We start from the raw sequence: 275,843 nt of genomic DNA, 5'->3' as shown, positions 1-275,843 counted from the left end.
AGAAAGGGAGAGGAGGATTGTAGCGTGAGAGATGCATAAGCAAGGGACTGAAAGAGATGAAAAGACAAAGCGATGATGTTCTTTTATAGCGTAGTGCTCGGCCGGGCAGCACAGAATACCAGTGAGGCTACGGAGACTTGCAAATAAGGCACGGTGTATATGTACGTGCATGTATGTGTCTGTATGTGCGTTTTGACCTATTCTTACTGTATTATGATCAAGCCAGCACAAATTCCTGCTTGTCAGTTTAGCTGCCTGACAGCTTTTTTGTGAGACTGTCTTCTTTCTTCTTTTCTTGCTGTGTTTCTCTAAAAGTAACTGTTCTTTCTACCTTAACTTGCCTTCTTGTGCTCTTTTTCATACCTAGATTTTTCAAAAACTGTCACAGTTTTACCAGCTGTCTATCTTTGTTACTTTCTCTTGTCTTGTTATTTTCTTTCACTGGGTAGCACTACATTTTAGAAAGGCTCCATACTCCAGATTGTAGACCATCAAAATAACAACCCAGAGCGACAGATCATTAGAGCTTACGATTTAGGTATATTTCAACCTCTTTCTAGCTCTTTTTGTAACACCCTCTGCCTTTGCTGACACTGATTTGAGGCTTGAGGATCAAGAAACTCATTCAACACATCACTAAGCTGGAGTTCAAGTGATGAAAAGGAGAGGTTTGGGTTACTCTTTTTACCAAGCAGCACTGATTTGCCATCACAGCCACAGATGAATTTTATTGAACAGAACCTTGTTTTTTTGTTTTTTGTTTTTTTTACTTGATACACATTTGAACATTCCAGTATGCATAGTGAGAAAGAAGTTTTTGTTTTTTCCTTTCTATATACTGTGGTTTCCTTGTACTCTGTGGAGTAGGTGCTTGCTGATTTGTCTAACTATGTGGCTTTTGCATGCATGACTGTGTGTGGCTAGACATCTAAAATTGCTGTTTTTTTAAGCCTTCTTCAGATTTTCAATAACTGATGCTCAGAACCATGATTAAGTAAGTTTGGGAGGTGATACTCCCTTGCCAAAAGGCACGTCAGTAGGACATGTAGTAGCTGATGAACAGTTACAACTAGTGCTGTCAGCATTAATCTCGTTAAAATGGCATTAACGTCATTTTAACGAGATTAACGCTGACAGCACTAGTTAAAACCATTAATATCTACCCAACAATCTATCTGAGAAGTATCAGTAAAGTCTACTATGAATGACCACGGCAGACCCGGTGACATAAACGTGCTTTGCATCCTTTATTTACACACAAACACACAGAGCTTCAGCTCTCCTGCTGCCAGCTCAACATTACCACAACAACTAACCATCACAGGACCCGTCGGCGGGGCATGATTGCAGATGCCGTGCAGGTGCATCTGCCTTCCTTGCACGGCACCGCAGGCCATGCCCCGCCACATACCCCCCATAGCCCGACTGAGGCCGGGGAGCCATCCAGCCGAACCTACTCCACCACCACGAGCGGGAGAGGGGATAAGCTCGGACCATCGGTGCTCCCGGGCCCTGGCCAAGTGACGGGGTGTGAGTTCAGGTGGCCGCCCACAAACCCAGCGGCGCCGGCGAAGCTGGTCTGGAGGTCAGCCGTGTGGCAGGTGGACGCGGTGCGGCCGGCACGGTCGTGAGCCCCAGCTCACAGGCAGCTGGGCAGATGTCCGGTGTACACCGGCCACTGGTGGGGGTGAGGCCGGTCTGGCGTACACGTCCAATTGAGCAGGCTTCCCTGGCACAGGGACCTCCGTCTCCTCGCGCGGCCCCTCCGTCACCACCACCGTGGCTGCTCCCGGCTGGAGCAGCCCCCTTGCGCAGCTCCTCCTCTGTCGTCACTGTCACCACCACCACCGCCGCTCCCGGCTCGAGCATCCCCTCGCGCGGCTCCTCCGTCACCACCGCCTCCACTCCCGCCTAGAGCAGACACCCTGGTGTGGCTCCTCCGTCACCACCGCTGCTGTCCGGCTGGCGCGGACTCTCACACACCTCCTCCACCTCCAGCGATGGCGTGGCAGGTTCCTCCCACGCTGACCTCCAGCTCGGGCTGGGCAGGCAGGTGAGCTGGTGGTGGGCCCAACAGTTGCTCCTCGTCTCTCCTCTGGGGAGCAGGAATGGGAGCCGGCCCCTGCCAGACACAAGCCACTCCCTCCAGAGGAGTGGGGAAGGGTGCGGTGACAGGCTGCGTCCCGGCTGGTCGCATCGTGGGGGCCGGTGCGGGCGGCAGAACAGTATGGATCTCCTCCACCCCAGCGCTGTCGGTGGGGGTGGCTGCGGTGTCGGGCAGGACCGGATTAGCGCCGCCAGATCCTTCATTCTCTGCAGGTGGTACTCTGTCTGGTCCTGCAGCTCTTTCTGCCGCTGGCGACACACCGCTGCCTGCTCCCGCTGCATGGCCGCCAGCTCGGCCACCATTTGCACCAGCTCCTCTCTCTGCTGGCACAGTCCTGGGTCTGCCGTGCCTCCCGTCCTAGGTTTCGGCACCACTGTGAATGACCACAGCAGACCAGGTGACATGAACGTGCTTTGCATCCTTTATTTACACACAAACACACAGAGCTGCAGCTCTCCCGCTGCCAGCTCAACATTACCACAGCAACCAACCATCACATGACCCGGCGCTATGCTTAAGTCGGCAGGGCATGATTGCGGATGCCGTGCAGGTGTGTCCGCCTTCCCTGCACGGCACCGCAGGCCACGCCACATCTATGCTTTAATCTTTAGAGTGCTGTTAGGGGCCAGAATATTTTACATGATCATAGTTCCCACTAAACAAAGTATCTGAAATTCCTTGGTGAATATTTCTGAATCTTTCCAACTTTATTGTTATTTAGCAATGGAAAATTTCTAGTATTTTGGTCTCAAACACTAAAAGTCTCTAACACTAGTTGCTAAGCTTTATATTGAAACAGTAAAGCAAGATCAAAACATTTTGCTGTCACGAAACCTGCTGTAATGCTCATACTAAATTCCAGATTCACATTGTTTCTGTCAAAATCCCGATAGCTCAAATTGCTTACCAGGAAGAATATACTATATTTTTGCCTGGTCATGATACCAGTTACGTGTTATAGCTGTGGTTACTGGCAGCTAACTGGGCCTACAAAGATCAGTGCAGCTCAGATGTGCCATATTCACAATGGAAGTTATGCGCTAAACCATCTGCATTGAATAATATCTATAGTGTAAAGTTGCACACAATGGAATTGATTAATAGCAATGTGGCAACCAGAGGCCATAAGAAGTCCGTGACATTCAGTGACTTCAAGCGACTATGGCCAAAATAACCACTGGCAATGGGAAATGGATGGGATCCAGGATAAACTTTTCTCATCTTCCAGGTGAGCAACTTAAGTATATAACAATGAAGAGTGAAGTCTATTGAGTTTGGAAAGAAAAGTTTCCGGACTTTCATCTAAGAAGCTTCTTCAACTCTAAGAACTGAAGGAGCTTCTCAGATGAGAGGTGAAACATCATCGAGAAACTTAAAGAAGTCCAGACGCTTTTCTTTACAAGCTCCTTAGACTACGGTGACCTGGATGACTGAGAGCCAACAGACAATGAAGAGTGAAAAATACCTGTATTGTCATATGACCTGATAGTGAATAACAATAGAAGGTCACCTAGGCAACCAGTGGCCAGAATACTCACAAGCAACCAGCTGTCAGCTTCAATGTAATGTGTGATGACCAAAATTGCTTCAAGTGCATATGCTTTTGAAGGGATCTAACTTTTTTTTTAGGTTGCACTCAAGTTTTAGAATCTTGTCTGCCTCCTTGTTCATAGAATGATACCCTACGATCTTGACATTTTTTTGCTTCTGAACCTGTTGTCATAATCTCAGGCATAATTATACCATTCTTTAACCAAATGCTTCAGATATCTCATTCTAGTTTTCTCTTAAACAGTTGTTGGAATAGTTAAATGTTAATAAGAACTCTATGTTGGTGGTAGCTCCCTGCTGCAAACGAGATGTGTAGCATCTAGCGGGACGGCTACAATGCCAAAATGCTTCTCATTATTCTCAGTTTCTGGACAGATCAGCAGTATTGTTAAAAGCAGTGTAAAGGAGTCTACTTTGACAATGACCATATGAAAAAGGTTGATATTATTTACTGTTAAAGGTTCTCTGATAAAGCAACTGATTTATGTCTGTTAGGTTAGGTTAGGTTATATAGAGATAGTGACAAAACTACGTTTGAAAGAAAGTGGAAACCATATGTTTATATAAGAACATTAGTGGAACCAGGTGATAGCAGGAAAATATCATGTTTGAGGATATAACTTTAGTTGTTTTGTATACAAATCAACTGATAAAGGAAAACAATAACACCTGGGTCATCTCTGCTTTGAATTCTAGTTGTAATTTACCAGTCACACATGTTTTAAAATGGACTGTTTGATACTTATTGTACAGAGCTTAAGAATAATTAAAAAAAAAAATCTTAGGGTTTTTCTATCTGAGCATTATTTATGAACCAGCAGGAATCTGTGCTAGCACGGCTGATGCTAATGTGCCAGAAGTGGCTAACCAGCTAGCCTTTAGCTTAACATTCCTGTACTTGTGCTTTGGTGATGCAGTGTTGAGCAGAATACGTTGGAGTATTTAGTGCCTGATTACTGAATACCTCATCTTAAATGTAACATATAGGAGACAGAGAAATATAACATATTCCAAATTTTTCTAGAATACTCCGCCAGAAGAGCAGCTTTCATGTTAAACAGGTTATACTACAATCTTTTTTTCCTATTACTTACAGATCATTGACATATATGATCATTTTATATTATTAAAATTGACATACTAAGATCTATTAACAGGTTAATGGTTTACATGTATAACATGGAAACCATATAACCATATTAAAATATATAAAATCTTTACGGTTTCTTCCAAACTCTAGGCAAAATGACGGGTTTGATTGTCTACTTGTTAAGTATTCAGGTATTAAACCCTGTTTCCAGGTATCAAAGCTCAAGACATTGAACTTAGGATCACAGTTTTTCATACTAAGCAATCCAGAACATGCAGTAACACATTGATTATTATTCACGTGTAGTGGATGGTTTCATCTCTGATTTCTAGGCTGATGTTTTATCTGTGTCCAGTGTTTTCTGTCTGCCATATGAAGTCTATATCTGCCAGCAGTGCATCCTCTTCCATTTTTATTGAGAACAATTTAACCCACATCCTACATCCTCATCCCTGTGCTGATGTGTTGATATTAGCCTACCTATTGCTCTGTAGCTAGCTACAAAGGAGTAGATCATTATGTCAACTAACCCAACTTCAGTGACCCTCTATATGTTACTGCTAGTTTTCATCGCAGTCTTCATTTGCATCTAGAGTTACAGAAGTGCTGTATGTTTTTAGTTTTTTCAGAAAGACGTCAGTAAAAACATGGTATATAGTCTTTAAAGGACAACTATCTCAGTGACTAAAGTCAGCTTACTGCTAACTCTGCCAAACCCCATAGACCACTGTTTTAATGGATGCCTGGATAATAAATTATAACACCCGGAACACTGATAATTTTATTGGAATCTGGTGCTCAGAAAGGGCATTTGGACCTGGAGATGGCTGATGATGTTAGGCTTAGAAAGCAGATATAAAAAATCATGACCATTTCAATTATATTTACGATCTTATTGCTTTCTCCTGCTAAAGTCTAATGATTAATCAGTGCATGACACATACCAGAGAAAGTGTACGCCACCTAAAATGGCACAGATACTTAAGAAGTGTGACAGAGGCAAGACAAAAAACAACGAAAAAAAAAATGCTTTGGTTGAGATATTTGTCAAGATAAAATATTTGATAGAACTTTGGTTGAAGGATGGGAAAACCTAAAGCTACTGTACAATCCTTTTGAATAGTAATAATAATAGCAAGAAAAAGGAAAAGTACTGGTTCTAACTAAACAGTATCTTCTATAAACTATCAGTAATACTGAATATAAAGGCAATAAGTTTTGATGGAACAATAAAATTTAAGGTTTCATCAAAGGAAGAGGTATCTACCCATCTCTATCTCTCTATCCCTCTCTATCCCTCTCTATCTATCTATCTATCTATCTATCTATGAAAGAGCTAAGACATCTCTTCCATTGCCAAAGCACATTCGTGAAAACAACAAATACAATCATCAAATAAAACTTTATAATAATCTCTTTCCAGTCTTCAATTTTTTTTCTGCCATATACCTGCTTTTGCATAACTGTTTCAGGTTTTTGTAAAAGACGGAGGTTTGGTTGGTGCAAACGTATGTTTAGTGTTTTCTTTTTACTTTATTCTGTCGGTAAGTTCTGTGTCTGAAAACCTGATTTTTCTGAGTCTGCCTGTCGAATGTCTGTGAGCTGCATGCAACTGGACCGCTTCACGTCTGCTGTTTGAGATGGATTTTTTAAAAGACAAAACATTCAAAAAGGGAGAGATGTTCGTCCTGCTAGCTTTTGTCTTGCAGTGCAGTGAACCTAGGTTAACTCTGCTACTCTTCTGTTTTTTGTTGTTCAGTTATTGTATTCTTTGACCTGTTGAAAATTCATATGGCACTCTTCTTCAACTTACAAAGTGCTTTAAGACTTTTCTTTAATTTCTTTGAATGATGTTTTTATTTTTGCTTTTTTTGTTTTACTTCCACTGCAATTTGCCCTCTATGGCGACATGTATTCTAACCTCAATGAGGGACTTGTACAGTGTTACCTTCCATTTCCCCTGTTCACCTTGGTAAGAGTCAGACCTCGGCCACATTACCTACCTAAAGTCAGTTTCACCTCTCCAGTTGAGAGATCAGTCATGACACTCCAAACAAAACCTGCAGGTCTCCATTCTTTCCTCAGAGGTACAGCTGTTCTGAAAGGAGAAACACCGTCATTGTTTGGGGCTAAACTTGAGAAGCACCAGCTGGTAGATTCTAATATACTTTACATTTGGACTTCTGCTAAAAAAAAAATTCATTTCACATTAATTATGTATTAATAAGCAAGTTAATAACCTAAAAAAAAGCATTTGTGAAATTGTATAAGTATTATTGGTGTCTTGTGATAACTGGTTGGAGAAATTACGGGCTTAATTATTTTCTTGCTAACAGTAGCTTTAGAAGATTTAGGGGCTTCTCATAGCTCATGGTTTCCACCAGTGTACAGGAACAGTGAACTAAAAAAATATGTTGTATAATTTAACAGTAAGATACAATAGTTCACATCACCTCCCACTTCATTAGGTGCATCTGTTTAACCTCTTGTTAACCATATATAAAATCAACCAATCACATGACAGCAACTCAGTGCCTTTATGCACTATGACTATGAATACTTAGATCATGCTGAGGGAAGAAACAATATTTACATGGCTTTGAATGTGGCATTGTTGCCACACAGGGATCTCCAGGGTTTTTAAAAATGGTCCAAAAAAAGAGAAATTATCCAGTCAGTGGCAGTTCCCTTAGTGAAAATGTCTTGTTAAGGTCAGAGGTTGGAGCTGATAGGAAGGCAACAGTAACAGTAACACTGTGCCATTCCTTTCAGCTAAGAGCGGGAGACCGAGATAGCAATTCACATAAGCTCACCAAAATTGGACAAACATTGTTGATCTGATCAACAATGTTTTTGTTGATCAGATCAACAAAAACATTTCGTGATCTGATCAGTCTCAATATCCGCTGTGACATTCAGACAACAGGATCAGAATTTGACATAAACAAAGCATCTTGCCCTGTATTAACAGTTTAGGCTGGTGATAGAGTGATATTGTGGGGGCTATTTTCTTGGCACAGTTTGGGCTCTTTGTTACTAACTGAGCATCATTTAATGTGACTGCTTACCGGAGTATTGTTGCTGACCGTATTCTGATGGCAGATCAGAGTTCATTGTATTCAAATGGTTCCCCACAGTCACCAGATCTCAATTTAATAGAGCATCTTGGGTGGAAGGCGAGAGTCACATCATGGAGGTGTAGCTGACAAATCTGCAGCAACTTTGCAATGCTTTCTTTTAATATGCACCCAAATATCTGAGGAATGTTCACAGAACCTTGTTGAATCTATGCCATGAAGAATTAATGCAGCTCTCAAGGCAAAGGTGGGTCCAACCCAGTAGTAGCAAAGTGTACTTAATAAAGTGACCAGTGAGCATATATACTCTCTGTGCTTCAGAATTAGTGTTGGAGTGATGTGAAACCCCTGAAGCTACAGCCAGTTATCTCGGAGAAATAAAGAACTGCCTGCCTTGCTTGGCGCAAAGACGGCAGCATACGCCAATAAACTGGGCTTGATTGATCAACAGGTTATGGTTTGAGGTGTAGAGTGTCCACTTGCGAAAAAAAATGAATGTAAGCTACTTTCCTTTGTGCACCAAGGATGACAGTACATTTAAATAAAAATTGGTGTTTTATTTTTAACTCTAGCTGTTTTTTGCTTTTTTGAGGCTCCACCTGTGAGGTTTAACTCAAGCAGAAGGATTTATCCCAAGGGAGCGGGTCTGCCTCTGAGAGCTGACCTGCTTCAAAGAGACATTTGTAAAACTAAATCTAATCTCTGCACCATGATTTTTGGGGTGTAATAATGTGGCCGGGGTCTGAACTGTGGCTGTGTTACATAATAATACTTTATGCCTTGTGGCTGTATGAAATGGCCCTATGACTATGGAACCTGCTGTCCTCTGGTGAGCTACTTGTGTGTATGTGAATATATACACACCTTGTTGGTATTTATTTATTTATATATGTATTGTATGTATTGATTTGGTTATTTATTAATTTATTTATTCCTGTGTCCTATTTAATGGTTAGGCACCTGTGACGTATTTGACGGTCGTCAATACATTGGTGTATGGTGTTGAGTATGGGAGGGGTGGTGATTAGGGGGAGGATGAAGGGGTATTTTGGGGGGTTTGGGGGTGGGGTTGGTCAGTGGAAAAAATCTAGCTGTGATACTAACTCTAACTGTTGCTCTCCTTGTATTGGACGATGATATAATCTAAGACCACTGTATGTATAACTGCTTGTCGTGAAGATGAACTACAATGTAATGACAATAAAGATTAACACTATGATGACACGGTGCAAATAAGGCTCCAATCTGTTCTTCACAATGAGTCGATGAACGGAGGGATCGGACAAAGAGCTACAGCACCACTGACTGCACAAAAATGGAACTGCATCAACAACCAGCAATGATTGCTAGTTTTGAAATCCTACCTGTGATTTCACATTGGAAATGTTTCAGTTTGAGTCTATAGCACATAATTTGCAGGGAAAAAATGAATTAATGAGCAAACAGTTTTAATCTGCATTTTTTTGCTTGTTTGTTACACATTTTCTCAAAATTACTTTTAATATATTATGTTGTAAGTTGAAAATGATAACCAGAATGATACATTAAGATACAACAATAATAATAATAATAATAATAATAAGTAAAGGCTATAGTGTGTAGTAAAAATGTCATAAAGTCATAGTGAAACTGAATTAGTCTCACATGTCAGACATTTTTGTTAGTGATAAGCAATTCTTCATTATCGTATTATATATATATATATCTATATATATATATATAGATATATAGATATATATATATATCGGATTATATTAATGTGGAAATAAATGAGATATGATTTTTCTTTTAGAGTTAAGTCACTGCAAGTGGTCGACTTTTTATGTCTGTGTAATGATTCCAAATGACTGTATAGTGGCGCTGTAGAGTATTGTTTCCCTACTGCTGCCGTTTCCCTCCATTTACAAATCAATATCTGATATGTTCAAGAGCACCTCAGGAACTTGAAATTTACATGCTCAAGCTGAAAAAAATCAAACTATCTATATCACAGGAAAATGTGTGGCTTTAGAAAGCATCTAGTAAGGTTTAAGGAATCCAGCAGTCTTGAATCCTTTTTATTATCACTGTTTAAAAATAGTGTCCGCAATTACATGTTTTGGCCTATTTGCATTTATTTTTTGTAATTTTCTGTGCGAAGGCTAAATATCTGATTTATAACTGAGGCATTCAATGCACCAAACGGCTTGACCCACTTTTCCACACGCGCCACTGGAGCGTTCCGAGCATGCGTCAAGCGAAAGCGAGTACACTAGAACCTAAATGAGGTTTTGTGTGTTCCCACTAAAATAGATGTATGAGACGTAGCACTCTCACACGCGCTGGATAATCTCGTAAGACGAAATCAGAGCATATACGTGGATGAATTATAGAGTGCATGTCCTGAATGTAAAGTGTGCGTACCTCTGGGTGGAATAAACCCTGTTTCTACTTCCGCTATACCCACTTTATTTTGAAAGCCATTCCCGGAAATGACGCGTATCTATTGTAGCTAGCTTCACTCCGGTTCCGCGTGTTGATGCTGAAGAGGGGACGAGAGAGAAAACAAGCTTTCCACAACGTAAAGAACCAAAACCAGGCAAAACCGGAGGAAAATGGACATGAAGAAGAGGGTCTCCTTAGAGCTGAGGCACCGGTCGCCCTCGGAGGTGAGTCTCCCGGGTTGTGTGTTTCTTTATTGGAATTGATCTGCTGTAGACCGGCAGGAGGAGGGGTGGCGAGCACATGGCAGCGTGTCTGCAGCTTGAGGAAAAAAGTGATAAAAATGCGTATTTAAAGCTAAAGTTTAGATCTAAGCTAACACAAAGTCTGTGAAATTCTTGAATTAGCTGCTTTCCTTCAACTAAGTAGCTGTTTGTCATCGCCGCTCGCAAACAGCGGAGTCACGCAGTTGTTTACCACGTTGTTTTCATTTTTATGCCCACGCATTTCTCGTTTTATTCATGTTACCGGTGCTCTTGTGAGTTGTTAAAATTTAAATGTAAATCCCCACGCATGAAAATTAACTTAAAACCGCCTGCTTATCGGGAAATAAAAATAAAATCGACGTCTCTCGGCCCTGGCTAATTCTAGAATTTCATTTATTTCGAAGTCGATAGATGGCATTCTAATTCTAAAAAAACATTGCGTATTAACATTTTTATTTACTTGTTTGTTTTTTGTTAAAACTCTTTTCCTGCAACTCACTGAGTCACTTTTTTTAAAATAACTGTTTACGCGAGCGCGTTTCCAGAGATTAGTCGGATCCAGCGAGCGTAAACGCGCTAAGGGCGCGTAGCCAGCGGCGTGCTAAGTGCTACTTTTATAAAGTGACTGAATCGTTGTGGCCCGAATTTACGACACTCACTTACTCATATCATTTCTCATAGAACCACCGTAATGAGAGACATTTTCCGCCGCAGTACCTTATGATTTTGGGGCGATAAGAGAGGGCTCCGCGGAGCGGAGAGGCTGGTAATAACACGCAGCTAGCAACAGAGCTAACTAGCAGCGTCACGTGTTGCTATGAGTTTACAAACAGAGCCTCGGTCGGGCCCCGTTCCAACATTGAAACCGCACAGGCGTCCTCTGTAGGATCCTAGTGTGTTTTTTCTTTTGGAAACAACCGAAAATGACGAGATTTACAACAAATAAACTGATATACACCTAAAGTGTTTTGGGGGTTTTTGCCAGTTTTTGTTTTATTTTAATTGACACAAACATAATAATTTAACATGTATAAATAAAAGATGTATTTGAAAGTTAACGTATTGTATGTAATGTTATTGTATTTTAAACGTTACAAAAGGTTTAAATACTGAGGGCAATGTATGTACAGGTAATCTCTGAGCTCAATGCTCAGGTGTTAGGCAGTCTCTTTTTTTCTTTTTCTTTTTTTCTCTCCTTTTGGCCGTCCCCAATCTCCCTACTGTGGCCATTTAAGAAGTTTTTGAACCAATAAAAATCATGGAAAGCTACTCTTGGAGTTGGTGTAATGTTTAATTGGGCTAATGTGGTAGCAGTGATAGATAGGTTCAAGAGTGAAAGGGAAGGTTTACAAGATGGTCGTGAGAACTGCTGCAATGTGTGGTTTAAAGATGGTGGCACGGTCAAAAAGACAGTAAGCAGAGCTGAAGATGTTAAGATTTCTGTTTTGAGTGAGCAGGGTAGGAAAAAATTAGAAATGAGAACACAAGAGGGACCGTTTGGTTTGCGTGGTTTGGGAGACAAAGTTGGAGAGCCTGTTGGAGGCTGAGATGGTTTGGTCATGTGCAGAGGAGCGATGGTGGATATACTGAACAAAGGGTGATAAACATGGAGCTGGCAGGCAGGAGGAAAGGAGGAAGACCACAGAGGAGGATGCAAAGTATAGGGTAATGTCCGAGCTATGCTTCAGTGGGAAATCTGTGTCGTATCTTAAATTAACTTAACCCTGTGCTGTAACCTTCCACGCCAATCGGTCATCAAGTTATTCCATAGATTTCCAGCTGAAGCAGAATTCAGGTATGAGGTGGACACTTTAAGGTGTTGCTGTGGTGCCCACTAAAGGCAGCGATCAGAGAAAGGAAAAAAATGTTTAAGTTTTGTCCACATTATTAAAATGAGTGAAAATTATTAACTGATGATGCTTTTTGTACATTTTAAATCTGGCTGAAAATAAATGTCACTACTACACCAGGAATACTAGCACATTAACTAATTAAGCATTGCATATTTTTAATACAGACCACTATTTAATAGTAAAAAGCTGCCATATGTTATTGCCCCCTGGTGGTGACTAAAAACACTGCGGCTTACAGACTGAAGCTTCATCCATCTTTTATGGTGTCTGTGGGTATGCAGTGCTTTTCGAACCCTGTTTTAGGCACATATAGACTGAAAAAATGATTGAATTAATCATCAGTTTGAGTAGAAGGGACGTCTTTTTTTTTTTTTACTTGTTTTCCACATGACACCCAAGTACTGCAAGACAGTAAATGGGTAACTTGTGTCAGCTTAATATTCTGCAGAAGTCCTCCTGTTTATAAGTAGGGGATGATTGGGTTTTATTACGAGGGAGGCGCTGTGATCATACAATGAAACACCGACATGTTTCAACGAAAACGCTGTGGAAACTCCCGTGTTCTCGCGCTGCTTCTGTGGGTAACCACGCTTTCTATTTGAAGTCACCTTACCCGTTAGGCAGTGCTCAGTACAAGGAAAATGAATTAGTCACGGTGACCTCGCTATTTAATCAAATCATCAAGTGAGTCATTTGAGGTTACGAATTTGTTTCATGTCACCAGCCGACAATGAGATTACAGCGGCAGCTCGACTGATTTTGCAGATTCTTCGTCCACATGTAAACGCAGAAGTGGAGTTTCTGAAGAACTTCAGCCTGGAAGAGTTTCAGTGATCTAAAAAGCAGTTTACATGTGAATGAAGGGCCAAAACACACGGGGGGGGGGGCACAAACCCTATGAATACCTGCATATGTGTGGAAGCCTAACCACAGATTATTATAATGACGTTTTTATTTTTGCATAAACAACAAAGTAAGCAGAGAGGACAAGCTTAACTAGATTAACCATACAAGAGCACACAGTGTATTCAAAAAAACTTTGATGTTTTATTATGTTTTTATTACAATATGCTGTTACTGCAGGGCTCTAGACTAACTTTTTGACATGGGCGCACCGGTACGCCTAACTTAAAAAATTTAGGCGTACCGGCACAAAAGTTAGGCGCACTCAAATTTTTCAACCGCTTCGCTTAACACCGCAGTTTTACATGTGCACCTTCTTTGGGGGGAAGTCCATACAGACAATATTCATTTCTAAATTATTAACTAACAATCGTGTGCTTAAAGTGCTTTGTCAATATTGTAGAAAATGTTAAACTTAATCATCATCTTGGCCTGACGACCTGTTTGCTGTTGCATGCTGCTGAAAGGCAGTGGGGAGAGGGGACACTTGGGCAGTGCATTTATTGCAGCATAAAGTGTGTTTTCTGGATACACTGCTGCTTTTTCAGCATTCAAAGATTGATGGCACCATGTCATAGCTGGCTATGAATTTCAGACGGATCAGGCCTTAACACAAAAGTTATCAACAGTTCTTTTCATCTTTTCTTATTACCCACACCTTCTGTCGGGCCTAGGCTGCTCACTAGGGCTGGGTATCATCACTGATTTCTATAATCCATTCGATTCCGGTTCTCAAAGTCCTGATTCGATTCAGTTTAGCCTCAGACAGTCAGAAATATTATAATTCTGATCATTTATCAGTACTGACACTTGTGAGACTTCATCAGAATTGTGAACATCACAGCAGATGCCTTTGTGTAAAAGTAACTGAGAATAAAACACAGAAAAACATGAAGGAGATTTTCCTGGTCTGGCTTTTTATAGCAGATAACCTTAAAAATATTCTGCAATATTCTGCAATTTTGCATAATTTTAAGGAGTTTATATTTCTTCAGTATTAAACAGCAGAAATTAGGCTTTCTTGTCGGACGTCATTTACATGAAAAAAGAAAAGACAGCGCTGTAAACAACGGTAGACTGGTGGGTAATAAGCGAATGAATAATCCAGAAAACAGATTTGAGACGGGAAACTGTTCTTGAAGTACACACAGGGAGCTGTGTAGGAAGTGTAATTTTTATCGTGGTGGAAGCAAAACAGCAAAAGTCAGAGGGAATTCATGACGACATTGATCAAATGTGAAGCGCAGTTTGCTGCTTCTTTTTGGCTCGGCGAATTTTGGTTGGAGAGACAAAACCTGCAGCTCAGAATCAGCGCAAAAAGACGGAAACACAGCGCGGACCCGACGCATCAGAATCGCTAAGCTCCGACAGCGTGTCCGTCTGCGGGCCGTCCGGTGAGAAAGCCGAGAAAGACAAAGCTGATTCTGATGCGTCGGGTCGCTCTGTGTTTACGTCTTTGTGTGGAATCCGTTAATGAATTGATATCGCCTTATTAAAGCTACTCACCTCCCTCTTCTACCTGCACTTTCCACTGGACCACGGCCAATCAGAGAGGTCCCGCCCCTGACTATCTCTGATTGGTTTAGTCCATGATAGGGGCATAATTTGTGTCTGTTGTTGACCACATGGAGAGTTGCAGAGATTTTTTTTTTTGTTACCCAAACAGGTGCGACCAAATGTTGGTAACAGTTGGTCGCACCGGTGCGACCAAATGTTTTTTTTTTAGTCGCACCACGGAAAAATTTGGTCGCATTTGCAACTGTGAAAACTGTGGAGGCTACACTGTAAACAAACGTGAAACATTCAGGGTTAAAAGCGGCAAAGGGTCACAGAGTCAAACTGTAACCAGTTTAATGTGTCACTCTCCTCACATGCTGCTTAAAATAGAAATAGTGTTTACACTTATCCACTCTTTCACCCGGTTGGCGACTTTGAGCCATGCTGAATTAACTCCTTGCTGTCCCCTCTCTCCCCTCAGGTCCAGGAGCTGGTCCTGGATAACTGTCGTTCGAGCGAAGGAAAGATCGAGGGAATCACGGAAGAGTTCTCAAATCTGGAACTGCTTAGCCTCATCAATGTTGGCCTGACCAGCGTCGCAGACATCCCAAAGCTGGACAAACTCAAAAAGGTGAGAGGGCCTGCAGAGCGTCAGGAAACCAGATGTTCATGTAAATGTTTGAAGAAGGTGCAGATGTTCAGCTTTGCAGAGCTTTCACTTCCTTTTCCAGCACGTTTTCTCATTGTAGTTTCTGAAAGGTGATTCAAATTTGATTGTTTGTTATTGGTGAATTTCTCAGTTACGTAACCTGTGGACAGCTGCCTCTGGTATACTTGCTTGCTTTTTGCAGAGGGTTGAAAAGCTTTGTGTTGGGCTTCAACTGTCACACAGTTTGATGGCTTTTCGTGTCTTTCTTTTTGTCCTGCCAGCGCTCTAAAACTAAAAGACACTAATGATGTAATAATATAAAGCAGCGATATTTAAATCCAATCACGAGGTTTTTAAAAAAATATATATTTCTGTTTGATTTTTTTGACTCACAGCTTTTCTTTGTGTCTCTGCAGTTGGAGCTCAGTGACAACAGGATATCGGGTGGTCTGGAGGTCCTGGCAGAGCGGCTGGTGAACCTAACGCACCTTAACCTCAGCGGGAACAAGTTCAAAGACATCAGCACCCTGGAGCCGCTGGTGGGTGGAGTCTACATCGTTATTTAAAAAACAAGTGACAGAGATCACTGCTGTGTGCCTTTGTATGTGAATAGATTGTAACCATCAGTAAATAATATAACAGCATGAAATACACACACAAACACTTTTATATATGTATATATAAACAAACAGTTTCTATAGTAACAGCCAACATGGACGACAGTCAGCAGCTCTGTTATCCTTATACTGACACGTAGGTATACAATATATGTGCTGGTCTCAGTTGTCCATAATACAGTTTCAGCTTGTACAATAGAGCGACATAATAGTGCACAAGAGCTGTGGGTCGTCAGTATTATGTCCAAAGCAAACTTGCACACAGTGTGCTGTAGCCAAACGAGGGCAGCACTTTGTACTTCTTCATTATTTCTTTGAAAACGTTTTCAGAAAACTAATCGGATGTCTGTCTTTGTCCCTCCAGAAAAAGCTGCCCCAGCTGAAGAGTCTCGACCTGTTTAACTGCGAGGTGACAAACCTGGCCGACTACAGGGAGTCCATCTTCAAGCTGCTTCCCCAGCTCACCTACCTGGACGGCTACGACATCGACGACTGCGAGGCCTCCGACTCCGAGGGCGAGGGAGACGGCGTCGACGATGAGGACGAAGAAGGTGAAGGTTTGATTTCTAGAAAGCTGAGAGAAAATTAAAGCGCCAGAAATATTAAGATAGTTCTTTTTATTTTGCAGAGGGCGAGTCAGAGGACTTTGAGGAAGAGGAAGAGGAGGATGAAGAAGACATAGTGGCTGAGGAGGACGACGAAGACGATGACAGCGGTGATGATGAGGTGAGTTTGGAGTTAAATCAGTAACAGTTACATAGAAATGCTGAAGAACGATGAAAGGAGGGAAAATGAGATGTGATGTCTCTTCTCTGTTTTTCTGTGACGTATTTGCTCGTCTGTCCTCCACATGCTGCCTAAAACCCATTTCGGCATATTGATGCGGATATTGTTTCTTAATGTGTGGCTACCTCAGATATGTGCGTCTTAAGCAAAGCTGCAACTTTAACCACTTTGAGTATACTGGGAGCAGCTCTGCCCTCTGTCCTGTGAATCTGGTGCATTAAGACTGCAATAAGATGGAGTCAGTCTGCAATTTAATGAGGTTAAGTTGGCATTTACATGCAGTTTGTGATGAATCTCTGAAAAGTCCAGCTAGAGTCCAGCCAGAACCTCAGAAATGTAATCAGAATGCAACCAGTTAAGTGCCATGCTGCACAGAGATGTGTTGCAGACAAGTTTCATTCAGGGACACAAGAGTTGCTCAGTGTTTGCAGCATGTTGGGAATCTGTCTGCGTATATAAATAATTATTTTTAAACCCCTCGCCAATGTGACTGACTGCAGGCACACTGGGATTGGTTGGAGGCAGGTTGGCTCCCACCAGGAGACCCATGCAGTTGTGCAAACACCCATATGGATAATTTATAATACAGCAGCTCTGTTTGTTTATAGGTACAGACATGTGCATTCATGTAGTCCTCCAAAACCCGACAGGTGTCTGTAGGTCAAACACAGACTGCTTGGAAAGGAACAGGGAAGCTAGAGGTGCGCTTGATGAGTCAGGAGAGGGTCTCCTTAATTGTTGTTCACAAAAATTAAAAATCGTCATGTTTGAAAACAACAAAGGAAAATGGCTACACTTAAAAACAATACGGCGACAAAACACGTGCACAAAGTCTGAGGAAAAGCCATACGCCAAGCACAGTTTGCTATAACAACTCCACACACTATAGGTGGTACTCTGGTTCCAGTAAAAGCAAAGAAAGGCAGGATTTGTTTGGTTCTTAGCAAAGTAAAACCATTCAGGCATCACTAGTAAAACATCATCATACTTTTTTTTTTTTTTTTTTTGTCTTTTGGCTTACACATATTCATGAGTAGAGGCTGGTCAGTGTTCTGCGCATGGCTGAATCGGTCAAAAATACACAGCTTTGGCAGTACAGTTTAAATGTTCGCAGTTTACGTTCAGTAAACAGTAGTAATACTTGGATTGTTAGTTGGTCTGCTCTGACTTTCCGAGCGGGGTAATCCGAGTTGACGGAACGTTCCACAGCACATTTCCAACTGGGAACTCAGACTTTCCGACTGATTCAGGAAGGCACTGTGAGTTTGCATCAACAGTCTTTGTCCCTACAGGATGGAGAGGTGAACGGAGATGTGGACAGCGAGGAAGAAGACGATGATGAAGATGAGGAGGAGGATGGTGAGTAAACCTGTATTTTTCCTTACTATTATTTCTCTTTGTTTTTGAGGAACACTAAACACTCATTTATATCTGACGGTGTCTGTTGAGTTGGTTCAGTCAGGTGTAGCCAAGTAGCAATTAATCAGCCAAATAAAATACTCCCATTGTTCCTCCTGCAGACGAGGACTCTTCTCCAGCCAAAGGAGAAAAGAGGAAGAGGGACCCCGAGGACGAGGATGATGATGACGATGATGAATGAGGGCCTGCAGAGACCCCTCCCTGACCCCCGCAAACCCTGCTGACCTCTTACCCACCCTCAGTCTAAATGTCTCATCCCTGCTGCCAATTCTTCCCCCTCTGCCTCTTCCCACTTTCACTCTGGGCCACGTCCCATTTCTGAAACTGGCCTCCTCGCTTGTCGCCTGCCTCTAGCAGAGCAAATTGACATCCGTTATTATCTAAAACGCCTCTTTAATTGTTTGTTTTACAATATATTTTGTTTTTTAAATACTTTCATTTCCACAAGTTGAGCCAAAATTTTTTTTCCCCATTGTCATCAACAACTTACAGCCTCCATTTAGTCCTCTATGTTTTTGCCGCAGTGTTATTCTTTTGGTTTAATGGCAGCACGTTTATTTTTTGTGAACTCAGGAAAGAAGGAAACACTTTAACAGAAAAGTATCCGTTTTCTCGTCCCACCATCAACTGTATAAAAGAGTTTGTTTAGCTATTAAAATAAGAAGCTGCAGAGAGATTCTCACATTTTTAGAAGCTGGAACCAGAGGATGTTTCCCCTTCTTCTTTGAAAATCTGCAAATCTTCCATCAGAATATACAGCTCGACAGTTTTTTGTTTATTTGTTTGTCTGTTTTTTCAGTTTTACATTTAAATGGGGGGGAAAACAACCTAAACTTGTGCTAACAGGAAAGAAACCATCTGAACTCTAAATTCCAACTCTTGTTTGTGAGCAGTAAATGCATCACCAGTCTTGAAAAGCTCAAAAAACAAAACATCGCAGACGTTATGTCAGTTTTCCTCTTCCTCCTGAGAATAAAAGTCTCTAGATAACTTTTTTTTTTTCATTGCATGTGGGCGTGGTCTATTTTTTACAAGACAATAAAAACACAAGGAGTTAATAAATTAATTAATTAAATTTGAACCCAACCCCGTCATTTCCTAATTTTTCCCCTGATGTCATCGGTCTGTGATGTAGCTCGTTGCTCTGATGACATCATTGTGTTAAAGCCAATCTTTTTAAAAAAGAAAAAAAAAAAAGCTACCCCTCCTCCTCCTCCCTCTTCCTGTTGCCAAGGCCAAACCTGCTCAGGGCAAACCGTGTTGTCTTTTTTTTGCCAACAGAGCTTTTTAAAAGAAATATTTTTTCAGAGGAATTTGTTTTTGTTTAATTTTTGTATGGTTGTCTGGGGAAACGCTCTCTCTTTCCTCCCCCTTCTCCCTCTTTCTGCCTCCTTTAGTTTCTTTCTCCTCAGAGAGCTCCAGATGTTCCTTCAAGCTTACACTGACTAGTCTAGGTTTTCTTTTTGTTTTTTTGATTTTTACTTTCTGTAAGTTAAATGAAAGCAAACAAAAAATACATACAAAAAGGACTTTGTAAATAAAATCTTAACATTTTGCTCCTGGCTCTCTTGTGTCCTCATCTCCCCCTGTCTGGTTTAGTCTTTTAAAGCCAGCGCTGCTCACAGTCAGTACCGGTTTTTGACATCTGTGATATGGGCGGTTGCCCAGGTCGGCATCATGGGCATCGGCAAAAAAACTTGCTCGTACTCTTTCTATTGCCCATTTGCTGGGAGTAATGGCGCCCTCCGTATGCGAGGTGCGCCTGCTGCTTGCGGCACAGTGAGGAGAGGGCAGGTCAGCGCGTTATTGTTACTGGCTGGCTGGAGCACCATCTAATAACCAACCTGCAAAATAAAAACAAACATGAAAACACCAGACATTATGATACAAACTTATAATTTGCACAGCGGTGTGCCTGCTTGCTGCTGTGCTGAAGTCAAAGTAAACTTTATTGTCATCTCCGCTATATACAGTCCAGTATATAGAGAGACGAGACGATGAGGCTCCAGTTACAGCAGTGCAAGTAAACAAACAACAATAAATAAATATATATATGAAGAGTTGGGCTGTCACGATTACATCGACTATCAAAATCGTCGACGACTAATTTAATAGTCGATGCGTCGTTTGAAGCTTTGTAAGAGCCCAAAAAACGCAGGAAGAAGTAGTAGGATTTAAGAGTGTAATAACGGACTGAAACAGAAGATGGCAGCACTGCATGTACAAGGATGTTGGTGTTGTGCCAAAAAGTGATTGCTCGTATTTAAACTGCTATAAGTAACTTGTTGGGCTAAAATATGTGAAACATATGTCAAATGCATCCCTCATGGATGACATAAAGTCATACTGAGCCACAAACAACATTCATGGAACAAGGTAGAAGGCGCAATCAGTTTTTGGCAGTGACTTTTATATAACCTTTATTTATGCAGTTAAAAAAATGTCATTAACATTAAAAATGTCTTTTGTAAGAGTAAGTTGGCCACGAGGACAGCAGAAATGGCAGCAAATATTACAATAGTTCTGTAAAAATATTTTAAGTGGGGATAAAGGACCGGATTGGTTATAATGTAAGTACAATAACACAGAGTTGTAAAGATACTTGAAAAAACATAGTTTTTTAATTCCATATATAACCCCTTTGTAAACGCTGTTCACTGAAGTCTATTTACCAACATACGTAAAGATATTACACATAAAAAATACACGGAAACATTGGAAATCAGTTTTTGGCAGGCAATCACTTTTTGGCACAACACCAGCTGCCGTTAAACCCCGAAGAAGAAGAAGCAGTGTCCGGTATCGTAGCTGTGTCCATATTCAGGAACCGCATCCTCCTGTGCCCGCGACACGACGAAGACTGTCCAAATTCGAAGACTCCAACAAATGCATCCTTCATTTACCCAGATTTGAAGGATGGGTCGGTTGTATACTTCGTGGCCCAACCTATCCCAGAATTCATAGCGTGGCCCAGCTCAGTTTCCAACAATGGCGGCAGCTAGTTAGTTTTAATGTTACTCTTATTATTGTTTCTGGGTCACAAAATAAACGTTTAACATATTTTCATTCGAGAATGTAGCTGTGTAAACTTCAAATATCTGCTCAGTTTATCAAGACACCACATATTTTCAAAAGCGGAGACGTCTGTTACCCACCAGCTCGATAGCTAGCCGGGGTTCAAGGCTCACTAGAGCCGCTGAGAACACCGGACTCCCGGCAAATCGTTTTCAAACCCACCGCCGTCTTTCGCTACTCAGGTTAAACATGATATATAAGTCACTTAGATAACTTAAAAATGTTACTGTTTGGCTTTTTTCAGTATTTTATTTGTTCCTGAGTGAATCGGTTTGGCTGAGATTAAAGTTTTTACACAGCTGAATAAACGTCAAGCAGAAAACTGATCATCAGAAGTGTGAGAAGCTTGAGAATTTACTCCGGTGTCCTGTTATATTTTAGATAGCAAGGAGCAGACGGCTGTGTTTATTATACTCCACCGAAACAATCTCCAAATTTCATTAAAATTTAATAAAATATCTTGATTGATTGATTGAGTGATTGATCATACTTTATTCATCCCGAGGGAAATTGGGTTAAGGCTGCCAGCCGTGCCAGCGCCGTCTTACCCTTCCGACCATACATACATTACACAAAAACATCACATGGGGAAGACAGGTCAGAGAGGTATAACAATGGAAAAAAGCACCACATGAGGAAAGATAAGGAGAAAAAAATAACTCCCCCCAGACTGAGCTCCAACAGGGAGATCAGTTTGAGAACAGAAAAAAAACACCTCTGCACATAGCACATGAAAAAACTCTAAATACACCAAAGAAACACATGACAAGCCACAGGGATGGGTAAAGGGTGAGAGACAGCCAATGTAGACAGTACATCTGGGCCTGCAGCATAAGAGCTGGTCTCCTTGATCCACCGTCAGCATCGGAGGGGAATAAGCGTTGATGGCGTTTGGAGGGGGAGGGGGGATGAGTGTACATCTGCATGTGTATATATGTCTGTGTGCATGTGTGTGTATGTGTCCAGAGTTCAGCTGAGACAGTGTCCTTCGCCCTGCCAGGCTAAGTAAACAGTCTTCCAGCCAACCCAGGTGGCCTTGCATAGAATGGGAAGAACAGTCTAAACACAGTCGTTATCAGGGTGTTGTTGTTCAGCTCCAGCCTTGAGACCGCAGCTGGTGCCGAGGGGGTATCCGCATGAAGTGATGGTGTTTTTTACTTTAGTGCGAACAACTCATAAGAATTTTAAAGCTGTTCTAACAGTCCAACACTGGTCTCTCAATCTCCCGTTGGAGAGCCGTGAGCTTCTCCATGATGTTATCAAACTTACGCTCCGTGATGTTGTCATTCTTGTGCTCAAAGAGCCGATTTCTGAGAACTCACGACCGCAGTGCGCTTCTCCAAGATGTGATCCAATTTGCGCTCAGAGGTGTTATTCCTAAGCGAGCCCCTCCAGATGTGATCCAGTTTGCACTCACAGGTCTTATTCTGAGTATTCGCGGCAGCCGTAAGCTTCTCCAAGATCTTATCCGTGCTGCACTCAATGAGCCCATTTTGAGAAACTCACACCTCGTCCCAGCGTTTCAATCCCAGCGGGCAGCCTTGTGGGGGTTTGAACAGCCGGTTCCGCTTCCTTAATTCTTCGATAAGCCAGGGCCAAGCCAGCTCCGATCAGCAAGAACCCTGTTATCATGGTTCCGAAGAGGTAGATATCTTCAGCACTCAGGCTCACCCGAGCCCAGACTTCTCGTTGAGAAAAGGGTGTCAATTGCATTCAGGGACCAGTTGATCAAATCCATAATTCTCTTTTGGGTTTTAGAGAACAGACTGTGAGAGAGTGTTCCAGGGAAAAGTAATACAAAAAACACAAGACTACAAGGACACAAGAGGCTAAGCAGGGAAGCTAAGGGTGAGGAGGAGAAAAGTGCGACCGACTTCGTGAACTAAAAATATCAATATTTTTAGTTAGCACATACCTTAAACACTTAAAGCTGTAAGCTAATGATAGTTATATAAGAGCAGATGCATGCTGGTGTAATAAGCTGTACGTTTTACGTCCAATGGACGTATGATCTGACTAGTCGGCTAATCGCAAAAATAATCGGTGACTAGTCGACTATCAAAATAATCGTTTGTGGCAGCCCTAAAGAAGAGTAAGAAAATAAATATGCACTTTAGGACTAGGGGTAAAGGGAATCCTGGGTTGCGTGAAATCCCAGAATTAAACCTTAGACAAAGTGAATCTGTGAACTAAGGTGTAGGTTTATTAGGTTATGTTGTGGTGATCCTCGGGTTGGGGGATGGGTGTTCATACTGGAGTGCAAAATTAAAACCAATGGAAGATGGACAAGAAAAGTTCAAAGCCATCAGTTTAGAAAAAACAGAAAAGAAGAGGAGGAGAAACGAGCAAAAGATACAGGTAAGCAGATGTGTCATTGGATAATGGCAGGTCATCCTGAAACAATCAGAATCAGAATACTTTATTAATCCCTAAGGAAATTATGTGGGTTACAGTTGCTCAAAGAAGAAATGGTAAAAATAGTAACAGTAACAGACTAAACTCCAAACAATACATTATGTTACAGATTTTACACATTTAAGAAATAGCACTAATATATACAGATCACTCAGTTATAAATGTCAAGGATTAACAGAGGTGATTATAAATAAATATCAAGAAAATTGGCAAGAATATTACAGAATAGAAAAGAGCGTGTGTAAAAAGGGTGTAACTATTGCAGTGTTTACAATGTGTTAGATGGATGAGTTGTACAGGGAGATGGCCACAGGCAAGAATGATTTCCTGTGTCGTTCAGTGGTGCTTTTTGGTGATCTCAGTCTCTCACTGAACATGCTCCTGTGAGTAGCCAGCATGTCATGGAGTGGGTGGGAGGTATTATCCATGATTGTCCTTGGCTTGGACAACATCTGCCTCTCAGGCACCACCCTAACGGAGTCCAGCTCCATCCCCACAACACTACTGGCCTTGTGGATCAGTTAATTTAGTCTGTTGGCATCTGTGACCCTCAACCTGCTGCCCCAGCATGCAACAGCATAGAGGATAGCACTGACCACAACAGAGATACAACAAGATAACATCAATTAGTAGGGATAGTGAAAACTTCTGTTTACATTTGTAAGCCACTTGGCTATGATAGTAAACAGTAGACACTGATGTAGCTTACTGAATCTTTTGGACTGTGTCCAGCACAATATTAATTAGTCATTGTCAGTTGTTGATTTGTCCTTTTCTCATTGTATGACGAATTATGATGCCTGTTTGTTAGCCATTTGCATACTATGCATACTCTCTCTCTCTTCATATATGTGTGTGTCTGTGTGTGTGTTTCTTGGATGAAATTCAGTATGGTACAATCCTTAATATGTTTTATGTTTGGTTGTGGTGGAGGGTACCGGGTTTATCCCTTTTTCTCTGTCCTCTGTCAAGATGATCCCAGAACGCTTCAATACTGTTGAGGTCCAGGCTCTGGGGAGGGCAGTTCCTACTGGATAGTGTTACACTGTTTTTTCTATCCAGGTATGATTGTTACTGAATTGGCAGTGGATTTGGGATCATACTCATGCTGAACAATGAATCTGTTGTCAGATAGTATTGCACAAATGACCAAATGGTTCTGTGACAAGAACCCCACAGGCTGAAATGCAGAGCAAAACCATGACAGAGCCGCCCCACGTTCTACTATAGATCAGATTCATTACTCCATCAGATCTGCTGTCACTGATTTTTCAGTCCAGTTCTGATTTTCGTCCCTCGGGCCTTTTCTCATCTCTGAGGTTCTGTGTCAGGTCTTTGCTGGATTTTAAAATATTTATTTCTGCAAGCTGATGTGATGTCACAGATCAATCAATTTTAAATATGAAACACGATTAAGTTAGAAAACTGCAGTTCCTGTGACTCCTGGCGTGAGTCACTCATCACAAACTAAACAAACTTTAAAGCAGAAACAAGTACATTTACGGCTTGTTGCGAAACACACTTTTGGTCTTCATAACTAAATTTCCGGCACACGGGAGCTGTGTGTGTGCTGATCTGGAACATTATATTACATAATGTAATTACCTGACTAATGATATGGCTCTATGTGTGTTGCAGACCACCCAAAAGAATAGTGCTTCAGTTTTGTTGAGGGAAACACTCATATTTTATTGGTCTTACATTCATTTTGATGAAACACCAAGACTGAGGCTTCAAAGAGTTCAGAAACACTGGGTGACTACAGCAACCATTTTCATACAGTCCAGTTCCAAACTTCATTCAACATTTTTTGCACACTCACACTGTATTTTTTATGAGTTTTATCATTTATGCATGTTAGCTCTTTTGGCCTACCAAAACAGCAAGGTCATGTATCTTACCCTTGAAGTTATTTTGCAAACTGCTAACAAGAAGATCTGCTGTGTCCTTCTGTCCCTTCCATTGTTTCCAACCTGCCTGCACCAGTAAAAGTCACCAGAGCAGGTGGTGTGTATCTGCTGCCTGACATCACTGCGCCTTGCATGTGGTCATAATTACACTTAGCTCCATAAGTATTTGGACAGCTTTAATTCAAGAGGTTTAAGAAATTTGCATTTTTGCATCCCATCATCCCAGACGCTGGGTTTCTTATATTCGATGGTGACCATTGTGTTTCAGGTAGTTTGTGAAGTATGAAGGAAAATAGTCTCTGCTCCCAAATAAACCATTTTCAGGAACTTTAGGAAAACAAGAGTTGTGGCTTCAACTACAAAGTCCAGTCTGTGGAGGATAACCCGGCTGTCGGTGGGTCACGCTGCCTCTGTAAGCCCCTCCTACACAGCAGGGTCTGAATCAGAAGGTCGCTCTCATGTTCTTTCTGGTGTTTTTGATATCCTGCTCCAGCTGAGCAATTTTCATCTGCAGAACGTGAAAACACAAAAATATAAAAAAGTATCTGACAAGAACTTCTGATAACGTACTGTTTGTGAACTCACGCCTTTCTTATGGAGCTCCTCCTTCAGGCCTCTGATCTCATCCTGCTGCTTGTAAAATGCCTGGAGTAGCTGAAACACAGAAAAAACTAGGACTGAGTTTGTGTGCAAGAGAAGGAGACACTCTTCTGAAGTGTTTTATTATTTATCCAACCTCACTCTCGGTCATTGGTGGCGGTCTCTCGGCAGGCTCGCAGCAGTGTGGGGTGCAGCAGTATGTCCACAGTGGGACCTGGGTCTCGTCTGGCTGCCACCCCGACAGATCGCTCAGATCTTTGGGATATTTGGCATCCTGATAGGACAGCTGCTCCTCCAGAAAAGCCTCAACAGAGAACAGCAACAAAAGTATCAGAGAACTACTCTCCAAAAAAGGATCAGGTCTCAGGTCAGTTTTGAAGGATGTGATGGTTACTGTAGCAAAACATATTTCCTAGTTTGTCTAAAGGAAACAGAAGTTTCTAAAAAGAGTACGGTGGCATGAAAAAGTGTTTCCCCTCTTTCCCAGTTTCCTGTTTTTTGTAGGTTTGTCACATTTAAATGTTTCAGATCATCAAACAAATTTAAATATTAGGCAAACATAACACAAGTAAACACAAAATGCCGTTTCTATATGAAGGTGTTTATTATTAAAGGGAAAAAATCCAAACCTACATCGCCCTGTGTGAAAAGGTGATTGCCCCCTAAACCTAATAACTGGTTGGGCCATACTTAGCAGCAACAACACCAATCAAGTATTTACAATAACTGGTGATCTTTACAGATATTTTTACAGCCCTTTACTGTTACAAATTTAAGTGTGAAAAAACATACTAAAAAACAGGAAACAAGATAGGGACCAAGCACTTTTTCACACAACTGTATACCACTTTAAAATCAAGAAAAGGCACCCCAGATTGGTATATTTTACCCTGCAATGTCAGGTAAAATAACCAGATCACACTTTACCTCCTCTATAAAGTCTTGGCCTATCTCTGTCACTGCAGCCTGGCTGCTCTGAAACCTGAGGGAGCTAAGCTGCCTCACCAGCCCCTTCTCAGCTGGGGTTTCTGGGTAAGGGTTGGCTACTCGAGTGTCTGGCTTCAGGGACATCAGCACTGGGCCTGGTGAGGAAATGTAAGAGATCAGTGATAAACTGAATGATCTACAGAGAGTAAATATCTTTAGTGTACCTGATGGCCCAGCTAGGTTACAGACCTCTGTTGACCCCCAACAGCCACTCCTGAGCGGTCATGGCTGCCTGGTTTCCAGCTGTCATCGGGTACAGATCCTCTTGAAAAATTCCTGACTGGAAGGAACAAGAAAAAAACTGGACCAATACTTCTTGTACTCTGATTATACTCAAGGTAAGTACATCATCCCAACCTCTTTGCGTGGTACGATCATGGACAGCGGTTCGACCAGGTCTTTGATGGCAATCAGGCGATAAAACCGGAAAATCTCACAGGCGGTCACATCTAGGCCACGCTTTGGCATCACCCCTGGAGTGAGTCAGACGTCAAAACACATTTTAGTCCTGTGTCATAAAGTATTGTGGATATTCTAAAAGTGGCATTAAACTCTTTGCCTTTTTCTATCATTACAACATGAAAGTCTAGACTTTAAAGAACGACAACATCATATTTAAAGGTTGGTGAGATGGTGGTGGAGCAAGGCATGGGTTTTTCAGGCAGAAGACTGGTCCTGCATAGAATGCCTTAACAGTCTTGCAACCAGACATAAGACAGTTTCAGAAATGTAGGATGACCAACAGGCATGAAAAGATGACGATTGACCAACATTTGTTGAGTTGTTGGGGCAGAAGCTTGGTTCTTGGTGTCTTCCAGCTGTTAACATGACCGCAGGATGTAGCATTGAAACAGTGAAGGAAATTATCCATCAAAGTCGACATTTAAGTCAAGTTTGTTAGATCAGCATCAAAGTGCCTGTGAATGAACTTAGACAAGCTTTCTTAAAATTGTGTCGGCACCTTGAAATGAGTATAGGTATAGATGATGAGCTGGATACAAAGTTTTAGGTTTGTTAAAAACTGCAACCAAATCACTGTTACATCCACTTCAAGAGGATCACAATCTAGAGTCAAAATCACATTTGTGTGCTCTATGATTTTTTTCATATCCAATCAAAGAACCAATATCCTTGAATATCTGATAGTTATAATAACAAAATGGAACCAATTTAATGTTTGTGAGAGAGTAAAAGAGACAAGCATGTTTGATCTGCTTTGATGATTTACCCAAGTTTGACTCAAACAGCATTTTGGGTAAAAATCCAAAGGGTCATATCACCATGTGATTAGATGTCTGGTCAGAAGAAGTCATGGAAGCTCAAAACTCTCCTATTTACCTACATTTTGATACCAGGCTCACCTGATTCCCAATTGTCATAGTATGAAGCCAGAATTTGCGTGACTTCATGATAAGTTGGAAAAGAAGGAATATCTATCAATTCGCTGATTTTCTTCCACTTATCTGAGTTTGGGTCGCTGTGGGAGTAGGCTTAGAAGGGTCTTTGGCCCCGTCTTGTTCTGGTTCTACCTGATGAGCAGATCTTACTCCAGGGTCTCCGCCCAGTTGGGCATGCCCAGAGTTCAACATGGAGGAGCAGCTGTTCTACTCTTTATGTTTGAGCTCCTCACCTTAGCTGTTAGGGAGAGCCGACCTACTCTTTTATTTTATGACATTTTATGACTTTCCTCTGTAGGACGGCATTTTATGACTTTCCTCTTTTGGTCATTACCCAGATTTCATGACTGTAGGTGAGAGCTGGAACAAAGGTGGACTGGCAGCTGTATAAATGATATCATTTACTAGCTAACACACTTATGGGTGTGTGTTGGTCTCACCAAGTCCTTTTTGTGGGAGCAGGGACCTGTACTCAGTCAGGTAGCTGATGTAAGGTTTTTCAGCACTTAGCTCATAGTACCGGATGTTTCCATCACCCTACAAGCATAAATACAACATATACAGTGGTGCTAAACCTCCTTGATGATGGTTACTCAAATTTAACGGCACATTTTGCCATAAGCAGTTTATGTTTTTTGACCTTTCCAGCCAGATACAGCATGTGTGTGTCTGGGTCATAAAACGGGAAGAGTACTCCAGCAGACCCATCCAGATCTTCTTCATATAAGGGTTCAGATAAGTCATCCTGCATGAAAACACATATGGGAATGAATGTAGAGCAAATTGTAAAGGGAAAAAAAATCAAGTTAAAATATGCAAAAGTTGCTCAATCGAGATATACAGTTTATAGAATTAATTCTCCAGTGAGATTCTCTTAAATTATTTCACAAGAAAGCAGTTTTTATTATCAGCTGTTTAATTTTATATATTTATTATATATTTATTTGTTTTTGTTTATGTGCCTCATTTTCAGCAATCTCTTTTTTAATCATGTCTTACGACCCAAGTATTCTTACTCCTAGAAAATACTGGTAATTGGATTCAGTTTTAAGAACAAGCACAGCTTAGATTAAGTTTCAGATTACAGTTGAAGAGAAAAAAAAATGGGAAAAAAAACCTATCTTACAGGGTCCCACAGGACGATCTGCCGGTGGTTCCAAGGCGAGCTGCCAGTGGACAGAAGCAACTTCAACCCCCCGATGTATAAAACTTTGTTGGCCTTGTGTGAGTTACTGCTTGATACCTGCAGAAGTATCAGTTACCTTCCTGGCAATTTTCTGTCAGGACTCGCATTCAGATACAATAATCATACCTGTAAAATCTTTCCTGTCCGAGGGTCCAGGACTCGAACGTGTCTGTCTTTGGATGTGACTGCCAGCCTGCTGCCATCACTGTTGAAGCTGACTGAAAGCAGCAGTGCCTCAGATGGGTAGCGGTGGTGGATGGGCATCAGCACCACCCGAACTGGATACCTGATAACTGCACCAGCCTGGGATACATCCCAGAGAAGGACCTGGAGCAGTAAGTGAGACAAATTCATGTCTGTTTTGCAGCCTAAATGCACTGGAATTACTGATTGTAGAGTGTAGCTCTTTAACATTTGGTTCTCTTGTGTTGATACTTTCTTTACTGGTTCAATCTTGTAAGGTGTCTATTATAGAAAACATTTTATGCCAACCATTGGCTTTTTCTCTAAGATTTCTGTGCATTATGTTCATAAGATATATTGAAGGAAGTTGAATACAACACAAAAGCAAAGACTGTTTCTTTTAACAAAAATACGGTACTCATTTAGGCCAGAATGTTATATGATCGCCACTGACCTTGTAGTCATAGGCAGCACTTAGCAGCAGGTTCTCAGCAGTTGGATGCCATTCAATTAGCCCCACTCTTCTGGAGTGACCAATCAGGGTTTTCCTGGCCTTGGTGAGTTTCTGTTGGACACCACAGACTGGGATATCCCAGATCTTCACCTGAATAGATGCACAGGACCAAAGTGTATGTGCTGTAGACTAAACGTTATATAATTCCCAATAATTTAACCCCATCCTTATCCTAAACCTAATTCCAAAGTTAATCCTAGTTAGTCGTTAACTAACTGCCATACAGTGCAGTCCTCTGAGCATGAGGCGATGCAGTAATCATCGAATGGATTCCACTTGACGTCCAGGACTCTGCCGCTGTGGCCACAAACCCTTGGATGCTGAGGATCCACTCTGCCTGTCTGAGAGAGAGAACATGAAACTATTTTAAAACTTTAGGTTTCCCCATTTTTTTATCCTTTATTATGTTAATTCAGAGGAAATCAAATTAAAAAGGCCTATGTACATGATGGATGGGCAGGACTAAAAAGGACCCGCCTCCCGCGCACTCAGTCACCACAGCGATGAAGCAGGGATTGGCTGAGCAGTAGTGGTTGTCATGGACACTACGCGTGATTGGCACCCCGTCGTAGCTGTGCTCCTTGGTGGCAGACTTTCCAAAAATGTGACGAAACTTTGAGCAGCGAAAGGATGATTGCCATGACATCTGGTGGACAAGAAGTACAGTAGCATCAAGCTTAGAGGAGTTTAAGTTTTGGTGCAGATTTATATCAAGAAATCAGAAAATGGGGGGAAATCTAATATGGTACGTTAGATTAATTTTAATCATTGGAAGGATTAGTCCTAGACTAGATTAAAGTTAGGGGAAGTTAGGATAATGTTTAAGGTTAGGATAAATACAGGCTAATTTTGGGTCAAGCGAAGACTTAAGATGAACCTAAGCGAAGGCTTAGTTGGTTTAGATATAGACTAAGTTGTGGTTCAAGTTAGGTTTAATTTAATGTTGGTATTAATCTTGGCTTTAACCAAAGCTTTGATTTAAGATTAGGATAAAGATTTATCCTAATAAATTAAGGTTAAAATCAGATTGAAAGGAAGGAATTGTTTGGATACAAAAAACTTAGAGTGAGGTTAGTTTTAGGCCATGTGAAGATCAGAGTAAGTGTAAATTATGATTATAGTAATGCAAAAAAGACAAATTTAAATTAAGGTCAGCTTTATCCTAGACCTAGGAAAGATCAGGTTTAGGTAGGATTAAGCTTTTGAAAGGCAAGATCGAGGTGATGATGCATATTTTCAACTGTAGCTCTCAGTTTTCCTGCATATTAAAGTAATACTGCTATAATACTGAAATAAATCTTTCAGAATGGCTCTTTGTCAAGTTATAAGAACTTTCCAGTCATTTAGTAGTATTTTTTTATTCATTAATTACTTGTAATATGAATGCGCTAAAGCTGTAAAACTTCAGAAAATATGGTTAAAAGTCCAAAATGAATGCCTTAGGAAAGACTGGGCTTAGGTTAGATTAATGATATCATAGGTAGTTTGGGATAGGATCAGAGGTCAAGGTTAGAACAGAGACAGGTTAAGGAGGATAGTTTAACGATAGGTTTAGTTGATTATTTTGGAGGATTATACCTAGGTTTGATTGAGGTTAGGGAAGATTGGTATAAAGTCAGTTTAAGACCAGGATAAAGATTGGTTGTGTTTAGTTTTAATAAGGCTGAGTTTAATAGAAGATCAACAGGAGGCTCTCTCTGCAACCACTCAAACTGAATCTGTGGTCCAACCCTTCAGTTTTTCTCCACTAAATGTTTTTGAGGTCCACAGGGCTTTAAATCTGTTGGATCTAAATAAATCTGCAGGACCAGATCAACTTGATCCTTATTTTCTTAAGTTTGCTGCAGATTTTATAGCAGAACCGATAACTTACATTTTTAATCTTAGCCTCTCGAATAGTGAGATCCCTGTAATATGGAAATCTGCCTATGTTCTCCCTTTGCTGAAAGGAGGTGATCCTTCAGATGTTAATAACTACAGGCCCATATCTAAATTGTGTGTTCTAGCAAAAGTTCTAGAAAACTTCATTAGTGAACAACTGCAAGACTTTTAGGACAAAAATTCAGTTCTTTCACAACATCAGTCAGGATTCAGAAAACAACACAGCACAATAACTGCTGCTATTAAAGTGGTTAATGACAACATTGATTCAATGGACTGCAAAAAATACTGTGCTGCTCTTTTTCTTGACTTATCAAAGGCTTTTGATACAGTTGACCATGCTATTTTATTAAATAGACTAAACAATATTGGTCTACCTGTAAAATGCTGTAAGCTGGTTTTCAAATTACTTGTCAGCAAGAAAACAGTGTGTCCATGCTGCTGGGTCTTCTTCCTCTTTTCTCCAAGTATCCAAAGGAGTTCCGCAGGGCTCCACATTGGGGCCATTGCTATTTTCTCTTTACATAAACAACCTTTGTGATAATTTGTCAAATGCAGCATTTCATCTTTATGCAGATGATACAATTATTTATTGTTCATCCCCTTCAGTAGCACAAACCCTGCAATTTCTGCAGTCTGCCTTTGATCATGTTCAGTCCCATTTAACTCAACTTAAGTTAGTGTTAAATCCAGAGAAATCCAAGTTCATGTTATTCTCAAATGGCAAAGAGTTGTTAGCTACGTCTCCTAAGATTAAAACAATTCAAGGAACTGAAATTGAAATGGTCACCTCTTACAAGTATCTAGGGATCATTATAGATCAGAATTTGTCATTTAAAACTCACATTCAAAGGCTTGTGTCGAAGTTAAAACTAAAACTAAGTTACGTTTTATTACTGGCTATGGAAATCGTGTACATCATTGTTCTTTGTATGCTGCTGCTAAATGTCCATCTTTGCATATTCGCAGACTCTCCCATTGGTTGATCTTTATTTATAAATCTCTCCTTGGGCTGGTTCCATCTTATTTATGTGTTTATATGTGTAAAAACCACAACCAATACAGCCTTCGTTCTCATAATATCATACAATTGATTGTCCCAAAAATCAGAACAGAATTGGGGAAAAAGGCTTTTAAATACGCTGCCCCTGCTTCCTGGAATAATCTGCAAAAGGAACTGAAGTTATCAGAATTGGTTACCTTGGGAGAGTTTAAGTCCATCTTAAAGGAACGAGAGAATAACTCTTTTACTCAGTGTGATTGTTTTTAATGTACTCTTAATTTGATCTGTTATTATATATTTTACACATGTTGGTATGGGATATTGTATTTGTTTTAAATGTTATATACTTATGTGGTATGTGTATTTTGACTTTTGTTGCCATGATGCCAGGTCTCTCTTGGAAATGAGATTTTTAATCTCAATGAGATGTTTTACCTGGATAAATAAAGGACTAATAAATAAGAAGATAAGCTAATTGAGTGTAAGATAATAACCTCACAATATGAAGCCTTTCAGGTAAAAAACATTTAGCAGCCTATTGATTGATTGATTGATTGATTGATCATACTTTATTCATCCCGAGGGAAATTGGGTTAAGGCTGCCAGCCGTGCCAGCGCCGTCTTACCCTTCCGACCATACATACATTACACAAAAGTCACATGGGGAAGACAGGTCAGAGGGGTATAGCATGGAAAAGCACAACATGAGGAAAGATAAGGAGAAAAAAATAACTCCCCCCAGACTGAGCTCCAACAGGGAGATCAGTTTGAGAACAGAAAAAAACACCTCTGCACATAGCACATGAAAAAACTCTAAATACACCAAAGAAACACATGACAAGCCACAGGGATGGGTAAAGGGTGAGAGACAGCCAATGTAGACAGTACATCTGGGCCTGCAGCCTATGCGCTGGTCTCCTTGATCCACCGTCAGCATCGGAAGGGAATAAGCGTTGAAGGCGTTTGGAGGGGGAGGGGGGATGAGTGTACATCTGCATGTGTATATATATGTCTGTGTGTGTGTGTATGTGTCCAGAGTTCAGCTGAGACAGTGTCCTTCGCCCTGCCAGGCTAAGTAAACAGTCTTCCAGCCAACCCAGGTGGCCTTGCATAGAATGGGAAGAACAGTCTAAACACAGTCTTTATCAGGGTGTTTTTGTTCAGCTCCAGCCTTGAGACCGCAGCTGGCACCAAAGGGGTATCCGCATGAAGTGATGGTGTTTTTTACTTTAGTGCGAACAACTCATATGAATTTCAAAGCTGTTCTAACAGTCCAACACTGGTCTCTCAATCTCCCGTTGGAGAGCCGTGAGCTTCTCCATGATGTTATCAAACTTACGCTCCGTGATGTTGTCATTCTTGTGCTCAAAGAGCCGATTCTGAGAACTCACGACCGCAGTGAGCTTCTCCAAGATGTGATCCAATTTGCGCTCAGAGGTGTTATTCCGAGCGAGCCCCTCCAGATGTAATCCAGTTTGCACTCAGAGGTCTTATTCTGAGTATTCACGGCAGCCGTAAGCTTCTCCAAGATCTTATCCATGCTGCACTCAATGAGCCCATTTTGAGAAACTCACGCCTCGTCCCATCGTTTCAATCCCAGCGGGCAGCCTTGTGGGGGTTTGAACAGCCGGTTCCGCTTCCTTAATTCTTCGATAAGCCAGGGCCAAGCCAGCTCCGATCAGCAAGAACCCTGTTATCATGGTTCCGAATAGGTAGATATCTTCAGCACTCAGGCTCACCCGAGCCCAGACTTCTCATTGAGAAAAGGGTGTCAATTGCATTCAGGGACCAGTTGATCAAATCCATAATTCTCTTTTGGGTTTTAGAGAACAGACTGTGAGAGAGTGTTCCAGGGAAAAGTAATACAAAAAACACAAGACTAGACAAGGACACAAGAGGCTAAGCAGGGAAGCTAAGGGAGAGGAGGAGGAGGAGGAAAGTGCGACCGCCTTTGTCAAGAGCAAGAGAGAAAAAATTGTTCATTTTCAGACAGTTGTAATGTCTTCTGAAGCAATGGAGAAACGACTGCATGTGTTTGTTTTGGAAAGAGCTTCAGAACCTCAGCAGCTGCATTATTGGCTCTAATCAATAATGCAATTTGCTGTTATTAATGGCTTTCATAATCTTATCAATAATAAATCAGTTTCTTCAATAAATGATCCTAATCATTTACTCACACAGACACGCACACATGCACACACACACACACACACACACAGAGTGATATATCCATCCTCCAAGACAGCTTATTTGTCTCTATTAAATATTTATTGGCTACACACACACTTCCTGTTGTTACAAACTCCCCTAACCTGACCTTTGACCTTTACTGTGGCTGAGCCAGATCATCTTACTGTCGAATGAGGAGAAGGAAAGAAATAGTAAAGGAAAGAGAAGAAGATAATCAAAGGGGAATTTTTTAAATACAATTTACAATAAGTGAAATCAAAGCACAGTTTGTTTGTTTTTTTTTTTATTTCAATTTGACTAAGTGTACCTGTAAAATGAACATTATCAGTGGCAGAATGTGATTTAAATACTTTAAATCTACTTGTACTTATTTGAATTCTACTTTTTTTTACGTGCCATACTTGTTGGTGCCAGATAGGCTGATCTGGGATTTTACCACACAACCATCTTCAGTGTTTACAGAGAATGGTCTGACAAAGAGAAAATATCCACTGGATGGCTGTTCGCTGAGTGAAAATACCTTGTTGATGTCAAAGGTCAGTTGAGGTTAGACTGTTTTGAACTGATAGGAAGGCAGCAGTAACTAAAACAACCTCTTGCTACAACCAAGGTATGCAGAAGAGCATCTCTGAATGCACAACACTTTGAACCATGAGGCAGATGGGCTAAAGCGATAGAAGACCACACCAGGTGTCACTCCTGTCAGCTAAGAACAGGAATCTGATTGTCATACGATCATTGATTTTCATACATATATTAAAAAATATATATATAACAATGATGAAATCACAGTGGTTTCTTAGTTAGAACTTTTATAGGCTTGTGTAAAATTGTAAAATTATGAGAGATACAAGATAACAATTTCCAGTTATTTTCTTTGTAAAAAGAAACAAAATCTGAGGTTGTGTAGTTTTTATTGGTTTGAGCGAACCAACACTTCAGAAGAATGATGACTCTTTGGTATGCCCAACTCTCAGGCTGGAAACCACTCAACTGGCACCTCATGTTGGAGCAAGGCTAAATACAACAGCTACTGAAAATGAAAAGCCCAAAACAAAGCAAAGCAAAAGTCCCAAAGCAACAGTCCTACAGGGGACTTGGACCCCAGGATCCTGGATGAAAGTCAAGATTTTATGTCTGGCAAATTGTTCTTCATTTTATTTAAATAATTCCAATAAAAGGTTTGCATAAAGGGTATGCAAAAATGTGGCTTAATTTAAATTAAGAGTAAATTAAATCTAGTAAGAGTAAGGTAAATCTAAAATTGGTTTATTCTTATCGTAGGAGAGAGAGAGCTTGGGTTTAATCAAGGCCATGAAGGCTGGGATGAGGTTCAATTAATCCTAAGATGAAGACAGGTCAAAATTAGGTTCAGGTTAACATTAGGAAAGATTAGGTTTAGGTTTGATTAAGCGTATGGATTGTTCAGAAAAGGTTAGGTAAAGTTTAGGTTCATCCTGAGGTTAGGAAAGATTAGATTCAGGTTCAGTTAAGGTTTTCGAAAATGTTCATTTAAGGTTAGACTAAAAATAAGATTAAGGTAAAACAAATAACACTTAATCTCTCACCTGCTCCTTCTAATGATCTTTTAAGAAAGGCATAAAATCCTCCCTGAAAAATATCATTTGAATGAATGAATATGGTCTTACCTTGAATTCAGTTACTTAGGAATCACTGGGTTCTCTTTCTGCTAAAAAACATATACTGTTATTATTAATAACACTGTTACCAGTTTTGTGACTTCCACTTCTTCTGCAATACTTTTTATTAGAGGTACTATAACTGTGATACAAATACGGCTTTTTAAACCTGCTCCCTCCGTGTCTACAGCTGAGCTGATCTGCATGCACCTCTCTGTGTGTTTCCGTGTGTGGGTTCACTCCTGATCCATGACGTCTAGCCTCTGCTCCCGTATTAGCAGAGCTGTTTATGCACGGCTGCACGCACACAAACACACCTCTACAATCCGATACGACCAGCACAGTCGCACGCATTCACATTCTAATGCAGCTCCAAGAGCTAAGACAATAACATATTTCAAATCTACTGGAGAGTTGGGACAGTGTAAAAAATATATTTTACCTTAGAACTTGGTGAGCCTAACAAATACCAATCGAATTTCTTATGACTATAGTTATGATTAAGACACTCCTGTTCTATTTTTGTAGTCATTTGCATTATATTACTTGATTGTTTCTGTTAAATGCTGGGGTAGATCACCCCTACATCCAACATCCATTCATCCATAGTCTCCTTCCACTTATCCAAGTCCAGGTCTTGGGTACAGCTGTCTCAGTAGACATCAAGACCCTGTCCCTGGTGACGACCTCTAACTCTTCTGGAGGGACTACAAAGCCAGCTGAAAAATATAACCTCTGCAGTAGAACATGTCCCAAATACCTCCTCTAGGAGGCATCCAGGAGGCATCATGGTCAGATGAACCACCTCAACTGGCTCATTTTGATGTGGAGGAGTAGTGGCTCTACTCCAAGCCCCTTCTCAGCGACCTTCTTCTCCTGTCTCTAAGGCTGAGTGTAAACATCTCCTGTTTCACCACATCCCATAGGTGCTCTATTAGATGAAGAAGACATTAAATATGGAGAGAGAAGTACAATAATGTACTTCAAATATCCCTTCAGCTAAAAAAGCAGATGAAATCAGCCATTAATTTTAGCAATGGTGTATTTTTCTAGCTTGGCGCTCAAAAGGTGTTGTATTTAGTTATTTTATTAATGCTGGATTAACAAACAGTCATTGTGCTAAAAACACATGGTAACTTAATATAAAGCATGAATTTCCCAAAATATAATAACCATCTGGCTTTCCCGCACCTTTATCCATCACTTTAACATCAGGTTCTCTTTCTGCAACAGGCTGACTCAAATCAGCATCTGTCTCTTCAGTTACCACATTTGCTTCTCCTACAATGACACCTGGTTTCATCTATCACTTCAATAGTTCATATCATATTAATATGAACTATTATACTGATAAAAGTTCTTCTTTTTGTACAGCAGCCAGAGACCAATTTTATTAATTCTGAAAAAGAGAATAATCTCCTAAAGAGTCTCCACAGGGGGGCAGCAATAGGTTATAGACTAGAGAGTTCCATCTGTTTTTCAGCTTCATAAAAACTCTGTGAAATCTCTGAAATGTAATTTAGAACTACATAAGTAATTCTATCTAATAGAACTACTTATTTACATTAGGTGACTTCATTTTAACTATGACAAAAACTAGTTGTAACAACTTGTTACGAACTTGCATGTTCATGTGTTTTGTTTTGTGCAGGTGATGTATCTTTTTATGTTAATTCAGCTGTGCCAGGGCTCTGCTCCGATTGGTGCGTGGATACACCGCCCCGATGTGACTGGTTCCAGCTGGAGGACCCGCCCATTAAAAGGAGGCTGGAGTGCTACAGCGGAAGAGGTCCTCGCGTTTCTCCTCTTGACCCAGCAGTGTAACTGTGGCAGCCACTGGGTGCAGTGCAGCTTGAAAGTTGTGGAAGTGGAGTGGGTAGGGGTGAGCTGCTGTTTCTTTTGATCACCACGTGTCTCCTGTTTTGAGTTAGTTAAGTTAGTTAAGTTAAGTTCATTTTGCTTTGGTAAGGTCAGGGGTGCGGGATTTGTGTAGATATGTTTTTGTTTATTATTTTGGTCTTGGCTCACCCTGAAGTGTTGACACTCCCATTTTGTTGTTCCTCCTTTTTTCCACTTTGTAAATAAATCACATTATAACGAACGGATTTGTTTCCTGTGGCTGCTTGGGTCTTGGGGGGGAAGCGAGTGCCTCACTCATGTTATTGCCTGGCCCTAGACGGGTCGTAACACAACTACATAAGATTATTTTAGCATAAAAATAAAAACAAACAAACAAAAACATTGTTTCAAGCTAATGAACGCTAAATACAAAACAAGATATTGACGAGGGCAGAGACGCCTTATACATCTGGCTCTGCCTCTACAGTGAACTCTCAAGGACACTATTGGCCCTCACCTAGGGAAGTATTTAAAGTGTGCTGATGCCGTTTAAAAGCTGTATTCCTGATATTCTTTTGTGTTTTTACAGAGAAGAGATGACACAAAGACGACTGGAAAGTGATGGTAATGGTGACATCATGATGTAGCTTCCAACATTCAGATGATCTTAAAATCATATATATGTATGTGTGTGTGTACATATATATATATATATATATATATATATATATATATATGTGTGTGTGTATATATATGTATATATATATATATATATGTGTGTGTGTATATATATGTGTATATACATATATATATATATATATGTGTGTGTATATATATGTGATGTTAATGCAGCACTACGGATGATACCTACAGCCACGATTACCGAGACTAACAAGCTGATCTACAATACGGCAGCAGTGATCAGTGAGATGCTTGGCTACAAGATGAACAGCCACAAGGAGCAGTACCCTCCATGGAGAAGGAAGCTAGAGACTAAAATCAAGGTAGCACGGAGGGAGGTTAGCCAACTAACGGAGTTGCAGAAAGGTGCGACAAAGAAGGTGCCTAAACAATACAGCAAGCTGTCCATATTTGAGGCCTTGGAAACTGCCAAGCAAAGACTCACAGCCTTGGCCAGCCGCTTGAGGAGGTACACCAGAGAGATAGAAGGCAGGAGAATAAACCAGCTGTTCTCCACAGAACCAGCAAAGGTGTACTCTCAGTGGCAAGGGAACAATAAGAGAACAGCACCACCAAGGCTGGAGACGGAGCAATACTGGAAGAGCATATGGGAGAGGGACGCAACCCATAACGGCAATGCTCAGTGGCTAGTGGGTCTGAGGGCAGACCATAGCGACCTCCCTGAACAGGGTCCAGTAACCATCACAGTGGCAGATATCCAAGAAAGGGTCTCCAGTATGAAGAGTTGGACAGCACCAGGGCCCGACATGGTTCACGCCTACTGGCTGAAGAAGCTGACTGCACTCCACGAGCGTCTGGCAGCACAAATGAACGAGCTGCTAGTTAACGAGAGACACCCGGAATGGCTAACCGAAGGTCGGACGGTCCTGATCCCCAAGGACCCCAAGAAGGGACCGGTCCCATCCAACTACCGACCAATAACCAGCCTCAGTACTACTTGGAAGCTCCTGTCAGGCATCATATCGGCTAAGATGAACAGGCACATGGGTCAATACATGAGTGGGGCACAGAAAGGGATTGGCAAGAATACCAGAGGCGCAAAACACCAGCTACTGGTAGACAGAGCAGTCAGCCATGACTGCAAGACCAGACTGACCAACCTGTGCACAGCCTGGATTGATTACAATATGACTCAATGCCCCACAGCTGGATACTGGAATGCCTAGAACTATACAAGATCAACAGGACCCTGAGAGCCTTCATCAGGAACTCAATGGGGATGTGGCGTACAACACTAGAGGCCAACTCCAAGCCCATAGCACAAATCACCATCAAGTGCGGGTTCTACCAAGGAGATGCTCTGTCCCCACTGCTGTTCTGCATAGGCCTGAACCCCCTCAGCGAGATCATTAACAAGACTGGCTACGGATACCGACTACGAAACGGAGCAGTTGTCAGCCACCTCCTGTATATTAATGACATCAAGCTGTATGCCAAGAGTGAACGAGACATCGATTCACTGATCCACACTACCAGGATATACAGCAATGACATCTGGATGTCATTCGGGCTGGAGAAGTGTAGTCGGATGATAACAAAGAGAGAGAAGGTAGTCAGAACTGAGGGGATCGAGCTACCAGAAGGCAACATTGCAGACATAGAGGACAGTTACAAGTACCTGGGGATCCCGCAGGCGAATAGGAACCATGAAGAGGCCGCTAGGAAAGCTGCAACCACCAAGTACCTGCAGAGGGTCAGGCAAGTCCTGAGGAGTCAGCTGAACGGTAAGAACAAGATCCGGGCTATCAACACCTACGCCCTGCCCGTGATCAGGTACCCTGCTGGTATAATAAGTTGGCCAAAGGAGGAGATAGAAGCCACTGACATAAAGACAAGAAAGCTCCTTACCATGCATGGAGGGTTTCACCCCAAGGCCGGGGACTGGTGAGTGTCAGCACCACAGTCCAGGATGAGACAACGAACATCCAAGAATACATTGGGAAGATGGCCCCAACTGACCGAGTGCTCAGTGAATACCTCAGGCAGCAGAAACCCAAGAAAGAGGAGGAAGGCGAGGAACCATCATGGAAGGACAGGCCCCTGCACGGTATGTACCACCGGCAAATAGAGGAGGTGGCTGATATCCAGAAATCCTACCAGTGGCTTGACAAAGCTGGACTGAAAGACAGCACGGAGGCACTAATCATGGCAGCACAGGAACAAGCACTGAGCACAAGATCCATAGAGGCTGGGGTCTATCACACCAAGCAAGACCCCAGGTGCAGGCTATGTAAAGATGCCCCTGAGACAATCCAGCACATAACAGCAGGGTGCAAGATGCTAGCAGGCAGGGCATACATGGAGCGCCATAACCAAGTGGCCGGCATAGTATACAGAAACATCTGTGCCGAGTATGGCCTGGAAGTTCCGAGGTCAAAATGGGAGACGCCCCCAAGGGTGGTGGAGAATGACCGGGCTAAGATCCTGTGGGACTTCCAGATACAGACGGACAAAATGGTGGTGGCTAACCAACCGGACATAGTGGTGGTGGACAAACAGAAGAAGACAGCCGTAGTGATTGATGTAGCGGTTCCGAATGACAGCAACATCAGAAAGAAGGAACACGAGAAGCTGGAGAAATACCAAGGGCTCAGAGAAGAGCTCGAGAGGATGTGGAGGGTGAAGGTAACGGTGGTCCCCGTGGTAATCGGAGCACTAGGTGCGGTGACTCCCAAGCTAGGCGAGTGGCTCCAGCAGATCCCGGGAACAACATCGGAGATCTCTGTCCAGAAGAGCGCAGTCCTGGGAACAGCTAAGATACTGCGCAGGACCCTCAAGCTCCCAGGCCTCTGGTAGAGGACCCGAGCTTGAAGGATAAACTGCCCGCAGGGGTGAGATGGGTGTTTTTTTGTTTTTTATATATATGTATATGTGTGTATATATATATATATATATATATATATATATATATATATATATATATATATATATGTATATATATATATGTATGTATATGTGTGTGTGTATAAATTTGCATCTAAATATGTTGTTAGTCACTTATTTACTTATTTTCTTAATGATGTCATGAACCATTAATAGTTCCTGAGTAATTACATGGTATAAAAATGTTGTCATTAATCACATTGTATGTGATTTTATTAATCACTACTAAATGATTTTTATCTCTGTTTATAAATCTTTCCATTCTGCAACAGCAAAGCTTTGAGAGCCTGATAACATTATTACATCAATACTTACCCTGTTGACCAGAACATCTATAACCTAAATTAGCAAACCTTCTATTTAAGTAGAGATTTGTAGAAAGAGGCCTGGCTAAGAATTTATGTCTTTGATTGATGAAAAGGATAATTTTCATTTCTTTATGATAGAACAAAGGAATGTCGAAATGACTAAAAATATTAAAGGCTTTGTTGTTTGCTTGTTCATATTCTTGAATTTTTGGAGAACTGTTGATCAGTAAATAATTAAGCAGTCATTTCAAGTATTAAAAAGAAAACACCAGCTTAAATTAGAGCTCCACAAAAATCAGGAAGAGCTTTCGTTCATTGGGGGGAAACATAAGGAAGACTAATGCTGTGAAGAAGATCTGAATTTTATATCCAGTGGAGGTGTGGCAATGCTCACTTTTGTCTGTTGATTTTAAAGTAGAGCTAAATGTGGCTGTGTGTTTGTATAGGTGTTTGTTTATTTCCATGTTTCAGCTTTTTTGATTTACTGGGTATGAGTATTTGTAGGTGAAAGACTGTTGTGTGTGGGAAGGGCACAGAGTGGAGGTCAGACAGGTGAGCCCTTTTACATCCACTTATCAAGGGCCTGAATTTGGGGATACTAAGGGTTTATTTGAAATGTTATTTTTCCAGGGAGGAATGATTGTGCAGCATACATCTTTAAAAAGCAAGTATTGTTGGGGGGGGCTTTTCCATCCATAGGAGGTCAAAAGTATACATACAAATATTTATGTACAAAGCATCTGGATGGTGCACATCAGATGCTTTTGATAGCCATCAGTATTCAACATGATTTCTTGAGGTAGAGAAATTAATCTATTTGATAATTAGAGGTGGGTTGCATGAGAATCTGAAAGGGAGCATGACAAAGAGCATTGATATTTAAAGCATGCAAAGTGAAGGCTGATTCTCAAAGCAGATGGGCGAGAAGATGATTGGACTAGAGTAATGATGTCAGTACTGAGTTTGACAGCATGGGAAAGTGATAGTGGTGTAAAGAACAGACTAGAAGTTTGACTAGAAGAATGTCATGACTGTTATATTCTGGTCTCATTCACGACAGACTCCAGAATGACTGCTTCATTTTTTCAACTCAAATCTGACCACTTATGTTCACAAATTATTTCAGGCCAAATAAATTATCGGTATATTTGAACGAGGCACTCCTGCAGGTATAATGTACTTTATTTTTTTTTTTTTTCCTTTGCTGCAAGCAGGAAATAAACTCCTTATCAAACACACATTAACCCCTTTTATGCCCCTGAGCATTCTGACTGTCATCGCCTTACTTTTTGAAACATAATGAATGCAATACCTAAAAACGGTGTACGGTCATGGTGACTTCACAAGTTAGACCCACCTTAAAGCAACTTCTGCTTTATTTTCTTTCTAGATGAGGATAATCTCAAGTGAGACTAAGCGGTAAGTGAGGTGTCTGGAAAGTCAATCACTGCTGAGCAATCAATATTCACTAATTACTAAATTCCACTTTTAAATCAACTTTCACTTTCATTTCTCCCGTCACCACCAACTGGTCGAAGCACATAGCTGCCGTTTTTTTTTTTATCAATGCTTCTTTTTCTCTTGGTGGACTAATAATACAGTAGTACTGTGTGAAAGCATTGAGCTACCTGTGATTTCTTTATGTTTAGCTAGGAAAAAGGGAAATATGTGCATTGAATTGTGTGCAAACGTAAAAGGAAATAGACGATATACTGCAAAAAGAGTTTGCACAACTCTAATGACCTTGAACATCAGTATCTGGTATGTCCAACTTTATTCTTCAACCCAGCCTGCAATATAAATGTCTCCAAGTAGTGTTCAGGAATATCTCTTCAAGCTTCTTGAAAGACATTCAAATCTCTTTTTTGCCTTTTGTCCTGTTCTTTGTCAACACACTGCATTGGTAGTGTGTTAGGAATAATTGGGCCACATTTGGTAACATTTGCGTGGGAACGTTCTTACTCTGTGCAAAGAGTAAAACTAAAAATAGGCCACGACATAAAAATACTGTCAGATTTATGAAATTTTTGTTTTCACCCCCGTGTGTATGTCAATAAATCAGAATTGTTTGGAACCAACAGCCTTGTTGAATCTGTATACTGCCCCACAGCAATTTCTCTATATAACAACATATGTTTATTTCCAGGTGAAGCAAAGAAAGGGGTGAAATGAGAGACAAGATAAGATAAGAGATCATGGAATATGTTTCAATTGACAAATGCTTCATGGGCACAGAAGCAGTGATGCAGATGTACCGGTCTGTTGTGGTGAAGACAGAGCTCAGCATAAAAGTAAAGCTGTTGATTTACTGGTCGATACGTCCCCTGTGCTTTCCCTAAGTGATAGTATTTTGTTTTCCTTTATATGCCTTTTTAAAATATATAATTACAGGATCTGACCTACTTACTTCTTTCTGTTAAAAGAGAGTTCTTCTTTCCTACTGTCACCAAGTGCTTGCTCATATAGGGTTGTCTGCTTGTTGTTGTTTTTTTTTCCCCACTCTGTTTTATAGGCTCTTTACCTTTCAATATAAAGCGTGTAAAGTATAAAGTGCCTTAAAAGGAGTATGGTTATTATTGGCAATATGAAAATAAAATGAAATAAAATTTAAAAAAATTCAATTCAATTGTATTTGTATTAACTCTCAACTCATCACACTTAAAGTTTGTTAATAACTAAAACTAAAGTTTTTCTGTCTAAGTAGAACTAGCTGAGCCAGTTTGGTGATATGGTTGTTTGTGGTCTAGTATTCATTCTTAGAGTATCAAACTCATCTGGATTCGTGTCTGGCTACATACTTTAACTATCGGGAAAAATCTTTGAAAAAGTGAAAATGTACCAGACACCACGCCTATGGCTTTAAAGCAGATGCCCTCCAGATAAACACCTGCTGATGAAAGCCAACCACAAAAGGCTTCAATTCAGTTTTTTTAATCAATGTATCTTTTTTTTTTCTCTTGGTGGACTAATAATACAGTAGTACTGTGTGAAAGCATTGAGCTACCTGTAGTTTCTTTATGTTTAGCTAGGAAAAAGGGAAATATGTGCATTGAATTGTGTGCAAACGCAGCCTGCAATCTTTCTTATAATGTCTAGTTTCCAGGAATATCTCTTCAAGCTTCTTGAAAGACATTCAAAGCAGTTTTTTGTATGCTGGCTGCCTTTTGTCTTGTTCTTTAGGAATAATTGGGCCTCATTTGCTAACATTTGCATGGAAACGTTCCTACCCTGTGCAAAATAAATAACAACACCTCCAGGTGAAGCAAAGAAAGTGGAAAGATGAGAGACAAGATGAGATAAGAGATCACTGAATATTTTTAAATGGACAAATGGATCGGGGTCACGGCTGCAGATGTTGCACCAGTTTGTTGTGATGAAGAGAGCGCTCAGTGTAAAAGAGAAGCTGTTGATTTACTGGTTGATCTACGTCCCCTGTGCCTTCCCTAAGTGATAGTATTTTACTTTCCTTTATATGCCTTCTTTATATCTATCTATCTATCTATCTATCTATCTATCTATATATATATATAAAAAAACACCCATCTCGCCCCTGCGGGCGGTTTATCCTTCAAGCTTGGGAGTCACCGCACCTAGTGCTCCGATTACCATGGGGACCACCGTTACCTTCACCCTCCACATCCTCTCGAGCTCTTCTCTGAGCCCTTGGTATTTCTCCAGCTTCTCGTGTTCCTTCTTTCTGATGTTGCTGCCATTCGGAACCGCTACATCGATCACTACGGCTGTCTTCTTCTGTTTGTCCACCACCACTATGTCCGGTTGGTTAGCCACCACCATTTTGTCCGTCTGTATCTGGAAGTCCCACAGGATCTTAGCCCGGTCATTCTCCACCACCCTTGGGGACGTCTCCCATTTTGACCTCGGAACTTCCAGGCCATACTCGGCACAGATGTTTCTGTATACTATGCCGGCCACTTGGTTATGGCGCTCCATGTATGCCCTGCCTGCTAGCATCTTGCACCCTGCTGTTATGTGCTGGATTGTCTCAGGGGCATCTTTACACAGCCTGCACCTGGGGTCTTGCCTGGTGTGATAGACCCCAGCCTCTATGGATCTTGTGCTCAGTGCTTGTTCCTGTGCTGCCATGATTAGTGCCTCCGTGCTGTCTTTCAGTCCAGCTTTGTCCAGCCACTGGTAGGATTTCTGGATATCAGCCACCTCCTCTATTTGCCGGTGGTACATACCATGCAGGGGCCTGTCCTTCCATGATGGTTCCTCGCCTTCCTCCTCTTTCTTGGGTTTCTGCTGCCTGAGGTATTCACTGAGCACGCTGTCAGTTGGGGCCATCTTCGTGATGTATTCGTGGATGTTTCTTGTCTCATCCTGGACTGTGGTGCTGACACTCACCAGTCCCTGGCCCCCTTCCTTCCGCTTAGCGTACAGCCTCAGGGTGCTGGACTTGGGGTGAAACCCTCCATGCATGGTCAGGAGCTTTCTTGTCTTTATGTCAGTGGCTTCTATCTCCTCCTTTGGCCAGCTTATTATCCCAGCAGGGTACCTGATCACGGGCAGGGCGTAGGTGTTGATGGCCCGGATCTTGTTCTTACCGTTCAGCTGACTCCTCAGGACTTGCCTGACCCTCTGCAGGTACTTGGTGGTTGCAGCTTTCCTAGCGGCCTCTTCATGGTTCCATTTGCCTGCGGGATCCCCAGGTACTTGTAACTGTCCTCTATGTCTGCAATGTTGCCTTCTGGTAGTTCAATCCCCTCAGTTCTGACTACCTTCCCTCTCTTTGTTACCATCCGACTACACTTCTCCAGTCCGAACGACATTCCAATGTCATTGCTGTATATCCTGGTGGTGTGGATCAGTGAATCAATGTCTCGTTCACTCTTGGCATACAGCTTGATGTCATCCATGTACAAGAGGTGGCTGACAACTGCTCCGTTTCGTAGTCGGTATCCGTAGCCAGTCTTGTTAATGATCTCACTGAGGGGGTTCAGGCCTATGCAGAACAGCAGTGGGGACAGAGCATCTCCTTGGTAGATCCCGCACTTGATGGTGACTTGTGCTATGGGCTTGGAGTTGGCCTCTAGTGTTGTACGCCACATCCCCATTGAGTTCCTGATGAAAGCTCTTAGGGTCCTGTTGATCTTGTACAATTCTAGGCATTCCAGTATCCAGCTGTGGGGCATTGAGTCATATTGTAATCAATCCAGGCTGTGCACAGGTTGGTCAGTCTGGTCTTGCAGTCTTGGCTGACTGTTCTGTCTACCAGTAGCTGGTGTTTTGCGCCTCTGGTATTCTTGCCAATCCCTTTCTGTGCCCCACTCATGTATTGACCCATGTGCCTGTTCATCTTAGCCGATATGATGCCTGACAGGAGCTTCCATGTAGTACTGAGGCAGGTTATTGGTCGGTAGTTGGATGGGACCGGTCCCTTCTTGGGGTCCTTGGGGATCAGGACCGTCCGACCTTCGGTTAGCCATTCCGGGTGTCTCTCGTTAACTAGCAGCTCGTTCATTTGTGCTGCCAGACGCTCGTGGAGTGCAGTTAGCTTCTTCAGCCAGTAGGCATGAACCTGGTGCTGTCCAACTCTTCATACTGGAGACCCTTTCTTGGATATCTGCCACTGTGATGGTTACTGGACCCTGTTCAGGGATGTTGCTGTGGTCTGCCCTCAGATCCACTAGCCACTGAGCATTGCCGTTATGGGTTGCGTCCCTCTCCCATATGCTCTTCCAGTATTGCTCCGTCTCCAGCCTTGGTGGTGCTGTTCTCTTATTGTTCCCTTGCCACTGAGAGTACACTTTTGCTGGTTCTGTGGAGAACAGCTGGTTTATTCTCCTGCCTTCTATCTCTCTGGTGTACCTCCTCAAGCGGCTGGCCAAGGCTGTGAGTCTTTGCTTGGCAGTTTCCAAGGCCTCAGGTATGGACAGCTTGCTGTATTTCTTATGCACCTTCTTTGTCACGCCTTTCTGCAACTCCGTTAGTTGGCTAACCTCCCTCCGTGCTACTTTGATCTTGCCCTCTAGCCTCCTTCTCCATGGAGGGTACTGCCCCTTGTGGCTGTTCAACTTGTAGCCAAGCATCTCACTGATCACTGCTGCCGTATTGTAGATCAGCTTGTTAGTGTCAGTAATCGTGGTTGTAGGTATCATCCGTAGTGCTGCATTAACATCATCTAGCAGACCTTCTGAGGGTACTTCACGTAATCTTGGTAACCGGCTACGGGGGATCCAGGTTTCAAGCTTGGCCATGATCCTATCTTTCAGGTCAGTTCCTCTCGCACTCAACGATCCTTCTCCTATCGCACTTGGGGCTATGTACCCAATCTCGGGTGGGGGTGATGATATCTCCCCCCTGACCTGGCGTCCTGACTCCTCCTTGCCGTAGCATTTATGTTGTACCTCGTCAATCTCTAGCTGTGAGAGCAGTCCCTTCTTTCGAATGTTGGAACACTGAGCTACTAGTTGTTTCGCTGTCTTTGTGGATGTTGGGTATCGAAGAATCCGACAAACAACCATATCACCAAACCAGCTCAGCTAGTTCTACTTAAACAGATAAACTTGAGTTTTAATTGCTGTCCAACTGTCAATGAAATGAACTGAGAAATTTAATTCAGTTCTGTTTGTATTAATTTCACCTTTTGGATGGGGACCCGTTTGGGTCCCGAGGGACAACAGTGGATGTAAATTGCAAAAACTCTTATTGCTCCAAAAATAATAATGCATCCAAATCAATGTTGTTATGAATTATTTACTCATTCAAGGCTGTAATAACCTCATGCCAAATAGTTCCATTTGCAACTGGTTCATGCTATAAAATGTAAATTACATCTTTGTTCAGTTTGTTGTTGAGTTTGTTCAGGTCAGTTCAGTTTGTTTTTTTTCAATAAAGTGTTATTGTTCCAAAAATAATAATGCATCCAAATCAATGTTGTTATGAATTATTTACTCATTCAAGGCTGTAATAACCTCATGCCAAATAGTTCCATTTGCAACTAATTTTTTGAAAATATTGCATATTATGGTTCCCCCCCCCCCCAAAAAAACAGGGGTTTTTATGACAATAAATCCATAAAAACCTAAAAAATATTTAAAAAATAATGAAAAACTTTATATCTGTGGTTAGGTCTGAAGTTGTTTAAAAGATCTGATGTGAAAAAAAATGAAAAAAAAAAATGAAAAAAGGGTCCAAAACAGTACACGCCTGTCGAATAAAAGGCAGGTTTGTAAAGGCGGAGCTCTCCATCTGCGGCACTCAAGACAGGTCCTTTGAAAACGCCTAACTGCTTCCCGGCCGCTCAGGATCCAATGAGTGCGCCGAATCTCCGCGAAGACCCTCTCTGGCCCTGGATGACGCAGGCGACTGTCGACATCCTGGATGAGCAGGCAGGTGACTGGATGCGTTGGATCCAAAACTAAAGGATGGGAGCTGGTAAAGGCGAGATCTTCAGAGCGGCGAAGACGTCCACCTACACGGATGACCTCATTTTCGTGGTCGAACTCAGGGGATAGTGCAAGGAGACGACTGCTGCGACTGATAGATTTCCCCTGCCTAAGGAGTCGATACTCCTCAGGGAAGCTCTCCTGTTGAGCTTCACTCAGGACGTGCATCTCTGCTCGAATATAGTCATAAGCCGATGAAGTTCCCACACCTTTGGCCGCCCCATGCAACTGCCTAATAGCAGCTTCCAGCAGCTGTGTCCAGGTGTCATATTTGCTGAAGTTCGAGGTGGTGGGGTCAAAGGTGGTAGAAACTCCACAAAAGGTCTCTTTACGGAGCTCAGATGGGCCTCGAGGCTCAGCCAGGGTGCTGCTTGGCTCTGGAGGCCACTGTTCTGGACCTAGGAGCAGGAAAGGAGGCCCTTGACTCCATCTGTTGGGTCTGGTCAGCTCTGGAAGGGACTTCCCACGGGTTATATCATCCGCGGGGTTCTGGGCTGAATCCACATAGCGCCAGGTGTGCGAGTGAGTTACTTCCTGGATCTCAGCCACGCGGGTGCCGACAAAGACCTTGAAGTGGCATGACTCGGACCTCAACCAGGTGAGTACAGTTGTGGAGTCAGACCACAGCACTATTCTCTTTATGTCCAGAGTGAGCTCATTTCTAAGGAGACGGGAGAGATGAGCTCCGGAGAGGGCACCACACAGCTCGAGTCTAGGCATGGAGAGAATGCGTTTAGGGGCAACACGGGAGCGAGCCATCAGGAAGGCCAGATGTGAGCTGCCATCACCTGCCACTGTTCTCATGTAGGCCACTGCGCCATAAGCCTGCTCTGACGCATCACAGAATATGTGAATCTCTCTCTCACTAACTGACTCCGTGATGTGCTTTGGGACATAAGGGCGAGGAAGCAGGATTTGTGCAAGGAATGGCAACTCCTCTTCCCAGGCTTTCCACTGCTGCAGTAGTTCTGGCGAAGCTGCGGGTCATCCCATCCCCTCTGTTGATCCCAAAGGCGCCTCACCAGCATCTTGGCTCGGGTGGTGTACGGTAGGATAAAGCCAAGTGGGTCGTACTGGCTTGCGAGAACCTTATAAATATTCCGCATAGTGGGTAGTGCTGGGCGATATGACGATATATATCGTGTGGACGATAGAAAAGTTTCTATCGTGCCATTTGTCTTCTATCGTTTCTATCGTTTCTAACCCTAATTTTATAAATTATTACATAAAATATATCATTAACCCTTTACAACCGGTCGAAGCAGGCACACTCCGTTTTGCCTAACTATTTTTAAATCCCTGTAGAACTGGAACCACGTAAGGTAGCGCAATAATTGTTTTTGCATATAAAACCGAGTTGTACTTACATCTTATTCCATTAGCTTGCCCTAGGTCACGATTTCCTTCCACATATAGCTTTGCAAAAATTGCATAAAAAGCGCTTCCAGCAACAAAAACATAATATTCCAGACTTGCAGCAACAAAAACATAATATTCCAGAAACACGCTTTGCCGATCCGATCAGCTGTTCATAACACTTCCTACGTTGGAATATAAGTCAGCGTGAACTATCGCATGTCCGCCATTACCTGGCCGAAACCGGAAGTGACGTCATTTCGCGGAAAATTTTGTTTTTTAGTTTCAAAGCCTATGTTGGTGTTTTTAAAAGTCATGTTTGACTTTATGCTTTTCTGTATCCTTTCTGGGATGCTTAGAAGTCAAATTACACTGTTGGAAATAATTTATTTTGATGCACATGCTGTTTTTTTTTGCAAATTTGCATTATAATATTTATTTTCATTTTTCCTGTAGTATATTAAAATTAGTGTATCTCAAACATAAAACTATGAAGACACTCAAAATAAATTTCTTGTGGTTGGAAACTGTTTTGTGCAACTTTTTTGTATTTACAGTTTTGAGGGATAAGCCTCTTAAATTTCTCTAACTAGAAATATATCTAAAAAACAAAACAAAAACGATTTTCAATTTTTTTGTAGTTTATTGCACTTTTTTTTGCAATTTATGTAGTTTCTACGGACTCAATGCATACATAATATTAAAATTTGGGCTATAACGGTTGTATTGATGTATAGCAACTTGAAATGCTCCCAGAAATGGCACTACAGCATGTAAAATGTAAACATAAGCTCTGGCGTACTTGGTTCTATGGTAGGTCTTAAAGGGTTAAATAGCCTGTGGCAAATATATTAGTGTTGTCTTCTCACTATACATACTCTGAACTTTATGCTAGAGAAAATAAAGTATAAAAAAATGATATTTTTCGCAAAGAAACTCTGTCTTGTGGTTTTGCGACATGGTGCTGCTTTACGTGCACCCGGATTTGCGACATGCTTTACGGTAACTCAAAAGAAAGACTGCACCCTCTCCACTCGCTGTTTACAGACTGCATACTTTCCAGATGACCACAGGTCAGGTGGTATATCGTGATATATATCGTTATCGTGATATAAAAGAATTCATATCGTGATAAATATTTTTTCCATATCGCCCAGCACTAATAGTGGGGGCGCCATAATTGATTTTGTGGTGTTTGTAACCCAAGGTGTCCGTGGGGAAGTGCCAGCTAAGGCCCAGAGTTGGCTCAGAGGTGTCTGATTTGTCTTGAGTGAGCCAAAGTTCTGCACTTGTGGATCTGAGGTCTTCAGGTAGGTGGCCAATGGTGCTGGGTTCATTACTGGCCCACTGGCGAAGGACAAATCCAGCAGAAGACAGGAGGGCTCTTAGCCTGTCCACTAGGTCCCGGGCTTCTTCAGGGGTTGGCACACTCTAGAGAAGGTTATCAACATAGAAGCACTGTCCCACAGAGTGACGTAGTGGATCATCTCCTTCCGTGTGGTCCCTGGCGTGGCGCTGCAGAGCGAAGGTTGCACAGCATGGGCTGCAGGTTGTACCGAAGGGGAGGACCTGCCATTCATAAACGGCCACCGGTTCCTCGGGGTGCAGATCCCGCCACACAAACCGCAGGAGGGAACGATCCTTGGGAAGAAGGCGAATCTGATGGAACATACCTTTAATGTCACCACCAATGGCTACGGCATGCTCTCGAAAGCGAAGGAGAACTCCAAGGAGCGACGCGCTCAGGGCAGGCCCAGGTAGAAGATGTTCGTTGAGGGCTTGGCCTTGGAACTGGAACTAACAGTTAAACATGAGGCGATCTTTGCCATTGTGGCTCCGAGGGGGACACCTTAACCACCGAACCGGCCTGGACCAACTTCTCTACCTCCGCCCTGTAGATCTTAGCTCGTTCTGGATCTTTCTGGAGCCTTCTCTCCACACTTCTCAAACTGGGAACGGCAGCATTAGGGCTAGCTTTAAGGTGTGGCATGTTCTGGCGGCGAAGGAGGGGGGTGGCATAGCGTTGGATGCCCTCGACTTCTACACGAACTGTCTTCTGCTCTAGCAGGCTAACTGCATAGTTATCTTCTCTTGAACGGGTAACCACCTTGCCTTCTGGCACTGGGACAACATCTACCTGCCATAACTATTCTACATGTTTGAGTAGCTCACTCACCTGGGGAGGAATGGCGGTCGTGAAGAGGCACTGTTGTGGCAGCGAAGAGGAACCGATAAGGCTGGAGGGACCCTGTAGTGTCCACCCTAACCTGGTGTGCATGGCAGCAGGACCACCCGGTGGACCAAGACGGACAGCTTCAGTTGGAGTGATGAGCTGTGGGTGGTCACTGCCAATGAGAAGGAGAGGTTTGACCTTCTTGAAGGACTGGAGAGGCAGGCCTCGGAGGTGTCTGTACTTCTGCTGCAAGGACTCCACAGGGTAGCTGTGCTTGGCTAGGTCGATACGGGTGGCGGTGAAGGCGTTGCGGACTTTGTACTTCAGCTTAGGTTTGCCACCAGGGGAGATCTCGAATGAGACACATGATCCATGCAGAGTTTGCACATCTTGCCTGATAGTGCACAATGGAAGTGTCTCCGGGATGCCTTGAAGGTCAAGCTTCTGGGCAGCGGTGGGTAGCAGCATAGTCCTCTCTGACCCATCATCCAAAACTGCGTGAGTGCTCAAAGTCTTGCCATTATGGTGAAGGATGACTGGGACAACCTTTAACAGGACTTGGCCGCTCTCTGTAGGACGATCGAGGTACAGGACGCCTGTAGGATTCTCACCTTCTCGTGGGGGAGCAGACACTGGGCCATGTGTCTTTAAGGGCTTAGAATTCACGTCGTGACGGACCTGCAGATGATGACCCTGACACAGGCTGCAGGGTTTCTTGAGGGTACACTGTGCTGCCTGATGGGAGAGAGCGCAACGCCAGCACCTCTTGTTGGTCTTTATCCAGTCTGTGAGCTGTTCGCGACTCAGCTTGATGACCTCCGGACACTGACTCAGGTGATGGGCACGGTTATCGCAGAAGGCGCAGTAGGGCTGCTGCCTAGTTTTGTTTGGAGTGGTACCCAGTGACCTGGGTGAGCTCTCTGCACTGTGAAGAACCACAACAGAGCGCTTGCTTGGTCTGACATCAGGCTTCTCTCCAGTGATCGTTGGAGTGGGCAAGCCGTCATAGTCCTGACACCAGGATTCATACTTTAACCAGGTAGCCAGGTCATCCAGGGTGTAAGCCTGACCAGAATGGTTGTACATGCACCGACGGAAATCAGCTCTTTGCTCTGAAGGAAGCTTACTAAGGAGTCGAGCCACATGGGAGCCACACTGGAGTTCGACCTCCCCATCAGGGCCTAAAGTCTTCAGCATGCCCACGAGCGACTGGATGTGGAGAGAGAATCGCTCGAATGCGGCTGCATCCCCTCGGCGGATGTCAGGTGAGTCCATGACAGCAGCAATCCTTCTCAGGGCAAGCTGGTGGGGCTGCCCAAGCCTGTCGTTAAGAGCGTTCATGGTGTCACTGAAGGGCGTGGCAGAATGGAGGTAAGCGTCCGCTATCAACTTTGCTTCCTCCAGGTGTAGGTGATCTAAAAAGACTTGGTACCTGAAGAGCTCTGAACTCTCCAGGGGCAATAAGTTCTCTAGCGCCATCTTAGACGAGCAAATTCCCCAGGATCACGGCGTGTGAGCTTAGGAATGCTCGGACGAGGCCCCCTGTAGGTCAAATCTGGGGCCGCTGCTAAGCGGGGGGTCTATACATCTGTGAGGTCAAGAAAGGAGTAGATGAGGGCAGAGGCGGAGCTGGCAGTGGTTGCAATGGAGGGGGGTGTGCTCTCGGAGGCGGCGCTAGAGGGTAGGTGGTCCTTGGCTGAGGAGAAGTGAACCCTGGCTTAGATTCATGTGGGGGAATGATCTGACTCTTCTGTGCAGCCATAGACTCCCTCTTCAGATCCTGGAGCTCTTTCATCATTATATCGATGTGGTCCGCAACTGGACCCTGGCTGGAGACAGATTCCTCCTTGAACACAACCGGAGGAGGTAGTGGAGGCCAGTCCTCTTCCTCTTCAGCAGGGGGCGGCTGGAGATGAACAGCAGGGGCTCTGGGCGGTGGACTGAGCTGCAGACTCTCTGCACGGTCCAGCAGCTGCAGCAAACTAGCATGAAGGGCCTGGAAATCAGCCAGCCCGGCTCTCATCTGGTCATGCGACTGCTGGAACAGGAACCTTTCACGTTGTATATCTTCTAACTCTGCTCTCAATGGTGTGACATAGCCGTGTGAGCGGTCATCAGAGGGGTCAGACAGAGGATGGTGGGAAGAACGGGTGTCGCCTCCTGTCTCACTTTCCTCCTGGTAACCTGCACCAAGCCCGGGGAAGTCAGTCTCATAAGCTTCATAGCAGAGGGGACAACGTACGTTACGCCGTGGACGCGCACCAAGGGCTGAGAAGTTCTGAATATCATCCATCTTGTTAGGGTAGAGGCAGCTTACATCCAGCTCGAAGGATCATTAATGTTGGGTAGATAGCTTGGACTGGGAGGACTGTAAGGTGCTAGTTCAGATTTGCAGCTACCACTCCCCGGAGTGTCGGCCAGAACACCGCTCAAGGCCCGGATGAATATTCAGAAGGGAAACAATGAAGACACCGAGGATAGTGCAGACTCTTGTATTGACTTCACACAGTTGAAGGTAACAGGGATTGTCAGAGGAGCAGGTATTGCATACAGTGTTAGGTGCGTGGGCATGTGTATGTGTGTGTGGGTGTGTGTGTGTGTGTGTGTGTGCGGTCTCTGAAAGGAACAAAAAGAAAATACTACATTACTAAAGTGTTCACAACAATAACTCCAGAGTACATCAACATAAACACAGGTGGGAAATAAACTAACATCCCCTTTAATACCATAGGCCATATATTACCCACGACTCACGTATAGACCCACTGAGAGAGCTAACCCAGTACACAGTTATACCCAACCACACGGCAGGAGAGTTAGCTTAGCTTAGCTTAGCACCCGCTAGCGGCACAGACAGAAACATAGTCATTTCCCCCCTAACCTCAGTTACAGTCCCAAACACATCTTATTATCACATCCTCACACATCACAAACTTACGTTGCTCATTAACGCACACTTCTCACGGAATGACCAATTCTCTGCCGGTAATCTGGAGCAGAAACGCTCAGGTGCCTTGCCCACGTTTCCAGTGCCGTGTCCAGCGGGGTGGCCACCCCTCCAACCAGACTGGCCACCCCAGGTGCCACCCCGAAGCTAAAACAGTAAAATTCAATGAAATATCAAATGTACGATTATGTTTTCACAGTGAAGCTCAGATATCCGAGTGTAAGTGAATGCAGCATGGGCTTCTGCAAATGAGCATCATGTTAGCAAAGGTAGGAGAGCCAAGCACGAAAGACGGCACCGCAGAAAACAATTCTTGGCGAAAGATTAACAGGTTAACATAGCTGGATTGGCCATCGGGCATACCGGGCATTTGCCCAGTGGGCTGATGACTTATTTATTTAATTTTTTTTGTAACGGCATGAACAATGAGAGGTGGTGGATTGGCCAGATGCTGGCAGATGTGTAAAAATAACTCAGTTGTTTGGTGGTGGCTGTGGCGGAGCTTCTACAGAGGCCAACAGGTGGATGAGAGAAAGGGGAGGCAGGAGGAGGAGAGACCCGAGGCAGCCGCCAGTCCGAGTGTCAGGTGAACTGAACTTCAGGTAAGAAGTTATGACCTGCAGTCTATCTGGGTCAGATATAAACCAAGTTCAGATGTGGTTTATTTTCGTTATGCTGACTTTTTCGTACTGGGTACTAGCTAGCATGACGGTGTTTCTATAAAGCTGGGTGGGTGCTATAATGTTACTGATGTTGAACTTTATTTTATTCACAATTAGTTACTAGAGTTGCCAACGGCTCCTTAAAAAATGGAATGGTCCCTCATTCAGAGAAAATATTATGCGTTTGGTATTGAGCTGAGAAGAGTCACAGTTTGTCCCGTACTTTCGCTATAATGAAAAAAAAAAAAGACACAAAGCTGGATTTATTCTGTCTTTGCTGCACAGCTGCCTCTTCTTCTCTCATTCTCTCCCCCTCCCTCTCCTGTTGCTACTTCAATCATGAAACTGATCAATGATCAGCTGATCAGCTTTTCTCTCTTGTTTGTTTAACGCCCACTTTGCGCCAGAAAGAGGAAACCAGCGGATGTCGCGCTAAACAACAGCAGCACGTTTAAGCTTGATCAGCTGTTGTTAGAATGTATTTAATATTACTTTCTAGTATCAGCTGATGTTTGCTGGAGCCACAGCTGTAAAGCTGCTGGTCATGATGTTTGGATATGTGGTAAGAGGGAAACATGAAGATGAAACCAGGAGATGTCCTTACTGAATCATCAGAGCTGAACAGGTGATGGAGAAACAGGTTTACCTTTTAGGTGACATGAATGAGTTGAAGGGAAGTTATGAACTGTTTCTGAGAGACAAATAACACCAGGATCCTTTTCTAAGTAGCTGACAGCTGGTAACTGTGCAGGGGCGGGTCTAGCAAAGTTATGCCAGGGGGCCAGGTAGGGCATTAACAGGGAAAGGGGGGCAGAAAGAAATACTTTTCTTTCTTATTCTCATTTAAAATATCTATCTTTTATTAAATAATTATCTGAATCTTGCGAACAAAGTTTTTATCTGATGTAAAATGTATAGAAATCATACATATACCAAAAAGACAGTGTACATCACTGTCACAACAGCGTTTGTTTTCATTCAAAGGCTTTATGGCTTTAATACCTGGTGGGCCAGTCTCTAGTCAAAATGCCCATTTTTTTGTCCCAGTCCAGCCCTGCAGGTTAATACTGGCAGTGTCACCATGCCAGCTGACTGTATTTCATCATCAGCCAGTGTTGTTCTTTATACATCAGTATTACCAAAGTTTACCATAAGGCAGCATATAAAGTATTTACTTGCTTTCAGGTTTCATTCAAATGTTAGTCTTTTCAGTTGTTTCCCCACTTTTTTCCTGTTTCAAAATCAAACACCAGTTTGTGAGAAGATTATCTTCTTTTTTTAATAGGCAGATAAAGTTTTGCATTGGCATTGGCTAATTTGCCAATTGTATGTTAAAAATGTTCGTATTTTAATATTCAAAAATGTTTTTGCCCAAAACACATGTGCACTATATGTCAGTAAAAATACTAGGCAAGGCAAGGCAAGTTTATTTATATAGCACAATTCAACAACAAGGTGATTCAAAGTGCTTTACAGAGACATTAAAAACAAAAACAAATAAAAAGCATGATTTAAAATTGATTAAAACAAACAAACAAACAAACAAAACAGTATATAAAATCAAAAATCAGAACAGTAGATAAAATCAGTAGTTAAAATGTGAGTTTTGAAATTTAAGCTTAAAAGTGTGGATCTGGTGCTTTATTCAAAAGCAGCTGAGAATAGGTGAGTCTTCAACCTGGATTTAAATAAACTGAGTGTTTCAGCTGATCTGAGGCTTTCTGGGAGTTTGTTCCAGATATATGGAGCATAAAAGCTGAATGCAGCTTCTCCGTGTCTGGTTCTGACTCTGGGAACTGATAAGAAACCGGATCCAGATGACCTGAGGGATCTGGAAGGTTCATACTGGGTCAGGAGGTCACTGATGTATTTTGGTCCTAAACCATTCAGAGCTTTATAGACCAGCATCAGAACTTTAAAGTCTATCCTCTGATGGACAGGCAGCCAGTGTAAAGACCTCAGAGCTGGACTGATGTGGTCCACTTTTTTGGTCTTAGTGAGGACTTGAGCAGCAGAGTTCTGAATGAGCTGTAGTTGTCTGACTGATTTTTTAGGTAGACCTGTAAAGATGCTGTTACAGTAATCAAGCCTACTAAAGATGAATGCATGGACTAGTTTTTCCAGGTCCTGTTGAGACATCAGATCTTTTATCCTTGAAATATTCTTGAGGTGATAGTAAGCTGATTTTGTTATTGTCTTAATGTGTTTTTCTAAGTTTAGGTCTGCATCCATCACTACACCCAAATTTCTCGTCTGGTTTGTAGTTTTTAGGTGTATAGATTGAAGTTCTCTGGTGACCTGTAATCGTTTTTCTTTGGATCCAAAGACTATTCAGTTTTGTATTTGTTTAGCTGGAGAAAATTGTGGCACAACCAGTCATTAATTTCCTCAATGCATTTACCAAGAGCCTGTACAGGGCCTCGGTCTCCTGGTGACATTGTGATATATATTTGTGTGTCATCTGCATAGCTGTGATAGTTTATTTTGTTGTTCTTTATAATCTGTGCCAGTGGGAGCATGTAAATGTTAAACAGAAGAGGTCCCAAGATGGAACCTTGGGGAACTCCACATGTGATACTTGTCTGCTCAGATGTGAAGTTACCTATTGATACAAAGTATTTCCTGTTTTCTAAGTATGTTTTGAACCAGTTTAGTACAGTTCCTGAGAGACCTGCCCAGTTCTCCAGTCGTTTGAGTAATATGTTGTGGTCAACTGTATCAAATGCTGCACTGAGATCCAGTAAAACTAAGACTGACATTTTTCCACTGTCTGTATTCAGACATATGTCATTAAACACTTTGGTCAGAGCGGTTTCAGTGCTGTGGTTCTGTCTAAAACCTGACTGGAAGGCATCATAGCAGTTATTCTGTGTTAAGAAGTAATTGAGCTGTTGAGAAACTGCTTTTTCAATGATCTTACTTAAAAATGGGAGATTTGAGATCGGCCTGTAGTTATTCATTTGTGCCTTGTCAAGATTGTCTTTTTTCAGTATAGGTTTAATTACAGCAGTTTTTAGTGATACTGGAAACACACCTGACATTAAAGAAAAGTTGACGATCTGTAACAGGTCTGACTCCAAAGTCTTTGAGACCTTTTTGAAAAAACTTGTTGGCAGGACATCTAAACAGCAAGAGGAGGAGTTCAGTTGACCTAAGATGTCCTCCAGGTCTTTGCTGTTAATAGGGTGAAACTGTTTGATGGTGTTTAAACAGTTTTTCAGTGGACACAGTACATATCCTGAATCTGCTGTTGATGTACCAATTGCTTGTCTAATCTTTTGGATTTTTTCTGTGAAGAATTTGGCAAAGTCATTGCAGGCCATGGTTGAATGAAGTTCAGCTGCCACTGACACAGGAGGGTTTGTTAGCCTGTCAACTGTAGAAAATAAGACTATGCAAATATTGCTGTCCTTGAATGCTGAATAAACACTGACAAAGCACTGATTGTATCTCTTGTACTTTATCAACGCAGTATCTAAAAACTTTGCACCGTAGTGGTTAAAATCTCATTCTAATAAGAGTTAAAAGCGAATTCGATTATTAGGTTTATAGGGTTATTGAATTATGGTTAACGGTTGGTAGATTTTTTTTTAAACATTATCTGCCAATTACATCTGCCACCCTTCTCCAAATCTGTGCCCCTACCTGGCCCCCCCAACAAAAATTTTCTAGACACGCCACTGCACGTTTCTCCCTGCCCACAGTCTCTCTCATACAAAGCGGTGGGGTGACCTCTACTGGCCACTCTAAAAAACTACAGGTGAACTAACAACTGAACAGAATAAAACAGTAACTACGGGGCCTTTTGTACAATGCCGCTTGAACTAAGACTTACAAATTTAAGTAACACAATGACAACATTTAACAATTTGACTCCAACATGATGAAGTTGTGATTTTTCTGCTAATTACAGGTGACTGCTTTTATCAGACTAACAATATTGATGTTTCCATGATGCAGTCACTGGAAGGCAATTGTCAATAATTTTCGATTTAAAAGTTAAAATTATTGATGTTGGTCCAAAATAGTAATTATACAGCAATATGCACCAGTAGCGTATTCTGTTAGAAGTCAACATTACTTTTATTTTTCTACAAGAGAATTAAGAACATTAAAGTGTGCTGTTTAATTTGAAGGATGTGTGATACACAGTGTCATGACAAAAGTGGTCTTTGAGCTTCTGACTGGTCACAAATTCATGACAAAGATCCCTAAGCTTACAGCCAGATTAATAATAAATTCTTTTCTGCAACTGGTATTGTAGCTCTAACTTGTGCTTCTTACCCAGTTCGAGGAGGAAATGGTGGACATTTGTCTCAAGATACTGGATGCCAACCTCAAACACAGAAAAGACCCAGCTGGTGACACCTCTGCTCGTTGTAACCCCGTCTATGTTAGCCGTGTGATCAGTGCCATGGTAGGACCTAAATTTACGTGCATTACAATTTACATTTAACACTTCATTTAAAAACTTGCAAGTTAAGTTTTTAATGCTACCTGTTGTAACAATAATATAAACTAAATTTACTCTTGTGCAACCAATGGATGAGCAAGAACGCAGCATTTGTGTGATTTGCAGGTCAATTCCAACGATGATGAAGGTGTACTAGTGGGACGCTGGGATGGAAACTATAGTGATGGATGCAGCCCCACCTACTGGACTAGCAGCGTTAGCATCCTTCAGCGCTGGTTTCAAAACCGCTGCAATCCTGTCAAGTACGGACAGTGCTGGGTGTTCGCTGCTGTAATGTGTACAGGTACTGCGAATACTGTGTTGTTTTTGTGTGGCAGAGTATTGCCATGAACTTTAAGCAAAACTGAGACGTCATTTGACTTGATCGTTTTGTTGTCTGTGATTGTTGCGATTCTTTGGTATTCCATGCCGTGTCGTCACCAACTTTGAATCTGCTCATGACTCAAACAATAGCCTTACTATTGATCAATATTATGATGACTATGGAGTCCGTAGCAAGGGGGCCTCCGAAAGTGTCTGGTAAGATATTCAGACAGTCAGTCAGATGTACAAGTAAAATGAAAACTTTATTATTGCTTTCTTGCTGTTTGTGGTTAAACTTGATGTTGGGTCTGATATCAGTACACTTGAAAACACGGACGTCTGTTAAAGTTACATAATGATAAAAAATAATAATAATGATATGTTTTCACACAGACAGAGCTATTATATTATGCAATTTAAAAACCTCAGAGATATAAACTGGAAATCTTATCTTTCCTGTGCAGGAACTTCCATGTGTGGGTGGAAGGATGGATGAAACGACCAGACCTCGTGAAAGGTGGTATCTATGATGGCTGGCAGGTCTTGGATCCCACTCCACAGGAAAAAAGTGAAGGTAAAAACTATTTAGTTTTTATTTAGAAATGAATGCACTGAGACAGAGGCACAAATGAATGATTCAAATGAGAAGTACAAACAATTATTTTGTGGGTTCTTTAAAAAAGTTTTTGTTAAATTTGTAAAAGTCCGACTTTGCTTTTGCTGCTCCAGGTATGTTCTGCTGTTGTCCAGCCCCAGTCAACGCTATCCTACGTGGTGACACAGACGTCAAGTATTATGTACCATTTGTCTACGCTGAGGTCAACGCTGACATTGTTAAATGGATGGTCTGTACCAGTGCTTGAGACATACACATTGTTATAACAGAACTATATGAAAAGTATACAGTCTGTCTTTACAATCTGTTTTTCTGGCTTTTATCTCATTTAATTTTATGGCGACATCAAAATACTAAAAATGAACCCTTTCAGCTCTGTTTTCCCTCTTATATGTTATTGTTAATTTACAAGATGTAAGACCATTAAGGAGCCCAGTGTTCACTCCATATTTCTCTTGGCTACCCCTTCAAACTGAGTCACCATCCCAAATGCAAACAGAGATCACACTTACATCATCTACAATTTATGTGTTGATAGCTTCAGCCCAAAAGTTATTCTGACTGACAAACATAAGTGTAGATTTACCAGTGACTTTAGCTTGTTAAATTATGCTGTCTTGCACAAAGCATTGACTAATTTTCTGTTGTTATGTCTCATTTCTCAGATCAGTCCTGACGGGTCAAAGAAGAAAATTTACACTGACTCCATGTCAGTGGGTCAGAGCATCTCTACCAAGGCTGTTGGCTCCTGGAAAAGGGTTGATATCACTGACAGCTACAAGCACAAGGAAGGTAAAACAAACATGCAATGCTCATTTGCATTGCAGATGTTATTTAGATAACTGTTTAGTAACATCCTAGAACAACTGCTAAAGGCAGTTTCAGTTCAAATGATCCCAGAGAACTTAAGAATTCAGTTATTTCTTGGTATAGGTTTGTAGTCATGGAAGAAGACCCGAAGAAGTCAAATGACATTTTAGAAATTAAGAAGTAATCATCTTATACAATGCAAAAATTAACTGACTTCATCTGACCCTTTGCCTTAGAGTAAAAACTGAGCTTGATGAGAAAAGATGAGATCTGTTGTTTTAACCACACAAAAAATTAAGATAGTAATAGTTAATCCCAGTATTAATTTCATTCTATTTATGATCCACTAATTTGGAACATCCGAGATTCAAGATGAAGCTAGTCCGTGATTAAATTTTCACACAGCCGTTTATTTTGTCTTACTACATACAACTAATTGCCAGATCAAAACTAACACAGTCACTGTCGAAGAGCCATTAGTAACACCCTAAAAACTAATCAGCCTAATACAGGTTTTGAGAGTTATGTTGATGAATATTTCCCTACAGGCAGCACAGAAGAGAGAGCCATCTTCAAACGTGCAGTCAGAATGAACTCAAAAGAAGGTCATGGATGTGACATAGAAGAGGCACCCCAGTATGTTGAGATGAAAATCAAAGAGGTAAAACTCAAAATACAAGGCTGGGAAAACTCTAATGCTATGTGGCAATTTGTGTTATTACAGCATGATATAAAAAGCATGTGCTGTGGAGGACATATCTTTAGAAAGAACTATGTTTATATTTGATATGTGTATGTTTTTAAAGACCCCTTCTTGGAATGAGCCTATTAAAACCAATCAGCTTCCTTGAATGGACCTATAAAAATCAAAGCCCATCTTGTCATGTTCACTTTGTACCATTTTCGGCATGGCTCCTATTTTTTGGTCTCTTAGCAAGATCCATTGAATCTCCTTAAATGTGTCAAAACCTTTCTGTTTCAAGAAGTGGAAAATGTCAAAGGGAACCAAATCTGTCCAATAGTGCAGGTGGTGAGTTAAGAATATATTGATTTGGTCAAAAACCCAATAAATGTTGGCAAGGATTTTAGGCCAGCTTTGACAGTAGTTGGTGATTGCCCTTTGCCCATGTGAAACCAGTGTTGAAATCCCACACTGTAACCTACTGGAACAGGACTTTAAGGAAATTATCTAAGAATAGCAGCGAGAAGTCTGGAGGCTGTCTGGACATGCCTGTGAAGATGATCTTGAACACCAATGGGAAAATAAAAGTCACTTGAGGCCTGTAGTTTATCTGACTAACTCTATGATGGAATGGCGACCTTTCCAGGATGCACATTGCCTGTGACATCTGGGACACACTTCAGCCTCACCTCACACAGTTTTTTGTGTGGTGCTTAAAATCAAAATTCACTGTTTCAAATTTTTGGAGCAATTGTTGTGTTGTTTGTTTAGTTGTCTATATTTTTCTGAAACCAAACCTGAAAAAATTGACAAATTTTTGATTTCAGGGACAGAAAGAAAGTCAAAAATGCTTTTGTCGCATTTTCTCCTTAAACACCAGGAGACCAAGGCGATAAATGGCCAGGACGTTAAACTGAGGCTCAAGCTGAGCAGTAAGGATCACACCAATAAGGTGTTGTCTGTCCGTGTCAACGCTCAGGCCATCAGGTACAACGGCAATCCAGCGGGCAACATCCTGAACAAAGTGAAACCTTGGTCTGCAGTTCTTATCTTATAATTTTGTTCAGCATTGAAATTCATTTTTAAAAAGTAATAAATAATGTAAATTTCTCTGACTTGAGGCTGCTACTTCAAACTCCACCCCAAGTCTCAGAAATGAAAGAAATTAGAAAGAAATGAGATGATTTTTGGATCAGTTCTCCCATTCCTGCCTCTCACCTTGTGTCCTACAGATGTGTCCATACCTTTGCTAATCCCCCTTCGCAACTTACAGTAAATATATGGTGAACTGCGACAGCATAAAGGTTTCAGCAGTGGCCAGTGACAGTGATGAATACTACCAGACTGAGACCAACATCACCCTAGAGCAGGGGTCGGCAATCCGCGGCTCCGGAGCCGCATGCGGCTCTTTAGTCTTTATTTTGCAGCTCCGGGTGGTTTGGGAAAATAAATTAGAAGTATTTAGCTGAAGTGTATTTTATTTATGTTTAGTTCTTTTTTAAACTTGTAGTTCTACATTGGAAGATTATTGTGATTTTGAAATATAAAAATAAAATTATATCTTATTATTTTTTCATCGCTCAAAATAAGCGTCACACTCGCGGAAGCCGGTATACTCGCGGAAACGCCGTGCATTTATCGAGACTTTCAACCCCAGGTAGGCCAATTATGGATCTTCGGATCCACATTATGTCGGCAGCTGTTCTCCACCGTGAACTATGTTAAAAACAAACACCGCTCACGCCTCACAGATGACAGCTTACAGTCCTGCGTAAAGATGAAAGCCCCGATTTGCGGACGCTGTGCGCAGAGGTTCGGGACCATAAGTCTTATTGTAAATATATCACGGCAGACCCGACGATGTTTCCATGAACATGCTTTTCAGCATCTCTTTATTGACCGCTTTTCACACACGGTTGCTGTACGCATACAGCCGGCTGTAGCTTTTCAACTCACAGCACGACAACACAACAGCAGAGAGAGCACAGACTTTAAGGCGGCGAGGTGTGATTGCGGGTGCCGCTCAGGTGCGTCCGCCTCCCCTGCAGCGGCGCTGCAGACCACGCCCCGCCACACACACATTAACCAGGTAAAATACATATTTAGGCAGAATTTTGCAAATATCTATTTTTTTTTTTAGCAGCACAGTGCTTTTTTTCCCAATTACTTTTTAAAAGTCAGGTCAAGGCTCCAACAGCCCAAAGGCGATATAAGGGTGGCGGCTCACAACAGTTTTTGTTTGCTACATGGATCATTTTAGTTCAGCTGGGTGTCTTTCCTTTTGTTATATTTCTTTAAGAGTACAAAATGTGTTAATTACATAAATAAAATTTTATTTTCTCTGTAGCACTTCATGGATTTCATAAGCAACACACCTTAGTTGCTCTGTGGATTCTTTTAAAAAGCAGTTAAAAACTTTTCTGTTCAAACAAGCCTTTTGTTGATCTACGTATTTTATATTCTTTACATTATTTACATTTGATCTTTTACATTGTGTATAATGTCTATTGATTGTATTGTTTATTTTAATATTTGTGTGCAGCGCTTTGTGACTGCCTGTCTGTGAAAAGTGCTTAATAAATAAACTTTACTTACTTACTTTAGTTGTTCACACAAAGCATAAAGGTAAAAAAACAATATATACAGTGTTATCTTCATTTTAGATTTCAAAAAGTTTTTGCGGCTCCCAGTGTTTTCTTTTGTGTGGAAACAGGGTCCAAGTGGCTCTTTGGATGTTAAAGGTTGCTTACCCCTGCCCTAGAGCAACCTGTCATCTCCATGAAGGTCATTAAAATCCTAATGGTCACATACTTCCTAAGAAAGTATGTGATTTTATAACCCAAGAAGTGAAAGCAGATTCAAACTAATGTCATTACTTGGTAACAAAGTATGTGTTCATGGTATACGGTAGACTGGCTGTGTCGCATGGCTTTGCAACGATAACTGCTGATTGGTTATTTGACAGTCAAGAAAGCTTCACCTGAACTCAGTTGATGAACAGGTTCTATGAGATTCTGAAAATTCTGGACTTTGTTCTATAAATTGCCGCACATTAATGCTGTACTATATCTGTGTTTCTTTTAGGTTTTGGATCCAGTCCATGTGAACCGTGAAATGACATTGGAGGTGGAATTTAAAAACCCGCTCAATGAGAGGCCGAGAAACTGCTCCCTGACAGTCATTGGATGTGGCCTTTTTAAATCAGACTATATACAAAGGTCAGTATTGAGACTTAACATACAATCTAACTCATTACAATCACAGGGTATAAGGAACAATGTGATTGTCTGAAACTAATGATAACTTGCTGGTTAAATGTTTCCCATATTTAAACAGATGCTTTTTGTGAAACACAGTAATCTTTCTTTCTGAGAGTTACAAAAAATATTGATTCTAGTCAGATCTCATTTCATCATCTCAGCAGTTCAAAAATAATACCTCATTTACATTTCACAACTAGAAAAACATCTATTAAATGTCTATTTTTGAATATGTGGCCTTTTGTTTTGATTAAAACTGTGTTTTAAAGAATTTGTTAGGGCCCCTGCTCTTTTTGTATACTCTGTAGGGTTATCTCCTGCAGAGGATAAGTGGCAGTGAGGGTCATTAAGTTGATTGGGTTACACCTGGGTAGAGCCTTCCAGATTAAGTAGTCTTGCATTAACTGTCTCATCTCTTCCTCCTTAGAATGGCATCTCCAGGTATTTGTTTGTTTTCCTGTTTTTACCCCCAACATTAGCACACATCTTTTTCATTAAACCATGCGTTTATCTCACAACCGATACTTTTGACTCCTCATACCCCATGTTTGTTATTTTTGTTTTTACGACTAAAGCAATGGTCAGTAACATTATCCGTCTTTTTCACTGGCCATGGGCCAGCTTCTGACAAATTGAAGTGGCCTTAGACGACTTTTAGATTTTGATTTATGTGGGATATTTTAGTGAGAATGACTGCTCTAAACAAATCTAAAACTTACCAAATAAAACACTATATTTTTCCCCTTGTGTTCAAAAGAATAAAGCAGGAAATTGTGGTTTTTAAATACTGCTTACAGACTGCTTTTGTAAAGAGCTTAGCTAAAGCTAGGCTAACAGTTTTCCTCTGTTTTTTTTTTTTTTCTACTAAACTAAGATGGATTAACTTAGCATCCAAACAGGGTGAGAAATAAATCTAAACAGGATTTAATGTAAAATAAAAAAGAATTTTTCAGGTTGATGTTAACTGTTTATTTCTATTAACAGTGACCTGCGTGAGGTAGAGCCAAACGCCACACTGAAGCTCAAGATTACCACGACTCCCTACAGAGCTGGACTGAAGACCGTGGTTGCTGACTTCGACTGCAGCAGCTTCAGAGACATAAAGAGCTCCTGCTTCGTTGATGTTAAACCATGAAGTTCTGGTTTCATTTACAGCTCCCTCTGTGTTTCTGTTTCTTTATTTAGTTTAAACTGGGATAGATTAATCTACTACACCTTGTTATAACTATCATCCACAGTAACGTTACTATCCATAGTCAAGGTTTTGTTTGTTTTTTTCCACTAGTAGATTTTTTATTTCAAAGATGCGGGGATATGCTTTAGGACTAACAGCTACCATAATTAATAATTAATGAGTAATGTAATCATTTTAATAAAAGAAGAGGGAGAAAACAGATTTCCTGATATTGCTTTGTAGCTTTTCTCTGTTTGTGCATTAATTATTATTGGGTTTAAATGATTGTGGGAAAATTATGAAGCTGTATTTTATGACAAGTTCTAAACATATAGCTCATCTCTGTAACAAATTTGAATAACAGTGATGGACCACCTCCTCCCCATCTCCTGTCCTAAATCCTGTCACCACTCGGTTTCTGTTCTGCCATGATGGGTCAAATAAATAAATAAATTTCTCCATCTCAATAAATAATGTTCAGTTTTAATGGCTATCAAAAGCATATGGTTGAGGTGCATCACCTCCACTCTGTGCCCTTCTCACACACTCTCAGCAGCAAACACTCACACCCGGTAAATCACGACTATCATATAATTTGGAACAGTTATGATTGGAACATGCAGGTTTATGCTGGGAAACCTGCAGACTGTGTTCCTGAAAAGAACCAAGTGAAGTTTGTAGATGATGATTGCAGAGCTCAGGGATACAGGGTAATGTGAGCTGTATCAGAAGCAGAAGCAAGTATAACTATCAGAAGCAGAAGCAAGTATAACTATCAGAAGCAGAAGCAAGTATAACAAGGGATAATTTCCTCCATACACATACACTTCTGTATTTACTTTATGTGACTGTATAATAATTTAAAATAGTTTCAAAACAAATGTTCTTGATAACTTTGATCTGTGATAAACAGTATACTATGTTTTATCTGACTATTTAGTCAAAAGAATCCCCAAATCATGTTTTTAAGAGCCTGAATTCAAGGCATATGAGCACAATGAGACATACAGACAATTTTGACAGTTTGAAGCGTGGGAGGTCTGTATTTCCAGTAAACATGCTGTTATCAGAGTGTACTGAAAATGGACTAACACGTGTTTTTGATATTTTATTTTCATGGGTTACCAACAGATAAATTGTTGCACTAGCCTTGAAGAAAAAACTTGTGTTTCACTGAAACCTTATCACAGTTTGTTAATGTTCAATTAAACTATGTGATTTTCCTTGGAAAAAGAGATGTTCCCAGATAAGGCCATGAATGCAGGCTGGGAATAAGGAGTACATAAGACAGTCACGGTACTGGGTCTGGTGATGTTTCCTTGTCTAGTCTTCATCTCCTGTTTTACTTTGATAGTCTCCCGTCCTTTGTTAATGTTTTCAGTTTTGCTTCCTCCATGTCTCGTTATGTGTGATTGCTCCCAGCTGTGCTCTCCTCCTGTGTCTGATTCCCTGGTTACTCCCTTGCGTATTTAAGCCCTGTGTTTTCTTCTGTCCATTGTCGCGTCATACCATCATGTACGCTCACTGCTGTGTTTCCCTCGTGCTCCTGCCTAGATCTCAGTTCCAGGTTTGTTTCCTTGTTGCCTATTTTGAGTTTCTAGTTTCTAGATCCTAGTTTAGTTTGTCATCGTTTGAGTTTTTCCAGCAATAAATCTGCCGTTTTGAGTTTACTCCCCGTTTATGAATCCTGCGTTTGGGTCCTACCTCCTGCCTGCCACACTGCAAACCATGACAAAGACAAAAAATATGATATTTTATTTTAATTGGTTACCAACAGATAAATTGTTGTACTAGTCTTAAAGAAAAAACCTTGCATTTGAGTGAAACATCATCACAGTTTGTTAATTTTTAATTAAACTATGGAAAAAGTGATGTTCCCAGAACAGGCCATGAATATAGCCTGGGAATTAGGAGAATATAAGACAATAAAGAGAAACACTGTTTTTATTTGTTGTTACCTTTAATATATCCAATTACATTGTTTTTGAGTATTTGATTCCACACCGAGGTCTTTGAATTTAAATATGCATTTTTTTAAAATGGTAACTACAGATATGATATTTGCATTCAAAGGACAATAATTTGTTATTAGCACTGGACTGTCCATAAACAGCACTGGGATCAAATTGTTGCTCACCACCAGAATATTTTCATAATATTTTTATTCTGCTAATGTGGATCATTTCCCTCTCAAGTTTATAGTTGTATAATCTGGAGTGAAATTTCCAGCCTAAAATGTTGTTTCAGTTATCACCGTTATATTCAAATTTGTCAAAATTATGCTGTCTTGCACAAAGCATTGACTAATTTTCTGTTGTTATGTCTCATTTCTCAGATCAGTCCAGAGATGAGATAAATGTTTATAACATGTTACAAAATACAGCTTCATAATTTTCCCACAATCATTTAAACCCGATAATAATTAATGCACAAAGAGAGAAAAGCTACAAAGCAATATCAGGAAATCTGTTTTCTCCCTTTTCTTTTATTAAAATGATTACATTACTCATTAATTATTAATTATGGTAGCTGTTAGTCCTAAAGCATATCCCCGCATCTTTGAAATAAAAAATCTACTAGATTATATCCCAGCCAGTGGAAAAAAACAAACAAAACCTTGACTATGGATAGTAACGTTACCGTGGATGATAGTTATAACAAGGTGTAGTAGATTAATCTATCCCAGTTTAAATTAAATAAAGAAACAGAAACACAGAGGGAGCTGTAAATGAAACCAGAGCTTCATGGTTTAACGTCAACGAAGCAGGAGCTCTTTATGTCTCTGAAGCTGCTGCAGTCGAAGTCAGCAACCACGGTCTTCAGTCCAGCTCTGTAGGGAGTCGTGGTAATCTTGACCCTCAGCGTGGCGTTTGGCTCTACCTCACGCAGGTCACTGTAAATAGAAAAACATTATTATTATTTTTTTTTATTTTACTTCAAGCCCTGTTTGGATGAGAACCTAGGCTAGTTAAGCCAACTTAGCTTAGGGGGGAAAAATAAAAATAAAGGAAAACTGTTGCCTAGCTTTAGCTAAACTGTTTACAAAAGCAGTCTGAAAGCAGTAATTAGGATTAGCATACTGTTTATCTTTTTTTTTTTATCTTTATGCAAAATGGGATTGTGAGCTGGAACTATTTATTGGTGAACAACACTTGGTGGCACTACCAACAACATAGCACTGTAAGTTAGAAATGTTTATTTTCTTTTGAAGACTGGAAGAAAAAAGAAAATTTAGATTTGTTTAGAGCACTAAAATATGCAGCATGAATCAAAATCTGAAAGTCTTTTGTGGCCATTTCAATTCTTTAAAACACAATTTTAATCAAAACAAAAGGCTACGTATGCAAAAATGAGTATAATTGGATTATTTCTCTCGTTATTTCCTTTTTGAAGATTTTTAATTCTTTTTCTGTGGCAACATATCAGACACGTGGCAGACAAACGATGGCTTGAATTAAATAAGTTAAAGTTACAAGAAAATTTCCATGAATTTGTTTCATTTTTACACAAGCATCAATAGCTTATGGTTTAAAAGTGTTGTTTTAAAGATATTTTACATAATGAGGTTACTGCATTAACATCAATATTAAACCAAATGAAAATGAATGAACTGGCAGAGTACAAGAAAAATAGAGTTGTTTTTTTTTTTTTTGTTTTTTTAACCAGTATTATTGAACTGCGGAGATGAAATGAAATCTGACTAGAATCAATATTTTTTGTAACTCTCACAAAGAAAGCAAATTACTGCGTTTAACAAAAAGCATCTGGTTGAATATGGGAAATATTATCATTAGTTTCAGACAATCACATTGTTCCTTATACCCTGTGATTGTAATGAGTTAGATTGTATGTTAAGTCTCACTACTGACCTTTGTATATAGTCTGATTTAAAAAGGCCACATCCAATGACTGTCAGGGAGCAGTTTCTCAGCCTCTCATTGAGCGGGTTTTTAAATTCCACCTCCAATGTCATTTCACGGTTCACATGGACTGGATCCAAAACCTAAAAGAAACACAGATATAGTACAGCATTAATGTGCGGCAATTTATAGAACAAAGTCCAGAATTTTCAGAATCTCATAGAACCTGTTCATCAACTGAGTTCAGGTGAAGCTTTCTTGACTGTCAAATAACCAATCAGCAGTTATCGTTGTAAAGCCATGCGACACAGCCAGTCTACCGTATACCATGAACACATACTTTGTTACCAAGTAATGACATTAGTTTGAATCTGCTTTCACTTCTTGGGTTATAAAATCACATATTTCCTTATATTACACACAAAATTAGGATTTTAATGACCTTCATGGAGATGACTGGTTGCTCTAGGGTGATGTTGGTCTCAGTCTGGTAGTATTCATCACTGTCACTGGCCACTGCTGAAACCTTTATGCTGTCGCAGTTCACCATATATTTACTGTAATCTGCAAAGGGGATCTGGATAGGTATGGCCACATCTGTAGGACACACAGTGAGATGCAGGAATGTGAGAACTGATCCAGAGATTCATGGTATCATCAGGAAACTTTAATTTCTTGTTTCTTTCTAATTTCTTTCATTTCTGAGACTTGGGGTGGAGTTTGAAGTAGCAGCCTCAAATCATAGAAATCTATATTATTTCTTTCTTTCTTTCTTTCTTTCTTTCTTTCTTTCTTTCTTTCTTTCTTTTTTTTTTTTTTCAAATAAATTACAATGCTGAACAAAATTGTAAGATAAGAACTTCAGACCTTGTCCAGACAGAAGTGTCACGTGCTGCACTTTGTTCAGGATGTTGCCCGCTGGATTGCCGTTGTACCTGATGGCCTGAGCGTTGACACGGACAGACAACACCTTATTGGTGTGATCCTTACTGCTCAGCTTGAGCCTCAGTTTAATGTCCTGGCCATTTATCGCCTTGGTCTCCTGGTGTTTAAAGAGAAAATGAGACAAAAGCATTTTTGACTTTCTTTCTGTCCCTGAAATCAAAATTTTGTCAATTTTTTCAGGTTTGGTTTCAGAAAACAAATGGACAAATACAAAAATTGTACATCATTGTACCAAACATTTCAAACTGTGAATTTTGATTTTAATTACCACAAATAAAAAACAAAAAAATTTTCAGGTACAATCTGGAAAGCTCATCAGTCCATTTTTTTTTCTTCACCAAGATGGCGCCGTGGATGGCAGCCTTGGTACTGTGCTCCCTTGCACTTTTCTTGTTTTTGTTTATTTTCTGTGCTTTTCGTCACTCAGACCACATCACTTTCTCCAGAGATCAACTGCTAAACGTCAGGCAGTCGTCTCAAAATAGTTCTAATCTTTTTTTCATAAACCCGGAAAGTTTTTCAGGAAATTTTAGTTGGCTCTCGGAGGAGATGCAGATGGGGGACTCGCTCTGGTGAAACTACAGGGTGGGCCATTTATATGGATACACCATAATGAAATGGGAATGGTTGGTGATATTAAAGTCCTGTTTGTGGCACATTAGTATATGTGAGGGGGCAAACTCCTCAAGATGGGTGGTGACCATGGTGGCCATTTAGAAGTCGGCCATCTTGGATACAACTTTTGTTTTTTCAATAGGAAGAGGGCCATGTGACACATCAAACTTATTGGTAATGTCACAAGAAAAACAATGGTGTGCTTGCCTGTACATCAGTGTGACAGGTTGAAGGACTACTGTTGAAGGACTACTGCATATAAAACTGTTCAGTTAATACTAATTCATATCAGTTGATATATGGACAAAAATAATGTAAATATGGTAAGAAAATGGTTAAGAGGTTATTATTTTTCATGTTATATTAATGGCTTTCATGTTACTTAAGAGAACTGCAATCTATACATCACTGATCGGCTAGTAAGCCGTTTCTGGGATCGATTAGTAGTGTCTCTATTCTCCACTAGGGGGCTTTCGCACGTTCTCCTCACTGCAATAAACGACTGCATGAGAGACGCAAGTCATAATCACTCTCGTGATTCTTTTCCCCCTGTTTTCAGGTAAAAGTGTTTAAAAGTTGATATATTTCCAATGTGTACACTGTTAAGATATCTAAGAGGTAACCCTACATTGTTTTGTAAGCTTTAGAAGCATTGTATTAGAGTTTTGTGCACACATACATGGCGGTTTTGAGCCTCAGTTTTGTACTGTATGATGGCCATTAAGATAACGGCAGGAGCTAAAAACACCGCTATTGTGAACAATTTTGTGAGGAAACATGTTCTGGCATATATAGTAAGCACTTTAGTATTTTGGTTTATTATTTAGTGTTTGTCTTCCACCATGTGACATTAAGCAGTACAGAATGTGAAACATTTCTATTCATTTTCACTGCAATAAATGACTGCATGAGAGACTCAAGTCATAATCACTCTCGTGATTCTTTTCCCCCTGTTTTCAGGGGTGTAACATCAGCGGGGATTCCGCACGACACTCCCCTCCATTCACCTCATGAATCTCCGCTCTCCGCTCTCTTCCCAACAAAGTCGATGAATTACTGCTTTTAAACTAGACTAACAAGGACTTTGCACGCTCTGCTCCCCTCTGCTTCACTGAAACCTGGCCTAGTGAGCGAATCCCAGATACTGTCTTAAAGTAGTGTAACAGTGCTCCAATATAATGTTGTCCCTGGTGGGGCAGTCTATATGCTGTCTATATTTAGAAAGTTCATGGTTTAAATTTGCTCTGTTAGAATCCCCAAGGACAATTGTGAAGGAATCCGGGAATTTTCTTTCCAGGGTGGTAATCTGGTCAGCCAGCTCGCACAGTGCGTTGTTCGCATTGGCCTGAGGAGGGATGCAAACTCCAACCAGCATGAAGGAAGAAAACTCCTGGACTGTTTTCGAAGCTGCATCTCAGCATCTGGATGAGCTGACGGACACTGTGACATCATACATCAGTTTTTGTGAAGATGTGTATGTGTGTGCCAACTAAGACCTTTTGCACATACAACAACAATAAACCATGGTTCACTCCTAAACTCCAACATCTTCGTAAGGCCAAGGAGGACGCCTACAGAAGTGGTGACAGGGCCCTGTACAAGCAGGCCAGGAACACACTGACCAGGGAGATCAAAGCAGCCAAAAGGATCTACTCCCAGAAGCTGAAAAAACTGCTCTCAGCCAACAACCCTGCGTCAGTGTGGAGGGGCCTGCGGGAAATCACCAGCTACAGACGCTCCCCACCCCCTGTGGAAGCAAACAAGAAGCTGTTGTATTATTAACTGCAATAGCCGGTCGCATGACAGCCACTTGAAGCCGACGGGTAAAGAGATCGGTTTTAATCGGATTACGTCGTGGAAGAGAAATTGTTTAAGCCATGTTTCCGAAGTAACAAAGAGCCGACGGATGGCCTGGATTGCAGCCATTCGAAGACCAAATATAACGTTCCAGAACACTCCAGCTCACATGTTAGTCTGCTCCAAGCATTTCCACAAAGGTAAGTCTTCTGTTGTAGTTATTACGTAATTTATCATAACATAATTGTTGATGTAGGTTACAAATAAGTCTTATATTGATTTGAATTGAATTCGTTGCGCTGTGCTGCTTTGTTCACTGTGGCTTTGCGGGCTAATGTTTGTTGTGTTTTGTAGGAAAACCAGCCTACAAAATGCTGGAATGAGATCCAGACTGGGCACCCTCTATCAACCTGGGTCATACCGAGTTTAAAGCTGCCACCACAGCGAGATTTGATCGGTTAAGAGAGAGAGCGGTACCAAAACAGCCACGAAAAGTCCCGCATATCTGTGCCCAAGTGTTGTATTGAAGCAATCAAGTGATGAATAACTCTTTTCTAGTATGTTGTTTTGCAATGTTGTTTTTTTTGTTGCATTGTTGATTTGTTTTTCACCGAAGCAGCTAATAAAGCATAATGGATTTTTACAATTTTGCCTCTTTCTTGTAAGATTCTATAATAGAATGAAACAATAATGCCAGTTATAAATAAAGACAATAAATTGAATGAATTACGAAACACTTATTTTATTTCTATTAGATCTGAAAATGTTGTGTAATACTACAACCTGAAACGACAAATAGATTGCGTTGGCCTGTACAGGAGATAAAGACAAATTTTTTAACAACAGCTGTGAAATGGAATAGTTCAAATCACCAAAGTAAACTGGACCTGGGCTTGTTGCAGGGATCTGAAATTACTAAACATTTTGTGAGTGTATGCACTCACACTTAGGACCATATAATAATAAATATGTGCGTGACGAAAGTTGGGCAGCAGGCTAACTTCCTTACTCCACTCTGTATGCTCGTATGGGTCTGGCCCTTTCACTCCTTTGATTTTTTTCCTCGTACTTTTTTTTTTTTTTGCCTTTTCATCAACTCTGTCTTTGTACGGACCTGCCGTGTTCTCCGTCGTTTTGTACATAACTGTTTTTGGGGCAAATAAAATGCAAGTAGGGTTTAAAACCGCAGAATTAATGATTACCGGTGCTGGAAATGCTAGCGCTCGATGCAGTGTTTTGATTTTGTTGCCACTGGTACCCACAATGCAATGCGCGAAAGTCACGTGGTTTGTCAATCTCTATACATTGTACTGCAGGTTTGAGATGGACAGACCCTCAACCCTCACCCACCCCTCCTCAGAGACATTGTTTCAGACACTGACCCCCAACACACCTCTCACCCCTCTTTCCTCCTCCCTGGAACTCAGAATACACACTCAGGATGTGAGCCAACTGTTTCAGAAAGAGAAGTCCATGAAAGCCCGGAGTTTCACCCTCCTTGCCTCAAACATCCTGCAACATCTCGACCGCCCGGGAACTAACGCCAGGGTCCTGTTTGTGGACTTTAGTTCGGCTTTTAATAGCATTGTGCTTGAATTTCTCTTCTCCAAACTCTCCCAGCTCAGCGTGTCACCAGCTACCTGTCAGTGGATCACCAGCTTCCTGACAGACAGGAAGCAGCAAGTGAGGCTGGGAGAGATCACCTCTGAAACTCGGTCCCTCAGTAGGATGTGTCCTCTCAACGCTATTGCTCCTGCTGTACACCAATGACTGCGCCTCCAAGAACTTGGCTGTTAAACTGCTGAAATTTGCAGATGACACCACCGTCACTGGCCTCATTCAGGATGGTGATGAGTCTGCAGGTTTCCAGGCTTCTAGTTGCTATTCTTAGATAATTCTTAGATAATTTCCTTAAAGGCCCCATCCCATTTCACACTGTTTCAACTGTTTTTTTTACTGTTCGTGCAGTCTTGTATTTTGAGTTTTACCTCTTTGATTTTCATCTCAACATACTGGGGTGCCTCTTCTATGTCACATCCTTGACCTTCTTTTGAGTTCATTCTGACTGCACGTTTGAATATGGCTCTCTCCGCTGCGCTGCCTGTAGGGAAATATGGCATGTGCTGTGTGAAGCGGGCATGATTGAGGGACCCAAAATGCAGACTCTTGGAGGCAAAACTAAACTCAAAAAGCAGCTTTATTGATTAACTATAGAATGTACAAAACTGAACTGGGAGTTACTGAAAACTAGACAAGCAGGTAGAACACACAGCTGAAGAATGAGGGAGATCACAGACAGGGGGATGGAGGGATTCAGGACAGAGAGAAGACACATGGGGAACACGGCTGAACACAATCAACTAATGAGACAGGTAAAGCACAGCTGAACATTGAACACACATGATAAGAGACTGACAAACTGAAACAGGAAGTAGGAGAAACACACACACTGAGATGCAGACAGATGAAACCCAGGGAACAGAGGGAGGAGAGAGAGGGGCAGAGAGCCAGGGACAAGAGACAGAGTGCCACACGGAGACATGCCACAGAAGAAGAGACTGACCTAACTGGGGAAACGCTGAGGGAAGGACAGAGAGAGACAAGACAAAATGGCATATATATGCCATAGAAACAAGACAAAAACATGAACAGGACCAATTAAAAACCAAGAAAACCTAAACTAGAAATACTGATAAACTCAAGATCGTAAACAAACTGAGCTAGGAAACATAAGAAACTTGTTTGTGTTGTCTGGGATCATTTGAACTGAAACTGCCTTTAGCAGTTGTACTAGAATGTTACCAAACAGTTATCCAAATAATAAAGCTATTGATGTCCAGTTGACATGTGCAGTGCAAATGAGCATTGTATGTTTGTTTTACCTTCCCTGTGCTTGTAGCTGTCAGTGATATCAACCCTTTTCCAGGAGCCAACAGCCTTGGTAGAGATGCTCTGACCCACTGACATGGAGTCAGTGTACATTTTCTTCTTTGAACCGTTAGTACTGATCTGAGAAAAGTAACATCAAAACAGAAAATTGTCAATACTTTGTGCAAGACTGCATAATTTAATAAGCTAAAGTCACTGGTAAATCTGCACTTATGTTTGTCAGTCAGAATAACCTTTGTGTTGAATTTATCGCCATTAAATTGTAGATGATGTAAGTGTGATCTTTGTTTGCATTTTGGATGTTGAATGAGTTTGAAGGGGTAGCCAAGAGAAATATGGAGTGAACATTGGGCTCCTTAATGGTCTTACATCTTGTCAATTAACAACAACATCCATCCATTTTCGCAGGGGGCAGCAACCTAACCTGCTGCTTAACACTTGGCTGCGAACCACTTGGCTGCGAACCACTCCAGTGTGAGCTGGAGGCCACCACCTGATGAAGCCAACAGAACCACATCATCCTCAAAAAACAGAGATTAAATTTTGATTCCGCCCAAGTGGAAGCCTTCCGCCACTTCGCTAAGCCTAGAAATTCTGTGCATAAACATTTTGAACAGAATTGGTGACAAAGGGCAACCCTGGCTGTCCAACACCCAATGGGAACGAGTCCAATTTATTGCAGGCAATGCAAACCAAGCTCTTGCAATGGTGTAAAAAGACCAAAAGACTCGGACAAACAGACCAGAAATCCCATACTCCCAAAGTATCTCCCACAGCATACTCAGAGGGACACAGTCAAATCTCTTTTTCAAGTCTACAAAACACCTGTAGACTGGTTGGGCAAACACTCATGTACCCTCAAGTATCCTTGACAGGGTAAAGAGCTGCTCTAGTGTTCCACGACAGGGATGAACCTTGTGAGATCCTTTGGGTGGCGCTGTCACTTGGTGATCGCGTCGTGTTCCAACACACAGTGGTGTTTTTGTGTAGTTTATCTGCGTAGCAATTTAATCAAATAATTCTTATTTCATAGTGTAATCTTCACATGCTTCATTCGAAGCAATTTAGAGTCCAAGTATTCACTCACTGTGTCTTTAGGGTTTCACTTGCTTAGCTCGTAGCCGAGTCGCTAGCAGCATGGCCTCTTCACCTGTTCCTCCTGCGCTTTCCTGCTCATTGTGTCAGATGTTTAGTTACTCCTTGGCAGTAGTGATACTTGTAACCAGAGATGGGCAGTAACACGTTACTTGTAAAAGTAATCAGATTACTTGTAACGCGTTACTGTAATCTGATTACTTTTTTCAGGTAACGAGTAAAGTAAGGGATTACTATTGCAAAAACGGTAATTAGATTACCGTTACTTTCCCGTGAGCACACTGCGTTACTAAAACCGTGATTTTTTTGTGAGAATGTCTCATGACAGTGACGTAAGCGAGTGCGACGTTCGTGACAACAGCTGTGTGCAGATCAACAATGGATAATATATCGAGTGCGGGAGAGAGTATGAGCATGCAGCGTTTAAAGCGTGGAAGTACTGACCTTATTTTGAGTTTGATTCCATAAAAAGTGACAAAAACATTAGCGTCCGTTGTGCGTGGGAAGAAAACTTCTTTTTACAGCGAAAAAAACCCCTAAACTTCCAGGCAAGCATCGAGTGCGCTACAACGTAATGGGAAACTCACAGAGAAACTCACGGATTCTTCCACTGACCGCTGCGGCACACCTGCACCAGGGTAAACCTCCGCCTACCCCACTCCTGCTTTACAGGTGAAAATAGAGCAACAAGACCGGTTGTCTTTGATTTTATTTATTTTCTGCTTTGTTTTACTTGCATCTATTTGAAAGAGTGAGTGTAAATACAAAAAAATATTTTATTTTATGTGCTGGAATGTGCAGAAAATAGGTTTAAATGTTAAACAAACTTCTTCCAGTCAGAGAATGTTGCATATAATTAAATTTATGCTTGATGCATAAAGTTAAAAGATTAAAACTAATAAAACAAGTTTTAAAAAGAGACGTTTCCATTTGATTACATTTTGTATGATGGATTATGCAGAAAAAGTAGAATTGGGCTGAAAGATCTATCGCTTTATTACCTATTCAGGTTGTACATCGTGTTTTTAAAAAGTAACTAAGTAATTAATTACTTTTGAAAATAAGTAATCAGTAAAGTAACGGGATTACTTTTTTGGGGAAGTAATCAGTAATTAGTTACTGATTATTTTTTTCAAGTAACTTGACCAACACTGCTTGTAACAAATGTAGCCAATTTACAGGTCTGGAGGCCAGGATCACTGAACACCACCAACCTGTTCATGTGTCTACCTGCTTTTCCCGATTCAGCGACACACCCACCGGTGGTCAAACTCTGGTAATTGGCGATTCTGTTCTGAGACGTGAAGCTAGAGAAACCGGCAACCATAGTCAATTGTCTTCCAGGGGCCAGAGCAGGAGACATTGAGGGAAATTTAAAACTACTGGCTAAGGGTAAACGTCGGCAGTAATGACACCCGGTTACGCCAATCGGAGGTCACTAAAATTAGCCCTGGGCACGACACGCAGTGAATTAATCTGAGAAGGTGCATTAAAAAATAAATGGCCGCGCCAGCGGTGCACATTGCAAATTAGCTCGCATAGACACATTAGTTGTGCCGCTTCTTAATGACGGTATCTTAGCTACCAGATTCAACTTGTAATTGGCTAAAAATAACTTAGCCTTCTGGTGAGAGGGACGTTGTTAGCTTTCCACATTCCGACACTTCAAAAGCTTCAGGAGCTTTCCGCTCAGCACAGCATCAGCACCACGGAAATACACGAATACATCCGTAAACTCGAGACAGAATTCACAATGCATTTTTGGGACTTTCAGGTGTATGGACCAATGTTTTATTTTCTGATCAAACCAGAAAGCTTTAATGAGCAGCTAATTTGTCTCGCATTAACTGGCTGAGTTAATGCCAGTTAATGCAACATCGAAGCAGCTGGAATCCATAGTTGTGCGTGTTCATGGAGCTTGCATTTTCACCTGCTGGACATCACTACCTGACAAGTTTAACTGTCTTCAGAACATTGCAGAGGCCTTATTGACAGTATTTAGCTCTACATATCTGTGTGAGCAGATTTTCTCTCACATGAAGAGTGTCCTCAGGCAGCCGTCTGAATGCTGGACACTCGGAGACCTGTGTCTCTGAGTGGGAGACCAGGAATCACATTAACATGTGTATCTCTGTATTAACAAACATGCCATATTGGCTCAGTTTATTTTTCTTATCATTGTTGTGAGGAGACCATAAATAGTTAAATACAGTTCATTTGCTGTTATGGAGTTCTTGTTATGTATAAAAAGTGTCTTTTTTTGTTTCAAAATAGCTGATAACTATTCGCTGATAGCTGACAACATCTGCGAACAAATATAATTCTATAAAGTTCTTCTATATAGTGTGTAACTGTTAATATAGAGCGTTATTAGATTTATTGCTAATGCAATTATATGGCACACTGACTTCTGAGGAAATTTTAGATGGCACTCGTCATCAGAAAGGTTGCCTACCCCTGGGTTAGGATTAGGGTTAAAACTGAGTTTAAAAGAGCTGAATGAGTTAATTCTTCAGATAAAAGGTAGAAATACAGATTGTATAGACAGACTGTATAGTATACAGCTGGTTATTTTATAACACTGGTACAGACCATCCATTTGACAATGTCAGCGTTGACCTCAGCGTAGACAAATGGTACATCATACTTGACGTCTGTGTCACCACGTAGGATAGCGTTGACTGGGGCTGGACCACAGCAGAACATACCTGGAGCAGCAAAAGCAAAGTCGGACTTTTACAAATTTAACAAAAACTTTAAAAATAATTGTTTGTACTTCTCATTGGAATCATTCATTTGTGCATCTGTCTCAGTGCATTCATTTCTAAATAAAAAACGAAATAGTTTTTACCTTCACTTTTTTCCTGTGGAGTGGGATCCAAGACCTGCCAGCCATCATAGATACCACCTTTCATGAGGTCTGGTCGTTTCATCCATCCCTCCACCCACACATGGAAGTTCCTGCACAAGAAAGGTGAGCTTCCCAGTTTATATCTCTGAGTATTTTAAATTGCATAATATAATAGCTCTGTCTATGTGAAAATATATCATTAGTATTATCAATATGTAACTTTAACAGACGTTCGTGTTCCTTTTCAAGTCAGGTCTCAAAACTCAAACAGCAAGAAAGCAATAATAACGTTTTCATTTTACTTGCACATCTGACTGACTGTCTGAATATTAGGGATGCACCGATACCGATACCGGTATCTGGTATCGGCCTCGATACCACATTTTCTAAAGTACTCGTTAAAAGTCCCCCGATACCGGGGACCGATACCACAGTCTGAGACCTGTCTATGTTTGAGCAGCATGTAAGGGGTTAACCACAGGCACATAGTGCCCGCCCCCAGGCCCCGGCTGCAGCTCAGAGCGGGGAGAAGGCAAGGCGAGACATGTCAGCCGTGTGGAACTATTTCAAAGTGAACGAAGACGCGAAAACAAAGGCGGACTGCAAATTGTGCTCAGCGAAATTGTCCAGAGGAGGCTCAAAAGGTAGCACATTTAACATAAGTAATTTAATCAAGCACCTAAAATCCCATGCTTATTAGCACAGAGGAGCATAGCTGATGCTATAGCAGTGGGACGGAAAATAGTTGGGCATTTTAAACATTCCGCCTTATCCTACTCCCGCCTCGAGGACATTCAGGGACAGCTCAACCAGCCAATAAAGAGACTGCAGCAGGACGTACAGACGCGCTGGAACAGCACGTATTACATGCTCCAGTCCCTCATTGAGCAAAAGCGAGTGCTGGGGGTGTATGTGTCCGAGCATGAACTCCCTGACTATCTCACCGCTCACCAATGGGCTCTTATGGAGACGACTGTTGCCATCCTCGCCCCCTTTGAGGAACTAACTAAAAAAGTGAGCAGCTACGACGCACTAGCCTCTGATGTCATCCCAGCTGTGACTGTGCTAGTGAGACTTCTAAACAGAGAAACAGACGAGGACCACGGCGTCAAGACAATGAAAGCAACCTTACTGGCAGCTGTCAAGAAGTGCTTCAGTGACGTCGAGACCAACCCACTGTACTTCATCTCCACCATACTTGACCCAAGGTAAAGTCTGTGTGCTATAGGTATTCAATGATAAACTACAGTACTAAATGTAAGATTATTTTCCATCTGAAATATTATATATTTGTAACTAAAATACACAAATACAAATGTATGCGATATATATAATATGAAATACATTTCCCTTATTACTACCAGAAAGTCAAATGGCTGGCATTTGTCAATGAGTAAGTACTCGGTATCAGTATTGGCGAGTACTGAAATGCAAGTACTCGTACTCGTTTTCCAAAAAAGTGGTATCGGTGCATCCCTACTGAATATCTTACCAGACACTTTCGGAGGCCTCCTTGCTATGGACTCCATAGTCATCATAATATTGATCAATAGTAAGGCTTTTGTTTGAGTCATGAGCAGATTCAAAGTTGGTGACGACACGGCATGGAATACCAAAGAATCGCATCACTGAAATCACAGACAACAAAACGATCAAGTCAAATGACGTCTCAGTTTTGCTTAAAGTTCATGGCAATACTCTGCCACACAAAAACAACACAGTATTCGCAGTACCTGTACACATTACAGCAGCGAACACCCAGCACTGTCCGTACTTGACAGGATTGCAGCGGTTTTGAAACCAGTGCTGAAGGATGCTAACGCTGCTAGTCCAGTAGGTGGGGCTGCATCCATCACTATAGTTTCCATCCCAGCGTCCCACTAGTACACCTTCATCATCATTGGAATTGACCTGCAAATCAGACAAATGCTGCATTCTTCCTCATCCATTGGTTGCACAAGAGTAAATTTAGTTTATATTATTGTTACAACAGGTAGCATTAAAAACTTAACTTTTAAGTTTTTAAATGAAGTGTTAAATGTAAATTGTAATGCACGTAAATTTAGGTCCTACCATGGCACTGATCACACGGCTAACATAGACGGGGTTACAACGAGCAGAGGTGTCACCAGCTGGGTCTTTTCTGTGTTTGAGGTTGGCATCCAGTATCTTGAGACAAATGTCCACCATTTCCTCCTCGAACTGGGTAAGAAGCACAAGTTAGAGCTACAATACCAAGAGAATGAATGGATGGATGGAATTTATTATTAATCTGGCTGTAAGCTTAGGGATCTTTGTCATGAATTTGTGACCAGTCAGAAGCTCAATGACCACGTTTTTCATGACACGGTGTATCAAATATTCTTCAAATTAAACAGCACACTTTAATGTTCTTAATTCTCTTGTAGAAAAATAAAAGTATTGTAATGTGGATTTCAAACAGAATATGCTACTGATGCTGCATAATTATTATTTTAGATCAATAATGTTAACTTCTAATTGTAAAAAGTATTGACAATTGCCTTCCAGTGACTGCATCATGGAAACATCAATATTGTTAGTCTGATAAAAGAAGTCACCTGTAATTAGCAGAAAAATCACAACTTCATCATACTTTGATGCAGGTTTTTAGTGCATTTATGTCGTATTCAAATCAAGTCTTAAAAAATCTAGCGTCAAATCATAACAAAAGCTGTCTCAAAGCCCTTTAAATAGGAAGATAAAGAGCCTAAAATGATTTAAAAAGTCAAAAAAACAAACCAAAACAGTCAAGTTCAGTTATTTTACTTTCTTCTGGTTTTAATAATTCTCGTTTCTCTAAATAATTATCTGGTTATATTCTTGTAACTTTATGTTTGCTGAAAATTCACCCCAAGATCAGACCATCCAATACTCAGGATACCTGGAAAAATCCCAGAGCTATTCTACAGGCCTCAGTTAGCATGTTACATCTTGATGTTCTCTACAGCACAATTAGAAAAAGAGTGAACAAGTCTGAGCTGCCAGGAGAAAGCCTCTTTTCTCTAAAAACAACATCGTAGTACAGCTCATGGTTCAAGCTTTACAGGGTTAAGAGAGCTGTGCGTAAACAAATGCCTGCAAAGCTCAATGAACCTGTGAAAAAGGAAGTCTTCACATGACCGTATGCTTTGGGTAATTTCCAAATAAATAAATATATAAATATATTTTTAGCTTTCTAACTTCACACATATTACTAGTTGTTACAGGTTTATGTAAAGTATAAAACTGAAGGATAATTGACTAGCTAATCTTCCTGTTTCTCATACAAATCACTTTTTTGTAACTAACATTCAATTTTTGCGTAACCTTCAGAATACTGGCCAAATATGGCAGCATAAGCATGGCAGCACTCTGGTGCTTACCTGTCCAAAGATCCAGGGCCGTGAACCTATGTAGTGTGATGTTCCTGTGTAGACGGTTCCCTCTTCATTCATCACATATTCCTGTCTTTCTCTGTCATCGGGAAGATACACCCAGTCACCTGCAGACACATGCAACTATAATGCAAGCATCCTTAGTGAATTTATTAGCAGAATCAGTGGCGGTCCTAGCCTGTTTGGCGCCCCGGGGGAACACTCCCTCTGGCATCCCCCCCCCCCCCCCCCCCCCACACACACACACACACACATACACATAAAACAGATTAAGGATTGTACATTAACATAAAACTGTTGTCGGAACTAATTGATATTAAAATCTGTAACATAATGTATTGTTTGGAGTTTAGTCTCTTACTGTTACTATTTTCACCATTTCTTTTTGGAGCAACTGTAACCCACATAATTTCCTTAGGGATTAATAAAGTATTCTGATTCTGATTGTTTCAGGATGACCTGCCATTATCCAATGACACATCTGCTTACCTGTATCTTTTGCTCGTTTTTCCTCCTCTTCTTTTCTGTTTTTTCTAAACTGAGCACCTGATGGCTTTGAACTTTTCTTGTCCATCTTCCATTGGTTTTAATTTTGCACTCCAGTATGAACACAAATCCCTCAACCCGAGGATCACCACAACATAACCTAATAGACCTACACCTTAGTTCACAGATTCACTTTGTCTAGGGTTTAATTCTGGGATTTCGCACAACCCAGGATTCAAATCATGAATACATAATGGGCTTGGATTTACATCATTATGAATGAAATGTGCTCTATTTGGAAGCAGCCGGCCCCCTCCCCTTTCGACAGGTTGTGTGAGACTTTAAATCATCAAACTGTAAATTATAAATTATAAATTGTTATTGATCCCTTTACCCCTGGTCCTAAAGTGTATATTTATTTTCTTACTCTTCTTATATTTATTGTTTGTTTACTTGCACTGCTGTAACTGGAGCCTCGTCGTCTCGTCTCTCTATATACTGGACTGTATGTAGCGGAGATGACAGTAAAGTTTACTTTGACTTCAGCAGCAGGCGCACCGAGGGCTCTCGCGCTCACTTTTCGTGTATAGAATTTCGAAAAAACATCGGTGCAAATTATAAGTCTGTATCATGATGTCTGGCGTTTTCGTGTTTGTTGGTTTGTTTTTATTTTGTTTTATTTTGCGAGTTGGTTATTAGACGCTGCTCCAGCCAGCCAGAGTATCCCCCGCCGCCCCGCCCTCTCCTCCCTGTGCCGCAAGTAGGAGGCGCACCCGGGAAACGGAGGGCGCCCTTACTCCCAGCAAACGGGGGAGAGAAAACCGATCGGTGCCTATGCCATTCCCAATATGCGCTGGCTGATGTCGGGGCAGCATGAGTACGAGCAATTTTTTTTTTTTTTTGCCGATGCCCGTGATGCCGCCCCGGGCAACTGCCCGTGGCAGAATTACTCAGCTTTTATGGTAAGTTCATATATCAAAAAACACAACAAAAACTTCTATCTATAGATAGTAACTTCTATTAGTTACAGGTTGTCTGTCTTTTTTCTTTTTCTTTTGTTTTACTTATCAGGACTGAAACACTGCGTCTTACCAGAGCACCAGGGGTTGAAGAGCACCACCAAAGTTCCAAGATTTCTAGTTTCACCATCTGTCATTGCAGACAGGGAGTATTTCCCCACAGGAGCGTCAGTTGGTGGGGTCACAGAGAGAGCCACAATGCCCCTCTCCAGGACAGCACTCCTGTCAATCTCATACTTCCATATTGCCTTGACATCACTGGTATACTTGGGAGACGGGTTACCAAACTGAGAACGTGTTCCACGTCTTTCTGATGGAGCAGGACCTGAAGTAAGGAAGAAGTGGGGAAGAGCACTTGTTACATTTCAGGGATCAATCAGTTTTATTTTTTTGTTTTCTTCAAAAAACTCTACTTAACCTCTTTACTTCCACCAGGTCACTGAGGACTATGATTAGGCAATGGTTGTTAACCAGAGCCTAATCATAATAGACTGCCAATAAGCTGGAGGACATCAACAGGTGATTTTGTAGAGTTACAAATGTGTTATGTTAATTGTTGAGTTCAATTATAATACCAGTCACGTCCTGTATGGACACTTTACCATATTAAGCACTTTTAAACCTTATATTTTAAATATTTATTTATTAGTGCACTATTTTACAGTAATGTTTTGAAGCAATGTGGCATGATTACAAACAGTGTGGCAGAATTGCCACACTGGCTTTTAAAACCAGTTCAAGTGGCTACCTGTCTCCACAGTGAGCAGGAGTGTGTCCCTGACACTGAAAGGCTGCACCATTTCCAGGGTCAGCAGGAAGGGCTGGCCACGCCTAACAATCAGCTGCTTTGTTGTAATTTCAATGGTGCGATGAGCAGTGTTGTTAGTCATGCAGTGAAAATTCACCTTGTTAATTCCTGCAACAAAAAACACAACATAAGTTCAAATGTAATTATCTTAGAGAGCCACAAAAGCAACTATCAGTATGACATGAAAAGCCTTTGTTAACTGACAAGCTTGAAGTTTTACAGGAAGTTATAATTCAGAAGTGGGAGAGACGCCATTTGAATCACAGGTTTCCTATCTTACTGTTTTTAACTCTTCTAGGATTCAAAAATATTAAAATTATCTCAAAAATATCTCAGTTTTGATCATAAATTCCTCAGTGTGTCCAGCAATGACCTCTTTTTAAGTTGTTGTTTACTTTCTGTTAGCGCCCCTTTCACATATTGTGGGCTTTTTAAACTGTGAAAAAATGGAAGTTTATAAAAGAGTTAATAATTTTCAACTATTTTCAAACATCTGTGAGAACAAGATGATTTTTTTTTAGAGAATCAACGATTAGCAATCAATATTCACTAATTACTACATTTTTAAATCAACCCCACTGAACTTTCATTTCTCCCGTCACCACCAACTGGTCGGAGCACATAGCTGCCCCTCCTGATCCTGGTTCTACTGGTGGTTTGACCTTAAGATGACAATTGTTATGATTTGACAATATAGAAATTAATACAAACAGAACTGAATTAAATTTAATAAAATTCAGTTGAACTGAATTTGTATTAATTCTCAGTTCATTTCATTGACAGTTGGACAGCAATTAAAATTAAAGTTTATCTGTTTAAGTAGAACTAGCTGAGCTGGTTTGGTGATACTCATGAAACTCATCACACTGAGAGTTTGATAATAACTGAAAATAAAGTTTATTTGTTTAAGTTGGTGTACGGCTGGTTTGGTGATATGGTTGTTTGTTGTCTGGTATTCATTCTTAGAGTATCAAACTCATCTGGATTCGTTTCTGACTCCATATTTTAACTATCAGGAAAAATCTCTGAAAAAGTGAAAATGTACCAGACACCACGCCTATGGCTTTAAAGCTGATGCCCTCCAGATAAACACCTGCTGATGAAAGACAAGCACAAAAGGCTTTAATCAGTTTTTTTTCCTATCAATGTATATATTTTTTTCTCTTGGTGGACTAATAATACAGTAGTACTGTGTGAAAGCATTGAGCTACCTGTAGTTTCTTTATGTTTAGCTAGGAAAAAAGGAAATATGTGCATTGAATTGTGTGCAAACGTACAAATCGATGAAATAGATGATATAAGGCATCAAAAGGGATTCAGGGATTTGAGCACCTGCCCCTGCCTGTGCCCATCAACAATAACATTTACATTTGACTAAATAAGAGGATCTGGCTTGCATCAGTCACATGATGACCATAAACCAATGCTCACCCTTGATGGCAGAGGGTGCTGGTTACGAGCCGGGAACGAGCTCGCAAAGAGCACGCACATTTTTTGTGTACACGTTGTTAAGTTGTCATTTGGCAACTGACGAATTGAAACAAATGAGCACACTGTGTGTGCAACAGTGCAACAAAACATTTGCCGTACTTTTATTAACTGCACAAGTAGTGGTGGTCATTAGCCGCTAGCTAACTGGATAAGGGTGTCATGGCTCTGTAGCTCTGTCCATCAAAGTGACAACAAAATGTCACTGTATGCACATGTGTGTATGTGTGCATGTTTTATGTGTATAGATTTTTTTTTGTTACATTGTTACCCTACCATGACCACCCATTTGTTTTGCCCTAGTAATATTCCAGTTTCAGTTCATTTCCCACAGTTTTTTAAATCTGTTGCTGTATGGTTCTACGCACTGTCACCAATCTTTGCATTTTATTATTATCTCATAACACTTGTTTAATCAGCTACCATCTCTCCTGTGGACTTTTTAATGTCTACAGTCTCAGATCAACACAGCCCTGCCCTCCTGCACTATCAGCAGCAGGAGCAGCAGCAACATTGTACCCATCAGGTAACACATAAGCTACGTTTGCTTTGCATTGTCCCCACCAAATGACAGTGATATAGCATAATGTAATTCCATATTAGATTCTTGATGAATGTGGGTTTTTCATATTCAGCCTGGTTCTATGTGCCACTTTTTAACTTTGAACACCCGCCCCTTTAAACGTCTGTGCACAGCACTGGTGTGTTAGGAATAATCGGGCCTCATTTACTAACATTTGTGTGGGAACGTTCTTACCCTGTCCAAAACATAAAAATAAAAATATGCCACCAAATAAAAATACTGTCAGATTTATGAAACGTGTACAAACCTATTTTGCTCTCAGCACCGTGCGTATGTCAGTAAATTTGAATTGTTTGGAACCAACAGCCTTGTTGAATCTGTATACTGCCCCACAGCAATTTCTCTATATAACGACATATGTTTATTTCCAGGTGAAGCAAAGAAAGGGGTGAAATGAGAGACAAGATAAGATAAGAGATCATGGAATATGTTTCAATTGACAAATGCTTCATGGTCACAGCTGCAGTGATGCAGATGTCGCACCGGTCTGTTGTGGTGAAGACAGAGCTCAGTGTAAAGCTGTTGATTTACTGGTCGATACGTCCCCTGTGCTTTCCCTAAGTGATAGTATTTTGTTTCCCTTTAGATCCCTTTTTTTTGTAATTACAGGATCTGACCTACTTACTTCTTTCTGTTAAAAGGGAGTTCTTCTTCCTACTGTCAACAAGTGCTTGCTCATAGGGGGTTGTCTGCTTATTGGCTTTTTTTTCCTCTTGGTGTTTTTTTAGGCTTTTTACCTTTCAATATAAAGTGTGCAAAGAATAAAGTGCCTTGAGATGAGCATCAATGTGATTTGGCAATATGGAAATAAAATTTAATAAAATTCAATTCAATTGATTTGTATAAACTCATCACACTGAGAGTTTGATAATAACTGAAAATAAAGTTTATTTGTTTAAGTCGAACTAGTTGGTGTACGGCTGGTTTGGTGATATGGTTGTTTGTCTTCTGGTATTCATTCTCAGAATATCAAACTCATCTGGATTCGTGTCTGGCTGCATACTTTAACTGTCGGGAAAACTCTCTGAAAAAGTGAAAATGTACCAGACACCACGCCTATGGCTTTAAAGCTGATGCCCTCCAGATAAACACCTGCTGATGAAAGCCAAGCACAAAAGGCTTCAATTTAATTTTTCTTATCAATGTATCTTTTTTCTCTTGGTGGACTAATAATACAGTAGTACTGTGTGAAAGCATTGAGTTACCTGTAGTTTCTTTATGTTTAGCTAGGAAAAAGGGAAATATGTGCATTGAACTGTAATGCAATTGGAATAATTGGGCCTTATTTACAAGCATTTGTGTGGAAATATTTTTACCCTGTGCAAATAAATAAAAATAAAAATATATAAATCAAACTGAATGTAATTAAATAGAACTGAAAAATATCTGAAAAAAGTGCAAAGTTACTCGACACCACACATTGATGTCCTCAAGATAAACAGGTGTTAATAAACATATCAGCAATGGATTTTTTTTTCTGTTGGTAGACTATTATTACAGTACAGTGTGAAAGTCTCTACCCACCTGTTGTTTTTTTTTTTAATATTTTGCTAGGAAAATGGTAAATAAATGTAGCAATTTATTAAATTGTGTACAAGCATACATGGAAATATAGGATATAAGGCAAAAACAGAGTTTGTACAACTCTAATCTGGTGTGACCAACTTTATTCTTCAAAACAGCCTGCTCTCTTCTAATTTCTTCAAGTAGTCTTCTGTAGTGTTCTGCAGTCATTCAAACATCTTTTTTGAATGTCGGCTGCCTTCTATTCTGTTCTTTGTCAAGGGATCATCGTCATTCTGAAAAAGGAACTTTTCCAGAAATTTACAGACAGATATTGCATGGTGGATCAAAATCTGATTGAGCATAACTCATAATTCCATTAATTTTAGCAAGATCTCCAACATCACTGGCTAAAGTGCAGCCCTGAATCAGGTCAGAGCGTTCACCATGTTTTACAGATGGCTGTAGAGACTCACTGTTGTACGGCTCTCATGAGGTCCTTTATATATATTGTCAAAAATCTGAACCAGAATTTTCAAATTTTGATTTTCTGTTAATTTTTTTTTGTCATTTCAGACAAATGATTCTTGTTCAACCTTTTTCTAGTTGTCAGGTCATTTATATATATTTATAATTAAAAAAATAAAATATATCATTTATACTCACTGTTTGCCATCATACCAGTTACTGGAAGGATCACAACGATCGCAGGTTTGGAAAGCAACAGCGCAGCTCTGAAAACAGAGTAGCAAACACTATAGGTTCCTGCCTTTTAAAGAGCCTGACATACTTAAAGAGATAAAATTCCTGCTGAAACAGGATTTTGGGACATTTTTTTGAAAGGCAGATCATTTAAAACTGCCAACCAAGTGAAACAGACTGGTTAGAATTAGATAACATTTTTTAGATACCAGCTCAGAAAAGGGAAAAGGACTGCTTTAGTCTGCAACAGTTGGCATTATGTAGCTGATTATATCACATGAATTCTTTTTGCTGCAGATGCCATCAAACTCATAGATGAGTAAAAAGCACAACCAGCATTCACTGTGCAAATGAGCCAGTCGGACAGGTCCAGAGACCAGTAACCCTCTGGCAACCACCAATCACCATGAAACTGTGCAAGCTGCAAGCAAGTCTTCAGCTGCCATTTTCCATATGAATTACAGGCAACCGTTTCAATCTGCCGGAAACCAAAGCCACCAAACCAAACAGGGTTAAAAACAGCAACCAAATTTTTAACTTGAGCTTTTCTAGCATCAACGATCACCCAAAGCACTTTAGACTACAAACCACAATTATTATTATTAAATAATTATTTGATCCCCTGTTGGGATCCATACAGTACATTTATTTTCTGTGTTTTTACGTGTTTTAAAGTGTTACAAAAACATTTTATTATTATTATTATTATTAATATTATTAGCCTAATACTGTGAGTTTTGCTGACACTCATATGATTAATGATCCTTTTATTCTCAGTCGCTGCAATTGCCCAAGAAATGTGGGGATATTACACCGGTTTTAATGACTCTGCACCAACTGCCCATTTGTTTAAGAACTGATTTTAGGATTATACTTTTAAAGCCTTTCATGGCCCCAAAATAGAATAGAATAGAATAGAATAGAATATTGGAACTGGTGTCTCTGTACCAAGCAGTACACAGCTGACTCTAAAGGCAATCTATTGTTAACAGTTGGCAGTTGTTAATTACAGTCTTCACTGTTAACAAATAACCTGAATGAAAAATCTTAAACCAGAAAAACTGTAATGCCAAAAATTCCCATAACAAAACCCCACTTTCATGATTGCTATTGATGTGGCAAAGGTAAATTAGCTCTCAATTTACCATTTTGTCACAATGGTTATAACACAGCTGATAATATTTAAATGCGCAACAAGCTGCTGCTTTGCTTAAATGTGATCTATTATTAGAGCTGGGTCGTCTTAACTCTGCATCAGGTGATACTTTTTTGTTTTGCAAACCTTTTTGTTCTTTATCTCATTGGGTGTGTCTCTGAAATGTTTCTGCATAAGTGCACACCTGTGCATTTTCAGATAACATTCATTGTTATCAGAGATTCTTTAATAGGACATTTCAAATTTAGAGGTATATAAAGTGATGTCCAGTTTAATTAAAGGGAAAATAAATCAAAAAGGAAAATAATTAATGAAATACTTAAAATATGGTCTTTATCCTTCAAGGTCGGGTTCTCTAACAGTGGAGTACCTTTGCTGTTCCTAGGACTGCGCTCCTCTGGACAGAGATCTTGGATCTTGGTCCTGGCATCTGCTGGAGCCACTCGCCCAGCTTACTCTGATTGCCATGGTGACCACTGTTACCTTTACCTTTACATAAAATCATATGACATGTGACATATACCGTAAATTGATGTGTTGTTCTGTGAATAGTCAGTGAAGCATTTGCGTTGACATGACTGATGGAATTTCATGAAATAAATTTGTTAAACTCAAAAATCACAATTTTAGAATTCTAGAGAAAATGATCAAAGAGAAAACTAAAACAAATAACCACCTACAATAATAAGTAAAAGACAAAAAAGTAAAAGACAAAAGATTAAAATAAGGGGGGAAAAAAGAGAAGCAACTGAAACTGAAACAAACTGCATGCACACAATAATCAAATAGTTTTGATCAAATAGATCAAAACAGGCGCTGCAGGCCTGGCAAAAACCACCTGTATGAAACACAGAGAATATAAATACATATAAAAATGAAAATCTGTGAATGTAATCATAATTAGGAAAAAGCAATTATATTTTTCTTGACAGTTGGTTTTATTGATCTAACACCAAAGAAAAGACCCACGCGGTGCTTTGCTAGTGTATGTATGAATATATGTCTGTATATAGAGTGTCCTGGCAGAAGAACGTGAAACCCCTGTTCTTAAATCTCCAAACTGTAAAACTTTTCTAAATCAAGACGGCTTGATTTGCAATTTTTTGTTATACAGTCCAGAAAGATGATTTAATTTCTTCTTAAAGAATTATACCTAAATAGGATTTAAATTTCTTCATGAACCATTTATATGCTGTTGTATATTCAAAAGTGACTTACATTCAGTAGGACAGGTGTCTGCTGTCGGGCTGACAGTCAGCCCAAGGTTGTAAGGCTTCTTTGAAGGAAGCACAACAATGCGCGCATCAGATAAGATGAATATCTTATAAGTGATGGTGATCATATGGCGTCTGTGTCCTTCTTTGTCTCACGTTAAACTGGCAGACAAAACCACTTGATTGATATGTTTGACATGTTGTTATCTGTTCTTGTTTTAGCTGTAGAAACCTTACCCTTATAAAACAGGATGGGAAAGATGCACATTTTTACTATAACAGTTTATGCTAATTAAAGTATTTAAAGTGATGGGTAATGCAAGGCTTCGTGAAACACTGAACCATTTAAAGCATTCATGTATCATAGTTTTGAAACAATCTGAAACCATCTCGACAGTGACACCTGCTGGCCAATTTGGTTTATCGCCAGATCTTGAAGATGATGTTCTGTGAAACAGTGACACAGACGAGTCCTGCACAAGTCAAAACAATACTTATCATACCATTCTGTCAATAACTGTGATCAACACATGTTTTGGAGAAATCCGCATATAAACAAGTTAAGTAAATAATGAGACTGTTAAAGACAGCAAGCTGTCTTTAAAAAGGATGAATCAGTGGTGCAGATTTAAAACATTGTACAAGTTTGAACAAGAGCAGGAAGAAACAGGTGAATAAATGGGTCGATAATGAAGTTAGCTGGAAAAACAATGATCACTTTTCACAGAATAATTTTTAAATAGGAGTGACACCTTGTGGCGAAAAACGTAATCACCATCTCATGACTGGTTACCCTTCTAGCTACAGCAGCCAATTTAACTAGTCATTGTGAGGCTTACCATGCAGTGGGCATTTCCTTCTGTGCGTTTATGAAGCAGCTGAGAGTATTAATACGTTTATTAGCTGTCACAACCTTTGTCGCTATCAGTTTATTGCAAGACCTGTGCATTTTTGTCGAGGGGAGTTGTTGTAGAAGCTAACTGTATCTTTGCATTCCACGTGGTGCATAGCATCCATATGCTAGTCCAGGCAGTGAATGTTCTTGTTTATTGTAATCAGCTCTATCTATCCTTGGTCTGCACAGTATTAGTCCCTCTAGGGGCAGATTTCAGAGAGAAAACTGAGCCTGATGTTTCAAATGTCACAATCGCAAGGTCAGATATTGAGTTAAAATTCTGATGTTGAATGATGTTGTAGATAAAAGCCCATCATAGTAAGAGGAGTAGATGTAGTAACTGGAGAGCCAGATCTTAGTAAGCAAGGCAGATGTTCAAATGGGAGAGCTGGGGAGGGGGGCATCTGAAGTGGGGGTGAAGGGAGAGAGGTGAATAAACCCATAGCAAGTGAAAATGGTGACTGAAGAAGAAACACGATGAAGTGCATGATGGGAATTCATCCATCTATCCATCCATTCTCTTCTGCTTATGTTTAATAGGGTCAATGGTTGTACTGGAGCCTATCCCAGCTACCATAGGGAGAGAGGTGGGACACACCCAGGTCAGGTCACCAGTCTGACATAGAGCTAATAGAAGGTGTTAAAAGTAGAGAAACAGATGTGTTAGGAGTAGAATTTGAAGCGTGGGGGTCAGTTGTAATGTGGTTGAACCAGAAGGTGGAGTGGGAGTTGTTAAATTGCTAGGGGCAGAAGTGGTTGATATGGATGAGGGGCAGAAGCAGTTTTTGATATCTGGGTAAAACTGTGAGACAGTCTTGTGTAGAGGACACTGTGTTCCAGGAAACATGTTAAACTCAGAGTCTGCTGTCCTCAGTTTGTTGTGCAGTTCTGACAGAGTCTTGGTCTGTAGATATTTGTGTTTAGATTCATCTGGAACATTTTCACCCCAGTGTGCGCTAGCGATCCACATGTCCATGTTGGAGCTGTAGCAGCAGAATGCCGACCAGAGCATGGAGGGAATGTTAATCTTGTTGTTGAGGATGTTGTTAGAGCTGGGTTGTGCTCCAGTTACCACAAAAGCTTCAGTGACACCACTGCTATTTTTGCAGTATTTGTCCATAACACATTTGATGCACCTCTCCATTTTGTTCCAGCTTCCCTGGTTGAAAGTTCTTGCTTGTGGAACAATGTTGGTCAGGGTGAAAGTAGCCAGTTTGTCATCTTTAGTGAGTGCATGAGAGCTTGGAAATATGTGACCTTTGTCATATGTTCCATTGGATTTGAAATCAGTGTCGACAGCCTGGTGATTGTAGATCTTCTCTTTGTCTTTTCTCCTCATGTTGTTGCTGTCATTTTCATTCTCAAGCTGCAAAGAGGCTTACAGTTAGTTATGAATATACAGTAGCACATTGTAAGATATAAATAAAAGTTTGATTTAGAGTCTGTGAGACCTACTTGTGGCTCTATCTGCCAGTGACTGCGGGGTCGCTTTTTTTCCACTTCTCCAATGTACTTGTATGCAGAAAACACTGGAATCTTGTTCTTGATGTCATAGAGAGTTAAAAACCTTCTCTTGTTCTTATAAGTCTGGCAAATAGGCTTGTACTGGTTCTGGTTCAGGATTTTCCCACTTTCCAAGACACCAGGGACCTGAGGGGGAGTTTCCTCAAGAAGAAATTGTTTACAGATTGATACCGATGTCACCACTTCAGCTAAAGTGGGATCTATTGGAAGGACTAGGAAGAGGAGGGCAGGGATGGACAGGAAACAGGTTTGTATTGATGACATCCTCAACTGAGATGTGTCCTGTGGTCAGATGAAAAAACAAAAAGACTGATCAGCAATACACCTTAAAATTTTTTGGACAAGACTGAACAACCTGTGTAGAGGAGTAATGCTAGCCTACACATAATGACAACAAGAGGTCTCAATTCTACAACAGATATGTACCAGGGTTGCATAAGTGGAAACGATAACATCAAGCTGCAGTGACCTTGCATTTAATGAGCCATTGTGATTCTACTTCTCTGCATTTGCAGACTGTGTACTTACAGGCCTTCCTTTCCTGGAAGGCCTGTAAGTACACAGTAGGTCTTTCTCAGAGAGTGTGCTTTGGCTTAAAAAGAAGTTAAAGAGTGGTGTAAGCAAGTGAAATAAACAGTTATGATGAAGGATATTAAGTCATTCATTGCTGGCAGAAAACATTCTAAAGTATACTGCTTACTTGCATAGAATAAGGTACTGTTTTAATATGTGGTTACAGGTGGCTTATAGAGCACCAGTAGATACACCTGTGGTAACAATTTCAACATCTTCTGTCACCTTATCGCTTTCACAAGAGTTTCAGAAAACTTACTCTCACCTCTGATACTGTGACATCAAGGTCAGTGAGATTCAAACTCATCCGAGATTTTTAATAGATACACCTGTGGTATCAGTTTGAAGGTCCTACGTCATTTCATTCTTAAACTATCGCATCCACAAACTTAGGTGTCCAAGCCACCTGCCTGGTGGAGTGACTTGGTGATTTATTCTAAATATAACATAGAAACATATCAAATGTTTAAAGAGGGAAAAAAAATCACAATTAAAAAAAATATTAAGTCATTTTGAATTTGATAGCAGCAGCATGTCTCAAAAAACTTTTATTTACTTCCCTGTCAAATCTGCGAACTGAGGACAACAGTTATTGGAATTTGGGGAGAGTAATGTTATCTCAGTCTTGTCTGATGTCGGATTTTAGCTGCTCAGCAGTCCAGGGTCTTCTTTGCCGCATTTTTCATTTTATGATACTCCAAATCTTTTCAGTTCCCAGAAGGTCTGGACTGCAGGCAGGCCAATTCAGCAGCCAGACTTCTACTATGAAGCCACCCTGTTGTAATAGATGTATTGTGCCTTTTTGCTGAAATATGCTAGACCTTCCCTAAAAAAGACATCTGAATGGGAGTGGATATTTATCTGACCTGTATATATCTTTCAGCATTGTTGGTGCCTTTCCAGATGTGCAAGCTGCCAATTCCATAGGCACTAATGCATCACTGGATACCAATTGGTATCCATTAGAGCTGTAGGCTTTGGAACTTAAGTCCTGATAGCAAGGTGAATGGTCCTTCTGTTCTTTAGAGGTTACAGGGTCAGTGTTTTTCAAATTATGTATAGAGTTTCAATTCATTGTCCACAGAACAGTTTTCCAGTTTGCTTCAGACCATTTTAGATGAGAAGATGGTGGCTTTTTTGAATCACATATGGTTTCTATTTGAATGAAGGAGATTTGCATTTGTGGACGGCACACTGACCTGTGTTAACAGAAAATAATTTGTGAAAATGTTCCTGAGCTCATGCAGTGATTTCTATGCCAAATTCATGCCTGTTCTTTAACGCGGTGTCATCTGAGGGCACGATGCTCACAGGTATCCAATACTGATTTTCAGCCTTCTCCCTTGTGCACAGAGATTTTTCCAGATTCTCTGAATCTTTTGATATTTTGCACTATACATAATGAGGTATTTAAAGTCTTGACAATTTTCAGATGAGGAATACTGTCCGCACTTTGTAGAGTTACTTTTTTGTAGATTGGTTAACTACTCTGAAGCACTGCCTCGCTAAGCTTATGTTTTTATACCCCAGTGGTTCCCAAACTTTTTTTGCTAGGCCCCCTTTTGTTTCACAAGAAAAATGTCCCCCCCCCCCCCCCAATGCTCCCTTCTCTCGCGTGCACGCGCGCACGCACACGCACAAACACATCCTCCAACCACACACACCCATATTTTGCCCCATTGCGGTTTATTTCACACCTCAAACATTTAGTAAACAATTAAGCAAATACAAGTAATCTGCAATAAATTACAGGTAGTAATAAAATAAACTACTAACTCTTTTAGGCTACGTCCACACCTACACGGGTAATTTTGAAAACGCAGCTGTTTCGTTCACACGTAAACGGCGTTTCGAATCACCGAAAACGGAAATTTTTTAAAACTCCTTTTTTGCGTTTATGTGTTGGCGAGGAATACAGAGTTCGTCACTCAACGTCAAAGGTATGTGCCTTTTTTCACGTCACATTATTGTTTACATGAGATGAATTGCAGAATGGGAGATAGAGACAAAATACTGTTAATCTGACTATCTTCAGGTTTTACACGCTTACATACACACACGCAGTTACTGTCCCTCCATTTAGAAAGGCAGAGGCGTCACGGTGTGATTATTTTACGTGTAGTTGTTTTTTTTTTCATGTGTAATAATATTCAACAATGCTATCAATACATTTTCAAAAAATGCCTCTCTGTGCAAAAGGGGTTTAAAAACATAAACAGCTGTAGGATACTGTTTGTCCCTGATTTTAACAGCCCAGCCCGTGCTCCCGACACAGGGAAAACTAATTCTGCAGGAGAGACCTACCTCAGCACTTGTGCAGGTGAAACCGAAGGGAAGATATGCTTCACCATATTTTCTAGTCTTTGACTTAGAATGAAGTTGGTTTGGAAACATATTCAGCGATGCTTCATCTCCTGCTTTGCGTTTCTGTGGGCGCCCCGTGCTAGCAGTGTCCAAGGGTTTTGTCCCCCCCCCCCCTTTTCATTCCGCGCCCCCCCTAGGGGGCGGGCCCCACACTTTGGGAAGGTCTGTTATACCCAAACATGTTACTGACTTGCTGCCAGTTAATCTAATTATTTGCAAAATGCTTCTCCTTCTGTTTCATTTTCCACTTACGTTTCCAGGATTTATTTTTGCTCCTGTACTGTCATTTTTCCAAAGTGTTTCTGCCATCACTTTCAAAATGGGCTAGTTTCTTTTTCATGAAAGTTGAATGTCTGAGTTTAAAAGCACTATATAAATAGTATATATAAATAGTCCATGATTCAAATGTTGACAAGCATAGCAACTGTAACTAATGGAGACGCTCAATGCTCAATTACTTTCTTAGTATTTAGGTGGAAGTCACATAGCGAGCATACAGCCTACAAACACCACCTCAAGTCAGTGTTGTTTCTTCATAAATATTAAATATTCATCTGTCATCCGAATGTATTGTTTTCAACACACTCAGATGACTAATAATCTGTTCCTGTTCAACATATACTAATTAGGTAAATACTTTGTTCAGACCAACTTCATGAACGTTCAATTTAATACATTTTCATTTGAATGATAATTTGAAGTATATATGCATTTTAATATTACATGTATATGATTTTACCTTAAGTTAAATATTTATATATTTAATAGTTAAATATTTATCCCCAAAAAATACTTTAATGTTCTGATTTTGCATTTCTCATTCATTCTTCGGCGACCATGAAAATGAGCTAAAATGCTGTCACAAAAGTTTATAAATGCTTTGAAATAGAATTCTCTAGCATTGGTGAATCATTTCATTTTTTTGTCCACATAAATATAAAAAGCTGTGAAAATTCAAGAGGATTAAAGATTACATTTTAAATGTAATGCACACCCAATATTAAAAAAGGACAAATACATTGAATAGTCAGCAAGAAGATTTAACTTACCACTCTCAAGATTATCACTGAAACTCCTGTCACGTGAAAATGGCTGTGGAAACTGCGAACGCTTCCTCGGTTGCATAAATATGAATAATATGGAGTAGTTCAGCAGTTTTATTATGAGAAGAGTATGCACTGTCAGCAATTTGTCATCAATATTATTCTGAAGACGTTGATGTCAAACTTGTGCATAAGAGTAATTTTTTCACAGAGAATGAAAACTGGCCTTGCAGCATGATAACATGGTATAGGATTTGAATTTCAAAGACTTGGGAGAGCAGTTTTTATAAAGCAAAAGTTCCATATTTTGACTTTAAAAGGTTAGTTCAATGGTGACCCCTCTACTGTTAGGGTCAGGGTTTCATTAGAATCCACTATTTTATTTATGAAACAATGGAAAAGCTTTTACCAGAACAAATATAATGAGATTTACTATTTGAAAATGTGTTTATTTAGCATGGATCAGAACAAACCCAACATTAACACGAGATGGGTTGCTGTAGACCTGATGGATGTCAGAGCAACACAAATGAGTATAAAGTTAATGGAAACTTGAGCTTGACAAAAAAAAACTTTCTGTGGCTTTTTCTTGCTGACAAGTCTCTGACCAAACGGCTTCCTGTTCGTGTCTGAGTGGGAGGAAACATGTCAGCAGATAATGCATCGTACATGCAGAGCCTGTCGTTATGCGTCTTCATTGTTGCTGTCAGTTCATCCCTGTGAGTCATCTTGAAATACTGCCAACATGTGTTGTGAACTTTTGTCTTTAGTACTGCTGGTGCAGGTGTTCATGGCTGCGAGCTGATGTGATTTAGTTAACGGAGAATGAATTTAGAACTGGTGCGACTGGTCCTTCCTCCACATTTAGTTCATCGGTCCATTCCAATCACAATAAGCACCACTGCATTGCATTTTAGATATGGCTCCTGAATGGCACCCATGGAGGGTGTGAGCAGCTGATTGGTCAGTTCGGAGTTGCCTCGTCGTCCTCCAGAGCCTCAGAGATCATTACGCAAAGATTGGCGAATGAGGGACGATCCTCTGGCCTCTGCAGAGAGAGAAAAGACAAAAGATATTTGAATACAGGACTTTTACATGTTTATATCATGTTAGATGATGGGTTCTCGTATCACGAGACATTTCCAATTATCCATATGAAAAAGCATTTTTAAATGAGTCAATGTTCAGCTTTTGTGCATGTACCAAAAAGTGAAAAACTGGGAGTTTTTCTTGTTCTATTCGTTCATGTTTGTGTTGTTGTATATTTTAATAACAATGATTGACACATAATCCCAAGGCAACAAGGCGCTCTCACTTCTCCATTAGTAAACCACTGTTAGAATCAGCTGAGCTAAAGAGGTCAATAGAGGTCAAAAAGCAAAACAAAACAAATTATCGCATTATGAATTTTGTGAATCATCACTTGTGTTTCATGTAATGTGTTCCAAGGTAAAGTGTTATTGTAATCTAGGGCTGCAACTATTCACAGAGTAAGTTGATTATAAAAAATTCTCGGCACTAAATCTTTGTTTTGATGCTTCGTTTAGGGCAAGGCTTGGTAGCCTGCCATTGTCACCATGGAAATGTGAGTGTTTCACCCACATTCGTGACTAAAAACAGACCTGCAATACAAACGTATTTCAGAGCAATGTGTGAATAAAAAGTTTGACAACATTAAGCCCACACAGCCTCCAGCTTTAAACATTAACACTCATAACACAACAGCAGCGATGATGACGCTGCCACAGTTTAATGTGGAGCCGGAGTCTGTTTACACACCGGAAGTGCAAAAAGGCGGAGCCGTTACTCCATCCACCGCCGTTTGTTTTACGCAGAGAAAAATCTGCAGTAAGCTTTCAGATGTTGTATAAAATATGCAGAAGAACTTTTAACATGGTCTGATATCATGTTTAAATTATACAGCTTGCTGAAGGCTGATGACAGCTCCTATTTTACATGGAAGTGAACAGTGGTGAGTCTAAAGGGGGGCATACGGTGTACTAGACCATATTAATTTGAAGACTTTTCTAACATTTTTCAGATTGAGTAAGTAAAATAATATAAAATACTATCAATATAAAAATAAAAGCTAAAAAATAAATTAAAAAAAATTATAAAAAATAAAAGACAACAAACTGAAACCTAAAATATTTACTAAAAAAAAAGAGCCTCATATGAAGAATTTACTTCCCAGTTTTTACTCACCTCATACCAACACATCTGCATGGTGTCATAGATGGCAGGCTTGGCCATTTTGGGCCTGTACAGGCGATGACCCTGTGTAACTAATGTCACCACCTCATGGTTGGGGCTTTGCTCAAATGGCATGCGACCCTCTGTGAAGACCTCCCACATCAACACACCTGGAGACCCAAACACACAGAGGCGATTTTTTTTATGAGCGCTGAGACAATTTCTGTCTGTTAAACTAAGTGGAAAAATGTTCCAGCTCACCGTATGACCAGACGTCCGACTTGCTGCTGTATTTGCAAAAGTTAAAGACTTCAGGAGGTGACCACTTCACAGGAAACTTGGCGCCCGATGAGCTGGTGTACTGATCATCTAACACGTATCTGCATTTAAACCATTTAGTGATATCAGACACTTTTATTTTCTGCTGACTTGATGCGAGTCATTCATAACTGGAGGGAAACTTATACCTGGTCATGCCAAAGTCAGACACTTTCACCACTAGAGAGTCGTTTACCAGACAGTTTCTGGCTGCCTTTAGAAAACGAAAAACAACAGAAGAGGATGGAATCAAAACATATGACTAAAAGTACTTAGCAGCTCAATTTACTTAGTGATGGATTTAACAGTTTCCCAACGACAAGCCAAGCTTGAAGTTACCAAGTCTCTGTGGATGAAGCCGTTGGCTTCCAGGTGTGCCATGCCCTCGCAGACATCCAAACAGATACTCAGCAAGCACCCCTGGTTAAAGCTGCCCCGCCGCTGCCTGAGGTAGTTCAACAGGCAGCCCTGTTCCATGAACTCCGTGACAATGTAGATTGGCCGCTGCTGGCTGCACACCCCATACAACTGTACCAGTTTGGGGTGGGACAGTTTCCTGGAGAGGAGAGTTGGTTTTGTAAAATGGAAATGACACTTTCAAATATTTATTGGTCAAAGAGGCTCAAATGTGAAGAGTCGGTTACAGATTTCAGTTCCTCCTTTGTCATATTTGATTGCTTCATCATTTCTCTACTTGTTCTGAGACAACCTTCTACTGGACAGACAAAAGAGAAGGAAAGCTCCTTTTGGCTGCTCCCTTTTTCGCAAGCGGTCACCACACTAGGTAGCTCCACATATTTGATGTGGCAGATCTTCACACACTGAAAGGATGTGTCGTCTCCCAGGACAAAGCTGGAATCTTTCACTTATGAGGTGAATTTGTAAACCACTATAAACTATGGAGGCACATAGATAAGGTGTAGGTGAAATATTGCTGTAGGACTTTTTAAACTCCACCAGGTGGTAGCACAGGTGAAGGATGACTTCATCTGTGCTGTTTTAGAATAGACCTGCAAAAATTCCTCTTTCTCACACCATTTCCTCATCCAGTATAACTTTGGCCTTTTCCTTACTTACATCATAACCTTGGCCTCTTCAATGAAGTCTTCCTCATACATGGCTCCCTCCTTTAACGCCTTGATGGCCACTTTGTGTTGAGCTCTCCACTTGCCGAGCCTCACTACTCCAAACTGACCGCAGCCCAGCTCCTTCATGAAGGTTAGTTCGTTGGGGTCAATCTCCCACTTTTCTGAAGGGAAAAAATGTCAAAAGTTACAAGAGCACACCATAACTCCTACCAAGACATTGTTAATGATATTTGTTGTTCTTGAGTAAACTCGAGTCTGTACTCAAGCTAGCATCAATCAAGCAATGGTTAATATTTAATGTTAGTTTAATAAAGAGCAATAAAGAGCATTTGATACATGGAAAGGGTAAAAAATAAAGAGCATTATTTATTTAAAGATACACAGTTCATCGTACTCACCATAGCTGAAGCCAGCAGTGGATGGAGCTGATTTGTCTTGTTTTCCAACAGGATATCTCAACCTGGCTACAAGACCTGAGAGAGACATGTAGAGAGATATAAATGTAAACTTTACCAGAGAGCCCTTCATGATAGGCTAAGAGGGGAGCCCAGAAAAGGAAGCTTTCCGTCACGTGTATCCACATTCAACATTTTTGAGTCATTATCTAGATCGGTATAGGTGAGGCTTAAATGATACTTCAAAGCTTTGCCTTTATTCTCAGCTGTCAGAGTTAAACTGTTCTCATGATGGCAGCAGTCGACACAAATAAGCACAAATTCATAAGTTCACAAATTGTTCTTTTCAGAAAACTGTGCTCGAACTTTCTACTGTTTCTCAGATGCACGATTGCATCACTCTATGAACTGAACTTCTTTTGACCTGTGACTAGAAAAAGCAAGCGCGATGGCAGACCTGCCTTGGGGCGACAACAGCAGTTGGCTCAAGGCACTTTATGTTGCAAGGTGAAGACCGTGCAATATCCTACTACTATACACACTACTTTCAGTAGTGAGGGAAAACTGCTCAAATTAAAGGCTAAGTCTAAGTACTGTGTAATATTAATTATTTTCTTTAAAACTGAACATGGTAAGCACAGAGAACCTAAAGAACTTCTTTTTAAACTGTACACAATTTAACCCCTGTTACAGATTTGCAGTTGGGATACAGTACCCTTGACTGGATAAGTGGAAGATGATGAATGGATGGATGGACACAACTTTCAATAAGTTGTGGAAGAATAATTCTCAATTCCAGCCAAATCTAATGTTGTCAATTTCTTTCTACATTAATACCTTTATATATCATATCATATTATAGTATTTCTTGCAAAGTGTTGGGCAAATTACTTTGAAAAAGTAATTAATTATAGTTAGTAGTTACTTCTTCAAAATGTAACTGAGTCACAATTTTATAAAAGTAACTGATTACTAGGAAAAGTAACTATTGTGATACTTAAAAAAAATGTTTAACCAGGTCCAGGGTACAATTGGCCGTTTTTGACTACTTTTTACTTCTACATTTTACCTTTAAAAAATATTTACCTTTCCTTCTTTAGTATCATTCTTTTCAGCACAACCTCACATGTCTGAATTTATAGTTATTTTTTCATTTTGACATACTGTATTAACACAATTGATCTGAAATCAGACTAAAAGCTTAAAATCTGAGTAGAAAAAAGTGATATTTTTCACTGTAAAAAACACAAACATGTTTACCGAATAATTTTCACAACTTGAAATGCAAATATAAATTGTAAATTTTAAAAACAAAGGTTTTGCAAACAACAAAGTTATATGCAGCTATTTACCTAAAAATGCAACCAAGGCTTTTTTTTTTATTAACATTTCAAACTATTTACAGAACAATCAGGTGTTCTGCATGAAATAAGATGGCACTCAAATTATTTGTACCAGTCCAAAAAATCATTTCTGTCCACTGTAAGATAAAAGAGAACATCACAAGGCTGATACCTGTAGGCCTGACAGCAGGAGGTGTATCACTCCTCCTGTTTTCCACCTGGAGACAGCATTTACACTGCAATCTGTCTTTGGTGGCTTTTTGGCAGCAACTGTGACATTCAGCAGTCGCACTATTGTTCTGACACACAAAACAAAACTATCGATTACACTACACAACGCAACAAACTAACTTTAGACTCCAAACATGCTAAACGTCACATATCTCTTACGTCTCAAAACACTCTCTCTCTCTTTCTCTCACTCTCGTCGCTGTCACTCCTTAGAAAGTTTTAGAGTTTCTTCCTGCAGTAAACATAACGATAGTATTCAGGAAAAGCATTGCATATATTTTTTATCATGACTCTGGTTTTACGTGGCCTATCAACACAATTAAAAACTGGTATATAGTTTGAAATCCCCACTTTTAACACAAAAATGGACACTCAGGGTTGTCTTGGGCTGACATAGCATCTTGTTGCTTTGATATCTTAAATTGGTCATGTTTAACATGACTACCTTTCTTTCTCAACCAATCAGCAGCACCCCCTCCAGCTCCCGGTAAACTGAAGGCAACTTTAACCGTATAACGCCATTACTTTTAACGCCCTTATTCCCATAACTGATTGCAAAGTGTCTTGCAGCAACTGTAAGTTCACTAAATTAGCTTGAAAAGCATTGACTATATGAAAATAGCCATTTGGACAAGGCTCATCTAAGCCATCAGTCGATGTTGCACTGAAAAAGTGCAAAGTATAAGTTGATTTACAGTGATTACAACAAAGAAAACCCCAACAATGTTTTCGCTGCTGAGGTTTTGTTCTCCTGAGTTTGACACGAAGACCCTCCATCACATTGTCCGTGAACTCACTGGTGCAAAGACTGGGCAGCGAGTACCTGTCAAAGAAAAAAATGTCAAGCTGCTGCTGACCAAACAGGAAGAAGACGCCCTCTGGAACACTTCAAAGAGACCCTGAACCAGTGCATTCTCTCTCCCTTCCTCTTCTTTCTTACCATCAACTTTGTTTTGCGGACTGCCATGGCCATGGATGGCTTTGGGATACCTTGGCATTCACCAACACGTCTGAAGGACCTCGGCTTCACGGATGACATCGCTGTGTTGGCTGACGCCCAGAAGAACATGAAAACCATGACATCAAACTTGGAGCAAGAGCCAAAGTGGGCTTGCGGATCAGTGGGAACAAGACCAAGGCCATGAGGATTGGTTACATGACAACACAGGACCCCACTATGGTAGCACTGCAACCACTGGAGGAGGTGAATCAATTCACCTACCTGGGCAGCATCCTTGCAAGCAACGGAGATGCTGACCATGAATGATGTTGTGTGTCGGATAGCAACCATCGGACTGCAACACGTCCCCTCCATGGCATTGTGACTTAGCAGAGAGTGCACTTTGGAGGTCTATGCCAACTCCCGCACCGACTGCCCAAGATTGCCATCATGTGGAACCCACCCCATGGAAGACGCAAACCAGGCCGCCCCCATACAACACGGCGGAGGACTTTCATTGATGATTTACGTGCCTTAGACATTGCATGGGATGAGGCCGAAACAGCCGCAGCTGATCGAGTACGCTGGCGGGGATGTGCCGCCCAATGCGGACAGGGCGACCAAAGTAAGTCTCCTGAGTTTTGAAAAGCAGGGATCAAAATAAATAATCAGCTGATATGCATAAAATATTATTTATATTTTTACCAGAACAGTACTTCGTCCCATCTCTGTAACACAGGGTTAGTGTTAGGGGGTGGGTCTGGGGCACGTCACTGTCACCATTGATGTTTTAGGCCTCAGAGGGTCAGAAAAGCACCGTAATGCATTTAGCTTAAGTCACTGTTTAATAGTCTACACAAATTGTGTGTTGGTTACCTGCTGCATTATGTTTGTGGTATTCGATCAGGTCCGGGATGGAGCTGAAGAGGTGTTTCTCAGCCAGGTAGAAGTGTTTTGGTAGGGTTTGTGTCTCCTTGATGTGGTAATGTTTAATAGCTGCACCTCCATCCCTACAAATACAACATAACCACAGTGTAAATCAAGTTATACCAGCTTTTATTACATAAAAAATTATAGCTACCACACATGTGCAGAATTACCCTGAAGACTTGGTGTAGAGCGAAACAGTGTAGGTTCCTGGGGTGCTGGAGTTTCTAATAATGAAGGCTCCTTCTTTATCCTGGAGGGCATGGCACAGAGACAAAGGCTGAAAACTAAATAAGATTTGATTATGCTAGTTATTGATATTAAAATAATCAAAGAATATTTTTCTTTAACCTCTCAACATACACCAGGCCACCGACAGACTAGATTTTGGGCTAGGGTTGTTTCAGCCACAAAATAAAGTTTTGACCTTGCAGTTTTTCTCTTTCAGGATTTTCCATTTGAGCCTTCCAAACAGGCAAAAACTAACTCTAACCCCAGATGGCTCGGCTACGTAGTGCTTGTTAAAAGATTAAAGAAAACACTCCATTCAACCTTAGTTTGATATAATTCATCTTAGCTCTGCCCCCTGTAAGCTAACCTTCTACTGATTTGTATATAGAAGAGCTGAGCAGGTGGGCTTCTGTTCAGCTGTGTTCACAGTAAGTCTGCATCAGTTTCATGTATTTCTTGTCTGCGTGTTTCATGTTCTCAAGCCTGTGTTGTCATGTCTACATCTCTGTGTTTCCTGTTTTGAAGAGTCAGGTGTCTCCATGTTCTATGAGTTTTGTTTTACTTCCCCTGTGGTGTCTCTGGCTGTGTCCCAATCCAGCGACCGCATGCTTCGTAATGCGCATTTGGAGACCGATTACATCACAGTGACGCGACGAAGGGTGTCCTAATTCGAAGTGCACTCCAAATGCGGTCGACAGATGCGCAGTTCATTTCCCCAATTTGAAGGGTGGGTCCAGTGTAGACTTCATGGTCCCATATATCCCACAATTCATAGCGTGGCGGTGGGTGTGGATATTTTTTTCGGAAAAAAACGGCAGTACTTAATAGTAAGTACTGAATATCATGTCACTTATTTATGTGCAAATGTTTAATAATGAAGAACATTAAAACATTACTGTTGGCCACATGTCGGCAAAGTTATGTGACATTAGTGATGTTTGTACTAACTTGGTTTTAAAGTCTTTACTTTCAAATATACGCCGTTCAATAGTTGACTTTAATCTTACAGAGAATGTGATGATTTTATGGATAATTAAAGGCAGTCATATATCCACAAACACAACAAGCTGAAAGTCAGTGATGCTGCTCGGTTTGCAGTCCTGAATATCAGGGCACAAGCAGGACTCACTGCACTGTTAATGTTAGCTATGTTATATTGCTGCCTCTGTTCGGTGCTGTCGAGCCAAACGGACTTTAACGTGTGTTTGAACGAGCTGACGGTTCACTCGTTAAGCTGAAAGAAAGATGCTTTAATCACAGGAGTCACACATGTGTCCACTGTACCATCTGGGAACTCTTCTTGTTTAGCACTCGTAATAACACAAACACTAAATCCTCCTTCTCTTGTGCTGTTTTGTAGCAGTGTATACACCTGAGACTGTCACCTGTCTGTCTGTCCTGCACTCTCTCTCTGTTTCTTTCTCTCTGATTGTGGAATAAAAGTATGAACATGTATTTATAAGTTACACTTGTGTTTGAATCCTGCAGCTTATCACACATTTGATTTCCATGTGTGACAACTGCAAGTGTCCAGAGTGAGGACAGACTGAGGGACCCACTGCTGCACATCATCTGTGAGGCTTTGCACCCCTGATGATCCACCAGGACAAACTCAGCAGTGTGTGAGGAAGAGGAGGAGGAAGAGCCAGCAGCAGCTGACAGATGGAGAGAATAGACAGACTGTTCCCTGTTTGTGAAGGACTGCTAGGAAAGTTTAACATAACTAATTGTCTGTCCTGAATCAGTCTTATTAGGTAATGTTCAAATATCTTTATCATTCCAGTGTTTTCAGTGTGGGAGAAAGTACTCAGGGCCTTCAAGTTACACACTATGAAAGGCAGCAACAAGTTTAATATTCAGAAACCTAAAGTATGTATCAGCAGCAGAATGGAGCTAAAAATAAATGTTTGTTTCAGTTCTGTGAAGCTTTGAGTATTTTGGATTAGTAGTACTGCTGTGTTTGTTGCATCATATTGCTGTAATTGTTTATATGCTTTATATATTTTGAGGTAAGTTGATCTATAGTGTTACATCATATTCTATAAGGATGTTATGTGTTTGTATACATTCTGCCCAGTTTGACCCATTTAGCAGAAGTCAGCCTGTTTAAGGCTCTAATATCTATTCTGTATGACTTAAAGCAGTTATGACATGGTCTGATTTTCTCACCCAATAAAGGAATATTTAATATATCAGTCTACTCTTCATTCTATCAGAAACAGTTTTCACAGCTCGTACATTTTGTTTTTACACATATATGTAAGCATTGAGCCAAATTTAGTAATGCCAACATATTAAACAAACAATATTTGTCTCTTATATATATAATACATCTATATATACACTGTCAAAGATACTCGTCTTTGAGTGAAGATTTAAGGTGATAGGAAATTTAAATAACTGCAACTTGAATCTTTACTTAAGCTCAGTATTTGACACAGAGTTCAAACTCACTGCTGTAATATATCATAATAATCAAATAATAAATATAATATTGGCCATATTATATTTACATTACCACACTGAGCTGATTTTAGTCTCATGAACAACATTAGCTAATTGTTATTTACTAACTAATCTTAAAATGACTGTTCAGTACAGAAATGAAGCCCAACAATCATGTTTTTAACAGTCCCGTGGTTTCAGCCTCAGATATTCAACTAATCAAAGTGATGTCATAAAAAAAATAAACGAGCAAAAAACATTTTTTCTCCTTCATTTCTGTCACACAATGCTGTATGAAACGTTTCTCGCTGTTAGTATCATGGTTGCTAGGCAACCTGAGCAGCACGACGAAGGCCAGACCATCCCGTTTCACAAGCCTCTCACTTCCGCACTTCGTAGTACCCGCCGTACGTAGTACGTGAACTGCGCGTACTACGAAGCGTGCGGTCGCTAGATTGGGACACAGCCATTGTGTTCATTTGTGTCAGCTGCTTCCCCATGTGTTTCGATTTCCCCTGACCACCTTGTGTGTGTATATAATCTGTGTTTTCATTCAGTCTTTGTCAGGTCGTCTGTTTTGCCTCCCTTCAAGTAACGTCAGGTTCTAGTATTTCTTCACTATTCTGTTCAGGGCATGTCCATGTTTCGAGTTCATGCTTTTTGTTTCTTACCTTCTCTCATGCTCCTGGTTAAAATCATGTTTATGTACCGCTTGTCATAGTTATCATAGTTATCATTGCTGTCATAGTTGATTCATAGTTCCTCAGCCTCTTCACATTTTGTCACAGTTATTTAGTTTTCCCAGTTTAGGTTTAGTTTAGTTTCGCCCAAGTTTCATCTCGGCTTATTTTTCTGTTTCTTGTGTATCAGCCCCAATAAAGGCTCGCTTTTTGTTTAACTTCAGTTCAGTTCTCCCGTGTCTGCTTTTGGGGCCGTTCATTAAACTCACCAGCTGCACAGCCGTGAAAGTGTGCCTGTAATTACCATATTAGAGATATCCCTTCTCTCTGACATCATAGAAAGCAAAGAGCGAAAATGCCTGAAACTTTGCCGACTAAACTTTGTAGTTTCACAGTAAAACAGTTACCAGAACATGCCATTGACAAACCATCTATGATTAGGCCTTATATTTGATTAACATCCACCTCTTTTACAATAGAACGCTAACCTGTGTGGAACTCCTAAATGTAAATACTTTAAAAAGAAAAACTGAAAGGCCAAAATGCATGAGGCTAGACTGAAATCTAACATTTTCTAGTTTGTGGAATCCATATAGCTAAATAAAACCCATTTTAACATTAAACAGTTCACCTGGTGGCTATTAAGAGGTTGACGCATTCCACAAGTTTAAAATTCAAGACTTTACTAATCCACAATACAGTAATTTATGTTATCTCAGTCACCTTAGTAGTGCTGGGCGATATGACGATATATATCGTGTGGACGATAGAAAAGTGTCTATCGTGCCATTTGTCTTCTATCGTTTCTATTGTTTCTAACCCTAATTTTATAAATTATTACATAAAATATATCATTAACCCTTTACAACCGGTCGGAGCAGGCACACTCCGTTTTGCCTAACTATTTTTAAATCCCTGTGGAACTGGAACCACGTAAGGTAGCGCAATAATTGTTTTTGCATATAAAACCGTAGGAGTTGTACTTACATCTTATTCCATTAGCTTGTCCTAGGTCACGGCAGGAGAAGAAGGGTGGCATGGGGTGGCAAGTGCCACCCTAAAATGATCCCTTGCCACCCCAAGTGCCACCCCAGTTTTGCATATGACAGTGTTGTTTATTAAAATAAGATAGCATTAACAGTTTGAGTGTAGTTACAGTCAACAATGAATATAAATGCTAAAACTGAATATATTGCATAGTGTCCCCCCCCTCCACCATTAACAAATGGTTCAGCCCATAGCAGGACCGGCTTTTTCTTGTTTTCAGTAGCAAGCATGTTTATGATTGTGCCAGAGCACATTTTGAACAACACCATGGGAATTTCGGATTTTGCACAGGTGGTTGGATGATACACTCTGGAAATGGAAGGAAGGTGAGTGTTATTAACCCTCTGTGGTCCACCAACAGGCTGCACCTCCAAATCACATGACTATTTTAAGCTGACATAGCAACAAGCTGCAGCCACGCTGAGTCTCTATTTCAGCCCACACTGAAAGTTCGGACTTCAAAGTTTTTAAATTTTAATTACAGGCCAGTAAATCCAGAGTTATGATAATATATATAAGCCACGCTTTTTTCTAAATACTGTCGTCACGTTTTTTTGTGTGTGTTTTAAGTGTTTTCTAAGGACAGCGCGAAAACAGTAAAGAAAGGGAAAAAAGCCACCTCTTTCCTATTGGTGGAAAAATGTGCCATGTCGACCAATTAAAAAAAGAAGAGGGAAAAGTTTGGGGAGTGACGGTAACGGCAGCGAGACAGAGCGAGTGAGAGAGAGAGAGAGAGAGAGAGTTTTTAGATGTGGGAGATTTGTGACGTTTAGTGTGAGTGTATACTTAGTGTGTTGTGTTGTCTTGTGTAGTTGTTCTGTTGTGTAGTCGTTTTGTTTTGTGTGTCAGTGAGGGCACTAATGAATGTCACTAAGGCACTTTGCAGTGTAAACGCTGTAACGAAAACCAGCGGAGTGATACACCTCCTGTTGTCAGGCCTGCAGGTTTATCCCTGTGCTGTTCTGTCTTTTGGTGGACAAACTTATTTTTACTGGCACACATCATTTGTGGGGCATCTTATTGCGACACCTGATTGTTCTTCATTTTAGTTTTAGTAATATTTTTAAATGGTTGTAGAAAATGAAAAAAAAACGGCGGGTGTATTGGCTGCATTTTTAGATAAATAGTTGTATATGTTTACAAAATGTACAATTTATATTTGCATTTCAAGTTATAAAAATTTACTCAACATGTCTGTGGTTTTTTTTTTACAGTAAGAAATGCTACTAGGATTTTAAGTTCTTTGTGTGATTTCAGATCAGTAATACTAATGCAGTATGTCAGTGAAAAAACAACTAAATTCAGTTGAGCTGAAAAGAATGATACCAAACAAGGCAAGGAGGAAAAAAATAAAATGAAACAATTTGAGGGTGAAATACAAACGTAAACTCAAAAGGAGTCAAAAATGTCCGGTTGTATTTCAGACCTCAGTGGGTTGATCCAACAAATCATGAAAAATTAGGTTTAAATTTTTGTTCATGACAGTGCAGATTTCTGACATTTTGTGTAATTTAAGCTGTAACACTGTGATTGTTTTCTAACAAAAAACAGTGAAACTTAAGTCAGACTTGTGTTTGTAAATGAACCGCCCCATGTTGTGTAGCTTTCTGGATCTTATACTTATTGGGCTACATATTTATTTTTTATACAGGCTATACAGTACATAACATCAAAACTCACGTTTTATGTAACTAAAGTGTTTAATTATGTGGGCTACAGACAATAATTAAGTTATAGAAAATATTTATATGAGAAACGTGTATACTTACCGCATTTGAATCATTTTAACCATATGTAACCACCTGCATATGTGTTTTTGGGGGGGGGGGGGGGGGGGGTGGCTTTGATTTTGCCACCCGATTTGATTTCTTTGCCACCCTCATGCCACCCTAAGAAAATTTCTCTAGATCCGCCCCTGGGTCACGGTTTCCTTCCACATATGGCTTTGCAAAAATTGCATAAAAAGCACTTTCAGCAACAAAAACATAATATTCCATTAACACGCTTTGCCGATCCCATCAGCTGTTCATAACACTTCCTACGTTGGAATATAAGTCAGCGCAACTATCGCATGTCCGCCATTACCTGTCCGAAACCGGAAGTGACGTCATTTCGCGGAAAATTTAGTTTTTTACCTTCAAAGCCTATGTTGGTGTTTTTAAAAGTCATGTTTGACTTTATGCTTTTCTGTATCGTTTCTGGGATGCTTAGAAGTCAAATTACACTGTTGAAAATAGTTTATTTTGATGCACATGCTGGTTTTTTTTTCCAAATTTGCATTATGATATTTATTTTCATTTTTCCTGTAGTATATTAAAATTAGTGTATCTCAAACATAAAACTATGAAGACATTTAAAATAAATTTCTTGTGGTTGGCAATTATTTTGTGCAACTTTTTTGTATTTACAGTTTTGAGGGATAAGCCTCTTAAATTTCTCTAACTAGAAATATGTAAAAAAACAAAACAAAAACGATTTTCAATTTTTTTGTACTTTATTGCACTTTTTTTTGCAATTTATGTAGTTACTATGGACTTAATGCATACATATTATTAAAATTTGGGCTATAACGGTTGTATTGATGTATAGCAACTTGAAATGCTCCCACAAATGGCACTACAGCATGTAAAATGTAAACATAAGCTCTGGCGGACTTGGTTCTATGGTAGGTCTTAAAGGGTTAAATAGCCTGTGGCAAATATATTAGTGTTGTCTTCTCACTATACATACTCTGAACTTTATGCAAGAGAAAATAAAGTATAAAAAAATGATGATAAAAACAACGACTCTGTCTTGTGGTTTTGCGACATGGTGCTGCTTTACGCGCACCCGGATTTGCGACATGCTTTACGGTAACTCAAAACAAAGACTGCACCCTCTTCACTCGCTGTTTACAGACTGCATACTTTCCAGATGACCACAGGTCAGGTGGTATATCGTGATATATATCGTTATCGTGATATAAAAGAATTCATATCGTGATAAATATTTTTTCCATATCGCCCAGCACTACACCTTAGTCAAAGAATCCAGAAAACTGGAAGGGCTGATAATGTCTAAATTTGTATTTTCTTAAGAACAGATTTCTTTCAGCAAAATGCTATCACTAATATCACTGTCTCTAAATCATAGAAGTACGAATAAACAGGGAGGGAATAAAGACAAAGAACCAGAGAAAGGAAAGAGAGCCTAACCTCCTTCCTCAGCAGCTCCTCAGCTTTATTCCTGTTGACATTTTTATTGTACCAGCTGGAACAAACAAAGAAAACACAACATGAGACTCTCTCCAGTGCTCTGCCTGCTTTGTGAAGCACTATCAGCTGGCTGAATCCAAACATCAAGAGTGAAATGAGTGTTTACTGGAGGATAACATGACTGACAGTGAACTTTACGATTCAGCTGCAAATAAATTTACTTCAAGAGTACAACATCGGCCTCCAAAGGATCGAAATCTCTCTTCTACAGTTTTTGATCAACTTACAGTGGCAAAACGTGGATTTGCTGTTTCACCAATGACATTGTGATGATGTCTCAAGAAAGTCAACCACGGGAGTTAAAATTTTGGTTTAGTTTCACTTCATTTATAGTGTTTTTAGCATTTTTCGTTAATAAATGTTCAAGATTCGTTTAATTTTAATTAACCCTTTAAGACCTATCATAGAACCAAGTCCGCCAGAGCTTATCTTTATATTTTTACATGCAGTAGTGCCATTTTTGGGAGCATTTCAAGTTGCTATACATCAATACAACCATTATAGCCCAAATTTTAATAATGTGTATGCATTAAGTGCATAGTAACTACATAAATTGCAAAACAGTGCAATAAACTACAAAACAATTAAATTGTTTTTGTTTGTTTTTTTACATATATTTCTAGGTAGAGACATTTAAGAGGTTTAAGAGAGTCTTCATAGTTTTATTTTTGAGATACACAAATTTTTATACTGCAGGAAAAACGAAAATAAATATTATAATGCAAATTTGCATTATAGCGTGCCCGCTCCGACCGGTCTTAAAGGGTTAATTTTGTTCCTAGTCATCAGATGTAAGATTTAAGAAGTTGTCTATAGGACAGTAATACAATACAATGCAAGTGTGTGACCTCTACTCATACAGATGCTGGTTTTATCATAAAGGTTTAACTATTAAATATATAACTATCACAGCTTTGATCAGAAATCTAACCTTTAACTTTGGAAACCTGTATAACCTGTAAAATGTAATTAAGTAAACACAGTTAACTTAAGCAAATAACCACATATCAAACTCAATTCAAATGTGGCATTGCCCAAGACTACTTTTCCCAACATGTGTTTAAATGCTTGGTGGTTGGCCATGCTTTCAGTCCATAGAAAGTGCGCTTGTGTAGACTCAGTAAATGGCAAATTTCAAAAACCCTCTATTAACAAGGTCCAGACATTAGGATTCAGCCAGCCATTAAACTCAAACCGTAACTGGGAAATGATTAACATACTCACACATATTGGACCAAGTTTCCGGATTTTTTCTCGGTTACATAGTTACTTGGAATGTATCCTTCCTCACTGTGAAAAAACACAAACAAACTACCACATCACCACAACACACAGAGACATGAGAAACTAGGTGGTAAAACACAGAAATACAGCATGAACTCACTTATACTTGTTGCGTGCCCTGTACCAGTTGACATCACACTTATCCACGATGACATACTCTTCCCCTTTCACCAGACTCAGATCATGAGGCTCCATGCCGGGGAAGTCGTACATAGCCACGACCACCTCCTCTTCTTCAGCCTCCTCATCGTCTTCCTCATCATCCTCGGGGGTCGGAGGGGCAGGAGGAGGATTCCGACGCTGCAGGAGGAGTAGGAGTGACTACAGGCTTGCAGCTCCTGGCTTATACTGATCTTTTATATTAGTAGTACACGTGTGTGTGTGTGTGTGTGTGTGTGTGTGTGTGTGTGTGTGTGTGTGTGTGTGTATGTGTGTGAGTTACCCTCTCTTTTTTACACTTCTCTCCAGGAATCGGGGGTAGAGGTTTTCTGGAAACTAAAAAAAAAAAAAAAGGAACAGAAACAGCGAGTCAAGCATGACGCTTTTACATTTTCTCATTCAGTTTCATCTTCACCATCATCTCTGCTTTCAGTTCACGCTGACCTCTTGACCCTTCTGCTTCTGGTCACCTGTGATGTGGCTGATCAACAGCTGAGGCTTACTAAACTGTTGCAGTGCGCTAGTCAACGCCTTAGCTTTTAAGCTATAAATGTAATTTCCTGTTTTTGTCTTCTCACTTGGTGAATCAAGGGTTTCAAAATGTACTAAAATAACCATGACAACGGAGCAACTCAGTTTTATCTGAAAACCTTTACTGTGAAAGGTTCACTGACTTTTACAAATGTATTCTACTTACTGTGCGAACGAGTTTGAGGTACTCTACCAAAGTGTATTAATGTAGTTATCGCTACATTTCACTGATGACTGGAGTCACTTTGCAAACTCAAAGGTTTACATTTAAAGAAGTGGTTGGTTTATTGAAGCACTGTGGCTTCAACTGTGTGTGTGACTATACAAAACTAATAGGCTTTATCTGGGACACTTAAATGCTATTCAAGTACAACTCAGCTGCCAGTGGCCTGTTACTGCTCCACGAGGGAGTATTTTAACATACTAACTCACAGTGTGGTAAGCTGGTTGCCCAGCAGCTGACAAAAAGTGTAAAGAGGCTACAAATGGTCATTAGCACAGGCCACAAAATTATTGGCTGTCATCCTTCTCTCTCCTAGATATTGCTACCTCACCAGAGGCCAAAACATTGCCTGAGACTGCGGCCACTCTGGCCACCACCTGTCTGAGCCAGTGACCTGTAATATCTGTCCTCAGGTCACTTGCTCAGGCAGTGAGAACTCAGACTAATAGACCATGAACAGTTTCTTCTATAAGGCCATTGCCACTCTCTTACAAAAAGCAGGTGTGCTGCATTCAAACACACTGTTGGAATTACATTCTCACTATATGTTTTTATGTTTATTTTTTTATATATTATATATTGCCAAAATGATTGTAGTCTCCTAGGCACCTAGGCATGCAGGCTGCTATTACAAACATTTGTGAAAGAATGGGTCGCTCTCAGGGGTCCAGTAATAAAATTTTCTCGCTACTAAATATTCCACAGTCAGCTGTTAGTGGTATTATCACAAAGTGGAAGCGAGCGGAGACGACAGCAATTCAGCCATGAACTGGCAGCAGTGTCAGCGGATGCTGAGGCGCACAGAGGTCGCCAACTTTCTGCAGAGTCAGTCACTGCTGACCTCCAAACTTTGGGGGTGTCCAAATTCATGGACTGCATCTTCCTGAGGCCGCATTTGTAGACTGATTACGTCACAGCGACACGATGAAGGCCGTCCAAATTTGTAGACTCCTCCGAATGCAGCCGACAAATGCGTTCTCCTTTTCCCCAAATTTGAAGGATGGGTCGGGTGTATCCTTTGTGGCCCACCATATCCCAGAATTCAGAGCATGGCCCAGCCAATTCAAGTTTTTAACAATGGCCACTATTAAGTTTTAATATTACTCTTATTACTCTTGCTGGGTTACAAAATAAACTTTTAGCATATTTTCAGGCAAGAATGTAGTTGTGTAAACTTCAATATCGACTTGGTTTATCAAGACATCATATATTTGCAAAAGTGCTCGAAAGTTTTCGGAGACGTCTGTTACCCACCAGCTCCATAGCTAGCCGAGAGCTCGAGGGTCACTAGAGCCGCCGAGAATGGCAAACTCACGGCACATCATTTTCAGATCACCGTGGTCTTTCGCTACTCAGGTTAAACGTAATATATGTTACTTAGACAACCTAAAAATGTTATTGTTTGGCTTTTTTTCATTGTTTTATTTGTTCCGGAGTAAATCAGTTTGTCTGAGATCAAAGTTATTAGATTAGATTAGATTAGATAAAACTTTATTAATCCCCCGGGTGGGTTCTTTTTTTTTTTTTTCTTTTTTTCTTTTTTTTTTTTGTCTGTCCCATTTGGTTCTTTAGCCGTCAGAATTGTTGTCTGAAGACCAACAAGGATACCAAATGGATTTATTTTGCCAAATGGATCATCATGGCATTGCCGTATTGGTCCATTTGATCAACCTTTGTTGTTATTATTTATTTTATTTTCGGTTGTTACAGATGGGACAGACATGACTGGGGGATAGGAAAGAGAGGAAGGAAAAGAAAAACAGAAGGGAAGAGGGACAGTGAGAAAGGGCACTTACAAAGACAAAGAGAAAAAGAAAAAAAAATCTCCTGGATCACCTGTTGAGAGAAAAAGAAGAGAAAACAAGCAAAAAAAAAACAAAGCAACATACTAAACACAACACCATCCCGTTAATCTAGCTAAGTGTGAACAGCAGTAAATACTAAATATTGAATGTTGTTGTGCAGGACAGACAGCGCACAATGTGCTTTGAAGTAGCAGCTAAGAAAGGTGTAGTTTATGTCTACGAACAGTGAACACCCGTGTGCACACCTGTGTGGATCAGCGCGCTTGTATACAAAAGGTTTCTCCATGTAACGGTCTGCTAGAGGGTGTGGAGGGCCATAGCCCCGTCCCCCAGGGCATGAAGCAGGCATGGAGAAGATCCAGGCTTCAGACATCCAGAGGCCCCAGAGTGCGAGAGCCCAAGGTGGACCACCGGAGGGGCATCCATGCCACCCTCCTGGGAAGGGCTGAGGAGATCCCCAGACGAGGGGTCACCCAGTAGCCACGGAGCAGAAGCCAGAGGGGGCTGCATTGGCGTGCCCGCCGGCTCTGCCGGCAGCCAGCTGTGCCAGAGTGAACCGAGCCGCAGACCCCGAGGCCGGAGGCCCGGGGGGGTCCCCTTTGCCCCGGAAGAGGCCTGACCGAGCGACAGGCCCCAGGCCCCGCCAAGTAGCCACCGGGAGTGAGCTGGTGCATACCTGAGCGCCCAGCCCCGGACACCAAGAACCACCAATGCACCGACCCCTGAGGGCATCAGTCACTGGCAGGGAGTGTGGTGAGGGGAGATAGACCTCCACACTTTGGAGGGCCTGGGTGTTCCCAGAGAGGTGGAGTCTAAGACCCGACCTGACATATAAACACAGACAAACAGGCACACACAGACACAAACATGCATTCCCACCCTCATGCACACAAATACAAACACTCAGCACTCACCCAACGTAGTAATAGACATACATGGACATGTACACACAATCACACTCCCCAAACATACTCTATACCCCGGGTCCAGGTACCCTCACCCCCAGAGGGGGAAACGGCATCCAGACCCAAGAGATGTGACCCTTTCCCCCGGGGTGGAGGCAAGCAGACCGCCCCAGGCTCCGCGGCAGCAGGGAGGCCCATCGGACAGCCAACACCTCCTCCCAGCCCCCTGCCCCGATGGCTAGTAGAGAACGGGGGTGTGTGAAGACCCCATACCTCCGTCCTCCCGCTCATGTGTAGTGTTGCTGCGTGTTGTTCTAAAGTGCATTTAAAACAAGGGAGGGCATGGTGCTGCTGCCAGAGAGCAGCAGGTGTTAGCACGGCCCCTCCCGAGAACCCTCAATGTCTACATGGATTTAAAATTGCAAGAGAAATGGGTGGGTTCTTCTGGGGTTTTCACACAGCTGAATAAACGGCAAACAGAAAACTGATTAAACAGAAGTGTGAGATTATCGAGAATTTACGCCAGTGTCCTGTTATACTTTAGATAGCAAGGAGCAGACGGCCGAGTTTATTAAACTCCACCGAGACAGCGGTGACGCAAATCTGAAGACTAGACTGTCCCATTTCACAGATGTTTACTTCCGGCCTACCCGACCTTCTGAGGACCCGGCCCACGTAGAACGCAAAGGCCGGGTCCTCAGGAGGATGCAGCCCATGAATTTGGACACCCCCCTATATGTGGCCTTCAACTTAGCTCAAGTACAGTACATTGAGAGCTTCATTGGATGAGCTTCCATGGAAACAGCTGCATCCAAGCTTTACATTACCAAGCACAAAGCAAATAGTTCGATGCAGTCGTGTTAACCACACTGCCATTGGACTCGTGTTCTCTGGAGTGGCGAATCACACTTCTCTGTCTGACAATCCAACGTATGGGTCTGGGGTTGGCGGTTGCCAGGGGAACTGTCCTTGTCCGACTGCACTGTGTAAAGTCTAAAGTTTGGTGGAGGGGAATTTTGGGTTTGACCCCTTTGTTCCAATGACATGAACTCCTAACGCTTCAGCACACCAAGACATTTTGGACAACTTCATGCTCCTACCTGTGTGGGAACAGTTTGTTTGTGGCACCTTCCTGTTCAAATATGACTGTGCACCAGTGCACAAAGCAAGCTCCATAAAGACATGGATGAGTGAGTCTGGTGTGGAAGCTCTTATAGCTGCAAAGGGTGGGCTGACATCATGTTGAACCCTTTGGATCAAGATGTTACTCAAGGCAAACAAGCAATTACGTTTGGCAATATAGTGTATTTTTTTTATTTTTATGTCACATGACAATAATGATTTGCGCATTCACTGTGGACTCGGACACTTTATAGCACAGCTACCCTTTCACATTATGTGCAAGTGGCTTTGTGGTGTAACTGATATCATGATCTAAAAATGTAACATGCAACTGTTACTCTAGGACATGAATGCTCATTGTATCATAAATACAATGTCAAAAAAGGCTTTCTGTTTTATTCTATTCCAGCATACATACACAAATTATTCAGCAAATATTAAAACTGATATTTACACACATTTTATGGATTCTATGCGAAGCTCAGGGGCCAAAACTGTGAGCCAAAAAGACACTATAAAGGTCTGTAGCATTTAATGTTAACACACTGAGGTAGAATTTTGGAGTTAGTTAGTTTCCAGTATTATGCAACTGATGTGATGTGGTTGGTGCTAGCTCACACTGAGCTGACATAAAATGAGTGCAGCGAGAGGACATGAGCTTAGCAAACAGCTAAGATGTGCTGCTAATGTAAGCTAAACCTTGCTTCAGATCTGGGTCAAAGTGTCACCCCACAGGTTTATGAGACTGGTTTGTTCTTTACGAAATCCTGACTGTTAAACATGGATAAAGACATCACTTTCATTGGAGGGGGCCTGGTTGAAGCAGTGTGTGCCTTGCAGCTTCTTTGTAGACATTCTGGACAGCCCGCCTTCATTACAAGCTCCATTTGAAGGTTAATTATTTTTCACAGGTTGCTATTAACCATAAACTTAATAACAAAGTCAAGAGACAGGAAGTCTAGATGGAGTACAGAAAGCAAACATATGAGCGTCAGGCACTTACTGTCTTCTAACGGGTTGTACTGCTCACACCCCATTGCTTGTTTTTCTGCCTGGCGGCAGCAGAGCCACAACCCATCCTGCCAGAACTGAGGGTGAAACTTCACCAAGACCTCCGGGTTGTCTTTGATCTCTGGATGCACACACACAAACACACAAAACTTCAACAAAACCAGGTCTTTCCTGCTGCTTTGCTTTGAATTTATGTCTAGATTATCTAAGACTGGTTTTCCTTGATAAGCTGTATATAAAGTTAGGTTGATGCACTGCATACGCCATCACTAAAGCTGCAGCTGAAGTACAGTTCATCTCTAAATTAAAGCTAAATTACTCTGTGAAATGTTTAAACTGCAACCACAGTTGTAGTGACAGCTTGAAGTGAGGAACTCATGACTGTCACAAAAGGGTGGGTTTCCTCTTTTGTTATACCTTGCCAGACCTTTAATGCAGCTGTTTTCAGTTGTTCGTTTGTGGGCCTTCCTGCCTCAGTCAGTGCAGAAGATTCCACTCCTTTACCTTAAAAACATTTGGTTTTCTTTGACTGGAGGTTTTGGGTTATTGTCTATCTGTACTTCCAAGCGGCATGAAGTCAACTTTGCAGCAGTTGACTGAATCCCTTCATCTAGCTCCTTCCCCACACCGTTACTAAATGCAAGTGACCTATTGCCACTGTAAGCCACATGTTTTCAGGTGCTGTTGTATACTCCAGATCATAAATCATTCCAAGCCCTGTTCTTACTTTTTTCTTCCCATATTTCTGGTACGAGTTCATTTTAATGTCACCTGCTCAAAAAAAGCAGTTCTGTCCAGGTTTGGCTGGTCCAGATTTTTTTACTACTTTAATTTGGCATTTCCGTTCTTAAGGATGATTCATGGTTCATAAATCTTGCATTCAGTATTTTCTCTTACCAAGTTTTCTCTGGAAAATAAATTGTCTACCACTTGGAGGGTGCTCTTTATTAGGTTGAATGTTCTTAAGAGTTTGTCTTTATCATGGCAAGGATCCTGTGATCCTCTACCAGTGTAGTCTCTTGTGACCGTCTGGGTGTTTTTAAGTTATCTTTCTTTTTTTTTTAAATTCTCAATATGCACCAGATAGATGTCAATTTGGTCACTTCTAAGGTTCCCGATCTCTGATTAATTTATTTTGGCAGCTTTAGGATTGTCTGTTTTATTTGCACTGTGGCTTTCAAATGTAAAACATCTTTTTGAATCAACTCCAGACCTTTACCTTTTTCATAATTTCAGTGTAAATAATGAAAGAAAAGTAACATCAGTCCATGACACAATTTTTTATCGACTGTCCACTTGCTTCCAGTCCATGCGAAAGTGAGGCTACATTTAAAAACGTGTAATTATTAAAGATTTCATCCAACTTGTTCATGAAGATGCTCAAATTAAAGAAAGTTTGAGTGATTTTAATTTCAAACTGAATAAACTGAATAATAGTGTCCAAGGGAACAGTTTCCTGAATGATGTCCCCAAGTCTAGCCTTTCTGTTGTGTTCGGGTCAAATCTGACTGATTTACAAATTAAAAAACTCATAAATGTTGTGTTTTACATCCGATTGCCTCGAGGCCTTATGACATCCTCCACACTGTGCACTTGAACATATAAAAGTGATGAGCACCTCTTTCGTTGAATTTTGAGTGTTTTTATCAACTATGTTACATCTGCTGTGTTCCCGGTCAAAGGTGACCGCCATAGAAAATGAATGGAAATCCCTCCCCCTCTTTGGCCTCTGACCCCCTGAATTATCCACTGAATGGCAAAATGAAAGACCCACTTTACGACCCATTAACCCAACCACTGAACTGAATTTGGTGGTGAAAAATGTTTCTTTTGATAATTTAAGAGCTGTTAAAACAGACCGGTCAATTGTGACCGGAGCACTAAAGTAAGGGGGGTGGGGGTGAACACAACAGGAGGGCTAGAGCTGTCATTCACAGTTGAAGCTGAAATATGTAGAGTATCCCTTCTTAACTTGGTGTTTTTGAGACTTTGAGATGCACCCATTTATAGTCCTAATGACTGATACTTGCATTGTTTAAATAAAGAAAATTAAATTATTTAGAATAAAAAGATCAACAAAATAAAAAGACCATTGTGATCAGTGCATCTCTAGAAGAACATCAGTAATGATACACAGTTCAAACTATAAAAAAAAAAAGTGAACTAACCATTGTACTTCTGAGGTTTGAGAAATCAGGTCAAATTACTAAGCAGTACCCAGTGCTTCTGTTGAGTAAAATAAATGCTAAATTTCTCATGACAGGAACAACAAGAACAATGGAAACAGTGCAGGGGTGCTGGGAGGTCTTTGCATGTGTGAAAACCAGTTTGTGCTTTGTGGTTCAAAGTGTGAAAAAACATCTCTGCAGTACTTCAGATGTCTAAACTCGCAGTATGAGCTTTCATACCCTACCCCTGTATATATGTGCATTCGCTCGTTTTTCACAGAACAAAACAGGGACTGACCATCTTTGAGGCCCTGGACCCATCGACTTCTGCTTTCATGACTTGGAGCAAATACATAGAGGGTGTTGGTATCGTACACCACCTGGACACAAACACACAGATCTGTCTGCTAACATAGTTTTATGTAGATTTCAAAGCTGTATAGGCATGGTTTAATCTTACAACAAAACAAGAAGCACTCTGAAAGCTTAAACATACTTAAGAGGTTCATAATGCAGCAAGAATAACACACCTCAGACTCAACTTGAAAAAAAAGGCAGATGTGAAATGTAAAAGTGTGGTTACAGGTTAAATTTGGCATAATAATTGGATGTAAACTATAATGTGATATTTAAAATCCCCATATACCAGATATACCAGTGTCATTTCCTAAATGTTCCTGATACAAACAGAGTAAAATTTAAGCATATTTTTTAAGATGTTTTATGAAAGTTTGAGCTTATTGTGTCTTCAAGAAAAGGTCAGAGGTCCAAAATGATGTAATATTTTAATTTGTATAAGGGGCTTAGCAAGAAAGTGACTGGACTTCTTTAAGTTTCTTGAAGACGTTTCACCTCTCATCTGAGAAGCTTCTTCAGTTCTCAAACCAAATGGTGGAAAGTCCCAGTTGTCCCCTAAGAGGGACGTTGACCCACTATTGATCAATTCAAGAATGGTACTGCATTTGCGTCTATTTTCATAGTTGTTTTCCTATTAAAAAAAGGGTTTTCTAACCCACGCAAATGTACTCCCATGCAACAGTGCATAGCTTGACTGCTACTGTAACTGGTTAACAAGCCAAGGAACAGAACAGAGAAGTGACGGAAGCACCCACAGACACGGGAAAAGCATATAAAATCCACACAGAAAGTCTGTACCCTGGATTCAAACCCAGGAGGTTGTTGCTATGAGGCGAGCATCCTAACCTCCACACCACACCACCCCACAACATCCTGCCACCCTGCTTACGTTTTGTCAAATGAAATTCTAGTATTTTATTAGTCTTTTACTTAGGAGTAATAAGGAGATTGACATGCCTGTTTTTTATCCTAGTATAGTTTATGAAACCAGTTCACTGATAAAGCTAGCTAACATTAGCTGCTAACTTAGTACTGCACTCTTTTGTCCAAATATGGTTTCTTATGGCATCAAGGCTTTAAAATCTCCAGAACTGAATGGGCGATGTCCTGGTGTCTACCTTTTACATATAGTCTTTGTCTTCTAGCCCACTTATATATAAGGACACTGGTGTACATTATCAAAGTAATTACATTCCCTTTAGATGCTGCTTAACTTTGAATGTTACTATAGGTCTTAAGAACAGTTTGCATGTTGACCTGTTTCTCCTGTAGGACTGTTCAGACATTTCCACAAATCTTACACTACTCATTAACTCGACAGTGTGCATATAAAGAAAGAGGTCTCTCTAGTTGCAGGTGAGAGTGTGGTAGTGTGTTTGTACCTGAAAGGGGTATTTGTTCTGGCAGGGGATGACCCCTCCTCCATTCTTGACAATCTCCACACATCTGATGCGACTCACTTCAATGGAGCCCCTCTTGAACTTCTTCTGTTGATGCAAACATCATGTCATTTTTTAATTTTTGCTGTCTTTGTAATATTATCCAACTTGAAGTCTTATACACTTTGACATTTTGTGCTGACATAGCATATTTGCACATTAGCAGTAATCAAATGATTGTTGAACTAATTTGACGTGTAACTCATTTCCTTCAGCAGAATTTTTGATTTAAACTGGGATAAGAGCCCTGGATGCAGCTATGTGGGCATTCCTGGAAAAACTGAAAGTGAACACTCAGCTTAAAACAGGGTGTTGCTACCTGAACCAACGAGATGTTTAAACAGACATTTTCACAGTTTCACAGTTGAAGGGCATAGATCATATTAAAACAATGTAGATTGATGACACTGTGCAGTACAAATGAACCGGAACCATTAGCTTAGCTTAATATAAATAGAGATAAATGACTATTCTGGCTCAGTGTAACATTAAAGAGCTACTGCTGACTCAATGACTTTAATGTTTTTTGATGAAACACCCACATGCACCTGCTATTTATTTAACCAAAAGGTTAAAAATCAGCATTTCAAAGGTTAAAAGTCAGGAGAAAAAAAAGGAAAGGTACCACAAAAGCAAAATTACAATATGTACCAAAAAGAGAGGAAAAGTCATTTTTTAAAAGGCAATATTTTGATCCAAAGTATAATGCATGAAAAACTGGTATAAAATGACCAAATACCAAAAAACTTGGTATAAAAATAAGATGCTTTTCTTCCCTGGAAGTTAGACTTCTGCATCATCTCTGCTGTTGTTGAATTCTCCGATAGCTTTCACTTCAGCATTCTTTGAAAACCGCGTCTCTCTCTAATAATGTCTCTAAAATAACTGCTGAACAGGAGCCCAGCTTGCTGTTTCCAGTTTTCATATTCAAGTAAGCTGACTGGATACTGAACATGTTTCACTGGCAAGTTCAAAGATCTAATTCCCAGACTATGCTATAGGATTATAGTATGGAACCAGGTAAGCATGAACTCTGAACCAGTGCTTCTCCTTATTGTCTGTTATTTGTGTCTTGTTTGTATAAAACATGGCTAAAGTTTCAAAATGAAGTCACTACATGTACAAGTAATCTATGTGAGCCGAAACCCAAGTTGCAGACTGTTCCGAACACCCCTTTTCCGTCCTTTTTTTCTCCCCAATTTTGGTTTTGGATCTGTATGATGTCATAGAGAGGGGATATCCCTAATATGGTCATCAAAACCCGCAATCATTCATTTCTATGAGAGGCAGCCAGTCAGAAGAAGCTCTGTTAAAGTAAGGGTGGCCTTAACGGAAGGGGGTTAAATCAGGTTGTAGGAGAGACTGTAAAAAAATAAATAAGAGTTGTTTTGGTATTTTAATCATGCAAAATTACTCCAATAAAGTTCAGGAATAAAGTTACAGAGCTGGACATGAGCAGAATAAGTCTGCTTTAAGAAAAAGCAAAAATGATCAGATTTTCAGTGCTCGTCTTGCTCATGATCCATCACAATTCACAGGTTGTTGTAATGTCTGAGAACTAAAATCCACTGAGATGTCAGGGAGACTTACAGTCACATCATGTACAAATGAATGTTGTTTCACTAAAGTCAAACCAGTACTGTAGGAGTAGTGGATGAACGCTTCACCATTACATAATCTCATCAGTACTAAAGGAGCTAAAAATAAAAATACAACAAGTGAACAGAAACTGAAAGCGACCTCAGCTCTTCCATCGTAGTATGTCAGCCGGCTCTTGGTGAGGACGAACAGCCTCTCCTTGTAGTTCAGCGGCGACGTCCTCTTCTTCTGCTGCGAACGCTTGATTAGCAGCTCCTCCAACAGCAGGTCCGCACTCATCCTGGCCCCGCCCACGGCCTCAGCCCATTGGTGGAAGACGTCAGACCGCAAAGGTATGGAGCTGATCTAAGAGAGATGACCACATTCCCAGATTTAACTCATTCCTCCTTCCAGATAAACCCTCCTTTAGATTTGTTGTTCCAAAATAGTGAATATATTTCCTGAGATGAAACAAATTAGAACCAGATCTGTATCATCAATATGGCCACAAACAGGAAGTCCTCCTTTGTCTGTGACCACATTGTTCTTCTACCACAGTAAAACTTTATCTTTAACAAATGTTATCTCCTAAATTTCTGGTGGTACAGAGCTTTTTGGGAAGCTGGACACAGTGAGCAGCTCAGAGGGATTTTATTGCACTTTCTGTGGAAGCCTTATTTAGCAGGGATTTATTTTTGGTCATTACATTCACCCATATTCTGAGGAAGTGCAGCCATCTATACCGAGCTTTCATTATGACCTATTTCTGTCTGCCTGATTCTGCGTTTTTTTCTTTAGAGCCACAAGGCTCATAAGCACCGTCTCTGTTTACATGCGACGCACACTGATTTCCTTTATTTCACCGGCAACGCTCAGTTATCTTTATAATAACAGTTTAGTTTCACTTGTGTTAACTCATTACACCTCACCCTTTGTTGTTTATTTTCTTCTAGAAAGATGTGATTCATCCAGGATAAGATTTAAGAAGGGCTTACAGATCTCTTTTTACTTTTAAGAGTGAATAACATGATTTCAGTTTGGTTTGGCTTCTTTTTCTAAGTTAAAGCTGCTCCGTGTAACACCATAAAAACACCATATATGTCGCTTTAACAAAGTCATGAACTCTAACGACCTTTGCACTCAGTGGCCTCACAAGCTATTCATTCACTGTCAGCTCATTATGCAGTGATCACATAGCTCTCTTGCTGATTATCAGCTCATTTGCTGTGATTGATTCAATGGCCCAAGTTCAATCAGCACAAACTACTGAGTGTGATTAATAAAAACATGTGGGCATGTAATTCATCGACTAGAAATTACCATAGTCACTAGCATTTATGGGTAGGTGAGTAGCATATTAAGCTTACCAACCACATCCGATAGTCAGTACATCTTTAGTGGTGGTTAATCATCCAGTAAAACACTGAGTCAATCAATAATGTCAAACTAAAAGAGGTGTTTTGTCTCGAGCTGATGCAGGATGTGCTCTTATCTGTGTCCGCTCAATGCAAAGCTCTTCTCTCAGTTTGAACTTATCAGGTGATTTACAAATTTGGTTGGTAAGTAATAAGTAATTCCGTGCAAATCTATCAGAGGCAAGGCAAATGGTTAGCTGGATTACACAGAAGCCTTTTGTTTCTGCTTTGCGAAACAAGTAATGGGAGCGTTCAACATCAGGAGGCAGATTGGGTCGGGCGTGACCAAGCAGCAACATCTGAGGTTAAAAATACATGCCAATGCTCAAGTGCCAACGCATTTCCCACAGGGGTCACCTTAAACTGTCACCAAAAGTGCATAAATACCCACGGACTCCTAATTTTACAATTCTCAAATTCAGCTGTGGAAGTCACATTTTTGCTAAAAAAAAAAAAAAAAAAAAAGGAAGAAGAAGAAGAAGAAGAAGAAGAAGAAGAAAAAAAGCGGTTTCTAAGAAGTTCATGATGGGAAAATTCACCCAAGTCATTCGTTTGAATTTTTCTGAGGCTTAATTTGGGGGTCTGTTTGTAAGGCTGCATTAGCCAAGCGTCTCATTGAGTGCGTTCACAACACTGGTTCCTTATTGGAATTAGCTGACAAATAATATGCTTCAGTATTTCACTTAGCCTGTCACTTAGCATGAACCAGCAAGTATGTGTCTGTGTGATGCATCCAAGCAAGCATTCACAGAGCCCTTTAAACTGCCAGAGTCCAGAAACCAGCAGGTGACTTCCTGGTGGCATTCGATGTGCTTCAGACACGTGTTACTGCTGCTCGAACCAAAAACGAGTCAAAAAACAAAGCTGGGTTGAGGCAGAGCAGAAGAGGCATCTTATCTTGGTCTCATGTGACTGTTTAATGGATCAAAATGCATAACGCTAACGTCTTGATGCATTCTCAATCATCCAGAAAAGTAAATCTCCAAAAGTTGAATCTGTTCATCTGGACGTAGCGTTCTGTGGGAGAAACGTTTCGTCACTCATCCAAGAAGTCACTTGGATGAGTGACGAAAAGTTTCTCCCACAGAACGCTACGTCCAGATGAACAGATTCAACTTTTGGAGAGCATAACGCTAACCTAAAACCTTAAACACTTGATGTAACAGACATGTCAACGGTTTCCTTTATATAACTGTATGTATGGGATAAACATGTTAACAGTTTTCATGCTATATCTCGAGCTACTCCGAAGGGTGACAAAGGCAACACCTGTCTTACTGGCATTGCACAATGAAGCACATTTGTTACTGGTGCACTGTGGCTCCTTAGTCAAAGGTCAAGTTGTTCCCCTCTTCACCTGCTACCTTCTTTATTTTCATTTCAGGAAGCGGTAAAGCATCCTTTGACTATGAATAGTCCCCACAGAACACATTCACATGTAATCCTAACAGTGCATTCGTCCATTAAACATAAATCCTTCACTGCTTGGGTACAGTTTGGATTTGAAACAAGGCCAAGATTCTTCACAGTAGTGTCCGTTAGGTTTTTCCAACCGCACTTAAATGCAGCAGAGGGAAGGTAGCGCACACCGGTGATTTGAAGCGTATCGCGGGTTGTACACCTGTTCTCAGGTGATACTACACGGTCCTACTACATATATATACTAGTTGTATACTGTATTTTTTTAATCTGTACTGTCCGATTAAATACTAATATGGATATTGTACAAAGCAGCAGCTGAAAGCAGGTCCACTGGTGTTTGTTTATACTGACGCTGCAGCATCACCCCCACAAAATGAAAGCGTTTCAACGTTATTAAGCGTTTTTGCATCGTATCCTCTGTTTTAAACTCACAGTTTTTTAAACTCACAGAGTTTAGAAGCGGCACATCTAAACTCTGAACTCGCAGGTCCGCGGTTTCGTTCGCGGACAGCAGAACACAAAAGGCAGAAAGTTTACAGGAACTGTGGAAAAAGGGATCCCTTACCTCCGCGCCTCATTTCCCAGTGTCTCCTCACTTGGTTGGAGTCCGTGGGCCTCCCATGTCGTTGTGAATCTCAGGAGCGGGATTCAGGAAATAAAGAGAAACGCACCGGCTCACGGGCACGCGCACTTCCTCGTATTGCGCTGCAGCACGGTGATCGCTGAGTGAGTTGCGACTGATTTAGACCTCTGGGGTGGCTGCGTCACCAGTGGGTGACCGTCCCCCGTCTCCAGCTTTCACGCGTGTACGTGCTGTTAATTACCTCGTGTTTCGTGCAGAAGAAGCAAATGAGATGCCGGGATTTTCTTCCATCACGGGTCCCACTTTTGTTGGGATACTCATGGTTTTTTTTCCACTTCCATCTGTGATGAGCCCTGTTACACCTGAGCAAACAAAGTATCTTTCACACACACACACACACACACACACACACACACACACACACACACACACACACTATAAATCAAAAACTAGCAGCATACAGTCATAATAAAACACAAACTGACATGATGAGTCAGCATACAACAAGTACTCTCATTTATAAAATTCCTCACTCAGTGCTCCTTTCCACTGGAGCAGCTGCTACATGCACCACAGACTCATGTTGCAGTTTGAGTTCATGTGTTTAACATATAAGTGGTAACAATGGTTCATTGCTACGCAGCCGTCTGAGCTTCATTGTTCAGGCCTTGTACTGCTCAGATCTCACGTCCTGGTGCTGTCCTCACCCTGCTCTCTTCTTTCCTTCCTCTTTTGACAGGCACATTTTTGCTTTGCTTGCTAAACACAATTTAAATGCAGCACTGCCGGCAAACCTCTCCATAAGGTGAACATAGTTGAGGTCAGTGGGTTTGCAGACATTTTGCACAAATTGACAAGGAACAAGGTGCGGAAGTACAAGCGATACATTTCCCAGCATGCTCCTCTGCTACCAAAACATTTCTGATAAAGTGACCGTTTTAGTCAATGGAGTGTGCAATGACAGAGTTTGCACTGACAATTCATTTCATAAGGAAAATGTAAACTGCATATCATGTTTAAACAGATAGTAGAGCTGTTACTATAACACTAGAATTTTGAGAGTCAAGTGAAATGTAAAGAAAATGCACCTTGGAAAATGATTTTCACTGGACCCTTCCTACCTTCAAAGTCATTTAGTGTTAGCTTGGCTGTCCTGTCAGACATTACACTTTTTAAAATTTGTGTGCAACTTTCCATAAAAGCAGTGGGCAGAGAGGAGTTTTCAGATTAAAGAGCACCATCAACTATTAAATATTTCCTAGTGTGTTGTCAGACTAATTTGACCAGTCAAATGATCTCACACACTGCTGACCTCTTTCTCTTTGATGGGCACAAACTTACAGGGGGTTTATTCTTCTGTGTTAAACCTTCCACAAACCTTAAACCTAAACACACACCCCTTTTGAAATGCTATGACAAAACCTGCAGCTTAACCTGAGATGCATCTCCATGGAAATGTCACGCTGCACTCGGCAACTAGCCTGCTCACTACCATCAATCAGTACCATCCATGGTGACACAATGCCAGCTATGGCATGGTGACACAATGGTTATCTGACAGCTGTGCTGGTTATCTGACAGCACAGCTGTCAGATAACCAGAGCGGTGAATAAAGAGAAAAAGTCTCATAATTGTACTTGTTTCTATTGTCACTGGCACCACATGAAACACTAGGACACAACCACAATGCAATTAAACCCATGCTCAGTCATGAATGCTAGCAATGGCATCAGCTTCTTATGTAGTTTAGATCGCAAGCCAACGGCTGCTCCTTGGCTGATTGATTTGTGCTTCTTGAGAAACATGATAATCTCTGGAAGAGAAGCTCCACCCACCTGCTTATCAAACCTTCTGTTTGTAAGGGGCAGCCAATCATAAAGATGTTATCTTAAGGAAAGAGGAACTGAAACAGATGTTTGATGCAGATGAGGGTGGATTTGAAGGGCTGCACCAAGGTCGAGTATACGATAAATAACAATGATTTTGAACTACCCCAGTAGAGTCCAAGAATAAAAATACAAAAATAGATATGCGTAGGTGTGTGTGTGTATATAGAGGAAATTGAATTAAATTAAACTTCTTTTTTTTTTATACGCATATATGAACAGTTTACCCTGCCATGATGAACTGACTAGAGTGGATAGACATCTTAAATTAAATTATAGCATTTGGCTTGATATTTTATGTCTTCTTAAACTTTTTTATTTAATTTTATTATGTGTTTAAAAAATGATTGACAAGAACAGCAGGCCTACAGGACACACTAGGTAAATTAGCCAAACTTCACCAGGGATTTATACTTATGTGTTAAATCTAATGTAATTGCTTGCATCCAACACGGTGATAAGGACACACACACACACACACACACACACACACACACACACACACACACACACACACACACACACACACACACACAAATCATCTTCCCGGGGCCTATCGCAGAGTTTTTAAGCCTGTGTTTAAGATTAATGCATAATTTTTAAGGCTGGGGTTCTCATAAGTACTTTAAGCTTTAATCGAGTTTGAGTGCAGGATTGAGCCTTGAGTTTTTTCAGACTAATGACTTGTCTGTACTTTATTTCATTGTTGACGTAAACTTTCTAACACATTTCATGGTTTTACTTTTTTTATGCTGCTGGTTTCATTTCTTTTATTAGACTGTGGAGGCATGACACTTCCTGTGGGTATACACTTCATGGCAGGCACTTTGAACCATTATTATCTTTACTAAAAACAAAGTAGAAGCAGCAGCGAATGACTGAGAACGGATTGTTATGGATTACAGGTCTTTTTAGTGTTGATGACTGATAATCAAATATCAGACGCATAACGTTCTTTTTTGTTTCTTGTTTAGATTTGAATCTCTGTCAACATTTTGTACCAGAGGTCGGAGTCATATTTGGGAAAACTGTTAAAAGCAAAAAGTGTTGCTCATAATCAGCATAAACAAAGTTAGGTTTTCCAAAAGACCTTCAGTTTCAGCAAATGCCCCTAAAAATGTCCTCTAGGTCCATTTAAAATAGGCGTATAAGTCACTTACAGTATCTCAAAGGCAGTACATGGAGGAGGTTGGGATGGATAGATGGATAAACAAAATCTGGAATATTTTACTAGATATTCTTGGGTATTTTTCACTTTTTGTTCTTTTTAAAATATGGTCTTTCTTCAAACTGAACATTTTTGACAAGGAGGAAGACCACACATGACAAATGTCTTGTGGTGGAGAGGAAACGTCTCCATGGCACGGCTACGTCTGCAGCCTTTCTGCAGCTCGGACACCAAGCATTTCACCACATGTTGTACTCTGTATGATTGTGTATGTGACAAATAAAGGTTGTTTGTTTAAAAGGAAAAGAGAAATCTGCACAGTGCCATGTACCCTGGTAGGCTCAGGTGATTAAAGGATAACCCTTACATGTTTTGCTGTTATCAGTAAGAGTGGGCTGCGACTTCCTTTCAAACTGTGGGAGGGGTGTCACACCACACGGCTGATAGCTGAGTGGAAAATATTTAATGCTGCTTGTGCTGCTGTGTTGGAGGGTTGGTTTTGGAAAGTCTTTGGATCCTGTAAAGAGTGACGACAGCTCTCTGTGAATATATTTTCTAAAACTCACTTTTGAAAAGACATTTTCAAAAGTTAGACCACCTTTGAAGGTGGAAGCATTTATAATGGCAAATATTTTGGAAAATTGAAAAACAAAATATGATAAGTTGACCTTCTCAGCTTTTGATCATTTTCTGTTATTACACATACTGTGGATGCTCATATTAAACATAGCCAAATGCTGTAAAATGCCCTTAAACATAGTTTATTTTCTGCTCTTGGCTCTGTGTGACATCAGAGGGAGGTGATTTCCCAAATATGGTCATCTCAGGAAAGCAGCGTTTGCTGTGACCACAAGAGTCTCATAAAGAGCTAAAATGGCACATGTCCAACACAGGATGTACTGAAGGTGATGCTAATGTAAGATATATATACTGAAGACTCTACAGTCCAAGTACACACACAAGTGTGGATTGATAGGAATAGTTACCAGGAGAAAGCTTCTTACTAAAAAGTTTGGCTGTAATGCACAGCAGTGTGTTTGGGAAAAAACCAAACACAGCATATCAAATGTTGGTGGCTTTGTTTTACAGGAACTGACAGTTTGCAGGCATGATGTCGACCATGAATTCCTCTGTATACCCAAAATATTCTAGAGATGAACATGAGGCCATTTGTCCAGTTGCTAAATCTTGGATAAAGCTGGACAATGATCGCTAGCACAGATTTGCTGGAAAAGAAAATAACAAAGGTGCTGCAATGGCCCAGTCAAAGTCCAAGCCCAAACCTGACTGAAATGCTGTGTTGCAACCTTAAGACAGCTCTGCCAAGTTATTGCTGCTGAAAGTTCTGCAAGCTGTTTAATCATGATGTATACTTAAGTTTTCACAGGACTGCAGAGAGTCCCATAAAAATTTTATTGTATGTCCGTATTTTTGTATAACTGTACAACAGTCTAACAAAGAGTATAATAAACTGTGAATCACGCAAAGCTACTATGTCTGCTGTGTCCGCTCTGGTGCAGCTGGCTGCCAGCAGGGCCTGCGGGCTCGTCACTGCAGCACTCTGTGGCTTCTGCACAGTGGTTGCTGGGTGACCCCACGTCTGGGGCTCTCCTCAGCTCGTTCCGGAAGGGTGGCGCAGTTGCTTCTCCGGTGGTCCTCCTTGGGTTTTCGCACTCTGGGGGGCCTGTGGATGTCCGGGCCCGGGTCTCCTCCACGCCCGCTTCATGATCTGGGAGGGAGGGCTATGGCTCCCCACACCCTCTAGCAGATCGTTATATGAAGAAACCTTTTGAACTTAAGCGCTCACGCACACAGGTGTATACACGGGTGCTTACAGACACAAACTATATCTTCTTTGTCTGCTACTTTTAAGCATATTGTGCACTGTCGGTCCTGCATGCTGCTCAATAACATTCAATATTTAGTATTTACTTTTACTTACACGTATCTAGGTTGTTGTGTCTATATTGTGTTGTTCTCTCATTTGTTTTCTCTTTTTAGGCGGTGAGCCAACAGATTTTCTCAGTGTCTTCTTTTACTGTCCCCCCCTTCCCCTCTGTTTTCTTTCTTTCTTTCTTTCTTTCTTTCTTTCTTTCTTTCTTTCTTTCTTTCTTTCTTTCTTTCTTTCTCTTTCTCCCTTTCCTTATAATTGTCTGTCCAATTTGTAATAACTTAAAATAAAATAAATAAACAATGATAATATAGATTAATCAAGTGGAACAATATGGCATTGGCATATTTTCTCCACTTGAAAAAATAAATCCGTTGCGCATCTTTCCTGGCCTTCAGACAACAATTCTGATGCTAAAGTACCGAACGGGACAGGCAAAAAAAAAAAAAAAAAAAAACAGTAATGGGAAAGGCCCTCTAATGTGAAGTGTCTGCCAAGCAGTGCAAGTTACCACTGTTTAACCATTTAATGATCAGTCTAACAGTGAACTACTATATTACATATTTTTAAACTGCAGTTGAATAAAAGCAGAAATATGAAAAATAAGGTTTTACACTTGACTGGGTTGAACATAAACAAACACAATTCAGGAAAAATGATGAAACATGTCACTTAAACATGACTCAAGCCTTCATGGAAGAGAAAAAAAACAGGGGGTTTCCCATCACTTGAGCCTTGACTGGAACTCTTTAAATCGTGTCATATTCTTCTTCTTCTGTCATGCTTCAGTAGTAGACTGGAGAATAAGAGCCACCATCTGGTTATCTCAATGAACCACTTCCTAATGTTTGCTTTCTGCAGATGAAAGCTTGCTTTTATTTAAAAATGTCAGACTTTCAGACTCCTATAGCGCCTACCTGAGGACAAAGTATAGACAGGCTGTGCTGGGGGTGCTCCCTGTCCTTAATGAATTGTGGAAAACCGTGGTAGTGTGAATGTCTTATTGTAATCGGAGGGCTGTTCCCATGTGAAACTGTTGAGGTCACCCCAGGTAAGGTGAGAGTGGCAATCAAGAGTGCCCTTTCTCCCCTCTTTAATGAGGCCAGTCTTCACATTTTGGACCAAGAAGACAAACAGTCAGCTGAGACTGAAGAAGTCACTTGTATTAGTGATGAGATGTTTCTCCCACTGAAAATATTACGTTCAGATGAACGTTGAACAGAGGTGGTGGATTATGTCACCAGCTATCAACCATCTGTAGTACAAAGCTGTCTTGGGTTGTCTTACCAGGTGTTTCAACCTCTGCTTTCATTTAGCATCAGGTGACCTAACCTGGTCACACGATGGTTCTCACAGTGGTTTTATGCACAGTGACAATGATCACACCTTTTTTTTGTTTTGTTTTGTTTATACTTTGGCTGATGTGATGAATCACATCATTAATAAAAGGTCAGTGATCATCAGCACCACCTCCAAGGAGGCAGCTCCCACTAAAATACCTGGAGTTTTAGAAGTGACAAATTCTCTTGGATGAGGGGGAAATATTTTCACGAATCTAGAACAGTCTAGCTAAATTTTTTTCATACGCTCATGACTTTAAAGTCCTGAATTACTGAGAATGTCTCCCAACCACCCCGGGGCCTTCTTCATGTATGACATGCCCAAAAAACTTAATCCAGGAGGCTTCCTAGTCACATGTGCAAACCACCTCAAGTGGCTCATTTCGATTTGGAGGAGTAGTGGTTCTGGGACAGCTCAGTCACCCTTGGGATGAAGATTATTTCTGCTGCTTATATTCACAGCCTCATTCTTTTGGTCATTACCGGAGCTCGTGACTGTAGGTGAGGGAAGAAACTTAGATCGAGTAGTAAATTGAGAGTTTTGCTTTGACACTCAACTCCTTTTATCACAATGACCCATACAGCCCTGCTGCAGCTATCCTCAGTTGTGAATGAGATTAAGGTGTGACCACAACATGTAGGTGTTGGTTAGCTGTGTGTGTACCTCATCATTTTGAGTTTGCTGAACTAATTTTAGCAGCTCTGCTATATCTTTGATCTATCTCACTCAGCCAATCACGCGGAGGCTAGAAACCTTTATAGACCTGGTACCAGAAAGGTGAAAATATTCTAATAAGGCATCTGAAATAACATTTTCCTGACCTTTCTGAAATAAAACTCTTACAGTTATCTACTTTACACTGGACAAACCTATACCCCATGAAATATTTTTACATGCTTTTATTTTACACTAAAGGAATGACTGGATGGGACACTTTCAAGTCACAGAAAGAATTTATGACTTTATGATCCTCTAATCACATACAGTGACCTTGAACTCTGAGCTCCCTCGACAGCATTTGGATAGCTCATAATTAGGCTACCTCTGGTAGAGCTCATTTACAGGACAGGTGAATCTTCTGTGGACCAGATGTGGCCAACAATTATGAAAAAAGGGTGGAGATGTGGCTGAGCTGAAGCCTGAATGAGGTCAATCAGGGGCAAATAGAAAACCTGTGTGAGTAACACAGGGTCAAACATTTCTGTTAAAACAACATCATTCCTTTTTAAAAAAATCTTCGCTAAAGAACTAACACAAAATAAAAAGAGCAGCTTGAGTCAAAGGACCAGATTTTGAACTGGCTCCGACGGTAATAGCAGCTAAGCGGAGGATAAAATATGAGCCCTGTTTTTGCATTATGAGCCTTAGTGTGTGTGTGTGTGTGTGTGTGTGTGTGTGTGTGTGTGTGTGTGTGTGTGTGTGTGTGTACGGGTTCGTACTATCCTGGTGGGGACCAAAATCTGACTTTTACTATCCTGGTGGGGACTTTCTGCACCGTGGGGACCAAAATCCAGGTCCCCTCGGGGTTGAAAGCAATTTTCACACTCAAAATGCGGTTTTACTGTCAGGGTTACAATTAGGTTATGGTTAGGTTTAGGGTAAGGGTTAGGGTTAGGCATTCATTTTTAATGGTTAGGGTTAGGGTAAGGGGCTAGGGAAAGCATTATGTCAATGGGATGTCCCCACGAGGATAGCAAACCAGACATGTGTGTGTGTGTGTGTGTGTGTGTCTTCCTGGAGATATTCACATAGGCGGATGCTTTGTGGTTTCATTCACGTCATTCTTTCACTTCCTTTCTGTATCTTTGTCTTCATCTTTCTCCCACTCTCTTTCGCCCGCTCTCTCTCTGTAAACACTGTAAATATAAATGCTCTGTGTTCAGACATTTAAATCTTGATTCATGTGTTCAAAAGCCGACTCAAAAAATAAGCGTGAACAGCAACAGCAGCAAGGCAACTATCCTCCTCTTCTTTTTTGTGCCCATATCTTCTTTCTTTTGCCTTCTCTTCTTCACCTACTCTACTTCCTCCACCCACCTGCCTGCCTGTGTCTCCGTCTTTCTTTCTACCTCAATCTGTCTCTGCACCCTTGTCGCTCAACTATTCGAAGGTTTCCCACCTGTGGCGTCCTATCAGCTCTGCACCGATGGTTGCAGAAAGAGATTAAACCGAGCTGACCTAAAAAAATTGAAGAAAAATAGTGGCGCTGATGAGGAGATAGAAGAAGAGTGAAAGCAGGAGAAGGAGGGAGACAAAAAAGAAGAGGTGGAAGACAAAAGAAACAGACAGTCATGATTCACTCAAGTAAGTCATTTACGAACATACATGCAAACCTCGCTTATTTCTTCTTTTGATATTGAAGCAGGATGCAGCAAACTAACAAAAAAAGCCAACATTTGCACTGCTAAGGATGAGTTACTGAGCGTTAAAGGAGAAAATGTGAGTAAAATGTGACTTAGTATGCGGCGTGAAATGAACCCGAGACCATTAAAACGTCATCTAACAAACGACCGGGCTTAATACCACCATAGGTTCCCTTCACTTTCTACCTGAAGTAACTTCAAGGTTATGAACGTCTTCTGAAAGTTTTTGATGTTTCTTGATCTCTGAAGCTGTGACAGTCAGGCAGTTAAAGGGGACTCCAAAATGGCAGCTTGTCTTGAAATGTCACTTCATCACATGACAAAACACAACAAAGACTCAACTGTGGCTCTTTATACTCTTTTAATGCCATGTTCAGGGGTGTCCGCTTCAAAGTTTTCTTCTTAGGCTGCACTAGACTAGCTTTACATGAATTTTACTTGAAAATAATTCTTGCTAATGTCACAACGCCTCAGATAAGCAGTAGCTCACGTTCGTACCGTCTCAAGTGACTCACTTGAATGTTTCTTCTTTAAAAACTCAGAATCTCCACAAAGTCTGGACTGGGATGATTTTCAGGTTTTGTTCTCATTTGTTGCTTAGTTGGCTTAGTTCTCTGACTGTTTCTGGTGTCCCCCCACTGCAGCCTACCTGACAGTTTTTTTGTAGTCCTTAACAGTAAAGCTTGAGTTTTAACCAAATGAAGTAATTTCCCTCCTTAATTCAAATTAATTTAACTTAGTTTAGCTTTTACCTCCACTTTTACCTGAGAGCCACTGATTTTACCAAAAAAACCAAAAAAAACCAAAACCCAAACAACAACACAAAAACAGTGTGGCTTAGTTTACGTGTTAAAAATAAAAGAAGAGAAAATCTGTATGCACATCCAGAAAAAGTGTATTTTTTTAGCCTGAAGCATCTGCCGTTAAACCGTTAAACCTTGTTTTGGCTTGAAACCTTTTTCACATTTATTATGCATAAACCCTTGAGCTAAGGACAATGTGAAAATGTCGACCGAAAGCTAAGCAGAGGCAGAGACACCTGTATGCAAACTAACACCTCTGGTTTGCTGAGCAGAAAGGAGTGTTTTGCTTGCTAATGTAAAGTTTCAGTTCTGTTTCTCACATGGCACAAAGGTGCAGTTACCCAGACAGGAAGGTACACTCATACTGGCCTTTAAATCTGAGCAGAACCCAAGTAGAGCTAGTTCAGGTTTCTGCTATATGTTAGTCTCATGTTGACAAAAGTAATGCTAATTTGCTGTCAATTAACGTTTACCATGTTCACCATCTTAATAAATTGTGTTAGCATATTTATTTGCTAATATTTGCTTTATGCACTGATTTGCAGCTGAGGCTGATTAGACTTTCACTTCAGAACAAGTTTGCAATTCCAGTTTAGCAGAGGAGAGGCCTAGCAGAGAGCTAGCAGCTACAGCTGCCTGTGTCAGCATGCTAAGCAATCAACAGCATCTCTGTTAAAGAATAACTTTAGGCCTTACCAGTATAACTCCAAGATGAGTTACAAAAACGAAAAGCTGTCATGGAGAGGGGGACTTACTTCATAGCTGGCCATAAACGTGTTTCTTTTCAGCATTTTAACATAGAAGTCTGCAACCAGCCTTATGCCAACTTCAGTGTTGGCTTCATTTTTCACCCCAAAGGAAATATTACAGTTAATATCCTCAGACTAACCACAGAAAACAGGAATCAGAAGCCCAAAAAGTGTCAACTAAAATCCACAGCTTTCACTTCAGGTACTCTATATACACTCTGAAACCTTTGACTGTTACTTTTAAAGGACGATTATGACTTTTATTTAGAATCTAAGTGCTTATTTTACCACTTGGTAAAGCAGTTACACAAAAGAAAGCAGTACCTGAATGTATGGCCCATGCCAGCCCATTTAAAAACATAATCCTGGCAATGCATTGTTTCAGTGTGCTCTATTGAGTAATGGTGCTCACCCTGCTGTACTGTGTGCAGGAAAATAAATTCATAACAAGCGTTTTAAGAAAGTGTGACAGTCAGAGGTTGGCCTAAATGACTAAAAGCAGATTTTCATTGTAATGCATGAAGCGTCCAACCAGATTTATTTACTATTAACCAAAGGTGTTAGAAGGTCCGAATCACATTACGCATGGCTTATATGTTAAGGCCAAATCAGGACACATGTGTATGTTTTTTGCACTTAGCATCAGTTATACAAATGGTAGAAATCTGAGAATTCATGGATATGGCTTCTGTGCTTTTTCCTGCCTATTACACCCCTCTTAGACCCCTTGGCAATAACAGATACCTCAATAAAACTGTGTATTCCCTGACCAGCTACGGGAAGTTGCTGCAAGTCTCTAGGTGAAATTGGCTGCAAAGAGGTATACTACACCAAAATCGTCCATACATTTATTGTGGTTGCTAGCAGGTTGCTGTGGTCACCCTTAGTTTGCAAGTAAGATGCCAGTTTGTCTGCAAACACTCTCCAACTAATTACCAAGCAGTAGTGAAACTCTACAGAATCTGAGACAAACTGGAAATCGTTTGCCTTCATAGAAACACTTGAAATGTGTTGATTGCAGCGATAAGCCATAACAGAGTTTCATATTGTAACACTTTGTAAACCTTTTAGAGTTTTGCTTTTACTGATATGCAAGAGGTTGGCAGGTGTTTGCAGACAAGTTGCCTTTTTGCGTGCAGTCAATGGATGACTCTAGCAATCTGCTAGCGGCCAAAGCAAACACAAGGACGCATCTGATGACTGCTTTCATCTAATGAAAGCCAATAACCTCAAGGAATGACTTACCAACCAGGTCAAAGAGGTTAGGGGTGTCACTGCTGTAAAACTGAGGCCATCGTTAAGATGTTTTGGCACACCTCTGTACTGCGTGATTTCTTTTGACCCATCAAAATCAGGAGAGATTGAAAGCCACAGACTAAAACAGAAGCAAGAATGTTGTCTTTGGACAAAGAGGTATATGGTACTGCACCAATTCTCTGTTGCTCAGAGCACAACCACGTGAGTTTTAAAATACAGGTAGCAGCAACACAATCAAAGCCAAGCAAAGGCGCCTTCCAGGAGGAGGGAGAAAGTCGTCTTGGGAGGAAATCAGCTTCTACAGACTCTTGTGCCGAAGAGCCAACAATCATGTTGACACAAAGGCTATAGTCAAAGAGTCAGTTTGCTTTAGGGAACTTCCTAACTAAGTGACTTGAAACAGAAGTATCTGCATGATGACCACATTAAGAGCTGTTTCATCTCTTTAAATATTCAGGAAAGGTGCATAGCTTAGAGGACACACTGAGACATTTCTTATGAAAAGAAAAGGGATGATTTCATCCCATCATTCATAATGATAAACAATTAGAAAACATTTGGTTAACATCTAATATAATGCGGTAAGGGGCTAAAATATAAAATGAATGCAGGTACTGTGGTACCAGCAGGTGGAGATTTTCTGTAACCATCCCTGAAACATAAAGTTTTCAGCTGAATGTCCAGTTAGTGGAGCAGAGAACAGTTTGGATCCGTTAATTATTCACATCCATTCCCACAGCCACAGTCATTTGGATGACCTCTGAGCTGAGTCCACAGTTTAACAGCTGCTGTATTGCAGTCACAAGTCACTTCAGTCACAGAAAACCTGAATAGGTAGAGGTTACACTGGATCATCTCTCCAGTAGGAAGTGAAAATATGAGGGGACAGGATAGGCAGCTATACACAGTATGCCAAACACTTCCTTTCACCTTACATCCCATTTATTCCTGTTTATTTATTATTACAACGTTGGTAAGGAAGTGACATGATTTCACCGATAAATAGTCCAAGATAAGCATTTTATGATCCTGAAGAAATATGTCAGCTACATAAATGATCACACTGTTGAGGAGCTGCATGTAAAAGCCGTCTGTTTCTCTGATCACCAAGCTCCTCTTTTCCTAGCTCCTAATGAATTCTCCTTCACACCTTTCCTCGACCTTGTGACATTTTCCATTGGGTGATCAGATATAGAAGAGGTCATTTTTTGGTCTATTTGACTGCAGCCCTCGTCTAAAGCTGTCACACATCCTACTTTTTCTTTACAGGTAAACTTTTAAATAAATATTCACTAGCTGGGACCACATCCTAAATTAGATTTGACTGCCAGTCCAATGAGATTTAGACTGACGGTGGCTGCTGGGCTGGGCAGATCCCTAATCCACTCCCAGCAGCCTGATTGTCCTTTAAAACATAACAACCTATGAAAAAGTAAACAGGATTTAGGATTTAAAACTGTACTTTGTAATTATGACATTGTGCACCAGTGGGAGGAAAAATGTAAAGTAAAAAAGTTTCAGAATCTCTGTGATGTGCTTCATTTTCCTTGAATGTTATTTATAAATAAAAATCAGTTAATAAAATTTAACTTTTATTTATCCAAAAGTTGAGGTTTTTAGGGCCCCAGCTGATAGAAACCTCAGAGACTGGTTGTTATTAGGGTGCTGGTTCACCACAAACCACCAGAAGAGTTCATAATTCCCATGGCTTAACTTCTACAACAGGGAGGGCACATGCAGAGCATGATGGGACATGCCATAGATGCATTCGGCGGTTACAGTTAAAATCACGTGACACTTTGAGCATTTTGCCTTTGAGTGTTTTTTTGTTATCTCAAACACATGAAGTTGCACAGGAAGGAATACAGCCATCACACACAGACACACCTGTCTGCTGGCCCACATAAACACACACACACACACACATGCAGGCATACGCTCACAGGAAACTCCACTTCCTGACAAAGACCTCCTACACAAAACCACAGAGAGAAAATTAACATGTATTTGAACTTAATATCAAGAAATGACCAAAGCTCCAGAGGAAGCTGCGTCTGGAGGGAAAAGTCTAATCTGTTCCGTTTGAAATAAAAATTCAAATTATTTAATTAGAGTAAATAGTTATTTAAATAATGACAATAATACAATGATAACAAAAACTTAACCTTTAGTTTTATTTGATTTTAGTATAGATAGATAGATAGATAGATAGATAGATAGATAGATAGATAGATAGATAGATAGATAGATAGATAGATAGATAGATAGATAGATAGATAGATAGATAGATAGATAGATAGATAGATAGATAGATAGATAGATAGATAGATAGATAGATAGATAGATAGATAACGTCGACCCTCTGTGGTTAACTCTTAAGACTATGTGAAATACCCTATGAAAGTCTAGTAGAAGATGTGAATGCCTCATTATGGACACTCCCTACTGTGACCGTCACTGAAACCAACCAGCTGATCTAGACCACAGCAGCAGTGATCACTGACATGCTTGGCTATAAGACAAACAGCCACAATGAACAGTACCCACCATAAAGGACACTAGAAGCCAATATCAAGCCAGTTATCGTACCTGCAGAAGTGTGATGACGAAAGGGGCGCCTAAGAAGTATAGCGACCTGCCCATGCCTGAGGCTTTGGAAACTTCCAAGCAAAGACTTCACCTAATTGTAAAGGTAGAGGCAGGCTAATAAACCAGCAGTTCTCCACTGAACCATCCGAGGTGTACTCTCGGTGGCAGGGGAAGAATATGAGAACAACCTTCCTGAACAGGATCTGGTAACCATCACAGTGGCAGGCATCCAGGAAAGAGTCTTCTGTGTGAAGAGTTGGACAGCACCAGGCCCTGACATGATTCAGACCCACTGGCTGAAGAAACTGACTGCACATCATGAGCATCTGGCAGCACGAATGAACCAGCAGTCGAGAGATGAAACACTCACCTGGAATGGAAAACCAACGGTCTGAAAGTCCTGATCCTGAAGTATACCCATCGAAGTTTCTTATTGTATTAGTATATTTATAAAAATTGACCATTGTGGTCGCTTTGAACTCTGGATTTGGAATACTGGATTCCACTAGAGCAGGAGTGTCCAACTCCAGCCCTCAAGTGCCGGTGTCCTGCAGGTTTTAGATATCACCCTGGGTCAACACACCTGAATCAAGTGATTAAGTCTCTGGAGAACCTTAAGACATGTTGAGGAGGTTATCTAGCCATTTAAATCAGCTGTGTTGGATCAAGCACACATCTAAAACTTGCAGGACACCGGCCCTTGAGGCCCGGAGTTTGACACCCCTGCACTAGAGTAACTTTGCATCATTAAAAATTCTAAATTATCCTTATTTATCTTAAACTGGGCCTTGATGATTCCTCTCAGGTCATCCTGTATGTGAAACAAGCTTTTTAGCTCCTGGACACCACACATAAGGGTGCAAAATCCAGGGGTCCAACATTCGGCCCTTTATCGTGTTCCCCTCATGTGCGCTTGTTCACTTATTGCAAATTTTGGTGAAAGATGACTCATCTGATCACACTGTTCTTTTTCCACTAACTCTGCAGACCAAACCACCTCTCTGGCTCTGTGGTTTTTAGCAACACTGAGCTCTCACTAATGCACTCTTCTTTGTAAAGAGAGCTTCGCAGCCCTGCCATAACATCTTATCGCTCTCTCTCTCTCTCTCTCCTTTGATTGTCTGACCGTGCGAACTGACAGTGTGATCACATCCTGCACTTACTCTTACAATCACCTTCATGCAACGTATCGCACTGAGAGCATCACGGCCATCAAATGAAAGCCATTGACCACAATTTCCGTTGCTGCTTTTACGGATGTCTGCATGCAGATGACACGCTAAGATGAGCGGTGTTTTTGACTAAAGCTTCTACTAGCAATAAAACTTTTTCAAAGTCATTCAACTCTCAAGTTTAAGCAATGAAAATAAAGGTGACATAATTATCATGTCTACACCGTATCTGTGATAGACAGTCTAAAGTGCTCCAATATCACTAATTGTGGTTTAGGCTTCGCAGTTCCAGTAGATTTCTATGACATACTTAGCTGTTTTAGACAGCTAAGTATGTCATAGAAATCTCCTCCTTCTCATCCACACAGAGATCAGTGTATTTTATGTAACTGGGCCTCAAACGTCATCCAAACACCCCTATAAGCCTGTCAGCGTTGGCTGCTCAGTTTAAACCGCATGAAATATGAGATATCTCTAAATCTAGTTGTGCGTGTCTTAGTCGTGAGTAAACAGAAATGGAAAATTACATTAAAAGTCAATCAGCAAATGTGAATGTAAACCTGTGTTGTTGTCATTTTATTTTTAAGTGGACTCAGGCAATAGCTTTCTAGACTTTCTGAAGGTCTTTCAGAGATTTTCTTTGGACATTGGCTGCTTTTCCCATTCTTTTTCCACCCAACTATTTTCAGAGGAATATGGTTTTGTTTTGGCTTAGGAGTCCTAAGTCAAGGGATGAACTGGTGTTGTCTCTACCCAACAGAAAACTTAGCAAAAAACCTATTTTAAATCTTTAGGCATGTTGTTACCTGAATGTAAATTGGGAAGGACAGCCAAACACCCAATGGATATTAACTCCTTCATAATAAAAAAAAGCCTGGTCTCAGAAACTAGATGATTTTAAAACATTTGGGGTCTTGTGTCATAAGACTGTCATACATAAAATTTCAAAAGTGAATACAACTTGACTAATTAGGTTTCTGGATGTGAGAGGTAAAAGTACTCTAATAGTCAAAGCAGGAAAGAATAAATGTGTTGTAGCAGATGAGAGTGATATAATTATGGAAATTCTTCTGATCTTAAGAGGCCAATCAATGGCCTAGTCAATGAACCTAGCTTATTGTAGCCCAAGACCGTAGATTTTTATTTAGCGGAATAACTAATACATCAAGTTAAGTTGGAGAGATAGAGTTGAGATGATTTGAGGGATAGTGGATATATTGGAGAAAGGATGGTGAAGATGGAGCTAGTAGGTAGGAGGAAAAGAGGAAGACCACAGAGGAGCTACATGGATATACAGTGATGAAGAAGGACATGCAGAGGGTTGGTGTGACATGGGACGATGCTAGGGATTAGCATTCCCGAAAGAGAGCAGTCAAAAGAAGAAGATGAACTAATCCATTAGATTCATTAGTTTAGAATGCTTGGTCGCAGTTTATCAAGGCTACTGGAACTGTTTGATAGCAGGTGGCCATATTAACCTGCAGTGGTGAAACAATGTCATGTCTTTGACTAATCTAGATTAAAAGAAGAAGAAGTATATTTGAAGATAAAAGTGGGCCAGGAATAGAGCCCTGGGGAACTTTTATAAATAGCTCATTTCACCCCACAGTGCCTGTATGGAAGCATCTGCATGTGTTATGCTTCATGATTCATTGTTTCAGTTTTTTCCTTTAAATATGACACTCCATGAAAATAAATGAACATATTGAAAGTTCCATTATGTATACAATTTGTTCACTAATTCAACTCTTTTCTTGTTTGTTCCTTTCTTCAGATCACTCCATCCGGTCGATCATCTGCTGCTGCTGTGCTGTTCAGACCAGGTGGCGTTTTAAAGAGTCTAAAACAAACATGAAAAAAAAACAAGGAGCTCGTTCATTTTATAGATACTGATCAAAACAATAAGTTATAACTGATTTAAAAAATGATGGGAAAAACAGGAGGTGGGAGTATAGCTGGCACCAAAAACAGAATAACAAGGCAGGGGAAGTAGAATTAAACCCAAGCACATGAGACTCAAGACTTTCAAAATAAAACAGTACTAACACAGACTGACACACAGACCAAGGCATGTGAAGTAAAGGCTGCCTCAAACCTGCATTTTTAAAATGGTCACCAGGGGGCGACTCTGCTGGTTTTATTGCAGGTTCTTACCTTAAAATATAAAGCACCACAAGGCAACTATTGTTGTGATTTGGTGCTATATAAATGAAACCGAAGTGAACTGAATCAGTTTGGGTAAAAACAAAAAAACATATGTGGCATATAGACTGACTGATTGATTGGTTGATTCCAGGGAGTTCAGCACTCGTGTGGAGCTGGAGAGCAGAACCTCCCTTTGTTTCCCAAACCGACGGTATTCAGGACAACCCACCCGGGTAGGTCAAATGGGTTTGCTTCTGTGTGTTTCAATGTTTCATTCATTTCTATGAATTAATCCTTAATTTTTGTCTCAGTTGCAGGTCGAGAGGTCTAGGAGAAAGCTCCCCCTCCCCCCTCCCGAGGGCGAGGACGGTGAAGGTGAGGGCCTCTTGAGTGTCGTGGCCATGTACGACTTCACCGCCAAGGAAGACACTGACCTCACACTCAAACAGGTATACACACACATGTAAACACATAGACACACAAAAATAAACTGCAGAGATTTGTTAATCTTTTGTGTTGTGACCACAGGGGGAGGAGTACATCATACTGCACAAGCAAGACCAGCTGTGGTGGCGGGCGCAGGACAAGCATGGGTACTTTCAATTTAAATTTCAGTGTTTGTGTTTGTTACAACAAGAGTATTTCGAGCAATATTACTGCTCATATAAGATATCATAGAGCAATTATTGGTGGGATTGTGCTTGATCAGTAAAACAAATAAATATTGCTTTATTATGGGAATGTGAAGTTTTCTGGACACAAAAATATGTTTGTTTATTTTTGTGATAATAACATATATTATAAATAACAAATATTTCATAGTGTATGAAATAAACCCCATGAATTTTTATTTTGAAATGTAAATATATTTTTCAATCTAGAACTAATTTTTTAATATTTATTTCTTAAACATCTTAAAGATTCTAGATTATCAGTGTTTTTTCTTCCTACTCTCTTTCTATCAGGAATAAAGGCTTCATCCCCAGTAACTATGTGACAGAGAAAAACAAAATCGAGGCAAACCCGTAAGTCTTACCATATTTTTGACTTTTGCCTTCTTTTTTTCTTTTTGCTTTTGTTTTTAGTCATTTTAGAATCAAAAAAACAATCATTTAAATTCTCGTTGTCCAACCTGTAGGTGGTATTGCAAGAACATCACTAGGACAGAAGCAGAGCAGCTCCTAAGACAAGAGGTATTTATGCACCTATTTAAATGTGCTCTAAGCCGAGCAAAAACAATGGTTTAGCAGTGAAGCATTCATGTATGATGACATGGCCCGAATCAATGAATATGAAATAAATCAACCATGCCCTGAACTTTTTACCTCTCTCTAGTCAGTGTTTTTGAGCAGTGTTTGAAAATACTACTACTTAGATAATTATTGTTTTGGGAATTATTCCTGGAAAAAAAAATTGCTAATGTTTTGTTTTGTTTTGTTTTTTAGCTTATCAAATGTGAAAAGCTGTATCTGACTGATTATTTTAGACCAGACTCAAACTGGATGCTTTTATACACACACTCAGTATTATAAGCGAAATTTTGAAATGTAATCATTACAGTGTTGGAGATAAACATGACCATATTCGGTCAAGGGGGCGGAGCATCACATTATCAGCTAATGATGGCAAGTTTGGTTAGTAAACTGTCTCCGAAGATACGTAAGTGTGATAACCTGTGCAAGACAAGTACCAGCCTGATAAAACAAAACTAAAACTTTGCTCTTTAAAACTGGAACAAAAATATCTTGGGCTGTCTGTACCACAGTAATTACTTGATAATTCAATGTTAAATAGCTTAACATTACAAATGTTGTTTTTTTCAAGGCACAAAAAGTGAACTAAAAGAAGAATCCAAATTGAGACGCATTATGTTAGTCAAAAAAAAAGGATTAATGGATTATTCAAATAAATAACAATTATTTTTTGTTTTCTTCTAGGACAAAGAGGGGGGATTTGTGGTGCGGGAGTCTAGTCGAAAGGGAGTCTACACCGTCTCTGTTTACACCAAAGCAATAAGGTGATTCATGAAGGGTTAAATCTTAGACAAAAAACACAATGAATTAAAATCACAAACAAAGCACATCTTAACCTATAAACTGATCAATTCTTCTGTTTGTTTGTCTTTAGTTCCAGCGGAGATGTCAGGCATTACCAGATTAAAATAACTGACAATGGGCAATACTACTTAGCTGAAAAACATATTTTCAGCTCCATACCTGAGGTTATACACTACCATGAACACAATGCAGCAGGTAATTAAGCACATGGTGTTTGTAAAAACAACACTGTCAGTTTTCCATTCAATACTGCAGTTGATATGTTTGTTTGCGTGTTTTGTGCAGGTCTAGTGGCCAGGTTGCGATATCCAGTCGGACCAATGGGAAGGTGTGTCCCTGCCACGGCAGGATTCAGCTCAGGTATGAGTATATTACATTACTTACAGATCCTCTCTAGTACTAGTCAAAAATACCTGCTAAATTTAGAGATGGAAAAACACGTCAGCTATAATTCTGAGCCATTGAAACGGTTTTCTATTATACGCATTTCCTCATTCGCACATTTTTTATTCTGGGACTTTGGTAGAGTAGCTTTGCATGATTTGCAGTTAAGATACTCATATTTATATCTATGTTTCTATCTATATTGGCTCTTTAGTCATGTAGAAGATCAAAAGTCTAAAGATAATGAAGCGCCAACAGAACTTCAACAATTTTGGGGGCTTTAACACATTTTGCCCTTGTAACCTTTAGTGCTTGGCCTGTAGCCTTCATCACCCTGATGAAAGCTAAGGTTAAAGCAGAATGATCAGTCAATGAATAAAGTTGTTCTTCTTACTAAAAGAATATGATGAACTACGACAGCTTGCTGAAACTGGATCTTCAACCTCTATAAAGTAATATATTTCCACATAATAGTGGAAATATATAAACAGCTTTAATTAGCAGCTTAACTTCTTTCTATCAAATTGCTTCACTGGCTAGCAGTCAAGTTGAGTTTTAAAATGTGGACAGAATTAGGTCATTCAGAAACTGGTTGTATAAATGTATGCAAATAGTTCCTTAACAGGAACAGGAATGAGAAGCAAGTAGATATGGCCAAATCTACATCTACAAGTAAATGAGTGAACACAAAAATGAAAATATCTTTCATTATTGTAGCCTGATTTGAAAAAAGATACAGATTAGAATATAATGTCTGTTTGTAGATGATGTGTTGCTATATATCACAATTTGTTCCTCTTTCATTTCCCAAGAACATTTTCCATGGCATATTGCAATCATATTATTAATTTATTTATGCACTTGCAGTCTATATGCTGTAAGTCATAAGTCATGGGTTTGTATTCATAGACTAAATGTGGGTGTGTTCTTTATTTTTAAATTTATTTTTGAATAAATGTAATCATTATAAGCAATAGGAAAGTGAATCCAAAGTTAGAAAAATTAAAAGGCAATCTAAATATTTAACTAAATAATATAACTAAAAGTATTTTTTTTTTATTTTATTTTTTGTTTTTTGTTTTTCAGAATTAGCAGTTATAACCTGGTACATGGTACTAGCTGAAAAGCAGCTAGTACAATTTCCAACTTATATTTATTCTGTTTCTTCTATACTGGTTGGTTTTTAGGTCTCATAGAGCAAGAGGTTTTGAGATGACCTCACTCTTCTCTTTACTCACTTTATCTTGTTCTTGTGTTTTTTCTTCTAGAAAAGTGGGAGATCAATCCCAGTGAGTTGACCTTCATGAAGGAGCTGGGTAGTGGTCAGTTTGGCGTGGTGAGGTTTGGCAAGTGGAGGGGACAGCAAAGAGTGGCCATCAAGGCCATCAGGGAGGGAGCCATGTATGAAGAGGACTTTATCGAGGAGGCCAAAGTCATGATGTAAGGATGTCGGGATGATCCGGATGTGGGAAAAGGAAGAGAAATTAAAGAGCTCCTTAAAAACATTTTGTGACTGATCTCTCTTTCAGGAGGTTGTGCCACCCGAAGCTTGTACAGCTGTATGGCGTTTGTTTGCAGCAGCGCCCCCTGCTGATCGTGGCTGAGTTCATGGAGAATGGCTGCCTGCTGAACTTCCTGCGGCAAAGGGGCAGAACTCTACCGGAGTCGTGGCTTCTGTCTATGTGCCAGGATGTGTGTGAAGGGATGGATTACCTGGAGGCACATAGTTTCATCCACAGAGACCTGGTGAGCCAACACAGTAATTTTATATAACATGAGTAACAGTCTATGAAATCATGGTATATTTTTTGTAAGATTTTAACCTGTTAATGATTTTGTACAGACTCCCCTATAATGCATCTTTGACATCTTCAGATTCAGATTCAAGGTCTTTATTGTCAATACAACAATATATACAGTATCCAGTGTACCGAAATACCCCAAGATCCCATGGTGCATTTATAAGAATATAATATTTAAGAATATAAAAAAATATATCTTCAAGAGAGATTAACTAGAAATTACAAATAAATAATAACTTATTAAATTTAGGTAAAATAAAATATAAATTACTAAAATATGTGATTTGGTCGGCTAAAACAGAAGAAAAGAAGGGCGAGATTCAAAAAACAAATTTCACTAACTTGTGCTGCTTAACCCAAAGATAAAATAACTAAAATGCTTAAACATAAAAGATAAAACTCTTTGCCACACAGTCTAGTTGGTAATCTATTCCAGCTGAATATTTGGTTTATAATGTTTTTCTCCATATCCAGGCAGCCAGGAATTGTCTGGTTAATGAGCACAATGTGGTGAAAGTCAGCGACTTTGGAATGACCAGGTATGGTTTTTTTGGGGTTTTTTTTAACCAGATTTGTTATGCAGACTACCCATAGAGTCTAAAGCATGGTGAATAACTACTCCTGCCATCTGTTCTCTGGTTATATTTAAATTCTTCAACCATGTTTTCCAGATACGTTCTAGACAATCAGTACACCAGTTCAAATGGTGCCAAGTTCCCAGTGAAGTGGTCTCCCCCTGAAGTTCTTCACTACAGTAAATACAGCAGCAAGTCTGACGTCTGGTCCTACGGTGAGGAAACACAGGCCAAATACACCAAGTGTATAGCTCCTGAGTGATTGTAGCTTAAAATAGATTGCACCTTCTCTTTTTCTTCCCAATCTCTCTCTCTCTCTCTCTCTCTCTATATATATATATATATATATATATAGACCCATTTCTGTAATATACTTACATATCTATATTATTGCTAATATATATTGTAATATATCTATATCATGGCTAAAGCACTTCTGGATGGATGCAAACTCCATTTCGTTGCCCTGTACCTGTGACATGTGCAATGACAATAAAGTTGAATTCTATTCTATTCTATTCCATTCTATATATCTATATCTATATCTATCTCTCTCTATATATATGTGTGTGTGTGTGTGTCTCCAGGTGTGGTAATGTGGGAGATATTCTCTGAGGGTCGAACTCCATTTGAAAACCGATCAAATGTGGAAGTAGTTACTGACATCACCAGGGGGATCCGGCTGTACCGACCACAACGTGCTTCACAACCACTGTACGCCATCATGTACCGCTGCTGGCACGAGGTATTAAACATTTTGTATTTTGATATTTTGACTGTACCATGTTTCTACACCTTCTATTAATAACTGCATGACGTCTTTCTCCTCTTCTTCTGTTCATCTACTATTACATCTCCTTTCCTTCTTCGGTGGTGGTGCAGAAGCCTGACGGTCGGCCATCTTTCTCTGAACTACTGGAGGAAATCAGAAAACTGGCAGAAAATCAAGACTAGCACACACATATTACTATATCGCTGGACTCCAAACTGTTTGTTTATTGTTGTCATGAATGTAAATATATTTTATTCTGTCTTTGTAAATAAATATTTTTATAACGCCTTGCTCTAATGCTCCTGTGATGTATTTTACTTAATGCACATCAGCTGCGGATACATGCGAACAATGAAGTGATCTATGCTGTTCTTTGTTTGCTTTGAATTTGAAGGAACTTACTGTGCACATGAAACACACATGAAAGTCTAGTAGCACAAATATATCAATAGCATGTGTATGCAGTTGTGTATATTATGCTTGAGTGACCCAATGAATAAGAGAATGCTTCATTTATTTAAAATTTGAAACGGAAGAAAAATAAAATAAAATTGGTATCACAATATAAAAATTTTAGCACATGTTTACATGTTTCCTATCTCCCTAGACCAGTGGACTAATCTTGACAAAGCATGGCATAATTATTTCAGAGGACTCTGTGTCAACTTCTATAGGCCTATGGCGTTTATAAATATTTTATACAAATCCCACAATCATGTTTATATTTGTAGATTTGACAGTTCATTCATCATCATAGACGAGTGGACTAATCTCCCTGAAACTTTGCATAAGCATTACATAAATGTATCAAGAGCTTTATCACTAATATCTCAAAATACACTAGAGGTTAGAGATCGTAGAAAAAAGACAGAACTTGCCCAAGAATTCATGTCTTTTTAAGGTTTATACAGTTTACAAGGACTTTAGTGACGTTTATCAAAACATGAAGCAATACATACCCAAAATAAAGTTTAATGAGGAATTCGGCTTATTTAAATCCCTAAAATGTGAAATAAATACATGCTTAAAGAGACATTAAGCTAATTTACATGGTGGGGGGGAATCTTCAGCACTGACAAGCGACAGGCGGTGTTGCCATGGTGACAAACACACGGACACGGAGTCAAGTTGTCTTCTCTTGTGACCACAACACGTTACGCACATCAGAGAAACGGTGTTTACTGTGAGTGCAGGAGCTCAGTGCGCACATTAAAGCGATCAAAGGAGATCCGTATAAGGTCAGCTTGTGGTTTGAGTGTGTGTCTAATGTAAATGCCGCTGTTTGTTGTCTGAGTCATGGGCTTGTCGTACTTCTGTCATATTTTTTCTAATGTGTCTATTTAATCACGATTTATTCACGCTATTCAGTGATTATGAGGCATTTTTATCCATCCATAATTTTAATAATCTAACTGCGTAATTAAGTCAGCAAAACCCATTTCATATTTTACATTAAACGTATATTATTTTACAGCTTTAATATCACATCTAAACTTGTATGAAGACAAACAAGTAAACAAAAATGATAAAAATATACATAAAATAAAACAAAAAAGATAAGAACAGAAAAAGGTAATAAGTCCTTAAAACGTGACATAAAATGGGTTTTACAATTATTACGTCTCCATATTTTCAATATGTTAATAACTGGTGAGACATTTAGCCCTACTGAAAATATATTACGTTAATAAATCACTGATAATAATAAATTATGTAGTTGTGTATGAAAGTACAAGAGTGGACTTTTTCCTGCGTGAGGTCTCACTTGGATAGGTTATATAGATAATTTGCTTAATTGAAAGAACTAATGTATTAAAAATTATGAAGTCGTCCATTAGGTGCAAAAGTGTGCAGGTTTAATGAAGACATTCATGACTTTGACTGCGATAATATTTTACTGCTGTCTGTACTCTGTCATTATTTGACAGGTACTTTTTTTAAAAACAAAAAACAAAACGGCAGCTGATTTTTTTCATGTTGAAGTAGTGTAATTATTTTGTTCTGGGTAATATTTTAGGATAAATTGTATATTTTTCTTTTTTTTTGTTTTATTTCATATTTTAATGGCCTTTCTGTAATTTGATACAGCTTTGTTTTCTACAGGCATTGCTTTTTTGGGTAGTAACTGTAAGTAAATGTGAATTTGAAAACATTAATAGTGTTTTAAAATACATTTCCAATTATACTGATGGAAATCAAACAGGAATCAGTTTTAAAATCCAACTTATTCCTCTTTCTCTCTGGAATAAGAATTCGATGGAACGTTATGAATCTCTGGGTCCAGTCGGGGAGGGCAGTTACGGCACCGTGCTTAAGTGCCGTCATCGTGATACTGGTCGCCTTGTCGCCATCAAGAAATTCATGGACTCTGATGATGACAAGACGGTGAAGAAGATTGCCCACAGGGAGATCAAGCTACTCAGGGTACCTGTCAATTAATCCATCAGCCTACCACTCATTCAGTCATTAAGTAAAACCTGAGTGAAGACATTTACAATAACAACCAAGAGACCAACAACCCTAAAATAACTCAGTGTCAGTTTCTTACCTTAAGTTTAAAAGTCACTATGAGATGAAGTGTGAAAGGAACCCAACAGATTATTGTAATCTAAAGGGAAAATGTAAATCTATCCACTAAATATGTTAGTGTTGACTTGTTGGAAACCCATGAATAGTTTAATAAGTTTACAGTAAACCGACATTGGATTTACAGGTTATATAAATTAGTATACAACACCTATGGTTGATTGGTGAGGGTTGTTTGTCTACTTAGAGCGAGTCACAGTGAAAGGAAATGAATCAGTCCATATTTCTAAGTTCTAAGTTTTTTGGTCAACAAGTATATCTATAAAACATTTGAATATCATGAAAAAGTCAAGGTCCTTGGTTTGCTGGGCCTGTGCAGCTTCGGTGACCCAAAAGCACTGATACCATCAATGATAGGCTCAGTACTGTATGCATTCACAGAGTACCCACCTTTATCTTTATAAACTTCAAGCAACTGCGACATGACAACCTGGTGAACCTCCTAGAAGTGTGGAAGCGCCGCCGCCGCTGGTATCTGGTATTTGAGTTTGTGGAACGGACACTTTTGGATGATCTGGAGCAAAACCCAAGCGGACTGGAGATGAACACATGCCGACAGTACCTGTACCAGATCCTAAGGGCTGCTGCCTTCTGCCATCAGCAAAATGTGAGGATATATGATTAATTATTCATAAGTTAGCTGTATAGCAAGAGAACACCCACACTAACTTCTGATGCCAAGCCAGTCATTTTGTTCTATAAGCAGTCCTGAAACATGAGAAAAACCAATCACTTCAAAAAAGAGCTTGAAGGGTTACTCCTAGCAGGCTTTCAATGAGTAAGACTTTGCAATATACCACATGATGCTGGTTCGTTCTTTTCATTTCCAGATCATCCACCGTGACATCAAACCAGAAAACATCCTCATCTCTCAGGAGGGTGTGGTTAAGGTGTGTGATTTTGGCTTTGCCCGCACTGTTGCATCGATCAGTGAGGGCAGCGTCCTCACTGACTATGTGGCCACTCGATGGTACAGAGCCCCCGAACTGCTGGTGGGAGACATTAAGTATGGCAAGTAAGTATCTGTGTACTAACCTAGCTGAAATTACCTGTGCTATAGGGTGTTTGTTGATTAGAAATGTTAACATATGTTTGTGTTTATGTGTGTAGACCTGTAGATGTGTGGGCTTTGGGGTGTGTATTATTAGAGATGTTAACAGGTCAGCCTCTGTTTCCTGGAGACTCAGACCTTGACCAAATATATCAGATCATCCGGTGCTTTGGTAAGCTCTTCACACAACGTTAGCATGTTGTCTTTCCTCTTCCCCATCCTAACAGCACTCTCTTTTTCTCTGCTTTAGGTAACCTTACAAGTCATCACCAGGAGCTGTTCTACAGAAATCCTGTGTTTTCTGGAGTTACACTGCCTGAATGTTCAGACAGAGTCACTCTCCAGCAGCGTTTCCCTACAATCACACCTATTAGCCTGGATCTGGCCCAGGTACAGTTTATTTTAATCTCAGTATATAAAAAAAATACTGAAATCTATATTTGTTTGAGTCGGTTTCAGGGTAAAACATATCAGTAATACCTTTGGTTTCCTTTTTGTTTTGTTTTTCTCAGAAGTGTCTAGAGATAGATGCAGAAAGACGGGCTCAGTGTTCGGAGCTGTTAGAGCATCCACTGTTTACACAAGACTCCTTCCACATCAGGTACCACTTTGCTGTAGATACTCTTGATGCTGGTACACCTTGAAATACATGTGAGCAAGAACAGCATTGATAGTGTGATTTGAAAATTAAGATTTGGGCTGATGACTATCCACTAAATTAGAATTACTAACCTGCCTTTCTCTGTGCACTTAGATTTTTGGACGAGCTAAATTCTAAGATCCAAAAAGACCACAGAGAGAACTCTACCTTTCCTAAAATAACCAAAAACCCAAGAAAGGATGAAAGGGATGAGAAAAACTGCAGAGGCAAGAAACAACCTGAAGACATGGATGACAAAGTCAACAAGGAAAAGATGGAGAAAGTAAAGGGAAAACAGCCTCTGAAGTTGTCTAAAACCACTCGTCAGTCAGAACCTTTAATCTCCACTAAACAATCCAAAGGATGCAGCAAGGTTATCCACAATGCAGCTCAATCTCCCATGGCTTTGAAAAGTAAAGCAGGCAAAGCTGCTGCTGTAGACTTGAAGAAAGAATCAGAGATTCCAAAGATAACTAGAACCCTTACTTTTGACTCATCAGAGACCACCAAGACTGTAGCAAACCTGGATGTCGCAAACAGCACAGTAGCAAAACCAAAACATGAGCGAGTGCTATCTGCAGATATAAGGGAAGACCCTATGAGAATTATAAAAGACATGCACGGCAATAGCTCTGACAATACAGCATCAGGTAGGACTGAGAAAAATGCCCCAGAGAGCTCAAGACTGTATAAATTGGAATCAAGTCAGAATTTTGAGCAAAAAATCAAAAAAGTTCCCCAGTTGTTGAAACAATCAACTACTGACCATCTAAATTTCTGCTCGTCTCCAAAACCTTCTGTGGAATCAGCCACTCATTGGTCCAATACAGACTTGCCAATAAAATCCCCTAAATTGGGAAGCAATCATTACATCGAGGTCCATAGCACACTGTCTATCACCAAACAGTATGAGACCAGTAGTCATACTGACCAAACAGCTGATTCAGAAGAAAGAAAGACATCTGGTCATCCAGAAGTACTACTATTAAACCTCAAACCATCTGTGTCTACCTCAAAAATGAACAACTCATCTTTGCACACATCATCTTCAAAGCTGCTTCCACAGCACATTAACCATAGAGAAGATAAAGAAACCAAGCTGGGCATGCACACATCACATTCATCTGGTGGAGACTACAAGGTACATCCTGAATCTTCTGAACCTTGCTGCCTACGTCAGCAGAGCACCAAACCTAAGACCTCCACAGAAGTCACAACAACTTCAAATGAAAACACATTAATAGGGGCTGGTCTTAGGACAACACTGAATGTCTTGAATAAAGAGAACCAAGAAGATTTAGCTCTCACTGTGCCCATTAGTACAACAGCCAACTTATCAGTAACTCAAACCTCAAATGTGTCTTCAGGTAATGACAAACAGAACAACAGCAGTGACTTTGAATCTGATATAAAAGGCAGGAAAGTTCCTCACTCCAAATATTTGGTTGAAGAATCTAAAACAAAGTCTGGATCTTTCAGAGACCACATGAGATCCACAAGAAAGATGAATGACAACCCAGAAAGAAAAGACAAAGCCAGTATATCCAGTGTCCCAGATGTGACTTCAGTCACGTCTACAGAAACTCTACACCACAAAGCTTTGACCAGAAGCTCTGTCCTTCACAACGAGGATAGTGCAGACTTTACTGAGCTTGATCTGAGTGTCTCTTGTTCTTCCCCACCCCCTCGTACACCATCCTCCACTCCTGTCCTCATCCCTTCATCCTCCACAACTCTTGTCAACTCCTTAGTCATCAAAACCCATGGTCCAGCCATCAGTGATCATTATATCCTAGGGGCAAGTTCCCATCCAAGAACCCCCACTCTGAGGTATCATAACCAAATAGTACTTTGTTTTGTAAAATACTGGTATGGTTATGTGCCAGTGTCTTCGTTATTAGACTGAGCTTCCCCTTAATTAGTCAGGCCTGTCAGGTGTTTTGAGTCCTGCTTATCTTGCCTGGTTTGGTACAAGGTTTTTGTCTTTGTTTTTACAGGACTTTAGATAAGTTAAGACATCACGGTGACATTTATACCCCAAAAACCCAACAGTTTCCATCAAGTCATGCTAAAGAATTACTCACCTTCCAGGTAACAACTTTCTTTACAGAATATTAATCAGAAGATTAAAAAAATATTTTAAAATAACCTTTTTGTCCTTTCAGGAGCCAGAGAGGAGTCCAATCTGCGAATACTCCTTTGTATCCGACCGCCTCCAGAATAGCAGCGATGTTTCCAAAAATAATTCACACATACATTTCCCAGATTTAGGTACGTAGAGAAGGTATTCACACATGGTAACAGTTTTCGGCGCGCTAATGGTGATGATGGCAGCTCAATTTGACCCAGTAGTCCAGTTTCCAAGCTATATGTTAAGTGTGAGCAATAGCCCCCTTTTGGACTAACTGGGGTTTAAAAAGTCCAGTTACCTTTGAGATTTGACAAGAAAAACACATAAAGGCAGTATGCAGGAGAGTAGTTTGCTTTGTTTCAACTTGATGTCTTTCCACTTTGTAAGTCTGTGGTACATCTATGGGACATGCTAACTTGCACTCTCCATCTACTTTGTAAAGTTTCAGTGGACACCAAACAATATGTGTAGGGGTAAAAAGTGCAAGATTTTCAATAATTACTTATTTTTCAACCAGTTCCAGAGATTATCGACCTCAACTGGATATTTGGCTAACAACTTTGGGGATCTCTATCTAGGGATGCCCAGCACTCTCACCTAATCACTTGCACATTCATCTTCACATTCCATTTTGTTGGTATATATCATTCTGGTATATATTATTCTGGCCATTATTGTCAAATGAGTCAAAGTCAAATGAGTCATGTCCTGTGTTCTCAGGAAAACAAAAAGGAGCTGCCACAAACCAGCGGAAAGTCAAACAACCGTCCCATCTACCATCAGAACCACAGCAGCATGGACACAACAGCACTGAAACTCACTGAAACAAACATGAAATGTACTTTTATTTATGGACACTAATTTGTATCCTTTTGTCCATTATAAAGGTTTATTTCTCTGGATTTTGCTTTTGTAACCAGATTAAGATTGAGTGATTTGTCAGATAACCAAATACTGTTAAAAACACAGCATCAAAACAGTAAACTTTGAACATTTTTTCAAAGAGATAGACAATGTATATCATTGTAACTTGTTTTTCTGTTTAATTTCGATAAACCTTTTAAAGTGACAAATAAACGGTTTGTAAATACATTTTGAATCACTGCTTAAATGAATTCATTACATTAGTGTTGTTGTTTTATTTTTTATGAGATCAAAGTAGAAGAGCCTTTAAAGATAAAATAAGGGTTGTGATTTGGTAACTAAACCTAAGCTAAGAACAGTATCATACAGTAACTGAAACATCCCCAAAACACTCCTGTTATAACAGCCAGGTACAACAACTACAGTCCTAGCTGCTAGATGTAGTAGGAAAAGTTTAAAACACACTAATAAAAGAAAAACATTCACAAATCTGTAACAGAAAATCAGGTTCAAAACATGGTCATGGTATGATTTTAAGATTCATCACTTGAGTCCTCAGAAGAAAATGAACCTGCTTTCCAGGTTGCTGATGACTTGGCACTACGTGATGCCATCTGTAAACGTCCTATTTGTCCTTGTCTATTGGCCAGGAAGTAGTAAAGGATTCTGAGGGCAGCGTTGGATTGGCTGTTAGGGATTGGTATTGCAGCAGCTGGCTGTATCCTGACTGGTACTCCAGCATCTTTGGTCTGTGGTTTCTTTAGTGGCGGCTTGACAGCTGGTGTTTTAGTTGTAGTGGCTACCTGCTGCTGTAATACAAAGATAAGAGATTAAGTTTAACTGTAACAAAAATGTTTAAACTAGGCTACAGCTAATCTGTCAAGGTGCTACTTCTTAATATATCTAATACATCACCTTCCTGGTGATGGGGGAGGTTGTGGTTATCTCGGTGGGAGTGTCAGGTGTAGGATCAAAGAAAATCCTGCAGGATGCATCCACAGCTGAACCGTCGATCCCTGGAACCGCAAAACCTGTCAGAGAGGAGATGGACCGATCTAACAGAGGGGAGTCAGAGGCTTATTCGTCAATTTCTGAACTCTGACATTAACAAAAACATCTTTTTTTGTTTTGTTTTTCTGTGATAATGTAGCAGAACTTTGAAAGTATTGCATTTTAACTGGAAGTACATTTATTGCACTTTGCAGGTTTCCAAGAGTCTCTTGAGTCATCACAGGTGGAGAAATACTGAATACATGGTAAATACATTTTTCTTCTGGCTGGGAAAAGTCAATAGGAAAGTACTATTTACACTTTCTTTTGTGAAGAAAGTCTTTTTCTGCTTTTATCCAAAACATAGGGTTCAGGTTTTTGAGTAACATAATTACTATGAGTTGAAATTCAGAGGGTTACATTTTAAATTACAGCTCCATGAACTCATTCAGCCTGCAAATGCAGACATATTTACAACTTAAGGCCAGATTCAGTACTCAGTGGTGAACCTCTATCTTATCTACACCAAGGTCAACAGCTCTGTTTTGTATCAAGGTGTGTGTGCTGCTATTTGATCTGTCAGTGTGCTGCATATTTCATGATGACAGGACTGAGGTGTGTTTTCTTTTGTCTTTGGTTTGTTGCAAAGCCGCCATGAAGATAGCATACTAAAAACAGATCCAGTTACCAAATTTGTATTTACTGTATATTTTGTTTTTAATCCTAAACATTTGCATCCTATGGCTTAAGTTCTTCAGATTAAAATCAATTTACTTGTACTCACCATTAATTAAGTCCACATTCTGAACTTTGAGGAAGAAGAGCAGGAAAACAAAGGGCGAACTCCAAGACATGACCAACGATGCAAGGAAGGGAAAAGAAGGTAGACAGAAAGAAGACAGAGAGCAGAGTGACTTAGGAGAGCAAGGTGTTGAATAAAAGAGGCTGAAAGGAGGGAGGAGAAAGGAAGGGAAGACATGTACAATGTCTAGACTGTAAATATTAGTCAGAGCAGGTATGACAGATTTGTGGTTCTGTTTTGCAACAGAGTAAAAGCCGCTAATCCTTGCTGCTTTTTTAAACTTTATTCATTTAAGGTTTGTGGAGCAATGTCAACATGTGTTCTCCATTACTGTGAATTATTAGATTTTGTCATCTTTTTTTAAACTGGTTATATAAAAATTGTTTCCATATTATTTGTATATAGTAAAACTCCTCCTCTAATCGCTTTTATATCCAAACTGTAAGGTCTGGATATAAAAGGTTTTTAAGTTAAATGTTGCAATAACCTTAGCCCGACTGTTATTTAGGGATTGAAGAACCTGCACATTCACCCAGACTACCTTCATCACTCAGAGAAGGCAAAGCCTAGTGAAACACTGTGAAGATATTGTGCTAAAATTAGCATGATGATACCTGCTGGCCAGTATTTACTGTATTGCATTTGTTTGAATGCGTTACACCTTATATTTTAGAGCTACATCAGATGATAAGAAACAAGCATCCAATATTCAAAACTAAATCTGCAAGAAGGATTTAGTATACTTCAAAACCAATGTCATATTTTCCCACTGATAATTACAAAGAAAAATATTTATTTAGGTGCTTTTTTTTTTTCAAACATTTTGTACATTTTGGGGTTTGTTGTTTGTTTTGTTTCTTAACAGAATAAACCTGCCACCTGAGCTACAATTTGCAAACTTAGCTAGTGCAAGGAGCTTGGTACTTTCTCTCAAACCAGAGATGATCAGGGCAGTTAAACCTCCTTTCAATCCTACTGCACAGAAGTTTGCTGTAGTTCAGTTGTGGGCACAACAGGGGGCAGTCAAGAGCTATTTAAATACTAATGGTTTAAGTTTTGTTTTGTTTTTTTCCAATTTATCCTTTATTTATACCGGTAGTCCGACTGAAACTCAATGCCTCATTCACACCTTTTTCTGATAAAATTAAAATTACAACAATAAAAACCAATAAAATAGCAATAAAATAACAAAAATGCAAATTTTCTAATGTTTACACAGTCACATCAAAAATAGGAACAAGTTCCCAGTGATGATTTCACAAGGTCATTCGTACATCTTAAGAAATGTCTTACCCTATTTAAACTTGCTTCTACAAAAAAAGAGATACATTTTCCTTAAAAACTTTGCTTAGTTCTTAAAATTGTAGCACAAAAGTATCACACAAATTACAATTGTAAAAAAAAAGAAAGAAAATGGCCTGTTTTCCCTACATGTGATGTTATGCCATTGACAAATATTCAAATTCTAACATATCACAATAGCTAAAAACACTAAAAAAAAGAAAAGAAAAAAAAGGCCATAGTCAGCAGCAGGGAGAATTTCACAGTTTGATCCAGGAGTTGAAGCTTGGTCGCTTTCATGTATATTTCAGGATGAACTCTTCTTGACAGAATTGGGACCACATCTTCAGACTCAGAGAAATAATTTCAGAGAAGAATGACCGGAGCAACATCTAGCTGTGTGTCTCAGGTAAAATAGCATTATGTTACTATTTGTATATTCAGTAACTGAGTGCATTTTGAGCTACAGCACACTTGTTTCCAAATGCAATGGTCTGATTGGCCAGATTTGGTTATTCAAATGCAAAATATCAGAAATATTAAAGTTGATCCGAAAGAATAAAAACGCTGGACATTCTTCCTGCTACAAACATTGTGGGAACAGTTTGGGGATGACCCCTTCCTGTTCCAACATGACTGCGTACCAGTGCACAAAACAAGTTCCATGAAGACATGAATGAACAAATTTGGTGTGGAAGAACCTGACTGGCCTGCACAGAACATCTTTGGGATGAATTAGAGTAGAGACTGCGATGCGAGCCAGGCGTTCTCATCCAACATCAGTGTCTGACCTCACAAATGTGCTTCTAGAACAATGGTCAAAAATTTTCATAAACACCTTTAAACCTTGTGGAAAGCCTTCATAAAAGAGTTGAAGCAGTTATAGCTGCAAAGCGTGGGCTGACATCATATTAAACCGTATGAATCAAGAACGGGATGTGACTCGAGTTCATATGTGTGAAGGCAGTTGAGCAAATACTTTGGGCGATATAGAGTAACAAAGAAAAATGAATCTTGACTTTTCTGATCTAACTGATCTATCTGGTTTTAAAGAAAAACTCTGTTAGCAGGGAACACTTTGTTACTTTTACTTGTACATCAGCACAGATAGCTTCACAATACTTTTTGTCATCTTGGGACTTCAAACAAAACATCTGCACACACCATAAAGAAGGATCATGTTTGTCTATGCCCCTGTCTTATTTACATTCACAAATCTATCAGACTCTTTTGAGAACAAAAGCCCCATCATTTGTTCTAATTTGCTTCTCTTTATAATCTCAGCTCTTGGTTTGATGTTTTGCTAAATGGCTCATTAAACGGTTTATGGAAACAGTTAGTCATTCACTTACCACACAGAGGTTTTGCTACAGCAACACTGTTCTCTACCTATATGTCATTACTGCCGTTAATCATGTGAAATGAGATTTTCCAACTTCACACAACACCATAAACATAGCAGTGGTTTCTATGGGAGTTAGTGTCTGTTTACAGGAACACACCTACTGTAGCCCTCTGATGTTTCCAGGCTTGTGTACACGTGCTCTACCCTCATGATCCTCTCCCATTATCTCATCATGTGCAAACAAAAGGCAGATTGTTTTTTGAGCCACGCTTGTGCCAGCTGTGAGCAGAAATATGTCAACAACTAATGGATGGATAGACACTTACACTCACCATGCACTCTATTTGTTACTGGGTTGGACATTCCCTTTTGCCTTTTTCATGGCAGAGATCCAATAAGGTGATGGAAACATTCCTCAGGAGTGTTTGGTCCACATTATAATGATAGCATTGCACAGATGCCGCAGATTAGACGGCTGCACCTCCAGGATTTGAATCTCTTGTTCCACCACATGCCACCAGAGCTCTATTGAATTGAGATCTGCTGACTGTAGAGAACAGTGAACTCACTGTCATGTTCAAGAAACCAGTTTAAGATGATTTAAACTTTGTGACATGGCGTGTTGTGCTGCTGGAAGCAGCCATCAGAAGATGTCTGGATATTTTCTCTGTTTTTGGACAATTCTCTGTAAGACTTGTAAATACTTGCGTGGGGAAATCCCAGATCAGCAGTTCCTAAAATAATCAGACCAGTCCGTCTGGCATCGATAACTACGCCACTTTCAATGTCACTTAAATCCCATTTCTTTCCATTCTGATGCTCAGTTTGAAGAATCTTGAACTGAGCAGCTGTATGACTGTACCTAATAAAAAGGCTTGTGTCCCTGCCTGCTGCTTAATTCCCCCAGCACCACCATCTATGGGTTTTGACTGAAATGTTTTTGCTACAGCTGACTGGTTTAAAACTTGTTTGAGCCTTTCATGAGTCCATCAGAATGAATTATAATAACTTTGAAAGTACAGTAGGAGGATTTGGTTCAAAGCTCATGTATAGATTGTTTTTACAGGCAAACTGATATAAAACATTTACAGCTAAATGTTGCTGCTGCCACTGTATGTCCTAAAAAGTTCATGAAAATTTAAAAATGAGCAAAACAGACACGCAATGTAAATTCAATATTTTATTTTGAATTTTTTTTAAAGTTTATAAATATAAAATTCTTGTATTTGTGATGCTGAACTTTAAAGTGCAAAAATTATGATACAGCTGATGAGGCAATAACATTGTTAGTAAGGAGTGATCAAACAATCAGTTTTTATAACAATCTTTATAAAAAATTTACAAAAAAGAAAAAAAGAAAGGAAAAAAAATCAATATTATAGATCTGTATTTATAAACTGAATAACCTGAATAAATGACATGAAAACTGAACCTGAACTTGAGAAGAACAGATAACACAAAAACATCCACGACCAACAGTCTGGAGTCAGGAGTGTTTAGGTGAACTTCTTGATGAAGCGCAGTTTCAGGTAAGTTATGATGAGGAAGCAGATGGTCATGATGAACAAGGCCAAGTGGTTCTGCCACATGCCCCAGAGGGAGTAATCGACGCCCTGGTCCTCCAGAACCTTCTCCCCAGAGTAACAGCTGGAAATAGAGCACAAAAGTTCCTCACCAACAAAATAAATGCTGAGATATCTGAGATATGCTGAGATACCAAAAGCTGCAGTTGATCTGATATCACTGGAGGTGAGTCATTCCCCAGAGACTCCCAATTTTACAGCAGAAATTTGCTCATGGTACACCAGAACTGCAGTTCCTCTAATGACCACTTGAGACTGGCTTTATAAACGAGTCAGTCCCCACAGACTCCGATGTAAAAATGTCCAACTTCATTGCAGAAATAAACATGTTTACAGCCTGATACAAAAGCTGTTTTGGCCTAGTATCCATTTAAACAACATCTCTATGGGACTTGAATTGTGTTAAGGCTTAATGTTAGCGGTATCTGTTGTGTTAATAACTTTAATCCCTTTTTAATCCCATTCTCTAAATTCATATTTTGAATTTTGATTGCAGCACAAATTTGTTTTTTTAAACGTCTTGCATTATTTTGGTAGTTATCGGCTTTGTGCTCACAGATGAGCCTGTTTTCCATGTTTCTATCTCATTTAGGAATCCATAGTGAACCTCATCACTCCATGGTTTCTTGCGTGTGTGTCAGTGCTGCTTACTATTGTTGGTCAAGAGTGGTATTCATTTTCTCACAGAATGTCAGCCCGGTGAACTCATTAGCCTGCAGAGCCTGGAGAGATTCACAGACAAATCAACAAACATAACTCAACAAGAATTTCATCTGCAGAAAAGGTTTTTGTAAACCCAGAGGACCAATCCTGCTCACAGTATGCATTTGGAAAATGTAAAAATTACTGAAGAACTCTTTTTAAACAAAATGTTCTTCCAGGTAAGGTGATGCTAGCATTATTGCACAGGAGTGAAAATCTATAGCAAGTTAAAAGGTTTTCTAAATCTTTGCAAATGCCTACTATCATGGTTTATTTCTAAAAGCTGATTTTACCTTATCTATAATTGATAATTAGCACATCAATCAATCAAACTTTATCTGTATAGCGCCCTTTCAGCTGGAGACACAAATCCTCTTTGGGGTTGTTTTAGGAAAGGTAGAGCCAAATGCAATACAAACTAAATGCAATGATGCATTTTGAAAGTAATAACAAAACGTCAAAGAGAAAAAAAAATAGCTTGTAAGCACCACAGGAGAAGAACCAATAGGGAAAAAATTAAATAAGCAGTAAAACTTTAAGTAAACAAAGAACTGCCAGATAAAAGATCCTAAAAAGAGAGAAACATCATAAAATAGAATTAAAAAGTACGATTAGTTAATAAAACAATGTTGCAATGTTGTGTATCATGGTGTAGCCCAACTAACTAAAGTAAGTTTAACAGTTTAGTTGGCTACAGGCCTAACTTAAGGGAAGGTAAGATAAAATTGCTGCAGATATAACTACAGTTAAAAATAGATGTAATTGCCAGTGTTTGTACTTACACTGAGGCCATATCTGGGTATACTTAAGTACTTTAACCATGCGAGCCAGCTGACGATGGAGGGGATGTTCACTAGCAGTCCTGCAAAGATCTGGAGAAAATGAAACATAGCAGATGAGGTGAGTGGCGAGGCTTTGTGTGGTAACTTCAGGTTTAACCTTGAGTTTTCATTTCTTTCTGCCTGTATGCATGGAAGATCCCACATCTACAGAGGTTTTTCATTTCCCCGTATGAGTACCAATTTCAAAACCATTGTATTGATCTGTAAGCCTTTAACACGGCAAACAGAGCACATAGGCCTTGAACTTGTTGACATTTTATAAAATTTGTTGAAATATTGATTTGTGTTTTTATAGCTGTTCTTTTCTTGCTCCCAGACTTTTACCTCTGCCAGAAATAAAACTAAGTCAGTCTTACATGTCACAGGAATCCATTCCTTTAAACAGCATGTTAATTTAATTTAATTAGAATAACCAGCGAATGAAATTCTCCTTTAGGCTGTTGTCTAACTTCAATAACATTAGCATTTCCTGTCTAACCATCATGAAAATTAAAGGTGTAACTTCTCTAAAGCTGATATTTAACTTCTCAATGTCAGTTTTTTCTAAGCGAGTTCCTCATAAATTGATGTAAATTCATATTTTTATAATCTAATAACTGAACATTATGAGATTTGCTTTAATTCAGTTTGCTGTAAACGTGTGTCAGAATCGCAGCCTGATGTTAAGGTGGAACCAGAAAAGGGAAAATATACCCTGGTGCATGCTTGCAAGCACAGTCCCATCATGGTTTTGTGAGGATTTCGATGGAGATCACCATTACAAACGTTATAAACACAGTTTGCATTCTGCACTTTTTGATGGACTTATTGACTAAGCCATTATTATTTAATACGCGATTCATTTATTTATGTTTTTTTATATTATCAGTATAATGTTTTATTACATTTACATATTTATTTAGTTGTATTATTACATTTTAATTAGGCCATTACTTATTACTTGGTTTCCTCATGATGAATGACGAAAAACCTTAAACCTACCTAGAATAGAACTATGTTCAGTTGAGCCTTTTATTTCAACCAACTGGAGTCTTGTGGAGTTGAGTGTATTCATTTTGTATTTGATTTTATGTTACATTTGTAATTTTGTAATAGTGTGCCTTCTTTGTCTGCTCTCCCTTGAAAAAGAGTTGGGGTTTTTTGTTTTGTTTTTTTATTTAAAGGGACTTTCTGGTCAAATAAAGCTTAAATAAAAAATAAACAAGTATGGGGTTAGTCAGCCTGTGAAGCTGAAGGACACTTGTGACTCACATGAAACAATAAACAAACCTATTGGGTCATGAATCAAGTCAAAAGTAGGGTCACTTTTCCATAACCTTCTATACAATCAGACTTCATTTTGAAACAAGAGTCGTTGCCCCCTGCTGTCCATTAGAAAAAAATGCAGGTTTAGGAGATCTTCACATTGGCTTATCTTTTCAGAGCCAGAAGCTACAGCCATCTTCATATATGCAGGTTCTGGTTGTGTATGCACTAATGTTTGCACAGGTGTATGCTGATGTGTGTGCATCACCATCATGAAGACGCAGGTGATTGTCATAAAAATGTTAGCGATGGCCACCACTGTCTGGTCAGCTGAGATGGCGAAAGCCATGGAGGTGGCGGTGTAGGCACACAGAGCGACGGTGAGCATGAAGAAGAAGAAAGCCCCAGCTGTCGGCTTCAGACCTGTACATACACAGACGAAATCATGAATCAGAGTGCCAGGGTTATAATTAGTAACAAAGACGCACAAACGGCACATGATACAAATCCTAACAAACCTCTGATGTGTAAAAGAACCTTGTCTTTATATGTTTTTTGCTTTGGTTTCTGTGATATAAAAATCTGAGAGTCTAACAGTCTTTCCTTCACATATGCAAAGGATAAACAGATCAAGATCAACATTTATAACACAGACCATTAGAAACACTGACACATTGGTTTACCAATCAAATCTGCTCTACTCTGCATACAATTAAAGCATAAACACCAGCATAGCACAGCTTGTCTTCCACCTACCAACCATGAAGTATGCCACACAGGTGAAGACGATAGCAGGGATGGTCCTCAGCGTGATGATGTCAGACAAGATCTTACACAGGAAGTAGACCGATACCCTGTAGTAACCGCTGATATACTCATGACTGCAGAGAGAGAGGAAGACATACAGGAAAAGTTGTGTTTAAAAAAACAGCATCTGTGAAAAAATAATGATAAATACAGGTGAGTGCCATTACTGCAGACCTTTAACTAATAAAGTTGTCAGAAGCATTTAATCTGAATTAGCAAGAAAAAAATCAGCACTTGCATGCAAATGCATAAAAATGTAAAACACCAAAAAATTAAAATTATTGGAAATACATAAACTTAAAATGATTCTTAATAATCCTACTGATCCTTATTAATTGAAAAAACAAACAAACAAACATTACATATAATGTGTTTTTAATAAGTAGATGATAGTTGTCATTATGATATAAAAGGCACTGCAAGAATGTGTGTATTACGATTTTTGTCTTTTTTTTGGCTAAACCTAAAACAAAACAATACATTTTGTGAAAGAATAAGGCAATTAGAGGAGAAGCTATTGATCTGACTAAAAAAGAAAGTAAAGATGTGCATTTCCTGCAAAGAATACCGACTTGGGTCCCTGGATGGTCCCAACAATTTCACTTCATGAACACATCTTTAAAGATAGCAAAGATGCAAACTTCTCAACATGAAAGATGAATTTTACTCTCATATAATGAAAACCTTTCACCCCAAAGTGAATTTAAAAAGTTCCTTAAACCATTCCTTTAAAATATATGAATGCTTGAGTGTGAGACCCACGTGAAGATTTTCCTCTCTGTGATGAAGAGTTCAGCAGCCGACAGGGAGCTGAAACACTGATTCACGACGACGAAGAACAGCGCACCAGTCCTGGAAACACAACCACACCATCAATAATCTCACATCCCAGATTCATCTTTATCATTTGTCTTTCAAATGTGACAAAGACACAAAAGTACTACAGTAGATACCTGTTCTGAATTCCACTCGAATCATTCTGGACATTGAAGAAAAGGGCTCCGACAACCAGAGCGAGGAAGATTGTCACTGCTACCTAAACAGAATTTTAAAAAAAGACACGTATAACCACTTATCACAGTTATTAATGCAAGTTCATTATTCCTTGAGTTTGGGACAGGGAGGTAGTGTATTTCCCAAACCCCTTAAAATGATCTGATGATGCAGTTTCAGTTATTGACACCAGGTGCTGCTCCTGCTAAACTCCCACTGACTGATGACACGTGCACACAGGAAGAGATGAACGGTGATGCAGTGACCACAGAAAAGCCCAGAGGAAATTCAGCAGCAGGCAAAATAACAGTCATGAGAAAAAAAAGAAAACTTTTAGATGAATATGTAGTCATGTAAAAGACTAAGTGCCCCCTTAACTGCTTCCATAGGACTAAGAGGGCAAACATCACCCACAAGCTGCTAATGCACTTGATTAGAAGTCATGTTATCTATTTTGTCTGTTCTGGAGACATCACATATGCGTTAACACAATGCCACAGTATTCACAACAGTGTCAGTCCCGGACTGTGCAATGATCAGAGAAACTGCAAAACATCCAAACATCTATATCACAGACTCTACCATCTTCAGTTAGCATGTTAAATGTTAAATTTCAAGCCAGTACAGTTAGAAAAACACTGAGCAAGTACGGTTTGTTTGAAAAGGTTACAGGAGAGAGCCTCTTCTCTCTAAAGACAACATAGCAGCAGAGTTTACATAGTATATAGTTTATCTGAACAAATCACGAGTCTCCTGGGACAATGTCCTTAGACAGATTAGATAGAGTAGAGCTCTTTGGCCATAATGTGCAGTGCTATAGTCGATGAAAACCAAACTCGACATACCAGCACAACACCTCACACCAACTGTCAACCGGTGGTGGAGAGGTGATGAATTGATGCCTCTGCATTATTCTAGGGTCTTTACCGTACAATGTAGAGTGACAGTTGTTGTGATTTGACACTATAAAAGTAAAAGTGAATTGAAAAAGACAACTGAGGGCTGCTTTTTTTCTTTACAACTACAGGACCGACAGCCATACCAAAGTATTGTAGTGTCAGATGTGTGGCCATCTATCCTATAGCTAAATCTTGCCTTGCCCTGAATTTTTGACCCAGCGTCTTATGTTTGGACTTCTTGAATTGTTTATTTTATATTCAGGTAAATACTTTCTCTTGTAGTGATAATCTGTATTTTACCATTTGTTCTTAATTGTTCTTGAGGTTTTTTTTATATCTAATTTCAGATTTCAGTTATCAGCCTTCCCCTGTGTTCCCCGTGTCTTGTCATATTTTCATCTGTTGGTTTTACTTTACTTTTTGTCATAGTCTTTCATCTCACATGCCTTGTGCTCAGTTTTTCTTCCTCTGTCTTGTTTTCCCTGATTATTTTCAGTTGTGTTCCCTGGCATTTTCCCACTTCCTCAGTTAATGTTTGCATTTGTTCTTTGTCATGTTGTACTGATTGTCCACCCTTGTGTTACTTTGTGTTACCTTGTACGTAAATGAATGCCTGCAAAACCCAATGAACTGAATCAACGTACTACAACGTACCCCCACAACAGTGTGAGAGACTGATGAAGACCTAGAGAAAATGATTACTTTAAGGAGGCTTCTGAATCATAGTGAGCCTTTATTGTAGCTTGCAGAGATTTGCTTTGTGTCAGCACAATGTCACTATAGTAACAAGTGTTTATCAATATAAATGAACTAATCCCATATTGATATTGATCTTATTACTTCCCTCTTAGACAGTGAAGATACACATTCCCCAAACTGGACAGTTCTTCTTACATAAGTGAATAAATAAAGTGAACTTTACGCAGACTTACCTGAGCGATGGAGGTCTGCGGGTTGAGTACGAGGTTGCGAAATGTCCTCTTGAGAACCCATCTGAACTGCGTGAAGAAGCCGGTGGTGTAGGTGATGGTTCTGAAGGGAGTAGTAGTGACCACCTTCTTTCCCTGGACGATCCTCTCTGAGACAGATAGAAGGTGGCAAAGGTTTGAATTACTTTACATTTAAACAAATGCTCATGTCTGTATGAACTAATGTCTTTTGTGCACATTTAAAGTCATTAGCATGTCCTGTGAAGTCCCAAAAATGGGGAGAATTTAAGGTCCGAGTGGCTAAAACACTATTAACATAACAGTAAAGTTTCACAGTAAAACCAAAATAAAGACAACATAAATTTGAGACAATGTAGTCATTCATTATCTCTCTGTGGTTCATTTACATCAAGATGCAATTATTTGGAGAATTTTTGACCAATTTGTACTCACTATACCTCTTTTTTGTAGCCATCTAGCTTTGTTAATGGTCACCCAACACATTTTTGTAACAGTTTCAGATACAAACATTAAAAATCAATAAATACTGAAGCCTTCTTTTGGTACCCACCCAGCTCTGCTTTGGTCTCTTTGTAGTGTTGACAGTTTCTGTACTCCTCCACCAGTTTCTCCCCAATCCCTCTTCGGGAATTCGACATTGATTCTGAATCCGGCTCTAGATCTGGACAAAGAGAGGTCTGGTCAAGTCTAAAGTTAGTGCGGTCACAGAAAAAAACTAGGGTTTTATATTATTACTTCTAATCATATAATCACTGGCATATGTCACAGAATCAGGATAAATCACTTTACAATTACAACTACAGCAGTGTGGATGTATTACTAACATGCAAGCTGCAAATATGTGGAATTAGAAAGCATTTTTTCTTTATTTTTTTTAAGTTGTCACTTGCATAGTGTTCAAAACAAGCCAAATATTTTAACCCAAACAAATTCAAACTAATGTCAAATCAAGTCTAAATAATGTCATGTGTCCTACAGTGCCTGAATGCAGCATGTGTTACAGGTTCACTTGAGGGAATGTTGATTTTGCACATATTTCTGCAGCAGTTTCACACCTGGTTGACCAGTGAAATCTAAAAATTAATGTAGGACAGAAGAGGGCGCCTTCATCCTGCTAACAGAGATGTAGTGGAGTTGTCTCAAATTATGGACAGCTTGTCCATAACATTTTAAAATACAATGTATTTTTAATTAGGGTAAACATTTCTATAAGTATTTTGAGTCATTAGTAATACCCTTTTGGAGAACAAAAAAAGAGAATAAAGGCAACCACTTTTACCTAACCACCGTATGCTGGACAGTTGGTTAAAATGTGTGTTTCGGTTTCCACATGAGAGAAGTGTAAACTTCTCAGTGCTCAAAAAGTTTCAGGAATATTTGTCTTCATGTGTTTGGATGTTGTTGTTTCTCTTCTGTAACCTAATCATCATGATTATGACGCAGCTGATATTGTGAGTTAAACACACTGTCTGCTGAACAAAAGTTAATGTTCACACTTTAATGATTTCATGTTTGAACCAACTAAAGCTTCACAGGATGAATTCTCAAAAAACTATTTATCTACTGTGCTTTTCTCGGCAATGTTTCATGTAACAGCAGAAAGCCCTATGAATATTATAGAGGGCAAAGTTGTAACTCCCACTGTGACCTGATAGTGGCAGAGTTGTCTCATTGTTATGTTGGCTAAACCCGAAAACAGTGATACAGAAATGTGTCCATTTGGTGTTTTAACATAAAATGATGGTGCAGCAACTGGGTATCAGCGTTAGTGTAGAACAGCATTTTGACTGATACTGGATGGTGTTTGATGAGATGAAAAGGGAAGACTTGACACTACTTCTAAAAGCTTCTTGCTCTGAATCTTTTTTTTCCCCCAATTTGTCCACGCTCGACTGCAAAAACTGCATGTGATGGTTATTATTATTATTATTATTATTATTAAGAGATTTTCCAAACAAGGTAGGGTTACCACGATGGCTTACACCTCAGAGGGTCTTTTTCCCCCAATGCTGTCTTTTGGTCCAGAACAAACTTACACACCTTCTGTTTTCCCACTGTTGAGGGCGACGGCGGTCGAGTCTCCGTTGATGACATCCAGGAAGAAGTCAGCAGGGTTGTTGTGGGGCTCACAGGTGTATCCTAGGAAACAGTTTTTAAACATTATCACAAACCTCCCCTTTCTGCCGTGTTGCATCTTGTTGGGTTAAAGTTAATCACGCGTGCTTACCAATGTCTGAGAAGTACTCCAGTGCACTCCGTGCTGGGCCATGATAAACCTGACGTGTTTTATAATGGAGAGAAGAATTAACATGTAAGTCACAGTTTCTTCCACAGGTACCTCGAGGTTAGCTCAGTGAAAATGTTTACATATTTCAATAAGCAGCATTTAAAGGGGACCTGATGACCGTTGACTAGCAGGGTGAGGCTGTCGAAGAGGCGGTAGATGGTGTATCGAGGCTGGTGGATGGAGAGGATGATGGTGCGACCATTGTTTGTCATCCTGGAGTAACAGGAAAAAACTGTTATTTAGCTTAAACTTATTCAATGGATTTTTTTTTCATCTATCATCGTTATCCATTTAGTGTTACTACTATTGCTACTACCATATGATGCAGCTTGTGGCTTTCACTCTACATTTTGCTAAATGAAGTTACCTTTGGTCTGCCTTTCTTTCCCTTCCTATCTGACAGCCTTTGGTCTTCTCGCTCATGTTTTTGGTTAGGGTTATCCTAACCTTTCACTTTTATTTCATGGCAGATGTTTATACAGCCAGTTTTTCTCTACAGTTCTACATTTCAGCATTTGTTTGGCCAGAAAGTGAAGACCCCATTAGGGAAGACCTCAATCGTTCTGACGTGGTCTGACCTGTATAGAAGAACAGACTTCACATCTCTGTTCTGTTTTGGTCTTCTATGTGAACTGCCTTGATTTTCATGAAGTGCCAAGCCCAATCAAAGAACCCAATGCCTTACACAATCTGAACTTGGTATCCTCCTGGATCCTTTTATCTGTGCTGACCAGGCTACCGAGATAAGGGAGACCTTTAAGCATATGCCAGCTATTTGTCACCAGCAGTTAAACAGTCATAGGTGGGGTCTTAATGTTAATATGATGGCCTGAAGAAACTGTACACAGTAGTTTTTTAGTAATGAGTTAAATCTTTTTGCTGTTTAAAAGTTCTGTTTCTTGACTCTAGACTCTTTGTTTCTTCTAACAGCCCACAGACTGATTTTTATGTGAAAAGGTTTTCGGCAAAAACTCCAATTAATCTGATGATTGTGCGTCTGAGTCAATCTCTTTCCTTATTATTATGCTTTATTATGCTTTTTTGTTTTGAAAAAGAACATTTCTGCAAATGAAGCCCAGTTTTGGTACTTTTGGTTTTATTTAGAGCATTTTCAGTTTTGATACTGTTGTTTTTACACTTGGTTGATATTTTGGTAACCTTATGCAATTAAGCTCATTCAGCAAGTTGAGCTTTGAAGAATATTTTGAAGAAAAGAACAATGTTCAGTATTCACATTGCATTTTTGCTAGGAAATGCTTTTTCTAGTTGCTTCTGCTCTGCTCCTCGGATAAACAGCAATCAGCGCTAGCTAGCAATCTCCAGAAAAACACAGACCCCATGTTTCATCCAGCAAATGTTGTCTAATTGAACCAGAATTCAGCTATACTTATTACATCAGTCCTTCTTGCTTTTTAATCTCTGATAAAACATTTTACATTGGAAAATACTGTTATAGATAAGGTCGCTCGGTTCATCCAAACCCCTGATGCAGATCTGGAAAACTGGCCATTTTTAAATGATAATATCCCGTAAAATCATCACTATTTAGAGTAGTGATGTTTGTTGGCTAGCTTACCCAGTGATTTCATAGATTTAAGGACATAACTTCCATTCAAACTCAGCGTTAGTGTTCAAGGTGTGGACGCATGATATAGATGGGCATCTTCATGGCATCAGCACTAGCACTAAAAATGTGTGTGTGTGTTTTCACCTCTTGAGCAGCAGCAGCACAGAGTTGGCCGTGCTGGCGTCGAGGCCCGTGGTGGGTTCATCCAGGAAGAGGACAGGCGGGTCGATAATCAGCTCCATCCCAATGTTTGTCCTCTTCCTCTCGCCACCAGAAATCCCACGAATCAGCTGAGTGCCCACCTGCACAAACACACTTCTGTCAGACCTCAGTATCTTTCCTTTCAGCCTGTCTTCCAGTTTTTCTCTTTTCATGTTTCTTTGTGCCTTTTTTCTCTCTCACGTCTTTGCTCTTTTTAGCTTTCTTTTGGATACTTTCATTCTTCCTATATTTTAGAGTCATTTTACCTATTCTATTATTCATTTGTACCACTTCTTCACTTCTTGAATGTTTTTTAGTTTTATTGAGCTTTCTTTCTTCTCACCTTGGAGTCGGCCACCCGGCCCAGTCCCAGCTCCTTGATCAGTCTGTCAACTTTCTGCTTCTTCTCCTTCTGGCTGATGCTTGATGGGAGCCGCAGGGCTGCAGAGAAGGTGAAGTTTTCCCTGACTGTCAGAGTCCCCATCACCACATCGTCCTGCAGACAGGAAGCTACTGTTTAGATAAAAAATCTAACACTTAAAAGTGACCAAACATTTCCTCCTGCCAGATGAATTTTTGTTTCAAGGCCATCTTTTTAACTCAGTTTAATTTCCACAGGTGTGACTTATGACCTCAGTATTTCTAAAACAATTAACTTTATGCAACTCAAACAGACTTGGCCTAAGAAGCCGGTTTTATTGTTGCAGGAAATCTCTTCCTGCCCTGTCCAGGAAACTCTGCTAAATCCTGTCGAACTTCCTGCCTGCTTCACCCACCTGAACCACATAGCCAGAGAGACACTTAAAGTTCGGGGGCTGAGGGGCTCCGTCAATCAGGACCTCTCCTGTCAGACCTGCAGGGTCCTTTCTGGCTGCCAGAACATCCAGAAACCTGAAACAAAAAGGCAAAACTCAATCACAAATCTGGTCTTGGTCAGGAGGTTTTTATGCAGACATCAACTCACCCCATCTACAAGGATGGTTGCTTTCCTGTTACACACCATCTGGATTAACCAAGGCAAGAATAGGCTGTCTTTGCTAATCAGCTGGCACAAAAATGGACGGGAAGTTTGAGGGGAAAAATAGCAAAACGTTCCCGTTTTATTTCCTGTAATGTCTTTTCCATGTGCCGGGGAAACTGTTTATATTCAAACTATACTGGATTGAAGAAGGCTTCATCGTTCTGTGTAAAGACACAAAAAAATGTTTTTTTTCTTCCAGCAGTTAATGTATACAGTACTTCCTCTACACTGGTGCATCAACCACCAGCTGTTTATCTTTTAACAAAAAGACAGACGTCTTCTTCAGATTTTTGTTAAACATGAATGGAAAATATTCAATCACGTTTGGAGCCCTATTCTCCCTTTTTCTTCCTATACAAACACATTTGCAGCACTCACGATGACTTCCCGCTTCCCGTGGCTCCCATGATGGCGTTGAGACCCGGCTTCATGAGCCCACTGAGGGAGAGAGAGCAACAAAAAATATTATCAGTGGTGATTCTGTAGATGTGCAGATGTGAGGGGGTTTCACATGAAAAATGTTTTAATAATTCATTTCATAAACAGCAGTCGGCAAAAGTTTGGACACATTCATTTAAGGTTTTCAGCTTCTTAAATTTTAAAATTTGCTGTGTTTTTTCTTTACTTTTCTATGTTTAGATACTTTTAGAAAAAGTATCAGCTCAGGCGTTTAGAAAAATTTTAACTCTTGGTTGAGTGAAGTCACTGTGGTAACTGTGAAATTAATCAGCAATAATAAGATGCAGTACTTTAAAATTTAAATTCCTAAAGTTGAATGGATTCCTAATAAAGATTTAATGTTGATCTTATTTTTTACTGTGTAGGAATAAAAAAAGGGAATCTTCTTCTAGCTGAATTGGGGAAACCAAAAAATTCCAACAGTTCTTGAAAGCAAAAACTCTGTGCTCTTCAGTGATTCTCAGGGTCATTATGATCATCCTGGGCAGTGTCCCACAGCCAAATCTCAGGGAAATGGGAGAACCCCCCCCCCCCCAACAGCAAACAGCAAAAAAGAAACAATAAAAAAAAAAGAAATCAAATACCTTATAAAATGTTAACTTTCTGTAGAGCTCCATCCCACTCACTCACTCTCGCTACTCTCTACCAACCTTCATCTTCACAGTGCTGCTGTGCCTAGGATTAAAGTAATGACCCTATTATCACTGAAAGGCTCCGAGTCGCTGCTTTGGAATTCTTTCAATTAAGAAAATGGTTCAGGAGTTATGGAGGTTTTTAAAAAAAGCTGCAAAACACCCATCTGACACCAGCAACAAGTTGGGTTCTAAAGGTTAAGGTTGGTTACTTTTCCCAAGAAGTTTTTCTCTGAAATGATTAAGCAGTTTGAGTTCTGCTTTTCTCTAGAGTGACTTTTGTGATACTACAGAAGTCATGCTGCTGTATTTCTGAGGAACTGAAAAGGCTTTTTCCAGCAAAGTTACGAGTTTAGTAGCCGTTTGGTTAAGGATGTTTCGTAACACTGTGATTCTTATTCTGCATTTTCCCTCATGTGCACAGGAATGAAGACTTCCTGTATTTTTTTTTAACTGCCACTACGCAAATCTAAACTGTACTAAACTATAACCATGATGCAGCAGTTTTATATGCACATGTACGTGATAGTCGCCTCTCTCTCCTTCATCCCTTTCAGGCTAATACTGTTTTTTTTTCTTTTGTTCCTTTGTTTGTTTCTTTTTGGCCATTGCTGGTATAGTTAAAGTATAGTGAATTACCACAGGCATCTGAAACCCCAAACCACATGGGCACACTGTTACGTGTCTGTCAGGGCATTAGTCAGCAATTTACTGTTTTGGAAAAGTAAAATTAATTTTTTTTTTAGTCACTTAGCCATTTAAGTGACCCCGACAAACACGGGGAGGTGACTTCCTCCTGCTCAGACTGTCCTGTCATTCATTCAGCAGATCTTAGAAAACATGACTCTGCAGCTTTGTTTAGATTCATGCAAATGAGAAACCTGCCGTTCCTTCCATGCCATTCTTTTCATTGCCATTTTGAGCCCCACTCCCATCCCACTGCACTTCTGTGCTCAACAAAGGGTCTTATATTTTGATAAATTTTGTGTTACACTGTAAAATGAAACGAACTGTCCCCATATGATGACACAGTTTTAAACATGACTCTGTTAAAAAGCGATGTTTTGTTTTTTATAATTATGTGATCCAAATAATCCCTAATAACTAAGATAAATTAAATAGTCCTGGAAAGCTATTGTTTCTCTGTTAAGTGAGCAGGAAGATGAACCTCTCAATGGACAACTCAATCTACATTCCAAAACCTCACGTAGGGTTATAGGCCCCTCTCAACGGCCAGAAAAGAATGATATCGCAGATAAAAGTGGTTGCTGAATTTCACTGATATTTCACAATCTCTGGTTCCCTCATTGCAGCTCCTCTCTTCCTGTTTGAACACCCCTTTAGAGATACGGTGAGTTCAGACAGCCAAAGATATCTTGAAGTACAGTTGCTACTCCTTTGTGTTAAGAGGAGGTAGTAGTTTGCTATTATTTTATTATTAGATTCCCAATCTCCAAATGGAGGCACCCTTCGGAGATTTGGAGACCTCTGAGTAAACCGAAAACTTGCTTGAGAGATTATATGTTTTGTCTGGCCTAGCAACATTGCTGGGAGTGAGTCCTTGACGACCAGCCTGCCACCACAGTAATTAAGTAATATATAAACAATTTTTAATGATCAAAAAATTCGATTCCTGCTTTTGTTTCTTTCACTATCTACTATACAGATGACTTTGCTTTTTTACACAATTGGTCTACAGTAAAAAAAAAAAAGAGAAAAGATTCTAGTTAAAAAAAGAAAACTGATGATATCTCTGAGATTAAATGCACAGAAAGAGTAAGATCACTGCTCCACCGAACTGCTCTAATGGACAGAATGAATGGATGGGGTAGCTCGAGAAGAAGGCGACTGGACCTGTGTAAGTTTGTGAGGATGTTCCATCTCTCATCCAAGTGACTCCACTACAAAAGGTGGAGTTATGTTTTGTTAACTTTACCCTTTTTCTATAGTTTCCTTCTTTTTCTTTTTTCATCAGGTTTTCCTTTTCACATCTTATCACAATTCAGAATCCTTTGCGTGTATTCTTCGCGTGACAATGGCGTTGCTGATAATTTAACTTTCATTACGCCCAGACAGGTCAGTTTCTGGCCTGATTATAAATGCACAATCATAAATGATGGTAAAGTCAGTTTTAATGCGCTCCAATATGAGCTGTCACAGCAGGATACATCCTTTATTCTCATTCAAACAGGTTCAACTAAAGCACAGACCTTCAACTTCGTCAATGATTACACATGTCCAATAAAATCCCACAGGTACAAGTCATTAAAATCTGCTCACAAATAAACACACCTGCTACACTTTGACCCATTAAGGCTTTCATAACTTACATATGTAACAAGACTTTGATCGTTTTCATAACAGAGTATCCATGACTTTGTCTGCAGACATGTGTTTGTGTAGTAGATTTAACTCTACCTTTACCCTATATTTACCCTGACCCTATAAAGGTAAAAGCAACTTTCTTTAGAACGAATGTGAAAAGTTTTTGATGCAATTATTGTCTTTAACAAAGTTTTGAAGGTAAATGGTCTCCATTTCCAGGTTGCACTTTTCACAGTTTCACTATAAGCAAATCGCAATTTGCAAACAAGGTGATATCTTTGTCGATCGTCAACATGAGACCAGGGCCATCTGTTAGCAACCACAGCTAACAAACATTTCAATGTTGAATATTTATTGGCGGCCAGCATTTTCATGTCTATTCGTGGCTGAAAAGTTGTTTTTTAAAAACTGAAGTTGAACAAACATCAGCAACGTTAATTCAACTTTCATTTATTTTTGGAGTTCTTACCCACATAGTAAAATTGTTATGGCCCAATGTGCTTACACATGGCCCACATAGAGCAAAGAATGACGGCCCTTTGGTGACCCACACATGGGTCAGCTGCAGACACACTGCTGGCCCTGTGCTGGCCCAGAACAGTTTCAGCTCTGGCCCCAGATGTCAGCCTAATGTGTACCTTAATCAAGCCATGTAATAACAACGTGTGCCATATTTAGTAACATGATAAAACTCTGTTCAGACAGTGAATGGACTGATTCTTATTCGCTTTTCTACTCTTGCAGAGTACTCAAAGCACTCTATATAACATGCCACATTCACCTAATCACACAAGCACTTAAACTGAGTGCTTCCTAACTACATTCACTTCCAAACCACAAACCTCTCCGATGCATCCATCAGAGTGTAAATGTAGGATACTTAACATGCAGACTGGAGAAGCCAGGGATCGAATCACTAACCTTCTGATCAGTAGGTGACCTGCTCTACCGCCTGAGCTACAGCCACCCAATGGTAAACATGAGTAAACCCTCACTAGGTTTTGGATAAAGTGTACACTCAAAAACCTGTCAAACCTACATTCTGGGCCAGACCTGCATGCTATGTGGGTATATGTCTATGTTTGTTAGAATACGAATCATATGGCGGTTTTCTAGCAGTACCCTGCACCTATATGTGACTGATTTCACCAAGTGACTGCCAGTAACCCCTCTCCAACTGGTCAGGGAATTTTTTTCTAGTGACCAATGGTTGCTAGGGGATTGGCAACTAGTCTCTAGGTTTTGTGAGTAGGGCCTTGAACCGCTGAATTTCAATTGTTCTCAAAAACTCTCGGCAACAAACGAACAAAGAAAATAACCATAAATAACCTACACATAAAACATAGGGCTGGGGTTATTATCTATGGCAACTTAGACCTCAGAGTAATGTAACTGTTATTCGACTTTTATTAGCTTTAACTCCATAATCTGCATGGCTCATCTGACATTGTTAAGAACCTGAAGAAGCTCAACTGTCAACAACCTGGAGAACTTTCTTACTAATCTTTGCTTTAGTGTTATAGTAAGTATCAGTTTAAATGTATTAATTCTGGCTCTTATAAAGTGTTAAAACTTTGCACTTTTGATTCTGTAACTTTTACACCCTCAACTTTCTTGCCAAGTAAAGTTTCAAACAAACTGAGGCAGTACAGCATCCTGTACCTGTGCCTGTTTGTTGGTTTAAGCCCAGAGTCATTGTCTTCTCACAGGCTTTTGTATGTACAGTATGTGTATGTGTTTCACAGAGTCAAACTGGGGAACCTGAGTCTCCCGACAAAGCAAACTTCCTTCCTTTGCCTCCCAACATGTGGGAGTGTTTGAACCAAGTGAACCTTGATCGTGTCACGTTTGCATCCCAGGTGGGCTCCTGGCAGCACGTAGACAAATAAACACACAGTAGCTGCACATGCAGACTGTGCATTACCAGTTTACCACAATATGGGCTCATGCTTACAGTCACCTGAGGGCTGAAGCATGCGGATTGTAGCATCAGAGGAATTTCTTGTAAGACAAAGTAAATCTAAGCCAGTTTATTGCAGTTTGGTTGGTAAACTTTAAGAGGCAAAGTGCATCACTACAGAAACAGTGAGGTGAAAAGATATGACTTAAAAGGCTGTTAGTCAAGTTGTAAATCCACAGTTTTTCCTTGAAGCTGATTCATTATCACAAGTCCTGACAAAACCTGAGCATTTCCACCCTCTACACATATATACCACGTGACTGTGTGGTATATCCTCGTGTAAAGGGCGTGCTCTTTTTGCCGATTTTTATTCATGCTGTATGTTACTCTGCTGATTGTTAGAGCATGTGATGTAAGACAAGGTTACATGTGCTCTAACAATAATGCATTATCCAAGCTGATCTTATCTTATCTTTAAAATACCTGACTGCATGTTTCTTTTAGTAGAGAAGTGGTCAAATATGGGCCTGCAAACATGGGCCTGCAATTGCGTCTAACTGAACCCAATGGATTGGTTTCCAAAGTGTGAAAACTGCAGTGAACTGCAGTGAAAATTACTTAAAATACATTGTTAATGTTTTTTATGATGGCTGAATAACTACACAGGAGTGGAAAGTTACAAAATTTGTTGTCTCACAATTTTGAAAAAAGGAAGGTAAGCGGCATTATGCACAGCTGATTGAAGATGAACTGTTGCAGCTATAAGCTATGCCCTCTTTGAAAGGCGTGAAAAGATTTGAGATTTATATCTTTCAGATTTCCAAATCTTCCAAGGACATAAATTTAATCAGCACCTTACAAAAGCACATCAACAAGAATTTACTTAGTACTACAAACTTCTGGCAGAAATGGACAAATGACAAAGAAATATTTATGTAGGGCATCATATGAGAACTGAAGGCTATAAGAATATAATACTTTATTCAATAAATCAAGCACTGATTTATTGATTTAAATAACTGGATTTTTTTTTTTTATTATTTTTGAACCACAATTTTTTAAATGTGTTTAAAATGACGAGTAGCCTGTTGTTTGTAAGCTTAAAAATAAAACATCTGTTGTCCTCGAAGTTTAAACACACCAGTCTACTCACTTGAGGTCGATGAGGATGTCTTTGGTCGTGGCCTTCTTTCGGCAAAAACATCCACCTCCCTGTTTCACCTTGTAGTGAATATTGTGGAAACTGACTGTTGCACCGTGCATCTGTTGTCTTGAACGGGAACCTTTAGAGGCTCCGTTTATCCCCATTTCCATCGTCTCTTCGTTGTCTGACATCCTTCAGTTGTCTCCACCTGTATGCACAACACTGAAGAACATTTTTGCTGTAAATACCATTTCTTAATAAAAATCTTATCTTTTACATCTCTTGAGGCAACGGTTTTGTTTTTACATAACAAATATCACCATATCTTGTCAATTTTTAAAACCAAATTTGAAGCAATTTGGTTTGTTTCAAATCCTTACTTTTTGGATTTCCATATAAAAATGCCTATTTTACATCAATATTAACAATAGCAGATTTAAAAAAAATAATATTACAATCCCGTCGCTGCATTTTTGTGCTATTTTATGAAATTACGCTCATTGCTGCTAAAGTTTAACTTGAAGTGAGAGCTGCAGAGAGGTCATTTACTCTCGTCTCCTCAGTGCTGCTGTCTCAGAATGTATTCTGTTAAAATTTGGGAATCTACAACAAAGCAAAGCCATATGAACAATGTCTATGCACTAATGTCTATGTAGCTTTAATTCAGGTATGTATTTCAACTATTACTATATGTTAGAGCTATAACAAAGACCAGATGTTTAGATAACTGAAGAAATTTAAAACACATGCAGCAACAGAGTTCACTTACTCTTAAACCCAGCATCAAGTTCGGATATTTCTTTAAGTGAGTCAGACCCACTGAAGAAACACTGTAGACGGCGTTTTGTTGTGTTTGCCCGAGTCTCTTTCCTAAACACTGTTTACAAGGATGAAGCTAAGCTATTCCCACAATCTTTACAGATTTAAACAGATATACCTTTAGAATATCTGGTAGAGTCCCAAAAGCATTTTCCTCCCCATTTACAAGGATGGGTTTCAGAGTCTTGGCTTTTAAGCCAACATTAAGAAGTCCCAAGAACAACTATCTACAGTTATCTAGAGCCGCAAATGAATGAAGCGGGTGGTTTCCTGTCATTTTCCCAATTAATGTTTCGAATATTTCTGGAATATGGCCCCACTTTGGTCAGAAAGTTGACGTCAACTTTTCTAAAAACAATTACATTTTTACATTATTGTTACTGGATTCGGTTTTTTAAGACTCATTACCCAACGGTACAAGTTCACACTGTTTTACCGATGTGTAAACTGAAGCTGGGTTTGTTGAAAATACCGTAAGGGTCAAAAGTTCATATGTAAATTGCTTGTAGCATCCGGCCTCTGCATTAGACGCTTCCTGCAGTGCTGATGATCGGGCATCTCAAGTCTAATCTGATGAACTCAGAAGCAACACAGTTTAATCTTAATGTCTGCTTTATACCACGTTAATGAAAACACGCTCTAGACTCTTCCATCTCAGCGAGAGCTGATTTTAGATTTCAAAAATAGAAAAAAGATACACGTGGCAAAAACTCAAAACAAAGACACTATCTCTCACCTGCTTTAGTCGGAAAACACCAGTGAAAACAGCTACTGACAGACATCCAAACCGCAGCAGGCTTACCAGGAAACTGCAGTGAGTCAGACTGCAGAGCTAAATGCGTGCTTGGCAGGGCTAGAGAGGTTTGTTTAGGACATGTGCTCGGCCCAGTTTTATGTCTGAAAGGCGTGATAAGAGAAGTAGGGAGGAGGGCACTACTGTCTCTCTCTCTCTCTACCACTCCCCCCCCCCCCTCTCCTCTCCTACAATGGTGAGGTTCCTTATGAGTTCCTGGGTAAGCAGCACTGCTGTTAAAATTTGCACTTGAGATTTTTGTTTATATCATTTTTCACTTGACAAAGGCAGGGCTTTGAATTTTATTGGTGACCCTAAGGGGTGGGTGTGTGTTTGTTTCAAAAGGTCATTTACCTGCGCTTTCATTATAAAACTTGTGACTTACCGAAGAGAGTTTCTGAAAAAAGACCATTTAAATAATATAAAATAACTTTATTTATCCCAAATGTAATACATTTGTGTTACAGCAGCCGAAATATCAAACAGAAGCTATAAAAAATTAAATCATAGCCTAAAGTGTCTCAATGATCTAGAGAATGACAAAGTAGGTCAATAGGGTGAAAATTATATAAAGTAAAGAAATAAAAATACACCCTAAAAACCAGCTAACCAAGCAAAATTCTGAATCCCATGCTATGTAAAAAAAAATAAAATAAAATAAAATAAACCATATATACATATAGATAAATAAAATAAGATCATAAAATGCTTACATTGAATGTCTAGTGCTGAGTCACTTTAATGTCATTTAAAGTGACTCAGCATAGACGAGTTTAGAATTTGGAAATCACCGTTATGTCACCACAGATGTAAGCACGTTAGGGTGACAGAAAAAACAGGAAACGAGAGAAAACCTACCAAAACCTCAGGGGGAATAAGATGTAGAATTTCAAATGAAAGATATAAGTTTCACACTTTTCAGAAATGTTAAAAAAATTTTTAAAAGACAGTTGTAGAATACCACAAACATAAGCCACTTTCCATTAGTACCTACTCGGATCGATTCGCCACGGATCGCCACGACTCGACTTAGATCGACTGTTTTCCGTTACAACCCGGTACTACCTAATGTGCGTGGTTGTCGTCATAGTAATGACAACCATCCTGCGATGTCATTAATATGCCACACGAACCTATAAAAAAAGGCAGACGTCGAAGCAAGAGTATACCTGCTGCTCGATCTGTGGCTTTTCTGCACTCTCGGGGGCCATGGCGTTGTTTTTTTGTGGCCATTTCCCTCATTGCCACCTTTAAAAAAATGGCAGTTTTGATTTTCGTGAACAAGATGTTCTCACGATTCATGGAGTGGTGCTACTGACCGGCCAATCAGTTGCATGCTGTCTGACAACATCACATTTTAGCACCTACTCGGATTGCTTGGAAACCCGGTATCTGGTACCAGGTACTTTCTTATGGTACTTGGTAAAACTGTCAGGGACCATGCCGAGTCTATCCAAGTAGATGAAAGTTAAATTATACAGGCTTCCATATTTTGCTTGACATAGTAGACTTTGTCTACTATGTGTAATCTGTTGGGGATTACACATTTTTCCCTCATGACTGATGTTCACCAAATGGCCGATTGTCACGGACCGGTCTCTGGGTCTGTGCAACTAAGGCTTTATTCACTTGATCCTGCACTTGTGCCGTGATTGTCACGTGTCTGAAATGTCTGGCACGTGGCTAGTGATCACTTGTCCGCAAAACCTGAATAGAAGTTCACAGGAAAACATCAATGTCTTGATATCTAAACACTTTCCCAACAAAGATATAAACAGAAACTATGAATTTTATGGATTTATGATCCATTTTCTTCCCGGCCAATAAAAACACTGTGTGAGAGGTGAAGATCAAGAAATCGTTTATCATTAAACAAAGGTAAATGCTACACAGGTTAAATAAATTATCACATGTAAACCGTACGTTTTGCTGACTCAGACTTTTACAACGTAACATAAGAAAAGTTCCAATAGTATTAGTGATATTTATGTGGTACGATGAAGTTGATTGCCTATTTTTCTGATGTCAGGCAAATCTTTCCTACATTTTAAATTACCCGCCACTAACAGCTTGAGAGAAGCAGGGATTTGTTCAAGTTGGCCTGTAAGGCAGGGTTGGGAAAGGTGTGCTCACATACGCTGCCCTTCTGGCAGCTATAAATGAACATGTCACAGTAATGGGTCTGTGACCCAGTGTTTTGTGTTTGTTGATTAATTTATATTCTTTGATTTAGTGTTATTCATGTTATAGTATTTGTATTTCTTGTTTCTTAGTTATTTTCTGTAGTTTCTAGGATTTAGGTTTTGTTTCTATGTCTCCCTGTATTTCACATTTCGGTCTCCCGGTCTCGTTGTGTGTGATTACTCCCAGATGTGGGTGTAATCACAGCTGGGAGCCAGCTTTAAGCCCTTCTTCTTCCTCTGTTTGTTGCCGGATTGTCTGTATTTCACCAGGTTTCACTCTGCGTTTAGGTTGTGTCAGTTTAGTCACCGTCTTCCTGCGCTTTTGTTTATGTTTGAGCTGCCTGTAAATAAAAGGCACGTTTTTAGTTCAAGTTCACTCCCGGTGCCACCAAACATTGGCAGGGGTGTCGAGCTGCAGGTTTTAGATCTCACCCTTGGGTCAACACACCTGAATCAAATAATTAGTTCACTACCATTCCTCTAGAGAACTTCGAGACATGTTGAGGAGGTAATTTAGCCATTTAAATCAGCTGTGTTGGATCAAGGACACATCTAAAACCTGCAGGACACCGGCCCTTGAGGCCTGGAGTTCGACACCTGTGGATTAGTGTATCTGATACAGCACAATAGCTATCTGACATTTTGGCGACGTTACAATCCAAGATATTCAAAGGATGGGCAGAGGGCAAGGGAGGACAAATAGTTTTGCCCTCCAGGTCGGTGTGTCCCAGCTCTGATGTTACTTGAAAACTACAGAAAAGCAAAAGCACAGATACTGAGTGAAAGACAGGACACAATAGCACTATTTACACACATGAAAGTAATCAGGTGAATTGGACAATCAAGATTCAAGATTTTCATTTGCCATTTGCGCACAGGACCAACAGTCCATGCACATTGGAAGTCTTGTGCAGTGCTCTCTAGGTCAAGTCACACTTTTTACAAGATAAAGACAAAGCAACTAAAAAAGGAAAATAGAAATAATGGAGCAATCATGGTATTTATCCATCCAGCAGGGGGCGCTGGAGCCTATCCCAGCTGTGATAGGGCGAGAGGCGGGGTATACCCTGGACAGGTTGCCAGTCTATTGCAGGGCTAACACATAGAGACAGACAACCATTTACACTCACATTCACTCCCATGGGCAATTTAGATCGATCAATTAACCTATCCCCACTAACTGCATGCCATTGGACTGTGGGAGGAAGCCAGAGTACCCAGGGAGAACATGCAAACTCCACACAGAAAGACCCCAGCCTGATGGTGGAATTGAACTCGGCACCTTCTTGCTGTGAAGCAACAGTGCTAACCGCTGTACTGCTCCAATCATAATATTTGCTATATACAAAAACACTGTACAGAGAGGGTTATAATACACTTCCTAGTATTAAAGTAAGGTGAGGTAGTGCTGTGTTATTTTAAGTGTTCAGTGTTTTTTTGTTTTGTTTTGCCATCAGTCTGACTGTATGTTTTCAGTGTTGTATGAACAGAAAGTCCAGCATGGAAGGAAGTTTTGTTCCTGTGATCCTCTCCGCAGACTTTATGTCTCTTTGCATAGCTTTCCTCTCTGTCTGTATGGTGTTCCCATACCAGACAGTGATGCCTGCTGTGAGGATGCTCTCTAACAATCCTATCAGGCCTGGGTGAGAGGGCGGTGGTTCATGCCGCCTTCTTGAGCAGCCGAATGAAATAAAGCCTTTGCTGGGCTTTTTTCACCATTGCTGTGGTGTTGAGAGTCCAGCTCAGGTCTGATTTAACCTGCAGTCCCAGGAATCTGTGCCTGTTGGCCCTTTCCACCTCTGTCACTTTGACGATGAGAGGCTGCAGGGAGAAGGGGTTCTTCCTGAAGTCCAGTATTAATTCCTTGGTCTTGTCTGTGTTGAGGATGAGGTCGTTTTCCTCACTATAGACAAGAACGTTGTCTACTAGAGTCCTGTGTGAGGCAGCAGCCCTGTGGAGATCCAGTGCTGACGGTGAGCTCGGCAGACACACGTCGTCCCATTCCCACCACCTGTGGTCTGTCTGTCAAAAAGTCCAGAATCCAGTTTCAAGTGGGAGTCCGGATGCTGAGGTCTGTCAGCTTCTCGATCAGCTTGCCCGGGCGGATGGTGTTGAAAGCAGAGCTGTAGTCCAGGAAAAGCATCCTGACATATGTTCTGCTGCTTTCCTGGTGTTGCACAGTGTGGTGCAGGGCTATTGCTGTTGCATCATCCACTGACCGATTGGGGCGGTATGCAAACTGGAGGGGGTCTGTAGTGTCCGGGACCGTGTGATTGATGTGTGTGAGAACCATTTTTTCTGGACACTTCATAGTGACTGGTTTGAGTGCCACTGGTCTGAAGTCATTCAGGGCAGAGGCATCTGGTCTTTTGGGAACTGGTATAATAGGAGTGTAGTAAGATCCATGTGAAACCAATACGGATAATTACAGAGGGGAAGTGAGATTGGATGAAAGACACCTAAAATTAAACAGAAAATTACTGACAAATAGAGCTTAGGTGTACATATGCCCACACAGGAGCATTGCCCACACAGGAGGGAAAAAAGGCGAAAACTCGGAAGCTCTTTTTTTTAAACATCAAAGTGTTGCAAAACTGTTTACAACACTGGTTTGTTGGTTTGTTATCTATAAAGCTCACTTGTTTAGAGTTTTCCAACTCTGTCAACTGCCAGGGTCAATGCCCTGTCTAGCAGGTCATAGGGTCAATGTATAACTAAATGTAGTTATACATTGATAAAATAATAATTCGTAAACTGACTGGTATATCTGATGCCAATTAGCAGGGACAGCAACTTTTAAATTCTTACTTATTTTACTGTTAAGTGGTACTATGGTTATTACTAAACAAACTAGCTGCAACATTAATGTATACATAAATTACTTATGTAGGAAAATTAATTTTAATGAAAGTACACAGACTTGTTTTACCACTTTAAAAATAATCATTACAGTGTCTTTATGAGAGAGCAGGGCTGCACTTGAGCCCAATACTCATACCCAATGTTTTCCACACTGGACATTTCTGATCACGTATTCTGATTTCCTGTGACACTGATAGTAAAAACCGCATCATGCTGGAGTAAATTCTCTTTAAAAGTCTAACTTTCAAAGAGAATTTGAACTCTTGTGTACGTGTCTGTGGAGGTTCTCAGTCACCCAGGTCATGGTAATCTAAGGAGCTTGGAAAGAAAAGTGATTGGACTTCTTTAAGTTTCTCGAAGACCAGTTGGTCTTAGAACTGAAGAAACTCCTCAGATGAGAGGTTAAAAATCTTCAAGAAACTTAAAGTCCAGACACTTTTCTTTCTAAGCTGCTTAGTTCTTCTGTGTGTGTTTCTCTTCTGCGTTGCACTACAGCAGCTTCCCCTACTGGACGTAACAAGTTACTACACACTTCAATTTTAACATTGTAGGGGAAGTAACAGGGTGGAGGGTTAGGTGAGCTTTAGGATTGAGAGTCCCATAAATTATAAATAATATGTAGTAGAGATGAAATACCCCAAATAAATCAATAAATCAATAAGTAATATTTATCAATAAGTAATAAATCAATAAGTAATATTTATTTATTTCATTTTTATTTAAAATTCCCCATTTATTCCCAGACAGCATCAGTCATAAAATCTGCAAATATCTAAGCTGTAACTTGCAACCTATCAAACCAAAAGGTGAAAACAAATGTTACTGCATTGCAAATTGCCACAACCTATTTTAGAAACACTGCAATCAATTCACCTGTGAGCCAAGCGCTGCAAACAAGTCGGGTCTGAGCACTGTTTAGAATTAGTGCTGTGTCACACTGGTTTACAGAGTACATCTAGGTCTTGATGGACTCGACCATAAAAACTTGTGGCCACAGCAATAAATCCAAAACACACATTAATAATGATCACCTACAATGCTAAAAACCAAACAAATGTCTTACCCCAAATCATACCCACTCAAGTCAAGTCAAAGTTTATTTATATAGCACATTTAAAAGACTAGTGTACATCACCTCTGGTTTTTAAAGGAGACCTTGGTTGCATTAGGAGCAGTTGGCTGGAGGATCTGAGTGCTCTCTTTGGGTTGTACGGATAGAGGAGTTCAGTTAAGTAGCTACGGGCCAGGTTATTTAGAATTTTAAAAGTGAGCAGAACAATTTCGAAATCAATGTGATATTTGATGGGAAGTCAGTGTAGGTTAGCAAGGACAGGGGTGATGTGCTCATGCCTTCTAGTGCCGGTTAAGAGGGGTGCTGCCGCATTTTGGACTAATTGCAGGCGCTGAAGGAGGGAGAGTTGGAGGCCCAGGTAAAAAGAGTTGCAATAGTCCAATCTAGAAGTGATGAAGGCATGGATAAGTTTTTCAAGTTCTTTATGTGGTAAATAGGGCTTAGCTTTGGAAATTTGGCGTAATTGATAAAAGCTGGTTTTTAGCACAGTGGATACTTGCTTGTTTAATTTAAAAAAAACTATCCATGAGCACTCCGAGGTTGCTGGCAGAATGAGAAAGGTGGTTGGCGAAAGACCCCATTGTATCAGTCCACTCAGACCAGAGTGTGCTAATGGTCTCCTGAATTTCCCACAAAGGAAAGCTCACCCCACACCACACACCTACTTCCTTTTCAAAGGTCCTTTTCCAATCACATGACAGAAGACAGCAAAGTGCCAGGTGGCTCTGTTGCGAATATATAGATATTTCCTGCCATAAATATACATAATTGTGCATTATAATTTGTCATCTGTTGGTTCTGAACTCCACATTTGTAAGCCTCTGATTCTAACACGAGTGTTAAATCAAAGTTCAAACCAACCTTTAAACTTTAAAGGTCTGCCAGGTTTCTAAATCTCTAACTGGCCCTCTCACACGAGTATAAACACACACATGCACTCACTCACAGAGGTACTAACATTACAACATTTTCTGAAGGTCAGCAAACACGCCGTCCATCACAAGGCTTTCTGGGTCAAGTTCTTGTGTGTGTGTGTCACTGTGTTTGTGGGTATTTAGTGTCACTGACACACAATATACATTATGATACTCTCTCTGTGTGTGAGTGTGCCATTGCAATGTCAGTGTCAAGTTGAGGCCATGTGAAGAAATTTAAGGAATCTCAATGGTTTCTATATTTACACACTGGCACCGGAACACCTCATTACCCACAAGGTGGCAGGAGATTCCTGTGCTGCTATTCTGAGAGGAAAATCCACCCAGGAGAAACTTTCCATGACAGCATTGTGTGTTGGGAAATCACAGTGCTACATGAATATAGTCAGAAAGGCCAGCTGTGTGTACTCAGGCTTGTGGTAACAGAAACAAATGCAAACAAGATTAACCAGCACGCCATCAGATCATATATGTCACTAACAGACTAAACCTTTGCCCTCTTAATTATTTTTAGCTACTATTTTCCTTATTTTTAAAGTATTTCTTGTAAATCTCAATTACTTGTAAAGTAGAATTTAAAATCATAGAATTGTTTACTTATACATATGTAGTTTTAGATTATGTTTGCTTGAGAAAATAAAATATGTGCAGAATCAGGAAAGTTATAAAAATGTTTTGGAAAAAAAAACTATCCTAAAAAACTGTGGCAAGAGAGCAGCTAAGTTTCAGTTATTAGCTGCACTGATCCCACATGACACTGAAAACCAAACGTACAAAAAAAAAAAACCAAGCATTTTAATTAATTTTGTATATTATGGTTTCTGTTTTTTGCATGCATTAAGTTGAATTTGGAATTTTTCTTCTGTTATTTTTTGTAATAAGATACATACAACAGCAGGCAACTATGAAATATGACATTTGACAGTGTTTTTGTCAAGTCCAGCTGTGTGGAAGGCAAAGTAGGACCCATAGACCAAGGAGATTTACTGCTTTAGCTTGTAAACTCAGCACCCCCCCCCCCAAAAAAACCCCTCAAGTATCTTGGAAACCACAATTCACAGATAACACTGGAATACACAGCATGAGGGAGACTGAGGACTTAAATACACACACAGGATAACGAGAGGCTGGGCAACAGGTGGGAACACACCTGAAACTAATTACTGAATAAAAAGCCAAAGGAAGACAAACACAACACACAGAATAAGAGACTATCAAAATAAAACCGGAAGTAACAAACGCCAAGACACAGACTAAGACAGGAACCTGACACTAGGACTGGCCACAAACAGACATGAAAACATGACAAACCAGGAACACAGAAAGGGAACATAAAAATAACAGACACCTAAACTAAGAAGAACTGAGAATACAAGCATGAAATCAACCTGGAACACAGTCTAAACGTTAAAATACAAAATAAACCAAATTCAAAAGACCAAACATATAAACACACAGACCCAGCATGATGACACTGTTAATTTCACATGAAACACTGAACAACTTTGAGGGTGCAGGCTTTTCATTTAATAACTTTATCAAATCAAACTTGAGAAATTTTGTTTTGATGCATCTCTTCACAGTATCTCAACTTTCTAGCAAAGAAAAGTGACAGGAGTCAGACTCTGACCTCAGTCATTAATAGATGACCTCATAACACACTTTGAATGACCCCCATTTTCATAATAAAACACAAATGTATTTAAAAAGGAAAGAAAATGCAAATATAAATTTGGGGGAAAAGTGTAAAAATAACAAAGTAAAATAAATACAAGACAAAATAAATACAAAACATAAAGTTGTTTTCAAATATCTTTATTTTCTAATTCATTGTATTAAACAATTTAGCCCACAGTAAAATTCAATTATGAGCACTAAACCTGTGAAGAAAACTGACACAAGTCTGTGTAAGAAAGTGACACTGATAATAAAACAGAAACAAAATGATGTTTCAGTTTAAAATACCAAACTTTATTCTTCCCTGTGTCAATGGGTCAAAGGTGAGAATGTGGAGCAGGGTGAGGATTTGTCTCATCAACACTGAAGTGAGATACGTGACCCAGTTACAGATATTTTGTATTGGATTTCTCACTTATATTTTAAAATGTTTTTTCCAAACACAAATCAAAGTTTTTACAAACATGATGTACATACAAACACTACAGCAAATCTCTGTATGTACAAGCTATATATATATCTATCTATCATTATACACTGTATAAATATGGACTTTACTTTGTTAGCTGGGCGCTAACAAAGTAAAGTTGATGCTAACATATTCTTAACATTTTCAAATAAATTTGATAGGGGTTATGGACCATTTTTAGTATAAAAATATTTTTGTATCCTTAAAGTCATCTTCAACTTAATTCCAGAGGTTTGTGAAGTTATTGTGTCTTTGTGCCGTCTATGCCCATCTCCCACTTGAAGCGAAGTTCCTGCTCATGCTGTACACTGTGGTGGAGCTCTGATGTCTCCCCCAGGCTCCGAATGGGATGATGATGATTGTAGCATTGTCCTCTGAGCCATACTGCAACGCCTAGAAAATTATAAATCACATTTTTTATGTCGGCAGCCTTGGTGACTATTTGTGAATTTTGTGAATCTGAAAAGCCATATCAATTCAATGAAACACATTTTCACTTATTTTCTTTGTCTAATTTATATAAAGTGAATGAAATAATGATGGAAAAACCTGCTGAGCGATGACATCAGCAGCCTCAGTGGGGTCTTGGCACTGGTTGATGATGTCACAGATCTCCTGATCACTCAGCAGGAAGTTGATACCGTCTGTGGTCAAAGCCAGGAACGAGTCGTTGGCATGTTGGACCTGCAGGAAAAGACAGGTGAGTTTTCTGTCATTTCAGCCGTAGAAAGTACCGTTACACTTCTTGATGCATTCTCAATCATCCAGGAAAGTAAATCTCCAAAAGTTGAATCTGTTCATCTGGACGTAGCATTTTGTGGGAGAAACGTTTCGTCACTCATCCAAGTGACTTCTTCAGTCTCAGCTGACTGCAGGTTTCCCCAAATCTTATAAACAGTACATTTGCATAATGACTGAAACCAGCCCACTGAAGGAACAATGGGCTGGGAGGTCAGTTCCTTAATCATAGTTATGCAAATTCTCATGATCATTGATCAACAACCACTGACCAAAACCCACTCATCAAAGAACACTGATCAATGGCCATGAGTACCATTCACAGAGAGTTGGGGAATGGCTGCAATCACAGCATTGTAAGATGGCGAGAGATCATCAGTGTAAAGTTGGTATTTTGAAAACTTGACATGGACATAGCTGTGACTTTAAAGCCAAGGTCACCATAGACTCAGGGCTGTTTTCCCACAGACTTTATGACCTGAAGTTTTGTAGCCATTGGTAGAGCAGGGCAATATGGCCAAAAATATTTATCACGATATACATTTGAAAATGTGCGATAACGATATAACTGACGATATAATTGACATGAGACAAAATACTTTACAACTCCACAACTTTATTAGTGCAAAAAAACCCCCATCAATTTATTTTCACTTAAACAAGCAGCTTTTTTTTTAATGTGCATTAAAGCTATATAAAAATTTAACAGTGCAAATGCAAATTCCTTCCTGACAGTTTAACCAAAAGGCATTTCCAGTGGAAATGGGCTGACATATCCTCAGCATAACCACAAAACCTAATAATATCCACAAACTTAAAAAGAGGTTATATTTGGTGTGTATCTGACGGACGAAAGCCAAACCAGTTCCACACCACTGAAGTTGCAGCAATTCTGGTTCATCCGTTTCATTCAACGATCCGCTTTCGCCCTTCTCATTCTCCGTCGCCACCATGCTTTTTCCGCCATGTGCATATGAAAACGAAGGCACTGCGCATGCGTGTTTTACCTATATTCTATCGCGATATTTCATTTTTTTTATCATTGGCTAACATTATACCGATATTACCGTGAACTGTACGATATGGCCCAGCCATAGCCATTAGGAAGGATTTGGGTAAAAAGACACTTCCGTGTTAACCTCACTCTTTAGACCTTGAAGCCACATCCATTTTTTTAAATTGTGTGTGGTATAACTCCTCCAGTGCAAGTAAAAGTATATAATTTAAAATAAATATTAAACTCACTTGAAAGTCAGAGGTCTGAGGAAACAGTAGGAAAACTTACGGTGAGTCGTTGGGTATCTGGCTCTGCGATGACACCGCTAGCTTTCAGGTGGAAGTCTCCAATGCTTCGTGTCATGGCCAGCCTCCCGTTAACATTAGCCTGACCCACGCTGTTCCATGTCACGTAACCTCCAAACCTCTGGATCCTGAACAAAAATGCACACCCAGGATTACAGTCTCTATTCTGAAAGTCTGGGCGCTCAAAGACCAGGATCAGCTGTGTGCAACTTTGTAAGGCTGTTGCTCTTTCCTAAGTTTTTAGTAATTACTAGTTTCACAGTTAGTTAAACACTGAGTTGCACAAGATTTTCATTTTTACATATTATTTACATCTACTAGCCACAAGGTGTATAGTAAACATCTACAGTGATAGCTATTTTTGTGGTTCAGCCTGCTTTATTTAAGTTACATGTCAATTGGGAACCATGAAGAACTGACCCAAGTGCCTCCAAAGTAGTAACAGTTGGAACAATTAAGGTCTTTAATAAGAAGAAAAGAAAGTGTACTTTATTGATCCCCGTGGGGAAATTCCTCTCTGCATTTAACCCATTCACTCAGTGAAGCAGTGGGCAGCCATTGGGCGCCCGGGGAGCAGTGTGTAGGGACCGTACCTTGCTCAGGGGTACCTCAGGGTAGCTGTTCAGGGGAATTGAACCCCCGACCTTCCGATCATGGGGCCACCACTCTACCTACTGAGCTATCCCTGCCCCTATAATAATAAGTTATGTTTTTGCATTCTGCAGAAAGAGAAACCAGACACCAAAGCGTTAAGTAGCTTTGGATTAAGTTCAAGTGAAACAAGACTTGGTCTGCTGTTACATAATTCTAGCAGCTTTTAGCTGAAGGTAAATCCAAACGTCTGTCCCTGCACATCTCGTTTCGAGTACTGGATGAACCAGATCTAATTTCTGCAGGGATGTCCTGGAGCACCAACTCTGTGCCAGCTGTAGGCACTCCAACATGCTGCAGGGTGTATTTATACACAATGATTGGACCAGCTGCTTTTGGGAAACCTGAACCCTTCTGAACTCTTTTATCTGTACAAATCTCTTTGGACTATAAGTGGTTTTGACTGAATCCCCCTCAAATATTCCTGCATCTTATTAAAATCTAATTATAATATTCAACAGGTCAATATTACTTTAATTATTAATTAATTTTTTGTGTTGATTCATATTATAATTTTAAGGTAGCAAGAACACAGTCATTTGATTGCCACTAATAGTGCCCATAGTAATTGTAATAGCAGTACTGTACTAGTGGATGTAGAGAAAGTTTCATTAACCAGAGGGGCTAACATTTATTGTTGTAGTGGGGACCATGTACCGGTGTTTCTCGTCCTCGCAGTCAGGTGTGTGGTCTGTGGTGAGCTTGTTGGCTTTTCCATTCCTGCACAACATTGCCCGACTGTCACCAACGCTACCGACCACCAGCTCTGCGCCGTCACGTAGTAAAGCAACCGTTGCAGTGGTGCCAGCTGTCAGGAAAGAGGCTGGAGAGGAAGAGATGCACAAATTTTTGATTGTTATATTATAAAGTCCAAAATGCTTTACAGAAAGTTCTAAACTTGAGTTTTTTTAAACACTTTTTGTATTGGTTATTTATACATATATAGACAGTACAATACCCCTTCAATAACTCCAAACTTTATTCCCTGTATATGTTAGTTTGATGTGATTTTAAACCAACGCATTACGTTATTATCTACACAAGCGTCAAAACTATAAAGATTAAAATGCTTTTCTATTAACTTAAGATAAAAGTTGTGATCAAAACATTAAAAATTAAAAATACACTTCAAGATTATCTTCTTGTCCACCTCTGGACTGTTTTCAGCTACTTTTAGATCAGTTCTGATTACTTGCAATGGTGGACTGCGTCACAGCATCTTACAACTAAATGGAGACAAAACTGGCAAATAGGGTAAGTGGTGAGTGGACATTGTGTTGGTGGGGCTCAAAAAGTGTTTTTAGTACACTGTGAGTCAACGCATTCCAGCACACTCTAGCTTTCATATGTTTTACTCTGAATATCATTCCTCAAGTGTTTCCACACAGGCAAAGACTAGCATGGCTAGCATGTCAGTGATTTGTAGTGACAATGTGTAAAACTTGAGACATTGTTATTCAATTAAAGCAGCTACCAATGAGAGTAAAGGATGCTGCTGATAAAGAAATGACATATGAGAAGATGGCAAAGATATGGTTACCTATGCAACTGGAGCCTGGAAAGTCCACTAGTGACCAACCATCAGTCACTAAATCTGTTTATATGTGGATTGGGCTTTACCCTTGGAGGTGCACAAGTTCACAGTACAGAAGCCAGGAAATATAAAAATGAGGGACATGTTCCTGGTCGGAGAAGAAGACGACCTTGAAGGTGGGATCCAAATTTAAACCAGTTATGGGTTTAGGTTTATTTGTTGGCTAAGTCACTTTACAGTTGCACCATGTCACCTCCAGATTTATCCACTATGCTAACTTCAACTTTTCATTGAAAAGTCCATTACTCTCACTGAATAACCATAATGAACTCTTTATTACTATTTATTTTCAGAGCATCACAATTAAAATTCAGTTCTCCAATACTTACCCTTTTTTAAATCACTTTGATTCACTCTTTATCAGCAAAGTCACAGTTCTCTATTTAGTTTTTTGTTTTATGTCTTAGAAACTACAAGACATAGTTGGTGTTAACATATTGTGTAACTTCCTTTAGGTATCTCAAAGATTTCACAAATACAACAAGTCACATTGTGCCTGCTGATAAGACCTGACAAACTCGAAACGTGAATCACTTAAACCCTTTTTGGCTTTCAGCACTTTAATCTTTACGGCTTTAGAGAAATGACTTGTGTCTCACCATTGTTGAAGTAGCTGAGATGTGTGTGTAGAGCCTTGTCAGCATCTAAAAAGGCTTTCTTTAAAACTTTCTCCAGATCATCGTCCTGTTCCAAAGCATCTCTGCACCAAAAAAATTGAGTTTAGGTTTTTTGTTTGTCTGTTTTTGTGAAGTGCAGTCATTAATGACTACACAGCTTTTCCAGTATTCAGTTGTTTATGTTCTCATATTTAAAGGCAGTATGCTCAACCTGATAAATTTCTCCATGAAGGTGTAGCAGTAGTCGGCAGCATGCGGGCCACCATGGCCGTCGAACACAGCGAAGTACAGTAGGTTGTCATGAATACGGCCGATGCGGAGACGGTCCTCGTTCTGATTCCTAAGACCGAGAACAGACGTACTGCCGACCCGAGACAGACTGACCTGAGAGGTGGAGGAAGACAACCTTTGGTTGATAAAGTGAACTGACTGATTAGCCATTTCATTCATGTGTCCCAACCATGGGGGGGGGGGGGGGGGGGGGGGGGGGATATGTAACATGTTAGGTTAAAATCTTTTTGAACCTGTGACCATGCCCTTAAAATAGCCACTGAAAACAGTCATTGTATACTTCAATACTTAACTATTTGTGCATTTCTGAATATATCTATTCAACCTATGCTCTACAGACCTTTACTTTACTTTAATAGGTACACGGTGCCAGTACCCAACTAAACTCAAGTTCGTCTCCAGAAGTACTTCAGGTCTTCATGGCTTAGATTAAACAAGGTGCTGGAAATATTTCTCAGAGATTTTGGTTCATACTGACATGTTAGCATCAGTTTGAACTTTAGCCTAAAGCCTTTAGCCTGCCATGTGACTGACTGATAGATACTTGCATTTGCAGCTGTACCTGATAAAGTGGCAGGTGAGTGTATTTATTTATTCTTTTATCCATCCACTGCTCTTTCCTACCTGTGGGATGGGTCTTCCATATCTGATACTGGAGGGCAGTAGTATTGGTTCTTCTATCCTGTTGTCCCAAATACCAAATGAGTCCCAGGTCACTGGACGGACGCTGATGTCACCGTCCAATCCGACTGATCCACTTCCCTGCCGCACGCCCACCATCCCGAACAATGCCCCGCCCACCTACAGGACGATCATCCAGGACAAGGTTAGACTATTGTTGTAGCTTGTTTGTGTAAAATCTGATCAGGGATTTATTTTTCTCATTATAAGATCGTGAGAATTGTGTTGTTTCAAAGAAGACATTACATGGTTACTTTACTCACCAGCAACTAATCCATTTTCTAAAATAGTCATAATATTAATGTCTAATTACAAAAAATGATCTTTTTGTAAACACTATTGACAAAATATTTAAGCAATCTGTCTTTTCACATCACACTATGTCTAAAATAAATAAATCACATTTCTGGTGCTTCAAATGAGATTGAAGTGTTAATAGTAAATAGAAAACTCTGGATTTGTAATCATGCAAAAAACAAACAAACCCAATCTGAACAAATAATTAAATTCTGTTCCAATTTTCTGAAAGTAGGATTACATTATTTTTTTAATTTGTTTGTTATTGTTATTTTTTTTTTTTTATAATTTTGAAACAGAAAATCACATGTAAGTCTCAGATTCACCTGTCCAGAGGCTGTGGAGGTTTCTGGTGAGGATCGTATGGAGAGGAAGGTTTGTCTGGCGATTGCGGAGCGACCACAACGCAGCATATTGAACAGCACTGCAGATGACATGACCGATTGCCTTTAACAGCTGTGGAGATTTTACAAAGGAGGAACGACCTCGCCAGGTGATGGACTTCTAAAAAGAAAGAAGAAAAATTGTGTTAACAGGGCTGAGACTTGGTGCAGTAAATAAATTCACATCCTTCCATCCTCATGTTTCTAAGTGAACTGTATATGCACAATTTACTTTCTTAGAAACTTGTGGAATTGTTAATGTTAACCTTCAAACCCAGTGTTACGATCATTCTTGTGGTTTTGTTGAGTTACGATTTGGATTCTTGTAATTTTTTGTTTGTGATTTGATTTCTTAATTTTTCTTATGGTAACAACTTTTTGTAATTAGAAAAGTTGTGCAGAAAAAAATATAGCATACTTTTTAAAAAAAATATATAATTTTACTGGTTTTTCCATCCAGTTGTCCAGATGTTAATAAAACCTGTATTCCTATAACTTTGCAGGATGTGATTCACAACAATGTGACAAGAAGAACATAAATCAGGTATAATCATATCAGATAAAATAATGCACATTATACTTTCTGAGAATCAGTTTTGAGTTTGTTGGGGTAGTTTCTAGGATGAGACCCTATTAGACTGAGAAGTGGTCAGATGTTGGCTCCAGTTGGAGTTTAATCTTTCAATCGTATGTAAATGACATTAACAAGGATTATGTTTCTCATTCTCTCTCTCTACTTTTCCATCCCTCATCATCTCTCTATATATGAGTATGTCCACAAATAGCCTCACGCCTCCTGCTGTGTTTTCTTAGCCCTTGATCCCCTATCTATTACAAGTAGGGGATGGGCATGAGCTCTGAAAGTACAGAGAGTATTACTTCTTTGGAAAGGAGTTTCCTTCCAAAGAGACACTTAAAGATAAATAGCCTATATTAGCTATAATTTAAATAATCGGAGAGACAGGTAGACTACTGAAGTTGCAACCTTTCCCCTATTTACCTTTGACATAATTTACATCTTGCCAGTAGTCAGTATGAACCTGTCAATATATTTGGATTAAATTTCACTCTGCAGCTCTGGGGCGTGCGTAAGTAAAGCTGCCTTAACTCTGCACTTCAAAACAGTGTGGGCACAAATAAACAAATAGTGTTGACAAAACACGGCGATCCCTGCTTCACAGATGAGTAAATTCAGAGGTCACATGCACTGACACACATAAAAGTAACAGTTTTAGGTCAGTTATTAGAATTTCTACCTGAATTTATTCAAAACAGAGCATTTTATTTATGACATGAAAAAATAGCAAACAAAAAAATTTAATGAGGAAAATTTAATAGACAAAAATTACAGAAACATAATTTTAGGTTATTCTATATGCTAAAAATATTTTTGTAAATACATCACACGTCTTGACATATCACAGAACATAACCTAAAAGATTATAGCATGTTTAAATGAATATGACATAACTATGCAGGAGTAGCAACTTTAAAAGTAAAGCAAAAACTGAACTGCAGCTGCACAAAATCACCTTCTTCCTGTTTCTTGTACTTCTGTTATTGATCTTCCCACCTTGTGCTGCCTCTGTAGCAACAGGTGTCCAGAGTCCCAGCAGCTGCCTGGAGCCTTCAGCCGCTCTTGCGCTGTTGCTGTCAAAGCTCAGGGGCTCGGCTGGAGGGTATTTAAACTGAGCCGCACCCATCCAATCAAAACGTGAGATGTCCTGACGTCACAGTTGAATCACATGTGGAGGTTGTGACTATTTTGGGCGCCAAGCCAGTTGAAACACTGTGTGTTAGGCAGGTCTTTGCATGCTTGTTTTTACAAATAGTTAAAAAAAACAAAAAACAACTACAGCTCCAGTCCTAAAAGTTAGAGCAATTCAAAATGATTTAGAGAACACAAAAAATAAAGCAGGTGTAAAATTAATAATACTGATAACAACAACAACAATAATAAGAGTAACAAGAAGAAAAAGAACCAAACTCTGCAGATGTGTACATGATGGGTTGCTATGAAGGTTCTCATCTATATTAGATATTGTGACATCATCATGTTGCCTAGCATCTATCAACTAACAGCTTAAAATGGTGCATTTGTAACTTTTTTTGCATTTACAGTATATGCTGTTGTAATTTGGTGCTAAATAAAGAAATTTTTTGGATGATGTAAGAAATAATAAAATTAAATCAAACTACAAACACAATCACTTGGAGCCACACATACGTCAGCTTTTCCTCCTTTATTTCCTCTTTTTGCTCTCCCTTTTATCCTACTCTGGTGTGAATGTGGCAGATTGTCACCAGCTGTGGGAAGTCCTCCAGAGGGTTAAGCTCCTGCTGGCTCCTTACTCACACACCTGCTTCTCATTCACTTGTCATTCATCTATGATAAGAAGACTGTCTGTTCACCCAATTGACATTTCATTTTCCTAGTGATAAAGCATGTAAGTGTTACTTTAGCACTGTAGTACTTTGTCTTACTACTTACCCTAATGTCTTTTTTTTTGTCCTGCTTCAGCTTACTTTTTGATGTGTCAGTCAGGCCTGTTAATGGGTTTTCGCTGATGTGGCTGTTCTACCTGGGTTCATGCTTACCTCCTGCAAACCTGCTCACCAACAGAACATTTAAAGACTTCTCTTTTTGCTCGACAGTTGCAAGCCAGGTGAGTAATAGGTTTGACTGGCTTGTGAGTGTGGGTCAAAAAGGGTTTTCTTGTTGCCCTGAAACTGATGCTCTCATTTGTCTTGGACCATTCTGACCTTTTTCACTTTGCGTCAGTAGGAATTCTTGATAGCATTTTGTGGCTTTAAAGGAGAAATAGTGAAAAATTAATATCATTGGGATACTGCATTGGGAAAAAAAACAAACAAAAAACTGAACTTTGCCATTTCAATGATATTTTTATTGTTATATGCTGTTTGCTTTATCAGTTTTTAAAGTGCCCACATGGGATGGCTTTCATGGCCCTATATGGCCTTTTTGTGGGAAAGACCACTGCAAGTTTCCCACAAAAGCCCATACAGGGCCCCAGAGAGCAAAATGACAACTACAGCTGCTGTTTGGTAATCAACATCTTAAAGACAGTTGAAGAGGGTATGCTGAAATTGACTAGATATGGTAATGTACATTGATCAGGCATAACGCTATGGCAGGTGAACTGAATAACACTGATCTGGGAACACCTGGCACCAGGATGCACTTTGGTCTGTGAATCCTTGAGGCCTACCATCCATGTAGATGCCTGCAAAATAAGCATTGTTGCAGACCATGTACATCCCTTAATGGAAATGGTATTCCCTGATAGCGCCAGTACAGCAGGATAATGCACCCTGCCACAGAACAGAAATGGCTCAGGTTTGAGCACAACAAGAAGTTTGAGGTTTTGACTTGGTTTCCAAATTCCCCAGATCTGAATCTATCTGTAGGATGTACTAGACAAGTGAGTCTGATCCATGGAGGCTCCAATTCACAACTTACAGGATCAGTTGCTACCACCTTGATGCCAGATGCCACAGCACACCTTCAGGGGTCTAGTGGAGTAGCTGAATTGACAGGTGAGGGCGGTTCTGGCAGCAAGGGGATCAACATAATATTTGACAAGTGGTCATGTTTTGCCTAAATGGGGTGTAAACCTTTTGGCATGCTCCATTCTTAAATTTGTTTTAATCTTTACTGGCATTTGAAACTTAAGAAAAAAAAAAAAAAGCTATGAATCTAGAAAGCAGTTGTTTCTGGACTCCATTTGTTTAACTGTTAGTATGCAATTTTAACCCTAAAGCTTGAACTCAACCAGTTTCAACTAGCCAGCCAGTCGGGAGTCTCCAGTGCTACTGAGCTGGTGGAGATGAGCTTAAATTTACACCTCAGGATGACAACATGAGGCACGTCATCTGTGTGTTGCTCTGTAAGTTGCGTTTTTCTGCTTCTTTCAAGAGGTCGGAAGACTGTGGAAACTTAAATGACTCTTTTAAACTCTATTTTATATAGTGCTGTCTGTCCACTTTTACCCTGGAAGCTCTGTAAGCATCGATGGATCACAATCTCATAGTGATCCATCGAAATTGGTTTTACAGTTTCAACTATAAAAACCTGATATGTTAAATCTTAGTCTCTCTGAGGCTATAGTAGTAGAGTTGTGTTTTTGTTGTTTTGTTTTTTTGTTTAATCTTTTTCTATTTCAGTATGACACAATAGTTGTAATTCTATGCCATGAATTTATTTTGAATATAAAAGTCTGCATAATTTATGTCATTTCCTCTTAACATTACAGAAACAAAGATTCTCTATGGAACTTGACTGTATGTTGAAGTGGCAGCCTTCAAGGACTGGAGTTTGACCCCTGGGTTAGGTGATGCCACTTCCAGGCACAGTTTGTCCCTTTTTTTTTTTTAATACATAATTTATTATAAATAATAATTATAAAGAAGGAATCTTTATAATCATTTTTAAACTGCAACATTAAAATCTATTATCTAAAACTAATATATTAAGTTATTTTATGTTTGCATGTCCACTGTTTGGTACACTTGTTTTTTACTCAAGCAGATGTTGGGGCCAGTGAGGGAAGGAAGAGACAAAAATAAAGTTAAAGTATGCTTCAACATGACTAAAGGTTAAATGGCTCTATCTAGTGGGGAAAAGAAGCTAGTGTCAAGAGTTTGTTGGCATTAATCTAAGTAAATCCCATCTTATCAATTAGACAAATTTTCTTCAGGACACACAGTTCTTATGCCTTTCCTCTTAGAGGTCCTGGCATCTTATATGTACTGGGTCCCATTACTCATGAGCACATGGGAGTCTATAGCTGTATGGAAGGTGGCAGCGTGCCTAATGCTGACGTTGCAGCTGTGCACCATTTAATCTGGGTTACTGGTTAGCAATGATTTTATTTACTATTGTAGCCCTTCGTAATAAAGCTTGTGATTTATTTGCCAACAGTCACAAAGTAATTCAAAACTTAAAACAGCAGTTCATAATAATGCTCAATTTATTTGCAATCCACAGCTTTACAAATTATGTAGTATGTGAAATGTAATGATTACCTTAAGGCAGGGGTGTCCAAACTTTTTTCGCTGAGGGCCACATACTTAAAAATATAGGAGGGGCTGGGCTAGAAATTAGGTATATAACCTTAACTTTACTGTATTAAAGTTAGAAAAATCACTTAAGTGGTCAAATGTGTTATATTGTTGAATATAATTAAAGACAAAACTGCCTTCATCACAGCTTTCCATAAATGGATCTTTATTGATTTATTCAGAAAAAGCTTTGGTAGCTCATTCTCAGAACAGCAGCCTCAGATTTCTTCTTAGACAGAAGATTTACAGTACAGAGAAAAATCAATAAAGGGGAAATGGGATGGGTAAATTTTAAGTTTGCTATTTAAGTTATTAGGCTTAGAAAAACATCTATTAACGTTCGTTTGAAACGATTATCAACAATAACAGACTGAACTGGACTTAATAACAGGAGTCCGTATAATTTTAGTAAATTATTCTGGTGAGTATCAGCTGCGCTGGGTATGTAAATCGGGCCATCCAGCTGCGGTGCTGATCGTACGCCACTCGTGGCAAAAATTCAGACAAATGTCACTTGATCAAGGAGCAAATCTGCATCAGATGAGATCAGCTGACTTTGCGTGTGCGTGCGCTGTGCACAGCGGTGTGTGTACTCTGTGTGTTAACAAGAAAAACGCATATAAGAAAGTGGTGCGCAAAAGCAGGGTAGTGACAGAATTGATGCGCATTATTGATATTTAAAGCACGTGTACTTGCACATTAACACCCGGGTACTGTGGAATAGTGATGGTAAATTCGATTCTTTTTACTGAATCGAGTTTTAATGAGTCACTCACCCAAGTGAATCGGGTTTCTTGTGTCACTGAGTCAGTTGACCAGAGAGTGCAAAAATGTATATTTTCACTCAAACTTAATTTGTTTATCTTTTAATGTAAATCCTACTGCTAAGATGAATGATTGTAAAAGAAAACAACTATTTTCTTTAGAGCAAAAAAGAACAAAAAAAAATCTAAAGGGAACATTTATTTTTATTTTATTTGTATTTTCCTTAAATGTGTCAAATATATATTTTGTCATCTAAATGTCCACTGAGCTGTGAGCCAGGGGGCGATAAAGTGCCTCAACATTGGTTGCCAACCAAGAAGAAGCTGTGAGCCAGGAGGGAGGGGGTGAGTGATTCAGTGATTCGTTCAACTCGTTTGAGCTGTGAGCCAGGAGGGAGGGGGTTAGTGAGTCCTGAGTGATTCGCTTATGCTATGACTCGGCACAGCAAGGGAGGGGGTGAGTACCTCAAATGTGCTGTTAGCATGCTAGCAGAGCGATGCTACTGTGAACCGAGGAGCTATTGTCTTGATGTGAGCTTCTACTCAGGGTTTTTTCTTCCAGTTCAGAGCAGAAATGTTTTTGTTAATAAACTGGCTGTTGATTATTTCCCCACAATTTTAATTATAAGCTAGATATATTTCTACTAATGGAATTAGTTTGCTAACAGCAACAAGGATGAGTCAGTGAGTCAGTTGCGCTTGTGAATCATGATTCACGAGTCAGTAAAGTGATTCTCGAGTATTGAACTCGAGAATCACATCAAGAATCGAACATCACGACTGTGAAATATATTTTTTTGCTCACCTAAAGCGCTCGTGCTCTCGTCCACTCCCCGCAAAAAAATTAGCAGCTGTGCGGTGTCTGTGGCATCGGTGCTCTCATCGCATGCGATGGAGTAAAAATCAAAAGCGCAGTTTTATCAGACAGTTGCAGTTTAATGTTGGCTGACGAGTCTTCAATGCGTCGCACAACTGTATTTCTGGACATGCTGACGTTGTTGAAGTCCTGCACTTTTTCCGGGCACATTATTTCGGTGACTTTTATGAGGCTGTGTTTTATGAGGTCTCCATCTGAAAAAGGCTTGCGATGAGTTGGGCGACCTCATAGCTGGCTATTGTGGCCTTTTCCTGGACAACTTGAGCACGAAGAAAATACTGTTGCTGACCCTGCAGGAGAGCTACCATTTGCTTTAATTTCTGCTCTCGCAGCAGTGTAGGATGCATAGGCCTGATGTCTGGTTTCATAATGACGTCGTACATTATACTCTTTCATAACTGCCACAGTTTCAGTGCAGATCAAACGGATACACTTCCCCTTGAATTCTTTGAAGAAATATTCACTCTCCCACCGTGTCTGAAATTTTCTGCACTCACTTTCTACCTTTCGCTTCTTTGGTTCTGCCATGTTTAGTAACTTGGGGTAAATTTCTTCTGTGATTGTCCTTTTTGGTGGAGCAACTGCCTTGATCAACAGCAGCTCTCCCTGGTGTTAAAACTAAGAAGTGCAATACACTCAAGCAAAAGTTGAAGTGCGGGCCATATTCTATTCTATTTATAAAATTACTTGTGGGCCAATTAAAAATGGACCGCGGGCCGGAGTTTGGACACCCCTGCCTTAAGGATATTTGTCAGTAAAGAACAATGCACATTTGAAACATTTGCTTCCCTTGCAGTTAATGTGAAAGATAAGACATGCTGAGGCTCCACTTTCACCTGCAAGCATAATAATCACTTAACCATACAAGCCTACACAACAAAATGTGCCGTTACAATGTAACAGTGCATCTCTACAGTGTAATTACAATATAAGAAATGGGGATGGTGTCATTTCATTTTTGAACGTTGTTCACAGTGGAAAATCTGTCAGCTTTACTTTAACTCTGTTCTCTTCACACAGACAGACCAGTACAGCATACTTGTCACTAGAGATGCTGCAGTAATCAGGCTCATGCTCCACTCGTGAACCCTAACCTCTGGAAACATTCAAATTCCAGCTGATTCACTTTCAATTTTTAAACTTTGGCCTGAACAAGATGCAGTCTTAAAATATTTCATCACTGAGTGAGACCTGATTAAATAAAATGACCGACTGTTGATGCTAAATGTGAAATTTGATTTCAGACTGCGTTGTCTTTCTCTAAAGCAACACCAATAGAAACCAAAAAGAGATCACCTCCGACTTTGACGCCAGCTTCTACAAGGGCTTTAGTCCCATCAGGTAAAGCCATTTAATGTGCTGAGGTTTCTGCAAATTAACACCTTTTGTGTATCCCAGTAGAAGCTCTGAGTCAGAGGGCAGCATGACACTGAAAGATGTGACCAAGGATTCTACATGTGCCACCACCCAATAGCAGGACGGACTAATGACCTCTGGATTACTGTTAAAAGTACTGAAAAGGACACCGGTGCAATCCTACAGACACGGCAGAATTTGAATCTTACTCCTGGCTTCACAGCTCAAACTGAAAACAAGTCTTAAAGGGAGTGATGGAAGCATGATGCCATCAAGTCAACTGCTTGCCGATGGGCAGTGGCTCTTTGAGTGCCTTCAGTGACTGTGCAACAAATATCAAAATTACACTTGAGTGTTTTTCTTTGTCTGCCTAAAATTTATCTTCTGAACATGAATTAACATGGTAATATTTATCCATGAAATTGTGCCAGCCTGCTGTAAACGTGGGGTAGAAGTTATAGTATTAGGGCGTGTCACCAAGGCTTATTTCCCAAAACTTCAAGTGGTGCGTGGGTTTTTTTTTAAAAAAAACAAAAAAAACAAAACCTCTCAGATTTTTAATTATCAATTGGCTTAACCTTGCCTAATTTCCAGGTATTTTACAGGAATATTGACACTTTTAGAAAATTGTTTGAACAGTGATTTGTGACTCCGTCAGTATAAAGTCACATAGGGAGGGATTTAAAAAAAAAAAAAAAAAAATTTAAGAATACTCCATAATACAATCCTGTACCCTGGAAAATATTTCACCCAAATTGCACAATATTTAAAATTGTGCAGTATTTCAATTCATTTAGTCAAATTATTATTTTTGGCTTGTTTTATTTTATTTTTTAAATGGAAACATTACCCTTATGCTGATGCACCTGCCTTGTAGGAAAGTCAAACTGCACAGTAATTTTTACTGTACTTTATTTCTTATGTCTGGTATTTGCCTCGCAGCAAATCCCCAAAGGAAAACATTTCACTTTCCCAGACAACTTAACCTGGTTTAAACATGTAATAGTGGATATGGTAAAGTTGTGGCACTTCTCAAAATTCAGCTGCCTCCCCAGAGAATCAAGTCCTGAGGTCACACCCAGTCCATCTCCACTCCAGACTGCAGCTTATGTCAGCAACCTCCCTTTGGTGAACTCTGAGCGGAGCCTGCAGTAGGTGGATGCTCTGCTCAGAGCAAAGATTTGTCACCAGTCAAATTTGCAGACAGTGGAAGAGGACTTTGTTTTTCTTCTTCAAATGACTCATCTTGCTACTACTTGTAGGGCTAGAGTGGGTCAGACTGGTTAGTTTAACCTCATTGGTAACAAAGTTTAAAATCTTAGTCAGTTTCAGCATAGTGTGGCAGTTGACTATCAAGTGTCTCATTAATAAACAAGTGCAACTCCCCCTGAAAGGCAACATCTGAACTTTGTTTTTGTGGCAACATGCTGAGTTCAGCCTTTTATCACATCATTGTAACAAACTTTGTCACCATTGTCAACTTTTACCTTCAACACTAATGAGGAATGTCAAAGTCAAATACGTATTCAACCCAGGTGCTCATGATCCCCACGGCCTAGTATAATATTGTAAAGTCTGAAGATGATCCATAAAGAATTGTAGGTAATAAGGTTTTTACTGATGTTCACATTTGTGGTTTCGATTTTGAAACCTGTGGACACTAACGTGCTAACAGACAAACTAAACCAATTATATAGTCTCTTTTGCAGGAGTGTAATTCTAGTGGAAACATTACAGAAGGCCTACTGCCCTCCGCTCTGAGCATGCAGTACTGCATGACACAATATGCAGTTGTTTTTGAGTTAAACTTTTGTAGGGTTACAAACTAAAAATTCTAAAAATGCAGGAGCACAAAAGTGGTTTTCTTTGGAAATCCAATATCACTGATGGACAGTCGTCTCACTGTGAGGGTTTTTTCCTTATATACTTTACATATACAGTGTAAATGTACCCTGTAACATTTGTAATGCACAATACAAAATCATTTTAGATGGATTTTACTTTTCAAAATATTAAATATTTCTTTTGACGTAATTTTTTTGGAAAAAGACAAGGTCAGCATTTTAAAGTGGCTTTCAAGGCTAAAACTACAACACTTTGAACAATAAGTCAATAGATGAGATAATCAGGAGTACTCCATCAATAAGTAGCTCCAAAGTCAACATTACAGAAGCACTGATGTCCTCTTTACTGAGAGGATGTAGTACTCATGGCATAAATGCACAAGTGAGATCAGTTTGAGCATTTTTTTAAAGGGACCAACACTAAAAAAAAATAAAAAAGTGGGGGTGGGGAGCACACACTAAAAAATCCACTTCACAAGTGATAAACATATATTTCACCAGCAGGGGGTAATGAAGCGACAGTGCTCTTCAATACTTCTAAACTATAAGGGAATTTGAGTTGAGACCATTTTATCATACACAGGTAAAACTAACATTTTCTTTTCATGCACACAACGAACTAAAGACAATCACATCTCAGTGATAATGGGAGACTTCAACGGCAATTCATAAGACATTAACAACCCAAGATGATTTCTTGAACGCCATGTCAACAATTTGGTTGTCAGTGCATAATTTGCATGTTTTCTGAGTGTTTTTGGAGCTAACACTAGCCAGCTTGGTAAACAAGTAACCAGTAAAATTAACTGTATTTTTATTTTTCCAATAAAGAGCATGCTTATTGACACTGAGGACATAAAATCAGTAAAATAAAGAGCTGCATTTAAATAACAATAGCTTTTGTAAATATATTCTGGTGTCCCTGAACTCTAGGAAATATTCAAACATTTTAGAAATTTCATGACACAACTGTTTGGAAGTTAGACACTAAAGACTTTAATTGTTTATTCATCACACTATGGTCACCGAGACCTGTCTCTAACAATGACCACAAACTTGCTCAGGGTCAACTTGTTCTATGTAAAGATAGTTACTATTGGCTGCCAGCTGTCTGGCAATCAAGAGTCAGTGGAAAATAAGGAGGCTGCTAAGGTCACCATAATCTGTCATGTAGATATGTTGCAGCAGGCCATGAATAAATACTTAAAAAGACAACAGAGGAAACAATTGGTGCTGTGGCTTGCTTAGCTAGTAGGGGTGCAATGATACTCGTATGGATATTGAACCGTTCGATACAGTGCTTTCGGTTCGGTACGCATGTGTATCGAACAATACAAAATTTTTAATTTATTTTATCAACTTTTCTTCTGACGATGCTGTCTGTGTTGAGAGCTCAGTGGATCTGCGTTCGACTACTCCGCCTAGGCTGCACTGTCAAGCGCAGATCCACTGAGCGCAGCGCAAGCTAGCGAGACAGAAGCTAAGCTCGTTGCAACATGGCAAGTTGAACCTCCCCCACCCTCATTCAGATCTGGCCTTTGGAACTATTTTGGTCTTCATGTAAAGTATGACCCTGAAGGTAAGCGCGTCATGGACAAAAGTAAAACAGTATGTCGGATGTGCCACGCAATGCTCAATTACATTGGTGGGAACTACTGCGTTAGCGCAGTTTGCTCGTTAACGTGTTGACACCGTCCAGCCCCACGCACGGGGTCCCCACGCGATCCCCCCACCCCAATTCACATTTAGTTGGTGCTAAAACAACAAATGCAGAGACCATAAACAAAACTTTAAAAAGAAGTTCCCCCCTCCAAAACAAGCCTTCGCCTGATTGTTATCTCTCTCATATTGTAGGATCTTTATCTTACAATAACAAACACCTTTAGATGACTTATATTCTCCACGGCTCCACACCATTTCTAGTTGTACAAAACTGTATTTATATACAAATTTATGTGGACACATGGAAAGTAATGTGAAAGTAAAGTTACTAGAAATGTGATCAGAAGTTTGCATGTTTGTGGCATCTTTGTAATGATGTTCAAAAAGGCATAATTGGTTTTAGTATTTTTTGTGTTAAGGTTTTAGTATTTCAAGGGTAAATCTGAAACTTTATAATTGCAGACTGCAATTGTCGCTGCTTATCCAAAACCCAGCCTGCCAAAGAAACCAGCTCCAACTTTGACATCAGGGTCTACAAGGGTTATAAAAGTTTAGCTTTATGTTCTGAGGTTTTCTGAGATTTGAAAAAGTAAACAAACCCTACGTGTATCTAGGCCTGCCATCAAAAGCACTGTTACTCTGAAAGCAGTGACCAATTTGTATTATTGTTAAAGGTATTAGAAAACACATAGGAGAGAAAGAAGTAAAACAGCAGTTGAGTTTTATTAACCTTCATGTCTTCACAGCTCCATCTGAAAACAAGAAGAAAGGAAAAAGCCATGGTGCTATAATGGCATCATAAATCAGTCCAGTCGCCGGCTTCTAACCTCTGATTTTCTCTTCATATTCACTGACTTTCCAATAATTATTAATGCTCAGAAGATTAATGAACACCACATTTTTAAATGGTTTGACTGATGTAGTGAGATAATCATATTATTTAAAATAATCATTTTTATTCTCAATAATACTAAAAAAATATAAACGAGGTCTTAAGAAACCTGTGAAACAGTGGTGATTTATAATTAATAGGAATTTTTTAACCTTTCAGAACCAAAACCTGTTATTTAATATTATTAGTAACTGCTCAATATAATATTTAGAAATAAATCATAAATAGCATAATAGCACGATGTTTATGATATTATGTCTGTATTCCTGAAATTTTTGTAGATTTCTGAGGATACTTTAATAAACCATGTCTGCTCAGTGTTTCCTACGTACCAGCTGAATAAATCATGGTGGAGACACTCTTGTTAAGATGAGGGTGACTTTAATGTTTCTGAATAATTCAAAGAGGCAATCCGGTGCTCCGTCAACAACATTACTCCATTGCAGGAGGAGGAGTTATGAAAGAGGCGGATGGAAATGTAACAGAAGAAAAAAGGGATGAGAAAGATTTGGCTCCCAAAAGGACAACATCACTGAGATGCCAGAACAGAAAAGGAAAAGAGAATTAACATGAAATACAAAAAATATTATTTTAATAATGGAGACTAAACAAGCACATGCTGTTTCGCCCCCTATCAGTACAGACCAGCTACTGCAATAAAAAAGGACTACTGACAAAAGTGCAGTGACCTGGAAAAAGAGGAAGGAAAGGCAAGGAAGAGAAGAAAAGAGAGAAAAAGACAAGTAAAAAGAAATGAAATGAAAGTAACAAAAGAAAAAGAAAGCAGGAACGTAAAATTATAAATAAAACAAAAAACAAGTAGAAAAGGATCAGAAGGCAAAATGAAAACAAAAAACAGAACAAGAAGGCACAAATACAGAGAAATCAAATAAAATAAAAAAGGTAAAATGAGAGGAAAGGAAAGCACATCCAGAAAAGAAAAGAAAAAAACGAAAACAACGGCATAAGGAAAGGTAAAGGATGACGTGAAAGCAAAAAAAGAGGACATAACCAAAATTATAACCATAGAAGGCAAATGAGAAAAGAGAAACAAGGGGAAAAGAAAGTGCATGTAATCAGAAAGGAAAGGAAAGGAAAGGAAAGGAAAGGAAAGGGGGGTGCCCAGATGATATAAAACGGAAAGGAGTAAGGAAAAGATACAACAATCTGCCGGAAACTGTTCAGTGGCTCACTCGAGGCAGTCTGGGATCCCGGCTGCCTGAGTGCTTTGTCAAAAAGAAATTGGATGAAATATTCAGCAGCAGCAGAGCTGCTGTCCTCTCTGCTCCACATCAACAACCACTGGCTGTTTGAATATGAAACACTGGAAGAAGCACACAAAATGGAGCACCACTGACTCCTGCTCTTACTGCTGTTTAATGAAACTGTAATAAATTTTTAAACCTGTACTGATATTGTTGGAAAACTAGCAGTGGGAGTGGTAAAAGTCATAGCAAAACAGTAGAAGTACGATGTGAGAGTGAGCAGCAGTAAGAATTACATGTAGCAATGTTAGTGTACATGCAAGTGATTTTAGTAGCTAATATAATGTTACCTTTCACCTCCAGGAGTTTCCTACTGTTTTTAATCATTATGCTAAGATGGTCAGCTTTCAGCTCTGTAAATGATGATTGAATGACAGATCCGCGTTTAGTTGAGGTATCCATTAGCTGTGCATTTACTCTCCATTTTGGTCTTGCTCCAGGTACAAGATCCCCTGGAAAAATTAAGGCTCAGTCAAAACAGGAAGAGGATAGTGCTTTTGTTTTTTCTCTTTTACTAAAATGGTGTGTCATGAAACAACCCAACCATGGAAAGAGTCCAGTTCTCAAAGGAGTCACAGAATGACTGCACTGAAAGCTCTGAAATCTCAGCTCAATCAGTGAACCTGGTCATTGATTTATAAATGTTGCCTACTACTAGCAAGACGTTTTCAGTACCTAAACCTAATTAAAGAAAAATGAAAACTAAACAAATAAGTGAGTGATGAGAAAAGCAAGACAAAGTGTAAAAAAGGTCTAAAAAGTACACAAACTAGGTTTCCATGACTGATAAACAAGTAATGTCGGTACAAACTCATCAGTATCCTAATGTGGACTTTGAAGGTCTCTAAAATGGACCCATAAACTCTTGACAGCCACTATTGCTAGGACTGGTGCCTCACGATGCAGACAGCATCTGGCCAAAATGGCAATATATGATATAAATCATCATCATTAACTGCTCCCTTATTTAATTTGGTGGAGAAATAAACTGAACAAATCACTTAGCTAACTCTTCTTTTAACATAATCCAGCAGGTTTTTTGTCACTTAAATTAAACATGTGATACTAAATTTCTAACACTCACAAAAAGCAAGACCCTTACTTGATATACATCAAGTGGGTGCTTCAAGGTTAGCTCCGTGTGCATCTCTGGAGCTCTTCTAGCTCTGATGAAGTTTCAACATTTGTCCTTGGAGAGTGGTCAGAGTAGGACTTCTGTAGAACAGTCTAAATACAGTAGCTGTTGTCAAAGTGATTCAGAGGTGCACAAGAAGATGACTGTGATGGGAAGAACAGAAGATCTGATTGGGTTATTCTGAGTGATAGTTGCACAAGGTGTAAGATGACATGGGGTGATATGAATAGGTAAGTGCAGTAAACAAATGTGCTGTGCATACAGTGCAGACTTCTCCATTTAAGAGCATTTCTGTTTTAGAGTCATATCTCAGAGGGGTTTGAACTTTCTAGACTACTCTCAGTCTGCCACAGCGGATGCCTTCCTGCAGCAACTCAGAATCCTTCCTGTCCTCTTCTTCCGCTTCTTCATCTTTAACCCTTTGAGGCTACTGTCAGAGCAGATGGACTTCCTCAGACTCCTGATGTGTTTTTCCTGCTCCCGAATCTTTGACTCCAAGTGGGACTGGATTGCTGTGCCCAGAGATTCCAAGTCCACAGAGGCGCCATACACCTCCCATGTCATCCCTTGCTCATCCCATGCTACGTCCTGTGGCTTTTCTGTCTCCTCCTTATTCCCATTTTCTTCCACCTCCTTCTGCACCATCTTTGTCTCCTCCTGCTCCTCATATTTCCACATGCTATCAGTGCTAACATCTCTGTCTTGGTTTTGTCCTAGTTGTTGCCCCGACATGAGAGCAGGGCTTTTCTGAAAGCTGTATGCACGCAAACAGGCAGGCAGGGAGTTTGCCTTGTTTGTCACAGCTGACGGAAGTAATGACTGGCTACGCAACTCAATGTCAATCTTGCAGATATGCTGGACAGGTTTCTGAGTAGCTGGGACACAGCAAAGGGATGGAACTGTTGGCAAAATCAAACTACCTGACTGACAGCTAGGTGAGCCAATGAGAGAGGAGGCGATACCTCCCTGGTAGAAGCTGGGACTGGTGGATGCTGACCGTTCCACAACCTCCACCTCCACTTGGACAGCAACTTCTCTTTGCCCTCCTGCCAATGGATAAAGCCTCTCCCTTGGGTCAGTCATGGTCGCCATATCTCTGACCTTCTTGTGGTTTGCTGTAATGGTGGAAACGGGATAAAGAGAACTACCCTGATCCAGTCTCTGTCTCCCCCTCTCTTGTTTTTTTTTCTCTGTGATTTTTCTCTCCACACTCACTGTCCTCGATGAAGAGGTGTTACTACCAGCAATCATGGCATTTGGCTCTCCCAGGTGGCCAGGTTTACTCAGCAGACCCTCTGGTATCCTCGCAGTACCTCCTGTTGACCATGCTGCATTGTCAGTCACAGCCCCCTGGGATTCTGATGTTCCTCCTACAGCTGCTGCTTTTCTCTCAGGCACTTTTAAATGCTTTTCTTTGACGTCAGCACCCATTTTTGCTTGTGTCTTAGTGATAGAGTCAAAAGTGAGACCCCGAGTCAGAGAGGTATTATGAGATACACCGCTGGGATTTGTTTCCACAGTTACACATGCTGCAGGTTCATTTATGGATCCTCCCATTGTAGTCAAGGGAATGGTGGTTCTGGTTTTGGGGCTGGAAGTAGCCAGTGGGCCTGAAATCGCAGAAACACCTGAAAGTAAGAAATAAATATTAGCTCATATATATATATATATATATGAATTGCATAAAAAGCATAAATTATTATTATTATTATTATTATTATTATTATTATTATTATTATTATTATGCCCAATTTTTTTCTTATATTTGTTTCAATAACCACTTGGATATTTAAAAGTAAATTAATCTCAGTGCTGATTTTGTGACCTTTCTGCATTATTGTTGTAATTCTAGTTTTGGGCTGTGACTTAATTGTTTCTTCTCTTTTTCTTTTGCTTTGATCATTACACTGAAATGAAACATTGTTGTCAAATATAAACTAATATAACTAAAAACAAAAGAAACTTCCCAATGAAAAACCTTCTACAATGCATACACATGGTATTTTTTTTTTTTTTACAGAAAAAAGATGCTTGATGCTTGGTTAATTGTCCATTGTTTTGGATTTTTGTCAGGTTTTTCCTTAGTATCACTTGTTTTAATAAAAACAATAATGGATTTTTGTTATTACAGTCATGAATACCCAAATCTCAATTACTGTATTAAAAGCTACCTGACCTGAAAGTTTATTCTTTTTTATAGAATACCACACTGGAGTATTGGAGGTGGAGGTTGTACCACATTGAACCCTGACTGAAGCTTATTTTGTCAGACTGACTATTACATTACAAACTGATGATCATAAGATGTCGGTTTTGCAAAATGTCGACATAAAATTAAATTGTTGCAGTAGTTACCTGGAGCAGAGCCAGGGCTTATCTGGGCATCTCTGTGTGGTCCAAGAGGATTTGAATCAAGAGTTTTCCCAGCACAAGATCCAGGACTCCTACTTGCTGACCCTGGTCTTGGAGACAGTGTCAAGGAAGAGGGCAAATCCCTCAAAGCTAGTTTTGAAGTAGAGTGAACTGGTCCAGACTTGGAAATGTTTGATCCAGCTTTAGGGTCCGTACCTTGTTTGGTACTGGATGCTGAAGTCTTGAGGTTGCCATCTTTGGACCCAGACAGACTGGTTCTAATGGATGATGGGGAAACAGATCTGACAAGGTCTATTTTAGAGCTAGAGGTTGTTAAAGTAGATATAGAAGTTGACCGTGTTGGCTCAGCTTTATAATTGGAAGAGGCATCAGAACTAGAAGCAGTCCCACATTTAGCAGTTGGGCTAGTTTGAAGATTGATTTTTGAATCTGGCAGAGATTTGGGATCTTGGCCATCCTTTGACCTTATGCTGATTCTAGAGGCCCCAGCTGTCTTAGACTCTTGAGTAGTTTTGTTTGGTTTAATATCTGACATATTTCTAGAGTCAGTGCTATCTCTGGTGAAGTCATTTTTAAGATCTAAACTATCCCTAGAGTCTGAACTCGTTTTGGAAGCCGAACCACTTTTGGAATCTAAACTGTTTCTTGACCCCATCTGAGCTTTAGAATTGTGACTGGCTTTGGAATCAGTGCCAGTTTTAGAAACCAGACTGTCCTTGGACACTGTGGTTCCCTTAGAGTTTGAACTGAATTTGGAATTGGTTTTGCATCCAAAACCAGCACTTGAATCTTTACTCTCAAGGTTCTCCTTTGGTTGTGTTGTGTTACTGTTTACAGTCCCGGTGGCTTTTTTCTGTGTGGATGGCTTGGGACTTACAGACGTCAATAGGGGGCTCTTGTTACTAAGAAGTACTGATTCTCCCCTCTGACTTGGTGATTTTGTAGCTGTAGAGGATATTTCAGAACTATGAGTTCTTGAGTCATGCCCAGTTTTTGGATTGGACTTGCTGGTTATGCCCGCTGGATTTTGGTTGACTTCCACTGTTGGTATTTGATTTGCCAGTTTTGAGCTGATAGCCTTTGCCTCTGCTTTCTGGTTAGGAATTTGGGGGCTTACAGGTAGGTGTAAAGTTTGTGGCGAAGGTGTCTTGATCACTTTCCCCCCATCCTCTTTTTGGTTTGACTGCATACTTAGATTGACTGTTATTTTATTTGTAGTCTTTGTGGTTAGCCCAGCCGTCAGAGATTTTGTAGAGTTCAGACTCTGTATTTTTATACTTTCAGTACTTTTGGGGCTGCTAGCCATTGTTGTTTGCTCCATCTGCTGTGGTTTTAGACTGGTGTGCATCTTGGTGCTAAGTCCTGGGGCATGTTTGATATTTGGTGATTTCAGCAGTTGCTCATCTCTGCATCTAACCGTTGGCTTAGCTGTCGGTGAACGAGACAAAGCTGGGATTTTGCTTTTTTGCCGTGATGGGTCATCTCTCTCTCCTGGTGATGTCACAGTGGGTGTAAGGATGCTTGCTGACATACTTACTGCTACTTTCACCCCAGGTTTTTCACCTCCTTTGGTCACATTATCCTTTTTCTGTCCCCCATGCAGCTTTGAGGACTCGATGAATGGGCGGGGATTGCTTGGTGAGGTAAGATTGAGGTTAAGGTTAAAGTTAGGTTCCAGTTCAAGTTGTGTATTAGCATCTATGTTGCAGAGGTTGTCTTCAAGCCCATCCTCCCTTGTAACTGGACCTTCTGATTGGATGATATCTCTCTGTCGTTTTAAAAGATTTTTTGAGGTTTCCATGATAATAATGATGATGATGGTTAGTGTGTATCCAGTAGAAATAAGGAGCAATTTTTGTGATATTTTTCACTTGATACTGAGAACCTGACGAGACAGATGGATAAAGAGATGATTAAAAACAATAAGCCAAGCGGAGGCTATAGATGATGCATGTTTGATTGAAAGATAGCAGTTTCACTAGGCAAAAGTGTTCATAAGTTATTGATATAATATGACGAAAAAGTGACACACAACAAGAAAAAATGCCCACACATAAGAGTAAAGACTTCAGACTAGTAGTTCAGCCCTGTCTGGCAGCTATTTTCTGCCAAACACATGAATTCTCATGAGACCCAGTTTCACTCACATTTGCATTTTCCCTCCTGTGCTTGACACAGGCATCCATAGTCATGACTAGATTTTAAAAAGGAAATACAAGCGACCTGTTGTTTCAAAAAAGCTCTGTACATATGATGAAACTAACTGAGACAAAACTGAAAGGAGTCACATATTTATAACATCACAATTACACTTAAGTTGACATTTTACAGCTTTTTCCTGGTTTTCAATATCAATAGAACTACTAATGTATTACAAAAATATCAGGCAAGTCTTGATATAAATAGAAATATAATTAAAAGAGCAAGCAATAATTTAAGCATTTTAAAGTCACTCATGGGTATTACAGAAAGTTGTCAGTGGAATATTACTGCAGGCTTGTAATATATTTCTTTCATACCTGTTCAGGATCCACATACATCAGTGTTGGTTGACAAAGGCATGGTAAATGTTCGACAGTCCATCGCTGCAGACTCCCAAAGTGGAGAAAAAGTCTTCATCTGGTTCCCCGCTTCTTTCTCCTCAATGCTCTACCAGAGGAGGCACCAATGAATAAATTACAAGAGGAGGGAGCAAGGAAGCAGAGAGGAGAACACAGGGGCTGAGGAAAAAAAAGAAAAACATTATCACACTCCCCTTATCCCACTTTTCTTCTGTCATGGATTTGTCTTCAGATGTACTCCACCATTTAATTCTATTCTTAAGACCTCCTCCTCAATTTGTAATCCCCTCTTCTGTTTTTAGGTTTTCCTTGTCTGTTTTTCCTGTCAACCACCCAATATTTTGAGCACAATCTATGCCATGAAAAATTAATGCAGTGTTAAAGGCAAGAAAAGGAAGTCTAAGCCTGTACTTGTCATGGTCCTGGGTCTGTGACCCAGGGTTTTGAGTTTTGGGAATGTTTAGGAGTTTTCTTGTTTGTTATCCTTATGTTATAGTTTTGTATTTTGTATCACTGTCATTAAGGTTTTTGTGATGATATTAAGGTCAGGTTTGGGTTTCAGGCTTTTGTTCTTATAGTTATCATGTTGCTATGCTCAGTATTTGTATTTTCTGTTCTTAGTCTTGTTATCTAGTCTTTAGGTGTCTGTTATTATATGTCCCCCTGTGTCTAGTCTCCTGTGGTTAGTCAGTTTTGTCATCATGTTTATTTTCTCGTCTTTGTGTTTGGTGTCTTCTTTTCTGTCTCTTGGCCCTGTCATGTGATTTTCACTCTCTTCTTGCATCACGATTCTCGGTGCTGAGCCTGGGTCTCTGTTTCTGTGTTTCTCATACTTCCTGTTTTGAGGTCCTGTATTAAATGCACACACATATACACACACACCTCTAACTGACCATCCTCTCTAAGTGATTTGAGAAGACGAATTTTGTTATTGGGAAATATCGTGTGAAAATGCTCCCCAACTGCTGATATATTTCACCTTTTTGGTGGTTCCATAATGTTCTCCTTGCAAGCTTGTGATGATCCTGAAAATCACATCAGATTAAGTTCACACATAAATCAAATCCCTGCATCTTTTCAGCAACTAGAGTCACATAATGAGGCAGTGATGTCGTTTCAGAGAAATCACGCCTTGTTTATCTTTTGTTGTGAAGGACAATACCCACTCGGGCTTCATTTGGATACGCCCCTATTTCTTGACACAGGCCGGGGGGCTTCCAGTGTCAGATGTAACTTCATTACTTACTACTGACCAATTTTTTTTGTGTGTTTTGAGAAGAGTTCAACAATAAAGCTGTTTTTGGAACCATCTTTGGACTATTGGAGTCTTGCACTTGGCCATACAGTCGTTCTATGACAGAACTTGCAAAGTGTGCCTAATGAAGTGGCCGGTGTGTGTATTTTTCTTGACAAGGCAGTTCAGTTTCACTTCCAGTCCAACTTGACCATCAGTCAAAATGATACAAAAAAATATTCACTTTTGTCAGACACTGCCAGCAGACTGAGTTTAAACTGTGTCTGCTGAAGCTGATGAAACAAGGAAAAACATGCAAAAGGTAAGGCTGTGTAACAATACTTTTCTTGTCTACTGGAAAAAAATATGAGTCAGCTGAGTTCACGTTAAATCAAAAATATCTGTTCCTTTGTTAGATGATTAGGACATCTGGATTGACTTCCTCCACTGAAGAAACAGGGCTTCAATAGAAGATGATTAATTTAACTTTACAGCTGTTGAGATGTATTATTGTTAGATGCACTTTAGGTGAAGTAATTCAAATAACAGAATGTGAAAACTTTAACTATTTACAGGCATCTGCATTTATGTTGAACATGGTAATATTTCTCATATACACATAATTTGCCTGCATTTCCTTTTTTTGACAACAATATTGAGATGATGACCAAGAAAAGCCTTTTGTGTGAAAAAGCTTTAGAAGCTCCTTGTATTGAGGATCTTTATCTGTTTTAGAGACTCTGTGCTCACTCTCTGTTTTACCTGCTGGTCTTACAAATGCTAAACCTTTAGGATATTTTGGTAAGTCTGAAATATGGTTGTTCAAGTGTCATGGACCCTTGTAGGTGTATGCTGCTGCACTGGTGCCCGAATCTGCACCATGTGGTCCACATGTGCCAAATATTTCACGCCAGCAATGGGAACCATAATGGAATCTCCACCCAGGTCTCACACTGTGTGGCTCACATATTACCCACGATAAGAAAAAACAGAACAATAAAAAACAAACAAACTTGAAGCCACACTTGAGTTGTTTTGCAGTAAGATGCACTTTAACTTCCATTTACTGATGTTTTGAATCAGTCATTCCAGATATAGACAAAAAAAAAAATCTTTTGTGGTTTCCACATTACTCACATTTCCTTGTATGGTGGTTCCTTATTATAAATAATAGGGAAGCAGCTACCTATTGTGGCTAGGTGTGGGTGAACTGTGGGGCTTTGTGGGCAGAACAAACCCATACTTATCCCACTTGGGGGTGTCCACAAGTGCCCAACACCAGGTTTGACCTTTGGGGTTCCTTAATATGGATTTTTCATAGAAACAGTGATTTGCTGGGACAGGACTACTCAGTTGCCTATCTGTAGTTCAGCTGCCTGCCTTTCCTTTAAACTTCATTGTGTGTTATCTAGCTTGTTAACCACAAGTAAAACTGTGCAAGACAAAATATATGGAGAATCTTAAGCGATATGCATGTCTCTTTGAAATATGTAAAGAGTGGGCTCTGGCCTGCAGGTCCCAATTTTGATACATGTGCTGGATTGAGCCACTGACCCATGGATAGGTAGATGAAATCTCAGACTATCACCAGTTTTCACCACTGACTGCACCAAATGTCACATTATTTCATTCTGTGCCAAGTTGTGGCCACTGTGATGTGATCAGACCTACCTTATGTTTTCTTTCTTCTCTGGTCTGCTTCAGGTGTATTGATCAACAGTATGCCCCCACCTCCATCTTCCTCAAGAAAGTGAAAACCACCACTGAGATCAACATGCTAGCTACAGAAAGCGTGTCTCTGCTGCTTGTCTCACTTCTGTCTTCTTTGTTTCATTGTGAACATTCACTTGCTTTTTCTCTAAAAAACTGCACAATCCTCTATTCTGAAAATTCAAACAACGTGTCAGTTACATGTGCAGAGCGTCATCTCACTGCTATTCCAGATGACATTCCTGGAAATGCAGTATCGCTCAATCTCAGCTCAAATGACATTTCAAATTTTTCCAGGATGGATTTAGGAGGTTTATCTAAGCTTGAAGCTCTATATGTTAAAAATAATTGGATTTTACAAATTGATGATGGAACTTTTGCAGACTTGGTAGAGTTAAAAGTTCTCGACTTGGGTGAAAATTTACTCACAGCACTGACAAAAAACATGTTTCAGGGTCTTTCAAAATTAGAGACCCTATCTCTGAACAGCAACAACATCTCATTTATCTCCCCTGTGACCTTTCAGCCCCTGGTCATCATACGTGCAGTAGATTTGAGCAACAATTTCCTGCATCAAATTAAATCTGTTGATTACATTTTTAAACTCCCGACTTTACAACATTTGATTATTACTTATAACACCTTTAGTTCTTTTCAGTCAGATGACCTCCATGTAAATACCTCAAACCTACTCACTCTAAGTTTGGATTCAGTGAAGAAGTTCAGCATTACAAGAGACATTTTTCCTCATCTGCAGTCTCTGGACTTGCGAGGCTGGTCCAAGGACATCGAGTGGGAAGTGTCAAACAAGACCTTTTTGAGGAGCCTAACAAGACTGCACATGAGTGAAACTTCTCTTAGCTTTGAAGTGTACACAGCGATTCTGCAGACTGCTTACTCTCTTCAAGAGCTTCAGATGGATAACATAAAAAAGTGGATAGATGATGGTCTCATTGATGTTGCCTGCCAAATTCCTTCTCTAAGAACTGTTGATGTGAGAAATAGTGAAATTCGCACCATAAAAGAGAACATGCTGCAGTCTTGCTCTAACCTTACTGAGCTCAACTTATCATTTAACCTTATAAACAGCATGGCTGATAATGCACTCCAGTCAATGACACAGCTCAGAAGCCTGATATTACAAAATAATGAACTGTCCAAACTGCCAGTGGCCGTCCAAGGACTCACCACACTGGAAGTCTATGACCTTAGTTCCAATGACATCAGTGAACTTTACTGTCCTTACTTCTGGAATTTAACAAGCCTAACAATACTCGATCTGAGCCACAATGAAATATCCTATATCTTTGACTGTGTTTTTGAAAATTTAAACAATTTGAAAATCTTAAATCTTGAAAACAACAACATTGTGTCATTTATAGATACATTCAAAGATAAATTACAGACATTGGAGTTTTTGAATTTGAGAAATATTGATATCATGAATTTCATTCAAGGAGATTTTCATAGTCTGTCTTCCCTTCAATATTTGTATATAGACTTAGACGAGTGTGACAGTGTTGATGAAGGAGGGTTCGAAGGACTTGATAACCTCCAGATTCTTTATCTGTTAGGTGATAATTATTTTTATGACCATTTCAGTGGACTGTCAAACTTAAACACTCTGATCTTAAATGTTGTTGAAAGCCGAACGCACAACAGCTCTAAACAAAGGGATAGGCCTTTCTCAAATTTACAAAGATTGAAGGAACTTGTTATCAAGGTTTATAGAGGATATTACGATATTTCAAAAGATGTTCTCAGTGGTTTGACTTCTTTAGAGTACTTAATAACAGAGGCATACTTCATGGGATCTTTGCACCCAGACACATTTAAACACACACCGCAACTGAAACGTCTTACGATTACTTACAGCGAGCTTTCAGTTTTAACATCTGACGTGTTCTTGCCAATTCCAAACCTGATGAAACTCGACCTCTCCAACAATAAACTGCGGTCTTTGGATTTTCTAGCAGAGGCCAAACTGTCAGCACTCAGGTGGCTAAACATCAGTGACAATGAATTGTTTGTAATCAGTGAAACAGTCATCCGATCCCTTCCAGGCTTGACATATCTGGATCTGTCTGCTAACCTTTTAACATGTGAATGTTCTAATTACGGTCTTATCCAGTGGATTCAAGGCAGCAAACAGACACAGGTTGTTAATGCACATCAGTACACTTGTGCGTTTCCTGTTAGCCAACGGGGAAACAAATTCCTGGACTTTGGTTTTGACTCCTGTTGGATAGATGCTGCCTTGCTCTGCTTCCTTTTTAGCTCTAGTCTAGTTATGCTTACTCTCCTTGCATCCTTCATCTACCACTTCCTGAGGTCACACCTCACCTATGCCTACTACCTCTTCCTGGCCTTTCTCTATGATAATAAGAGGAGGAGGAAAGGTATTCCTCACAGCTATGATGCCTTTGTCTCCTACAATGTTCATGATGAAGCTTGGGTCTACGGAGAGTTGCTTCCAGAGTTGGAGGGTCAACAGGGCTGGAGACTCTGTCTGCACCACAGAGACTTTGAACCAGGTATAGATGATTATCATTAGCCTCTTTTTTTCTATTTTTCTATTTTTAGATCAATATTTAATGGAGCTACCACACAAACTCTGTCTCATCTTTCCTTTAAACACTATTGTTGCCACTCTAAACTTGTACTGACAAAGATCAGGGTTTCACACCACTGCTTTTTGTTTTGTTTTGTTCAAATTTTTACTACAATACTTTTACACAAACACAAATGGCTGATATGATGTCAAACAAGAATACCAATCACACATGACCCACACAACAAAGTTTGAATGTTAGATCTAGATATTTTAAGACTATCTGGACAAAAGCTACAAGCTGATCTTTAAACCTCTAAAAGTAGTGTTTAGATGTGCTGCTCAACTGTCAAAGCATCCTACATGTAGGAAAAGGAAATCATGAAGTTGTGTTCTGCATAAAAGAAAATAGAAAGACAGATGTTTTTGTACTTACAAGCCTTGGATTCCAGAAAATATAAAAATTAAAGTTAAGGTCAGCACCAATTATTACTCCAGAAGCTTATTGAATTGGTCTTTGCTTGCCCATTAATCAAAAAGTCCCACCAAAGGCTGTGACTGGAATTTAGACACTACTGTAGATCCTGCTATTCTCAAAAGTGAGAATTTTTTAACTTATAGAAAAGGCTACATTTTATGTTATTTACCAGTGCTGTTTTAACTAGAAAATGTTAAAACTTGAAAAATGCTGACATGTTTGATGTGTGAGATTTTTGTTTAACGTCTCAGATTTTTGTTTAACGTCTCAGATTTTTGTTTTTACAGGTAAGCCCATCGTCGAAAACATCACAGAGGCCATCTATAGCAGCAGGAAGACTATCTGTGTGATCAGCCAGCATTACCTGCAGAGTGAGTGGTGCTCCAAAGAAATCCAGATGGCCAGGTATGGTTACCAACTCTTTGTTCTTACATGTAATAATGTCGCCAGCTTCTACACTGATTAATCTGCGTGTGATGTCTTTAGCTTCCGTCTGTTCGATGAGCACAAGGATGTGCTGATCATGGTGTTTCTGGAGGACATACCAGCCAAGCAGCTGTCTCCTTACTACCAAATAAGGAGTCTGGTGAAGAGGAGCTCTTACTTGAGCTGGCCACAGGCTGGTCAACACACTGGAGTCTTCTGGCAGAAAATACGACAAGCTCTCGAGAGAGAAGAAAACCCTGCTGAGCACACGTGCCTCCGCACTGGACACCAGAGAGTCATCCACTGAAGTTTGCCTGAGGTGGAAAAATCATTGTTTGTCTGTAAAAAGCAGATATAATTATTGCAAATGAGAATAAATCAGGGTATGCTTTACAGTGAGACTGACAAGTTGCTCTCCTTATCCTTTGGTATTCTAAGGAGCTTGGAAAGAAAGCGTCTGGACTTCAAGTTGCTTGAAGATGTTTCACCTCTCATCTGAGAAGCTTCTTAAGTTCTAGGGTCAAATGGTGGAGAGTCCCAGATTTAAGCCCTGTGGGAGTGTCCCTCCGAGAGGGACAATGGACCCCCTAATGATCCTCTACCTAATCACACGAGCCAAGGTGTGAAGACGAGTGTAGGTCACCTACAAAGGTCACCTATCCTTTGGTATCCATGTCAGATTCACCCCCTTATGTTCAAAATACCAAAATGAAGATTGCACACATGCTCAACTTGAGGCTTCATAATGGGACTTCTCCAGCTGGTGGATAATGCTGTGGTGACTCCATCCATCTTTCATATACAGTTTATGTAAAGAACAAGCATAGTTGTGTTTAGAGCCAAAGGTGCAAATATAAATATAAAAATGGGGTTAGGGTTGTACATATTTTTTATATTGTTATATTTAACTACTAATCAAAAAGTCCTGATAATAGAACATATCAATCCGCTGTAATTTTAAAACCATACATGGAAGATTATGGCCTTTGTGACAGTTGGAGTTTAAACCACCCTGATGATCAAGAATTCACTTACTTTTCCCAAGTCCATCATTCATCATCGAGAATAGATTTTCCCCCCAGCCAGTAATTCCCTTCATCCAGATACATCAGAAACACAATTCCACTCAAGGGCAACAAGCGATCATGCACCTGTCTCTTTCAAACTCAATAAAAAATGGCAACAAAAATCGACCACCTGATGGCGCTTGAACACATCTTTGCTAAAAGACTAGGACTTAATAATATTTTAAAGAGAATGGACATCCTTCTTGGAAATAAATGATTCTCCGAACATCTCTCCAACTTTATTATAGGAAACTGGCAAAGCTGTTTCAAGGGGCAGGATTATCTCATACTCATCCTATAAAAAGGACAAAGACAGAATTAGAAAACAATTTGGAAGAAAAAATTAAATTGTTGAAAAGAAATTGCACAACCAACTCTTCTGAAAAGCTGGTGTGTGATTTAAGAAAACACGGACTTGATTTAAATGTTTTGTTAAACACAAAATCACAGTTTCTTATACAGCGGTTGACACATGAGAAATCTAAATACAATAATAAATAAATCAGATAAATATGTGGCAAACCTACTTAAGCAAAACAAAAAAAACCCCCAAAAAACAGGTACAGTTATCAAAGACTCAGCAGGGAAACCTTTTCATTATCTTCCAGATATAAATAATGTTTTTAGGATGTTTTACATGCATCTATACACTTCTGACCATGACCCAAATATAGAAGATATTCACAAATTTGTGAGTGCTATAGATCTGTCTATTTTAACGCAAGATCAAGGTAGGATGTTGGATAAACCTATAGCTCTTGAAGAACTATTCTTAATCAAATACTCAGTAAAAAGACATCTAGCCCAGATGCTGAGTTCTACAAACATTTCTGGCCAACCCTGTCCTCGCTATTTAAGATAAGATAAGATAAGATAAGATAAGATAACCTTTATTAGTCCCACATGTGGGAAATTTGTTTTGTCACAGCAGGAAGTGGACAGTGCAAAAGTTATGAAGCAAAAATTAGAATAAAATAAAATAAGAATAAATACAGTATACAACTGTACAGAATAGAATAAAATAAAATACTATATACAGTAGAATAAAATAGAATAAAATATGCAATAAGATAAAAATAGAATACAAGTGCTATATACAACTCAGTAAAAATACAACGATACCAGAAAAGATTATTGCACATGTGTGAATGTGTGTGTTGATCAGTTGGAGTCTTTGTTGTGCAGTCTGACAGCAGTGGGGAGGAAAGACCTGCGAAATCTCTCCGTCCCACACCGTGGGTGCCGCAGTCTCCCACTGAAGGAGCTGCTCAGTGCTGTCACAGTCTCATGCATGGGGTGGGAGATGTTGTCCAACAGGGATGACAGCTTAGCCACCATTCTCCTGTCACTCACAACCTCCACTGGGTCCAGAGGGCATCCTAGAACAGAGCTGGCCCTGCAGATCAGCCTGTTCAGTCTCTTCCTGTCCCCAGAAAAGATGCTGCCGCCCCAGCAGACCACACCATAAAAGATGGCTGAGGCCACCACAGAATCATAGAAGGTCTTCAGGAGTCGGCCCTCCACTCCAAAAGACCTGAGACTTATTAGAATAGTTGAAGAATTTGTGATTATGTCTAGAATTTCTCCTACCATGAATACTGCAATGATTAACCTGTTGTTAAAACCAGAGAAAGATCCCACGCAGGCAATTAGTTATTGACCACTTTCTCTGGTAAATACAGACATTAAAATCATAAGCAATGTCCTTGCATCACACTTAGAAAAAGTAATTTACTGCAGTTTTATATGGTTGATATTCGCCCCCAGATGCAGGAGATGGTCCCCTTTACTCTGGGGTGGAGACAAGCAGACCACCCCCGGTCCTGCAGCAGTATGGACCTCAGTCCCCACTGTAGTATTTTGTATTGTATTAATTGTAGACTGGGATTTCTAATCAATTTCAAGATTTTTTAAAAATATCTGAGACCAGGAGTTGTTGTGCAAGCTGACTGATAGATCCACCTCCCATTTGGCAATACGAAGGGATATTGAGTCATCTATTTTGGAGAGTGTTCTGTATATTTTAGAGAGTAATTTTGGGATTTTGAGACCAAGGAATTGTACCACACTTGTTGGTGTTTGTAATTTGACTTGATTAGGCTTAAATGTCTTTTTTACTATAGATTTAATTTGTTGATATTCTAAAAATGTATTCTTTTTAATTCCATGCTGTTTAGCTAATCTGTCAAATAGAATAAAGTCTGTTCTTTTGAATAGATGTTCCAAGAATCTAATTCCTTTACAGCTCCAATCAAGGAAGTTAATCATGTTATTGTTCTGTATTATGTCAGGTTTATTCCAGATGGATGTACATTTGAATGGGATTAATGAAGACTACATAATTTTTAGAAACTCCCACCATGCTGTGAGAGAGGAGCTGATATTGATGCTTTTAAAGCATACACATTGTTTGTTTTAGCTAATGAATGGTAGGTTCGAAATCTCTATTGCATAGTGCCTGTTCTATGTCTAGCCAGGCCTCAACTAAGAGGGTGTGTTTTAACCAATCTGAGATGAACTGTAGCCTGTTGACTAAGAAGAAGTGTTGAAAGTTAGGCAGATCTAGTCCTCCTTTATCCTTGTTCCTGTGCAGTGTTTTTAAGCTAATACAAGGGGGTTTATTCTAAAGGAATTAACAAATAGACAATTCCAGATCTAAATCAGTCTGGTGATGGTTTGCTTGGGATCATCAAGAATAAATAATTGATTCTTGGCAAAATCATCATTTTTATTGAAACGACCTTTCCAAGGACTGATATGGGTAGAGTCTTCCATATAGCCAAATTGTCTTTAGCTTTCTTTAAAAGTGGGATGTGATTTTATTTAGTTAAATCTGCAAGCCTAGGAAAAACATTAATATTTCCAGATTGAAGGGGGGTAGAAGAATTCTGGAAGAAGCAATTACTGTAGTAACCTCAGAGAGAGTGGTTATTACAGTTAATGCTGGGGGAAAAAAGCAACACTTCATCTGCATAAAGACTGATTTTATGTTCTACATTCTTGCATTTTATGCTTTTAATCACTATAGCCTGTCTAATTGCTGCTGCTGGTGGTTCAATAACAACTGCAAACAGTGAGAGTGGGCATCCCTGCCTGCTGCCCCGCTGGAGACAGAGGCTGGAGGATTTTTGGTCATTTGTCCTGACACATGCTGTTAGAGTTGAGGTCACCCTCATGAACAAGTGAGCAATCTAGGTGTTCAAAGAGTGTAGTAAAATGAGGCAGAATGAGAGGTCATCAGCATTTAGGCCATATACACTTACAATACATAACTTTTTGTTAAGCATAGATAACCTAATGAACAGAAATCTACCCTCTGGATCTCTAACTGTGTTGAGCAAAGTGAAATTAACATCTTTAGTGAGAGGTTCCATAAGGGTGCAATATGTAGACGAGAGTGGTGCTTGGTGTTGTCTGATTAGGTGTTTGCATATTAACTTGTATGAGCAAGCATACACGGGCTTGTGTTTGTGCACGTGTGTCCGATATGTCTTTGTGCGCTGTGAGTCAGTAGTGGATGTGCTGACGCTGAGTGCGTTATCATATCATTTAGATATTTGTTAATTGATTGGTATAATTTGAAGTTTCAAAAAAATAAATGTTTAATTCTAAGTGACTATTCAGTTTTGTTTTGTTTTTTCCTTCAAGCCTCTGACATCTTACGTCACTTACTGCATTTCTGTTCTGCCACCTACCTTTCCTTCTCCTCCCCTTCTTTTCCATCTCCTGCCTCCTGTTTTTAATTTTTAAAAACTTTTAAAAGCTGCCACTTCTTGAAGGAAATTAACAGCACCTGCAAAGTCACAATATAAATGAGGGATATCAGCAAAGTCCAGAGCAGGCACACAGCAGAGCTATAGGAGAGCAAAGGGAAGCAAAAAGATGGACCGTATAGACTGGATGCCAAGTAGACCCGAGATTCAGCATGGAATTGCTTGTGGAACTGGTGTCGGATGTGGAGGAGGCCTTTCCCAGTGAGACACAACCAGTGAAAGACTGATTGCTTTGATGGTTAGTACTTTAGACTCTTGAACCTGTGCACATAATCCCCAAAATTTGATTCTGTTCATCTTGACGTGGCATTTTCAGTGGGAGAAATATTTCGTCACTCATGCAAGGGACTTCCTTGGTCTCAGCTGACTGAGGGTTTCCCAGCCTTATAGCTGAGACTGAAGAAGTGACTTGGATGTGCGACAAAAGTATTCTTCTACTGAAAATGCTGCATCCAGATGCTGATTTCTTACCTGGATGATTGAGCATGCATCAAGACTGGGCACATAATGCATTAGGCTTGGACTGCCAGCTTGGTTTTGGTTTTGGTTGTTTTTCTTTAATACCCTGGGCTTGTTTTATTGTAAATAAATCAAATGTGCTAAACTGATAAAGTGATTTTTTCTACTCTTTGGCTATCATTTCTTGTACCTGCTGTCCACCCAATGGACCTCCCTCTTCTGTCTCTGGCAGGGCTGGACTGGGACAAAAAATCGGCCCGGGCATTTTGACTCGAGACCGGCCCACCAGGTATTATAGGAAAAACCATAAAGCCTTTGAATGAAAACAAACGCTGTTGTGACAGTGATGTACACTGTCGTGTTGGTATATATGTATCAGTCTAATAAACTTAAACCTACACCATCCTCCCTATTCTGGTATTCTAAACAGTACCCGAAAGTAGACTGCTTGGTCGAGTTAACCTCCTGAACTACAACACATGGTGAAAACCTGAAATTAAGACAGAGAAGACTAGAGGTGAGACATGATCATTACTGATTACTGATGACAGATTTAGATATATTTTCATAAACTATTCATTTACCACATCAATAAACAGCATGGCAGGGCAAAATATTTTTTCTAACATTGCAACCTTTAAAAAGTGAAAGGAGATAGAAAGACAGGTGAGAAAGAATAAAACTTAATTGACTTTTTGATGGCATTTTACACACAGTACTGGTACAGTATCTAGAAAATGTGGGAAAATACTGGCATCATATACAGTACTTAGCTACTTCTATGATGATGGGACCCTAAAAAAAATTACTATGTACAATAATGGATTTCTATACATTTTACATCAGATAAAAATGTTTGTTGTAAGATTCAGATAATTATTTGTTAAAAGCCAGACATTTTAAATGAGAATAAGAAAGAAAAGTATTTCTTTGTGCCCCCCTTTCCCTGTTAATGCCCTAACTGGGCCCCTGGCAAAACTTTGCTAGACCCGCCCCTGCACAGTTACCAGCTGTCAGCTACATAGAAAAGGATCCTGGTGTTATTTGTCTCTCAGAAACAGTTCATAACTTCCCTTCAACTCATTTATGTCACCTAAAAGGTAAACCTGTTTCTACATCACCTGTTCAGCTCTGATGATTCAGTAAGGACATCTCCTGGTTTCATCTTCATGTTTCCCACTCACCAGATAACCAAACAGATATCATGACCAGCAGCTTTTACAGCTGTGGCTCCAGCAAACATCAGCTGATACCAGAAATTAATATTAAATAAATTCTAACAACAGCTGATCAAGCTTAAACGTGCTGCTGTTGTTCAGCGCGACATCCGCTGGTTTCTTCTTTCTGGCGCAAAGTGGCCAATAAACAAACAAGAGAGTAAAGCCGATCAGCTGATCATTGATCAGTTTCATGATTGAAGTAGAAACAGGAGAGGGAGGGGGAGAATGAGAGAAGAACAAACAGCTGCAGCCTAACGACGCAGAATAAATCCAGCTTTGTGTGTAAAGCGTCTGGACTTCTTTGAGTTGCTTGAAGACGTTTCACCTCTCATCCGAGAAGCTTCTTCAGTTCTAAGGTCAAATGGCCGAGAGTCCCAGATTTAAACCCAGTGGGAGTGTCCCCCCAAAGAGGGACAAAGGACCCCCTGATGATCCTTTAATCACATGAGCCAAGGTGTGAAAGCGGGTGTGGGACCTAATCAGCCAGGGTTTCGGGTGAGCTCATTGTGAAACCTGGCCCCACCTTGTCATGTGAATTCCTGAGGTCAGATGGCCCAGGATGTGAGTGGGCATTAAGGCGGCTGGGGAGGGAACTCAAAACTGGATTATAGATGGCAGACAGTTGGTGTCGTAAACCTTAGAACTGAAGAAGCTTCTCGGATGAGAGGTGAAACGTCTGCAAGCAACTCAAAGAAGTCCAGACGCTTTTCTTTGCAAACTCCTTTGACTACGATGACCTGGATGACTGAGAACCTTCACAGACATCCAGCTTTGTGTCTTTTTCATTGTAGCTGAAGTCCGGGACAAACTGCGTTCCTTTTCACCTCAATACGAAACTGAATACGAGACCGTTCCGTTTTTTACAGGACGGTTGGAAACTCTAATAACTAACCTTATAAATAAAATAAGATCAAACAAGTTCAACATCAATAATATCATAGCACCCGCCCAGCAGTATATAAACTCCGTCATGCTAGCTAGTACGCAGTACAAGTTATTGTAACTGACTGTAAAAAGTCAGCACAACGAAAATAAACTCCACCTAAACTTGCTTTATATCTGACCCAGATAGACTGCAGGTCATAACTTCTTACCTGAAATTCAGTTCACTGCCTCAGGTCTCTGCTCCCCCTGCCTTTCCGTCATCCACCTGCCAGCTTGTTGCATCTGCTGGCCTCCACCACTTGCTAATGTTACTGAATCTGTGGAAGCTCCGCAATAGCCACCACCAAACAATTGAGTTATTTTTACACATCTCCCAGCATCTGTCCAATCCACCACCTTTCAGTGTTTATACCGTTACGGGAAAAAAAACGAAAAAAAAAAAAAACCCATCGGCCCATAAAAACGAAAAATCACCATCGGCCCACCGGGCAAATGCCCGGTATGCCCAATGGCCAGTCCAGCTATGGTCTCTGGTCTACTTTACCTTAAAAGACAAAAAAAAAACCAAAACCCAGCAACATGTTCAGTTCAATTTTATTTATATATTGCTAATTTTATATATTTACATTTTATATTGTAAGGTAAAGACCCTACAATAATACAGAAAAAACCTGAACAATCAAGAGACCCACTTTGAGAAAGCACATGGCAACACTCAGATGAAAAAGACTCTTAACAGGATGAAACCTGTGGCACTTAGGGAGCTGCTGCCTGGTCATGTAGGGGCAGACATTTCTTGCTACCGCTTGGGCGTGATGGGAGGAAGACAGAAAAAAAGACATGCTGTGAAAGAGAGCCACAGATTAATAACTAATGGTTAAATGCAATGTGGTGAACAAACAAATGGTGAGTGAAGAAGATACAGTCCTATCCTAGGCCTATTGTGACATAACTAAAAAAGGGTCAGGGTCAAGGGTTAAGCCTGTATGCTATGTCTTTGAATAATACTGCCTAAGAAAAGAAAATTTTATTTTATTATTATACTATCTTTTCCTATACAGTTATGCCCTTTGGGTTGAGAGACATTCTTGCCACATTTGAGCGCCTAATGATTTTGTGGTTTCTGGTGTGGAAGGGTGTGCTGTGTTTTAGATAATATAGTGGTATATAGCAACACCTGGCAAGGTCATCTTAGGGGCATCTGGGCTTTCCTTGATTCCATAACTTCGGACAATCTTACAGTGAACCTTGCCAAGTGTGAGTTTGCTAAGGCCACTTTGACTTACTTGGGTAAGGTGGCTGGACAGGGCCAGGTATATCCAGTAAGAGCTAAAGTGGAAGCTACTGATCACTTCGATTCTCCCACTACTGAGAAAGAACTTCCACAATTTCTTGGAATGGTGGGTTATTATTGTGGGTTTTGTGAGAATTTCTCTGCAGTGGTTGCTCCTCTAACTGACTCCTTAAACCCCAAGGTTAAGTTCCAATGGTCAGATCATTATCAGACAACCTTTGAGGATGTCAAGGCTATCCTTGCCTGTACTCCAGGGCTTGCGAGTCCCCATCTCAGAGATTCATTCAAGCTGAAGGTAGACACTAGCAAAGTGGATGCTGGGGCAGTATTGTTGCATCAGGATGGAGCAGGTATTGAGCTACTTGTCCCACAAGTTTTATTCCTGCCAGTTAAATTAGTCAATTTTGTAGAAGGAAACTCTTGCTTCAATTTTGTCTTTGAAACATTTTGAAGTATATTTGGGTAGTGGTAGAGTCCTCTCGTGGCATAAGAATCCAACTCAGCACTTGATGACATGGCTCGTATTTTTACAGCCTTACCATATGCACATCTGACACCTGAAGGCTTCGGAAAATGTGATGGCTGACACTCTGTCTAGAACTTAATGTTCATCATAGTATGTCTTTTTTTAGTTTATACAATTTCTGGTGTTTCCATCTTCCATTCTCTTAAATATGCTTCATAACTACCAAATTATTGCTAGGGATGTTGGTGAGTAGCAGAGTTGGTGTAAATGGGAACTGAGTGTACAAACTGGTGTACAAATAAGCACATTTTATTGTAACTTACTGTGACTCACGGGTGGAGCTGTCAATTGTCCTCACCTCATCCCTGACTTACTGATGTTTCTGTTTCACCTTTTGTAAATAAACTTCTTAATGCATATCTTACTTGTGTGAACTCCCTTTTTTGTTGCAAGCAAGAGTCAGGTGATGCAACAGAGATTGTGTTTTGGACAAAACCCGTGACAATTACGCAATGAAATAAGCATTTATCTAAAGGTTCTTAATTAAACGGGCTACACAAAACATCAGCATCATACCAGGAACTGGAAATGATACGATACAGCAGTGAGAGCCAAAACCTTTTCTTATTTAACAGTCTAACTTCCCCTTTAGTCAGACGGAAAACAAACAATTTCCACTGTTGTCTTCCTCAGATTAATAGCACTTGCAGCGCATCCACTCTGAGTTCAGGCCAGTTTCATGTCTCAAGGAAAAACATATGAAAGAGGTAAGACTCTGTTTATAAACCCTAACAATATCATTCACGTTTACTGGAAAAAAATATGATACAAATGTGGTCACATTAAATCAAAAAATCTGTTATTTTGCTTTAAAGCTGTTGAGATGTAGCTGACATTAAGTGATTGAAATCAATATCAGTTAAGCAGTATCAAAGTTTTTCTCATAACTGGATTTTGTAATGATGGAAACCTAGCACACTGAACTGTCTTATATTTCTCATTATAATCTATGTTGCATATATATGTTTTTTGCTCTTTGTTGTTTTTGAGAATAATATTGACACAACAGCCAAGAAAATGCTTTTGTATAAAAAAAAAAGCTATAGATGATTGATTTTGAAAAAACAAATCAAAATTTGTACAAGTCAAGGGAAAAAATTTTGTGCTACTTAGATGAAACCCTCATGCTGGCTGAGGCTGTGTCCATGAGATAATCCAGCCCATACTGTCACCAAAGCAAGTGGCTCCATGGTGTAATGGCTAACTCATTTCCCTTTCAAGTCAAGAATCTGTAATTTGTTATCACGCAGTTGGCTCATAATGATGGCCTTGGACCCAGATAGATGACAGTGTTGTGTCAGGAAGAACATGTGATGCAAAATCTGTGCAAAATTAAACATATGGATTCTGCCACAGCGGTGGCCCTTTGAATTTGATTTGATTCAGTTTTATTTACATGGCGTCAAATTATAACAACAGTTCCCTCAAGGTGCTTTATATTGTAAAGTAAAGACCTGACAATAATACATAATAATACATAACAGAACCCCAACTTTCAGACAAGCCCTTAAGAGCAATGCACTATGGTGACAGAGGGAAGGAAAAAAACTCCCCTTTTAACAGGAAGAAACCTCTTGCAAAACCAGACTGAGGGAGGGATGTCCATCTGCCAAAAGAGTGAGTAGAGGGAGACATGATAAAAGACATGCTGTGGAAGAGCCAGAGATTAATCCATCCATCCATCCATCTTCTTCCACTTATCCGGTGCTAGGTTGCGGGGGCATCAGCACAACCAGCGAAGCCCAGACCTCCCTCTCCCCGGCCACTTCCTCCAGCATATCTGGGGAAACAACTAGGCGTTCCCAGGCCAACCAAGAAATATAATCTCTTCAGCGTATCCTGGGTCTGCCCTGTGGCCTTCTCCCGGTGGAGCACCTCACCAAGGAGGTGCCCAGGAGTCATCCTTGTCAGATGCTCGAACCACCTCAACTTGCTCCTTTCGATGTGAGGAAGTAGTGGCTCTACTCTGAGTCCCTCCAAGAAGGCCAAACTCCTCACCCTATAAGGTAGGGGACCCTTCGAAGAAAGCTCATTTCCACAACTTGTATCTTGTCACCACCCAAGGCTTGTGACAATGGGTGAGGTTAAGGACATAGATCAATTGGTCAACTGAGTTTCACTTTTATGCTCAGCTTTCTCTTCACCATGATGAACTAGTAAAGTGTCCCTGCAGTTGCAGCACCAAAACGTTGTTTGATCTACTGCTTTACTTTCCCCTCACTCGCAAACAAGACTCCGAGATATTTAAATAACTTAATTTTGGGCAGTAACTCATCGCTGACCCGGATTCAGCACTCCACCCTTTTCCGACTGGAGGTGCTGATTCTCATTCCTGCTGCTTTACACTCAGCTGCAAAACTGCTCCAGTGCAAGCTGGAAGCCACCACCTGATCAAGACAACAGAAACACATCATCTGCGAAAAGCAGTGACATGATTCTGAGACCGCCTAAGCGGAAGCCTTGTGCCACTTTGCTATGCTTAGAAATTTGGTTGATAAAAATTATGAAGACAATTGGTAACAAAGGGCAGCCCTGGCTGAGTCCAACACCCACTGGTATGAGTCCAACTTCTTGCCGGCTATGCAGACCAAGTTCTTGCAATGGTTGTATAAGGATGAAATGGCTTGATCCTAGCAGTGGTCCAGACACCATACACTCCTAAAGCACCTTACACAGAACACTCCGAAGGACATGGTTATATGCCTTCTCCAATTGTACAAAACACATGTAGACTGGTTGGGCAAACTCCCATGCACCTTCAAGACCTCAAGATGGTAAAGAGCTGGTCTAGTGTTCTACAACTGGGACGAAAACCACATTGTTCCTTTTGTATCCGAGGTTCAACCAACAGTCAGATTCTCCTTTCCAGCACCCTGGCATAGACTTCCCCTGGGAGACAGAGGAGTGGGATCCCCTTACAGTTGGAGTACATGCTCTGTTCCCCCTCCTTAAAGATGGGTGCCATCACCCCAGTCTGCCGATCCAGAGGTATCCCCCCGATTGTCACGCAGCTTTGAAGAGATGTGTTAATCAGCCCTACATAATCCAGAGCCTTTGGGAAATCAGGGAAAACCTCATTCATCCAAGGGGACCTGCCACCAAGGAGTTTTTTAACTGCCTCAGTGACCTCACCCTGATGGACGAGTCACCCCCCTCATCCCAAGACTCTTTCTCTACGGAAGACGTGTGAGAGGCAGTGGGCTGGGTATCCTAGTATCTCCTCTGCTTGATGCCTGTACATTAGAGTTTTTCCCGGTGGGCAAAAGGGTTTGTTCCCTACACCTTCAAGTCAAGGAACAGGTCCTGACTGTCATCTGCTCTTATGCGTCAAATGACAGTTCAGAGTACCCTTCCTTCTTGGAGTCCCTGTGTGTGGTGCTAGAGGTTGCTCCACCTGGGGACTCTGTCATCTTACTGGGAGACTTCAATGCTCATGTGGGGAATGCCATTTAGACCTGAAGGGGCATGATTAGGAGAAACTGTTTGTCTATTAGAAACACCATGTTTGAGCATAAGGGTGTCCATAAGTGCATGTGGCATCAGGAAATCATAGGCTGCAGGTCGACGATCGATTTTGCAATTGTATCACTAGATATATGGCTGTATGACACTCAATTTAAGAGTGATTCTGAGGTGTAAACTGATCACCACCTTTAATTTTATCTCAGAGAATCACCAATTTTTCATCACTGGTTGCGCCAAATTTCAGGTTATTTTATTCTGTGCTAAAATGATGGACACTGTAATGTAATCAGACTAAAACCTTCAATTTTATGTCTTATTCTGTCTGACTCAGGTGTATTGAACAACAGGATACCCCCATTTCTAAGTGAAAACAGCACTGCTTCCCAAGATCAAAATGATCAAACCTGATAATCCTCGACCTCTCCCACAATAAACTCAGGTCTTTGGATTTTCTAGCAGAGGCCAAACTATCGGCACTCAGGTGGCTAAACGTCAGCAACAATGAATTGTTTGTAATCAGCGAAACAGTTATCCAGTCCCTTCCAGGCTTGACATATCTGCATCTATCTGCTAACCTTTTAACATGTGAATGTTCTAATTACGGTCTTATCCAGTGGATTCAAAGCAGCAAACAGACACAGGTTGTTAATGCACATCAGTATACTTGTGTGTTTCCTGTTAGCCAACGGGGAAACAAATTCCTGGACTTTGGTTTTGACTCCTGTCGGATAGATGCTGCCTTGCTCTGCTTCCTTTTTAGCTCTAGTCTAGTTGTGCTTACTCTCCTTGCATCTTTCATCTACCACTTCCTGAGGTCACACCTCACCTATGCTTACTACCTCTTCCTGGCCTTCCTCTACGATATTAAGAGGACAAAGAAAGGTATTCGTCACAGCTATGGTGCCTTTGTCTCCTACAATGTTCATGATGAAGCTTGGGTCTGCAGAGAGTTGCTTTCGAAGCTGGAGGGTCAACAGGGCTGGAGACTCTGTCTGCACCACAGAGACTTTGAACCAGGTATAGATGCTTTTCATTAGCCTCTGTTTTTCTATTTTTAGATCAATATTTAATCGAGCTACAACACAAACTCTGTCTCATCTTTCCTTTAAACACTATTGTTGCCAATCTAAACTTGTACTGACAAAGATCAGGTCTGCACCAGGTCTGCAGGTCTGTCTGCACCACAGAGACTTTGAACCAGGTATAGATGCTTTTCATTAGCCTCTTTTTTGTATTTCTAGTTTATTATTTAATGAAGCTAACACACAAACACTGTCTCTTCTTTTCATCGAAATACTGTTGTTGCGAATCTAAACTTCCTCTTTTCAGTGGTACTGAAAAAGATCAAGTTTTGACACCAGAGTATCTTTTTTTCTCTTTGGCCGCACTGCAAAAAATATAAACAGTGTCTATGGTGTTAAAACAAAAATACCAATCATACGTGACCCAGCTTCCGCAGTTTGAATGCTAGATCTAAAAATGTCAAGACTGACCATTTAGACAAAACCTGCAAACTGATCTTTAACACTAGAAGTCCCAGAGAAGAGCCATTTGGCTTTTCTACCTATAAAACCCACCGTCGAGCCAAATGGCTGGTAGGCTTTTAGCTAATATCCTTAATCACCTGTGAACAGCTGCTTTTGTTATGTAAATAAGGTGGGGCCATGCTGAACCACTTGGAGTGGTTAGTTTCCTGAGCCACAAGGAAACTTGTGTTTCAGTTTGCCTTAGGGAGAAATCAACACACATGGGTGTATTTCCTTTGTTGCTGAGATTTATTGATAAAACAGTACAAAAAAACAAAAATAAAAAAACAACCATTTGTACACATATTTACAAATAACAATAAAAAGTGAGTGAGTACATTTCAACATTTTCAGCAATCACTCACAATCCTGGCACTGCTATGGTATCTGTAGTCTGCATGTACCACATGTGTATCTGTAGCAGTGAACACATCGCATAGTGGCATGATTGTTCTTGCATTTGTGTTTGACCTGACACGTGGCTCTTTTTCCAGGGCTAGGTGTGGAGGGTTGTGTCCGAAGCAACTGTTCTTTTCTTGCCTTCTTCCTAGCCATATGAGAGTTAGCCAACTCTCTTGCAAACTCCACCAGGAAGTCCACCCGTCTTTCCTGAGTCCCGGTGCATGCTTGATACAGCACATGTGCATTCAGTGCTGCTATGTCAATCATGTTATAGAACACGGCAACTGGCCAGCGCCGTGTTCCTCTGCTGACCGTGTACTCCCGCACCATCTGGTCCATCACATCCACGCCACACTTTGTGGTGTTGTAAAGGGCAACAGTGTTTGGCTTCCTTTTGGTGGTGTTATCAGTCTGAACCACGCTGTGCATGCTGCTAAGAATATAGACTGTCTTCTTCCATTTGGCCGCATACGCCGTCAGCGTGGCAGCAGTGGTTGAAAATACCTAAGAAATAAGATAAATTGTTATTTCCATAGCACTTTTACACACAATGAAACACATAAACATAGAAGCACAAAAGACCTGCAGCCTACCTGAGTGGTGAATTCATTGCGATTTGTGTATCTAGCGGATTGAGGAATTTCCCGGCGAATCTTGTTGACTGTGCCGAGGATGGTGGTTTGCCGTCTAAGAAGTTTTTGCGCAAGTGAAAGCGATGTGAAGAAATTGTCCGTGGTAACATTTCTGCCCTTGTCTAGGAATGGTTCCATCAGCCTCATCACTACATTTTCAGACAGTCTCTCCCCACTGGGACGACTGGGGTCCTTGCCAAGATATAGGAGGACATTGCAAATGTACTTGGATTTTAGGTCGCAGGCCACCCAAAACTTGATCCCAAACCTGTCAGGTTTACTTGCAATATACTGCAGGAAACAGCACCGAGTCTTTGATGGGAAGAGCTGTTCATCAACGGTGATATGTAGACCAGGGTTGTAGCACGTGATGCAGTTGGTGACAAATGATCCCCACACACTGGAAACTGCAGCGAACTTATCAGTCTTTGCTCGATCACTGCGGGTGGACCTGTCATCAAAGCGTAGGTGTTGCATGATGTCTTGGAAGCGGTTACGCGGCATAGTTCCAATGATCTGTGGGTTTCCCAGACTGCTGACCAGCAGTCACGTAGTGATGGAACCCTAGTAACCCCCCGCAAGATCAAGATCTTTGATCAAGATCAAGATCAAAGACTCGGTGCTGTTTCCTGCAGTATATTGCAAGTAAACCTGACAGGTTTGGGATCAAGTTTTGGGTGGCCTGCGACCTAAAATCCAAGTACATTTGCAATGTCCTCACATATCTTGGCAAGGACCCCAATCGTCCCAGTGGGGAGAGACTGTCTGAAAATGTAGTGATGAGGCTGATGGAACCATTCCTAGACAAGGGCAGAAATGTTACCACGGACAATTTCTTCACATCGCTTTCACTTGCGCAAAAACTTCTTAGACGGAAAACCACCATCCTCGGCACAGTCAACAAGATTCGCCGGGAAATTCCTCAATCCGCTAGATACACAGATCGCAATGAATTCACCACTCAGGTAGGCTGCAGGTCTTTTGTGGTTCTATGTTTATGTGTTTCATTGTGTGTAAAAGTGCTATGGAAATAACAATTTATCTTATTTCTTAGGTGTTTTCAACCACTGCTGCCACGCTGACGGCGTATGCGGCCAAATGGAAGAAGACAGTCTATATTCTTAGCAGCATGCACAGCGTGGTTCAGACTGATAACACCACCAAAAGGAAGCCAAACACTGTCACCCTTTACAACACCACAAAGTGTGGCGTGGATGTGATGGACCAGATGGTGCGGGAGTACACGGTCCTATAACATGATTGACATGGCAGCACTGAATGCACATGTGCTGTATCAAGCATGCACCGGGACGCAGGAAAGACGGGTGGACTTCCTGGTGGAGTTTGCAAGAGAGTTGGCTAACTCTCATATGGCTAGGAAGAAGGCAAGAAAAGAACAGTTGCTTCGGACACAACCCTCCACACCTAGCCCTGGAAAAAGAGCCACGTGTCAGGTCAAACACAAATGCAAGAACAATCATGCCACTGTGCGATGTGTTCACTGCTACAGATACACATGTGGTAAATGCAGACTACAGATACCATGGCAGTGCCAGGATTGTGAGTGATTGAAATGTACTCACTCACTTTTTATTGTTATTTGTAAATATGTGTACAAATGGTTGTTTTTGTAGAAATATTTTTTGGTTTTTTTGTACTGTTTTTATCAATAAATCTTTTGGAGATTTATTTTCCTGGATGATTGAGAATGCATCAAGACGAACACAAAATGAAGTTCACAGCTTTTAGCAGTTCCCCCTCCCCACACACAAACAAAGAGGCAGTTTGCAGTTAGAAATCCGCAATCATTCACACACCCCCACTCTCCTCCACAATTCTCAGGTAACGACCCAATTTACATATGAATTGATGCTAACAGACTAGCCAAGTTAGCTTCCACTTGGCTGACAGAGGGTTAGAAAAGCCTGGGACTTCTAGTGTTAAATCTCTAAAAGTAGACTTTAGGTGTGCTGCTCAACTGTCAAATCATCCAACATTTGGGGAAATGAAAGTTTTACTCTGGAAGAACTACAGTTAAGATAGGATATTTTCCTTGTTTTTTTTGTTGTTGTTGTTGTTGTTGTTGTTGTTGTTGTTTTTTAACCATGAACAAGGCCCTAGAGGGCCACGTGTACCCAAAGTTTTAACAACAACAACAACAAACTTTATTTATAGAGCACATTTAAAAACCAGCGGTATACCAAAGTGCTTAACATAAGAGACAGAGAAGAACACAAGTATTATAAGGCCTTAGCAAAGTATCAAATATACTCACAGGTCAATGCCACTATTACACAGGGGTAATATAAAATGCATATCAAAATAAAAACATAGTAAAAGCACAAGCCATAAAAATATGTATAAGAAAAAATTGAGTAAATCTAAAAGTCAGGTGCGAGCATTAACAAGCGGGAAAGGCAAGATTAAACAAATAGGTTTTTAACCGTGATTTAAAAGATTGGATGGAATCAGACGCCCGGATCACAATCGGAAGGTTATTCCACAACTCTGGTGCAGCCAGGGCAAACGCCCGATCACCTCTAGATTTCAGCCGAGATCTAGGCTGCACCAAGAGTAGCTGAGTAGACGATCTTAATGCTCTGGCAGTAACATACGATTTAAGGAGTTCCTTAAGGTAGCTCGGTGCTGTGTTGTTGGTAATTTTAAACGTAAGCAGCAGTATTTTAAATTGGATACGGTATTTTATGGGTAGCCAAATGCAGATTAGCTAGGACAGGAGTGATACAGGCAAACTTCCTGGTTCTGGTCAGAATGCGTGCTGCAGCATTTTGGACTGTCTGCAGTCTATGAAGGAGGGCAGAATGAAGACCAAAATAAAGTGAGTTGCAGTAATCCAGCCTCGAGGTCACAAAGGCGTGGATGAGCTTTTCCAGGTCCTTATGCGGAACATACTGCCTAGCCTTAGAGATGAGACGGAGTTGGTAGAAACTAGATCGAACTACAGCAGACACTTGTTTATCGAGTTTGAACGAGCTGTCAAGCAACACGCCCAGATTGCTAACAGTGTCAGAAAGGGAGCTGGTAAGGGAACCAAAGGCATCACGAAGTTGGCCACGAGGAACGTTGCTGCCAAATACCACAATTTCAGTTTTCTTATCATTTAGGATAAGAGTGTTTGCTAGGAGCCATTCTTTGACCTCGCGCATGCACTCATGGAAACAGTGCAAGGACAAAGCAAGATCATCATTTAGTTCAAAGTAGATCTGTATATCGTCAGCATAGCACTTAGATTGCACTTAGAGGGAGCATATACAGTGAGAAAAGAGTAGGGCCTAACACAGATCCTTGAGGCATGCCACAGCAGACAGGTGCAGCGGAGGAAGAGCAAGTGCCCAGGTTGACCGAGAAGAACCTATTGGAGAGGTATGATTTAAACCAATCAAGGGCAACACCTTTAATGCCTACAGTATGCTCAAGCCTCGCTAATAAGATGTTGTGATCTACCATATCGAAGGCCGGGGATAAATCCAATAAAACTAGGACCGCAGAGCGTCCATTATCAGCAATTAGAAGAAGATCGTTAAGGACTCTAAGCAACACTGTTTCGGTGCTATGATGTGGTTTGAAGGCAGACTGGAATTTATCATTAATGTTGTTCTCATCCAGGTACGCCTGGAGTTGTAGAAGAACTATCTTCTCAAGGATTTTGGACAGGAACGGGAGCTTAGAGATCGGCCTGTAATTCACATAATCATTATAATCAAGGTTCCTTTTTTTAAGAACAGGCTGAACTATAGCATGTTTAAAAGCTGACGGGACGCAGCCAGAGAGTAAGGAAGAATTCAATAGCGATAAAATACTGGGTCCAATTACATCGAAGCAGTCCTTTACTATGCGAGATGGGAGAATATCATGTATAGGATTAGTATTGTTCAGTTGTTCAACTAAACGCTTGAGAGTAAGAAGTGACACGGGCTCAAACTGATGGAAAGTAGATGAACAGTCAGGGGTAAAAACAGGGCTTGACATTAAAGGAAGTGAAGACTTAAGAGATGAAACTTTATCTAAAAAGTGATTTAAAAATTGTTCGCAAAGAACCGGAGAGCACGCCAGCGGCATAACAGGGCAGGGATTGACCACAGAATTAAAAATTTTAAATAGTGTTCGGGGGTTGTGACCATTGGCTAGGATAATTTTTGATAGAAAAGCTGCTTTGGCCATTTTGGCAGCAGTTTGGAATTTCGAGCGGCTGGTACGTAGGATTTCATAGGATACCTGGAGTTTATCTTTTCTCCACCTCCTCTCATCACGTCGACACACACGTCGTAAGGCGCGTGTAGAGTCGTTTAACCAACATTGAGAATAAGTTCTAGGGCGCTTCATTTTAATAGGTGCGACAGTGTCAAGGATAGAGGAGCATATGGTTAACAAGGTGTTGGCAAAGTCCTCAACCATATGAGAGGTAAAACAATCAAACGTAGTGGATGCAGAATTCAAAAAATTTGCCACAGTTTCAGCATTAACTGTACACGTAGGGCGAAGGAGGGCCTCAAGGTGCAATTCAGTATTACCTGAGTCAACATCAAAGATGACCGGGGAGTGGTCAGAGAACCTAGCATTGTTAATATCCTTGATGCAAATGTCCAAGCCATATGAAAAGACCAGGTCAAGGGTATGTCCTTTAACATGGGTTGGTTCGTTAACCCACTGAGTGAGGTTAAAAGAGTCAGTTAATGCAAGAAAGTCTTTAGCCAATGGGTCGTTCATACAGCAGACATGTATATTAAAATCGCCAGTAATAAGAACACAGCCATATTTAAAAAGAACAGATCCTAAAAAGTCAGCGAATTCAGAGATGAAAGTCTTGTTGTATTTAGGCGGACGATAGACCACAACACACAGAGTAGTCAGCGAGCCAGTCATCTCCAGTAGCTGTGCTTCAAAGCTAGGGTAGGTAGGGGAGGGTAGCAGCCGAACTTTATGTTTATTTTTAAAAACCGAAGCTAAGCCACCACCTCTGCCAGTGAGCCTCGGCGAGCTAAAAAAGACACAGTCTGGAGGGAGAAGCTCAGACAAGGGGATGAACTCACCGGGAGAAATCCACGTCTCCGTCAGGAGTAAAACGTCCAATCCCGCGGCGAGGAAAAAGTCATTTAAAAGAAAAGCCTTGTTCGTCAGCGACCTGACATTAAATAAAGCCATCCGTGTCCGAGGAGCTAGGTCACCAGCGGTGGCACGTCGCAGGACGCTGAGGTTGTTGTGATGGACGCCACGACCGGAGGACGTTATCCAGGACCGAACAGGGAGGCAAGCCACTGGAAGGGCTGGGTAGGTTTGAAAACCAGCGGGGCAGATCCACTGATGACTCAGCAGTTTAGCATCAGGGCGGCCTCTGAAGGAGTGGATGAAGCATAGAATGTCCCGGCTTGCATATGGATAATCCGTAACCTTGGCTTTGAAGTAAGCCTTAAAACGGACGCGAAAACCACTCCTTTTACCCCGTTTCCTGTGCAAGTTGGAGAGAGGTAGGCAGGAGATACTGGTGAGGGAGTCTGGCCATAGAGGGGTTGCGTCACCCAGGGTCCAACATGGATCCGGACGGTGGGAGTAAGAGAATCGGAGATTCAAAAGCATATGTCTGTCATAGGTTATTAGTGCACAGCCACCTAGTGAGCATAAAACCAAAAATAAAACAATAAGGAGTACTACGCCAAGGCGCAGACGAGGACGGCCTGCCATACACACCGGCGCCATCTTGCCAGACAACAGACTGTGGAAACCTCACAGTGACAACGTATGTGAGGTTTCCAATTTGGAAACATTTAAGTGTCTTCCATATTTAAAATCTTTAAACATGAAATTCACTTTCATTGTGTTTTCACTGCATTAAAAAGCAACAAAGATGTATTATCAACACTGTTCTACGTTGTACTTATCAACTATTCAAATTCAATACAAATATATATAGCTGCCCAATTAACAGAAGTATAGACCTCAGAATTTCAGAGAAAAAAAATGTACAGATTCTCATTAGCTGGGGTTAGAGTTTGATTCAGCATCAGTGTAGGCCTCAACGACTTAAAAAATAGATCTTTGCTTACGCACCACTGCTAAAAAAGTACAACCTAGAGTGAATGGAATTTAGGCCTTACTTCAGATCCTGCTATTCTCAAAAGTGAGAATACCTTTGAAATCTTTTAACCTGTAGAAATCAGCATTTTATGTAACTTACCAGTGTCATTTTAGATAGAAAGAGTGAATTCAAAACACAATGCTGACATGTTTGATGTGTGAGATTTTTGTTTTTACAGGTAAACCCATCGTAGAAAACATCACAGAGGCCATCTATAGCAGCAGAAATACTACCTGTGTGATCAGCCAGCATTACCTGCAGAGTGAGTGGTGCTCCAAAGAAATCCAGATGGCCAGGTATGGTTACCAACTCTTTGTCCTTACATGTAATGATGTCGCCAGCTTCTACACTGATTAATCTGCGTGTGGTGTCTTTAGCTTCCATCTGTTTGATGAGCACAAGGATGTGTTGATCATGGTATTTCTGGAGGACATACCAGCCAAGCAGCTGTCTCCGTACTACCAAATAAGGAGTCTGGTGAAGAGGAGCTCTTACTTGAGCTGGCCACAGGCTGTTCAACACACTGGAGTCTTCTGGCAGAAAATACAACAAGCTCTCTCGAGAGAAGAAAACCCTGCTGAGCACACGTGCCTCTTCACTGGACACCAGAGAGTCATCCAGTGAGATTTAATCTAGGTGGAAAAATCACAGATTGTATATAAACGAGCTAGCTTCTGGTTCAGAGAGGTGAAGCTTCTGCAGAAGTGGATAAACTTGCATTACTTCTAATGCCCAGCAGGGGGAAACTCCTGTGGTTTCAATAAGGTTGCTTGTAGGTGTCTATTGGCAAACAGCCCTACGGTGCCTTGACCTGTGACCTCAGGGAACACTTTGTTGTCTGGTGGACTTTCCTGGAGTTTATGGACTCGGTCAAAAGTGTCAAGTCTTATTTCATGTTGTTTGTTTTATAAATGGACAACCCAGTGTTACAAGAATTATATGTGTATTTTTATTAACGCATGTTAATAAAACCTGACAGTTGCTAGTGTTTGTGACAAAGAGTGAGAACCAGTATTTTTAGTTGATAACACTGATGAAACCCAACCTGAAGCCAATGAATGATTTTTCCTTTTGCAATACCTAAAAAACAAACTGCATCAACTAAATTCCAATAACCTCAACGCCAAGGTCAAGGTCAGAGGTCAACGTTTCTGAAAAACATCTAGGATTTTCAAGTTGATATTATCAGAAAGTGAAGCTAATGCGGAGTTCCCTTAAATATGCATCTGTCTAGAGGCAACTCCTGTAGCTCCAATAGATATCCAGTTGTTTGAAGTCTTCGGGAAAGCTGCCCTCAGCTTCCTTTCCCTGTAACCTCAGTGAAGCGTTCCTGATAAGTCTTAAATACAACATGGTTCTTATTTGGAAATAATGGTTCTCATTTATAGTCACAAAAGAGAATAAAGCAGGGTATGGTTTTCAGTAGGTGAAGTTGTGCCAGAAATATTTGTTTACATCCTCATCAATTAAAGTATAGACTGTACAGTCCTGGCCTGACGAGTGTAATATTTAAAGAAATTAGGTCACTGCTGAACTGTATATAACCATCATCCTTAACATTACATTAATTATCATTTCATCAAAGTGTTTATTGAAGCTGCTGGCATTATGTTATAAGTTATATTATAGGGGTTATCATAATCAAATATTAACATGTTTATTACAGGTGCAGTTATAACTACTTTAAAATGATTGAGTTAATATATATATATCATAACTCAGAGCCTGAGTATATTGTTACAGTAAAATAGTAGCTGAGCAAAGGCCTGAATGTATTCAGCTTCTTGTGGTATTTGAGTTTGCTTAGTTACAGGTGACGAAAGGATGTCCAGTCCATGGGGACCTCAAAGGCCTGAGATCTTCACCATATTTGGATGGATGGGGAACTTCTGTGTCTGCAGTTATCTCTTAAAATACATGAATGTTCTGTACATGCAAATTATGTGACTGTAAACGCAAGAGGGGGCGTTACAATACCCTGATGGGATAAAAGTAATCTAGAGTGTATTTTGGGTAGAGATGTACAACTGATGTTTTGCAGTTTGCACCTCTCCACGCTGCGTGCATTCATTAAAATCAATTGTTTGACCGACCTCTTCTGGACCATCATTGTTTTACTCTCGTCCTCAATTTCGAACCCGTAACATTTGGTGCATTGGCCGAGGGTTGAGAGAGGGAGAGAGTTGGAGGTTGAGACCGAGAGGGTCCAAGGTGCTCAAACAGGCAGACGCGAGTCAGTGGTCGAAGTGAGTTGACATAAGCCGGCTTATCTAAAGGTAAGGCACTACCTGTTGAATTATTTCCAAACTGTGCCAGATTGACGATTACAAAATTGAAAGTCTACTCACTGAGAATTACTGGTAAAGGTCTGTTTTGATTTTGGTGAAAATCTCATGAGAATGGAAGTTGAAGTAATGAGAATAAGAGAAAATAAGTAAAGAGTAAAGAGAATAAGAGAAAATAAGTAAAGAGTAAAGAGAATAAGTGTATGAGAAAAGTGAATTAAGATAAGTTTAAGGAATTACACTGGTAAGTGAATATAGTAGGACAGGGAATTTGTGAATTTTGTGACATTAATGTCTCCATTGATTATAAAGCCGGGCTTGGACACCGATTTGGTTGGTTTTGTGGTTTTGTGGGGTGTCTTCAAAAGTAATTAAATTTCTGTAGAACGGAACTCTGGGAGTTCTAAGAAGTGCATTTCTCGGAGGTGACGCTCCAAATTTCCTGGGGACGCTTGGGATTTTCCTTTGGAAGGGATAGTCCGATTAGCGATCGTGGAGAACTTGGGAACCTCCAAAATAGCTAGTGGTTGGACCACTTTACCGTCCGGGACGGTATTTTGCACTTTTTTGGTCGATAGAAACCGGGTTTCGGGCGCGTAACGTACAATTATAACTTCAGGGAAGTATAGTTGGTTGCCGCTTTTAAATTGTCTTAGATTACTAGTTATCTGACCACGGCCCGGGGCCGAGACTGGTTTTAATTGATTACAAAAAACTCAGGGAGTTTATCGGTTGGACCGTTAAGGTTAAATTTTTCTAAATTCGGTAGGTTGTTCGCTTTCAGGCCTTGTACATATTTGTATATTTTATAAGACGTCTCGGTGTTATAATTTGTTGTTATAATTTCTATGTTTGTATATAGGCTCTGTCTGCCACGGGCACTGCAGCAAGCTGGTTACTTTGAGAGTGTGTGTGTGTCTATGTAAATGAGATGCCTGTGACTTATTTAGAGTGACATTTCCTGTTTACTAATGAGTGGCTAATGACTGACTGCAGAGCCTGGGTTAAGGACGACTTGAATTGGTGTTTTAAGGGAAGAATTGCTTTTATTTCTCCTTTGTTGACATTACGGTTGTTAAATACGAGGACTACTTTATGATACATGTAGAATTGGAGTATGGGTTTTGCTTTACACGTCCTTGAACGACGTAATACTTGTTGAAAGTAATAGGACTTGTGTTTTATTGACTCTTTGTACTGACACCGTGTTTTTTGACTAACATTTTATAACAGTTTGTGTAAATACACATGTTGGATTCAGGGTATTGTGTAGTTGAATATACATGGACAGGGGATGTTTATGACGTAACCTGTCGATGTCACGCTGTGGTTTCAGATACTTATTACGGCTTTTTAGTAACTTGAGTAATAAGGCGATCAGAAGAAGCATTATTAGATTTTGCATGTAGTAGTATTGTTATATTTCGGGCCCTGGAATTATACTGTAGGCAGGATAGAAATCTAAATCCCACTGACGCTGATTGAAAACACATAAGTATATGCACTTAGTACACCCACTCAAGAAATGATTGTGTGACTGATGCTACAAAACTGACCTAAAGAATGGTGATGTGTGTGGAGAAGTGTTAGTTGTCCTGATATGTGAAAGAGCGCTATTAAAATGTGTGTGAGTGAAATGAAGGCATATTGCGTTTAAATAAAGATTTAGTAGAATTACTGATTATTTGTAGACTGTGAAATTAAAAAAAAAAAAAAAAAAAGTCTCTGCAGAAGCTGTAGAAACAGGAAATACTGTGCTGCTGTGTGTGTGAGAGGAAGGTGTGTGAGTGATTGATGAGGTGAGGGGAGCACCCAGAGAAATAGACAGACCTTAAATTCCAAGAAGATTAAGCGAATGCATGTTTTAAGAAAAGTAATAATGTAATAAAATTATATTAATTACAGGTGTTAGAAAAGAGACAGACCGAGAGAAATAAATGCATGAACTAACAATTACATTAATGAAGTGAAAACGCACGTAAACAAACTGTTACAGGTGAAATTATTGTTGGAAAGTTTAATACACACATGAAATAAAGAAAGAAGTTTACACTCCTTTAATTTCCAGAACCAGTGTGTCCCCCAGACCTGATAACACCCTTGCCCAGTTGGCCCCCGTATCAGGCGAGCATGGAAGGCTGGACAGCCCATGACGGGTAAGATCCCACCTCGAAACCCTGGGACAACCTAAGGCAAGGCGCAGTCACGATTGCTTGAACCTAAGTCCCGGAGTGACCTTGGAGTCACTGGAGGAGACGGGACTTCAATGGGTAAAGCCGCTGGGCACAGGCGAAGGGGAAATGCCACTAACAATGACCAGTGATGAGCCAGAGAGAGAAAACACACCCTGTCAAAAGGAGTCTGAAACACTGCAAAAGAAACATTTACGAGATAACAAAGATAACGAATAAAGATTTATAAAAATAATACATACAAACAGAAAATGCACTAACCTTACAGAGATAAGCTCGTGAAGAGTAATGCATAGATAGTGATTAAAACCTGGCTAAGAACACAAACATATGTAATTAAATGAGCTTGCTAATTTAATGAGTGTTAAAATAGTGTGAATGTTGAAGAAAATACACTTAAAACACACTTGGATAAAATAGAGTTGTGGAATAACTGAAACGAAGCTGTATGACAAGGGAGTGAGTTATGGAAAAAACAAAACAAAACAAAAAAAACAAAAAAAAAAAACAAAAGAGAAGTTATTAAAGTAGTTTAAGAAGGGTGACTTAGGAGCGCTGTTGCACCGATTGATAAAAGCAAGTGATTAGTATAGAAAGAAAATGAAAATAATTGAATAATGTGATAAGGTTTAAACATGTATTTATCTTGTGACTGAGTATGAAAATTAGTTGGAGAGCTAATGTGAGTGATGACAGAGGAGCTTGCTGTGTGTGTGTGATTGAGGCCTTCAAGGAGAAGTAGACAGTTCAGAGGTGAAAATTTGATTAAGAGGTATATAAATTAGTGTTGACATATTGTGAGAACGTGCTTATATGTTTGGTTGAATGTGAGTTTGGTAAAGTGCTTAAAGGGGGATATTGTGTACGAAACGGTGTAGTTTTTTACGTTTTGGGTGTGTTCTATGGCTGAAATTTAAGATTGTTGAAGATTTTTTGAGGTTGTTGTTTTATTTTTAAAGAGGGAGTTTTAATAAACATGGACATGTTTAAGGGGTTTTGTAACAGTGCACTTATAAAGAAAAACCTGTCAGGTGATTTTGTTTTGTACTTTGATGAGCTAATACTCAGCTCTCTTTTTTCTCATTTTTGTTCTAAGCAGGCCTGCAAAAGACAACAATGAATAACGGCGCCGACAATAGTCTCAGGAAAACAAAAAGTAAGGTGACCTTTTCCGAATTACAATGGGTCAGATTGTGGGTCCCTGTCTCAGAGGATTGCAGCGAGACAATCCAGTCCAAAAGTATAAAGAACTATTCTCCTAGAAACGAGTAAAAAGAAAATAAATGATTATATAAATACACTGAGTTTGCTGAAAGTGGAAAATCTGATTATTCGTGTGGAAGTCTACCAACACCCGATGTTAATGCGTGTGAGTGAATGTGTGGGAATGGACAGGTGAATGGACGACCAGGCAGACCATAGGTTGGACCGACTGGACACTGACAAAAGATTGGACTAAGGTTGGACATATGACTGATAACTGTTCTGTTTTAGGTTTTCTTTTATAACACAGGTTGGATCCTAACTGGGAGAAACTGAGTATGAAGTGTGAAGTTCTGGTTAACACACAGGTTTTTGTTTCTAGGACGTTTCAAGGATGCAGGCTGTGGATGGAGCCAAGAAAAGATTTGACATGGTGATTAATTTGATTTCATTCCTTAAACACAGGTTTGAAGGCTCGGAGCATCGATACCTAATATGATATGATTAACCTTTTCTTTTAATTCCCTAACCTGAGTGAAGGATTTTGAGTTTGTAACACATGAGATGTGTCACAAAAAGGGGGGGAGTTACAGGATTTAATGTTTAAGTTGAAATGTGTTTTAGGATTACTTGATGACGTTTGGGGTTTTTGATAATTTAGGTATGGTAAAACTGAGGCAGAAAGTGTTATTTTCAGGTTATTTTTGATTTCTAGAATAAGAGGTTATAATTTAGGCGTGCACATACAGATATGTCAAAGGAAAATTGTATATAGGTGATTAGCTACATGAAATGTGCTCTTTTAGGGTTACTAAGCAAATGTCTACGTGACCTTTACCTAATAACCTTTGTGATGATAAACTTGTTTACCGACTTGCTCTCTTGTAGAACATACAGACTTAGGAAAGGGGAACCTCAGCTCTGAGTGTATTAGAGCTTGTAATTAAATGTGGGACTTGAAAAGAGGAAGCAAATTTGGTACAGGACGTACTTGAGATGATCAGACGAGAGTAGGAGAAGGTCAGGAATAGTTTAAAGTAAGATTGAGAAATTAAATGGGGTAAAAGGGGGTGTAGCTTCAGGGCAGTTCACAGCCCGGCGTAAACGCAAGGTGCTGTCACACAGCTTAAGTTATTTGGTTGATTTATTTTATGACAAAATAATAAGGAAATATTAAAATATACAACACGTTGAGAAGATCTCTTATGTTATATTTTAGTGTTTAACATGGAAGATGCCTCTCTGGAGCTTCTCTCCTGATGCTACCCCACCAAAAGACGCTTATCCATAGAGACTATGTCAGCTCCCAAACAGACAACAACAAACCAAGACTAGAAATAAACAATCTAAATATAAATAATGATAAATAAAGAACAATACAGAATCCAGATCTGAACCGAAGAATAAAATAGTGAAATGTGGATTATTAAATATTAAGTATTTCTCTTCAAAAGTCTCTGTTAGCTGACGCCAAGCGGTCGCAGCAGATGGCTGCCCGTACCTGAGCATGGTTCTGCTGGAGGTTTCTTCCTGTTAAAAGGGAGTTTTTCCTTCACACTGTTCCCAAAGTGCTGGCTCAATAGGGGGTCACAAGATTGGTGGGTTTTTCTCTGTATATATGAAGCACCTTGAAGCAAATTTTTGTTGTGATTTGGCGCTATATAAATAAAATTAAATGGGAATGTATTGAAGTAAACTTAAATGTCATAAACTAGGAATTAGTTCATTTCTCAGGGGAGAAAAAACGGGGACTGGTGTTAGGAATAAAAGCTATATTTTTAATATGAATCTGGTTATGATCTTGTTTTATGTACTTTAATAATGAAGGCTGGCTTGTAGAGCAAGGCCACCTTTTACTCACAAACAAGTGCTCAGCCAGACTGAAAAACAGGAAGTTTTAGTGCACAAGGCATATTAATAAATATAGACACAAAAAGAGGAACTCCCCATATAAACAACATTCAAATGAGTGAAGTATAAAGTACCGAAATAACACTATATAAGTCACAGCTGATGATTTAATGTTAGAGAGCTCTTGCAACTGGCGTCTGAGCTGTGCAGAGGTCGCTCTTAAGACAGGTACTTATGTAGGTTAGCATAAGGTTGAGTCCAACAGAAGCAAGGTGCCCTAAATGTGCACAGCATGCAGCAGGGGTGGCCAAAATAATATAGGAAACAGCACATGTAGGGAGAGAACACTCACTAAAAGTTCTGACTACACATAGTGTGGTGGCTTATGTGAACTTGCAGGCGTTCACTATGACATCATTAGCACAACAGAGACTGAGTAAAGTTTTAGATGCTCGAAATCTGACACTTACTAATGAAGAAATAAATATGGCAGATTTAATGGGATTAGGAGGACCTAATTATTGTACTAAGACAGCAGAACTTGAAGGGAGAGCCAGGGAAGATTTAAAAGCAGGACCTGTTGGGATTGGGGATTTAGAGATTTTTATTGCTATTATATAATGTGCCTTATGATGACTGCATTAATAATAGGTTGTACAGTATAATTTTAATAGTATTGAATATGTTTGTCATAACAGTGATGTCTCTATTTACAGGTTGAGTTGATTTCATACACAATGCATAACTGTGCTTCTTTAGAGTTCATGTTCCGTCCAAAGGGTTTTAAGCTTCACGGGTGAGAGTGTCCAGGTGATACATGTTGAGGGAAGATGAGAACATAGCAGGTTAATTGCATGCACGCTTACAAACACACATGATTTAAATATAGGCCAGGCCGAAGGCCTGGACTTTATGTAGCTTTTAAATTTACAGCTCCTAACTTGCAGGAATGGCGTGGACTGTAATGAAGGAATGCAAAACATGATTACAGACACAAACATGACATAGATTTATTTTGTAGGGTAAAGGTGGAATACATGGTGCTTTGTTTCGGCTTAGCAACTGCTGAGGTAAAAGGTGTTAAAGATAAATATGCAATAAGTGAACAGGAAATGTGTGAGGGTGAGCCGGGTGAAACAAAATGTTGTAGATAATAGAAACTTGTCTAACTGGTATGAACAGTAACTTTTGCATGTTATGTATATGCTTGAAGCAAAAAGAGGCGTAAATGATGATAGAAAATTTTGAAGTGTGTTTTCTAGCGGACATTTAGGCTGACATAGGGATGGTGTATATTTTACCCGGGGTGTTCTTAATAGAACTAAAAGCGTTGCTCACACACATAAAGAGTATTGAGATTAGGTAAAGTTAATATAATGGATAGAGCCCAGAACATGATATTGTCAACCAACTTTGAATAATTAAAGGAACATTAGATGAACAAAGTAGGTTAGTGAGGTGTAGCAGAGAAAGGCTGTTTGTTTTATCCCTTACAGGAGAAGATTTCCACTAGAGAGGGACCCAGGAAAGGAGCAGAGACCACTTAAGGATGAAGTGTTTTCAAGTGGGAGCTGGTGTTTTATTACTGGACCACCTAGAGGATATGAGGTGGTTTTCTGATTTGCTGAGTCAGAGGACGGCTAGAGAGGGTCAGAGCGAAGGAAGTGGACCTGGGAATGGTGGTTTCGGGGCCCATGATCCCATTAATGGATGTAGAGGTGACAGAGTGGGTCGAGGAGTGACACAAGGAAATGGTGTGGTGATGTCTCTGGAGACACATCAAGAGAGGGAATTGTAATATTTAAAGAAATTAGGTCACTGCTGAACTGTATATAACCAGCATCCTTAACATTACATTAATTATCATTTCATCAAAGTGTTTATTGAAGCTGCTGGCATTATGTTATAAGTTATATTATAGGGGTTATCATAATCAAATATTAACATGTTTATTACAGGTGCAGTTATAACTACTTTAAAATGATTGAGTTAATATATATATATCATAACTCAGAGCCTGAGTATATTGTTACAGTAAAATAGTAGCTGAGCAAAGGCCTGAATGTATTCAGCTTCTTGTGGTATTTGAGTTTGCTTAGTTACAGGTGACGAAAGGATGTCCAGTCCATGGGGACCTCAAAGGCCTGAGATCTTCACCATATTTGGATGGATGGGGAACTTCTGTGTCTGCAGTTATCTCTTAAAATACATGAATGTTCTGTACATGCAAATTATGTGACTGTAAACGCAAGAGGGGGCGTTACAATACCCTGATGGGATAAAAGTAATCTAGAGTGTATTTTGGGTAGAGATGTACAACTGATGTTTTGCAGTTTGCACCTCTCCACGCTGCGTGCATTCATTAAAATCAATTGTTTGACCGACCTCTTCTGGACCATCATTGTTTTACTCTCGTCCTCAATTTCGAACCCGTAACACGAGTAAGCACTTACCTGTATGATTGAGCATGCATCATTTCATCTTTTGTTAGTTCTAGCAGTGCACTGTTGGTTTCCTTGATACTTCACCTGACTGACACAGTACCTCAGGGCTGGAGTGACACTGGGGTAACTAATATCTTTTTGTTGTTTTTTATTTATGCTCTGATGATGTGGAATGGAATGAGTTTTTGTACTCTATAATTTTACTGGTATGTGGAAAGTGTATTTAAAATGAAGGCAATTCAATGGTTGCTCTCTTTACAGAAGTTTCAGTTTTGAATTAAAGTGTAAAAGTAAAATAAAAAATGAAGCTAAATAATATAAAATACAGTAAACTGCCTTACACCGATATAAAACAACTATAGTGCAGCATATTGAAACATATTAAAACTTGAGCAGTGGTTATAATAAGTCTGCTTTTCCCAGATAGTGTCTCAGCTTAGACCTCAGTTCAATGGACTGATAGCATGAGAGGCAGGTAGCAAAATCCGTCCTGCTAATCTTTGAAATACAATTTGATGTGAGGTTTAGTTTTGGGAATGTCACTCAGGTCCGGCACTGCACATACAACTGACACATCATTTAAATTTTGAGTATAAAGAACTGTGCAGTTGTTCAGTGAAAAAGCAAGTGAGGTAACCCTTCACTGATTTCTTTACAATGAAATAAAAACAGAAGTTAAATGAGTAGCAGAGGCTGAGAGCAGTGGTGTTTTGGTTTTTTTTGACTCACCATAAGTTTTGCTGCCACTTTCTATGGCTTGTTTAGTTTAAAGTTTAATCCAAAAGAAAAAAGAAAAAAAGAAAATATGTCAAACTGTAAATGGGCTAAATGATGACATCCTCCTCCTCAAATGGGGATGTCATAGATTCAATTCAATTTTATTTTATTTATACAGCACCAAATGACAACAACAGTCGCCTCAAGGTGCTTTATTTTGTAGGGTAGACCCTACAATAATACATACAGAGAAAAACCCAACAATCATATGACCCCCTATGAGCAAGCACTTTGGCTACAGTTGGAAGGAAAAACTCATTTTTAACAGGAAGAAACTTTTGACAGAACCAGGCTCAGGGAGGGGCGGCCATCCACTGCGACCAGTTGGGGTGAGAGAAGAATGACAGGATAGAAAACATGCTGTGGAAGAGAGACAGAGATTAAGTAGATTATACATTCCATTGTCTTAGATACCCCTGGGTGAGGGAACTTTTCCCCAGTGGTGCACTTGACATTTCACACAGGATATACAGAAACGTGAACTATTATTAGTGACCGTTCTTAAAGACCACAAAGTAGAAACAGGAAGAAAGCAACCAATTTGTGCACGCAGGCCTAATGATATTCACTGTAAGATGTGATGGCAGGAAGGCTGGCTGTCACTTCTTGCAAGTGAATTATTATTATTTATGACAGAACAAAATATTTTTTGAACTTGGCAAATCCTAAATTGTTTAAATCAAACAAAAATTATTAAAAAAAATCCTTTTCAATAAATGAAATTGGACATTGTTCGCAGCTCATCTCAAATACTTGGAAAAAACAAAAGGAACAAAGAAGACATCAATTCAAGCTGCAGAAAACAATGTTTTTTTTCATTAGGCTGTTTTGCTTCATGGACCAGTCACACTTGGGCTTGTTTAGAAAGACTACAGAAGTAGTGGCGTCTGTGGGAGGAAACGATCCAACTTCCTCTTTCTTGTACAAATAATTTGCCTCTGGATTTTTTTTTTTTCTGTAGTCAAGCTGGTAAAAGAAAGAACAATCTTTGGAATAGGTAAGTTTCTTTTATCTTGATTAATGGAAAAACCATTGACCACATATATTATTTGTATATATAAATAGATGGTCAGATTTTATGCAAATAACATTTACTTTGTAAAACAATTTAAACTAAACTTTTTTATTAGAGAACTGAAGGCATATGAAAATCTACAGTAATTGAACAATTACCTATTTTAAATACTGAATGTCCTTGTAAGATCTACTTTAAGTCTAAAATAGTTATGCTTATATTTTATTACTGAATCACTGCATTTCTGATCATAATATGTAAGAAATATTGAAAATTACCCTGAAGTCGAGTTAATTTAAGTATAAGCTGCTGGGCATTGTTGGTTCACTTACACGTCACATGACACAAAGGACAGAAAGGACAGGTTAAGCAGTGTGCAGGTTTGTATTGTGTTATCTATAGTTTGTGGATATTGTAGTGCATTTTTGTATTTTTCAAAGTTTGGGTATTTACTTTAATGTACTTTACCAGACACGTTTTCTGAGAATCCATAGCATGAAATAACTCTAGGCTGAGAAGCGACTCGAAAGTAGATGTTAAGCAGTGTTAAATCAAGCAAGATACTATTTTTAACTTAATCAGTAACTGCTCTAGGCTACCGGCGACTGGTTGTGTTTAACGATGAGGGCAAAAACCACATTAGTGGTCCTGAATCTCACGTTAACCCAATTCTCCTTTCCAGCACCGCAGCACAGACACAGTGATAGGCAAGTCTTAAATTCATCCCTGGACTCTGCTTATTCTTTAGAAGCATGTCAGTGTGGTTGATGAAATCTTTAAAGTATCCCTTCCCTCATCTATTTACCCGTAATACAAAGAAGAGAAAGTTTACACAAAAGATGCAGGTAGGATGACTACTGTTATAAGTCATGCATGTAGATACTGGAGTTAAAGGTGTGACAAACTTAAAATGGCTCCATCTGCTTGCCTAGCTCTGCTAGTTCACTTATGTGAAGAAGAGAGTTTAGTGATGTGGGGACTTTTAATGAAAATTGTTTGGTTTATGGTTTTGGTTCAGTATATTAAAGTGACACTAACTTAGGTATGTCCATCTTTTTTTAAGACTATGCCATCACCTATGAATATATGTAAATGTAAATCTAACCCTATGCCATGACATGTACATATACTATAATGTAGCATTTATTAATTCAATTCAATTCTGTTCAATTTTATTTATATAGCACCAAATCACAACAACAGTCGCCTCAAGGCGCTTTATATATTGTACAGTAGATCATACAATAATAGATACAGAGAAAACCCAACAATCATATGACCCCCTATGAGCAAGCACCTTGGCGACAGTGGGAAGGAAAAACTCCCTTTTAACAGGAAGAAACCTCCAGGCTCAGAGAGGGGCGGCTATCTGCTGCAACCGGTTAGGGTGAGAGAAGGAAAACAGGATAAAGACATGCTGCGGAAGAGAGACAGAGATTAATAACAGGTATGATTCAATGCAGAGAGGTCTACTAACACAGCGGTCCCCAACCTTTTTTGCGCCACGGACCGGTTTATGCCCGACAATATTTTCACGGACCGGCCTTTAAGGTGTCGCAGATAAATACAACAAAATAAAACTAATACCGGTACCGAAAAAAAGAAGATTTATTCATAACACACCTGAAAAGACCCAGGAAAACTGAGTTAACGATAAAAACGATAACAAAATAACGCTGAAAACCGATAAAAACCCTGAAAACCATACATTTCACACCTGAGCCTCAACTCTCGCGGCCCGGTACCGGTCCGAGGCCCGGGGGTTGGGGACCGCTGTACTAACACATAGTGAGTGACAAAGGTGACTGGAAAGGAAAAACTCAATGCATCATGGGAATCCCCCGGCAGCCTACGTCTATTGCAGCATAACTAAGGGAGGATTCAGGGTCACCTGGTCCAGCCCTAACTATATGCTTTAGCAAAAAGGAAAGTTTTAAGCCTAATCTTGAAAGTAGAGATAGTGTCTGTCTCCTGAATCCAAACTGGAAGCTGGTTCCACAGAAGAGGGGCCTGAAAACTGAAGGCTCTCCCTCCCATTCTACTTTTAAATACTCTAGGAACAACAAGTAGCCCTGCAGTGCGAGAGCAAAGTGCTCTAATAGGGTGATATGGTACTACAAGGTCATTAAGATAAGATGGGGCCAGATTATTTAAGACCTTGTATGTGAGGAGCAGGATTTTGAATTCAATTGTGGATTTAACAGGGAGCCAATGAAGGGAAGCCAATACAGGAGAAATATGCTCTCTCTTTCTAGTCCCTTTCAGTACTCTTGTTGCAGCATTTTAGATTAACTGAAGGCTTTTCAGGGTTTTTAGGACATCCTGATAATAAAGAATTACAGTAGTCCAGCCTGGAAGTAATAAATGCATGAACTAGTTTTTCAGCGTCACTCTGAGACAGGATATTTCTAACTTTAGAGATGTTGCGCAAATGGAAGAAAGCAGTCTTACATATTTGTTTAATATGTGCGTTGAAGGACATGTCTTGGTCAAAAATGACTCCAAGGTTCCTCACAGTGTTACTGGAGGCCAAGGTAATGCCATCCAGAGTAAGAATCTGGTTAGATACCATATTTCTAAGATTTACAGGGCCGAGTACAATAACCTCAGTTTTATCTGAATTAAGAAGCAGAAAGTTAGCGGCCATCCAGGTCTTTATGTCTTTAAGACATTCCTGCAGTTTAACTAATTGGTGTGTGTTATCTGGCTTAATGGAAAGATAGAGTTGGGTGTCATCTGCATAGCAGTGAAAATGTATACTATGTCTTCTAATGATGCTGCCTAAGGGAAGCATGTATAATATAAACAGAATTGGTCCTAGCACTGAACCCTGTGGAACACCATAATTGACCTTAGTGTGTGAAGAGGACTCTCCATTTACATGCACAAATTGGAGTCTATTAGATAGATATGATGCAAACCACTGCAGTGCAGTACCTGTAATAACTACAGCATGCTCTAATCGCTCTAATAAGATATTATGGTCAACAGTATCGAACGCTGCACTGAGGTCTAGAAGGACAAGTACAGAGATGAGTCCACTGTCAGAGGCCATAAGAAGATCATTTGTAACCTTCACTAAAGCTGTTTCTGTGCTGTGATGAGCTCTAAAACCTGACTGAAACTCTTCAAATGAGCCATTCCTCTGCAGATGATCTGTTAGCTGTTTGACGCCTACTCTTTCAAGGATTTTTGATAGGAAAGGAAGATTGGAGATTGGCCTATAATTAGCTAAGACAGCTGGGTCTAGGGATGGCTTTTTAAGTAAAGGTTTAACTACAGCCAGCTTGAAGGCCTGTGGTACATAGCCGATTATTAGAGATAGGTTGATCATATTTATGATTGAAGCATTAATTAATGGCAGGACTTCTTTGAGCAGTTTTGTAGGAATGGAGTCTAAAAGACACGTTGATGGTTTGGAGGAAGTAATTATTGAAGTTAACTCAGAAAGATCAATTGGAGAAAAAGAGTCTAAATGAATATAAATGGTACTAAAAGTAGCTGTAGATAATATTCCATCTGTGGGATGATTATTGGTAATTGTTTCTCTAATGATAAAAATTTTATTTGTGAAGAAGTTCATTAAGTCATTACTAGTTAATGTTAAAGGGATGGTTGGCTCAAAAGAGCTCTGACTTTTTGTCAGCCTGGCTACAGTGCTGAAGAGAAACCTAGGGTTGTTCTTATTTTCTTCAATCAGTGACGAATAGTAAGATGTTCTGGCTTTGCGGAGGGCTTTCTTATAAAGCAACAAACTATTTCTCCAGGCTACATGATGATCTTCTAAATTAGTGACACGCCATTTCCTCTCCAGCTTCCCAGTTATCTGCTTTAGGCTACGTGTTTGAGAATTATACCACGGAGTCAGGTACTTCTGATTTGAGGACTTGGTTTTCACAGGAGCTACAGTATCCAGAGTCGTACATAGTGAGGAGGTAAAATTATAATAACTTGTATTATATAACATGTAAAATATACATTTCCCTCCTGTGCTTGACACAGGCATCCATAGTCATGACTAGATTTTAAAAAGGAAATACAAGCAACCTGCTGTTTCAAAAACGTTCTGTACATATAGTGAAACTAAACGAGGCAAAATTAAAAGGAGTCACATATTTATAACATTACAACTACACTTAAGTTGACATTTTACAGCTTTTCCCCCGCTTTTAACTATTAATATATATAACTAAAAGAGCAAGCAATAATTTAAGCATTTTAAAGTTGCTCCTGGGTATTATAGAAAGTTGTCACCGGAATATTACTCCAGGAATGTAATAATTACTAATGTAAAAAAAGAAAGTGGTTTTATTTATATATGTTTATATATAAATATATACGGTTGCCCCTAGAGACAAAGCACGTACAAACTCCAAAACACATTTCTAGCGTTAACTGAACTTCCAAAACAGAGCTACCTAGATCACTTAAATTACACAATTGAAAGCATATGTGTATTGTTTGTGTATTTATACACAAGCACTCATATATATTCAAATAATTTAAAAAAAATGTTCATATACCTGTTACTACCACACACCAAATCTGGTCGTTGGTACTTGCTGGCTTGTGTAGCCACTAGGTAGCAAAAGCTCAACACTGCTCCTAGCATCCTGGAGCACTTCTGTCGTGTTTTGTACGTGTTTTGGAGTTTGTACGCGCTTCGGGGTTTGTACGTGCTATGGAGTTTTTACGTGTTTTGGAGTTTTTACGTGTTTTGGAGTTTGTATGTGCTTCGTCTCTAGGGGCCACCGTAAATATACTTTTATTTATTCACTCCACATAAAATGTAATAAATAAATCATATAATACAAAAAACAACTATTCACATTTCAACTTTTAACTATTTAAATTTTCAGGTTTTTCCTTTAAAACAAATTTAAAGTGAAACAACACAAAACACTGCAAACCACAACACAATTAAATATAAATTAAAATATGAAAACAAAAAGAAGATGCACATTCTCTGTCATATGGGCCTGCATGAATAAACTTTCTGAATCCTTTATCATCTGCAACTGAAAATAGTTGTGGATGATTACTATACCTTTCTAATGTGACGTTGTTGTCCCTGGCTCTCTTTCTCTCTCTTTTCCTCCTGCTCTGTTCCTGTGCTACTGCGAGTGTAACTACCGCCCCTCCCCCCTCTGCCCAGCGCAAAGCACAAGGCTCGAGTGCGGAGTGAAGCTGAAAAAAAAGTGCGAGAGAGAGGGTGAGAGAAAGAAAAAAAACCCCACGGCTCGCGATGAGGAGCCAGCTCGCGTCATTCACATGAAAGATCCGGCTCTAAGAACCATTTCGTTCGCGACCGACCCATCACTACCGCAGACTGCCGAAGATGAGAAGAAGTCTTCATCTGGTCCTTTGCTTCTTTCTCCTTAATGCTCTACCAGGGGAGGCATCAATAAATAAATTAAAAGAGGAGGGAGCATGGAAGAAGAGAGGAGAATGCGGGGGCTGAGAAAAAAAACATTATCCCACTTTTCTTCTATCATGGATTCTTCTTCCGATGTACTCCACCATTTGATTCTATTCTTCAGAATTTCTCCTCCATTTGTAATCCCCTCTTCTTTTTTAACCCTCTGGGGTCCAGGGTATAATTGGCCATTTTTGACTACTTTTGATTTTACCTCTATATTTAACCTTTAAAAACTGTTTATCTTGCCTTGTTTGGTATCATTATTTTCAGCACAACCTCAAATATCTGAAAGTTAAGTTATTTTTTTCATTTTGACATACTATATTAGCACAATTGATCTAAATTCAGAAAAAAATTTCAAAATCCGAGTAGAAAAAAGTTATATTTTTTACTGTAAAACCCACAAACATGTTTAACAAATCATTTTCATAACTTGAAATGCAAATAGAATTTGTACATTTCTAAAAATTATGCACAAGTTTTGCAAACAACAAAGTTATATGGTACTATTTACCTAAAAATGCAGCAAAGGCCTCAGGCGTTTTTTATATAACCATTTAACACTATTTACAGAACAATCAGGTGTGCTGCATCAAATAAGAAGGCACACAAATTATTTGTGCCAGTCCAAAAAAATGTTCAGTATAAGACAGAACAGAACACCACAGGCCTAAACCCTCAGGTCTGACAGCAGGAGGTGTATCAGTCCTGTTTTCCATGTGGAGACAGCGTTTACACTGGAATCTGCCTTTGACGGCTTTTTTGGGGCAACTGTGACATTCAGCAGTATAACTGACACAGAAAACAAAACAATAACTATACAACAAACTAACTATAGACTCCAAACATGCTAAACGTCACTAATGTCTCACATATGAAAACTCGCTCTCTCTCTTTCTTTCGCTAGCCCGCTTTCCGTCGCAGGTGTCACTCCTAAAACTTCCACGTGTTGTGCCACGTGTTGCCATATCATTTTTTTGATTGGCTGACATGGGAAACTTTACCACCAATAGGAAAGGGGTGGCTTTTTCTTTTTTCACTCGCAAGCGGGGAGTGTTTGCTAGCGCTGTCCGTAGAAAATGCCGTTTTTACTGTTCTTCCCACTGTTTTGCTCAGAAAAAAACATCACGTGTATTTTTTATCATAACTCTGGTTTTACGTGGCCCATCGACACAATTCAAAAACTGGTATATAGCTTGAGGTCCGCACTTTCGACCCAGGTTGAAATGGACTCTGAGTCGCTGCATCTTGTAGCTGTGTCGTCTTAAATTGGTCATGTGATTTTGACGCGCCGGCGCGTCCGTCGACCCCAGAGGGTTGTTTTCCTCGTCTATTTTTCCAGTCAGCCACCCTATAGTTTCATCACCTTATGGAATCTATGCCATGAAGAATTAATGCAGTCTTGGAGGAAAAGGGAAGCCAAACCCTGTACTTGTCATGGTCTTGGGTTCGTGACTCAGGGTTTTGGGAATGTTTAGGAGTTTTATTGTTTGTTATGATGGCGCCATTGTATGTGGCTGCTTGTCTGTCTCGCTTTCAGTTTTGTTTGTTTTTATATTGTTCCTGCTATGTGTCACTCAGGAAGTCGGGTCTTTACTGGTGTACGATCGCCAATCGCTTCTGAACCTCCAAAGCTCTGGTCAAAATACCATTCCGTTTGCTAACGGAAAACAAAATTTCCGTTGACCGCTGCTGTCACAAATACCATGCTTATGCCGTGCTGTTATGCTACCTGCCCAGCGAAGGCGCCGGGTTTGGCGCAGTGGTTGGCTGGTTAAGCTCAAGCTGTCCTTGGCGCATCGTCCCACTACTGCCCAAGGAGTACATCGATTATTTCCTGGTGTTTTTGTGCATCAACGATTCTTGAACCCTGTGGAAACCTGCCTCATCCCTGTGAGCAACTAGGATGATACTCCGCTTTTTCGCAACCCCTGTCCTCCTTGGCTGAGGGTGCGCCAAACGAACCTCCCCAATCTGCAGCCGTTGTGCCGGGTTCCCTACGCTGCTGAGGCCCATACCTCCGCCCCAGCTTCTGTCAGGGTTGGATTGGTAAATGCCAGATCGCTGGTAAATAAATGTTTTGTTCTGAAGGAGTTATTCACCTCCTGGAGTCTGGACTTCATGTGTGTCACTGAGACTTGGCTGAACACTGCTGAGTCTAGTATCTTTTCCGAACTTTTACCAGCGGACTGTTTTTATTTTAATACACCGTGGACATCAGGAAGAGGAGGAGGTACGGTGGTTGTTTTTAAAAAGGATTTTAAATGTAAACAACACTTTTTACAGCCTTTATTTTCCAGCCTTTATTTTCCAGCTTTGAGCTGGTGTGTTTTGAAGTTATTTGCTCTAACTCAGTGCTCTTTGCTGTTATTTATCGTCCCCCCTAATATAATAAGGACTTCATAAATGACTTTTCAGAATTTCTAGCTGGGGTTATGCCCAACTATGATTACGTTCTCATTGTGGGAGATTTTAACATTCATGTCTGCTGTCCTGACAAACCGCTGGCAAAAGAGTTTTTAAATCTTATTGACTCTTTGAACTTGGTTCAATCCGTATCTGGCCCTACTCAGATCACGGTCACACACTAGATCTAGTCTTATCTTACTGTTTACCTGTGTCTAATGTGGAACTCTTTGACACCCTCTTTTCCGACCATAAGGCTGTGTTATTTGATACTGTGTTTTCGCGCACTACAGTTCAAAACAGAGCTCTTGCTCACCGCTGTCGGATCATCAAACCCTCCACTGCTGCCCGGTTGCTGTCTGTCCCTTCCGATCTGGACACAGAGGTCCTTAGCTCTTGGTTTGAATCCTTGTGCCTAACTATTTTGGACTCTGTGGCTCCATTTAAAACCAGGCAGCCCAAAGCTAAAACGGAGCCTTGGTTTAACGACACCACTCGGGCTGTGAGGAGGGAATGTCGTAGAGCTGAACGCAGATGGAAGAGGGACAATTTACAGGTGTCTCTACAACTCCTAAAGAACTCCTGGCATCTCTATCAGGATACGGTTAAAGAGGATAAGAGGGAATACTTTTCCAAGATCATTTCCTCCATCAGTCATAATCCCCGTGTGTTATTTAACTCTATTGGTTTAGTTTTAAATGCTCCACAAAGTGGCTGCTTAGACGCCTCTATCAAATTATCGAATGATTTTATGTGTTTTTTTATTGATAAGGTTGCAACCACGCGGGACCTCATTTCTGCCCCTGAGTCTGACCCCTCTGTTTTAATCCCTTGCTCTGCTGTTTTCGACCAGTTCAAGCCTATAACTCTTTTTTATTTGGAGGATGTGGTTGGGCACCTGAGGCCCTCTCGCTCTCCAAATGATCCTCTACCGCCACAATTTTTTAAAGAGATGTTTTCTTGCATAGGGCAGGCTGTTCTTACTGTTATAAATAGCAGTTTAAGATCTGGTGTAGTCCCTGCTAATTTTAAGCATGCAATACTGCAGCCCTTGCTTAAGAAACCTGCCCTGGACCATATTGTATTGGCTAACTATAGGCCTATCTCTAAGCTGCCTTTTATGTTGAAAATCTTAGAGAAAATAGTATACTCCCAGTTGATGGACTTTTTAAATGAGAATGGTATTCTAGAGGCTCTCCAATCTGGTTTTAAAAACCTTCACAGCACTGACTCAGCTCTCTTAAAGGTTTTTAACGACATCCTTCTTACCTGTGATTCAGGTAATTATGTTGTTCTTGTCCTTCTTGACCTTACAGCTGCTATTGATACAGTAGACCACAACATCTTATTGTCTCACTTACACCATCTTGCAGGCATCTGTGGTATGGCTTTGAATTGGTTTAGGTCCTATCTTACTGACAGAACTTTTAATGTTGATTTTTTTTAGGGTATGACTCCTTTTCTGCCACTTTTCAGTTTGGGGTCCCACAGGGCTCAGTTTTAGGGCCTTTGCTTTTTGCATTATACTTACAACCCTTGGGTACCATCCTTAGAAGGCATGAAATAGCCTTCCACTGCTATGCTGACAACTGTCAGATTTATTTGCCTCTGGAGCAGGAAGATGCCTCCTCCCTTCAACCACTTTTGATATGTCTAGATGATATTAAAACTTGGATGGCCCAAAATTTTCTAAGATTCAATTCAAGCAAAACTGAGGTGATGGTGTTTGGTCCTAGTGGACCTTGTGACCCCTCCACTATTGATTTGGGACCCCTGGCAGAGTATTTTAAACCTGTGTCACTAACTTGGGTTTTAAGATGGATAGTGATTTTAAATTGGACACTCAAATCAGGGCCACTGTCAAGTCCAGTTGTTATCACCTAAGGCGATTGGCAAAGCTAAGACTTATTTTATCTCGGCCGCATTTTGAAACAGTAACACATGCTTTTATTTCATCTCATTTGGATTACTGTAATGCAATGTATTTTGGAGTTAGTCAGTGTCTTCTCTCTCGTCTGCAGCTGGTCCAAAATGCTGCTGCACGACTTCTAACCAGAACCCGTAAGAGAGAGCATATAACTCCTATCCTGTCTTCACTCCATTGGCTGCCTGTTCATTTTAGAGTTCATTTTAAAATTTTAATGTTTGTTTTTAAATGTTTAAATTGTCTTGCTCCACCTTATCTCGCTGAGCTTCTTCGTGCTTATTCCCCTCCTAGGTCTCTCAGGTCAGCTGACAAGCTGCTCCTGGAGGTACCCAGGTTTAAGAGGAAGCTCAGAGGGAACAGGGCCTTCTCTATAGTTGCTCCAAACTTCTGGAACAATTTGCCTCAGCACATAAGAGAGGCTCCATCATTGTCCACCTTCAAAGCCCGTCTTAAAACTCATTTTTACTCCCTGGCTTATGACACAGTCTGACCCGGACTTTTTATATGTTTTTAGTCTAATTAAATTAGGTTTGTTTTTTTGTTTTTTTACATATACTATTTCACTATTGTTATTTGTTGTGTCATGTGTACAGCACTTTGTTTTCAGCTGAGAGTTGTTTCGAAAGTGCTGTATAAATAAATTGCTTGCTTGCTTGCTTGTTATCCTTATGTTATAGTGCCATATTTGTATTGTTGTTGATATTAAGGTTAAGTTTGGGTTCCAGGCTTTGGTTCTTATAGTTATCATGTTGCTATGCTCAGTGTTTGTATTGTCTGGCCTTAGTCTTGTTATCTAGGTGTCGGTTATCATATGTATATATTATATCAAAAACGATGTGCCGGGGGTCCGCTGCTCTCGCTGGGCTCTAGTAATCCTTGACCTCCCAGTCTGCTATCGAGCTGGTGGGTAACAGTCATCTCCGAAAACATCAGAGCACGTTTGGAAATATGTGATATCTTGATAAATCAAGCAAATATTTGAAGCTTACACAGCTACATTCTCACCTGAAAATAACTTAAAGGTTTATTTGTGAACCAGAAAGAGTAATATTTAAAAGATTTTAGCCACGCTCCACCAGCATTGCCCCGTTTGAGTTTTGGACAACATGCATTCTGGGATATTTAGCTGTACCAAGTACACACAAGTCACCACCTATGCATGCTCAATAAAACAGGCGGCGCGAGAACACATCCGGGAATTTTTCGCGTTCTCGGCTTGATGGGTACTTTGAATTGGAACAGTACTTGGTCTCCGACTGATGAGGTATCACGAGTATACGAGAACGCAACTACGCTTATTGAGACAGGGCCCTCGATCTCTGTTTCTGTGTTTCTCATACTCCCTGTTTTGAGATCCTCTATTAAATACATACATGCACACACACCTCTAACTGACCCATCCATCCATCCATCTTTTTCCGCTTTATCCGGGGCCGGGTCGCGGGGGCAGCAGCCCAAGCAGAGAAGCCCAGACCTCCCTCTCCCCAGCCACCTCCTCTAGCTTATCCGGGGGAACACCAAGGCGTTCCCAGGCCAGCCGAGAGATATAACCTCTCCAGTGTGTCTTGGGTCTGCCCCGGGGCCTCCTCCCGGTGGGACATGTCCGGAACACCTCACCAAGGAGGCACACAGGAGGCATCCTTGTCAGATGCCTGAACCACTTCAGCTGGCTCCTTTCGATGTGGATGAACAGTGGCTCTACTCTGAGCCCCTTCCGGATGGCTGAACTTCTCACCCTATCTCTAAGGGAGAGGCCAGCCACCCTTCGGAGAAAACTCATTTCCACTGCTTGTATCCGCGAACTCGTTCTTTCGGTCACTACCCACAGCTCGTGGCCATAGGTGAGGGTAGGGACGTAGGGATCTATGTCCCTACGTAGATCCCGTAAAAGCGAAGCCCCTGAGAGCTTCACTTTTATGCTCAGCTCTCTCTTCACCACGACAGACCGGTGCAGCGTCCGCATCACTGCGGCCGCAGCACCAATCCGTCTGTCAATCTCTGGCTCCCTTCTCTCATCACTCGCGAACAAGAACCCGAGATACTTGAACTCCTCCACTTGGGGCAGAAACTTGTCCCCGACCCGGAGTGGGCACTCCACCCTGAGAACCATGGCCTCAGATATGGAGGTGCTGATCCTCATTCCCGCTGCTTCACACTCAGCTGCGAACCGTTCCAGTGCGAGCCAGAGGCCATCACCCGATGAAGCCAACAGAACCACATCAGCCGTGAAAAGCAGAGATGAGATTCTGAGGCCACCCAAGTGAAAGCCCTCCGCCACTTGGCTGCGCCTAGAAATCCTGTCCATAAAAATTATGAACAGAGTCAGTGACTAAGGGCATCCCTGGCGGAGCCCATCACCCACTGGGAACGAGTCCGACTTATTTCCGGCAATGCGAACCAAGCTCTTGCAACGGTTGTATAGGGATCGAAAGTCCCATGCGCCCTTAAGCATCCTTGAGAGGATAAAGAGCTGGTCCAGTGTTCAGTGACCA

The 275,843-nt window shown here is 40.0% G+C and overlaps 12 protein-coding genes and 1 pseudogene across 12 annotated transcripts; 6 read left to right on the top strand and 7 right to left on the bottom strand.

Annotated features, from left to right (window-relative positions):
• Positions 1-1,911: 1,911 nt before the first annotated feature.
• Positions 1,912-6,850, bottom strand: LOC134624652 (uncharacterized). Its single transcript, XM_063469676.1, has 2 exons — positions 6,752-6,850; positions 1,912-2,480 (listed from the first exon to the last, which is right to left on the bottom strand). The coding sequence occupies exons 1-2, from the start codon at positions 6,789-6,791 to the stop codon at positions 1,912-1,914; spliced, it is 609 nt and encodes a 202-aa protein (XP_063325746.1). The 5' UTR covers positions 6,792-6,850.
• Positions 6,851-10,293: 3,443 nt separating this feature from the next.
• Positions 10,294-19,792, top strand: LOC134624650 (acidic leucine-rich nuclear phosphoprotein 32 family member B-like). The gene is made up of 7 exons (XM_063469674.2): positions 10,294-10,473; positions 15,247-15,396; positions 15,831-15,953; positions 16,396-16,582; positions 16,660-16,757; positions 18,110-18,176; positions 18,338-19,792. The coding sequence occupies exons 1-7, from the start codon at positions 10,420-10,422 to the stop codon at positions 18,415-18,417; spliced, it is 759 nt and encodes a 252-aa protein (XP_063325744.1). The 5' UTR covers positions 10,294-10,419; the 3' UTR covers positions 18,418-19,792.
• A 6,286-nt stretch (positions 19,793-26,078) lies between these two features.
• On the bottom strand, positions 26,079-31,149 carry LOC134623758 (coronin-2B-like). The gene is made up of 13 exons (XM_063468781.1): positions 30,949-31,149; positions 30,728-30,844; positions 30,444-30,593; positions 29,933-30,133; positions 29,747-29,863; positions 29,261-29,365; positions 29,061-29,157; positions 27,581-27,696; positions 27,413-27,503; positions 27,164-27,318; positions 26,373-26,540; positions 26,222-26,290; positions 26,079-26,144 (listed from the first exon to the last, which is right to left on the bottom strand). Exons 1-13 carry the CDS (start codon positions 31,147-31,149, stop codon positions 26,079-26,081), a joined length of 1,653 nt encoding a protein of 550 aa, XP_063324851.1.
• A 25,178-nt stretch (positions 31,150-56,327) lies between these two features.
• LOC134623757 (protein-glutamine gamma-glutamyltransferase 2-like) lies at positions 56,328-68,776 on the top strand (annotated as a pseudogene).
• Positions 68,777-71,557: 2,781 nt separating this feature from the next.
• On the bottom strand, positions 71,558-98,520 carry LOC134623756 (protein-glutamine gamma-glutamyltransferase E-like). Its single transcript, XM_063468779.1, has 18 exons — positions 98,473-98,520; positions 97,572-97,766; positions 97,062-97,482; positions 89,621-89,671; positions 88,516-88,683; positions 87,841-88,092; positions 86,251-86,369; positions 84,941-85,069; positions 84,601-84,778; positions 84,360-84,495; positions 82,868-82,977; positions 82,609-82,724; positions 78,915-79,041; positions 78,021-78,133; positions 73,543-73,717; positions 73,118-73,272; positions 72,685-72,818; positions 71,558-71,708 (listed from the first exon to the last, which is right to left on the bottom strand). Exons 1-18 carry the CDS (start codon positions 98,518-98,520, stop codon positions 71,558-71,560), a joined length of 2,778 nt encoding a protein of 925 aa, XP_063324849.1.
• Positions 98,521-102,072: 3,552 nt separating this feature from the next.
• tec (tec protein tyrosine kinase) lies at positions 102,073-132,770 on the bottom strand. The gene is made up of 18 exons (XM_063462183.1): positions 132,697-132,770; positions 129,457-129,660; positions 127,660-127,764; positions 126,219-126,300; positions 123,745-123,873; positions 118,439-118,491; positions 118,097-118,296; positions 117,937-118,002; positions 116,653-116,707; positions 109,229-109,308; positions 109,005-109,138; positions 105,618-105,692; positions 105,209-105,380; positions 104,471-104,687; positions 104,281-104,345; positions 104,075-104,193; positions 103,826-103,983; positions 102,073-102,668 (listed from the first exon to the last, which is right to left on the bottom strand). The coding sequence occupies exons 2-18, from the start codon at positions 129,592-129,594 to the stop codon at positions 102,585-102,587; spliced, it is 1,932 nt and encodes a 643-aa protein (XP_063318253.1). The 5' UTR covers positions 129,595-129,660; positions 132,697-132,770; the 3' UTR covers positions 102,073-102,584.
• An 8,501-nt stretch (positions 132,771-141,271) lies between these two features.
• Positions 141,272-155,880, top strand: txk (TXK tyrosine kinase). The gene is made up of 16 exons (XM_063462169.1): positions 141,272-141,304; positions 149,708-149,756; positions 150,230-150,311; positions 150,390-150,527; positions 150,607-150,671; positions 151,044-151,103; positions 151,217-151,271; positions 152,016-152,095; positions 152,206-152,330; positions 152,421-152,495; positions 153,788-153,959; positions 154,049-154,265; positions 154,796-154,860; positions 154,993-155,111; positions 155,484-155,641; positions 155,779-155,880. The coding sequence occupies exons 1-16, from the start codon at positions 141,292-141,294 to the stop codon at positions 155,848-155,850; spliced, it is 1,545 nt and encodes a 514-aa protein (XP_063318239.1). The 5' UTR covers positions 141,272-141,291; the 3' UTR covers positions 155,851-155,880.
• Positions 155,881-157,924: 2,044 nt separating this feature from the next.
• LOC134623755 (cyclin-dependent kinase-like 2) lies at positions 157,925-162,169 on the top strand. Its single transcript, XM_063468778.1, has 9 exons — positions 157,925-158,092; positions 158,667-158,861; positions 159,085-159,269; positions 159,365-159,477; positions 159,556-159,695; positions 159,818-159,906; positions 160,060-160,595; positions 161,313-161,711; positions 162,111-162,169. Exons 1-9 carry the CDS (start codon positions 157,925-157,927, stop codon positions 162,167-162,169), a joined length of 1,884 nt encoding a protein of 627 aa, XP_063324848.1.
• A 6,414-nt stretch (positions 162,170-168,583) lies between these two features.
• LOC134617012 (broad substrate specificity ATP-binding cassette transporter ABCG2-like) lies at positions 168,584-188,579 on the bottom strand. The gene is made up of 18 exons (XM_063462157.1): positions 188,471-188,579; positions 186,925-187,137; positions 180,834-180,893; positions 180,211-180,325; positions 179,778-179,930; positions 179,378-179,535; positions 177,777-177,879; positions 177,607-177,655; positions 177,420-177,518; positions 175,930-176,040; positions 175,362-175,507; positions 173,491-173,573; positions 173,300-173,389; positions 172,487-172,611; positions 171,999-172,153; positions 170,426-170,515; positions 169,593-169,663; positions 168,584-169,005 (listed from the first exon to the last, which is right to left on the bottom strand). The coding sequence occupies exons 2-18, from the start codon at positions 187,104-187,106 to the stop codon at positions 168,855-168,857; spliced, it is 1,941 nt and encodes a 646-aa protein (XP_063318227.1). The 5' UTR covers positions 187,107-187,137; positions 188,471-188,579; the 3' UTR covers positions 168,584-168,854.
• A 9,407-nt stretch (positions 188,580-197,986) lies between these two features.
• Positions 197,987-204,333, bottom strand: LOC134617002 (protein phosphatase Mn(2+)-dependent 1K-like). The gene is made up of 8 exons (XM_063462148.1): positions 204,223-204,333; positions 203,543-203,719; positions 202,839-203,011; positions 202,610-202,710; positions 201,074-201,239; positions 199,749-199,893; positions 198,275-198,409; positions 197,987-198,118 (listed from the first exon to the last, which is right to left on the bottom strand). The coding sequence occupies exons 1-8, from the start codon at positions 204,331-204,333 to the stop codon at positions 197,987-197,989; spliced, it is 1,140 nt and encodes a 379-aa protein (XP_063318218.1).
• A 12,632-nt stretch (positions 204,334-216,965) lies between these two features.
• LOC134624649 (serine-rich adhesin for platelets-like) lies at positions 216,966-224,181 on the bottom strand. Its single transcript, XM_063469673.1, has 3 exons — positions 224,049-224,181; positions 221,512-223,414; positions 216,966-220,784 (listed from the first exon to the last, which is right to left on the bottom strand). The coding sequence occupies exons 2-3, from the start codon at positions 223,328-223,330 to the stop codon at positions 219,496-219,498; spliced, it is 3,108 nt and encodes a 1,035-aa protein (XP_063325743.1). The 5' UTR covers positions 223,331-223,414; positions 224,049-224,181; the 3' UTR covers positions 216,966-219,495.
• A 2,699-nt stretch (positions 224,182-226,880) lies between these two features.
• On the top strand, positions 226,881-230,796 carry LOC134623753 (toll-like receptor 13). The gene is made up of 4 exons (XM_063468777.1): positions 226,881-226,888; positions 227,029-229,568; positions 230,351-230,468; positions 230,550-230,796. The coding sequence occupies exons 1-4, from the start codon at positions 226,881-226,883 to the stop codon at positions 230,794-230,796; spliced, it is 2,913 nt and encodes a 970-aa protein (XP_063324847.1).
• Positions 230,797-243,579: 12,783 nt separating this feature from the next.
• On the top strand, positions 243,580-252,456 carry LOC134623752 (toll-like receptor 13; the record flags this gene model as incomplete). Its single annotated transcript, XM_063468776.1, has 3 exons — positions 243,580-244,195; positions 252,011-252,128; positions 252,210-252,456. Coding segments are annotated over 3 exons (981 nt in total), but the record flags the coding sequence as incomplete, so codon positions are not given.
• Positions 252,457-275,843: the final 23,387 nt, after the last annotated feature.

Source organism: Pelmatolapia mariae, linkage group LG3_W (genome assembly GCF_036321145.2).
Source record: "Pelmatolapia mariae isolate MD_Pm_ZW linkage group LG3_W, Pm_UMD_F_2, whole genome shotgun sequence".
In the NCBI taxonomy this organism is placed as follows: Eukaryota; Metazoa; Chordata; class Actinopteri; order Cichliformes; family Cichlidae; genus Pelmatolapia; species Pelmatolapia mariae.
The sequence above is the reverse complement of the archived record's forward strand: the minus strand, read 5'-3'. Positions and strand labels throughout refer to the sequence as shown.

Bases quoted from the DNA above. Each gene is read 5' to 3' on its own strand.
- LOC134624652 (XM_063469676.1), bottom strand. From the start codon at position 6,791: ATGACTGATCTCTCAACTGGAGAGGTGAAACTGACTTTAG. The intron at 2,481-6,751 runs GTAGGTAATGTG...GGTCATTCACAG, and splicing joins AGAGGTGAAACTGACTTTAG to TGGTGCCGAAACCTAGGACG.
- LOC134617002 (XM_063462148.1), bottom strand. From the start codon at position 204,333: ATGTCATCTGCAGTGCTGTTCAATATGCTGCGTTGTGGTCGCTCCGCA. The intron at 202,711-202,838 runs GTTGAGCATACT...TTTTTGGTGCAG, and splicing joins TTCATGGAGAAATTTATCAG to AGATGCTTTGGAACAGGACG. The intron at 198,410-199,748 runs GTAAGTTTTCCT...CTTTTCCTGCAG, and splicing joins CAGATACCCAACGACTCACC to GTCCAACATGCCAACGACTC.
- LOC134617012 (XM_063462157.1), bottom strand. From the start codon at position 187,106: ATGTCAGACAACGAAGAGACGATGGAAATGGGGATAAACGGAGCCTCT. The intron at 180,894-186,924 runs GTGAGTAGACTG...TCTCTCCCTCAG, and splicing joins GACATCCTCATCGACCTCAA to TGGGCTCATGAAGCCGGGTC. The intron at 179,536-179,777 runs GTGAGAAGAAAG...GTGTTTGTGCAG, and splicing joins GCCGGGTGGCCGACTCCAAG to GTGGGCACTCAGCTGATTCG.
- txk (XM_063462169.1), top strand. The intron at 151,104-151,216 runs GTAAGTCTTACC...TCCAACCTGTAG, and splicing joins AACAAAATCGAGGCAAACCC to GTGGTATTGCAAGAACATCA. The intron at 154,266-154,795 runs GTGAGCCAACAC...CTCCATATCCAG, and splicing joins GTTTCATCCACAGAGACCTG to GCAGCCAGGAATTGTCTGGT.
- LOC134624649 (XM_063469673.1), bottom strand. From the start codon at position 223,330: ATGGAAACCTCAAAAAATCTTTTAAAACGACAGAGAGATATCATCCAA. The intron at 220,785-221,511 runs GTAACTACTGCA...TCTTACTTTCAG, and splicing joins AAGCCCTGGCTCTGCTCCAG to GTGTTTCTGCGATTTCAGGC.
- LOC134623758 (XM_063468781.1), bottom strand. From the start codon at position 31,149: ATGTCATGGCAATCATCCTTTCGCTGCTCAAAGTTTCGTCACATTTTT. The intron at 30,134-30,443 runs GTCAGTGGCGAT...TTACTGCTCCAG, and splicing joins GTGCTGCCTATGACTACAAG to GTCCTTCTCTGGGATGTATC. The intron at 26,291-26,372 runs GTTGGATAAATA...TCTGTGTTTCAG, and splicing joins CACCAATGACCGAGAGTGAG to CTACTCCAGGCATTTTACAA.
- LOC134623756 (XM_063468779.1), bottom strand. From the start codon at position 98,520: ATGAGTTTGAATCTCACTGACCTTGATGTCACAGTATCAGAGGTGAGA. The intron at 86,370-87,840 runs GTAAGACGCAGT...ATGTGTCTGCAG, and splicing joins CTTCAACCCCTGGTGCTCTG to GTGACTGGGTGTATCTTCCC. The intron at 82,978-84,359 runs GTAAGATATTCA...TTTCTTGTGCAG, and splicing joins GAGGCCTCCGAAAGTGTCTG to GAACTTCCATGTGTGGGTGG.
- tec (XM_063462183.1), bottom strand. From the start codon at position 129,594: ATGAGTGCGGACCTGCTGTTGGAGGAGCTGCTAATCAAGCGTTCGCAG. The intron at 104,346-104,470 runs GTAACTTCAAGC...CGTTTTCTAAAG, and splicing joins GCTTCATCCACAGAGACTTG to GCAGCCAGAAACTGTCTGGT. The intron at 104,194-104,280 runs GTATAAGTTTCC...GTTTAAATGCAG, and splicing joins TCTGACTTTGGCATGACCAG to ATACGTGTTAGATGATCAGT.
- LOC134623755 (XM_063468778.1), top strand. From the start codon at position 157,925: ATGGAACGTTATGAATCTCTGGGTCCAGTCGGGGAGGGCAGTTACGGC. The intron at 158,862-159,084 runs GTGAGGATATAT...TTTCATTTCCAG, and splicing joins CCTTCTGCCATCAGCAAAAT to ATCATCCACCGTGACATCAA. The intron at 161,712-162,110 runs GTCCAGCCATCA...TTGTCCTTTCAG, and splicing joins CTTAGTCATCAAAACCCATG to GAGCCAGAGAGGAGTCCAAT.
- LOC134624650 (XM_063469674.2), top strand. From the start codon at position 10,420: ATGGACATGAAGAAGAGGGTCTCCTTAGAGCTGAGGCACCGGTCGCCC. The intron at 10,474-15,246 runs GTGAGTCTCCCG...CTCTCCCCTCAG, and splicing joins GGCACCGGTCGCCCTCGGAG to GTCCAGGAGCTGGTCCTGGA. The intron at 16,583-16,659 runs GTGAAGGTTTGA...TTTATTTTGCAG, and splicing joins CGACGATGAGGACGAAGAAG to AGGGCGAGTCAGAGGACTTT.
- LOC134623753 (XM_063468777.1), top strand. The intron at 229,569-230,350 runs GTATAGATGATT...TTGTTTTTACAG, and splicing joins CCACAGAGACTTTGAACCAG to GTAAGCCCATCGTCGAAAAC. The intron at 230,469-230,549 runs GTATGGTTACCA...TGATGTCTTTAG, and splicing joins AAAGAAATCCAGATGGCCAG to CTTCCGTCTGTTCGATGAGC.